Source organism: Amblyraja radiata, chromosome 1 (genome assembly GCF_010909765.2).
Source record: "Amblyraja radiata isolate CabotCenter1 chromosome 1, sAmbRad1.1.pri, whole genome shotgun sequence".
Lineage (NCBI taxonomy): Eukaryota > Metazoa > Chordata > Chondrichthyes > Rajiformes > Rajidae > Amblyraja > Amblyraja radiata.
Genome location: NC_045956.1, coordinates 128,135,326 through 128,423,683, shown reverse-complemented (window position 1 = coordinate 128,423,683; position 288,358 = coordinate 128,135,326). Strand labels below are relative to the sequence as shown.

General features: G+C 42.0%; 3 protein-coding genes across 6 annotated transcripts in view; 2 read left to right on the top strand and 1 right to left on the bottom strand.

The window, feature by feature from the left end:
• The first annotated feature begins 50,811 nt into the window (after nucleotides 1-50,811).
• On the top strand, nucleotides 50,812-57,669 carry fst (follistatin). 2 transcript variants are annotated; one of them, XM_033030833.1, is made up of 6 exons: nucleotides 50,819-51,030; nucleotides 52,247-52,438; nucleotides 52,851-53,069; nucleotides 53,439-53,666; nucleotides 55,236-55,463; nucleotides 56,783-57,669. In XM_033030833.1, the coding sequence occupies exons 1-6, from the start codon at nucleotides 50,946-50,948 to the stop codon at nucleotides 56,860-56,862; spliced, it is 1,032 nt and encodes a 343-aa protein (XP_032886724.1). In that variant the 5' UTR covers nucleotides 50,819-50,945; the 3' UTR covers nucleotides 56,863-57,669. The 2 variants fall into 2 exon arrangements, with proteins under 2 accessions (XP_032886734.1, XP_032886724.1); XM_033030843.1 differs by lacking the exon at nucleotides 52,247-52,438 and having other exon boundaries at nucleotides 50,812-51,030.
• An 11,933-nt stretch (nucleotides 57,670-69,602) lies between these two features.
• ndufs4 (NADH:ubiquinone oxidoreductase subunit S4) lies at nucleotides 69,603-187,720 on the top strand. Its single transcript, XM_033030819.1, has 5 exons — nucleotides 69,603-69,784; nucleotides 105,364-105,442; nucleotides 172,899-173,071; nucleotides 186,312-186,385; nucleotides 187,518-187,720. The coding sequence occupies exons 1-5, from the start codon at nucleotides 69,618-69,620 to the stop codon at nucleotides 187,619-187,621; spliced, it is 597 nt and encodes a 198-aa protein (XP_032886710.1). The 5' UTR covers nucleotides 69,603-69,617; the 3' UTR covers nucleotides 187,622-187,720.
• Nucleotides 187,721-264,266: 76,546 nt separating this feature from the next.
• arl15 (ADP ribosylation factor like GTPase 15) overlaps nucleotides 264,267-288,358 on the bottom strand; it is a 279,912-nt gene continuing 255,820 nt past the window's right edge. For 2 of the 3 annotated variants that reach the window (XM_033030801.1, XM_033030791.1), the window contains exon 5: nucleotides 264,267-266,093. In XM_033030801.1, coding sequence (XP_032886692.1) covers nucleotides 265,935-266,093 — 159 coding nt within the window. In that variant the 3' untranslated portion in view covers nucleotides 264,267-265,934. Of the gene's footprint in view, nucleotides 266,094-282,125; nucleotides 282,200-288,358 lie in introns of all 3 variants that reach the window. The other variant, XM_033030808.1, reaches the window with a different exon arrangement.

Sequence of the window (288,358 nt, the reverse complement as noted above, 5' to 3'; positions counted from 1 at the left end):
ATTTCAAATAATCAATTTTGCCAAAGCCTTTCACAGTCAATGAATAACTATTTTTTAGTGAAGTCACTGTTATTTAAAAATCTGGGTTCACTTACAATACAGCTGGTGTAAAGCTCGAGCGACGTGATAATTCCCTACTCGAGATTTTCTAACATAATTTGCCAAAGGAAAGGTTGTTGAATTAATTTGGATTCTTTTTTCATGATTTTGCACATTCTCAACCTCTTCACAACCTGTGAATCACAGTTGGTTCATATGCAAACATGCAGCCAAGGCCTACAAATAACAAATAGCCACTTAATCTGTTTGATAGTATGAGAATGGGGCAGGAGAACTTTGAGTTCCTTCTTACAGCCATTACTGCTCTTTCACTCATTCACCCAAACAGTGTACTACGGAGCTCTCCCTCAAAACTGAATGAAAATGTTTAATTTAGTTTAGTTTAGAGCATAGAAACAAACCCTTCGGCTAACCGAGTCCAGGCCGAGCATCGATCACTGATACAATTAGCTTAGTTTAGAGATACAGCACGGAAACAGGCCTTTCGGCCCACCGAGTCTGCGCCGACCAGTGATCCCTGCACATTAACATAAGTCTACACACACTGGGAACAATTTACACTTATACCAGTATACGAACCCAAGCCAATTAACCTACAAACCTGCACGCCTTTGGAGTGTGGGAGAAAACCGAAGATCTCGGAGAAAACCCACGCAGTCACGGGGAGAACGTACAAACTCCATACAGAAGCACCTGTCGCCAGGATCAAACCCATGTCTCCGGTGCTGCAAGCGCTGTAAGGCAGCAACTCTACCACCTTGCCACCATGCCACCCAAGTTCTAGTTCTGTGCTAGACCGTCAGTTGACTTTCAAGCTTTTAGATTTCAGAGATGCAGTCTTCATTGGTGAACCTGAGTGTGCTTGGCGAGACCAGTCTTAGAGACAAATGTGGGGACAATGGAGGCATGGGAGAGATTGTTAATGTTAACGTCATTGAAAAGGCACATTATCACACTGCTGGAAAAACAAGGAACTGCAGATTCTGGTTGACAAAAAAAGACATGAAGTGCTGGAGTAACAGTGTGTCTAGCAGCATCTTTGAAGAACATGGATAGGTGACATTTTGGTCAGGACCCTTCTTCAGACTGATTGTAGGGGAGGGGAAGAGAGCTGGGGGAGAGGACCACTTCCTCCGCAACTCCTTGGTTCACTCATTCCTTCCCACCCAAACAAGGGCGGCACCGTGGCATAGCGGTGGAGTTGCTGCCTTAAAGCGCCAGAGACCTGGGTTCAATCCTGACTAAAGATGCTGGGTGAAGTTTGTATGTTCTGCCACTGACCACGTGAGATTTCTCTGTGAAGCCTTTTCATAAGTTCATGTCATAGGAGCAGAATTAGGCCATTTGGCCCATCAACTGTACTCCGCCATTCAATTATATTCAATTCAACCCCATTCCTATGTCTCCTGACACCCAGGGTCGCACATTTTTTCTCAGTTTTGGTTGAAAGTACTGAAGCCTTGGATTCTCATGTTTTTTGAAGCAAAACAACAAACCTAAAAAAAAGCTCCATTACCTGAAAACAACACTACAACATCTTATTTAGAAATAACTTGCTCATATGATAAAGGTGAGCAAGTAGGTGTAAGTAAAGGTGAGGATATAACACAATCAGGGAATTAGGAACCTTACAGGTATCTTATCAGGAATCTTATAGAAACTTACAAAATTCTTAAGGGGTTAGACAGGCTAGATGCAGGAAGATTGTTCCCGATGTTGGGGAAGTCCAGAACAAGGGGTCACAGTTTAAGGATAAGGGGGAAATCTTTTAGGACCGAGATGAGGAAAACATTTTTCACACAGAGAGTGGTGAATCTCTGGAATTCTCTGCCACAGAAGGTAGTTGAGGCCAGTTCATTGGCTATATTTAAGAGGGATTTAGATGTGGCCCTTGTGGCTAAAGGGATCAGGGGGTATGGAGAGAAGGCAGGTACAGGATACTGAGTTGGATGATCAGCCATGATCATATTGAATGGCGGTGCAGGCTCGAAGGGCCGAATGGCCTACTCCTGCACCTATTTTCTATGTTTCTATGTTAACCACTATTTATATTGTTGGTATAACACCATTTTTATCAGGAACTAGAGAATCATTTAAGAATTACTTTGATAATTGGGAAAGAAAACAAGCTGTTTTGGAAAAAAAGGTTCCATGTAACCTCTCACAGTAATCAGACACGGTTGTCTCTTAAGAATGCAGCTGCTTCTTTCACCATGGGAGGCCATTGAAACAGACTAGCCTATTCACCCTTGTACAATATTACTCTATTAAACAATGTAACATACAGCCTTTAGTATTATTTGCTAACACTGACAAAAATACACCCAGTTATTTAAAATCCCTCAGGGGAAAAAAAGTTGTTATTGCGTGTATGAAACACTGTAGCCGCGAACCCACTTTTCCTTATTTTTATAATGTTTCAAGAACACGAGGTTTCTTAAGAACGCAACTATAGCGTTATTGCAGAACTACATGTATTAAAATCTATTTTGGCTACTTTAAAAGTCTTTGATTTTCGGAAACATTCAGAAATAATTGAACACAAAAGGCCAACGGAAAGAGCCTTGGGTTCCACCAGCCAATAGTCTATCACTGCCAAATCGACTCAAGTTGCTGAAGTAATGCTGGAGGGCAGCACAGTGGTGCAGCGGTGGAGTTACTGCCTAACAGCGCCGGAGACCTGGGTTCAATCCTGACTACATAGAAACATAGAAAATAGGTGCAGGAGTAGGCCATTCGGCCCTTCGAGCCTGCACCACCATTCAATATGATCATGGCTATTCATCCAACTCAGTATCCTGTACCTGCCTTCTCTCCATACCCCCTGATCCCTTTAGCCACAAGGGCCACATCTAACTTCCTCTTAAATATAGCCAATGAACTGGCCTCAACTACCTTCTGTGGCAGAGAGATTTACCACTCTCTGTGTGAAAAATGTTTTTCTCATCTCAGTCCTAAAGGATTTCCCCTTTATTCTTAAACTGTGACCCCTTGTCCTGGACTTCCCCAACATCGGGAACAATCTTCCTGCATCTAGCCTGTCCAACCCCTTAAAATTTTTGTAAGTTTCTATAAGATCCCCCCCCTCAATCTTCTAACTACGGGTGCTGCCTGTACGGAGTTTGTATGTTCTCCCCGTGACCTGCGTGGGTTTTCTCCGAGATCTTCGGTTTCCTCCCACACTCCAAAGACGTACAGGTTTGTAGGTTAATTGGCTTGGTATAAATGTAAAATTGTCCCTCGTGTGTGTAGTATAATGTTAATGTGCGGGGATCGCTGGTCGGCGCAGATTCAGTGAGCTGAAGGGCCTGTTTCTGTGCTGTTTCTAAATTAAATTAAACTAAACATCTCTGGAGAACATGGATAGGACACCCTTCTTCAGAAAAATCCGAAAAATCACCTATCCATGTTCTGGAGTGGCGGCGCTGCCTAAGCCTGCAGTCCGTTTCTCTTTTTATTTTTGTCTTTTTTTTTGTCTTGTTAGAGTATGTTTTTGGTTTATTTTTAGTTGTGTATATGTGGGGGGGTGGGGGAAACTTTTTTATCTCTTCCTGGAACGGGGACGCGACCTTTTCTTTGTCGTGTCTCCATTTTCGCTGAGTCCTAACTTCGTGGAGATGGCGGCCTCCATCTGGAATTGATCTGAGGGCCCCAGTCTGTGGACGTACCTTCATGAAGCTGGCTGACTTTGGAGGCTGTGGTGGCACTATGGCTGCGACCCGACTTCGGAAGCTTCGGCCGCAGGCCCTGTGGACGGTAACATCGGGAGTTTGCAGGTCCCTGGTAGGAGACCGATTTTCGGAAGCTCCCGCAACGGCAACTTTGCCCGCCCTGAATCATGTGGTTTGAATCGGCCCGTCACAGAGCCTTTCATCACCCGGCGCCACTTAATCAGCCGCAGGATTTACCATCGCCCGCCGGGGGCTTTAACATCAAGATCCTCGATCGCCTAGACGCAGCAGTTTGACTGCCTGACCGTGGGAGAAGAACAGAGAAGAGATAAGACCTTTTGCCTTCCATCACAGTGAGGAGGTGTCTGGAGATTCACTGTGATGGATGTTTGTGTTAAACTGTGTAAATTGTGTGTTTTGTTTTTTTTGCTGTTATGCTGTCACCCAACCAGATGCAACTAAATTTAAGGTAGCTCTTTCTTCCCAAAAACCCTTTCTGGCTTAAGTCCTCCCTCCACCACCTCCAGTTTAAATTCCATTGGAATATTTTGGAGGACCAAGAAACCAAGAAACCAAGAAACCAAGAAACCAAGTCTGCAGGGAACGAAATTTCGTTCAAACCTTTGTTTGAATTACAATTAATGAAATTCTATTCTATTCTATTCTATTCTATTCTCCAGAGATGCTGCCTAACCCACTGAGTTACTCCACCATTTTCATGTTCATATGTCATAGGAACAGTATTAGGCCATTCGGCCCATCAAGTCTACTCTGCCATTCAATCATTGCTGATCTATCTTTCCCTCTTAACCCCTTTATCCTGCCTTTACCCCTGACACACGTGTTTCAATAATTATTTTGTGTCTATCTATGGTATAAACCAGCATCTGCAGTTCCTTTTTGTTACATTTAATACAATCACTGCTTGTGGACAGTGATGAGCGATGGTCATGGCAGCAAGGCCACAAGTACATAGGGACTTGCAGGCTGCAGAAGATTAGTCTAGCCGCAGGTACCATATGGCAATGAAAACAAGACAAGGGGCCACGTCCAGCATGATCTTGGCCATTATTTCTGTTTGGAAAACTTCATCAGAAAAAATATGGCAATTTAGTTCTATGATAATGATCAACTTCAATTATAATTTTAGCATACTTACTTGGATGGTAATGTTTTTTTGTTGCTTTTATATCTGCAGGCAACATTCGAGGGTTGGTTAGAAATTATGGCAAATGCTGCTGATACTCGTGGGGTAGGTTTTCTTATTCTTCTCTGGAACAGTTTGTACATGAAGAAAGCATTAAAAAGAATCCAATGATCTTTGTAATATATATTTATCTTTTTATCATATTAGTATCATGATAATGTTTTCACGTTATCTTATAGTGAAATAAATTCATAAACACTTGAATCTCCAGTCAAATCATCATATTTCCTTTTGACTGCAACCTAGGCATGCTGAATCTCTGACAAAACAAAGCTAGATGGTTCAATGGATGAAGTACTAGATTAGTACTACATTTGGACTAATGATCTGGTCGGCACGGTGGGGCAGCTGCAGAGTTGCTGCCTTACACCGCCAGAGACCCGGGTTAGATCCTGGCGACGGCAGCTGTCTACGGAGTTTGTACCTGTGACCTCCGTAGTTTTTCTCCGGGATCTCCGATTTCCTTTCACACTCCAAAGACTTACAGGTTTGTAGGCTAATTGGCTTGGTATAATTGTAATTTGTCCCTAGTGTGCAGGATAGTGTTAATGTGCGGGTATCGCTGGTCAGCACAGACTCAATGGGCCGAAGGGCCTGTTTCCGCACTGTATCTCTGAACTAAACTAAACTAAAAGTTGAGCTTGAATTCCACCTTGCCAACTAGGGATGTTCAATTGTTAATAATATAATTTGGATTTTTTTAATGTGCTTGTCCCTGTGATCAATATGAACCAACCTTGCTCTGCTTAATACATATCAACATCACTAATCTCTAGTGTTATCCTGGTCACCGTTATGTGAAACCATTCATTTGTATCATACCTGCACCACACAGAACTGAATCCAGATCCAACTTTACTCATAGCAAAGTCAATCTTACAGATTCCTCCTCACAAATGTTTGGTCGATGGTGGCTAAACTGGGACAACTTCGCTACAGACTAGTCATGAAAAAATCTGACCTGGTCATACTTACAGGATCATATATTTCACCCTCACAATCCCTGTCCCATCAACAGGACAGACCTAGCAGGGTTGGCCGTACAATCGCATTTAGGTGGATAGAATTGGCTCGAGAGTCCTCAACATTAAATCCAGATTCCATGATGTTTCATGGCATCAGGTCAAACATGTTCAAGGAAATCCCTTCCCGATTACCGCCTACCAACCCTACTACCACCTCTCACTTCCAAGATGCCAGCCCTTCTGTTTCAACCCTCTAGTTCACCCCTCCCCCTTCAGATCCCCAAACCTCTGCTGCAGTCTCTGGTCACCACTGTTCTTGCATCCATCCCCAGGACCATGCTACCGCCACAGCTGTCGCCTCAGGAATCTCATTTATCTGTCGAACTCCGAAGACATACTTCCAGTTACCCAAACCCTTTCATTTCCTACTTGTACAAGGCGGTGGTGGTGTGGTGCCCGTTGAAGGTCAGGTGATTGCTTGCCAAGTACCATTCTGCAATCAAGGCATATTCATCAGGACAGAATTTCCCTCATCGACAGGGATCGAGTTTCCTTAATTTATGATTATGTAAATCTTGGCCAAAGGGGATGGATGGGTGGTCTGCATAGATCCTGCTCTCTCACAGATCACTAGCAGCAGCTTCCATGTTCTGGCATTCACACACGCCTGTATGGAAACCCTAAAGATGCTTTCAGTTTCAATAAATAATAATGGCAAACACCATCAGTTTAGCCATCATAGTCATACAGAGTGGAAGCAGGCCCTTTTGCCCAATTTGCCCACAATGACCAATATGTCCCACCTACACTAGTCGCACCTTCCTGTATTTAGCCCATATTCCTCTGAACTTGTCCTATCCATGTACCTATCTAATTGTTTCTTAATCGTTACGATAGTACCAGCCTCAACTACCTCCTCTGGCAGCTCGTTCCATACACCCACCCCCCTTTGTGTGATAAAGTTACCCTGAGATTCCTATTAAATCTGTCCCCTTTCACCTCAAACCTATGTACTCAGAGCTGAGGATCCTCTGAGCAGAATAATTTCCCTGAAAAATGATGCCCATCATATAGAAACATAGAAACATAGAAAATAGGTGCAGGAGTAGGCCATTCGGCCCATCGAGCCTGCACCGTCATTCAATATGATCATGGCTGATCATCCAACTCGGTATCCTGTACCTGCCTTCTCTCCATACCCCCTGACACCTTTAGCCACAAGGGCCACATCTAACTCCCTCTTAAATATAGCCAATGAACTGGCCTCAACTACCTTCTGTGGCAGAGAAATCCAACCACGATATATGGCTTTCAAAAGTTCACGTCATAGGAGCAGAATTAGGCCATTCGGCCCATTGAGTCAACTTTGCCATTCAATCATGGCTGGTCTATATTTCCCACTCAACCCCATCCTCCTATCTTCTCCACATAACCCCTGCCACCTGTACTAATCAAGAATCTGTCAATCACCACCTTAAAATTACCCAATAACTTGTCCTCCACAGCCGTCTGTGGCAACAAATTGCACAGATTCACCATCCTCTGGCTAAAGAAATTGCTCCTCGTCTCCTTTGTCAGCTACCAGTAAAAATAATTGTCCAGGTGGCCCAGAGAAAACCATTGTGAAAGCAGGAAATTGATTTACAGCAACTGGCTTGAGCTGTCAATTAGACTCATGTACTGTCCGTGACAAGGAGAGAAAATCAGCGGCCCATCCATCACATCTCCATCAGCCTCGTGTCAGATGACAGCAAGCTATGAGTTACTCAAGGCCCATGGAGGCGGTCCACTAAGATCATTGAAATGGATTTATAGGTCTTAGGAAAAACATTGACAAAAGATGTTAATAATAACCTGCACTTCAAAGACCCATTAATATCTCGTATTTGAGGAAAGCAGGCATTGGCATTGGCAAGCAATCAGACTTCCTATATTAGCAGTCATGAATGCATTCCTCTGATTTCAATCAGGTACAGCCTGTATTCTTGAACATTCTGCAAAGATCTGTAAAAACCCACGACTACTCACAGGGAAGAATGTGAAAACCACTGGCGTAGTATTTTACCAGCAATGGTAATCTCTGCTGCATTTTCCATTTAACATCTCCACTTTAAAATTTAAAAAAACTATTCATTAGAATATACACAGAGGACATAGATCCAGCTTCTTGTTCTGAAGAAGGGTCTTGACCCAAAATGTTACCCATTCCTTCTCTCTCCAGTGATGCTGCCTGTCCCGCTGAGTTAACAGCCTTTTGTGTCTATCTTTGGTTTAAACCAGCATCTACAGTCCCTTCCTACACAGCTTCATGTTTCAACAGGCTGCTTCTAACAAACATTATTAGAGAGTGTCCATTTCATGAACAATGCACTCCAGTGAAAGATCCCTCAGATCCACCACGCTGCTCCTTTTTCGGTCGTAAATCACATTTAGTCCCAAATTTGAGGAACTGTCGGTGTAATTTATTGATTAATTTAGCATTTAGTTGTGTTGCATTTATATTTAAAGGTATCATTTGATTGCAATGCTGATCATGTAAACGAATTAATTGATATATACCAATGCTGCTTCTGCAGAAAGTAATAATTGAGGAAATTAGCGTAGTTTGTCATTATAGATGAAATAAGTGGCACAAAGAAAAATATATCACCACACAAAATGCAGGTGCCTAGAACTCCTGGCAGAAAAAGTGATGAACATTTATCATTTTTAAAACCCTTATCATTTTCAAAAAGTAATTGGATGTGCACTTCAAGAAATGTAGCTGCAGGGATATGGATCTGGAACTGGGAGATATGATTAGGCTGGAGATTCCATTTTTGACCATAATGTGCTGAATAGACTCCTGATGCTGAATGAAATATACATGTTAATGGATCTGTTGGACAATGAATACAAGCATTTGTAATATCTTCTGCAGATTGACCTTCAACCAGAAATGGGTGCAAATCCATATTGCCTCTTCTACTTTGTAGCTTTTATTGTCATTGGAACATTTTTCACTCTAAATCTTTTCATTGGTATAATTATTGATAATTTCAACACCATGCATAAAAGGGTGAGTACTACAAGTATATTTTATTTTTCTTCTATGCAGACTAATAATTGTTATTTTATTTATACATGAATAGATTGATTGACAAATTTCCACTGACTGTGGTATCTGCAAACATCTATATAATGGTTGCTGTTCTCATTTAATGTCCTACTCTTTCTCTTTCTGCATTATCTTCACCAAATCCAAAAAGCACTTGAAGAGCTGTGATAGACTTTCCTCAGCGTTAAACATCTATTTCAAGAGGGCTAGAATACAAAAACAGGGGTGTAATGCTGAGGCTCTATAAGGCGCTGGTCGGGACGCATTTGGAGTATTGTGAGCAACTTTGGGCACCATATCTGAGGAAATATGTGCTGGCTCCAGAGGAGGTTTACAAGACTGAGCCCAGGGATAAGTAGGTGACATATGATGAACTTTTGACTGCACTGGGCCTGTACTCGCTGGAGTTTAGAAGAATGAGGAGGGGACCTCATTGAAACAGAATAGTGAAAGGCTTGGCTAGAGTGGATATGGAGAGGATGTTTCCACTAGTAGGAGAGCCTAGGACTAGAGGTTGTAGCCTCAGGATTAAAGGATATTCCTTTAGGAGGGAGATGAGTAGGATTTTGTTTAGTCAGAAGGTGGTGAATCTGTAGAATTCTTTGCCTCAAAAGGCTGTGGAAGCCAAGTCAATGGATATGTTTAAGGCAGAGATAGATAGATTCTTGATTAGTACGGGTGTCAGAGATTATGGAGAGAAGGCAGGAGAATGGGGTTAGGAGGGAGAGATAGATCAGCCGTGATTGAATGGAGGAGTAGACTTGATGGGCTGAATGGCCTAATTCTGCTCATCACTTATGACCTTATGACGAACTTCAGAAAGTTTCTTGCAAAGACCTTTTGCCTCACAATTCTATTACTCAAAATGCATTGCAAAGAGTAAATAGGCCTTGTTATACTTTTTGCATAGAAGGTGGTGGCTGCATGGAACGAGCTGCCAGAGAAGGTGGTTGAGGCGGGTACTATTATATATAGGTACCATTAAAGATTGCAGAATCAATGATATGGGGAGAAGGCAGGAATGGGGTACTGATTGTGGATGATCAGCCATGATCACATTGAATGGCGGTGCTTGCTCGGAGGGCCAATGACCTACTACGCCTAATGTCTTTTGTCTATTGTCTATAACATTTAAAAGACATTTGGGGTGGTACATGGATAGAAATGGTTTAGAGGGATATGGGCCAAACAAGGGCATGTGGGACTAGTGCAGATGGGCATCTTGATTGGCATGGGCAAGTTGGGTCGAGGGTCGGTTTTTGTGCTGTTTGACCCGATGATTCTATTATGCATCTAATTCTTTCCTCGACAATCTTCCATCAAAGGGGATATTGGAGAATACAAAATAAATATTTTGGGACCATATTATCACAGAACTGTCATGGGTGACACAGTGGTGCAGAGGTAGAGTTGCTGGCTTACAGCACCAGAGCCCCGTATTCGATCCTGACTGTTCGTGCTTGGCTGTGGAGAGTTTGTACCTTCTCCCTGTGTCCATGTGGGCTTTCTCCATGTGCTCCACTTTCCTCCCACACTCCAAAGATGTGCAGGTTCATAGGTTATTTAGCTTCTGTAAATTGTCCCTAATCTGCAGGATATGGGGATTGCTGGTCTGAACGGACTTGGCGAGCTGCAGGGCCTGCTTGCATGCTGTATCTCTGAAGCTAAAACTAAAATATAGTGTGAGGTGAAGACTATGGAAGGTCTGGAAAGTGGATCTACCGGTGGAGACATTAGAGTGGGAAGGATAGTCAGAAATTGAGATAATTATCGACAGTGGAGATGTTGTAGGATGAACAAGTGTTGTAGAATATATTCCCCAGCAAACACGCAAAAATCAAGGGAAGGAAATCTGCCTATTTATATGTTCTGGACTGTCTGTGACTCCAGACAAATCAATATGGTTGGCTCTAAAGTGGCTCTGCTAGCCTTACATTTCAAATATAATCAGGGATGAGCAATAATTGCTGATCTTGCCAACACTAATTAATTAATTAATTCTTCGGATGATAAATAAATAAACTAATAAGGTTACTGAATAAATAAATAAATAAATAAATAGTGTGACAAATAGTTTAATAAATAAACAAACAAATAGACAAATAAATAGGTAGATAAATAAATAAATATATAGATAAACAAAGAAATAAACAGATAAATAAACAGGTAGATGGACAGATGGACAGAGACAGATAGATAGACAGGGACACAGAGAGACACAGAGACAGATAAATACATAATTCAATGTATAGATAAATAAAAAAACAAATAGAAACATAGACATATATAAATAAATAGATAATTAAATGAATAAATAAATAGATAGCTAGATAAATGGATAAATAGATAAATAAATAAAGATAAATAAACATATAGATACATTTCTGGGCCATTGAGGGTTTTTTTAAGGGGAAAGGAAATGGGAGGCAGGGTGAAACATGGAAAAGCAGGAATGATGTACACAATTTGAGTATTGTAACAAATTCTGGCCTCTGCATTGAAGAAATAATTTGAAAGCTCTAGAACAGAGATTTAATAAAAAAGATGTATGTGATATGATTTATGTGGGTGGATTGGAAAAGCTGGAACTATCATCCCTTGAGCAGGCACTGTGATGAGATGAATTGGCAGAAGTAGTTGAAATAATGAAGAGTTAGACAAAGTAAAGAAGAAGGAATGATTTCCACTGGCAGAAGAGTTAAGACCAATGGATGTTTAAGAGCATGGTAAAAGAAATAATGGTGATATGACATAGAGAATTCAATGAGGTCATAATCTGGAAGTCACATCCAGAAATGGTAGCAGAAGACGACTCAATTATCAATTCAATTATAAAACCAGATAATCTTTAGTGGGAGGGGGAGGGGACCTGCAGAATTACTGGGAAGGAGGTGGAAATTCGATAATTTTTATAAATAACAACAACTTTGCAAATTAGGTCAAAAAGAGGTAGGACGCATAACAAATTTTAAGAGGATGGACTCAAACAAGGCTTTTGAGGAATATAAATAAAGGAGCAAAGAACCTAAGTGGGTGATTAGCATAGCTAAAAGGAGCCATGGAATGGCTTTCGTGAGTCGATTTAAAGAAAATCGGAAAGCTTTTTACACCTACATTAAAAACAAGAGGGTAACCAGGGAGAAGGTAGAACTGTTCAAGGGTAAAGGAGGAATTTGTGCAAGGAGTCAGGGGATGTAGCTGAGGTGCTAAATGATTAACAATGACTTGGGGTTACAGATGCAGAACTGTTTCACTGATAGAAGACAAAGGGTTGTAGAACAAGGACAATATTCCGGCTGGAGGCCTGTGACCAGTGGATTTTGCAGAGATCTGTGCTGGGACCTCTGTTGATTGTGATATATACAGTATAAATGATTTGGATATAAATGTAGATGGGTTGGTCTGTAAATTTGCAAATTACACCATGATTGCTCAAACTATAAGGAAGGCTGTAAAAGTATACAACAGGATATTGATCAGCGACACTCATGAGTAGTGAAATGGTGGATGGCGTTTAATCTGAGAAAGTGGAAGGTATTGAACTTTGGAAGGTCCACTGTAAGGCTAAAATATACAATCAATGCCAAGGCCCTTAATAGCATTGATATACAGAGGGATGGAGTCATAGTCATAGAGTGATACAGTGTGGAAACAAGCCCTTCGGCCCAGCTTGCCCACAACAGCCAATACGTCCCAGCTACACGTGAGTCCCACCTGCCCGCGTTTGGTCCATATCCCTCCAAACCTGTCCTATCCAAATACCTATCTAACTGTTTCTTAAATGTTGGGATAGTCCCCGCCTCAATTGCCTCCTCTGGCAGCTTGTTCCATACACCCACCACGCTTTGTGTGAAAAAGTTACCCCTCATATTCCTATTAAATCTTTCCCCTTCACCTTAAAACTATGTTCTCTGGTCCTCGATTCAACTACTCTGGGCAACAGACTCATCTACCTGATCTATTCCTTTCATGATCTTATACACCTCTATAAGATCACCCCTCATCCTGCACCCTAAGGAATAAAGTCCCAGCCTACTCAATCTCTCCCTATAGCTCAGACCTTCTAGTCCTGGCAACATCCTCGTAAATCTTCTCTGTACCCTTTCCAGCTTGACATCTTTCCTATAGCATGGTGCCCAGAATTGAACACAGTACTCTAAATGCAGCCTCACCAATGTCTTATACAACTGCAACATGACATCCCAACTCCTATACTCAAAACTCTGACTGATGAAGGCCAAAAGCCTTTTTGACCACCTGTTCGACCTGCGACTCCACCTTCAAGGAACCATTCACCTGCACTCCCAGATCCCTCTGCTCTACAACACTCCCCAGAGTCCAACCATTCACTGTGGAGGTCTTGCCCATGTTAGACTTCCCAAAATGCAACACCTCACATTTCTCTGTATTAAATTCCATCAACCATTCCTCAGTCCAGCTGGCCAATCAATCAAAATCCTGCTGCAATTTTTCACAACCATCTTCACTATCTGCACAACCACCCACTTTTGTATCTGCAAACTTGCTAATCTTGCCATGTATGTTCTCATCCAAATCATAGATATAGATAACAAACAGTTAAGGGCCCAGCACTGAACCCTGAGGCATACCACTAGTCACAGGCCTCCAGTCCGAGAAGCAACCTTCCACCCTCTGCCTCTGCTTCCTTCCATGAAGAGATCTTTGAGTCCAAGTAAATATTTTCCTGAAGGTTGCAGCACATAGATAGTGGTAAAGGAGGAATATGGTATGCTTGCATTCATTAATCGGGGCATTTAGTATAAGAGTCAGGGAGTCCTGATGCATCTATACAGGCCTTTGGTTGGGCTATGTTTGGAATATTGCATGCATTCCTGGTCAAACCTACACAGGAAGGATGTGGAGGCTTTGGAAAGGGTGCAGAGGACGTTTACCAGAATGATGTCTGGATTAAAGATTATTAGTTACAAGGAGAGGTTGGACAGACTTTGATTGTTTTCTCTGGAGCGCCAGAGGCTGAGGGGAGATCTGATAGAAGTGTATAAAAATTGTTAGAGGCATAATAGGGTGGACAGAATCTATTTCCCAGGATGGAAATATCAAATACTAAAGGATATAGTTTAGTGGGGGGCCAAATTCTAAAGGAGATGTACAGGGTACGTTTTTACACAGAGGGTGGTGAGTATCTAGTGGCAAAAAGAGGACTTTTGGATAGGCACATGGATATACATGAAATGGAGGGACATGGATTATTTGCAGGCAGATAAGCGTTGGTTTTGGCTTTATGTTCATTATGGGCTTCAGGGCCTTTTCCTTTGCTGTACTGTTTTCTGTTCTTAAATTGATGCATTATTTTGTGAAAAAAGGTATGATTCATGGTTAAATTAAGTTTGAAAAGTACTGGGCCCAGCCCCAAAGTCCACGTTCCAGCTGGAAATTAAAATGTGCAATAAGAAGGCCCTTACAAGATCCAGTACAGTTAACCCTTTAAATGTTCTGCTCCTTGCAGTTCTTGCCAAGGCAATGAACTCTGCCAGTTTTTGTTGGCCATCAGGAGACTCGGCATTTAGCACATCCACAGGCATGAAAATGGTATGCACCTTCCCTTGATCCTTGCAAAAACTCTTCCAAGAAAATCAAACAGGGATTTAAATAGGCGGGAAACTGGCAGAATTGACTGTCTACTGTCCCGTTCGCATCCCAAGCCAAATGAAAATTACCTCCATCATTCATCCCCAAGCCAGATCTCACTATGCATGATGCCTGCTAATTCATTTATGAACACAATTGTACACTGAGCTAAAAACAAAGTTTATTGGAATCAGATAATGTAGTCAAACTTATTTGTTTATTTTTTATTGAACGTGATCTTTAGCTGCTGCAATTAAATGTAATGTTATTTAGTCGAGACTCACAGACCGCATTGTTTGTTTATTTATGTTGAAGTTGGGAATGGGGTTGAACGAGGGGTTGTCATATATAATTCAGTAATTGAAAACAGGCAGATATTTCTTTGTCATTGATATTCTCAGAGGGAGTACTGTTGTCAAAGAAAACACAACAGAAATTGTATGTCTCACTAAAACAGACAACACTTTGTTAAAATGCTGTAATCACAGCTAAAATCTGTGCTGCAATAAGTAAAGATTTTGTCTTAGTTTATGCATTTCTGAATTTGCCTTTGCTTTTGATGCAGTCACGAAAAGAAGGGGCTTTGGTTACAGTTCTCACAGAAGATCAAAGAAGATTTTATGGCACGCTTAAACGTCTATCCAAGACAAAACCAGTTAAGAAAATTCCAACTCCCAAGGTATGTTTTCTTATTAAGAATTTACATCATTAAAGGTCCAAAGTATATTTGCATTATTAACATAATTAACAGCTACAATATAGACATGGATTTGTTATATTATTACAATAAAACAGTTGCAGTTTGATGATATGATACTGATGAGGATCCTGGGTCCTTCATCTTTGCACATTCTTTCCCCGATGTGCAGCAGGGGACTGCTAGGACAAACGCCAACCTTGGGGATGGTTACAGTTCAGCTCCTCTCTAACGCAAACCTTCTTGTGGCTGGCTCTTATCCAACTGAGCACCAGTGACATGCAAACAGCAATCGCTGCATCCAATCTCATGTATATTGCACAGCCAAGATTTGTATTTCAGTGGGTCAACCGGTTCGGGTGGGAGCTCCAAATACCCAGGGGTTGACCTGAGCTTTTACAGGTTATGGAAGTTTGGTAGCTCATGACTGGAAAGTTAAATCCTTCCCCGTTATTTTAGATATCCTTCCATGCAGATTATTCTGTCTGACTCATGGACAATTTCCTCCACTTAGTCATTGAGAACCATATGCACAATTACTCAGAAACAATGGAATGTGTGAAAGAAATGACCTACCTGAAGCCCTTCCAATTCCCCCAATAACATACAATACAATACCGTTTATTTGACGGTATATTTTATGACATAGAGTCGTAGAGTCATGCAGTCCCTTTGGCCCAACTTGCCCATACCAACCAAGATGCTTCTTCTGCACAAGACTTACCTTCCCGTGTTTGTCCCATATCCCTCTAAACCTTTCCTATCGATGTACCTCTCCAAAAGTCTTTTAAATGCTGTTATAGTATCTGCCTCAACAGCCACCTCTGGCCGCTCATTCCAGATACCCGCCACCCTCTGTGTGAAAACTGTGGCTCTCAGATTCCTACCCAGTCTCACCTTACACCTATGACCACTGGTTCTTGATTCCCCTGCTCTAGGTAAAAGACTCTATGCATTCACCCAATCTATTCCCCTCGTGATCCTATCACCTCCGTAAGATCACCCCTCAGGCTCCTGCGCCTCCAGGAATAAAGTCTTCCCAGCCTCTACCTACAGCTCAGACCCTCAAGTCTTGGCAACATCATATTTCCAGGAACTATGCACTGGGGAAAATTGCTCAACTGTTCTATTAGACTGGCACGAGGAAGTTGAAAGCTTGTGTTATTTGGGCATCAATTTCTAAATGTTTTCATTGTGAGATCCAGAATAAAAATGAACTATAATATTTACAGGGAAATTATTCAATTTCCATATGCTTAGCAAGACCTCCAGTAGAAAACACAAAATAATTCCCAACTGTGAAGTGATAATGGAATAGGCTTTGAGCAAAACAAGAGTAGATTTTATTATTGAGGACTTGGAAGAGTCTTTATGTGATGAAGTATAGAACACTTCTTCATTGCTTTTTATTTCATTAAGACTAGGAGACTAACCATGAGGGTATGTAATGAAAACAAGAAACAAACTGCCACTTCGTTAGACTTTTTTGCACAAAACTATTGAGTAAATGAGGTTAAAGCATGAATAAGTGCCAGGTTATTCATACTTTAACAGCATTAAAGATTAGAGGTGTTTAGCACATCATAGCACAATTTTATTGAACATTGGACCCAAACGCACATAATTAGACCTTGTATTCAATGATTATTGTTGCTTATACCTAGGTTTAGCAAAATTCATAGTTTTGTATTCAATCTAGTAAAATCATACTATTGATAAGCACAATCAGAGATACCTATAAAAGTGCAATGATTGAAGTAGATTTCACCGAGGCAGTAAGCAAAAAGTTACCATGTTTCTGGTGCCAACTTGTGCGCTGATGAGCACCGTCATATACAATCACACCCCTACAAATTCTTAGTTTAATTTAGTTTAGTTTATTATTGTCACCGGGGTACAGTAAAAAGCTTTTTTTGTTGCGTGCTATCCAGTCACTGAAAAGACTCTACATGATTACAATCAAGCAGTCCACTGTGTTTAGATATAGGATAAAGGGTATATCATGTAGTACTAGATAAAGTCCGATTAAAGATAGCTCAAATGTCCCCAGTGAGGTAGATGGGAGGTCAGGACCGCACTCTAGCTGGTGAGATAACAGGCGGGAAGAAACTGTGAACCTGTCGGTATGCGTTTTCAAAATTCTTTACTTCTTGCCTGATGGGAGAGGGAAGAGAGAGTGACCAGGGTGAGACTGGTCCTTGATTTTGCTTCTTCTTCTTCTTGTGTATGGTGTGCACAGCCTAAAGTTGTAGGACAACTTGTTCTATTTGATCTTATTTGATTGTGCACGCCGGGTTGATTGCAGTCGTCGAAACAGGGCGGACCACGTGAAGGTTGCAATCTTCCATCCCCTTGATTATGCTGATGGTCTTACCAAGGCAGCGTAAAGTGTAGATGGAGTCAATATGAGGTTGGTTTGCGTGATGGTCTGGTCGACAACTCTGCAATTTCTTAAGGTCATGGAACTGTTCCCAAAACATGCTATAATGCATCCCGATAAAATGCTTTCTACGATGCATCTGTAGACGTTTGTGACGGTTGTTTCGGACATGTTGAAGTTCCTAACCTATGGTGTTAGTGTGGTTCCTTGGTCATTGCTTCGATGGTCGATCTCCATGGGTTGTGGAGAGCTTGTTTATTTTTTCCCCCTTTTCTGTCCTAGGAGAATGCTATAGCGATCCTGGTCCATGAAGATTAGGAAAAAATTGGCAACATTTGCTGCCCCATCACTCTGTTTGTAAAGTCTGCAAAGCTTGCCAATTTGTTTTTTCAGGATCACCACTCAGAAAGACCACTTTCCACCACAACCTTTTTATTTGCCTCATTTTGTCCAGTTGACAAAATATTGCAACCATTAATTGAATATTCATATTTGTGTATATCTATGTTACACACACAGACAGAAAGTAGACTTATTATTCATGGCTCCCAAACAAACCTTGTTTGCATAAGCCTACATGCAGCCATTTTTGCACTTGCTCATAAGAAGGAAAAAACTGGGTCTTTGTTTTACCATTCCACATCATCAGCCAGGCAAAAACAGATGGGGGGGGGGGGGGGGGGGGGGATGTGTGTTGTAGTTCCAAATTAAACTACACATAGCTGCACTTAGGCTTTTTATATAAATCCATTTCTGGCAAGAGTTGCAGCAGACTTAATTAAAATAAAGAAGGCCCCTCTCCAGCTTGGAAACAAGGGAAAACCATCAGTATCAATGCTGAGTCCTGACTTAGTCTCATGGGGATCTTCCTGGCTGATATCACTAGAGTGAGCCAATTATTCGTAAAAACTGAATGTTTTCGGAGTGTTGCTGAGCAGTACTCCAAATACAAATTTCAAAACCCAATTGGGTTGGAAAATACAAAAAAAAAGTTTTTCAAATGCTCTTTGCATCCTGCATAGAGTTGCGGAGATGTATAGCACAGAAACAGACCCTTTGGCATAGCTCATCGATGCTGACCATGTTCAGGTACAGAAGGTGGGAATTGGAGGGGTTAGAGGAGACATGTGGTAATAATTTGTAGCCAGGAGGAAGTCTGGCATCAAAGTGGTCAAAAGGAACATAAGCTATTCTGCTCTCACCTCCAACAGTCTCTGAAAATTAATTATCGCCTGCTGTTCTACCTCAACAAATTATTATTACCTTGGCCCATCCATATTGAACAGCAGTTGGAAAAACATTGAAAGTAAAAAAAGAATGTACTCTCGATAGAGAAATGTATTATCCATCATTCCACCATTTCCATCAAGCCAGCCCTGAGAGTGTTGGACAGACTAAATGCAGCATCAGGATGATCCAATATTGTGGTGTCAACCTAATGAAGCTGCATAGGTGCAGATCAGATGAGATGGTGCTGAGCAACCCCAACAGAAGACACAGAGCGCTGTAGAACCTCAGCAGATCAGGCAGCTTCTCTGGAGAGCAAGGTTAAGTGACATTTTGGGTCAGGGCCCTTCTTCGGACTGATTGTAGGGGGTAGTATGAAGAAAGGTCCAGACCCAAAATATCACCTAATCATATTTCATGCAGAGGATTGCATTCATTGAAGGTTAATCATCTCAGCTCCAACAAATCACTGCTTCGAATAGCAGAATTCAGCGTTTTAGTTTAGTTTAGTTTAGTTTAGAGATACAGCGCGGAAACAGGTCCTTCGGCCCACCGGGTCCGCGCTGACCAGCGATCCCTGCACATCAACACTACACCTACTAGGGACAATTTTTACATTTACCAAGCCAATTAACCTACAAACCTGTACGTCTATGGAGTGTGGGAGGAAACCGAAGGTCTCAGCGAAAACCCAAGCAGATCATGGGGAGAACGTACAAACTCCGTACAGACAGCACCCATAGTCAGGATCGAACCTGGGTCTCCAGCACTGCATTCGCTGTGAGGCAGTAACTCTACCACTTTGCCACCGTGACCGCCCAAGGTCTAATCACGTTCAGTGATGATTGTGTAAAATTCAATTCTATTCAATGTTCCTCAAACAATCTGTGGTTACTTGCCACCTAAACAATATTCAGGGTTAATAGGTAGCAAATAGTCTTTGCCCTGCACATGAACCAAGCTACTAACATCTCCAACAAGGGAACGACCAACCACACACCATTGTTATTCAACAACATTGCCGATATTTTATTTGCCAACATTAACACCCAGGGACAGCCTCAAACTAGTATTTAACTGGACAAACTACATAGCAGGAAGCTAAATCCCATATGGTAACTGCCTCTCCTCCTGATTCCCTAGAACCATTCCGCCATCTACAAGAGACAATGTCGAGTGTTTTGGAATATTCTCCTTTTGTCTGAATGTGCTCAATAACACTGAAGAACCTCACCAACATCCAGGGCAGAGCAGGCTGGTTAAATGAGAGCCAGCATAAACATTCCCATCATCCACTCCCTTGCTATACTGCCACGGTGTGTGCCTTCCACAAAGCTATAACATTCCACCTATGGCAGTGGTCGCTACCATGAAGTACAAGGGCAATGGATGCATTGGAATTCCATCATCTGCTAATTTCCATCCAGATTACACACTGCCTTGGAAATATATTGTCATTTATCCATCTTCACTAAGTGCTGAATCTCCCTACTTATGCAAAAGTAGAAAGCAAAAATACGGCATCAGTTCAAGAAGATGACTCGCCACTGCTTTCTCTGCAGCAGCTCTCATATTGCCAGTCATCCCCACATTCCATTTTTTTAAAGGCTGAAAACAGCATTTGCAATATAAGATGACCCCAATTTGCAAAGCCCAACCACAGAAGTAAAATCCTGAGGAAAGTCATCGAAGAGCATAATGCATGAAAGTCAGGCAGACTCCCCGACTATAAACATCACTGGCTGTTATTTTGGCAATGGAACATTTCTAGCTTAAAGAAATCTTGCACAGGATAATATACTTCAACACCAGTCCCATCCCAGCTCCCAAATTCCATCCAAAATTCGCTAAACATCAATTTCTTACAGTGTTGATAGAATAATCAAGGTTCAATTAAATGGCTTTTTTCACAATTCTCTTCAACTTATAATAATTTGCCACCAAAATATCTTTTGTATGGATGCAATTCTGAAAGACTTTGCATCTACCTACTACAGATAGGAAATCCACTTGCATTTTGGTATCACTTTTGAGATATAAAGCATATCATTTTGAATTGGAAACATCTTCACTGCTTTGGGAACATTTAAATATTTCAACATCAAATGTTTTCTTTACTAAGTACGATATCTCTTGAGAGCTATTGTTCCCTTTCATTAGTTGTGAGTTGTGTTCCATTTGAAACCTTTTTATGAAGGTTGTTTTTCTGTTTAATGACATCCAATGAAGAACCCAACCTAAATATCCAACAGTTAAGACTGGCGATTTCTTGTTCCTTGATGTTCCCAGCTACTTAATTGCTATATTTTTTCAAATTTTGCTGTGTCCATGACTTCAACGTATCAAGGTTATATTACTTCAGTCTTCCACCATATTTAACATGTATTTTTCCATTATAAGTCATGCTTCTGGTGTAAAATCCTAAAACAAAGTTTCTATTGTAACATTAACTCATTCAAAGGCATGTTGCACCTGTGTAGCAATGTGTTGAATAATTTCCATAGCTGTTTTTTCCCCCAACGGCATCTCTGCCAGGAAAGTATTAAATGTGCATAACTTTGAAAACTCCATCTACATGTACTTATTTGTAGCCAAAGCATATAGCAAATATGATAATAATATATTTTACCTTTCAGAACAGTTCATGCTATTTTGGTGATTTGCTTCCTTGGACTTAATTCCTTGGAGCACAAGGGTGATCTTATTGAGGTGTATAAAATCATGAGGAAATAGATAAGGTGAATGTACTTGTACCCAGGACAGGGGAATCAAAAAACAGACATAGGTTTAAGGTGAAAGGTGGAAGATTTAAGAGTAATCTGAGGAGCAACTTTTTCACTCAGAGGTTGGTGGGTAAATGGAAATAGCTGCCAGATCAGGTAGTTGAGGCTTGTAGTAAGACAGCATTTAATGGACACCATGACAGTTAAATGTCTCATCTAATATGCATCCATGTATAATTTGCAACACCACCTCCACACTGCACTGAAATGCTAGGTCCATTTGTACTCAAATCATGGAGTGTGTGGAATCCTAGTATCTTTATTGAGAATACTACCACAGAGACACAATTAATAACATAAGCTGCAGGCATTGCCACTAGCAATTGATTAATTAATTGCAGAAATTGCATTTTATTACCCTTGATTGTAATTTTACATGGATAGGAAAGGTTTAGAGGGATATGGGCCAAACATGGGCAAACAGGTTTAGCTTAGATGGGGCATCATGTCGGCATGGATGAGTTGGGCCGAAGGAGAGACACACAATGCTGGAGTATCTCAGCAGGTCAGGCAGCATCCCTGGAGTACATGGATAGGTGATGTTTCGGGTTGGAACCCTCCAAAACATCACATATCCATGTTTTTTAGGGATGCTGTCTGACCTGCTGAGTGAATCCAGCAATTGATGTTTTTCCTTTGTAAACCAGCATCTGCAATTCCTTGTTTCTACAGCTGGGCCAAAGAGCCTGTTTCCATGCTGTATGACTCTGTGACTATATGTTTTGGATAATTACATACCTCCATACTTTCCGAAGTTCCTCAGTTCCACTCTGTAAATTGATTGCAGCCACTATTTTCCTGCCTTCTATATATTTTTATCATTGAAGTTTCAACATTTGGCCTATCTCATTTTGAATTTAATCACAAGGGTTAAATGTCACTATCTTTGGTGGGCAATTGCTCAGTTTGACATCTGCCACTACTTTCATGCCCACATATTGCAGTCCTCTAAATGTGTTAACACTCTTTTGTGTACTTACACTTAATGACTAGTATTCTTTAGCTCTGTCTTCCAGTTCACATCTGCGAATGTTCAACGATTGTCTGTACGTGCTGTTTTATCATTGAAATGGCGTTTTTTTCTTTGTTTTTCACAGCCCACTTTACATTTTCCTATTGTGACATTGTCATGATTATACTTCACCAACTTTGTCAATCAATGACTTCTTGTGGCAGTGGCATAATGCAAGAACATAGAAAATAGCAGGGGTTGTCCAGAAGGCCATTCAAGCCTGCTCCGCTACTTAATATCATGACTGAGCTTCAACTTCAGTCCACATGCCTCCTGCCCCAATCCCAAAAGCTTGTGGCTAGTTCGTATAAAAAGGCTTCCAAGTTCAGCATTGTGCATACTCGATGATTAAACAACCACGGCTTTCTGAAGTAGAAATCCCAAAGATTTAAAACATTCTGAAGGACGAGAAAGTTCTCTTCATCTTCTTCGCGCCTCAGTTTTAAATGGCCAACCTCTGACCGCAAATCTATCACCTTGTTCCCTGGGTGGCACGGTGGCACCGCGGTAGAGTTGCTGCCTTACAGCACTTGCAGCACCGGTGACACGGGTTCAATCCCGACTACGGGTGCTGTCTGCACCAAGTTTGTACGTTCTCCCCGTGACCGCGTGTGTTTTCTCTGAGATCTTCGTTTACCTCCCACACTCCAAAGACATACAGGTTTGTAGGTAAATTGGCTTGGCATAAGTGTAAATTGTCCCTAGTGTGTGTAGGGTAATGTTAATGTGCGGGGATCGTTTGTCGGTGTGGGCTCGGTGGTCCGAAGGGCCTATTTCCACGCTGTATCTTTAAAGGGCCTGTCCCACTGTGGGGACCTAATTTGCGAGTTTAGGAGAGTTTAGGGGAGTGTCATGGTCTTGTTGTATCGCCGAAGTAGAACACCTCCTACAACCTCCTTCGACTATGTAGAGAACCTCCTACGAATATGTAGAAGACGTCCTTCGACCTCCTTCGACTATGTTGAAGACTAGCTTTGACTAGCTACGATTTACTCGCCGATGCTCTCGGGACACCGAATAGCGGTGAGTGAAGACGACCACCTTCGACTATGTTGAAGACTATCTACGACTACTTTCGACTACCTTAGATTACCTTTGATTACCTTTGACTACCTTCGATTATCTTCGATCGCCTTCGATTAATTACGAATAACATGTCGACCTACTTTGACCTGCTTCGACTAAACCTACGAGTAAAAAAATATTGATTTTTTCCATGCCAACCAATTTTTACTCGTGGACAATTTTCAGCATACTAAAAAATTCTCCTCGAACAAACTGAGGCCGCGAGTATGCGGGAACTTCTCTCGAGCATGAAGGAGAGTTACAGTGACCTCCTAGGACCACGTGTCCACCATGCTGCGAGTTTGTGGCGAGCACAAGCTCTTCTAAACTCGCAAATTAGGTCCCCACAGTGGGACAGGCCCTTAAAACTAAAACTAACTTGCTTCTCTGCAATTATCCTGTCAATCTTCAGAATCTTATTTGTCTCCATCAGATCACCACTCATTCTTCAAAAGTCCAGTGAACATAAGCTGATCTTATTCAATCTTTCCTCACTGGACAGCTTCTTCTTCTATTTGCGTATGGTGTGCACAGCCTAAAGTTGGAGGACAACTTGTTCTATTTGATCTTATTTGATTGTGCACACCGGGTTGATTGCATCTGTCGAAACAGGGCGGACCACGTGAAGGTTGCAATCTCCCACCCCACTGATCAGCCATCTCATTAGGAATTAATCACTGCATCAACAAAATATGCATCACTGAACCCTGAGCAAGTATTTCCTCCTCTTTGTATGGAGGCCAAAAAATGCAGATAGTTCAAATGAGATCTCACCAAAGTTCTGTACCATCTTTTGCTTGTGTGATTTAGACATCCAACCCAAAGAAACGAACATGCCATTTGCCTTTCTAACTCCTGTTACCCTGTTTGATATTTGTGTTTCATGTAAAAGCAAAGCAAAATCCCTCTATGCTTTATATACCAGTTTCACATTGTATTTTATTCTTTCCCCTGAAGTGCAGAATCTCTCATGTTCCAACGCCATACTTTATCTGCCTATCGTATCACTTTTTAGACACTTTGAATCCTCCTCACGCTCACTTTGTCATCCAGCTTGTATCATCTGCACAGTTTAACTCTTTACACTTTTATCCTTTCATCTAATTCATGAACATAAACTGTGATGAGCTGAGGGCCAGGTACTATTTCCTATGTGTCCCTGCTGGTAACAGTCTCCTAACCTATTAATGATCTGGATGAGGGAATTGAGGGCAATATCTCCAAGTTTGCGGATGACACTAAGCTGGGGGGCAGTGTTAGCTGTGAGGAGGATGCTAGGAGACTGCAAGGTGACGGATAGGCTGGGTGAGTGGGCAAATGTTTGGCAGATGCAGTATAATGTGGATAAATGTGAGGTTATCCATTTTGGTGGCAAAAACAGGAAAGCAGACTATTATCTAAATGGTGGCCGACTAGGAAAAGGGGAGATGCAGCGAGACCTGGGTGTCATGGTACACCAGTCATTGAAAGTAGGCATGCAGGTGCAGCAGGCAGTGAAGAAAGCGAATGGTATGTTAGCTTTCATAGCAAAAGGATTTGAGTATAGGAGCAGGGAGGTTCTACTGGGTCTTGGTGAGACCACACCTGGAGTATTGCGTACAGTTTTGGTCTCCAAATCTGAGGAAGGACATTATTGCCCTAGAGGGAGTGCAGAGAAGGTTCACCAGACTGATTCCTGGGATGTCAGGACTGTCTTGTGAAGAAAGACTGGATAGACTTGGTTTATACTCTCTAGAATTTAGGAGATTGAGAGGGGATCTTATAGAAACTTATAAAATTCTTAAGGGGTTGGACAGGCTAGATGCAGGAAGATTGCTCCCGATGTTGGGGAAGTCCAGGACAAGGGGTCACAGCTTAAGGATAAGGGGGAAATCCTTTAAAACCGAGATGAGAAGAACTTTTTTCACACAGAGAGTGGTGAATCTCTGGAACTCTCTGCCACAGAGGGTAGTTGAGGCTAGTTCATTGGCTATATTTAAGAGGGAGTTAGATGTGGCCCTTGTGGCTAAGGGGATCAGAGGGTATGGAGAGAAGGCAGGTACGGGATACTGAGTTGGATGATCAGCCATGATCATATTGAATGGGGGTGCTGGCTCGAAGGGCCGAATAGCCTACTCACCTATTTTCTGTTTCTATGACCACTACAAACAGGATAATACAAATTCCCTGTTTATTCCTCCACTGTTTTCTGTCCTTTATACCACAACTCAGAACATACCATTTTGCTATAATACTAACTCGACAAAAATGATTGAATCTGATATAAACGTTTCCATTGTTCAAGTGATCTCCTGTACATCTGACACCATCATCTGCCCCTTGATCATCCATCTCATTTTCATTCTTATGTGCTTATCCAAACTCTATATTTTTGTTTCGGTTCCTTACTGTCCAATAAGGATGGCTTTCTTCAGCAAAATGTTATATCATATTTGTGTATTGAGCAGGATTGTCCATCTCATGAAATTTCCCTAAATTTCTACAACTCACAGTCTGTCTGACCAGCTGGATTGGATTATTTCACTGTAGATAGGGACATCAAGGTGAAGAAACCATTAGGAGGTAGTGACCATAATATGATAAGTTTTAATCTACAATTTGAGAGGGAGCAGGTAAAATTGGAAGTGTCAGTATTGCAGTTGAACAAAGGGGACTATGGTGGCAGGAGGGAGGAGCTGGCCAAAGTTGACTGGAAAGGGACCCCAGCAGGGATGACGGTGGAACAGCAATGGCAGGAAGTACACCGAGATCTGGGTGTCCTTGTACAGCAGTCACTGAAAGTAAGTATGCAGGTACAGCAGGCAGTGAAGAAAGCTAATGGCATGTTGGCCTTCATAATGAGAGGAGTTGAGTGTAGGAGCAAAGAGGTCCTTCTGCAGTTGTACAGGGCCCTGGTGATACCACACCTGGAGTATTGTGTGCAGTTTTGGTCTCCTAATTTGAGGATGGACATTCTTGCTATTGAGGGAGTGCTGCGTAGGTTCACAAGATTAATTCCTGGGTTGGTGGGACTGTCATATGATGAAAGAATGGAGTGACTGAGCTTATATTCAATGGAATTTAGAAGAATGAGAGGGGATCTTATTAAGGGTTTGGACACACTAGGTGCAGGAAACATGTTCCCGATGTTGGTGGATGCAGAACAAAGTGCCACAGTTTAAGAATAAGGGGTAGGCCATTTAGAACTGAGATGAGGAAAAACCTTTTCACACAGAGTGTTGTGAATTTGTGGAATTCTTTTCCTCAGAAGGCAGTGGAGGCCGATTCACTGGATGCATTCAAAAGAGAGTTAGATAGAGCTCTTAGGGCTGACGGAATCAAGGGATATGGGGAGAAGGCATGAATGGGGTCCTGATTGTAGATAACCAGCTATGAATGACGGTGCTGGGTCGAAGGGCCGAATGGCCTACTCCTGCACCTATTGTCTATGTATCTATGTATCACTGATGTACTCATTATTATTTATAATGATGCTAGTATTGCACAAGTGCTCTTGCAGTATTTTCCTGGCTTGTACTATACTACAAATATCATAAGCTTCCTGGAGATCTGAACTTTATTTTTCTTAATAATCTGGCTCGAAATTCATAACTTTGCTCCCAAATATCACTGTCCATCTAGTGTGCTCTTAGCATGATTTGGCATCAAATCTACTGTACATTAGTCAATGCTTTCTCTTGAAACCAAATATTAAACAAACATTTTTCAAGCAAAGTATAAAATGTTTCTCAGATGTGCCCATTATTGCCTTCAGGTTCCAGATCTCCTGTTGTTTATTGTACAGAAATACAACATGCAGCTTCATTTCTTCATCAGATGACATGTTTTATTTTGTATCCATGATCTATAGTTTGGCGTAAAAAAATCAATACATTTTTTTTTAATTACTCAAGGGCTGTAACACATTCTTCAAAATTAAATTATCTTGCAACTTTAAACATTCTAATTGCATCCTATTCCATCATTGTACTTTATTAACACAATGGCTGTCAGAAATTGCTTCATGTCTCCGTTTGTCCACACCCCCATAACCCACCCCCAAAACATTTTGTCTTCTTCTTCGAGCAGTCTTGCCGCATATTTTCAAAAGGTTTCGCCTGACTCCTGGCAAACCTTTGGCAGAAAGTAGGCAAGATTGTTAGACAAGCAACATAAATAGCTACAAACTCCTGTTCCTGTCATTTCTGCACCATCTCTGTAGATAGCTACATATAAAGCTATCATGAATGGTTCCTACCATTAGATTACTTCATTTAATTTCTATGCGTTGGGACCATTTTAATCATTTCAGCTGACAGAAAATTGAGGCTGACCATATAAAATATATTCAAGTAAATAAATAAATACAAAAATTGTAAATTCAATTCACAAATTGATGTAAACCAGCAGACTGATTCAATTAGTTTCTCAGGGGGTGATTTGGGTAAAAATAACTCTTTTATTGTGCTTAAAAGTAAAAAGGTAAGAGGAGGTTTTAGGAAGTTGACACTCAGCCTCTGTAAGGTTGGCTGTCTGGTCTGTAAGCTCAGTCTATCTCTGTAAGGTTGAGGTCAGTTTACAAAACAACTACATTGCCATCCTTCTCAGCAGGTTTGGGGACAATTCTGGGATTATTCTTTTGTAGGCAGATTGCTTCCCCTTCAGATGATCATCGGTTAGAGCAAGTAAGGATTGTGGAAAAATGGATATGGTCAAACAATCTGCAATGTGAATGGTCATCAGTCTTTAGCTTTGACTCATGGGCCTGTCCCACTTAGGACACTTTTTAGGTGAGTGCAGGAGACTCTGCGCTCGCCACATGGTCGCCACATTGTCACTGGTGGTCTCTGGTGAGTCTCCTTCCTGGTCACGAGGAGGTCCCGTATTCTGGGAACTAGTCACGACCTCAGTATGGTCGCCGCAAATTTTTCAACATTTCAATTTGGTCGCCATGTAGATAATCGATAATCCTGTAGTCGTAGGCGCAGTTGTAGTGGGGTCGCCATGTAGTTGTAGGTACTCAAGGTAGTCATAGGTAGTTTTAGTTAATCGACTTTGCTGACCGGTCATTCTCATTGGCTCATTGGGGAAAAAAAACATAAGCAGGAGTTTTCAGAACCAAGGATAGCCGACTGGTAATGTTAAATGTTTGCCGAACTTCACAGCTGTGTATCTCTGGCTTATTAAAACTTGTCTGGCTTCTTAAAAGTTGTCTCCATTCCTTATCCCCCCCCCCTTCCCCTCCCTTCCCTTCCCCCCCCCCCCCATTCTCCCCCCTTCTCCCCTCTTTTAAAGGACTTACCGTACACTGTGCTAGCCGCCTTAATTACAGTGCAAACCTTCCTGTTCATCGCAGTGTGTGTATGTACCACCTTGGCTTTGCACCGTGTGAATTTCAGACAGTGCTACCCCTGCTTGCCCTGGCCTCCATCTTTGCGATGTGTTTGTGTGTGTGTGTGTTTCACTCTGACAGTCACCGTTCCAGTTCCCGGTTTTTCAGGCGACTGCCCGCAACTTGAGTCACCAGCAGTCCGCTGAAAAATCGCCTAAGTGGGACAAGCCTATCAATTTAACTCTCTCCTCAGACTCTACCTGAAGGTAAAACTTAACAAATACTGCGTGACCTGCTATGTATGTCAGACTTCCAGTAACGACAATACTCAAAATCTCATTTTTCCTCATCTCCTCTCTCCTCATTCATCCTAAACAACCCATCTACAATTAACAGGAGTTCACCATCCCGTCTCAGCCAGCAGCACCAACATTTGCATTACTGTTTCTCTTGGCCCTCAGTCTGTCACAATATTTATTTTATGTTGGAAATCTTCATTTTATTTTCATAACTGTAAGCAGTTTGAACAATTTTCATTTTATTTTCGCTACCCCACCCATCTTTACAACTTGATTTTGTTTGATGTCTAACATTCCCCAGTTCTGAAGAAAGTCATCAAACTGACATGTTAGTTCTGTTTCTAATGCTGCCTGACTTATGGAGTATTTCCAGCATTTTCTCCTTTTATTTCAGTTTTCAAGCATCTGCAGTTTTAGCTTTTTGACCTTTATTACATCAATAGAATTAGGACGCGCTGCTGATTGAAGGGAGTACAATGTGCTGTGCTTATCGTCTGGAAGTAATCAACTGCTAGATTCTTCCAACATATATCAGCAGTGCAAAGTTCCTTAAATTGAATTTGAATGATTTGAAACCGCATGTAATAATCAAACTAAACCGAGAGAAATTAACTTTAAATGTCCATCATCGTAGACAGCACACAGCACACTTTGCTCTCAATTTGAACAACTTCCAAGCCAATAAATTCAACTTAGCATGACTTTTTTAAACTGCTTACATTTTTATCATTAACAGTCTTGATCATTATATCAACTGTGCACCTCTGTTTAACCTCCGTTCAATTATCCACAAAATGTATATTTGCCACCGAAGTTAGCAGTTATGCTTTTGCAATCTTCAGAGTTGACTCTTCCAAAACTGACCTGATTGGATTCCCACCTTGCATTAGTGTCAATTCAACTGGACCTGTTTATTCCACATCCTTTCACCCACCCTGCTTACTTATATGATAGTAGAAGTATGATTTTTATTGGCTTCAGCCTCTCATTAGATTCAAATTAAATATATATTTTTAAAATGTTGAGGATCCAATTGCCCCTCAAGTTTCTATTAAATATTTCTCCTCTCACCTTATCATTCCCTTCCCACCTTAATTATTCTTTCGGGAAGTTCAAAGAGGAGAATGTCTGACAAAATGACCAGGAACATGTGTTAGGGTAAGAGAGAGGGTTCAATTCCAACCACTATCGAGTCAATGGAACATGTTTTCTCGCTCCACATGAAGACTTTTCTTAAAAGTATAGCTTACTCTTTATTGTAAAAGTAAATGAGAGACTATAATCACAGTTGAACAATACAAAGAGTATGAATTGAGGCAACATAGTGTTTGATTCAGGTAATATGATAATAACCGTTGAATTTTCTTTACAATGGGGTACATTAGGCTGTGTGCTTGCTCAATATCCAATAAACTACAGCAAGTGAGGCCAATTGTAAAGAGAACCCTTATCATCGTGTAATGACTATTGGAATATTTGTGTGCTATAACATGAAGCAATTCATCTTTGGGAGATGAAATGATTAAAAGTCTGCCAGGGTGAGATTTATTTCATACATGGATAACATATTAATTTGTTGAGATAGCTGAAAGAGATCCGCATTAGAAATCCATCATCAACTGTACATTCTTGGGACAAATGAGAACAATAATGGCATTTAGCAGTAACTACTTTTCTATTTAATCATTCTTGATCATGAATGTTTGCTTTCTGAGGTTTAACTCCCCAACAGAGTCTCTGAACACTCAGCTCATTGGAATCTTACTGTAGACTGACCCATGTACTAAGAGCATAACAACCAATATAATCTCTCTAAAGCAAGTTACTTAGGAAATTGCTCCTTTCTGGTGCAGGCACACAGCCTCCACCTAAAATCAGTAGCCTGGACAGGAGCTGCATCTGCCTGCTCAGATATAGCATGAGAAATGATCGAAACATAGAAAATGGGTGCAGGTGTAGGCCATTCGGCCCTTCGAACCATGCACCACCATAGCAGTAAAATGATTGGTCCAAGTCAACATGGATTTATGATGGGGAAATCATGCATAACTATTCTTCTGCAATTTTTTGAGGATGTGACAAGTAAAATGGATAAAGGAGAGCCAGTGGATGTAGTGTATCTGGACTTTCAGAAAGCCTTAGATAAGGTCCCACACAGGAGATTAGTGGGCAAAATTGGAGCACATGGTATTGGGGGTAGGGTATTGACATGGATAGAAAATTGGCTGGCAGACAGGAAACAAAGAGTAGGAATAAACGGGTCCCTGTCAGAATGGCAGGCAGTGGTGAGTGGAGTGCCGCAAGGCACGGTGCTGGGGCCACAACTATTTACAATATATGTTAATGATTTAGATGATGGGATTAAAAGCAACACTTGCAAATTTGCAGATGACACAAAACTGGGAGGCAGTGTGAACTGCGAAGAGCATGCTAGGACGTTGCAGGGTGACTTGGACAGGTTGAGTGAGTGGGCAGATGCATGGCAGATGCAGTATAATGTAGATAAATGTGAGGTTATCCACTTTGGCGGCAAGAACAAGGGAGGCAGATTGTCTCAATGGTGTCAGATTAGGAAAAAGGGAAGTGCAACAAAACCTGGGTGGCCTTGTACACCAGTCACTGAAAGTAAACATGCAGGTGCAGCAGGCAGTGAAGAAAGCTAATGGCATGTTAACCTTCAAAACAAGAGAATTTGAGTATAGGAGTAAAGAGGTCCTTCTGCAGTAGTACAGGGCCCTGGTGAGACCACATCTGGAGTTTTGTGTACAATTTTGGTCTCCTAATTTGAGGATGGACATCCTTGCTATTGAGGGAGTGCAGCGTAGGTTCATGAGGTTAATCCCCGGGATGGAGGGACTGTCATATGAGGAAAGATTGGAAAGACTGGGCTTGTATTCACTGGAATTTAGAAGGATGAGAGGATGTCTTATAGAAACATATAAAATTATAAAAGGACTGGACAAGCTAGATGCAGGAAAAATGTTCCCAATGTTGGGGGAGTCCAGAAACAGGGGCCACGGTCTAAGAATAAAGGGGAGGCCATTTAAAACTGAGATGAGAAAAAAAAATTCACCCAGAAAGTTGTGAAATTGTGGAATTCTCTGCCACAGAGGGCAGTGGAGGCCAATTCACTGGATGAATTTAAAAGAGTTAGATAGAGCTCTAGGAGGCTAGCGGAATCAAGGGATATGGGGGAGAAAGCAGGCATGGGTTACTGATTGTGAATGATCAGCCATGATCACAATGAATGGCGGTGCTGGCTCGAAGGGCCAAATGGCCTCCTCCTGCACCTATTTTCTATGTTTCTATGTTTGGTCTATCATGGCTTATCATCCAAAATCAGTACCCCATTCCTGCTTTCTCCCCCATATCCCTTGATTCCGCTAGCCCTAAGAGCTATATCCAACTAAAATGTTGTTCATGAACTTACATCCTTGTCATGGCTGTAATCTAACCAAGTGCAATGTTTGTTTTTTAGAATTTAAGTAGTAACAAGCTATTTTAAAAATGAAAAAAAAAACATGTTCTCCATTATTCAATCTCCAAGATTGTTTAGGTACTGATATTTTTGAGGTAAAGATAAAAATAGTTCAGAGGTTCAAATAATGACCAGAATCCTTGTTTCGCATCGTAAAGACAGCCAGCCCATCCCCTTAGAGCAGCACCAGCACATCAGTTGAGACCATTAGCTTAAGTCCTTGATTGGAATGTAGGCAAGTACACAATCTATCACAAATAGAAATGTTCAAATGCACGTTTCATGAGGGTTAAATTTAATTGTGTTAGAAAATGTCCCCCGAGCTTGCAACCTACATGTAACTAGAACCTCATTGAGCCAATGAAGGTCAAACAAAAGACTTCTGTTTAATGCTTTTACTGCTTGGAGAGGTGTGGTAGCACAATTGTTAAGTCTATGGACTGATACTGGAGGCCCAGGCTATTAATCTAAAGACTTAACAACCAAAAAAAAAATTTAAATTCAAGTAATTAAATAAATTTGCAATTCCAGTAATAGCGACCATAAAGTTTGCAGTTTGTCACAAACCTATGAGTTCATAAATCTCCTCAGGCAAGGAAATATGTTAATCTATATGTGATTCAGGGAGCAAGGGGTTCTACTGCAGTTGTACAGGGTCTTGGTGAGACCACACCTGGAGTATTGTGTACAGTTTTCGTCTCCTAATCTGAGGAAAGACATTCTTGCCATAGAGGGAATACAGAGAAGGTTCACCAGACTGATTCCTGGGATGTCAGGACTTTCATATGAAGAAAGACTGGATAGACTCGGCTTGTACTCGCTATAATTTAGAAGATTGAGGGGGGATCTTATAGAAACTTACCAAAATTCTTGGGGGGTTGGACAGGCTAGATGCAGGAAGATTGTTCCCGATGTTGGGGAAGTCCAGAACAAGGGGTCACAGTTTGAGAATAAGGGGGAAATCTTTAGGACCGAGATGAGAAAAACATTTTTCACACAGAGAGTGGTGAATCTGTGGAATTCTCTGCCACAGAAGGTAGTTGAGGCCAGTTCATTGGCTATATTTAAGAGGGAGTTAGATGTGGCCCTTGTGGCTAAAGGGATCAGGGGGTATGGAGAGAAAGCAGGTACAGGATACTGAGTTGGATGATCAGCCATGATCATATTGAATGGCGGTGCAGGCTCGAAGGGCCGAATGGCCTACTCCTGCACCAAATTTCTATGTTTCTATTCCACAACCCCCAATGTGTTTGACTCCTAACTGCCCTCGACAATGGGCTGGTAAACCAGTCAGGGTTACGCAAAAAAATAGTTCATATTGCCATTAATTTCTAAAAACATCAAAAAAAAAGAGCAATTTTACAATTGCCGGCCCTAGAACTGACATGCATTCCTTAGTTCTGGGTTATCAGCAAAATCTTTATAGCTGTAAATGGTGCTGAAAATTACTCAACAGATGGCAAATCTTTCAAAATGATGACTGTCAACAGGGGAGGGAGAATGAATGTCCCATATCTGAGCTGCCACTCCAGATTAGCTAGTGGTTGAGGAAAACTATCACCTACCCTCCCAAAGCACAAAGCTCTCTAGGCACATGTTATGTGTATATGTTAAGGTTACAGAGAACTAATCACCAGAGGTCATTCAATATAGAAAGGTACAGTACAGGAACAGGCCCTTTGGCCCACAATCTCTATGCCAAACATGATGACAAGATAAATTAATCTCACCTGCCTGCACATGAACCACATCCCTCCATTCCCTACATATATATGCGCCTATCTAAAAATGTCTTAAATGTCACTATCACTTCACACCCAGCACATTCGAGGAACCCACCACACTGTGTGTAGAATCTTTCCGCACACATCTCCTTTAAACTTTGCCCCTTTCTCCTTAAACCTATGTCCTCTAGACTTTGACATTTCTAACCTGGGGAAATTGGTTCTGGCTGTCTAAGCTAACTTTGCCTCTCATAATTGTATATACTTCTATCAGGTCCCTCCGCAACATCTGGTGGCCCAGAGAAAACCAATCAAGTTTCTTCAATATTTCCCTACAGCCAATATCTTCTAATCCAGGCAGCATTCTGGTAAACCTTTTCTGCATCCTTCCACATCCTTCCTGTAATGGGGCAACCAGAGCTGCACGCAACGGCAGTCAAATACAAACAGCTTGGATTCAGTGCAGTAAGAAGTTAAGTGACCTCACAGTCAGTGAGGCTACTTTTAAGTCCCTGCCCCCAAAAGCATCATGTCTACATACATCCTGAAGCCTACTTATATGAAACATAACTCAGAAATGGCATCCGTGCATACTGTTACAGGGTCCCAATGATATCCTCAAGCTGCTCAGTATTCACCTGAAGAATGCACACCAGAAAGATCACAGTAACTAATTCACAATCACCTTTACTTTAGACCTTAGACCTCCCTTATAAGGAAAGATGGACCATGATTGCAGGCAATAAAGCCAGGCTAGTAATGGCAAGGGTGGAGGTGCAGGGAAGGAGAATACATTCAGTTGACACAATGGCGCAGCGGTAGAGTTGCTGCCTTAAAGCGCCAGAGACCCGGGTTCGGTCCAGATCACGGGTGCTGTCTGTACAGAGTTTCATTTTCTCCCTGCGACCACATGGGTTTTCTCCGGATGCTCTGGTTTCCTCCTACATTCCAAAGACATACAGGTTTGAAGGTTAATTGACTTCTATAACATTGTAAACTCTCTCTGTGTGGGATAGTGCTGGTGTACAGGGTGATTGCTGGTCGCATGGACTCGCTGGGCTGAAGGGCCGATTTCCGTGCTGAATAAAATCTGAAGTTCTGTATCCTGAAAAGGGCCAGCAGCAGCTCCATGATTCCCACTCACCTGATATTGATGTTGGTAATCTGTCAGAGGGCTATGAAGTCCAGTCCGCTCCTGTTGCCCAGGTCCATTTCCATGCTGCAAAGGATGGCTTCCGACTCTAGGCAAACCCTACGTGAGATAAAGTCTGAAGAAGGGTCTCGACCCAAAACTTCACCTATTCCTTTACTCGAGAGATGTGCTGAGTCACTCCGGCAGTTTGTGTCTATCTTCAGTGTAAACTAACATCTGCAATTCCATCATGCACAATTTGTGAGGTTGGACATCCCCATATTCCTTTACATTGTACTCAAGCATTGCAATGGGTGAGCCAGTACACCAAGCATTTAAACATGCATACACAACAGCTTCGCCCTGCAGATAGCTCTGGCATACCCCTCATCAGAGGATTTGAATGTAGAACTCATGCAAGCTGGCCCCTCTAGGGAGATAATAACCAGCCTAGGATTTCTCCTGGCCTTCCTGCAGCCCACTTATGCCTGGTGATTCAGCGCCTTCAAACTCCCATTAAGCTGGCATCAAATGCACAGCTTCTTGGTATCTGGTTTAGCTTCTGCAAACATGAGCCAAGTGGCGGAGTGTCACCATCATTCTCACTCAACGCTTGAACAATATATATTTCATCATGATCTGAAATGATAAAAAGCACAATCACTTACCCTAAATCTGAAGAGACCATAGAATAAAAAGAGGAGTGAAATGTGTAAGGAATGATTAGTCATAAACATGTTCAATAGTCTGTGTATCTCCAGTGGTTTCAGCTGCTGTTACCATGATTATGAGGCTTCTCTCATCCAGGTGTTGAGTGAGTTGATATAAACATGTAATAATAATAATAATACATTTTATTTATGGGCGCCTTTCAAGAGTCTCAAGGACACCTTACAAAAATTTAGCAGGTAGAGGAAAAACATGTAAGGGGAATGAAATAAATAGTAGAGACATGACTAGTACACAAGGTAAAGACAGAATTCAATTCAAAACACAATATGAGGCAATTAATGCACAGATGAAAAGGGAGGGGGACGTGGGGCTAAGGATAGGCAGAGGTGAAGAGATGGGTCTTGAGGTGGGATTGGAAGATGGTGAGGGACACGGAATTGCGGATCAGTTGGGGGAGGGAGTTCCAGAGCCTGGGAGCTGCCCTGGAGAAGGCTCTGTCCCCAAAACTGCGGAGGTTGGACTTATGGATGGAGAGGAGACCGGCTGATGTGGATCTGAGGGACCGTGAGGGTTGGTATGGGGAGAGGAGGTCAGTGAGATATGGGGGGGCCAGATGGTGGAGGGCTTTGTAGGTGAGGACCAGGATTTTGTAGGTGATCCGGTGGGAGATGGGAAGCCAGTGAAGTTGTTTGAGGACTGGAGTGATGTGATGCCAGGATTTGGTGTGGGTGATGAGTCGGGCGGCTGCGTTCTGGACCAGTTGGAGTCGGTTGATGTAGGTGGAGCTGATGCCAAGGAGAAGTGAGTTGCAATAGTCCAGTTGGGAGGAGATGAAGGCATGGATGAGTCTTTCAGCAGCGGGAGGTGTGAGAGAGGGTCTGAGCTTGGCGATGTTGCGGAGATGAAAGAAGGAGGTTTTAATGACATGGCGGATGTGAGGCTCAAGGGAGAGGGTGGAATCAAAGATCATGCCAAGGTTGCGGGCCTGGGGAGATGGGGAGACAGTGGTGCCGTCGATGGTGAGAGTGGGGTTATTGATTTTGCTGAATGTGGCTTTGGAGCCTATGAGGAGGAATTCTGTCTTATCGCTGTTGAGTTTGAGGAAGTTATGTTGCATAACTTCCTCATGTAGGCACAAGGAAGAGCCCGAAGAAGGATTCCCAACCCAAAACATTACTTATCCATGTGCTCTAGAGATACTGTGTGACCCATTGAGATACTCCACCACTTTGTGTGGTACTCTGATGTAAGCATGTCTGACCCTGCCAGTCTGCTACTGTTGCTGACATTGCCCTGCATTTGTGCAAAACAATGGTTTGCCTGATGCATCTTTTTTTGTGAACCAGATCTGCAGTCCCAAGTACTGCATTAAAATCGTAGAAGGTTACCATCTACCATTCCCTGCCACTGTGTTACCTAATCTGAGGAATGATTTACAGAACATTGACAATCACAAAATATGTCCCTTTTAAGGTCTTAAACACATGGTTTGATTATTGCTGATGAGAACTTCAGATGACAAGAAGGTCAGCTCAGTGGTGCAGTGGTAGAATTGCTGCCTTACAGCACTGGGTTCAATCCTGACTGCAAGTGCTGTCTGTATGGAGTTTGTACGTTCACTCTGTGACTGTGTGGCTTTTCTCCAGGTGCTCCGTTTTTCTTCCACACCCCAAAAGACGTGCAGGTAATTGGCTTCTGTAAATTGACCCTAGTGCATGGGATAGAACTAGTGTACGGTTGATCGCTGGTTGGCACAGACTCGGTGGGCCGAAGGGCCAGATTCTATGCTGTATCTCTAAACTAAGCTAAACATGTATCAGGATCATGGCCAACAATATCATAATCAGTAATGATCGGTCCTCAAAATAATATAATTAGATCTGAATATGAACTTCCCATGCAACACCACTGGTTTATATTGACCCATGCATATTGAAAGTGCTGTACTGATTTCTCCTTCCATGTCATTTATTTTAGTTTATCAGGAACTTCATTCTGTTCCTGGGTTCTTCGATACACCATATTTTATGTTAGAGGAATCTGAATCAGTATCCAATTGTTACAGAAACAATATGTTTTAAGTTTATAACACAGATTGATGCAATACTTTGTTACTAATTATTCATTTCTTTTCCCTAGAATACGATACTTTACCAGTTCTACAAGTTAGTGAGCAATAAATGGTTTGAACCGTTCACCATTGTTTTGATAACATTGAACGTTCTGGTGATGGCATGTGACCATTATGGGCAATCAAAAATGTTTGCCCTGGTTTTAAATCGGTTCAACGCATTATTTGCAGCTCTATTTACTGTTGAAGCAATTTTAAAACTTTTGGGCCAGCGACAATACTATTTCACTCAGGCATGGAATATCTTTGATTTTTTAGTCGTCGTTCTTTCACTTGTAGGTAAGTCACATTTACTGTTGATTTTCTTTTGTAATAATTAAAACTATTTTTAGGCAAAGTTGTGTAAAAGGCTCCAAGATAAAAACAATGCTGAAATATTCAACAGATCAAACTGCACCTATGGGAGGAGAAACAGCGTTAACATCAGTCTGAAGAAGGGTCTCCACCCGAACTATCGCCATTCCTTCTCTCCAGAGATGCAGCCTGTCCCGCTGAGTTACTCCAGCATTTTGCGTCTATAATCAGTTTAAACCAGCATCTGCAGTTCCTTCCTTCACATTCCTTAACATTTCTGGTCAGATCTGACAAAGGGTCTTCAAACTGAAACACAAAGTTCTGTTTTTCTTCCCACCATTACAGCCTGAGGTGTTGAAGATCTGCAGCATTTCTGTTTTTATTTTTAATTTCAGCATATGTTTCTTTAGTTTGGATTCTCATTTGCTTGTGTAAGTAAGTGAAGGAAACCCCATTTGGTGGGGACCCTTTCCTGCAATAGTCAGCCATGTACAAAGCCATTCTGACAGTCCCTAATTAACCCATTCTCTTCCAAATAGGAATAAATCCTATCCCAAAGAATCCTCTCCAATAGCTTCCCTACCACTGACGTGAGATTCACTGGTCTATAATTCCCTAGATTCTCTCTACTTCCCTTCATAGGCTACGCTCCAGTCTTCCGGGACCTCACCTGCGGCTAGAGAAGACAACATTTTCATCAAGGCCCCTGCAATCTCATCTCATTATTCTCTCAATAACCTGGGTTAGGATCTCATCAGGACCTGGGGATTTATCTACCTTAATGCTCTTCAAGACCCCCATATCTCCTCCTTCCTAATCTCAAACTGCCCGTGCACATTGGTATTGTCCACATTGATCTCACTGTACTCCAGGACCTTCCCCTTGATGAAAACAGATGCAAAGTACCATTTTAGTACCTCAGCTAAATCCCTCGACTCCAATCACAAATGCCTTCCTTCATCTTTGAGCAATGTTACCTTCTCCCTGTTTTTAAGTAAGGTATAAAAAGTTTGGGGATTTTCTTTAAATCGGCTCACAAAAGCCATTTTGCAGCCCCTTTTAGCCCTTCTAATCACCCACCAGTTATTTCTTCCTTTCTTTATATTCCTCAAAAGCTCTGTTTGATTCCATCCTCTCAAAATTTGCATATGCTTCCTTTTTCTTTTTGACCAAATTTATCTAAAATCCTTTACTTTGCCATTGTTATCCCTCCACCTTACTGGAACATGCCAGTTCTGGACTTCGAGCTACTTGCCTGTAAATTACTCCCACATCAGATGTGGACTTAACCATGAACAACTGCTCCCAGTGTACCCTCCCAAGGTCCTACCTATTAAAATAGATTGCCTTAATAACTTGGAAGAATATAAATAAGGCATTTGATATGTTTCCACCTACTTTTGTTAAAATCCTGCAATGTAAATTCTCTAGTTCTGTGAAATGTTCACAAATGCCATAATTGTCTTTAGTTCGCTTCTGTTAAGTTTGGTGGGTTTGCATTCCTGGTTTAATATTAATTTCCTTAGATGCCAGTATACAATCCACTTCTTCTGCTGTATATGTTGGTGCAAAATAATTCTACTATTTTTATGTTCATTGCTTACAAGGCTAGGATCAAATGCCTACTTCTATCTGTCAATGATAAGGCAGTATTGATCTGCTATTTTGTACTGTTGTCTTGCCAAGTAGAGCATTACAAATTTGTCCCATTAGTAATGAAGAATCAGCAATATGTTTCATAATCATAGAACATAGTACGGTACAGCCTGGAAACAGGCCCTTCAGCCCACAATGTACATGCGGAACATGATGCCTAGTTAAACTAATCTTCACTGCCTGAACATGATCCATATCCCTTCATCCCTGCATATTCATATCCCTATCTAAAAACCTTTTAAATGCCATCATCCTGTCTGCCTCCACCACCACTCCAGCATCACTTGGACATTGTTTCCTAGCTGGTGCAACTCCCAATTGCCTAATACTCTAGATCCTCCAATTATCACTTTTTATCACACTGCTACCATTGATAATAATATCTACAAATTTAATCCAATTTAAAAATACTCCATATTAAGTAAAAACTATTTATTTTTATCTTCCTCCCATAACTCTTCTTTGAGGAACCAATTTGAAAGCGAATTGAATTTGAAGTGCAAAGACAAACAGAAAAATAATACTACAATTTGGACAGTGATGTTTATTATTTAACTTTTAAGTTTAAGTATAATTATGTTTAATATATCCATGAATAATTTGTAGAAATTATTTTGGTTACCCAATCAAAAGCCATTGCATTCACTGTATGCCCTTCCCAAACAGAAAATTGGAAATATTGATCTATCTGGCAACTATTATATAGTTTATTTTGATGCTTTTATTTGTAAAGATGAACACTTGGACAACATAGCATACTTCACATACAGCATAGGTTATCCAGTTATTTTTAGAATCCGCTCCTTTGTCGGCTGGAATTTTAACCCCCCCCCCCCCCCCCCCCCCCCCCCTCCCCCTCTCTTCCACTTTAACAATCCCTAACTCTTTATCCCTAACAATTTTACTGATAGTTTGTTGTCTTCATCCCTTCAGGAATTCTGCTGGATTCATCTGCATCCAAAAAACAAGGTGTTTCTCCAACTATTTTACGAGTGTTCAGAATTGTAAGACTTGCAAGATTGTTAAGGCTGGTCCGGTCATTAAAAGGAATTCGAAAGCTGCTCTTTACTCTGGTAATATCCATCCCAGCTCTTTTTAACATCGGACTGCTGCTGGGTCTCGTAATGTTTATTTATTCAATATTGGGAATGAGTTTGTTCCGCGATCTACCCAGAGAATCACCAATAAATGACATGGTAAATTTTGAAACGTTTGGAAACAGTATGATGCTTCTGTTTAGACTGACAACTGCTGCCGCGTGGAACGAGATTCTTCACGTGATGATTAATTCCCAGGTACAACGTCAGTTTGTATCGATCACCTTCATGACATCCTATATTGTTGTCGCGAATATCGTGATCATCAACATGTACGTAGCTGTTATCTTGGAAAACTTTCACGAAGCCCAAGAGCAAGAACTTGCTGGAGTTACTGATGAAGATGTTGACATGTTTTATGAGATCTGGAGTAATTATGACGTGAAGGCTTCGCAATTCATCACCTACGACCAGTTATCCGATTTTCTCAATGAGCTGAAGTCTCCTTTACGAATACCAAAGCCCAACGCGGTGAAACTTGCAGCGCTCAATCTACCACTGACCGACGGCAATAAATTACATTGCTTGGACGTCCTCGAAGCCCTCAGTGCTGTCATCGTTGGAAGGGTAACTCAGTCGGACCCCTTGAAAAAGCTGAGCGGCGATATATTTAAAATGTCAACGAAAATATTCCCCATTCGTAACACCATGGAAACAATCACAACCACGCTGATGATACGAAAAGAGTTCAAGGCCGCCTTGACGATACAAAAAGCATTTCGGAAGTGGCAGCGGCGTCATTACCATAGACCAGCTAAAATAAAACGTGATAAATCTCATTGCTCCTTAAGAAGATCGGTACAGAGTCGACAATCCAGCAGACCTAACTCACCTTTAACATGATCTTCAAATGATGTCAGTAGAAACATTGACAGTTATAAACTGAAATCATTTATTTTATATGGGTGCCTTTGGTGAATAAGGCAAACCCTTTGAAAGGGGTACAGTATATGCATTGCCGCTACACTTGTTAATCCAATGTGCTTTCATTCCATTTATGGAATTCTTAAGCATTAATTTGACTTCATACCCCACACATTGCATTTACTTGGGGAACGTCGCCTCTGACAACTGAACTCGATAATCAAATGATGTTGAAGAAGGTGCAATATCAAGAAAATTAATCAACTGTCATTTGCTGAATAAGATGCATCAAGGAGATATTAACAGACTGATTTCTAAATATGGTTAGCCTCAATGGATGCTAACACCATCACTAAAATGTATGAAACGAATATAATACCACAATATGCCTGGTATGGTGTATTCAAGTGTGCTGGTAGTTTAGGAATGTCATTTATCCATCTGCATGTTAATGTAATATTAATTTGGTGAATGTTCATGGTACTCGTATGAGACTGATTATATAATCCAAAATAATCTTTGCACAACACGATCCCTTCAACTTTGTCAATGATGATGTAGTTCTATTGACATATATCTCCTGTTCAGTTTTCCCACAATCCGATGTTATTTGATAACTCATAGGTGAAATTAACTTACGTCCCAAGTTTATCTGTTAGTGATCTTTTTTTTTAAATGTTACATCAGATTTGTGTAACAATAAATGTTTTAGAGATGTTCAATGAATTTTACAAAGCTGGAAGTGTTTTAAATAGATTATTTTCTTTAGTAAGAAATAATTCTAGGGTGAGTACCTGAGAGAATTAACAAAAAATCCATGATTGAATCTATAGGTTCAATTTTATATATATTCTGCCATTTTGCTTGTATTAAAATGGAGGAAGATGAAGCGTCGTTACTTCTTCTTCTTCCAAGAAAGAACATTTGATTAATAAAGAAAATATTGGCGATGATATTTGCATACTGGATTACTGGTCTAACTGAGCTTATCCTTTTATGGTAGAATCCTGATATTGTATGTGTTTTGAGCGTTTTCCACGATCCCACTCAATTTTCTATCAAAAAATGAACCAGTGACTTTGCCTAGATTACATCAATGGTTTGCTACTGTGTATTATCGGGATTGTGAATGCACGTTGACTGAAAGTCGAATTTTGTTCTCAATGTTTTGGATTCATTGATTTTTCCAGTGACCACACTCCATGAATCGTGCGACTGATGTAAACCATGCCCCGTGGCCTCGGTTGTACCTGACTGCGCCGTGATCTATCGTCAAATGTATCCAGGCGCTCATTTATGTTGATTAAATCTGTCTTATTAATGTTAATATGCTTGTACTGGGTTGCATTTTCTCAATCTGATTCGTCTGCTAGGTGGACGCAAAGTGCAATATTAACTCAGCGGTTCAAGCAGATCTCTGGAGAAAAAGGATGGGTGAAGTTTCGGGTTGGGACCCTTCTGCAGAGTACTACTAAACAATCGGTTTGCCGTTCTCCACCATCTTATTCGACCATGAATGGAAGCCAATAATAGACCGCTGATTCCAGTTGTGACTGAACCAGATGTCTACGAGACGCAGTCCAAGTCATCGAGTGATACAGCATGGAAACAGGCCCCTCTGCCCAACATGCCCATACCAACATGTCCCATCTACACACGTCCCACCTGCCTACGTTTGGCCCTCCAAACCGGTCCTATCCAATTGTTTCCTAAACGTCACAATAGTCCCAGCCCCATCTACATCCCCTGACAACATGTTCCATACATCCTCCACCCTTTGTGTGACAAAATTTCGCCCACAGATTCCTATTAAATCTTTCCCCTTTCACCTTAAACTTATGTCCTCTGGTTCTCGATTCCCCCACTCCGGGCAGCATCTGCAGTTCCTTCTTAAACTGAAGAGTAGAGGAATCTGTGTGTCTATTCCATCTATTCCTCTCCTGATTCTGTACACATCTATAAGATCACAATCTTCGGGATTAATAAGAAAGCATCTTTATCTGATGAAGCGGTAGTTAAACGCCAAAGGTTTTTTTACTGGGCATTGTCAAGCAAACTTGATATCACTAGTTATTTTGTGTTGTGTTCACTAATGTAGTGTCGGTACAAATAACATTAGACTGAATATCATTTATACACTACTCAAGAACAATATCCAGGATCCTTTTTTGTCCAGAGATGTAGTCCCACCCGCTGAGTTACTTTAGAAATTAGGGTTTTTGTTCCTTTTTGTCATAATCTGTTTAGAAATTATATCCCCAATGATGTTACTATTGTATTGCAATGGTCGGATTTGGAAACTAATTGAAATTCACTACTATTTTCGGTGTAGTGATCGTATCCCTTTTAGTTAATTTAGGAAGTTGACCAACGCCGGTCAAATTTAATCTATTAATTGATAGTTCATAAATATTTCATAAGTGACGGAAATTTATTTTTGTTGAACAATCGGTTCCTTTATACTTGATTTGTTGACAGTAGACATGTTAAATAGCCCGTGAAATGCAACTGATAAGCCTTTAGCCTTACTATCCTCTTGCAGTATGTCCATGTATCTTACTGTTGCATTAATGAAATAAATGTAATGAAGTTCAACCCAAACTCAATGCGTGTTTCAAAAATATTCACTGAAGTTAATGTACCAGTGAAGTGTCTTTGCTTTGCTCTCAACACTGCTTTGAAGTGTCATTAGTCACAATAGTTAGATATTTAAACAGACGAATTTGTTTAAAATAAAAATTGTGCTGCAGGAAGAATAAAATGATCCTCTCGATGCTAAATAATAGGATTATTGAATATTGATTTAAAATAACTGAATATATCCAAATATTTTTTTTTCCTGTGGGATGCTTCTTGATCTCAAAAACAATTAAAAAATAGTGATAGTAGAGGCGGGGAAAAAGTACGTAGTGCCGAATCAGTTCTGATATTGGATATAATTGCGTGACCACGACGGATTTGTTTAACTGGTAAAAATCAATCAGAACAAATGCACTCTCCAAAGATAGACACAAAATGTTGGAGTAACTCTGCGTGACAGGTAGGATCTCTGCAAAGAAGGAATGGGTGACGTTTCGGGTCGAGACCCTTCCTCAAACCCGAAACGTCGCCCATTCCTTCTATCCTGTCCAGTTCTCCAGTATTTTGTGTCTAGCGTCGGGGTAAATCAGCATCTACAGTTCCTTCCTAAACAAATCCACTCTCCAGTCTGCTTTGAAGTGTCATTAGTTGATCGGTGATAATCTATTCCTAATTAGACGTGCGAAGCCTAACGTTTGTTCTCATTTCTCCTCACGCTGTTGACTGACATTAAATCACTCGAGCATTTGAGTTACTTGAATTGTCTGTGAGGAAATGCTATCAAATGAACAAATATTTCATCCCGTTATCACCCAGGATCCTGTTCTACATGATGATGTGCTCACTTGAAACATTTTTTTTAATCACAGTACGTTACGATAAGAATTATTTCATGTTGATCCGTATCTATGAAAATATCGTGCCCACTAAAAACATGAAAAGAGGACACGTTCGCATTTAAATGATCATTTTCACGTGCACACTTTTTTCTTTATTAGATTATTTCAAAAGTTCATGTCATTGGAGCAGAATTGGGCCATTCGCCCCATCAAATCTACTGCGCCATTCTAATACGTCCGATCTATCTTTCCCTCTCAACACCATTCTCCTGCCTTCTCCCCATAACCCCTGACGCCTTTTCAAGAAATATACTTTGCAAGAAAAATACTTTGCAATAAATATAACAAAGCAGGTGGGTGGGATTGGTTTAACCTGGCATAGTGTCGGTACATGTGGCCGAAGGGCGTGTTCCTTTGCTGCACTTTTCTATGTGACAACGAGGAACTGCAGATGCCGGTGTATACCAAAGAAAAACTAGCATTTTGTTTGTTTCTGTACTTTTCTATGTTTTATGTTCTATGTTCTATTCAGTGCCAGCGTTGAGCTCGCTGAGTCGCAAAAATAATAATTTTCCATAGCATTAATTTAACATTATTTTATTAATAATATTTTCTCTGACGCTTATTTTGTACATACGGTAAACAGGAAAGCTTAATCCTTGATTTTAAGTTCACATAATTTTAAATAATACCCTGGACTAAAGAAGGGTCTCGACCCAAAACGTCACCCATTCCTTCTATCCAGAGATGCAGCCTGAGTTACTCCAGCATTTTGTGTCTATCTTCGATAAAATAATAAAGCACACAATTGTTGGCATGTATTCTTAACATAGCCGTTATGTTTATATAGTCAGTAGGAAGCAAAGTAAGGCGGCCCCGCCGACATAATCATTTGTTTCCTCAGGTCAGCGACGCAGAAATGTACAAGGTGCAAACATACTGCAGACTTTAGCACGAAGAAGAAGCACGACCGATGTTATTTTTTCAGAAGGAATCATTAATTTATGCCATCCATTTAACTAGGCCTGACTTGCCAAAGATTTATATTCATTAATAGGTCTGGCGATAAACTAATCGATAAATAACTTTGTTTTCTCAGCAAACTTTGGACTGTGCGTGAATGCAAATTGGGGGGTATTTTAGGAATGCAGAGTCACGTGGTCTATAATGTAAAAATACACATATGATGCAAATTCAGAACAGGGGAAAACATATAATTTGTTTTATAACTAGTGCTGGGATGCATATTGCTTATGTTAGGTATTTGGTTGCCGTTTTAGATGAATCCAGTCATATTAAAGTAGCGGATGTGATTCAAAGTATTGATTGGTTAAATGCAAATACCGAAAAGAATCCACTTCAAATACAAGCGTACCTGCGGAGTACCGCGAACACCTGAACATCACGTTACAAACGTGGATGAGCGCATGCAACTATCGCCCTCCAGATGTCACACTTTGGTTTTACACCAGAGTACACCGAGGCCGCGTTTCCATCGCCAAAAAGTTTCCCAACTTTTCAACCCATCCCATCTCTCACACTTGTATCATGCTTTGAACATCTTGCTTTTCTATATGTGATCTTTTTTCTTCTTCTGCAATGCGTTTGGATTGGCCTCCATTCACCTTCCATGAACTTGACGTCGTTCTCCGCCTCGATGCTATCCAGCCACATCTATCTCTGACTCACACATAATCTCCAGCCCCATCTCCAATTGGCACGTCTATTTCTGTGTCAATGTTTTACGTTGTAAGATTTTCCATTTCCTCTCTGTGTTTGCAAGGACGAAAGTTTGATTATGTGTCTGATGCAACAGCGGGTGCTGATGATCATTTATGTGCGTGAGGATTTTATCAGCCAATAAAAGAAAGCAAATAAATAGTCTGTGTTTGACGATCAAAGCCGATAACCTACCCACACATTTCAAACAATGGGGGGGGGGGGGGGGGGGTTTGTGGTCAGAAGGTATTTTCCTAATTAAGGAATTAGAGCTTGGACTGTGTAAGATTGCTCCAAAACGTGGCGACTATTGCATATGGACAGTGGATTGTTTCTATGCATGGGGTACATGCTCGTGAGTTGGCTTTAAGTATGGCACGGAAATGCAAAGAAAATGTATTTCACTGTACGTTGTAGGAATGAACTGCAGATGCTGGTTTAAACCGAAGTTAGACACAAAATGCTGGAGCAACTCAGCGGGACAGTCAGCATCTCTGGAGAGAAGGAATGGGTGACTTTTCGGGTCGAGACCCTTCTTCAGACGTTTCATCTTACATTTCCTTATCTCTGTATCTACCTCTCCCCTGATTCAGTCCGAAGAAGGGTCTCGACCCGAAACATCACCCATTCCTTCTCCCCAGAGAAGCTGCCTGTCCCGCTGATTAACTCCAGCATGTTGTGTCTATCTTCGGTTTAAACCAACATCTGCAATTCCTCCCAACAACATTTTGTCTGCTACACTGCAAAATCTCCTCAAGATATGTCTCCTTTAAAGAAGTTCTCCTCCTCTCTCCGAGGAGAGATCTGCAACATCCCCTCTCGCTGCTCCCCTTCTAAGATTCCTCCTGCTCTACGACTAGCTAACAATGATCTGTTCCACATTATACTTGATCAGCATCCCCTTTGTCTCGTTTTCACACCTTACATTTCCTTATTGCTGTAACACCCTCTCCCTTGATTCAGTCTGAAGAAGGGTCTCAACCCGAAACGTCACCCATTCCTCTATCCACCGATGTTGGCTCAGTTACTCCAGCAACCTGTGTCTATCTTCGTAGTTCACTGTAACTTTGACACACGTAACAATAAAAGAACCGACCATTGAGAGAGTCGTACAGCATGGAAATAGGCCCTTCGGTCCAACTTGCCCGTACCGACCAAGTTGCCCCATCTGCATTAGTCCCTCCTGTCTGCGTTTTGCCCATATCCATCTAAACCTTTCCTATCCATGTGCCCGTCCAAATGAATAGTCTTAATGACACTTTCAAGAAACATTATGTGCAGTGTCAATTAATGGACATCTTATCAGTACCTTTGAAGATTTTATTTGAAACCATAAATTGAATTTTATGATGTTTACCCCGCCTCAGCTGAAGGTCAATTTCTCGCCCTGAAGATTGCTCGTATGTGGTTTCATGCTTGACAAATGAATCCAAATACAGACCTCTGAGCTATATTGCGAAAATAAATGAAAATAAAAGGAAATACGTATTTGAGCTATCTTTTGCCCCTCTATCTTAATGGCAAAACAAGGAAACCAGAGTTGGTGAGAGGGGAAATCATTTCGTACTCACGGTCAGAAAAAAAATGGACCTCAAGTCACAAATAGCGCAAGCTTTAACTGCAGTTTCCTGTTTGAATCGTTAGGGGGCTGCATAACGTTTCGCCAAAAAGAGAATAAATAGATCGCAATTGCCATGTTGTGGAACAACAATCCAAGGTGATCAATCCAGATGCAGGAACTGGAGTTCCGAGGCGTTGAAGCTGAAAATAACTTGCATGAATTTCCATATTTAAAGGTGATTTCCCCCCCTACAGCATGATGGCATGGCCCTTCTTTTATAGGGATGTCTATTTTCAACGCTCTTGTCTGATATATACAACCGTCACCCAAACAACTGTCTACTCTAATATTAGAACCATTGCATTTCTGGCATTTATTGTAAAGGCTCTATTGTAATAAGTCTTTATTAAAAGATTACCACTATATCCTGCAGCTGGTGGAAAACGTCTGTTATCGCTGAGTTATTTCCAGTGAGCCTCGTACACCTATCACAGCTAAAAAGTTGCCTGTTTATCTCCGGGTTAAGGGCGATCGTGAATTACGTCGGATCATGCGTTTTATCTTTTCCTGGAGGAAGCTTTCCTACATACTTCTCTCTCCCAGCCAAAAGTGACCTCATTGAGCAACACGAAGATTCGACTTTCGATGTCACAATCTCTTAAATGAGGATACGAGACCGCCTGCGGCATTTCATAGACACGCGAAGTCTGCTCCAGTAATAGACGTGTAACTTTGCCAGTTCTGAGTACTAAATTAACTGCTTTTCTAATGCCAAGTGACAGAATGCGCGCACCGTATCGGGGTCTTTGGTTTCTACTGGGATTCTCCATGTAATTATTGATTACAACGACGTACTCCACCAAATCAGTCAGATGGCAATGTATTAATAACAAGCTCGGCACCGATTTTCCAAGCCAGCGGTTGAGCCAAAAAATCTTCTCTCTCGTGTGGTGTTTTGAGACTGGGCTTAAGGGGGTTAATTATGATAATATTTTTTCATGTAAACAAACCTCCCATCCGTGGATATGAGGGAAAATATCGATGCTGATGTATATGAATTACACAGATGCTGCCTGGCCCGCTGAGTTACTCCCGCAGTTTGTGTGTTTTTTTGTAAACCTGCATCTGCATTTCTTTATAAATTACTATATATTGTTCCGCTAGGTTTGGAACTGGGTCTTACACGTTGCAATCCATTAGTTGTAATACGTCTAGGGGAGGGGGAGGGGGGGGGGGGGGGGGGGGTTAGAAGCAGATATGACTGATTATATTTGCTATCTATTCGCTATACACATCCCCGGAAAACAAATAGCCTACATTTTTCAATATTTGTTCCATTGTAGCTATATAATGCTTAAAATGACACAAGTAAAATAAATGTCAAGATCAGACAACATGTAGGTGAAGAATAACTGCTAGGGTAATATCGTCCATCCCACACAATCTCTCCATGAACTTAATGTAACCATGTCACCTGCAACCCCACGCGCAGATCTTAAATGTATATTTTATATTTGTGGGTTTTATTGACTGAGATTTTGGCTGGGTAGTTTAGAGAAAGGCGGTGAAATGTCACCTGATAAAGTTCCCGTCCACCTTAACTTTTTTTTTTGATTACTTCCTCCTCCCCCATCCTGCCAAGCACATTACCATGCCATCAGAAGACCGCCCACCAAACAGATCAGCCAAGACCCCTTTCAGCCAAAATATTTAAGAGTGGCTGCATTCACAGTTTGACGTTCATTCAACTCTGCGATCAGACTTGACTGGTGTTCTCAGATCAGTACTTCTCTGCGGCGAAACTGAGTGCAACAATGTTAAGGATGTTAAATAACAGAGTTGCGTCTCACATTTGTTCACTTTTTATCTTCCTCACCATTGGAGACGAGCGAGTGCAAGGTAAGTTAGAAAGAGATTGGGGAAGAACTGCTGTTGTTAGTATTGTAAATACGGCTCTTAGTTTCAACTTTACTTGCTCCTCGTGTATTTTTTTTTACTCGGAAGAGATCCTGAAAAGCCCAACGCTGATCCCTACAACAATAAAGCGTGCTTATCGTTTCTTTCTAGTTAAAGACTGGCGGATCTAAATGCGTTGTGGCAAGTTACCTTTCGAACACGTGTTTCTGTACTTTATTCCTATTTACTGGAACACCGTGGCATTAGGTGCAGCCAGCATTACCTGTGTGAATATTCCATCGGCCCGGTTAGATAAAGAAGTCATGAAATGAGTATGGACCCTTGGACTCATCGTAGTGTAGGTCTTTATTCAATTGGTAAATTCTAAGGAGGTGTAACACAGGCAAAACGCCCATTGATCTGGCATATCAGCCGACACGTAAACTTCCGATGGAGGTGAGTTGTATCGCTGTAACGCAAGATTTAGAAATTAAACTGTTACTTTGGCCCAGTGGAAATTATTGCCATGCGTCTTTTATAATAAGAGCAGATTTATGTTGCTAACAAAATAGCCATAGCGTACCAAGCACACTAAACATATATATATATATACATATATATACACGCGAAAGAGATTTATATCAGGCGCTATCAACTGCGACTAGACTCTCCAGAAGGGGCAGCAGAGTTCAGACATTTTTTAGAGTACAGGAATACAGCAAATGTTTCTATTCCTGAGTGACTTTGTGGATAGAAAAATCACGAGATCTTGATTAACCGATAACTGTCGCTGTGGTTTGCGATGTTCAACATAGATGCTGTCAAGTTGTTAAACACCGAGGGTTTATTTTCTCGTCTAAATGAGGAATAACTCGCCAGAGCATTTCTTGTCGCTTCGGTTCTTTTTGGCTCCGCCGTTTCGGAGAGCTCGAGTAGGCAGTGCTTCTCTTTCAACTCACGCGAATGCAGTCAGTCCTCTGCTGGTGTTGCTTTGGAGCCAGATAACTTTACGAACACGACATTCAAACAAAAAATAATAATCACGAGGCTACTGGTGGGAAATATCGACCACTTCAACCTCTGTGCTTCACACAGTCTGATGCACACAAACACACACACACACACACACGAAGTAAACATTCTTGTAACGTCAGTATAAGGTGCACGTGTTGCGGCTGGATCGGTGCAACTGACACTGATATGACTGTGTGCGTTGCAGCTGGGAACTGCTGGCTACAGCAAGCCAAGAATGGCAAATGCCAGGTCCTCTATATGACCGGAGTCAACCGGGAGGAGTGCTGCAAAAGTGGAAGACTGGGTACTGCGTGGACTGAGGACGACGTCCCATCCAGCACACTTTTTCGATGGATCATCTTTAATGGTGGAGCCCCTAGCTGCACGCCTTGTAAAGGTACACCTTTGTTAGTCTCCGTCAATTCCAAACTATTGCATCAATATGTTGTAAAATCGGATTTTTTTGAACAGCATGCATCACATTTGACATGTACTTGCTTAGCAGTTCTGATACACGCTTCCTATGACATACACTCCTCGTCGGTTGCGATTCGTCAAAGGCCAAAATGCATAAATAGCTTTAGGTAGACAAGTGTAAATGTTACGGTTCTGCGGAGATATTAAGATGGCGACTTTATATCTTATATAAGATGCTGCTTTATAAAATTTTAAACATCAGAAAAAGAACATTAAAACATATTTTTCATTTCGTGATTGTGTGATTAGTTTATATCGCAATTAACTTGTACCCAATTTCAAATGCTTCACTGAAATCCAGCCAACTGCATCTGTATCCGTTTCCTTTCTAGAAACTTGCGATAACGTCGATTGCGGGCCCGGTAAAAGGTGCAAGATGAACAAAAAGAACAAACCTCGATGTGTATGCGCCCCCGACTGCTCTAATGTCACATGGAAAGGCTCGGTGTGTGGGACTGACTGGAAAACCTACAAAGACGAGTGCGTCCTTCTGAAGGCGAGATGCAAGGGACATCCCGAACTGGACGTCCAGTACCAAGGCAAATGCAGAAGTACGTGTGCAATAGGAATGCGCTCAATAGCAACAACTTTCAGGAAGAAGGGAGACGGGAGTTCACTTAAGCTGTCCGAAATAACAATTCGCTGAACTCTAATGCCGGGTCCTCTAGTGAACCAATTTTTCATACATACCTGTATTTAAGTATGTATGTGATTCATTTGTCCGGATAGGGGCAGAGGTAGTTACCGGGATTTCTTTATTGTTCCGCGTTCTTGTCTAGTACATATCTATTACATATTTAGGATCGATGTGTATTTGCTGGAGGCGGCACGTTTTGACCCTTAACCCCCAGCGGATTGCAAACGATTATTTTTAACAGGTGCACATTTCACATTTTTTTAGTGTTTCCTTTCTCTTTCAGAAACCTGCCGGGATATCGTATGCCCAGGCAGCTCGGTGTGTGTGGTAGACCAGACAAACAACGCTTACTGTGTGATGTGTAACTCAAGGATTTGCCCTGAACCTTCAAGTCCCGAGCAGTATCTTTGCGGAAACGATGGGATCACGTACGCCAGCGCCTGCCACATCAGACGGGCCACCTGCTTGATGGGAAGATCCATTGGCGTGGCATACGAAGGGAAATGTATAAGTATGTACTCAAGACTTCGGAAAGTGCAGACCACGTAAATTCACATAGGCTCAAGGCATTTAGTCTTCTTTCTGTCTTTATAATTAGTGTGCTCTGGGCCAAGCGTCAAAATGAAAGGTAGCAGGTATTGGCTATTCAAGTGTTCCTATAAAACACAACAGGCCGCCAACATAGCATAAAGGTCATCCTAACTAATCAGATTATCTTTTCAACTTGAAAAACGAATCCATCAATAACGTGGCGATTTTGCTTTTTATGTGTTAGCTTTTTTTTTAAACTAAATCCAAAATTGCAGTTGCATGAAATCCAAAGATTCTCAACTTTTAATTTCCCACCCTGAAGATTAGTTTTTGAAATATAATTTGACATGGAGGGACATTCCTCATACTATGGCCTTTGTAAAATAGCAAGAGCATTTTGAGGATCTGAACCATTCTAAATGAGGTTTCAAGTCCAAACGTGCCATTAAAAGTTTATGACAAGTATTTCAACCTTAACCCAAATGGTCATTGCCCAGCTATAACAGTGAAAATGCTATCTCAATGTTGACAATGGGTTTTCGTTTGCTCAAATGAATTATTACTTCAAGTGACATGAGTAAATGAGCAAGTTTTTAGATAGTAAGGGAATCGAGGGGCATTGAGTTAGTGCAGTAATGTGGTGCTGACATAAATGATTAGCCATGGATTTATTGTTTGATGAAGGAGATACGAGGAGTGGAGTGGCCTTATTCCTTCAGAAATATTGAAGACTGGAGGGCATAGCTTCAAAGTGAGAGGGAGAAAATTTAAGAGAGTTGTGTGGGGCAGGTTTTTTTACACAGAGACCGATGGATCCTTGGAACATGTTACCAGGGGTGTTGTTTAAGAAGCTTTTAGAAAGGTACATAAAAATGCAGGGAATGGAGGGATATGCATCATGTGCAGGCAAACGAGATGAGTTTATCATCGAATTAGGTTCAGCACATACATCATGGGATTATCTTCATAAGAATTGGATTATGAAAAGTTAATGTGTCATTAATGCTTAATTTAGTAGGCCATTTGTGATAGAGATTCAAGAAACTGGATTCTTGAATAAAATCAAAGTTCTGAAGGAACTAAACGGGTCAGGCAGCATCCATGGGGGCAAGTTGTCTGACCTCTTGAGTTCCTCCATTAGTTCTTTTTATTCAAGCAATTTTTGGTGTGTTCAATAATGTTTGTGGAACAAAGCTGCTTTTTAACGTATATAGGTTCAAAGAGGCTATATACGATATCTTCGGTGTGTTGTACTAATCGGAATAAACTATTGCAGGCGAAGCATAATAACCACCCATCCTGTGTAACTTTCGAGGACAAGGAGATTAACTTTGAGTCAGATATTCTGATGGATGGTGATTGTGAATATTGAATTGGAGCTTGCAAACTTATCAGGTGCATATATAAATATGCATTGAAGACCTTTAATTTGTCAGGCAGATGAATTGAACTTCTAGTGTGAGGAACTTATTGAAGGCTAATAGGACAATTCTTAGTGAAGATAATAATTTGTTCTTACAAACCTGTTTTCTTTCTCTTATCGTTTTAGAAGCAAAATCCTGTGAAGACATAGAATGTGGCTCTGGAAAAAAGTGTTTATGGGACAGGCGGCTCAGCAGGGGTCGATGCGCAGTTTGCAATGTGTGTCAGGGTGGACGTTCGGATGAGCCGGTGTGTGCAACTGATAACACCACCTACCCCAATGAGTGTGCAATGAAAAGTTCAGCCTGTTCCTCTGGCACCCTGCTGGAGATTAAACACACAGGATCATGCAATTGTAAGTAACATTTAGCCCACAAATAAGACTCGTTGTTTCCTCCATAGTTCGCTCAAATGGTTTTCATTCACCAGCCAATGCTCAAGCTCTGTGATGACAAGGACCTATCAAATGCAATCTTGCCACCTATAATCTATGAATTAGTTCAGTTTAGTTCAGTTTAGTTTATTGTCATGTGTACCGAAGTACAGTGAAAAGCTTTTGTTGCGTGCCAACCAGTCAGTGGAAAGACAGTATGCGTGTTTCCCATGTCATTTAAAGGAACAGTGGAGGGAGACTTGCTTTGTTTTGTGGGCGAGGGAGTTAAAAAGGAGTCAAATGATAATTGCATTCTTTACACTCATAGTTAAGAGTTTATCACTTACTGATAACCAGAAGAAATTACCCATCTCTCCAAAAAGGCAACAAAAAAATAGCAGATTGGAGAATGAAACACCTGGACTTGTGAGGTGCATGACTACAGCATTTCAAGCACTAATGTTCCTTCGTGGGGCAGATAAAGGATTCTGGCCAAATAAAACATTTTTTCCTATAACAACTTTTGGTCACCTTTACCCATGCCCCTCCCACCTCACTCACACATGTCAAATGGTTGCAGTTTTGCAGTAGTGAAGCACACCTGTAGAAACCTTCTTTAATATAATAAGTGTTAACTTTTATTGTCTGAGCACTATTGGCATGATTCCCAGAGGGAGGAAACTTTATTCAACACCCATTGATATTGGTATGTCAGTGGATCACATAATATTCCATACGAGATAACCTCATATAATATTAGGACATAATTATACAAATATGCACGAAGAATTGTTATGTTTCTGATTCAATTCTGAATAACTGTTCATGTTATTACCTGGACAACGATGCAATGGGTCCTTCCTGTTCACGTTCAGGGCAAGAAGATGCCGTGAAAGAATAAAATGCCACAATAGTGATAGATTTGGTCATCAATTCCAGTTGAACCCGATGCCTTCCTGTCAGTAACGATCTTCCAAAGCTTCACTGCTGTTGTTTTGGATTTTTAAAGTTATTCACAGAGCTCTTAGGTAGCAGTGGCGAATGCAATGGATGGAAACAGCGTAACAGTTAGACTACAAGAACGCTGCCATAAAGCATGACCATTGAATCTTCACATCCCGCGTCAGTAATGCTGTTATTAAAACATTACTTCATTATTGCAAATGTCACAAATCTCATTCTTATGCCTCATAACAAACAAAACACCTTTGTGGCGGTAAGAAAGATTTGGATACATTCACGGAGATTCTGCGCTGTTGTGATCCTTATTTATACAACAGCTACCGTATATTCTCCCATAGCCATAACTGAAGAAGACGATGATGAAGAAGACGAACAAGAAAATAACACCTTTCCTAAATCTGCATTTCCGATTTGGTAATTTTCTCACCTATTGGAAGAGGAAGGAGTCGGTGTACTTATTTGTAAATAAGTGTATGCTTATTTATTTTGAAGAAGTATACATAGTTGAGTTTAGTAGATTTTTATTTATACTGTCATGTTTATAATTTATACATAAAATAGGTCAACCTGATTTGGAAATATATTCGTCAAGAGAACAGTGTTATCGTTAATTTATTGTGACGTATGATGCTTGTAAAGTATACTTTCCCTGCAGATTGTAAATTGCATTTTGATGGCTGTAAATGTAGCTGGTCATTTTCCTTTTGTACTACAGATTTTGGTTATAATATCTGCATGTTTTACTTTTTATATTTATTTATTGGAATATGTTACACATTTATGTAAATAAAGCTTCAGATATTGTTTACAGCGTGCCATGTAACTGATCAAATTTGCTGTGTCTGGAACTTGCTGTCAATGGGAGATTTTCTGCAGCTGTAAGGTGACAGGGTCATTTTATGGCTCTGCGATCAGATTGACTTTTTCTGGTTTGTTGCTGCAAAGGTTTTGACAAATGCAAACAGTTCAGGTTTTTCATTTTGCTTAAAAATTATGTTGCAGATACAATTTTATATTTTCGAACATGACAGATTTAAATTCATCCAAATATATAGTTTTGTACTTTTTCTATCATGTAAATGTGCATTGTAAATAAAAAAGTAATAACATGGATCTGTAAATACAATACAATTAAACAATAAAATGTCATAAGAATTTTCATGTTGTCATTTCCCTATGTTAATCCCCAGCCTCCCCACTAGAAGTAAAGGCCTCATATGAAATTGAACAATGTTGGTGTTTTATATTTTGTACCAATTTATATGAAGAAAGACTGGACAGACTCGGCTTGTACTCACTAGAATTTAGAAGATTGAGGGGGGATCTTATAGAAACTTACAAAATTCTTAAGGGGTTGGACAGGCTAGATGCAGGAAGATTGTTCCCGATGTTGGGGAAGTCCAGAACAAGGGGTCACAGTTTAAGGATAAGGGGGAAATCTTTTAGGACCGAGATGAGGAAAACATTTTTCACACAGAGAATGCTGAATCTCTGGAATTCTCTGCCACAGAAGGTAGTTGAGGCCAGTTCATTGGCTATATTTAAGAGGGAGCTAGATGTGGCCCTTGTGGCTAAAGGGATCGGGGGTTATGGAGAGAAGGCAGGTACGGGATACTGAGTTGGATGATCAGCCATGATCATATTGAATGACGGTGCAGTCTCGAAGGGCTGAATGGCCTACTCCTGCACCTATTTTCTATGTTTCTATGTTTCTATATGTTATGTGATATCTCACACATAAAATATAGGTAAGAAAGATACTGCAGCATATCCCACTATCAGAAATCTGGAGTTCTTATTTTTAAATGTATTTTAGACATCATAATAACTTTAGGATTTTGCAATGTTTAATTTGTTTTTTCAAAGACAATTGCCCCACAGCATGCAGGTAGAAGATACATATTTTACATGTGTGACTGGGTCACATGGTTTTGGACAGAGCAAATTTGCAATTGGTGACTCTTTCTTACAATATATGTTCATACTGCTGAAATACCCATAACTATAGTTCCATCATATTAATAATAAATTCTTAACAAAGAATCCCCCAAAAAACAAAGGTACCACATGAAATATTGTGGCACAACTTGCATGTGGAGAATTTAATAGTTGATTATAATAATTGAATAGTCATGTACAAATACGTCAGGATGTTTTACAGTAATCAAAATATACGGTAAATATATTGATTTATTCTGTAACTTCCTTTAGTTCTCTATAAATAAAACTGACAGTTTCACACACATTTACATAAAATATGTAGTCTTAAAACAGGGCATTTAATCTTCTTGCCTATGGCATGTACTGCCTAAAGTTGTAGGTCAACTTGTTCTATTTGATCTTGTTTGTGCACGTCGGGTTGGTTGCATCAGTCGAAACAGGGTGGGCCACGTGAAGGTTACAATCTTCCACCCAAGGGCATATAATGCAATTAGCCAATACCAATGTATACATAGCTGGGGTATCAGTCTTTTGTCAGATGCATGAAATAAATTCACTTCATAATTAAGAACTAAATAAAGGGATATGATTGTCAAATAAACAGAGGACATCAGAGGGGAAAGAAAATGTGAAAACAGCAATTTATAAATACTTTACAAGATAGTTTTGGCTTAATACCAGAAATCGTTGAGGTAAATCTCTTGTTGAAATGTGTGGCAGAATATCCTAGCCAATAATCAACAATGAGCGCATGTCCAACATCAGGAGATTGAGAATGAATATGATTCCACATTCCAAAATTTGCAAAATGTACGTAGAAAACATATTCATTGTAAAAAAGCACTTTACTTTTTTTTAAAAACACCTTGTAGGAGCTTTATCAAACTCTAATGAGACTCTCTATAAGGTGCTGGTCAGGCCACATTTGGAATATTGTGAGACATTTTTAGGCACCATACCTGAGAAAGGATGTGCTGGCTCTGGAGAGGGTCCAGTGGAGGTTTACACGAATGAACCCAGGAATGAGTAGGTTAACAAATGATGAGTCTTTGACGGTACTGGGCCTGTACTCGCTGGGGAGTTTAGAAGAATGAGGGGGGACCTAATTGAAACGTACAGAATGGTGAAAGGCTTGGATAGAGTGGATGTGGGGAGGATGTTTCCACTAGTGGGAGAGTCTAGAACTAGAGATCATAGCGTTAGAATTAAAGGACATTATTTTAGGAAGGAGATGAGGAGGAATCTATTTAATCAGAGGGTGGTGAATCTGGAATTCTTTGCTGCAGAAGGCTGTGGTGGCCAAATCAGTGGATATATTTAAGGCAGAGATTGATAGATTCTTGATTAGTATGGGTGCCAGAGATTATGGGGAGAAGACAGGAGAATGGAGTTAGGAGGGAGAAATAGATCAAACATGATTGAATGGTGGAGTAGACTCGGGCTTTATGGCCTAATTCTGCTCATATCACATGATCTTATGATGATCTAATGCCCCCATTAAGATTAATGGTGATGATAAGGTTTGAAGACAGGTAGGTTTTAAAGAACATTTTAAAAGACAATGCAAATACAAAAGTTAAGTGATATGAAATCGGGGTACTGGTGGAACGATTTAAATTGATGATGTGCAAGGTGAGAGAATTGAGTGCAGGGTCGGAGGAGATCATAAATGTATATTATGTTACAAAGGTGCAGCCATGTGGAGGAAGTAGGATTGGACCGGATAAAGATCTGTTTCCTTATACACATGTGCTGTCCAGCATGCATGCTGTGTATTTCGTCTTGGTCAAGTTTATTGTCTTATGTATAACTACGGTGAGGTACAGGTACAATAAAAATCTTGTTTTGTAGCAGCATCATACGTACATAGACAATGCACCAAACAGAAATATACATCAATCATACAAGCAGTGAAAAAGAAAACGAGTGTGCAAAAAACAGGACAGTGCAAAAATAGAACTAGAAAATAAGTCCATGATAGTGCATGAGGTAGCCGCTAGTATTCTGTGACTGAGGTGGGACTAGGTTAGTGCAGATCGGTTCAACAACCTGGTGGTTGTAGGAAAGTAGCTGTTCCTGAACCAGGTGGTGCGGGACTTGAGACTTCTGACAATCCTAGCTGATGGTAGCAACGAGAAAAGGAATGGCTCAGATGATGGAGATTCTTACTAATAGATGCAGCCATTTTGAAGCATCTCTTATAGATGGTTTCAATGGTGGGTGGGTTGTGCCTGTGATGGGCTGGGCTGAATCCTCCACTCTCTGCGGCCTCTTGCCTTCCTGTGGAATGGAATTGCCGTGCCATACCACGATACGTCTGGTCTGGATACTTTCTGCAGCGCTTCTGTGAAAGTCTTTAAACTTTAGAGATACTGTGTGGAAACAAGCTCTTTGGCCCACCCAGTCTGCACCGACCAGCGATCACCCCGTTATCTAACCTTGGCACACAAGGGACAATTTTATAACTTACCAAAGTCAATTAACTACAAACCTGTACATCTTTGGAGTGTGGGAAGAAACCAGAGGACCTGAAGAAAACCCACGCATTCACAGGGAGAACATACAAACTCCATACAGACAGCACCCATAGTCAGGATCTAACCCGGGTCTCTTGCGCCATTGTGCCGCCCTAGCTTGTTAAGAGCATTCAGTGACATGTTGAATCTCTTTAAACTTGAAAGTAGAAGACCTGGCATGCCTTTGTCATGACTTCCAGTATTTAATGTTTTTTATCAGTAATCGAGTGTCTGGTCACTTTTATGGTGATAGTGACATTTTGATTTATGCACATTGGCTGCCCTCATTTGTACGTCCAACTGACTGCACTCCATAAGTACTGGATTTTAGGAGGAGACAGAAAGATGTAGTGTGGGGTTGGGGTACTATAAGGTTGGAGGCTGTGGAGGGGACGTGGTTGGAAGTGATAAGATTTGTGACAGTTTGGGAGATGGTGGCCTGGTATTGGTTAATGTATGGGGTCATGCTCAAGGATTAGCTATGAGGACGAGTCAGGGAGCTGACAACTGAAGGAGCGTCTCGACCCAAAACATAGTCAGTCCATTTCCTTCCATGGATGCTGCCTGACTCGCTAAGTCCTGAGCTCTTCCAATGCTTTTTTTTCGAGATAGAAATTGACCCTTTGGCCCACCGAGTCCATGCCGACCCATTCACACTAGTTCTATGTCATCCCATTTCTGTGCCCACTCTCTACTTACTATGGGAAATTACAGAGGCCAATTAACCTGCAAACTATAAATAGATCAATCAACTATGTATAAATGTGTTTTCCACATTCTAAAAACAGTTAGTGGACCAAGACTTCACATTGGGGGCAAGAGACTGGAGATGTTGGAGTCTTGAGCATAAAACCGTGCTGGAGGAACTCAGCATGTCAGTCAGCATATGTGGAGGGAAATAGATAAATGTTGTTTCCTCCTCCAAGTTATCTCCTTCTTAACTGTATCCACCTATCACTTGGCACCTCTTGCCCCACTCCTTCCCCTCACTATTTTCTACCAGCTTTCTCTCCTTCTCTCCTCCATCATTCTGAATAAGGGTCCTGACTCAAAACGTCCTTTGTTCATTTCCCTCCATGGATGCTGCCTGGCCTGCTGAGCATCAGCAGTTCCTTGTATCGAACCTCTTGCAGTTTGTCTTTCATAAGACCATATTATAACTTTAAAACAGAGCACTGTGGTGTTTTGGCAGTCTGAAGAACGACAACTGGGGTTTCCAACAAATCTTTATTCACAAGTTCGATTGCCAGTATACAGGTTCTTTAGATACGTCTGCCCACAACGTGGTCAGCGCTGAACTAACTCGCGCAAGCAAAAACCGCGCTAAACAAGCAGCCCATCCCGAGTCACGTGACCGCAGCTTCCGAACGCCGGGTTCGATCTCTGCATATGCCAGCAGGCGCCGCTACATGGCCCCCCCCCCCCCCAGAATCCGCAGTATGGAAATGCACGGGTAAATGGAAGGTTCGACCGGAACGCGTAGTCCGAGGTCGCGGGGCGAGCGTAACTGTAGGGACCGGCAGAACAGGACCGGAGGGGCGCGAAAAACGTGAACGAGGGACGGGTGTAACAACGGGGACCGGAGAAACATGACCGGGGGTAACAGGTGCAGAGGGCGGCAAAACGGCTGGTGGACGTCCTCTACGCCATGGAGTAGCCACTGTCACTGGGCTATCCTCGTCGATGTGTGCTGGCTTAAGGCGGCTCATGGAGACGAACTCCTTTCTGCCACCCATGTCCAACGTGAACGTCGAGACACCAGTATTGAGCACCTTGTACGGACCCTTGTACACCCGCTGTAACGGCGAGCGATGAGCATCTCTACGGAGAAAAAGAGAAGCACAATCCCGTAACGTAGTAGGCACATGCACCGAAGACGAACCATGCCGGGAAATGGGAACCGGGACCAAAGTGCGTGCCCGCTCGCGAAGGTCCACTAACAACGCTCAAGCCGTGATCCCTTGGTCCTGGGGGACAGGCAAGAAATCCCGGGAACTCGCAAAACCGAGCCATAAACCAGCTCGGCCGAGGAGTCTTTGAGGTCCTCCTTCTGATGCCTAGGAGGACCCAAGGTAACTGGTCGACCCAATCTGGGCCGGTGAGTCGAGCTTTCAACGCCGACTTGAGGTGCCTGTGGAAACGCTCAACCATGTTGCACTCTGGGTGATAAGCGGTAGTCTGATGCAGCTTCGCACCATACAGCTGCGCCATACCACACCACAGGGAGGACGTGAACTGGGCCCCACGATCGGTAGTAATATCTGAGGGGACCTCGAAACGAGCGATCCAATTGGAGACAATGGCCCTCGCGCATGCTTGAGCAGAGGTATCCATTAACGGAATTGCCTCTGCCCACCTGGTAAACCTGTCCACGATGATCAGTAAGTGAGTAGCCCCGCGCGAACACGGCAAGGAACTTACCAGGTCGACATGGATGTGCAGGAACCTGCCGTCCGGGACGGCGAAATCCTAGACCGGCGGATGTACATGTCTCTGTACCTTGGAGGTCTGGCATGGGATGCAGGAATGAGCCCATGCTGCGACCTGCTTCCTTAACCCATGCCAGACGAACTTCGCCGCGACCAAGGCAGAGGTGGCTCGAATGGATGGTTGCGCTAGGCTGTGGGTAGTGTCAAAAATCCGACGCCGCCAAGTGACTGGGACAATGGACGGGCTTTGCCCGTGGAGATATCGCAAAGGACTTGCATGCCGGCGGCGCCACAGGGCACCTTAACCAGCTTGAGCCCTGATTCAGCATTGTGGTAAACCTCCATACCGGCATCTGCCTGTTGGGCAGCGGCCTACTCCTCATAATCAATCCAATACGATACAATACAATACAATACGGTTTATTTGTCACATTGCACATAAAGTGCAAGTGAAATGAATATGTCAGCAGCGGTACAATTATAAAGAACACACACAAAAACACAATAAAAATTTAACATAAACATCCACCACAGCATTCATCACTGTGGTGGAAGGCACACAATTTGGCCAGTCTTATCAACGCCTAGGCTAAGCGCTGAGACTTCGGGCAGCGCTGGATGGGATAACGCGTCAGCCACAACATTCAGCTTCCCTGCCACATGCCGAATATCGGACGTGAATTTCGAAATGTAGGTGAGGTGCCTTTGCTGTCTGACGGGACGAATCGGTTGTTCAAGTTAACCATCCCGATAAACTCCTGACCCTTGACCGATAGGGGCCTCGGGAAGCGACGGATAGCGTCAACTTTCTCGGGCAGTGGCTGCTATGACCCAAGAAAGAAATGGAGCGCAATCTGAACTGGCACTTCGCAGGGTTGAGCACCAACCCATCTTTGCACAGCGTTCTAGCTTTCGTTGCGCAACGTAGGCGGAGGTGCTTGACATGCTCCGCCTGTGAGCTGCTGGCCACCAGGATATCATCCAGGTAGATGAAAATGAATGGCAAACCCCGACCAACCTGATCCATTAGCCTTTAGAACGCCATAGCAGCGTTCTTCAAGGCAAAAGGCATTCTGAGCCATTCGAAAAAGCCGAAAGGTTTAATGGTGGCCGTTTTAGGGACGTCGTCGGGGTGGACCCGGATTTGATTATACCCACGAATAAGGTCAACGTTCGAGAAGAAGGTCGCACCTTCCAGGTGGACCGAGAAATCCTGGATGTTCGGGACTGGGTACCGATCGGCTGTGGTTACCGTGCAACCCTCGGACGCTTTGGGTACCATGTGTAACGGGGAAGCCCAGGGGCTATTCGACTGCCGGATGATCCCTATGTCCTTCATAAGTTGGAACTCATCTCGTGCGATGCACAGTTTATTGGGCGGGAGACGGCTCGCGCGGGCGTGTACCAGTGGGCCCTAGGTGGGAATGTGGTGGACCACGCCATGTTGGGACGTGGCCCAGTCGAACTGGGGCATGAGAAACCCTGGGAAGTCGGCGAACAGGGCTGCGAAAGGTTGCTGGACCTGAGCTACCTCGTCGAATTGCTGTAGGGGCGTTGACGGGTTGCGCAGCTTGGCAGTGCATGGGTCTGACACAGGGACCATGCGTCCACCTCGCACATCGACTAACATGGAGAACGCGCGCAAGATATTGGCCCCCAGGATTGGTTGGGCGATGTCAGCAACAATAAACTTCCACCTGTACTGGCGGGAGTCTAAATTTATGTTCGCGGTCCGCGTACCGTAAGTGCGAATATCGCTCCCGTTAACAGCCGAGAGGGCGGGTCCTAACTTACCGGCACCAATATCTTGGGTGCTTGGAGGCAGGATACTGGCATGGGCACCAGAGTCCACCAGGAAACGGTGGCCGGAATGGCGATCGCGAAAGTAGAGGCGTTCGTTTGGGCCGATCGCGTTCGTCTCTATGGACGATCGGCTGGGGCGTTTCCCATATACGAGCAGGGGCTCCGACATCTTCGGGCTTCGGGTCCATATCGTTGGTGGTAGTAGCACCATCTGCGTTTACTGTAGAACACTGGCCGCGGCGATTCTTCTTCGGCGCTGGGCTGGGCTTCCTCTTCCTCCCCGCGATGTCGGCTCGGCTGCACCCGTTGTGTGACCAGGGGGCGGGCGAAAGCAAAAACGTCCCACCGTCTGTGCACCCACAGTTCATCAGCTCTCTACGCGAGTTGTTGCGGGTCGCTGAAATCAGCTCCGGCGAGCATTAGCTGGACTTCGTCGGGCATCTGCTCCAGGAACGCCTGTTCGAAAAGCAGACAAGGGGCAGTGCCCATCCATCAGGGCTAACATCTTCACCATGATGGTTGATGGGCGCCGGTCGCCGACACAGACCATGTGCAGCAGCCTCGCTGCCCTTTCTCTGCGGCTGAGACCATAAGCGTGGAACAACAGGGCCTTCAACCCTTCGTATTTGCCAATGGACGGCGGGTCCCTGATGTAGGGCAACAACCTCGAGGCACCGTCCTGTGGCAAAGCCCCCACCACATGGAAATACATTGCGTCGTCCGTCACGATGCGATGTAGGTGGAACTGTGCCTCAACATGGGCGAACCACACCTGAGGTTGATCAGGCCAAAAGGCTGGCAGTTTAAAGGCCAGTGCGCCCTGCCTCGTGCTGGCTGATTCTGCGGGAACACTCTCTTCCTGCATAATTCTTCGTCTAACGACGGCTAGACAGGTCGGGGTCACCAATTTGCCGGTCTGAAGAATGACAACTGTGGTTTCCAACAGATCCTTATTCAAAAGTTTGATTTCCAGTATACAGGTTCTTTAGATACATCTGCCCACAACGGTGGTCAGCGCTGAACTAACGCGCGCAAGCAAAAACTGCGCGAAACAAGCGGCCCCTCCCGAGTCACGTGACCGTGGCTTCCGAACGCCGGGTTCGATTTCTGCGTATGCCAGCAGGCGCCGCTACAGAGTATTTATTTAAATAACTGTGCTACCAAATTATGCTATGTTAAAAATATTGAATACTTAGGAACATAGTCAGAGTCCAAGGAATAGCTACGCAATGGCAAGGACTTGATTTATTTTGAAGATAGATCCAAATGCCTGAGTAACTCAACGATTCAGGCAGCATCTCTAGAGAAAAGGAATAGGTGATGTTTCAGGTCGAGACCCTGTCTTCAAACTGAGAGTCAAGGGAGTGGGAAACGAGAGATCTAGAAGGGATATAGAACAAATGGATCAAAGATCAGACTTTACTTAGGTATGTTACAAAACTTACCTTCAGCGGCGCAGCAGTTCTGCCGCTGCCCGTGTGCGCGACTTTGGCGCCTTTGAGAGGGGGGCGGGTTTAAAATGCGGGTTTAAAATGCGATTTTTCTGCAACCTATTCAAATCGATCTCTGTTAGGCTGTTTAGTTGCTAAAGAAAAATCGCTTCGACTGCCGTTTTAGTAAGTTTATTAAAATTAGCGCTGGATCATTTAATTGTTAGAGTAAATTAAAAATCATCTTCTAAAGCCGTGAACGCCGACAACGGGACAGATCTCATGTAGGGGACAAGGCAAGGTAGGCTGTTTATTTTTACATAAAAAAGTACTTCTTAAGATGCCTTTAATCAAAATGTTAAGTTGCGAGAAGGTGACTTGGGGCCCATCCGAACCGACAGTATTTTTCATGCCGACATGGGCTTCAAAATCACTGCAACCGCAACGTTCCAAACCAGCGCGTTCCACAAAATCCCACTCGCAAGATGATTTAAATGGCCATTCATTTACAGCAATTAAACACTAAATTCCTTTCATTTGGCCTATAAATTTATGACAATGAGATTTTAAAATTTTGTTATATTGTGAATTCTTGTGTGAATGTTATTTGGACATCTAGGCTATTTAAAAATGTAAATCTTTTCTTAAGAAATGGATAGATGTTTAGGTCTAGTAATTGAATTTTGGAATTAGCTACAATTGGGTAACTAACTAATTATATGCTTTAATTTCAGGTCATCTAAGTAAGATTGTTTAATATTTGTTTCAGAATGCTTCAATCTATAATAACTGAAAATTTCTTTCAGTTCTCTTAATTTTTAATAAAGTTATGTCCATTTGACTGTCCTTGATCACAGCTTTTGTGTTAAGTCAATGGAAAAGCAATAGGGAGCAAGATGCTAATTTCCGAGTATGAAAATGGCCATAACTTTTTTAATACTGAAGATATGAAAGTGAATTAGGTGTCAAATTAAACTACATTTTATGCTTTATCTGATGGGATAAATTTCAGACTTGATTTTTTAAATCTCAAAATGTTGTAACATTGCTACTTTACTGGCGTTATCTTGTGCTAAACGTCATTCATGCCATACCATGTCTCTGTACACTGTGAATGGATCAAAAGTGATCATGTGATGTCTTTCCGCTGACTGGTTAGCAAGCAACAAAAGCTTTTCGCTGTACCTCAATACTTAAGGAAGTAGCTCCAGAAATAGTGGATGCATTAGTAATAATCTTTCAAAACTCTTTAGATTCTGGAGTAGTTCCTGAGGATTGGCGGGTAGCAAACGTAACCCCACTTTTTAAGAAGGGAGGGAGAGAGAAAACGGGGAATTACAGACCAGTTAGGTTAACATCGGTAGTGGGGAAACTGCTAGAGTCAGTTATTAAAGATGGGATAGCAGCACATTTGGTAAGTGGTGAAATCATTGGACAAAGTCAGCATGGATTTACGAAAGGTAAATCATGTCTGACGAATCTTATAGAATTTTTCGAGGATGTAACTAGTAGCGTGGATAGGGGAGAACCAGTGGATGTGGTGTATCTATACTTCCAGAAGGCTTTCGACAAGGTCCCACATGAGAGATTACTATACAAACTTAAAGCACATGGCATTGGGGGTTCAGTATTGATGTGGATAGAGAACTGGCTGGCAAACAGGAAGCAAAGAGTAGGAGTAAACGGGTCCTTTTCACAATGGCGGGCAGTGACTAGTGGGGTACCGCAAGGCTCAGTGCTGGGACCCCAGCTATTTACAATATATATTAATGATCTGGACGAGGGAATTGAAGGCAATATCTCCAAGTTTGCGGATGACACTAAGCTGGGGGGCAGTGTTAGCTGTGAGGAGGATGCTAGGAGACTGCAAGGTGACTTGGATAGGCTGGGTGAGTGGGCAAATGTTTGGCAGATGCAGTATAATGTGGATAAATGTGAGGTTATCCATTTTGGTGGCAAAAACAGGAAAGCAGACTTATTATCTAAATGGTGGCCGATTAGGAAAAGGGGAGATGCAGCGAGACCTGGGTGTCATGGTACACCAGTCATTGAAAGTAGGCATGCAGGTGCAGCAGGCAGTGAAGAAAGCGAATGGTATGTTAGCTTTCATAGCAAAAGGATTTGAGTATAGGAGCAGGGAGGTTCTACTGCAGTTGTACAGGGTCTTGGTGAAACCACACCTGGAGTATTGCGTACAGTTTTGGTCTACAAATCTGAGGAAGGACATTATTGCCATAGAGGGAGTGCAGAGAAGGTTCACCAGACTGATTCCTGGGATGTCAGGACTGTCTTATGAAGAAAGACTGGATAGACTTGGTTTATACTCTCTAGAATTTAGGAGATTGAGAGGGGATCTTATAGAAACTTACAAAATTCTTAAGGGGTTGGACAGGCTAGATGCAGGAAGATTGTTCCCGATGTTGGGGAAGTCCAGGACAAGGGGTCACACCTTAAGGATAAAGGGGAAATCCTTTAAAACCGAGATGAGAAAAACTTTTTTCACACAGAGAGTGGTGAATCTCTGGAACTCTCTGCCACAGAGGGTAGTTGAGGCCAGTTCATTGGCTATATTTAAGAGGGAGTTAGATGTGGCCCTTGTGGCTAAGGGGATCAGAGGGTATGGAGAGAAGGCAGGTACAGGATACTGAGTTGGATGATCAGCCATGATCATATTGAATGGCGGTGCAGGCTCGAAGGGCCGAATGGCCTACTCCTGCATCTAATTTCTATGTTTCTATAAGATGGACTCAAAAAGTTGGAGTAACTCAGCGGGTCAGACAGCATCTCTGAGGAAAAGGAATAGGTGACGATTCGGGTCAAGACCGTTCTTCAGACTGCTGACAATAAACTGAACTAAACTAAACTGAAATGCAAAAAGTAAGATGATCAAGGAGAGGTAGAGCCCACAATGGTCCACAGCAAAGAGATGTTGTGTGACCCGCTGCGTTACTCCAGCTGTTTTGTGACTATCCAGCATAGTGCAGCAGCATAGCATAGTCTGGCTATCCAGTGTAAACCAGCATCTGCAGTTCCTGCCTGCACATTTATTTCGAGATGCGGTCGCGTTTGTGTGAGGTCACCTCCATGGACGGCAGGAGGCTGGCGCTCGCCGTCGAGCTGAGCATGGCCGCCTCAATGTCAGTGCGGGCTCGAGCTCGAGCTCTGCCGTTGGCGTTGTCGTTGCTGCGGGTTCAGGCGCGATGTCCGCCCGGCCTCACCAGGTAAAGCCGCCTCCCTCCCCTCACACCATCCACCCCACTTCCCAAACCTGCACTGCGGCCCCGTCCACCCTCCACCCACCCACCCGCTCGGGGCCGGGGCCGGGGCCGCAGCCGCAGCCGCAGCCCTTGGTCAGTGAGTCTTGGTTGACGTTTGGACACAAGTGCTGGAGAAACCCAGCGGGTGCAGCAGCAACATCAGCAGCAGCAGCAGCAACAGCAGCAACATCAGCAGCAGCATCAGCAGCAGCAGCAGCAACAGCAGCAACATCAGCAGCAGCAACAACAGCAGCAACAACATCTATGGAGCGAAGGTAAAAGGTGACGTTGGAAAAACATTGCCTGCTTCCCTCGCTCCACTGATGCTGCTGCTGATGCTTCACCCGCTGGGTTTCTCCAGCACTTTTGTCCACCTTCGATTTCCCAGCATTTCCTTCTTCAACACGTTGATGTGTTAAAGTCGTCTCCACTTTAATGCCTGTAGGTCAAGTCGCTTCGGTAAAGGCAGTCCAGTCCAGTCCACCTGGCGCTGCTCTAGGCCCTATAAGGCCGAACACATAACTCTGAACTTTACCTATTAAGTTATTTTTATTTTTTAAACACGGCACTACTACTTAGGTTATCTACATGTGTTATTAACTATGGATCAATAAACTCTATTTGGGCATTGCACATTTATATTTTTACCGTTTGGAGTGATATTGACCAAACGCAGGCAGGTGGGACTAAAGTAGATGGGACATTGTGGGCAAGTTGGGCCGGATGGCCTGTTTCCACATTGTATTACTCTATGACTCTAAGACACTTCATTTTCTTCGACAAATAACAAGCATTAAATGTGGATAGTGGCCATCACCTGCCCAACTCATCTACTGCTAAAACTCATTTTCTTTGAAATGTCTTGTTTAGATTGCTTGATCAGGAGTATCATGGTAAAATACTTGAATTGGGGTATCTAGAGACTGGTGCAGCTGGTAGAGCTGCTGTCTCCCAGCGTCAGACCTAGGCTCGATTTTGACCTCTGCAACCCGTGTTGATTTTGCATGTTTTGCTCTGTGACTCTTTCCGCCTACCAAAGATGTGTGCGTTTGTAGGTTATTTGGATTAAATAAATTGTCCTTAGTATGTAAGAAGAGACAGGAAATTGGGATGAACATATAACTGGTATGAATGGGTGATCAATCAATGATAGTTGTGAACTTGGGCCTGAAGGCTTGTTTTCATGCTGTATCTTAAATTAATCAATCCATTTAAATCAATCTCAGACACTGTTTTAAGCAAATAAGGTAAAATGATGGTCAACAAGTAATGTTTTATCAGCGTTTTGTGTCCACCTTTGATTGAAACCAGCATCTGCAGTTCTTTCCTACGCATTGTATGGTACAGTGTGAGATTATTTGATTTAGGGAAAAAGAAACAATTTATTACTTCAATGATGCAAGGTCATTTGATAGGCATTCCTTCCCATTTCTCTGTCTATTTTAAAGAAAGACATAGTTGATTGTTATATCATGTAATTATCATACATGAAACATCATTATTGCAAGGGGTTGGAGTAAAAGAGAAAGGAAGTCTTGCTGTATTGTTCACCTGATTGATTCTTGGGAGAAGGGCATATTATCAGTGGAAATATTAGGAAATGAAGTCTACACTTGCTAAAGTTTAGAAGTAGGAAGCAAACTACTTCAAGCTTCAGATTTTAAATGACCTTGACAGAGTGGATTTTATGAGGATGGCTTTCTTTGTGAAGAAATTGAGAATCTGGGGATATAGAAGCAGGAATAACCTTACCTTGAGATGTGTGTAATTTCTTGCTCAATAGTTGTGACTGAAATTCTCTACCTCATTGACTTATTGGTAAGGCTTCAATATATTGAAGGCTGTAATAAAAGTTTAGACCAAAGCAGACTAAGTACAATGGGGATTGGACAAGTGAGTGAAGTTGAGGAGAGACGGGATCAGTCAAGATCTTAATGAAAGAGCAAGCAGCAGAAACTTCAAAACTAATTCCTGTTCTAACAGACTTGCCATTTTGTGCACTCTGTGGATGTGAGCATGGATGTGTACAAATACATGATAAAAGGAATAATGTTTTGTGCACAATAAAGTCTAGTAAAGTCCAATTAAAGATAGTACAATGGTCTTCAATGAGGTAGATAGTAGCTCAGGACCACTACTAGTTGTGGTAGAGTGCTTCAGTTGCCTGATAACAACTGGAAAGAAACTCTCTGAATCTGGAGATATGCGTTTTCACACTTCCGTGCCATGCCTGATGGGAGAAGGGAGACTTGTCCTTGATTATGTTGGTGGCCTGGCGAGGCAGCATAAAGTGTAGATGAGTCAATGCAAAGGTGGTTGGATTGCGTGATGTTCTGGGTTGCGTCCACAATTCCCTGCAATTTCTTGCAGTCTGTTCTCAAACCATGCTGTGATGCATCCCGACAAAATGCTTTCTATGGTGTATCTGTCAAAATTTAGTGAGAGTTGTTGGGGACATGCCAAACTTCCTAAGCCTAAAACATCTTCAACAATGAAGCCCAAAACACTGTTTGAAACATGCTTTTTTAATTCTGGCATCATGTGATGCCACTTAACTGTCTGGCTCGCATTCGGCTCACTGTTTTGACTATGATTTTGACTAATTACCCAATTAACTAATTTCTGTAGCATACTGTCTATGTCTTGCAATGTTAAAATTGGTATATGGATGTCAATGGTTGAAGTGTGTGGTGTATAATTATCGAAAACTTACTGGTGGCACAGTGGAGTTGATACCTTACAGCGCTTGCAGTGCCGGAGACCGGGGTTCGATCCTAACTATGGTTGCTGTCTGTACAGAGTTTGTACCTTCTCCCCGTGACCACATGGGTATCTCCGAGATCTTCAGTTTCCTCTCACATTCCGAAGACATACTAGTTTGTAGGTTAATTGGATTGGTTTATGTGTAAATTGTCCCTAGTGTGTGTAGGATAGTGTTAATATGCGGGCATTGCTGGTCGGCGCGGACTCGGTGGGCCGAAGGGCCTATTTCTCTAAAACTAAAAAACTAAAACTTTACATAATGCTAAAACATTGGTAAGTGTTTCTCCGTATCTCAATAGGCATTTGTTTCACAAGGTATTTTGTTACTTAGATATTTTAGGTTTAGGGTTAGGCAGCATCTATGGAGAGAATAGACCGACAACGGTTTGGATCGGGACCCTTCAAACTTCTCACTTCCATAGTATACATTGGCCTATTCTTTATTTTCTAATGGACATGTGCAGCTATGATGCAGTTCACATCATTTAGATGGTACCATGAACTCTGTCAGTTGATCTGAAGAGTTTACTGTTCACATTCTTTCCACTAGTCATATTGGTTTCCCACAATTTCCAGCAGTGTGCTGAGATGAGAGTTCTAAGACTTTGAGATTATTTCCCAATTATTTATGGTATGTATTTGTACTTTCATGCAGAAATTGGTGCCTACAGTGCACCAATCAAGATTTAAAATAAATTGTACTTTGTTCCTTTTGTAATGAGCCTTATAGTAAGAGGATTTAAATAGTGGTATATATCTAAATTCATCATAACCTACTTTTTTAAACTAGTCTAAAAAATTATATTGTTCTGCAAATATTTATGCTTAATACCTGGCAGTAATTAAAAGTTAGCAGTATATCTTCATGGATTCACTCAGCGCTAACTTTTGCCCACTCTTAGGGAGATTCTCGCCTGTCATGATAAGATGTTGAACTTGGCAACTAAATCGGTGAAATGCAAAGTTGCTCAGAAAATGTTGATGTTTTGGACAAAATACTGCAATCCCAGAATGTATTTTTTGTTTGCAATTAATTAGCTCTTCAATCTCCTGATCATGCTTCTCAAGTCCTGGCTGTTCTTTGTAAAGAAGCTAAGAATCTTTTCATGTAACAATGGTGAATTTCATGGCAACCCATATGCAGTGGATTCTCTGCAGCTCCTGTTGGCTGGGAGTCAATGTTATTTTTGAGATTGGTTTCAAAATAGCTGCCTTTGTGGGGTACTTGAGAGCTTAAAGTTTATTTTTACTGGCCAATTTTGTATTAGCATTGGTATTTTGGGAACTGATTGCTGGTAATTGAGCATTCAACACAGTGATCAATGCAGCACACATTGATACCTAGAGTGGTGCAGCTGATGATCTGGACATATTTGTAGATCCTTGCGTGTAAGATATAACATAGATACATAAAAAATTGGTGCAGGAGTAGGCCATTCGGCCCGTCGAGCCAGCACCGCCATTCAATGTGATCATGGCGGATCATCCACAATCAGTACCCCGTTTCTGCCTTCTCCCCATTTCCCTTGATTCCGCGAGCCCTAAGGGCCTCCATTACTTTCTGAGGCAGAGAATTCCATAATTTCACAATTCACTGGGTGAAAACGTTTTTCCTCATCTCAGTTCTAAATGGCTTACCTCTTATTCTTAAACTGTGGCCTCTGGTTCTGGACTCCCCCAACATCGGGAACATGTTTCCTGCATCTACCGTGTCCAATCCCTTAATAATTTTATATGTTTTTATAAGATGCCTTCTCATCCTTCTAAATTCCCGTGAATGCAAGCGTCGTTCCATTCTTTCATCATATGACAGTCCCACCATCCTGGGAATTAACCACGTCAATCTACATTGCACTCCCTCAATAGCAAAAATGTCCTTCCTCAAATTAGGAGATGAAAACTGCACACAATACTGCACGTGTGGTCTCACCAGGGCTCTGTACAACTGCAGAAGGACCTCTTTGCTCCTGTACTCAAATCCTCTTGTTATGAAGGCCAACATGTCATTAGCTTTCTGAACTGCCTGCTGTACCTGCATGGTTACTTTCAGTGACTGATGTACAAGGACACCCAGGTCTCTTTGCACTTCCCCCTTTCCTAATCTGACACCATTCAGATAATAATCTGTCTTCTTGTTCTTGCCACCAAAGTGGATAACCTCACATTTATCCACATTATACTGCACCTGGCATGCATCTGCCCACTCACCCGAAATATCAAGTCACCCTGCATCCTCATAGCATCCTCCTCACAGTTCACACTGCCACCCGGCTTTTGCTAATATTACTTTTAATTCCTTCATCTAAATTTATTAATTATTGTAAATAGCTGTGATCCCAGCACCGAGCCTTGTGGCACCCCAGTAGTCACATTCTGAAAGAGACCTGTTAATTCCTTCTCTTTCTTTCCTATCTGACAAACAATTTTCTATCCATGTCATTACCCTACTCTCAATACCATGTGCTCTAACTTTGCCCATTAATCTCCTGTGTGGGACCTTATTAAAGGCTTTCTGAATGTCCAGCTATACTACATCCACTGGCTCTCCCTTATCCATTTTACTTGTTACATACTCAAAGAATTCCAGAAGATTAGTCAAGCAAGATATCCCCTTCATAATCCATGCTGACTTGGACCGATCCAGTTACTGCTATCCAAATGTGCCGCTATTACACAGCGCTTACAACAGATAACTTTTTTTCCCTGTTGCCAACCGGGCAACCTTGGCAGCTTTTTAGGTTGCCAAATGACAGTTTACATAGAATACATAGAAAATAGGTGCAGGAGTAGGCCATTCGGCCCTTCGAGCCTGCACCGCCATTCAATATGATCATGGCTGATCATCCAACTCAGTATCCCGTACCTGCCTTCTCTCCATACCCCCTGATCACTTTAGCCACAAGAGCCACATCTAACTCCCTCTTAAATATAGCCAATGAACTGGCTTCAACTACCTTCTGTGGCAGAGAGTTCCAGAGATGTTTTTCTCATCTCGGTACTAAAGGATTTCCCCTCTATCCTTAAGCTGTGACCCCTTGTCTTCTTGCATCTAGCCTGTCCAACCCCTTAATAATTTTGTTTGTTTTGTACGTGGTCATTAAAGACAATAGGTGCAGTAGGCCATTTGGCCCTTTGAGCCAGACGGTTTGCATGACACCTGCGATAATGTGCTCGGACGAAGTGCGTAGTTACCAGTCGGAATTATGCTCAATGAAGCATTCACATATTATTTCTGCTTCAAATGAAGTCACAAACTAAACATATTCACCAATTAACACATGATATATACCACAATGACATGCAGCAAAATTATAATGATTACATACTCCAACCAACATGTACTAATTCACCTGCCTCAATCCATCCATTCGGCACCGATTGCCTTCTCAACCCCCCCCCCCCCCCCACCATCTATCCACCCCGCACTGATTCACACACACACGCACACACACATGCACACGCACACACACCCCTCCCTGACCCTATTGTGCTGGAAATGTCTTCAGAGCGAACACTGACTATGTTTGATAACGGAATGCAATCAAATGTGTTTTAATTCCCAATGTTATTATTTGTTTTAGTCCATAAAGATGGATTAATTAAATTGTGAACACGTGAATCATTAAAACCGCAGTGTCCGATTGTCACTGCTACCGTTGACACGTTATTACAGAATTCATTTTAACGGCAAATCAATGCTCCTAAATTGGAGTATCAGTACTGTAGTTATTTAATGAGCAACATTCACAACTATACGTTGGATTTATCCAGGTTTTACTTCTACAGTCGGTCATATACATCACAAATTTGGTCATGAGATATTTCACTTGAAATTTTAACGTTAATTCTGAAGTGGGAATGATGAAAACAGCGTTTATCAATAATTTTTTTTAAATCTGGTCTGTACAAACTGGGTATCTTCATTGTTGTTCACAACACGTACATCTAATTTGAATTCCGGTAATGTGGCGTTTTGACACCTTTAAACATATTACCAAAAGAACATTTGCTGCAGTTATGTCCTTTGGCCATCTCTTGTCAGTTAGTGTAATGTTTAACCTGTTAGATGAGTATAGTCGGATTTAACAGCTATTATCATAAAATGCCTTTAGAAATTTCCTTGCAACCTGTATATTTTGTTGTGGATAAATTATGTGGGAAGCGAGAGTGTTTCTGTGCCAATAGCAATAACGACCCATGCTATGGCCATGTCATGATAATTTTCGGTCCTTCACAGAAAACATGCTTGCATCAATCTGTAGTGTGCATGGTTAAGCATATATGTGACCATGGTCCAGGATTTATTGACACAGGTTGATCATACGCTGAACAAAAACCAACTACATTTTTGTTTAGAAGTGGAAAGAAATAATAAAAATTGCATTAATTGCCATGTGTAAAAAGAGTTGAGATACTGTATTATAATTTTGCTGCATGTCATTGTGGTATATATCATGTCTTGATTGGTGAATATGTTAGTTTGTGACTTTATTTGAAGCAGAAATAATATGTGAATGCTTCATTGAGCATAATTCCGACTGGTAACTACGCACTTCGTCCGAGCACGCGTCATGCAAGCCATCTTAAATGACCACCTAAACTGTCATTTGGCAACCTAAAAAGATGCCAAGGTTGCCCGTCTGGCAACAGGGAAAAAAAGTTAAGTGAGAGCCCTGGTCATAGGTTGATAGAATGGAGCGGCTGGGCTTGTATACTCTGGAATTTAGAAGGATGAGAGGGGATCTTATTGAAACATAAGGTTATTAAGGGTTTGGACACGCTAGAAGCAGCAAACATGTTTCCGATGTTAGGGGAGTCCAGAACCAGGAGCCACAGTTTAAGAATAAGGGGTAGCCATTTAGAACGGAGACGAGGAAAAACTTTTTCACACAGAGTTGTGAGTCTATGGAATTCTCTGCCTCAGTGGAGGCTGGCTCTCTGGATGCTTTCAAGAGAGAGCTAAGCAGAGCTCTTAAAGTTTGTAGAGTCAGGGGATATGGGGAGAAGGCAGGATCGGGGTACTGATTGTGGATGATCAGCCATGATCACATTGAATGGCGGTGCTGGCTCGAAGGGCCGAATGGTCTGCTCCTGCACCTATTGTCTATTGTCTATAACAATATCTTTCCTATAATAGGGTGGCCAAAACTGAACACAATACTGTACAAATGTGGCCTCACCATTGTCTTGTACATGTCTTGTTTGTATTTCTATGGGACGTGGACCAGGATTGTTTAGGATTTTAATCTGTAGACTAGACTAAGTGTGGCTCCTTTGGGTCTGCTCCCCCAATGCAATATTCCACCACTCACACGTTCCCCCAACGCAATATTTCACCACTCACGCATAGCCCCCAACTGCACAGGCGCGGCTCATTTCCCCTCATCCCCGAGCATTCCCTCCACCTCCTCTTCACCCTCTCTCTTTTTTCCCCTCTCCTCCTCCCCCCAATCCCTCCCTCACCTCTCCCTCCCTCTCCTTTCCCCTACCCTCAGTCACTCCCTCCCTCCATAACTCCTCTCCTCTCCCTACCCCCATCTCTCCCTCTATCCCCCACTCCTCACCTCCCCGTATCCCCCCCACTATCCCTCCCCCACTCTCCTCACTTCCCCCACTTTCCCCCTCTCCCCCTCTACCCCTCCTCTCCCTCAATTCCCCCACACTCCCTCCTCACCTCCCCAGGCTCTATCCCCTCTCCTCCTCCCCTCCCCCAATCCCTCCCTCACCTCTCCCTCCCTCTCCTTTCCCCTACCCTCAGTCACTCCCTCCATCCATAAAAAGAGTATCTGCAGTTCCTTCCTCCACAGGTCATCAAATGTTAGCTGTGGTTTAGATCCCGTTGACTTGACGATTGGACCAGTTTGCATCGTGTGTGTGTGTGTGTGAGTTACTCAAACTCCGCGCAAACTGCTCGGCCACCATGCAGTCGGACTCTCCCTCCCTCCCTCCCTCTGCCCACTCCGGCTCAGCCGCCGTTCGGCCCATCCCCGTCCTTCCCACCCACTGCTGCCGCTCGGCCTGTCCCTGCCCGCCTGCTGCTGCCGCCCGACCTGTGCCTACCTGCCTGCCTGCCTGCTCGCTGCCGCCGCCCGGTTATTGGAGTCGGTGTTCGTCATGGTGGGCACCACAAGTCTCGACGAGCTGGTGCAGAAGATCTCCTCCGAGAGGGCCGTGAGGAGGAGTTACCGTAGCGGCGGCGGAGGAGACGGATGGTTGCAACCATTCACCTGGGTGATGGGTAGACCGGACCGCCATTGCCGCAGAGGGCAGGTGGGGGAAAGGGGTGAGTGAGGGAGAGAGAGACGGGAGCAGGGCCTCCACTAAACCACGCCCCCCGCCGGTGATGGGGGAGACGGTAGACAAGTTACTGTGAGGAGGGGAGAGAGGAGTTTGTGAGTGAGGCGGGAAAAGCCGTGATGCAGAAAGGGGCGTCGCTGTCCTGGCCATGGCATTGATTGACAGAAGAGGAGACCAATCTGTGTGGCGCTGACTGACAGGAGAAGAGACCAATCTGAGCATGCACGTTTTAAAATGTTTTAAACCTTAATAACTTTTAAAATATTCCATTGATTGGAACAAAACTTATTGCACTTGCAGCACAGGAGAATGGTGAGTACGGTGGCGAAAAACCGTAGCGCTATCACTTACCGTTTTTGCGCAAATAGATAAACCACGCAAACCGGAAGGGCACAAGATCAGAGTTTTAGTTACGTATAGATAGAAGATAGATTGGAGTAGACAGCCTCCTTGGCCTCGCTTGAAATTTTAAAAGTTGTGTTTATGCACTGGGAACAAAATGGATTAGTTCTATGTTGGAGCAAGCCAATAGGTCATAAGGTATTCACCCATTCTACAAAGAGAGTTGCTAAGGCATAAGACTACTTCGTTCCTGATGACTAAGTTATATAAAATGTTACACCTTCTCCAACAGGAGCAAACTGAGAGATGAACAGCCTTATAGAAGAAGCTACAGTGCCCTCCATAATGTTTGGGACAGGCCCATCATTTATTTATTTGCCTCTACTCCACAATTTGTGATTTGTAAGAGAACAAAAAACACGTGGTTAAAGTGAATATTGTCAGATTTTAATAAAGGCCATTTTTGTACATTTTGGCTTCACCAGTAGAAATTACATAGTCCCCCCAGTTTAAGGCATCGTAATGTTTGGGACACAGCAATGTCATGTAAATGAAAGTAGTCATGTTTAGTATTTTGTTGTTTTTGACAAAAGGTGCAGGAGTTGGCCATTCGGCCCTTCAAGCCAGCACCACCATTCAATGTGATATTGGCTGGTCATCCCCAATCAGTACCCCGCTCCTGCCTTCTCCCCATATCCCCTGACTCCGCTATCTTTAAGAGCCCTATCTAGCTCTCTCTTGAAAATATCCAGAAAAGCGGCCTCCACCGCCCTCTGAGGCAGAGAATTCTGAGGCAGACTCACAACTCTCTGTGTGAAAAAGTATTTCCTCGTCTCCGTTCTAAATGGCTTGCCCCTTATTCTTAAACAGTGGCCCCTGGTTCTGGACTCCCCCAACATTGGGAACATGTTTCCTGCCTCTAGCGTGTCCAAACCCTTAACAATCTTATATGTTTCAATAAGATATCCTCTCATCCTTCTAAACTCCAGAGTGTACAAGCCCAGCCGCTCCATTCTCTCAGCATATGGCAGTCCCGCCATCCCGGGAATTAACCTTGTAAACCTACGCTGCACTCCCTCAATAGTAAGAATGTCCTTCCTCAAATTAGGGGGCCAAAACTGCACACAATACTCCAGGTGTGGTCTCACTAGGGCTCTGTACAACTGCAGAAGGACCTCTTTGCCTCTATACTCGACTCCTCTTGTGTCTTTTTACAATACTGCACACAAAAATGTGACAAATGGGTCAAATTTCAAATTCCTTCATAAAAGTTGACAAGCACTTTATTGGCTTCATGACTAACATAGTATCAACAACAAATATAAGAAAAGATAGCATATTGATGGAAATTTCTGAAAATGGCATCAGAATACACAAATACATGTTGTGTAACGATTGTTGCGTGGTGTCCACCAGTGACCTGGTTGGCACAGTAAGTACACATTTCTTATTCCTTTCTATGTTTATGAATACCACATGGAACAATAAAATTGCCAACACCATTTCCACTTCATTTACCTGATCATGTAGTAGAATACTGCATCCATCTGAATGGACACCGCAATGCGTAACACATCATACACACAAACGTATATTGCGGTGGACACTTAAAAAAAAAATGTTCGTTTTTGTGTCCCAGCAAAAACCAAGCATTTTCACCGATGCAATCTAAACGGTACATTGCCTTATGGATCTGAGCGACATCGACGGCTGATGATTCGTTAGATCATTTGATTTGGGCTGTTTTTTTAAAGTAAATGTCTCCGTAATGGTCGCTGCGGAGCTTCCCGAAGTTGACACGAAGCAATGAAGTTAGCGACTTGGTCCGTACAAAAGGTAAACAAGAGTGTGTTGCCAAATTGAAGATTGGCTCAATTTCTTGGTGTCGACCAGTGGCACTATCGACCAGTGGCACTAACGCCGGTGGTGATGAAGTGCTTTGAGAGGTTGATCATGGAGCAAATCAACTCCTACCTCGACAAAAACCTGGACCCACTGCAGTTCGCTTACCGCCACAACAGATCAACAGTGGATGCGATCTCGCTGGCCCTCCACTCCGCTCTGGACCACTTGGACAACAAAAACTCATATGTCAGGCTGTTATTCATCGATTACAGCTCGGCATTTAATACAATCATCCCCTCCAAGCTGGTTACCAAACTCGCAGAACTGGGTCTCTGCGCATCCCTCTGCAATTGGATCCTCGACTTCCTCACTCACAGACCACAGTCTGTTCGTATTGGTGGAAATGTGTCAGCCTCGATAACAATCAGCACGGGAGCACCTCAAGGCTGCGTGCTCAGCCCCCTGCTGTACTCACTCTATACTCATGACTGCATAGTCAGTCACAGTGTGAACTCCATCATCAAGTTTGCTGACGACACCACTGTTGTGGGACGTATCACTGATGGGGATGTCAGAGTATAGAAGAGAGATCGAGCAACTGTCCATACGGTGCCAGTGCAATAACCTGGCCCTCAACACCAGCAAAACCAAGGAACTGATTGTGGACTTTGGAAGGAGTAGGAGGGGAACCCAGAGCCCAATTTATATCAACGGGTCGATGGTTGAAAGGGTCAAGAGCTTCAAATTCCTGGGCGTGCACATCTCTGAAGACCTTTCCTGGTCCGAGAACACTAATGCAATTATCAAGAAAGCTCATCAGCGCCTCTACTTCCTGAGAAGATTACGGAGAGTCGGTTTGTCAAGGAAGACTCTCTCTAACTTCTACAGGTGCACAGTAGAGAGCATGCTGACCGGTTGCATCGTGGCTTGGTTCGGCAATTTGAGCGCCCTGGAGAGGAAAAGAGTACAAAAAGTAGTAAACACTGCCCAGTCCATCATCGGCTCTGACCTTCCTTCCATCGAGGGGATTTATCGCAGTCGCTGCCTCAAAAAGGCTGGCAGTATCATCAAAGACCCACACCATCCTGGCCACACACTCATCTCCCTGCTACCTTCAGGTAGAAGGTACAGGAGCCTGAAGACTGCAACAACCAGGTTCAGGAATAGCTACTACCCCACAGCCATCAGGCTATTAAACCTGGCTCGGACAAAACTCTGATTATTATGAATCCATTTTCTGTTATTTGCACTTTATCAGTTTATTTATTCATGTGTGTATATATTTATATTATGGTATATGGACACACTTATCTGTGTTGTAGTAAATGCCTACTATGTTCTGTGTGCTTAAGCAAAGCAAGAATTTCATTGTCCTATACAGGGACACATGACAATAAACTCACTTGAACTTGAACTTCTTAGTTTTGATGACTAATTTATGTCAACATTTTTTTAATTTTAAAATGTCGAGAAATATACCGTAAACGGACGTTGCAGTTTTGACATCACAATGTTTTTGATATATTAAATTGCAAACTAAGAAAAAATGATTAAGTCACCCAAAGATCTACCACAGGATACTTCGTTGGGTATTTGAAAAGCATTAGAGGTTTGGAGCCTCCGTGGTTTAACTTACAGGGGTACCGACCCCGATAACGAATGTTGTGACAATAGACACCAAGCACAACAACCATTACGGGATCTTTACTGTACTATATCAGCTTTAGAAACATATAAAATTATATAAAAGGGCTGGACAAGCTAGATGCAGGAAAAATGTTCCCAATGTTGGGCGAGTCCAGAACCAGGGGCCACAGTCTTAGAATAAAGGGGAGGACATTTAAGACTGAGGTGAGAAAAAGGTGATAGAAAGACTGGAGGAAAGACTAGGTGCTGAGAACTCTCTTATTCCTGAATTAAGGAGGAAATTAAACACACCTGAGCAATTACAAACAACCTTGAAGCCATGTATCCCAAATTATGGTGCCCTGAAGTGGTGGGGGGGGGGAGCAGGACTATGTATAAACACAGCTGTAATTTCTACATGGTGAAACCAAAATGTATAAAAATGGCCTTTAATTAAATCTGATAATGTGTACTTTAACCATATGTGATTTTTTTTCTATTACAAATCTCATATTGTGGAGTACAGAGGCAAATAAATAAATGATGGGTCTTTGTCCCAAACATGGTGGTGACTGTATATCATTAGGCAAGCTGTTCCTTGTTTAGCTAAAATAACTCCTTTTTGTCATAGCCACTTTGGCCTCATTATCAGTACCAACTGATTTCTAAGGAAATTTAAACAAACCTCAATAGGTAATGTTTTAAAAGTAGATGCCTCAAATTTCAGTTAAATAGACAGATGCTATCTCATTCCCACGCACATCACTCCTACCAGATTCATGTTAGTAACTGAAATTGCTTCATCTTACTTTTTCAGTATCAGAATTTTAATCATTTATCAAGTCCAGGGCATGTTAACATAATGATTAAGTTATTGGACAATGATCTAGAGACGTGAATTTAAATCTCACCATGGCAGCTGTGAAATTCCAAATTATAGAAATTATAACTGGAGTAAAATCTTAGAAGTAATGATGTGCGATAAAAAAAAAATTTTTTTTTGTCTTAAAACAATTCTTTTGGGAACAGGTGATTGTCTTCCACTATGGTTCTGAGTTAGGTTTCTCAGACTGTTTCAGAGATGGGGCAGGAATGCTGACAGTGGTTTTGTTGTTTAGGAAGTGAAGCATTTCTTCCTCTGTTATCTCTGAGCTTTAATGTGTTCCTGATACAGGTGCACAACCTTTTATCCGAAAGCCTTGGGACCAGACACTTCTCGGATTTCGGAATTGTTCGGATTTCCGAATGGAAGATTTTTAGCGTAGATTAGGTAGGTAGCGCGGGCGGCTTGAAAAGCCTGGAGCGGCTGCCTCCTCCCCGGAGACCGGGGAATCATTGTAAATCATTGCTTAAATGTTAGTCAGTTAGTTTGGAGGGATTTTATGTGGTGGTGGGGGGGTGAAGGGGGAAACTTTAATTCTTAGTCCCCTACCTGGTCGGAGAGGCGGGGATCGGGCAATGCTCCCCGCCTTACCGGGTCGCCGTGCAGTAAGCTCTACCCCTGGCTGCGCGGCGCTCCAAATCCAGCGCCGCCCGCGGCCGGACGTCCGCAGCCCCAGCTCCGCGATGTTGGGAGTCGGCGGCGTCGCAGCGCTGGGATACCAGCAGGGAGCGGGCAATGCCTTACCGGGTCGCCGTGCAGGTAAGCTCCGTAGCGCTGTGGCCGCCGACACACAACATCGCGGAGCTGGGGCTGCGGGCGTCCGGCCGCGGGCGGCGCTGGATTTGGAGCGCCGCGCAGCCAGGGGTAGAGTTGCCGGGGTCGGAGCTACAACCGGCGCCGCCCGCGGCCGGACGCCCGCAGCCCCAGCTCCGCGATGTTGGGAGTCGGCGGCCACAGCGCTCCGGAGCTTACTGCACGGCGACCCGGTAAGGCATTGCCCGCTTCCCGCCTCTCCGACCAGGTAGGGGACTAAGAATTAAAGTTTCCCCCTTCACCCCCCCTTCACATAAAAGCCCTCCAAACTAACTGACTAACATTTAAGCAATGATTTACAGATGTTTAAGTGTCTCCCCGGTCTCCAGGGAGGAGGCAGCCGCTACAGTAGTACAGACCTGGGTTGACCGTGGGTTGTTTCGGGTCAAGTTTGGCGCCAAACGCGAGCTTTGGTGTGCAGACGACATCCTGGAAAAAATGTCCGGTTTTCGGAGCTTTTCGGTTTCCGGAACTCCAGATAAAAGGTTGTGCACCTGTACCTGGATTTGATATTCTTGATGTCCCAAACACACCACCTTCATTGTTAGCAGCCCCTGAGCCAAGGATTCCCAACAGTTGGTGGGGATATTGTAATTTAAACATTGAGGACATTTTTGAGTCTTGGTCTGTTTGTTTTGTGACATTTTCCTGGTGACAAAACTTGGAACAGAATAAATTGTTGTAAAGCTCCATCCAGTTCTCTAATATCTTTCATGGGAGGATATCTATCATCCCTGTGCAGTCTGATCAACGTAACTCATGAACCATCATGGTGGTTCACTTTTGATTGTCCTCTGACACAGCCTAGAAAGGGTGTGATCTGCGATTGATCACAATGCTGACCCAAGCAGGGCTGCCTGCATCTCATCAACAAATTGTTCTAAAAAATAATAGGAGTCATATGAGCAGTTCTTGGTATCATACCTGGATGGATTTATGCCCAGCATGGATTTATCAGCTTGGTATGTGCCACCCACCCCATCCCACACTTACCTTTAGGAGATTAATGTATAAAACAATAGACAATAGGTGCAGGTAAGCCATTTGGCCCTTCGAGCCAGCACCATCATTCATTGTGATCATGGCTGATCATCCACAAGCAGTACCCCGTTCCTGCCTTCTCTCCATATCCCTTGACCGCTATCTTTCAGAGCTCTGTCTAGCTCTCTCTTGAAAGCATCCAGAGAGCCTGCCTCCACCGCCCTCCGAGGCAGAGAATTACACAGACTCACAACTCTCTGTGTGAAAAAGTTTTGCCTCGTCTCTGGTCTAAATGGATTACCCCTTATTCTTAAACTGTGGCCCCTGGTTCTGGTCTCCCCCAACATTGGGAATATGTTTCAAGCCTCTAGTGTGTCCAAACCCTTAATAATCGTATATGTTTCTATAAGATCCCCTCTCATTCTTCTAAATTCCAGAGTATACAAGTCCAGCTGCTCCATTCTATCAACATATGACAATCCCGCCATCCCGGTAATTAACCTGGTTATCCTACGCTGCACTCCCTCAATAGCAAAATGTCCTTCCTCAAATTGGGAGACCAAAACTGCACATAATACTAAGGTGTGGTCTCACTAGGGCCCTGTACAACTGCAGAAGAACCTCATTTATCCTATACTCAACTCCTCTTGTTATGAAGGCCAACATGCCATTTGCTTTCTTCAATGCCTGCTGTATCTGCATGCTTTTCATTGATTGATGAACAAGGACCCCCAGATCCCGTTGTACTTCCCCTTTTCCCAACTTGACTCAACAAGATTACTCGGCATTGGATTTCATTGAAGAATAGGGAACTGCATTAAAAAATTGGAAATGGTTCCTTCTGACGTGAAGTTAGGAATGCACAGGACAATAGACATTTTGAAATGCAAAATCTAATTGAAGACAGGATCCGAGTCGGTTTGCTTTGAACCAAAGATATTAAGGAGCATAGGCAACGGTCACAAATTATTTATAGAGAGGTGACAAGCCCCTTTGTTACTTTGGCCAGCAAAATAACTGTTCCAGGAATTCAATTGCATCATGGTTACTTTTTAATGGTACCAAATTTAAATGTCTGGAATTTTGGAGGTGTGGCACAGTGCCCTCCATAATGTTTGGGACAATGACCCATCATTTATTTATTTGCCTCTGTACTCCACAATTTAAGATTTGTAATTTTTTTAAAATCACATGTGGTTAAAGTGCACATTGTCAAATTTTATTAAAGGGTATTTTTATACACTTTGGTTTCACCATGTGGAAATTATAGCTGTGTTTATGCACAGTCCCCCCCATTTCAGGGCACCATAATGTTTGGGACAGATGGCTTCACAGGTGTTTGTAATTGCTCAGGTGTGCTTAATCACCTCCTTAATGCAGGTATAAGGGAGCTCTTCCCACCTAGTCTTTCCTCCAGTCTTTCTATCACTTGGAAACTTTCATTGCTGTTTATCAACATAAGGACCAAAGTTGTGCCAATGAAAGTCAAAGAAGCCATTATGAGACTGAGAAACAAGAATAAAACTGTTAGAGACATCAACCAAACCTTAGGCTTACCAAAATCAACTGTTTGGAACATCAACAAGAAGAAAGAGAGCACTGGTGAGCTCACTAATCGTAAAGGGACTGGCAGGCCAAGGATGACCTCCACAGCTGATGACAGAAGAAATTCTCTCTATAATAAGGAAAACCCCTCCAACACCTGTCTGACAGATCAGAAACACTCGTCAGGTGTGGATTTCTCAATGAACCCTGTCCGCAGAAGACTTCATGAACTGAAATACAGAGGCTACACTGCAAGATGCAATCCACTGGTTAGCCACAAAAATAGGATGGTCGGGTTACAGTTTACCAAGAAGTACTTGAAAGAGCAACCACAGTTCTGGAAAAAGGTCTTGTGGACAGATGAGACGAAGATTAACTCGTATCAGAGTGATGGCAAGAGCAAAGTATGGAGGAGAGAAGGAACTGCCAAAAGCATACCACCTCATCTTTGAAACACGGTGGTGGGGGTGTTATGGCCTGCATATGTATGGTTGCTGAAGGTACCGACTCACTTATCTTCATTGATGATACAACTCCTGATGGTAGTAGCATAATAAATTCTGAAGTGTATAGACACATCCTATCTGCTCAAGTTCAAACAAATGCCTCAAAAATCACTGGCCAGCGGTTCATTCTACAGCAATGATTCCAAACACACTGCTAAAGCAACAAAGGAGTTTTCAAAGCTAAAAAATGGTCAATTCTTGAGTGGCCGTCAATCACCCGATCTGAACCTAATTGAGCATGCCTTTTATATGCTGACGAGAAAACTGAAGGTGACTAGCCCCCAAAACAAGCATAAGCTAAGGATGGCTGTAATACAGGCCTGGCAGAGCATCATCAGAGAAGACACCCAGTAACTGGTGATGTCAAGCATTCATTGCACGCAAAGGATATGCAATAAAATACTAAACATGACTTTCATTTACATGACATTGCTGTGCCCAAACATTATGGTGTCAGGAAATGGGGGGGGACTATGTATAAACACTGCTGTAATTTCTACATGGTGAAACCAAAATATTTTAAAATGTCCTCTGTTAAAATCGAACGATGTGCAATTTCACCACAAGTGATTTTTTTTTCTATTACAAATCACAAATTGTGGAGTACAGAGTCAAATCAATAAATTATGGGTCTTTATCCAAAACATCATGGAGGGCACTGTAAAAGGAATTGAAAGATGCATGTCAAAAGTAAATTGGTTCAGGACAGACTGTAGGAACAGCTGCAATGAACGAATAAATAGAATGCTGGAAATGCTCAGCAGGTCAGACAGTATTTATGGAGTAAGAAGCAGAGATAATCATTAACGTCAATACCCTGAAACGATCTCAATAAAATATGTTAATGCTGATGATGTAACATTTTCCACTGAGGCTGCATACCTAATACAAGATGAAAAGTTGATAATATCTTAACTGCATATCATGCAAGCACCAACCAATTATACATTCAGAATTTACTTTTTAAAACATTTGTAGTTATTAGGTCAATATTTTTGGCTTGTGTAGATTTTTATTAGTTAATTAAAAACACCCAAGAAGGTTAAAGAAATATAAAATGTAACAAAAACTAGGAAAAAACCAATGTGCTTGTATAAGTCAACGGGTCAGGTAGCATCTGAGAGAACATGGAGAGGTAGCATTTCGGGGCGCAACCCTTCTTTAGACTGATTATGGTGGGGGGGAAGCTGGAAGAGAGGAGAGGCAGGAGAACGCCTGGTCAGTGATAGGTGGATACAGGTGGTGGTGGGGGCTTTGATAGGCAGATGGTTGGACAAAGTACAGAGGTGAAAGGCAAAGAATGTGAGATAGAATAGGTGTTAATATGAAGCCCGTGGAAGGGGGTAAATTGGTGTGATTACAGGTGGGGCACAGGGATGGTAGCGGGATGTGGGCGGGGTTGAGGAAGGAAAGGTTGTTTTCCAAGGCAGCAAAATTTACAATACTACGTAAAAATACATTGGTGCACATTTAGAGAATAAACCCATTGTTGTGCAAGAGGTGGTCTGTAGTGTTTTTTGGAGTTAGGATTAGAGCTGTGCAGAGCAATTCAACCACCTGGTGTTGAAGGAAAGTAGCTTTTCCTGAACCTGGTGGTGTGGGACTTCAGGCCTCTGCCCTTCCTCCCTGATTGTAACAGCGAGAAGAGGGCTCCTTGATGATAGAAGGCCCCTTCTTGAGATAGCAAAAGAAAAGGTGAGAATGAGAGAGAAACTGAAACAAAAAGGCAGCTAAAGAACATCGTGAAAAACATCGGCAGTCGAGGACAGAGAGCCTTCATAGCAGACCCGTAAGATGTTGGAGACAGACATCGAATATGCAGCCATGTATGCTTTGCAGCACTACACTGGAATGCTAGACCAGTTTGTACTCACATCCTGGAGTGCTTTGGAAGCCTGATATCTTTATTGAGAATACTACCATGGAGACACAATCCAAAATATTGCCAGAAGTAATTGATTAATTATATGTAGAAATGCCATTTTATTACCTAATTGTACTTTTGCATGGGTATGAAAGGTTTAGAGGGATATGGGTCAAATGCAGGAAAATGGGTCTAGCTTAAAATGGCATATTGGCTTACAAGGATGAAGGACCTGTTTCCACTCTGATTTTTTTCAAAAAAAAAAAACATGAATGCATTGTGTTTTCATGTAGAAAATTTGACTAAATTTCCAGGTGCACTTTTAAAATAAGGTCATGTGATTAGAACAGCACGAGGCACAGCGAGTAGAGGTGAGAATTATTGGAACTTCAAATAAGCTTTCTAAACTGTCGGGTTTATATTAGTTTGAGATTTCTTTTCAAGTATTCACCTAAATAAATGAGCAATCTCGTGAAACGTAGGGTGATACAGCACAGAAACAGACTCTTCAGTCCACTGAGATCACACCAACCATCAACCACTCATTTCTAACATTCTTGCATGTCCCATTTAAAAAAAAAGAAATTAAAAAATCTCCACATTCTCATCAATTCTCTTTTCCGCTCCCCAATTCTTTCACACACCTAGAAGCTATTACAAGTGACAAATTACCCTATATACCCGCATACCTTTGGAATATGGTACAAAACACAGTACCTGAAATAAGCCCACGAGGTTGTGGAGTAAATGTGCAAATTGCACACAAAATGTAGCCAAGGTCAGGATTGACCGCAGGTCTTCTGCACCATTAGCCATCCTAATGATCTCAAAGATCTATATTGAATTTTAATGGTAGGCTATCTTTCATATGGTTACTGTTTCCAACACCCATTTAAATTGGAGTTAAAATTGTTACTATTTCTATTAAGTCCTGACTGACTGGAAATTTAGATTTTGGTGGTTTGCTCTTAAGACATAAAATTACTGTCCCTTTGCGATTTGAGTGCCTAGAACATTTTCATGGATGAGATTACCACGCAGGCTTTTATGTGGAGTCCATTTTCGCATTCTAAGAGCTTAATTTTTTTCTGCAATGTCTCTAAAGAGATTGAACCTGTAAATCCCCGGGCATTATTCTTCAATTTTTATTATGGTGCACTACGTCGGCCAATATCTGATTTGCTTCTTTCTTCACCATCTGTTTGTTCATTTATGTCCATTACAATCTTCCTAATGCCTTATGGCTCTTTGAATGCTATTTATTCAATATGTGATAAGTCTATATGGCTGGTGAGTAGGAGGGGAAAAAAAGTAGATAGCGTTAAAGTCTGAATCACTGGTTCTAATCCGTCAAAACAGGCCTCAGGCTGGGGAAAACTGTTGGCTGATGATCTATCATTAGATTTGCAAATCTGTGTTCCTGTCTAACCATTTTCCTGCTCAAAGGCATCTGTTGCCATTAGTAGATAACTGGATCTGCTCTAACTGATTATAAAATAAGATGTGGAAAGATGTCATTTATTCATCAAATTAGAAATCCTAATTTCTGCAAGAGTTCAAACCAACTTAATACCAGTATCTCAAACTGACAACATGTAAACAATATTTGATATAACTGTAACTTGCTATATTTATACCATTACAGTTAATGCCCAAGAAAATTTAGATTGCAGAAATAATTGTGACATTTATCACATTTCGAAGAAATCTGCTTCAGAAGTTATTCCCTTTTAACGCAAAAGAATGCGAACAAATTGTTGAAACTCTGGTTTAACTGTCATATTTGGCAGTTAATAAATTAATTTAACTAAAATGAAATACAAAGTCGCAGTAAGAACAGGCCACTCAGTCTTTCGTGCGTTACATAGCCATTCAAAAGGATCTGTGTAAAATTTGATTATATCTACTGTAAGATTATACTTTGCTTATTCAGATATTTCACTACCAGTCTTAAAAATATTCAAAGACCATTTCCGTGGCTTTTTGACAAGAGTGAAGAGCGTTCCATAGGGTCAAGACCCTCAACTGAGAAAAAAAAATCACCTCAACCATAAAATTGAAAGAACACGAAAATAGAAGAAGGAGTAGGTAATCAGGCCCTTCGAGCTTGCTCAGCCGTTTCATACAATTGCACAGATCTATGATGGCCTCAACTCTTCTTCTGTATCATTTCTCCATATATGAATGAATAAGTTTATTGGCCAAGTATTCACATACAAGGAATTTGCCTTGGTGCTCCGCTCACAAGTGACAACATGACATACAGTAACAGTTAAGAATGATACATAAAACATTAAACATTAATAATAAAATATTATTGATTAAACATGTGAATTAAATAAAATACCAGAACAAAAGGAGGCTACAGATTTTTGGTTATTGAGTAAATCTACTACTCGTGGGGGAAAAAGCTGTTTTTATGTCTGGCTGTGGCAGCTTTGACAGTCCGGGGTCACCTTCCAGAGGGAAGTGATGCAAAGAGTTTGTGGCAGGGTGAGAGGGGTCAGAGATTATCTTACCCGCTCGCTTCCTGGCCCTTGAAGTGTACAGTTCATCAATGGAGGGAAAGTTGCAGCCAATAACCTTCTCAGCTGATCAGACGATTCGCTGCAGCCTCCAGGTGTCGTGCTTGCTGGCTGAGCGAAACCAGACCATGATGGAGAAGGTGAGGACAGACTCTACGATGGCCGTATAGAATTGGTCCATCATTGCCTGTGGCAGATTGTGCTTCCTCAGCTGCCACATGAAGTACATCATCTGTTGTGCCTTTTTGACTGGAGTTGATGGTAGCCCCCCCACTTAAAGTCCTTGGAGATGATGGTTCCCAGGAACCTAAAAGACTTCACAGACGTGACTGTGGTGTTGTTGATGGTGAGTGGGGTGAGGGGAGGGGGAACTCTCCTAAAGTCTACAATCAATTCCACTGTCTTAAGAGCATTGAGCTCCAGGTTGTTGCGATGGCACCAGGACGCCAGCTGTGACCCTTCCTATCTGTAGGCAGATTCCTCCCCATCCTGGATCAGTCCAATCAGGGTTTTGTCGTCCGCAAACTTGAGAAGCTTGACAGAGGTGTCTGGAGGTGCCGTCATTGGTGTAGAGAGAGTAGAGGAGAGGGGAGAGTACGCAGCCTTGCGGTGCTCCTATGCTGAGGGTTTGCGGGTCCGAGATGTGCTTTCCCAGCCTCCCATGCTGCTTCCTGTCTGTCAGGAAGCTGGTGATCCACTGACAGAGCGGTTCAGGCACAGTCAACTCGGAAAGTTTGGAGTGTAGTAGCTCTGGCACAATGGTGTTGAATGCAGAGCTAAAATCAACAAACAAAATCCCCACATAGGTCCCCTGGTGGTCTAGGTGCTGGAGGATAAAGTGCAGGCCCAGGTTGACGGCATCATCCAAAGATCTATTGGCCCGATGTGCAAACTCCAGAGGGTCCAGCAGGAGGTTTGTGATATTTTTCAGCTTGGCCAGCAGAAGCCTTTCAAGGGTCTCCATGACTACAGAGGTCAGTGTGACAGGCCTTTAGTCTTCAAGACTAGTAATCCTTGCCTTTTTGGGTACAGGGACAATAGTGGAGACTTTGAAGCAGGCAGGGACAGTACAGGTTTGCAGGGACTGGTTGAAAATGTCTTTGTAGACCGGTGCTAGTTGTTCGGCACAGAACTTGAGAGTAGAGGGGGAAACATTGTCCGGTCCTGGAGATTTCCGGCTTTTCTGTCTTCTGAAAAGGCGCTCCACCTCCTCTATTTTTATTGTTGATGATGGAGAAGTGATGTTGTGCAGTACGGAGGGTGTGGGTAATTGGGTGTGAAGTGGTGATTGTGGAGGAGTGCGTACAGAAGGGTCCATTCTTTGCAGACTGGGGTCAGACTGTGTTTGTTGGGGAGGGGAGGAGGGTGTACCAGGGTTACGTTTCTGCTTGTCAAACCTGCAGTATAACTCATTCAGGTTGTTCGTCAGCTGACGATTGTCCTAAGAGCGAGGAGCTTTCCTCTTGTAGCTGGTGATTTCTTGCAAGCACATCCAAACTGAAGAAGGGTCACTAGCTGAGAACTTGCTCCTCAACTTCTCAGAATACCTTTCCTTGGCAGCTCTGATTCCTCCTCTCAGCTTGTACTTGGCCTGACTGTAGAGGTCTGCATCCCCGCTCCTGTAGGCCTCCTCTTTAGACTGTTGGAGCTGTCTGAGTTCTGCAGTAAACCAGGGCTTATTGTTGTTCCATTGTTTATCACATATTTAACCTTCACTGTGAACACTTCAAGTATCCCTGCTTCCACTACCCACAGAATACCAGAGACTCAACACTTTCAGCAAAACAAAATTTCTACATGCCTCGGGTTTAATGATCCCTTGTTTGAGAATCTCCCATTAGCGAAAACCTTTCAATATCTACCCTATAAAGCCCTCTTGGGACTTTGCACGTTTCAATAAGGCCACCCCTCATTCTTCTCAAATTGAAGGAATGCAGATCCAAACTATTTGGTTATTCATGGTAGTACAACCTGGTCATCCCAAAGAGTCATGTCCTAGAGATGCATGAGTTTTTGTTTTCGGGAGATGCAGCAAGGAAAAACGCCCACTGAGTCCTCGCTGATCATCGAAACTGCAGATGGTGGTTTATACTGAAGATAGACACAAAGTGCTGGAGTAACTCAGCCATTCAGGCATCATCTCTGGAGCAAAGGAACAGTTGACGTTTTGGGTCAACTTTTCTTCACATTCCAATTACCCACCAACTTGTATGTGGGAGGAAACCAGAGCACCCGAGGTTACGGGGTGAACGTGCACAATCCACACAGACAGCACCAAAAGTCAGGATTGAAGCTGTGTTTCAGGTGCTGTGAAGCAGCAGCTTTACCAGCTGCGCCAATGTGCCACCCAATTTATGTTATTTGCAATTCCAAAACCACTTCCATCTAGCTTCTGCAGCTAATTCTTTCTAACAAGTTGAGAACGTGTTTTTAATACTATTATTGAATATGATGTGCTCCAGAAGACTTTATTGCACAATAAAAACAAATAATGTTGGGAGTACTCAGGAGATTAGGCTGCAACTGAAGGGAGAAAATTATTTTTTACACAGAAAGTGGTGAATCTTTGGAATTCTCTGCCACAGAAGGTAGTTGAGGCCAGTTCATTGGCTATATTTAAGAGGGAGTTAGATGTGGCCCTTGTGGCTAAAGGGATCAGGGGGTATGGAGAGAAGGCAGGGATGGGATACTGAGTTGGATGATCAGCCATGATCATATCGAATGGCGGTGCAGGCTCGAAGGGCCGAATGGCCTACTCCTGCACCTATTTTCTATGTTTCTATGAGAGGAGCCAAATTAACTTTCAAGTGTTATCTTTCTGGAATATTTTATTATTTCTCTCTATAGTTGTTGACTGACCTCATGAGTATTTTTAGTGTGCACAATTTTTTGGTTGAGTATAAGTTTATATTCGATTTGAAATTTAATTTAAAATTGTTTTGAATTCCATAATCATTAGAAATGCTATTAGTGTGATTTTTAACAAGAAATTCTGTAACCCTTTCCAAATCTTTTATTTGAAAAGGAGGGCACAACAAAATTGCAGGCTAGCTGGGTTAACATCTGTTAGGAGTAAAATGGTAAAGATGTTATAAAATATATGTTATATCACTGTATTTCAAATGTTGGAAGCAGTTTGATGATTCTTTGGACAAATATCTGAAATGGGCAGATTGAGGAAAGGTTGGATTGATTGTTTGCACTGAAACTAAAAGGGTGAGAGGTAATTTGATTGAAAGGTATGATCCCGAGGGGCCTTGGATATGGGGAGGATATTTTTTGATGGAGAAGCTAGATTTGGCGGTATGGGGTTGACTCCCTAAGAATGAGCTGCCCATTTAAGATAAGGATTGGAAAAAAGACACAATGTGCTAGAGTAACTCAGTGGACCAGGGAGCATCTCTGGAGAACATGAATAGGTGACGTTTTGGGTTGGGACCATTTCGTTTTTAGTTTTAAAGATGCAGTGTAAAAACAGGCCCTTCGGCCCACCAGGTCCATGACTGTACATTAGCACTATCCTACAGATTAGGAACAATTTCCTATTTTACCAAAGCCAATTAATCTACAAACCTATTTCTCTTTGGAGTGTGTGAGGAAACTGGGACCCCAAGAGGAAACCCACATGGTCACAGGGAGAAGGTACAAACTCCGTACAGACAGCACCCGTAGTCAGGATAGAACTCGGGTCTCTAGTGCTGTAAGGCAGCAACTCTACCGCTGCGCCACTGTGCCACTTCTTTGGACGTGGTGGAGGGGAGGATGAAATAAAGCTGGACGAGAGGATAGGCAAGACAAAGCCTGTGAAGTGATCGGTGGATAGAAGAGTTGTGAATAATCAGGAAGGAATGAAGGGGAGAGATGGGTGTGAGTCTAGGTGATGCATAGCGGGCAGTAAAAGGGGGAAGAGTTTTGTGGGTTAGTTACCTAAAATGGTAGAATTCAATGATCGTATGTTGGATTGTAAACTACCCAAGTGGAATATGAGCTGCTGTTTCTCCAGTTTGCGTGCTAGCTGAGCAGGCATGTGGAGCTGAGTGGCCTGCTCTTTTACTTTGTATGTTCATGTTTTATGAATTGGATTAATTTATTAACTGTTTTAAATGTCTTTTCTATAGAATATATTCTTAATTTCTTCATTAGCTTGCATCGAGTTAAACAATGCATGAGGTATAGAACTGTGCGCAAGTCCTTATTTCATTTTGACATGGAATTAAACATAAATCAGTCTTAGGTCTTCAAGATAATTGTTGTTGACCTTGAACCTGTCAACATGAGCAGTGAAATCATTGCCATGTGACTGGAAAATACAGTATTGAGTGTCATAAAATTAGCTATGCCACAAAACACATGACAGACTATCATATAGCTTTGTACGTCCCATTTCCCTAATAAAAATTATATAATACCCATTCAATAAATAAATTCAATAAAAATGATTAAAATAAAATTTACTAGGTAGAAGTGAGCTAAGTATTATCTTCACTCGGACCCAATGTTTCCAGCACCAAGCTAATTATTTTGAAGTACACTAATTTATCAAATAGGGAAACTTGAACGTTAACTATAATTTACCAAGTTTGATTTAAATCTTTGCCGATAGTTAATTGTGATTTGCCGATTGTGAAGGATATCCTTTTAAAGAAGTGTCTTTTAAAGAAGTTGAAATTGGACCCAACAAGGCCTGAAATGGTTTTCTTTAAGTTAAGGGTTGCAAAGAGTTTTGCACATTTCTTAACATTTGAGTTCAGGATAATGTAAATAAGTACTGTGACATAATGTCCGATTTTTGAGGAGAAATCAACTATGTAGTTTAATTGAGCAGTACATTGTAAAATATGATCTTCTATCACCTTTGTCATTCTCCGAGGAGAATTTGAATTCTAAGATAAATATATGATTAATATTTTCCTTGCTGTATAATAATGTCAAAGCTATCAACACATTGTGTATTTATGAAAAGTGTTAAAGTTTGCAGCAGTGGGTCAATACCGTCTGAAGACAGTCTGGTGAACGAAAATAAATCTGTTCCCATTGACCAAAATGTATTGTTCCCACTTTTTTTTAATTGCAGGGGTGGATGGTGGAAGAAGACGTTTTCTCTTTCCTTTTCCACTTATTTTTAAATTTATGTTTTGATTTTGTAGATAGTGGCAAAGGGTTATTTAGTTTAGTTTATTGTTATGTGTGCTGAGGTACAGTGAAAAGCTTTTTTTGTCTATTTTCCAGTCTGCAGAAATACTGTACATGATTACAATCAAGCCGTCCACAGTGTACAGATACAGGATAAAGGGAATGATGTTTAGTGCAAGTTATAGTCCAGAAAATGATGATTAAAGATGGTCCAGGGGGTCTGTATAAAGGGGCTGTCCCACTTGGGCGACCTAATTGGCGAGTTCATAAGAGTTTTTTAAAAATGACATGTTGAAGACCTCCTTCGACCATGTAGAAGACCTCCTTCGACCATGTAGAAGACCTCCTTCGACTATGTTGAAGACCAGCTTCGACTAGCTATGATTAACTTCGGGAAAATTGGACATCAAATAATAATAATAATAATAATAATAATATATCTTTTATTGTCATTGCACGTCAGTGCAACGAGATTTAGTGTGCAGCTCCACTGATGTCCAGGAAAGGTAAATAAATACAATACATAAATAAACAAGCTGAATTGATTGACGTGACCATCTGAGGGAGACTGTCCAAAGGGGGTGGGTGGGGGGGCACTCATTAGGGCCGGTTCAGAGCCGCTATAGCTCTTGGGATGAAACTGTTCCTGAGTCTGGAGGTTCGGGCGTAGAAGGCCTTGTAACGTCTGCCGGAGGGAAGTAGTTGAAACAGACCGTGGCAGGGGTGTGATGAGTCCTTATGGATGCTGAGGGCCTTCCTGAGGCACCGCGTGTGGTAGATGCCCTCCAAGGCTGGTAGCTCTGTCCCGATGATCCTCTGCGCTCTGTTGACGACGCGCTGAAGAGCTCTCCTCTCCGCCTCCGTGCAGCTGAGATACCACACAGAGATGCCATACGTTAGTATGCTCTCTGTGGTGCAGCGGTAGAACGTTGTCAGCAGCTGTTGGGGATAGTGGAGAGTGAAGACGACCTCCTTTAACCTCCCTTCGGATATGATGAAGACTATCTACGACTACCTTCAACTACCCTTGATTACCTACAACTAACATGCAGACCTACTATGACTAAACCTACTCGTAAAAAAAGTATCGTTTTTTTCCATGGCTATCTTTTTTTCTCGCGGGTATTTTTTAACATATTGAAAAAAACGCCGCGACCTAGCTGAGGCCTTGAGTACGCGGAGACCACTTTCAAGTATGAAGGAGAGTTACGAAGACCTCCTCCGACCTCGTGTCGGCCATGCTTCAAGTACGAGTCGAGGACAAACTCGCCAGAACTCGCAGATTAGGTCGCCCAAGTGGGACAGGCCCTTTTGTTATATGCTCACCTGCATGTGCCTGTTTCCTTGAGTGTCCACATGCTTCTAACTAAGTGAAAGCCCTAATCACACTCTTAATTCACACGAATGAATATGCAGGATAAAAAGAACAATTATACTTTTTGTCTCTGCAAATTTGCTTTGTCTGGAGACCAGTAATTGAACTGTGTAGCCTCAATAGTGCTGAAGTACTGTTGATTACAGACTGTCAGCAGTGGTGAAAGCAATTTAAGGTGAATTACAAGGATGCACAAGAAGAAATACACAACATTCACAGAAACATCTCGGATGGAAGATGTGGGGCATCAGTAAGAGAGAAGGCAGAGTAGAAGTGAAAAATAACATACTTCAAACTGGAAGAAACACAAATTGCTCAATATTTTTGAATTGCTGTTCCTGGGTATTCATAAGGGAAAACTTATGTACACAAATAGGAGGACTTGCATTCAATGTTAGTATTATTGAACTTGCACTTCAACACATTTGCCAAAATTTCCCAAATTTCTCTAGCATTTGAGAATCGAAGAATTTCAGCCTTGAATATATAAAATACTTGAACATAATTCCAAAGTTCAGAACTTATTGAATGAAGAAATTCCTCCTCAACTTTAGAACATAGTACAGCACAGGAACAGGCCAAGTTAAACTGATCTTATTTGCCTGTATATGATCCATATCCCATTATTCCTTGCACTTCCATGTGCTGATCCAAAAGCCACTTAAATGTCATTGTAGTATCCCCCTCCACCACTACCCATGGCAAAGTATTCTAGGTCCCTAGCAATTAAGGCCAGCATACCATATGCCTTTACCACCCTATAGCTTCAGTGAGCTATGAACCTGGACTCCAAGATTCCTCTGCACATTCATGTCCCCTTACATTCAACTGCCCAAAGTGCAAGATCTCAAGTTTACTCGGGTTAAATTCCATCTGCCATTACTCACAAAAGGTAGATTAAGGTACTCAAAATCTAACCAGTGTTCAGTAAAAGTGCCAGGTGGAGAATTTCAAGTAGCATACTTTGGGAAGAATATTGTTGGCAATGGAAAATAATATTTCTGGAAACCATAGTCTGGTAATGAATGAAAAAAATGCTGTTATCAGTTACCTGAAGAAGCCTCTTTGTGCATTCTGAATTTGGGGGGCTTTCATGCCACTTCAAATGCAAAGTTGAGGGATTCACCAATTGAAGCATCCAACAATATTTATTTCTCCATCAATACTGTCTGACATACTGAGCATTTCTAGCAATTGCCTTTTGCCTCCATTACACCAAGGTAGCTCATGAATTGATTCCAATTAGCCAAAAATTATAAGCAGAAATTAATTAGTTATCTGAAAGTAAGAATTGCGCTACAGGTTGGCAATTTTGATTCGGATGTATATGTCATTTATTTTTTAGCTGTTTGATTCTTCCTGCAATAAAATTTCTTGCAAATAATTTTATCATTTTACTTTTGACACTGTTTTCCTAAGAAAGGGTGCGTCTGAGAGGTCTCTAAGGCTGATGAACGATCTTATAAAGGTGTACAGCCTTTTTCCCAGGGTAGGGAAATAGAAAACAAGAGGGCATTGGTTTCAGATGGAAGGGGAAAGATTACATTTATTCACGGAGGGTGGTGGGTATATGGCATGAGCTGCCAGAGCAAGTAATTGAGGCGGGTACAATAACATTTTAAAATAAATTTGGACAGGTGCATGGGTAGGAAGGGTTTCGAGGGATAAGGGTCAAACATGGGTCAACATAGCTTAGATGGGGCATCTTGGTCAGCATTAAGGTTGCCAACTTTCTCACTCCCAAATAAGGGACAAAAGGTCAAAATAAGGGACAAATTCCCGACCGCAATTCTTTGACTGATTCGACCGTGGCTGGGTGAATGATGACTTGGCCCGTGTGCTGGACTTCACACAAAGCCCAGCCGGTGGGCAAGCTGAGGAGTTTGGGCCCATGCGCCGGGGGTGCGTGAAGTCGCACGCAAAGTCTGGCATCCCACCCCGATGATCGGCCAAGAGAAGGAGGGGTGGTGGTGTCGGCGGCAAGGAAAGGTCCGAAGGTAGCTCAGTTGGCTGGGCTGCCGACCAACGGGGCCAGGGGCGAGGCGCTGCTACTGCACTCCATAGACTGCACTACGTCGGGCCGGTTCAGCGGGCGCGGCATTCCAACCCGACAGTCCTCTCGACCTGAGTAAAATACGGGACAAGGGCGGCCCCGTATGGGACAAACCAATTTAGCCCAATATACGGGATGTCCCAGCTAATACGGGACCGTTGGCAACCCTAGTCAGCATGGATAAATTATGCCGGAGAGCCAATTTCCTGTGTTGTATGACTCTAAAAATTGGGTTTTGATAGATGCAATTAAAACACAAGAAAATTTTCTTTCTTCTTTTTCATTGCAGAATATCTTCCTTGCTTTAGATTCTAGTATTCATTTTAATCTGAGTTAATCTTTAATTCAGTTATTGATCTGAGAGGTAAGAATCTGGAGTAGGCCACAAGACCTCACAGACGCTCCCTGCCAGTCAATATGATTATGGATGATCTGTGCTGGCCTCAACTCCTCCTAGTGGTTTAAAAGTAGACTACTACTACTTAGTAGAATAATAAATGTAGAGTACTCTGATCCATTATTTATTAATGATGTACTACAAATCAACCATAGATTTTAGTGCCGTGCAATAAGGTGAACAGTTAATGGGCCTGCAGAAAATTTGCGATTGAAATCACTATTCTTTGATTAAATAAAAATTCATTTTTGGCCATGCTCAACCTGAAATTCAAAGAATGGGGTTAATTTTTACCTTTTTTTCCCATAAACCATAGGATTCTTAAACTGTTTTAGAAGCCAGTAAGGCACCACCAAGGGGTCAAAGTGATGCCATGTTCATGTCAATAACCATAGTCTTTAATATTCTTTGGCTTAATTTTGAAATACACTGATATGTGTTTTATGGGCTTTTTAATTATGGCTTGTGAATCAAAACCATCATAACCTTTGGGTCTCTAGCCTTTAATAACCTTCTTATAGTGTGGCAAGATTAGGATGCATTTAAGATGTAGAAAATGCCTGGAATGTTCTTTTCAGAAATTTACAAATAAGCCCTTTTAAAACCACATGAAAAAACATTTTCTCTCACATAATTTATACCTCATAAGCTCGAGATGGCAAGCTAAGGTGTTTCCTGGCTGTTTTATAATGACTAAACTGCTTTGCTCTTCCGATTTGAAATCTATCAAATAAAATACTTGTACCTCTCTGGTATTAGGCAGAATGAACTCCAGTTCACAGTTGTGGACCAACCACATATTGTCTGATGTGAAAACAGGACTATTCTAAAGCTTAGTACTAGGTTCCTCTGCAAGGTTGTCTGATACTTTGCAAAAAAAAAAATTGCAGTTTCTTTGTTCACCTCTTCATATGTCACAGATTGAATGGCGCTTTCAGTATATGGGTGCTAAATGCACTCTTTGTTGCACTGCAGACAGAACAAAGCCTTTTCGCAAGTCTAGACAGCTGTTTGTCTCATCCTTGAACTTTGGTAAACCTATTTCAAACAGTGAATTGCAGACTGGTTAGTAGAGTGCATTTTGCATTGTTTTATTAATTTGGCATGGAGACAACATTCAGGGAATATCAGAGGTCATTCTGTTAGAGCAGTGACTGCATCTTTAGCGAATATCAAGGGTGTAACATTAGATGACATCTACAAAGCTGCTGTTTGTTGTAACCTCATACTTTTACAAAATTAGTGTTTAGACTTGTCTGCAAAACAGGAATTTTAAAATTCAGAGAACAATGTTAGATTCTTTCGAAGCCCTGTATCCTTTTCGTCTTAAGAGTACTACAGAGTTATAATCCATGTGGGAAAGAGAGTATTTCATATAATCTTCCTTCGTCTTTTTTTCCTGAAGAAAATCTTCATCTCCAAATCCAGGCATAAAAAAAGAGCTTTCTAATTTAAACAATTTGAAGAGCGAAGTAGAACGTGCAGGGTTCTTTTGAAGTCATGCGCTACTCTGATCAAAAACTGAATGGAAACCATACAAAAGGAACTAGTTTGTTTCAGTGAGACAGAGGAAATTAAATTAAAATTAGCTGCATAACAGAAGAATGCCATTCAGCCTCTCACGTCTGTTCTGCAATTCAATGGGGGTCAAGGCCGTGCCAATTAAATGCCAGTGTTCTGCTGAACCACCAAAACCAATTTTAAGTTTATGCTTTTCTTTCTTAATTTTTTCTACATCCCCTCCCCAAATGACCCAATCAACTTTTTTAATTACCATCCACATTTTAATTAAATCACCTTGCTTTTCAGACATGGGTCCTGTGTGTGTTATAATTTAAGATTTTAGTCCTGATATTGTTCTGATTAAACTGTACTGCCCATACACTGAAGCCAAATTATTATTTCAGAGGTACAGATATCCAGAATAAATATCCAGAAGCCTAAGCAACTTTTGCCCTTGTGTTCCTGCACCCTGAGGTGAAGGCTGACATTTCATCAGCTATTTAATTATATTTTTGTAGCTGTCCATGACATCAGATTTGATACTTTGAATAAAATTTCACGTAAGTCTAATAAATCTGCACCGGTTGCACCTTGCAGTATCTGCCTTCTCATCTGTCGTCCCTCTCCAGAAAATTATCTACTGCTTGAATTAATCGTAAGATTATCCAGGTTACTGAAATTAAAAGTAAATACTCCTTACTTTTGATGGCTTACAGTTTAATTGGCTTCATGTGGCATTTGACCTATTTTCTAGGCTCAACCAGTCTGTACTTGCATCTTCTTAAAATTTCCAATAAGCAATTTCAAATTCCTTTCAAAAGAAAACAATTTTCTGAAAGGAAACAATCCAACTGTTTTATATCTGACAGCTTGTAGTTATTGAACCTAGAGTAAATTTTGTAGGTTACCAAATAATTATCATAATTTGAAAATTATGATATCAATAACAATGCATGTGATACGCTAAGATATGGGCAGCATTGAATTCAGTAGCAAGTACAGTTCTTTTTGCCATATCTTCCTTGGTATTGACATTTTTGTGTTGTAAATTATCCACAACAATTCCCTATACCTCAGCACTATATTATTTACTTCAGTTGGTTTCTTGTTTTATGTTTACCTGTTTATTATGCAGTATAAACATTATCTTGTGTTGGGAACATTAGTCTGTCCTTGTTCTTCAAGCTGGGTGATGACAATCTGGTGCAGTGTTGTACCTCCTAGCTTTTGGTTCCTAATTGGTTCAGTGGAGGAGAATCAATTTATTTTTCTTCTCTAAATGGCTGTTTAATTTGAGAGATGTGATAATACTAAGATTAAATTGGAGAATACACTCCTATCTTGCCCTATTTGCAACAGTGGTTTTGAGTGATACATTGTGGAGAAGCAATGCACTTCAGATGTTTGATTCAATCTGAAACCTTATTTTAAATTCAGTCATTGCCATATGAGTTTAGTAAGGGCTCAGAAATCAAAAATATACTAGGCTCACAAAAGGAAGTACATTTTACATCAATCTCTTTAGTTGAGGAGGAGCAGGAAGAATTGGTCATTTATCTGCTCATAGCTCTTTCTCACATACCACAATTTTAGATATCTCTTTTAGTTGCAATTCTCTCCCAACACATACTATCTTAATACCATTTCTGCATCCTCATCGTCCTCTACAAATGTTTGCTTTTTTCTCTCCTGTGATAGCTTATCTCTCTTTCTTGCCCTCGTCTAGTCCAGGGACGATTGGGACAGACGTGCTACCGATTTTTCTGTCCAACATCCAGAAACCTGTCAGTTTGGCTAGCTGTCAAGTGGGAATCAGAAAAATTATGTTGCCACTGTTATTAAACTTGGGGACCGCCAAGAGCTTAATACATTACCGATGTTTTCATCATTTCAAAGTGTTCCGGGAATATATTGATTTAGCATTAGAATGAAAGTGATAGGATTCACCAGAATTTCATGTTAGTTCTTCACATTGAGTGTAAGCTCTAATTTGAAATTTTTTGCTTCCTTATATTCCGCATGTTAATGGAAAATTGTAATACAAATTCCAACTAGACAGTAGTTTTCAATGTCCTTTTTAATTTTGCATTAAGGGTCACTTATTTTTGACATTTGTAAGGAGCTGTTTAGAAAACTATTTTCAATCTTGGTTCATATCTACAAGTTACCTCTGGGTTCTGTTCCTGAGAACTCTTCATAAGTTGCAAATGTGGCCGCAAACAAAGTTCTCACACGGCAGCAGTCGGATCCAACCCGCCAGTTTCCCAAAAACTTGCTTGTGTGTATGCACTGTGCACAAGTTGGATGCCCATAAGCTGGGGAGGATCTGTAATTAGGAGAAGGGTTCTGACCTGAAAAGTCACCCATCCTTTTTCTCCAGAGTTTCTGCCTGACCAGCTGATTTACTCTCGCACCTAGTGTCTATCTTTGGTATAAACCAGCATCTACAGTTCCTTCCCGCACCTGTAATTAGTTGTAAATTGTAATACACAGTTGAAGATTTTTGCTGCACTGGAGGATGGAAAGTTGTTTTTGGAATCATGGTGTCAAAATAATATAGCAATAACAAAGGACTGCAGAATGTCCAAGCAGAGATAAAATTAATGGGGTGAGGGCTTTGGAAGAATTTTGATAGTAAGATGCAGTTTTTTACCCCCCGAATATTGGGTGTTGGTTGCGTTGCAAATGTATATTGATATTAAATTCCTTAAAGTTGTACAATGACCGAATTATGCTGGATGCTGAAAGCTTGCTGTAAGAAATTTTAGTTGCTGCCTCCTTGCAGGGTTTGTTCGTGACAAGCCAGCTGCATTCACACACTACAGTAAAATTGTGGCCATTAGCAATCTCTGCGACCAAAAGCCTGCAGGATGATGTAAAGTGCAGCCTGTCGTGAACTGCTGAATGAGACTGACATGAACACAACAATCAGAACTAACTGGGAGAAATAAGATTTCAGTATTTCTATATATCCTTTCTGTCTGCTTTTTAAGACAAATATTAATAATCAATTTATTTTTGTAGCTACTTCTGTCTGTATCATACATTGTAAGAAATGCTTTCTACTGACCTTGTTTTGTCTTGGACCGCAGGTCATTGAGCACTTCCACTTGGCGGTTGGCACAGACTCAAACGCACGACACGCAACTCATAACAGTTGATGAAAAATTGGTAAGGATTTTAAATTGTCACCACTCCAGTGGCTAGAGGCGGTGTCTGTTCAATAGTAGACATTGCACTATGTTATATACTTCTAGGAAAAGTACACAAAAGGATTACCGTCAAACGTCTAAGGTCAATTATCAGAACAGCTGAGATTCCAATGTTATAGATTGCGGCAAAACTGAACTTTTAAAATCCTTCTAAAAGCAGTCAACAAACTGTATATGACCATCTACAAAGAAAATGGAATTTCTACGCTGATTATTGAATAAATTTAATGAAAACCATTAATGATTATTTTTGCATTTCTGCAAAGCTCAGTGTATATAGAGTTTTTAAAAATGTCATAAAAAATTTATTGTTGTAGATTGTAATCCAATATAATATAAAGCTATCTAATTATCAGAACACCTTCATTTTTGAAACCATTCCCATTCATGCAAGTAGATTACTTTATGATAATGCTGTTAGCCTTTAATTACAGTATTCCCGTATGAATTTTATTTAACCAGTTCTAATTAGTTTTCTCACTCTTTATAGTGTTTTATTCTGTGATTTGCTGGCATTACCCATTTTGGAGCACTATTCAATGTGTGATTTCCATTGACTGGCTCCTTCAGAATGGTGTCCAATGAGACTCCATGCAGATTGGCAACCAAAAATATGAAAAGTCTATATTTGGGTTAAATTTTATTTCAAGCCGAAAGATTGCACATTCAGCTCAAGATATTAAATATGTTTTCTGGAATCTCATCATGCATTATTTCAGATTTTCAATATTGTATGATTGTACAAGCAAAGATAACATGAAATTGGTAGCTACGTAATGTCTATAGACACAAAATGCTGGGAGTAACTCAGCAGGCCAGGCAGCATCTCTGGAGAAAAGGAATGGGTGATGTTTCAAACGAGACCCTTCTTCAGACTGAAGAGAGTAACTCCAGCATTTTGTGTCTACCTTCAATTTAATCCAGCATCTGCAGTTCTTTCCTACATACCTAATGTCTGTGTTGCTTTGATATTTTTATAAGGGTGGCACCAGTGGTGTAGCTGGTAGAGCTGCTGCCTCAGTGTCAGATCCTAGGTTCGATCCTGACCTCGGGTACTGTTTGTGTGGGTTTGCGCCAGGCACATGCCGTCAGGGTAGGCAAGGTAGGCACTGCCTACCCTGACTAAAATTATAAAATGATAATTATTAAATATAAATAGTAAAGGCATGGGAGAATTATGCCTATCTAAGAGATCGATCTCTTAGGTAGGCATAATTCTCCGTGCCTTTCATCCGCAGTACTTGCAAAGCGTGAAAGCCTGTGCAGCTCACGTGCCGTCGACACTGCTTCAAGCCGTCAATGGCGGAGAGCTGAAGGCAGCTGAAATTCTACCTTTGCAGTACTGCGCAGGCGCAGCGCAAGTTCCTTGGCAGGTTTTTCAAACATGGATTGTCATTATCTTAAGAGTATCTTAGGAAATAAAGAGAGAAGAATGGAGTTTGTGTACCGATAATGTGGTAAGTACATTTCTTGGTGCTATAAGTTTTTAAACACCGTATTTCCCGGGGTGGGGGGAGGAAAAGAGTTCCTTTCACAGCCTGTGGAGAGTGGCCCGGGGTAAAGTTGCGGGGAGGGCAGGAGTGTTGAGAAGGAGGGGGTCGGGGATCATGCCAGTAACCCACTTGCGACGATCCGGGTGGGGAGCCACAGCATTGTGGCCGGGGGGAGAAGTAGCTCGGGTGGCTGCGAGCGGCCGCCGGGACCAGACAGCTTCTTCTGCCGTCCCCCGCTCACCTCTGGCAGTGCTCTCCGTCTGAAAACCTCTCTCCTGCCGCTCGCCGGCCTCACTCATGTCAGCCCCTTCCCGGAAATCCTTAAATTCCGACAGCGCGATCAAGGGACCAATCGAGGTTACTCGGCTGTGGGAATTTAAGGATTTGCAGGAAGCAGCTGACATGAGCGAAGCCGGTCAAACGGCAGGTGAGAGATGTTCAGACGGAGAGCACTGCCAGAGGTGAGCGGGCTGACAGAAGGCGCTGAAGTGGCGGCCAGTTCTGCTGTCCGGTCCCGGTGGCCGCTCACAGCTACCCGAGCTGCTTCCCTCCCCGGCCGCAATGCGGTGGCTCCGCGCCCGGAGCGCCATGGCAGCGGTGAGTGAGTGGGTTACTGCCATGAACCCCGACCCTCTCCTTCTTAATGCTCCTGCCCACCCCTCAACTTTACCCCTGGCCAGACTCTCCACACGCTGTGAAAGAAGCTCTCCCCCCCCCCCCCAATTGGTCCCTTGAATTAGTATTAGTATAAACGTACTCATTCATTCATTAGTCATTCAATAAGATCACAACTGATTCAACTTGTCCCGGTGTGCTCTTGTTTTTACCACCATCTATCCACCTGCCGTCTGTTTAGAGCGTCGGCTGCCAATGCAACTCCCAACTTACAAGGTGCACCAATGAGCACTTCACCCATTGAAAGGACACAAAGTTCCTGATTGATTCAGCGGGTTCGAATAGGCGACATAGGGACCCTTCTTCAGACTGATTCAGTCGGCAGTTATTCCAGCACTTTGTCTTTCAGAGTGCCTCCTTGGTCACTATTGGGCTCTCACCTGCTGTCGCTTCCAAGGTGGAGTATTTTGACGACTCCAGGGGAGAAGGAGGCAGCGGGGGGGGGGGGGGTCGGGACGGATGCGGCGATGGTGGGGGTTTGGTGGGTGGGGGAAGGGGAGGCAGTGCGGGATCCATTGATCATATAATATATCTGGCATGATTTGTGTGCCTCCTTCCATGAAGACATGGAAAGTAATTGTTTAGTTCCTCAGTCATTTACTTATTTTTTTCATTATAAATTCTCCTGTTCCCTTCCGGGCGAATAGTTGCCTGTTTTTGCATTCCTATAAAGTCTTTTCAGTCTACTCTCATGTTCTATCCTGTCTTTCGTTATCAATTTTGTGGTTCTTTGTGTTCAAAAATGTTCCTTATTCACTAGCTTATTACAGTTTCTGGCAATAATACTAGCCTCTTTGATTTAATTATATGAACTCCATGTATGTTTAACTGAACCTTTTATAGTTCGAACATAAATTCTATCCGTTTTGTATTCCAAAGCTTCGACATCTTGCAGCCCAGCAGTATGAACGTTGATTTGTCTAATTTCAAGTAACTCCTGCATTCCTCCCCCTCCCAGTCCTAGCTGTACTACTAGATCCACTGTTCGCATCCTTGTCTTCCAGACAACATCTTCCCCAGCCAACAATGGGCCATTGTGGACTCCACCCTTCCTGAGGTAATATGTTGCCAGCCCTGTTTTGTTTTGACCTTTTCTCGCCTCCAGTTTTACCCCAAGAGCCTCCAACTTTCAGTCTGAAGAAGAGTTCCGACCAAAAACGTCACCTATTCCCTCTCTCTGGATATGCTGCCTGATCTGCTGAGATACTCCAGCTTTTTGTGTCTATGTTTTGTATTCCAAACCCTTAAATGGAATGTTGAACCTTCTCTGAATCTTAGATTTCTTTTCTGTCTGTCCACTATTGTAAATCATGAAGTCGTCCATTGATAGGATCATACCCTACTCCGCAGGCCTGAACATGGAAAATAATTTGTTGTGATTAAGCTATACTATACTGCTGAAGGTGCTATGATCCCCATGAGACATTAAACCAAGGCACCATTTACACTCCTGGGTGGATTTAAAAAGTCCTGTGGCTCGATTAGATATAGGTGTTCATCTGGTGCTGTTTAATCACAATTTTTTTTTTTTTAACCACCTTCCCTAATTGCTTGTTATTTATCCTTTTGTTTGTGGAACGTTGAGTTCAAGCTTGCTATTATTCCTGCATTATAAAAGTGACTTCATCAAAGAAAGGTTTGGGTACCGTGCTGTATGACATACCATTTATAGTAATAAACGTGACACAAAAAGAAGTTCTTTCTCTCTATTAGTTGCACATCATTGAGAATATTGACTAGTATTGATGGACTAGTAATGCAAACACATAAGTTGAAGCTTTAGGTTGAACTTTGACAATTCAGTTAGAGAACTTAAATTTGATCAATGAGGTAGTCTATAATAAAAATATAATATCTTGAAACTAATAGATTGTAGCAAGAAATCTATCCTGTGTACTGTTGTAGTTTACAGCAGAAAATTTGTTAACTTCATCCAGCTTGCCCTAAATCTGATTCCAGAGCTGCTGCAATACATCTCTCTTACTGCAAAACACTTGGTCCATAGGGGTGACACTCAGTTTTCAATTGCCTGCCATTTTCACCATCCCATTCTCTGCCTGACGTATTTGTCTGTGTCCTCCTGTACGGTTACAAGATCAACACACACATGAGTTGCAGCTTGTCTTCCTTCTGGGCACATTGCAACCTTCAGCAATCTGTATTGAATTTTCAAACTGTAGGTAACTTTCACATTCTGTCTCCATCAAAACGGGCCATTTCTTCCTTTCATCCATTTAAACTCTTATCAAAATGTGCTATTTCTGGCTGCTATCCTTTTGGCTTAATTTAAACTTAGTTTTTATATAGTCTGGGGTCCAGGGCATGTCCCACAGTCTTGCCATTAGCAACAATTCCACAGTCAAAGAAGCCTAATGTGATTTTTACTGACACTTTTAAATCATGTGGTCTCATCCAAGTAGACTTTAATTCTACTCATTCTTCCATCACCTACTTTTCTACTAAAAAATAACTTGTTTTTTCCTGCTTTCCCAGTTTTGATGTAAGTTTCCAGTCAGCTGTGTTTTTTTAATTTTTCAGGTGTGACTCTTAACTGCCCTGTAAAATGACCAAGCAAGCCACTCACTTATATTAACAGGCTGGTAAATCTGGAACTAAAGATAGACACAAAATGCTATGTGGCACAGTGGCGCAGTGATAGAGTTGCTGCCCCAAAGCACCGGAGACCCGGGCTCGATTCTGACTACGGGTGCTGTCTGTACAGAGTTTGTACCTTCTCCCCGTGACCGCATGGGTTTTCTCTGACACTCCAAAGATGTACAGGTTTGTAGGTTAATTGGCTTGGTATAAATGTAAAAAATTGTTCCTAGTGTGTGCAGGATAGTGTTAATGTGCAGGGATCGCTGATCGGTGTGGACTCAGTGGGCCTGTTGCCACACTGTATCGCTAAACTAAACATGGTGGGTCAGGCAGCATCTCTGGAGAAAAGGAATAGGTAATGTTTCAGGTTGAGATCCTGCTCCAGACTGGGAGGCAGAGGGGAGGGAAACTAGAGGTATGAAAAGGTTCTGAACAAATCAGAGCTGGCACAGATGGAACTAAGTTAGTCATGTCATTTGGCAAAAGATGCATGCAACCAACACTGCAAATCTTCTTCGATATCTTGGGCAATGTGCTATACTAAAGGAGCTTTAGAAGCACATAGACCTGTGGAGCACACTAGCCTGATATATTTGTAGTCTCAAATCGATTTTCAAGTCCCAGTCTTCTGCATCACAATTCCTGGGTACATCCTGTCCTACTGTAATAGTGGAATGCATTTGGGAAGGAATGGACCAGGAAGTCATTAACATTGATTCCAGACCCAGTAAATTATGAACACCATCCCAAAAACTGGTTTTATAAAAAAAGGCTAATAATTATGATATATAGCCCAAGGTAGACAAAAATGCTGGAGAAACTCAGCGGGTGTGGCAGCATCTATGGAGCGAAGGAATAGGTATATAGGAATGATCTATAGCCCACCCTCTTATAATGAATCAGTAGCCTTTTCCGTTGAATATCATGAGGAGCAAGTATTGTAAATAGCAATATTCCTGATTTAATATCCATCACTAGGATCAGGGGAGTGATGATGAAGAGAGGTCAGTGCAATGGCACCACCGCAGACTGAAGTGTCTAAACCTTTAAGGTGAAGTTGCTGGGCTTAGTCTACATTGGCCAATGGAGGAACACTTACCTGTTGAAGGAGCGAACAGACAAATTAAGAAATGTTAGAAAAAATTAATGTGTGCAGTGCTTGTGTGGAGAATGGAAAATGACAGAAATCATCTGCACTTGAAACATTAAGCACACTAAATGAAATGTTAAAATAATCTATGTGTAAAAGGAAAGCCAATTAGAGTGAAAGAATGAGAAAGTAGTAGATGCCAGTAACCCAGAAATATGATTATTCATTAATAATATTGGGCGGAATTTGACTACTCCCAATTCCTCTGTCTACGCTGCATCTGCACCCATGATGATGTGTTACAAACCAGGGCATCGGAGATGTCCTCATTCTTTAGGGAACGGGGGTTCCCCTCTTCGACTATAGATGAGGTTCTCACCATGGTCTAATCTATAATCCCGTAGCTTTGCTCTCACTCCCCATCCTCCCCACTCGTAAACAAGGACAGAGCCCCCTTGTCCGCACCTTCCACCCTACCAGCTGTCACATACAACAGATAATCCTCCAACATTTTTGCCACCTCCAATGGGATCCCACCACTGGCCACATCTTCCCATCTCCTCCCCTTTCAGCTTTCCGCAGAGACCGCTCCCTCCGTAACTCCCTGGTCAATTTGTCCCTTCCCACCCAAACCGCCCCCTCCCCTTTTACTTTCCCTTGCAACCGTAGGAAATGCTACACTTGTCGCTTTACCTCCCCCCTCGACTCCATCCAAGGACCCAAGCAGTCTTTCCAGTTGAGGCAGAGGTTCACCTGCACCTCCTCCAACCTCATCTATTGCATCCGCTGTTCTACGTGTCAACTGCTCTACATCGGTGAGACCAAGCGCAGGCTTGGCGATCGCTTCGCCCAACACCTCCGCTCAGTTCGCATTAACCAACCTGATCTCCTGGTGACTCAGCACTTCAACTCCCCCTCCCATTCTGAATCTGACCTTTCTGTCCTGGGCCTCCTCCATGGCCAGAGTGAGTCCCACCTCATATTTTGCTTGGGTAGCTTACACCCCAACGGTATGAACATTGGCTTCTCCAATTTCAGGTAGTCCTTGCTTTCTCCCTCCTTCCCCTCCCCTTCCCAGCTCTCGCACAGCCCACTGTCTCCGCAGCTTCTTTTCTTCCTCCCGCCCCCCCCCCCCCCACTCCCACATCAGTCTGAAGAAGGGACTCGACCCGAAACGTCACCTATTCCTTCGCTCCATAGATGCTGCCTCATCCGCTGAGTTTCTCCAGCATTTTTGTCTACATGAAATACAGTGACAGTTAGGAATGACACCTAAAACATTAATAATAAAACATTATTGAGTAAACATGTCAATTAAATAAAATACCAGAACAAAAGAAGGCTACAGATTTCTGGTTATTGAGTAGAGCTACTACTAGTGGAAAAAAAGCTGTTTTTATGTCTGACTGTGGCAACTTTGACAGTCCGGAGTCGCCTTCCATAGGGAAGTGATTCAAAGAGTTTGTGGCCAGGGTGAGAGGGGTCAGAGATGTTCTTACCCACTCGCTTCCTGGTGTACAGTTTGTCAATGGAGGGAAGGTTACAGCCAATAACCTTCTCAGCTGATCGGATGATTCGTTGCAGCCTCTGGATGTCGTGCTTGGTGGCTGAGCCAATCCAGACCATGATGGAGAAGGTGAGGACAGACTCTACGATGGCCGTGTAGAATTGGACCATCATTGCCTGCGGCAGATTGTGCTTCCTCAGCTGCCACAGGAAGTACATCCTCTGTAGTGCCTTTTTGACTGTGGAGTCGATGGTAGCCCCCCATTTAAGGTCCTTGAAGATGATTGTTCCCAGGAACTTAGAAGACTCCACAGATGTGACTGTGATGTTGTTGATGGTGATTGGGGTAAGGGGACGGGGAGCTCTCCTAAAGTCTACTATCAATTCCACTGTCTTAAGAGCATTGAGCTCCAGATTGTTACGAAGGCACCAGGATGCCGGCTGTGTCACTTCCTGTCTGTAGGCAGATTCCTCCCCATCCTGGATCAGTCCAATCAGGGTTGTGCAATCCGCAAACTTGTGAAGCTTGACAGAGGAGTCAGTGGAGGTGCAGTCATTGGTGTAGAGAGAGTAGAGGGGAGAGTACGCAGCCTTGCGGTGCTCCTATGCCGAGTGTCTGCGGGTCCGGGATGTGCTTTCCCAGCCTCACATGCTGCTTCCTGTCTGTCAGGAAGCTGGTGATCCACCGACAGAGGGGTTCAGGCACAGTCAACTTGGAAGGTTTGGAGTGTAGTAGCTCTGGCACAATGGTGCTGAATGCAGAGCTAAAATCAACGAACAAAATCCTCGCATAGGTCCCCTGGTGGTCTAGGTGCTGGGAGGATGAAGTGCAGGCCCAGGTTGACTGCATTCTCCACAGATCTATTGGCCCGATATGCAAACTGCAGAGGGGCCCGCAGGGGGTTTTTGATATTTTTCAACTTGGCCAGCACAAGCATTTCAAGGGTCTTTATGACTACAGAGGTCAGTGCGACAGGCCTGTAGTCTATAAGACCAGTAATCCTTGCCTTTTTGGGTACAGGGACAATAGTGGAGACTTTGAAGCAGGCAGGGACAGTACAGGTTTGCAGGGACTGGTTGAAAATGTCTGTGTAGACCGGTGCCAGTTGTTCAGCACAGAGCTTGAGAGTAGAGGGGGAAACATTGTCCGGTCCTGGTGATTTCCGGTTTTTCTGTCTTCTGAACAGCCTCTCCACCTCCTCTATTTTTGTTGTTGATGATGGAGATGTGATATTGTGCAGCACGGAGGGTGTGGGTAGTGGACGAGACCTCAGCTTTTTGCAGTTGGGCTGTAATTGAGTATTAAGTGGTGACTGGAGAGGGGTGGGTGTGAAAGGGTCCAGTCTTTTCAGACTGGAGTCTTGCTTTAAGTAGGTGTGAAGTGGTGATTGGTGAGGAGTGGGTGTAGAAGGGTTGGCAGCAGGGGTATTGAATATGACAGATACCTGTGCAATAATCAAAGCAGACTTGTGATATATTGTAACATCAATGTGTCACGGTCAAAGCAAAATCGCTTTCAGTATTACAAATTTACAAATTATTATTTGCTTTTAACAAGTAATGGACTACTATGACTTAAAGGGAAAGACATGACCATGAACAATTCACAGCTAACTGCTAACAGGAAAACTGTAATATTAATTTGTATGACACAATGAAGGGTTTAAGTTTTGTGTGCTAATAATATCGAGAGTCACCCAACACATTTACTGCTTTATATTGTGGATGTGAATGCAGACTGCTCATCTGCTAAGCACATGGGCTCAGCCAGAACTAGTAAATAAAGTAGTGAAATATCACATTTGGCAAGAAAACTGGCTTGCTGAGAAGACAACAGTATATACATTGTGGGGTATTGCATTGCATATTATACAGCTGGCACAAATGTTCTGCTTGCATGACTGACCTATTTTCTCTTATACCCCTAAGGTATTTTTATATTCCGTGTGATTATTGAATGCTTTTTGGCTTCTTTTGCATTGTTAGCAATGGTCTCATTATCTCACTGTGTTTATTTTGGCAGTCGGGACTGCATTAGATCCAATGTACATATATAGATCTGATTTATGGAAGGAATGTTTTGCGAATTTAGTGGTTGTAATTGATCCTATCAGAAACATACTCTCAGACATGGGGTAAAGTAACAACATATTATTTGCCGCGAGTAAATTGAAGTCTTATCTATTAGAAACATAGAAACATAGAAAGTAGGTGCGAGAGTAGACCACCAGGTCCGTCGAGCCCGCACCGCCATTCGCTCATGGCTGAACACTAAACAGACACACTTACCCACAAACAGTAGACACAAGACACAGAACACAAGACACTACCCTCCCCTTCATACCGCTATCACCCCTCTCCACCCCAAGAACCGCGTGATCTCCTGGGGGAGGCAAAAAACCGGATAAAAACCCAGGTCCAATTCGGGAAAAAAAAATCCGGGAAATTCCTCTCCGACCCCAATCCAGGCGATCGACACTTGTCCAGGAGATCACTCAGGTCTTACTATACTAACCATACCTAGGTCCATATCCCTGCCCTCTCCCCGTAGCCCATTATCCCCTCGGCAGCTAAAAAACCATCTATTCTAGACTTAAACATATTTAACGTTTCTGCTTCCACTGCTCCCTGGGGCAGTGAATTCCATAAATTAACCACCCTCTTGGTGAAGAAGTTCTTCCTCATCTCAGTTTTAAAAGAGCCCCCTCTTATTCTGCAACTATGTCCCCTAGTTCTAGTTTCCCCGATCATTGGGAACATCCTCGGTGCATCCACCCGATCAAGGCCCCTCACGATCTTATATGTTTCAATGAGATCGCCTCTCATTCTCCTAAACTCCAAAGAGTAGAGCTCCAGCTTACTTAACCTTTCCTCATACGTCAATCCCCTCATTGCAGGAATTAATCTTGTAAACCTTCGCTGCACTGCCTCCAGGGCTAGTACATCCTTCCTTAAGTATGGACCCCAGAACTGTACACAGTATTCCAAATGTGGTCTCACTAATACTGTGTACAGCTGCAGCAAGACCTCCGTGTTTTTATACTCAATCCCCCTAGCAATAAAGGCCAAAACTCCATTGGCCTTCCTGATTGCTTGCTGCACCTGCATACTGACCTTTAGTGATTCATGTACTAATACCCCTAGATCCCTTTGCGTTGCATTACAACGCAGCTCCTCCTCATTTAGAAAATAACTTGCCCTATCATTTTTTTCCCAAAGTGAATGACTTCACATTTATTAGTATTAAATTTCATATTAACATATGAAATATATTTCCAATGTAACAACTTTTTGTTTCGAAAAGCAGAGAAGTTTAATCTTGCAGATGAAAAGACCATCCTCTTTCCTCCAATTAAATGTTTAAAAAAAAACATTTTTCTGGTATTGTCAAATACAAATCAGCCTGCAAATGTTTTGTCATCTACAGTCTGAAACAATTTGGATAATATTTTGGGGGGTTTTTGCTCCTCATTGGAAATTGAAGCACTGATTGTGCAATCGGTCTACTTTATGGCCTGCAGGCAGATGCTGTTGCGTAGCTTTGCTCTTGGAGAAATCTAACCCTTCAGTTAGGTAGTTGCATCCGGATGAGGAAGAATGACACATTTGCCTATTTGAAGTACAATTTGTTGAATTTTGACAATCTAACATAGATTAAAGCAAAGGGAAAAGCATAATAGTGATAACCTTCTACCCCTCTTTATAAATGGTTCATAGATAACATTCATGATTATTTTTTTTGCCTTTCATCCTGTCCCTCAATCTTTGTGTATAACAGTCTAATGTGGAAATGTAGGTTTTATTGAACATCTAAATGACAATGTATTGCGTAGCTTGTGTAAGTCATCAGTTTTATTACAATAGATAGAAAACAGGTAACTTTTGGGAAAATATTCTGAATTTTCCAGGATCTACTTAAGCTAATTGAGTAGATAGGTTAACGTGCACAATAGGCAGTGAATAAGCTTTCTTAAAAAAAATAGTCTGGTGATGCTTTTGACTCTTGCTGACCCAAGGTCATCTTCGTTACTTGTAGATCATTACATACCTTGCTAAGTATATCTAAACAATTGGGAAACTGCACATGTCTATCAGAAACATGTCATTGAGATAGGAAGCAGCAACGCAACTGAAGCAGGATTTTGTATTTCTTTGGAGAACCTTGGACTGGCAAATTTCTCTTGCCTGGACATTTTACATAATCGCTCATCCATATCTATTCTGTGGAAGATACTGTGAAACCATGATATTGCCATGGGCATCCCACAGTAATCTTAGAGATAAATCCTGTTTAAACAATTGAAAATAAATGATGTACCAGAATTGTGTGGGACTTTCACATGATTCTCCCAAGAATTTTTTTTCTGGGAAACCGCATTTAGATGAATAAACATGTTGCCGTGTGAAACAGTGCTTCCTTGAGTAACTTCCCACATTTTGCTCTGTTTAGAGATTACTTGAAAGTATTATTTACACAACCAAATACATTTTAAAGCTCTTTTACCATAATAATTATCATTCATTTTATTTAGAGTTATAGGTTCATACAGCCTGAAAGGTGTCCATAATCCCCCCCCCCCCCCCCCCCCCCCCCCCCCCCCCCCCCCCCCCCCCCCCCCCCCCATATCACTGTTGCCCATCAAACAGCTATCCACACTAATCCCACTATCCCGTGTGTGCCCCTTAGCTCAGCCTTCCATGCCATTGTGTTTCAAGTGCTCGTCTAAATACTTAATGTGTAAGAGTCTCTAAATCCACCAGCCCTCCAGCATGTGTTCCAAATTTCAACCTCTTTCTAGATAGAAAATGTAGTCCTCAAATCCCCTCTACATTAAACCCCTTACTTTAAACTCTGGTTATGGACACCTTTACTAAGGGAAAACAGTTTATCACTATTTACATTATTTATGCTTCCCATAATTTTGTATCAATTTTTTGCAACTTGAAATACAAAAGAGTGGACTTTATAACTTTTAGAGATATTTAGTTTGATATTCATCTGCTGTGCCATATTTCGCAATTTTGTGAATTAAATGAATGAGGTTTAGAGGGATCATCGTGTTCTAGTACATGAATCACAGAGTTAATAGTTAGTCCAACAAGTAAAGAAGCCAAAAGGTATGTTGTCCTTCATTTAACAAAGGTTGGAGTTTAAGAATAGTTGAGTTTTTTTAACGGTTGCACAGGGTGTTGAGGCCACACCTGAAACACTGTGCCCAGTTTTAGTCCAGTTACACTAGTCATATAGTGTGGGAACAGGCCTTTCGGCCCAACTTGACCATGCCGACCAACAGACCCCATCTACTTTAGTCCCACCTACCTACATTTGGCCCCATATCCCTCTAAACCTATGCCATCCATGTACCTGTCTAAATGTTTCCGAAATTTATCTCTCTTTGGATCCCATGTGATCTAACTTCCCAGAGCAGACCTGTAAAATGCCTTGCTGAAATCATATACAAACAACGCCCACATCTCTGCCCTCATCAACCTTTTTGGTCACATCTTCAAAAAACAATCAGATTTTTGGGACATCACTTCCCACGTACAAAACTGCTGAAGAGGTGTTGAGGCAGGTATAGATCAGCCATAAATGAATGGCTGAGAAGCCTTGCTGCTGTTTCCATGTGTAAACGCATTATACAGCATTTTTCAATGAAATACTATGAATCGTCTTTAAGCCCATTCAAGTGTGCATACCTTTTGGTCTACAGCCAAAATTTATAAGCTGTAAAACAAAATGTACAAGGGTATTTCGTATCCCACAAACTTCTAATAACTGTTCAGAGATGTTTATGCACCGATTTTTATGTATGGGTTTGGCATTGTATTCAATCATTGCTTTTGAAATGGTGCTTAATTTACACTGGTACATTTTTAGTGTTGTCTTTAAATCCCTCTTCAAACAATGTTGAAATTATGTTGAATTCTATTCAAATTGATAGACAGCCTCCAGGTGTTTTTGGTCACCTTAAGATTCAGTGTCAATTTGAATAAATTGAAAAGAAATATTGCATTGAATTAAGGCATTCAGGGCATAAACACAATAGAGGGGATTAAGGTGTAGCCATTTCCCATTTTTCCAGTTGCACCAACATCATTGAATCAATTAGCACATAATGCTGAAAATATAAGGTGGTTGAAGGAAAAGGAACCCTTACAGGATATAGGGTGGGACAACGTTTATTTAGGTAGCTCTGGAAGTTGTTGGACTTTGAGGAAGAACGAGTCAAAAATGAATCCTGTGAATATGAGAGCAAGGTGAAAAATGGTAACAAGGTAATGAAAGTTTTAAGTTGTACAATTGGACCAATATAGTTGTGAATGCAATAGAATAAGTAAGCAAGAGGGCCTGAATAGAACTGATGCAAAGACTCTTCTTCACACCCAACAAAACCCAGCGCAGCTTGGCTCCATGTGAATTCCCACGGTGAGTGGAGTTGCAGATGTTGGTCAATGTAAAAAATAGTTTAGCGAATGGAAGGCGAGAGTGGAAAAGGACTGGTTGGACTAATGACCTTTTTTTAGTATTTGGTTTTCAGCATCTGTAATTTTTGCTCTAATCTGGCTAGACCAATTTGTTATCCTTCACGATGTAGTTGGATATTTGTCCCTGGAAATAATGCACAGCACAAACCTCTGTGAGAAGTACTGCTTGGAATGACAATAAGTAAATGACTCAAAATTGCACAAATAAGTTGTTTTATCCAGGGTAGATCGCTCTGGCGATTATATTTCCGTGAAATCATGCCCATTGGGAAATTCGTCAGGGTACTTAGTGCGACTCACCTTGTCATGTCAGACATTTTATCACGGTCAGTTTTGCGTTTCATGACATTAAGTTTATTTAGCCCAAGCTTCCCTCATTGATTGGATGTTTTTGGAGGCAACTTGAAAGTGATAGATTCATAGAGTCAAACGGCAGGGAAACTGACCCTTCGGCCCAACTTGACCATGCCAACAAAGCTGCTCCATCTTCATTTGTCCCACCTGCCCACATTTACCCCATATTCCTCACAACCTTTCCTGCCCAAATGTCTTTTAAATGTTGTTACGGTATCTGTCTCAACTACCTCCTCTGGCAGCTCATCCCATACACCCAAGACACTCTGTGTGGAAAAAGTTTCCCCTCAGATTCCTATCTTTCCCCTCTCACTTCAAAGCTATGTCCTCTAGTTCATGATTCCCCTATTTTGTGTAAAATACTCCGTGTGTACCTACTATATCTATTCCTTTCATGATCTTATCCACCTCTCCAAGATCACCCCTCAGCCTCTTGTGCTCCAAGGAATAAAGTCCTAACTTGCTGATCCTCTCCCTATAGCTCACCCCGTCAAGTCCTGGCAACATGCTCGCAAATCATCTCTGCACTCTTTCCAGCTTAACAATATATTTTGTATGTGGACACAAAATGCTGGTGTAACTCAGCGGACAGGCAGCATTTCTGGAGAGAAGGAATGGGTAACGTTTCGGGTCGAAACCCTTCTTCAGATTGATGTCAGGGGAGTGGGCGGGACAAAGATAGAATGTAGTCGGAGACAGCAAGACTGGTGGGAGAACTGGGAAGGGGGAGAAGATGGAGAGAGAGAGGGAAAGCAAGGGCTATTTGAAGTTAGAGAAGTCAATGTTCATACCGCTGGGGTGTAAGCTACCCAAGCAAAATATGAGGTGCTGTTCCTCCAATTTGCACTGGGCCTCACTCTGACAATGGAGGAAGCCCAGGACAGAAAAGTCAGATTGGGAATGGGAGGGGGAGTTAAAGTGCTGAGCAACCGAGAGATCAGGTTGGTTAAGGCGGACTGAGGGGAGGTGTTCAGCGAAACGATCGCCAAGCCTGCGCTTGGTTTCGCCGATGTACAGGAGTTGACACCTGGAACAGCGGATACAGTAGATGAGGTTGGAGGAGGTCCTCACCTGAAAGACTGTCGGGGTCCTTGGATGGAGTCGAGGGGGGAGGTAAAGGGACAAGAGTCAAGACAAGAGTGTTTTATTGTCATATGTCCCGGATGGGACAATGAAATTCTTACTTGCTGCAGCACAACAGAATATGTGAATATATAAACATAGTACATAGCGGAGAAAATTTAAAAAAGAGAAATAACAAATATAGTGTGGCATCAGCTGATAGACAGACCACTTACGGTCGAACCCTCGTCAGTGGTTTACGAGGGCTGTCACGTGACGTCATGAGTTAAGGGGAGTGTCCTGCTACATAAGTCAAGTCAAGTATCCTTTATTGTCATTCAGACCTCTCAGTCTGAACGAAATTTCGTGCCTTGCAGTCATAACATAGAATAAAAATAACAAAACACACAATAAACACAATCTAACATCTAAGATCTAACAGAGTCCACCAGGCACCTCCTCACAGTGATGGAAGGCAAAAGTCTTAAAGTCCCAGTCTCTTCCCTCCTTGGTATCCCGCTGGCCGCCACTTCCGTAAGCATATCTCACCTTGAGATCACCCCAGTCAACAGGTAGCTGAGCTCGAGACAACACCCTCGCTCAGCTGCATCAGCGATGACATCATTATGATGGAGGACCAAACTGTATTTCAAACCTATTTTCTCACTGAATAAAGCAACTGTTTCTGCACCACGTTTAGTGCCGCTACATTCGTGACCCCGACGATCCAAATTGGGATTTTGGATTTCGCCCGACACACGCAGCCTTGGGAGACCTGATGTCTGCAGCTGACATCCCAGCCCTGCTGAACGACGCTGCCGCCAACCTGGCCCTCCTGTAAGGTATGCCGCAGGCCGCCCGGGTCGATGGGCGCGGTCCGGGCCTTGCTTGACTGCCACCAATCTCTCCTGCATGACCCGTCCGGAGCCGACCATCGGGGCTGAAAGGCCGCGGGTGCCGCCTCTCCCCCACCAGCTGCTGCCTACCGGTGCTGAGAGGCCGCAGCTGCCTTAGCTCCCCCACCAGTTGTCGCTCCCCACCAGCTGCTCCCCGCCCCCAGCATCACCACCGCCCGCCGGCCCCGGGAGCAGGGAGAGAGCGGACCCGCCCATTACCCCACCGGCCGCTGCGCAAGGCCTAGCCTCCCGATCGAGCGGGCCTACCTGGGGCGGCTGCCCAAAGACGTCCTCACCGGCGCGGACCCCGAAGATCCCTGGACGCTGGCTACGCGTCCGGCCCAGCAGGGTGGAGCCTCGGCCAGTCGGCGGTCCCGCGACGGATTCCCCGGCAACTTCCAGCCTCCGCCAAGGTCGCGGCAGCGCAGCCGGTCTTCTACGACACTGGCGATGATGGGTGGAGTCCCTACCTGCAGCGGTGGGGCGAGCCCCGTCGATGCCGGCCGCCCACTGCACGCATCCGGGAGCCGTCTTTTAAGGCCGCCTCAGCCGGCCTCCAAAATTGCCGCCACGGCCTACTGCCACATGACCGATGCAGCGACTGCAAAAATGGCCGCCACGGCCGGCCGGAAGAGACACTCGACCTTCCCTGATCGCCGTCAACAGGGCCACCTTCCGGCTGGATGCCATCCCCGCAGCCTGACTGCCGGCAATAGCGCCACTTCAGGTCGGATGCTGTCACTGCAACCTCCAGTTTTCCAGCACAGCTTCCCATCCTGCATCATGGACACTGGACAATTTGAACTTACCTACCACTTTGCACTTGATTGCTCACTGTAGTTTGTTTTGTTTCTTTTCACTTTGTTTACACAGTAATAACCTTGCCGGGTTTAGCAATCAGTTTATTTATTTATTATTCTTTTTTTCCTTCTTTGTTTGCATTGTTGCCGACGTCTCCCAGCCATTGCTGGTTGCCGTATTTCTCAGGACACGATCCCCTGCTGGTCGAGGAGATGTGACTGTCTCGACCATCCTGCGGCTCTTGCATTGGTCTCCTTGCACCCCTCGCCATATGGCCGGGATGGCCCACAGCCGGAGCGTCGACTGCGCCCGCGGGCCCCACCTTTCCGACCCACGTCCGGGGTGCCTCCGACCCACAGCAGGAGCCTCCCTCGACCATGCTTGTGCACCTTCTTGTAGAAGAATATCTCTGGAACTCTCTGCCACAGAGGGTAGTTGAGGCCAGTTCATTGGCTATATTTAAGAGGGAGTTAGATGTGGCCCTTGTGGCTAAAGAGATCAGAGGGTATGGAGAGAAGGCAGGTACGGGATACTGAGTTGGATGATCAGCCATGATCATATTGAATGGCGGTGCAGGCTCGAAGGGCCGAATGGCCTACTCCTGCACCTAATTTCTATTTTTCTATTAGCGCGTTCTATTCCTTCCTCTGGTTCTTGGGGTGGGGGGGGGTGTCCTGTGGCGTCAGCTGATAGACGACCACTTACGGTCGAACCCTCGTCAGTGATTACGAGGGCTGTCACGTGACGTCATGGGGTAAGGGGAATGTCCTGCTACATAAGCGTATCTCACCTTGAGATCACCCCAGTCAACACCCCAGGTAGCTGAGCTCGAGACAACACCCTCGCTCAGCTGCAGCAGCAATGACATTATGATAGAGGACCAAACTGTATTTCAAACCTGTTTTCTCTCTGAATAAAGCAACTGTTTTTTCACCACGTTTGGTAACGCTACAATAATGCAATAATAATGTCGTCTTTTGCAGTTCAGAGCTCAGAGCTTATTCGTTGTTGTGTTTAATAGATTGATGGCTGCAGGAAAGAAGCTGTTCCTGAACCTGGACATTACAGTTTTCAGGCTCCTGTACCTTCTTCCTGATGGCAATGGTGAAACGAGTGTGTGGCCAGGATGGTGTAGGTCTTTAATGATTTTGGCTGCCGATTTGAGGCAGCGACTACGATAGATCCCCTCGACGGTTGGGAGGTCAAAGCCGGTGATGGACTGGGCAGTAGTCACAACTTTTTGTAGTCTTTTTCGCTCCTGAACGTTCAAGTTGCTGAACCAGGCTACGATTCAACCTGTCAGAATGCTCTCTACCGTGCACCTGTAGAAATTTAGGAGAATCATCTTCGACATGCCAAATCTCCATAATCTTCTCAGGAAGTAGAGTCGCTGATGTGCCTTCTTTATAATTGCATCGGTGTGCTGGGTCCAGGAAAGATCTTTGGAAATATGCACGCCCAGGAATTTGAAGTTTTTGACCCTCTCCACCATCATCCCATTGATGTGAACAGGATTGTGGGACCTCATCCTTCCCCTACCAAAGTCCACAATCAGTTCCTTGGTCTTACTGATGTTGAGAGCCGGGTTGTTGTGCTGGCACCATATGGTCAGTCGGCCGATCTCACTTCTATACTCTGACTCGTCCCCATCTGTGATTTTGTGTTGCATCTCCTGCGGTTGCAGGGGAAAGTACCTGGGGAGGGGATGGTTTGGGTGGGAAGGGACGAGTTGACCAGGGAGTTGCGGAGGGAACGGTCTCTGCAGAAAGCAGAATATCTTTCATATAGCAGGGTAACCAAAACTAAGCATACCACTTCAAAAGTGGCCTCACCAACGCCTTGTACATCTGTAACATCCCAACTTCTGTACTCAATATCCTGACTGATGAACGCCAGTGTGCCAAAAGCCCTCATGACCACCTTAATACTAACCTTTCTGTTCTGGGTCTCCTCCATTGGCAGAGTGAGGCCACACACAGACTGGAGGAAGACCTGCCTACCGTGAAGATAAAAATGGTCTGTCAGTTGGGGAAAAAAGGTGGAATTTGATCTAGATAAGTGAGGTAATGTATTTGGGCAGCTTCAACAAGGCAATGTAAAGACACTAACTTCTGTACAACAGATTGTACTTTACTTTAGAGATGCAGCGTGGAAACAGGCCCTTCGTCCCACCTAGTCCATGCCAACCAGCAGTACACCAGCATGACGCTACACATTAGATCTTTAAGTATAGTAGAGCAGGCACTTAAGATGGTTTAAAAAAGGCATAATTAATGTTCCTTTTTTATCATCTTGTCATACAATTCAAGACAATGTAACTTGCACAAGAACCTAAGGCAACAACGTTCCATAGTTGGTTATCTAAATTTCAGTGATATTGTAGCATTATGCGGACAGTGCTTGAATTTGCACCTGCTCAGAGTCACGCTCCTAGCCATTGTCTGGAAGCATACATGAATAATGGCCTTGCACTCAATATTGACAATACAAAGATCCTTTACCTATCTCCTCCTGTTGCATCACATTGCTATCCAACAAAAAACTTCATGATGAGACATGGGAAAACATAGACCACTACTCATACCTCACAGTGGTGCAGCAGTAGAATTGCTGACTTACAGACCCAGAGATTTGGGTTTGATCCTGACTAAGGGTGCTTGTCTGTACGGAGTTTGTATATTCTCCCCATCGCCTGCGTAGGTTTTCTCTGGGTGCTCCAGTTCCCTCCCATACTCCAAAGACGTACAGGTTTGTAGGTTAATTGGCTTGGTATAATTGCAAACTGTTTCTAGTGTGCGTAAGATAGTGTTAGTGTGCGGGGATTGCTGGTCAGCGCGGACTTGTTGGGCCGAAAGGCCTGTTTCCGCGCTGTATCTAAACTAAACTAAACTAAATTATAAAGGCTTATGGGATGTTTAGTTTTACTGGCTAAGCATATAATGACAGAACATGTAAGTTACACAAGAACTATAAACTGCCTTGTTTAGCTGTGGCTTGAATGGCACACCATCTAAATAGACTACCAGTCTCCTTGTTGCTCATATAAAATACATTGATTGTAAAGTGCTTTGGGAGCCCCGAATTTTAAAAATACAATCTAAGTCTTTCTTTCACATGCTCAGTGTAAAACCAAGAACGGATGAAGGCAAAAGCAGAATTTGGGAACAGCAACACGGTGCAAAACTTACTGGATAAAAACTGATGTATAGAATGCAGATTAATTGGCAACGAATTAACAGCAACAAATAATGTGTTGTAAATATGATCTGATGCAGCGAGAAGTATTCACGAAAGAAAATGTTTGAGAATGCAATCAAAAACAAAGGTTGTTGAATGATGGAGTGTTGAGTGATTTTGAGAGATGAAAGGTGTCTGGAATACTGAAGATCAGGGCGAGGTTGTACTGTGTTAGAATGAATACAGATGCATTCAATACTTGTTTTTATAATATAATTTATATTGGCTATTAAAAATAACTTGCATTCAAGCAAGATCAAAGCACCTGAATTATTTATTTTGCCATAATTACTAGGTACATTTGTAACATTATCTGCGCATGTATGTCAAGTCATAAATGTTATATACGGGAACAATCAGTTGACCAATTTAAGAACTATGATGTAAATTGAATAAATAGAAGGATGTGTAGGCTGTGGCGTATGTCAATCTGATGAAAAAATGTTAGCATGCTGGGAATCGTTGACCTGGAAGTCTGCCTTGTATGGCTTGGGTTCAGTAATGACATTTATTAGTTGGACCGTAAAAAGTCAAGTGTTTGTTGAGTCTTCCTATCTGAAATTCAAAGGTTCGCTCACTGCTCAAGGAGGTATGATATCAAGTTGTGGTTGAGCAGTTTTGTAATAATATGTTCAAATTGTGTCACTCAGGAGGTTTTCTTGATATTGGTTGCGAACAAAAAAGGTCTGGAACATTTATATGTCATGATTATCTGCACTGGCAAGGATTGTTATTTGAGGCACTTGACAAAGGACATAATAACTCACCTGTATACTGATGACATCTAGTTACATCTCACCATTGCCTCTCTTGATCTCTTCAGTACTTCCGTTATTAGATTGTTTGTCTAATTTTCTCTGCTAGAGGAGCAGAAATTTCCAGAAATGAAATATTGGAAGGCCAAAACCATTGTGTTTATTCCATGGTGCAAACTCATCACCTGGGGAGATCAACAGCTATAATGGAGGTAATGTCTTGATGTTCATAAGTGGGGCCTTGGTCCATTGGGTGGTAGGAGCAGATGTCTAAAAGCTGACATTCAGCTTGTGCAAGGTAGACGTAAATGCAGTATTGCATTCGAAGGGAGGCATTTGAAAAAGGTAGTTCCTATGGGTGGTGTCTATGAAAGGTTCATTCAATTAAGACAGTCCTGAGAGATTTGTTTACACAGAAGGTTGTGACTATTTTGATTTAATATCCCAAAGAGTTGTCGATAATCATTGAGCACATTCAATCCTGAGCACAACAGGTTTTTGAACACCAAGGGATGGATTTCAGATGTGATCAAGTCTATGTAGACAATCCCTTATTAATGCAGTTTGAGGAACCATATGTCTTGGTTCTGGTTATAATACTTGTCCTCTTGAGAAAATCAGGAGTGTGATGGAATACTTTCCAGTTACATAATGGGAATACCTCATGAGCATTCAAAGAATGATCGCACTAGAGCAAGATAGTCCATTCAATTGGCGTCACATCGGCCTTTGATCCCTCCAAATTGAGCATGCTGTGGCATAATCTACAACAGGCACTCCAGTGACTTACCAACTCTTCCACAAACTATATTAAACTTGAAACCTTTTCCACCTAAAACTGCAGGTGCCTCAGAATGTCATCACCTGTAAGCTCTCCCCGCACCCAATGCTAAATCATTTACATACTGATATGGTAATATGTATCACCATTTCTTCATCGCTGGGGCAAAGTCTTGATACTTTGTTTCTAATAGCTTTGCAGCTATCTACAGCATAGGAATTCAGTGACCCAAAGTACATCTATCACATTTTTGAGGGTAGTGCAAGGTGAATGTGAAAGTTTAGCTTTGCCAGTGAAGTCCACATCCAATATGTGAATAAATAAAACTGACCATCATTCAATAAAGACACATGCTGAGTCAAAGAAAGTTGTGATAAGAGCAATGACATAAAACTTTGTCAAAGAGCCATATTTTAACAAGGTCTTAATTGGGCAGGGGTTGATAAAGTGGGATTACCCAAGCATGGGTAGTGAGTTTGAAGATATGGTGAAGTGAAAGCTGAGCATTAAAAGAGCTTTTATGGAGGACAATTTTAGAAGAGTGGAGATTTTGATATGGTTGTGTTGAAGATAAAATGGATTTCATTACAAGCAGGGAAATTTTAAATGTGAGATTTTGGAGTGGAAAACATCATAGGTCTCCAAGAGAAGCAAATGTAGGGAAGGACATGGGTAGTAGAAATTAGAATTAACAAGGGGAAAGAATGTGAAAGACGGGAGTTAGGTCCCAAAGATCATTAAAGCCTTGGGAATAAGTAGAGTCTGTGGCTTTCATAAGCAAAGTATGCAGATTGTTTTAAGATAAAGCTCAGTTCACAACAAAATACTGTGCAGAACTGTCTGATACAGTGAATTGAGTAACTCAGCGAGTCAGACAGCATCTCTGGAGAACATGGATAGGTGGCAGCCTGACTCACTTAGTGTCTTTTCTTATGTTAGAGTACCGTAAAGTAGGTTTAGAAGGGCAATGATATATTGGCCTTCATGGTAAGTATTTGAGTACCTGAGTAAGATATTTTGTTAAAAATGTATACCTTGGTGAGAACAAACTGTGTGCAGTTTTGACCTCCTTATCTAACTAAGGATATACTTACAATAGGAGGGCAGCAACACATTCCTAGGTTGGTGGGATACTCAAATAAGGAGAGGGCAAGTTTACTAAGTTTGTATTTGCTAAATAGAACAATGAGTGGGTAACCAATTGAAACTTACAAAATGCTAATGGGGTGGACAGACAGGATATTTGAAGGACGATTCCCTTGACTGGCATGTTTGGAATAAGAGTTACAATCGCAGATTAGAAGACAAGTGATTTAGGACTGAGATGAGAAACATCTTCATTCGGGGTGATAAATGCTGAATGTGCCAAAGAAAAGTAAAGATTAACATTAAGATATAATTCACTGATTTTTACAGTGGTAAACCAGGAGTACATTTTTTAATCATATTTGTACAGTATAAATTCTGATCTTTTGTGTCCATGTTAACTATTAGCCACTTCTTCATATTAGTCTCATTTTCCAGCACTCGGCCCATAGGCTTCTATTTCAAATCCTAATATAAATACATCTTAAATGTTTAAATGGTGGTGGATATATGGAATGAGCTGCCATTAGAGAAGGTAGGTGAGGCATAAACTATAACACTTAAAAGACATTTGGATGTACATGGATAGGAAAGATTTAGATGGATATGGGCAAAAAACAGATAGGTGGGACTAGTGTAGATGGGTAACCTTGTTCGGGTAAGCTGGGCCTGTTTCCATGCTGTATGACTATGTTGTGAGAATACTTGTCTCCACTGCAGTTTTGATGTTATCTATCCTTTGAGCGTGGAAAAAACACTTCCTACACCTTGCCTAAATCTTCAATCCCTTAACTTAAACCTATGCTCTCTAATTAGGTTTACATTTTTTACTGTCATGTGTACCGAGATACAATGAAAACCTTTTGTTTGCGTGCCATCTAATCAAACCATATACCGTGCATGAATACAATCAAGCCAAACGCAAGTCCCACAGCTGGAGCTTATACATACTAAGTTCGTCACTAGCTATCCCAATATGTGCCCCTCATGATTTTGTATGTCTCAATCGGGTGTCCTAGCCTGTCTCTCAACACAGTTAAAATGTAACATCCCAGGTAATCTTGGTCAATCTCTTGGCGAATCTCCTCTGTATCCCCTCTATGACAATCACATCCTTCCTATTATATCAGCAACATTCTCCGACTGACATACCGCTCCGCTGGGAAGTCAACTAAGCTCGAGCAGACCAAAGAGCGTCTTTCACCGAGTTGATGACCTTCCCGCAGCACTCGATGTCAGTCTCGGAATGCGTCCCTGGGAACAGTCCGTAAATCACAGAGTCCTCTGTGACGGAGCTGTTTGGAATAAATCGTGACAGGGACCCTTGCAAACCTCTCCAGACTTTCTTTGCAAATCCACACTCTGCAAAGAGGTGGGCAGCCATCTCCTCTCCATAGCAGCCGTCCCGAAGGCAGCGCGTGCTGGTAGTGAGGTTCTGACGGTGCAGGAAGGATCTGATTAGGACGGCTCCCCTCACTGCCAGCCACGCCAGGTCTTGGTGCTTGTTGGTGAGTTCTGGCAATGAGACATTTCGGCAGATAAGCTGTGCAGTCTGCTCTGGGAACCATGCCACAGGATCCATGGAGTCATTTCCCTGCAGTGCCTGCAGGACGTTCCGTGCTGACCACTTCCAATGGACGTGGTCAAGGTTGTTGGTCCGGAAGAACCTTTCCACAAACGACAGATGGTGCGGCAATGTCCAGCCGACTGGCACATTGCGTGGCATCTGCGCCAGGCCCATCCTTCGCAACATCGGGGACAGGTAGAACCTGTTAACGACTGGTCAGCTGTAGACCTGCCTTTTTATCCACCTTATCTATATTTCCTGCTGATTTTAGGTTTCCTTGTATTTATACATCAAGGTTCCTTTGCATAGACAGAAAATAATGGTGTAGGGTCAGGCAGCATCTCTGGAGAAAATGGATAGGTGACATTTCATTATTACATTAAGGTTCCTTCGTACTCCTTTGTAAGGTTCCTTGATACTTCGTGTCTTACCATTAATTAAGTCAAAACGGCACCTATCCATTTTCTCCAGAGATGCTGCCTGACTCGCTGTTACTCCACTACTTTGTGTATCTTTGGTATAAATAATCATGTGCAGTTCCTTTTTATTACATTATCATTGTGTTTATCTTGCATTTATTAGCCCATCACAAATGTGCCACATTACATTTTGAATTCCATCTTTCAGTTCTTTGCCCAGTTTACCAATTGATCGAGATTGTTTTATAGCCAAATTCTACCCTTCTCATTATCAACAGCATTATCTTCATGCGATCTGCAAATTTTCAAATCTTAACTCCAACATTAACATCCAGTTATGTTTTGCATTGTTTTTCCATTTGGCACAACTTTTACAGCAGTGTGAACTATGTACCTTTTTTTGTATTTTCTGTTTATCCTCGGAATATTTTTACGATATCAGCTGGTGTGCATTTTGTATTTTTTGTGTGTAACACATTTTATCCTGGCCGTAGTCTACTGAATAATTTTACAGATCAATTCCTTACCAAACAAAAATGTTTTTAAAGCTACATATTTATATGCTTTTTACTTCCCGACTTGCACATTATGCAGAGATCCTCCTTCTCAAAATTCATTTAGCTTTGCAAGCATTTCTGCTTTAGATATGGCAACTCTTTGGAATATTAGATACACCAAAAGATGATATTGACTCAGTTAAGCATCTTCCCATGTGAATTTGAAATTAAGAATTAATCCAATCTGTTTTAACACCTTTACAAATTTTGAACAATTCAAATTGTAGAATTTTCAACCCATATTTAGTTTATCCTTGTTTTTCTGCTCCAATTTAAAAAATATATAAACCGTCCTTTAAAGCATGTTCATCACCCTAGTTAGTCACCAGAAGAGGGGATTCTTAGTAAAATGGGGTAATCGGAAATGGTTATAAATCGTCTGGTGGTTTTTTGGGGATTTTTTTTTAAGGAAAGCAGAGACTATTTATTCAATTTTAATTTAAAGGGATAGATGCCAAATAGAGGTCTCGACAGACCAGCTGCAGTTCTTCAGTGTTGGCTTAATTTACCAGAGACACAACTGTCACAAACAAAACTTTTAAACTTGATATATAGCCACGATAGTGAGCAGCCTTTTGTGTAGAGTGCACATAGAAGACCTCTTTTATACAAATCAACTGGCAGATGACAGACAATGATGAAAATTTGATTCTTTGAAGTTGTAATGGTCATTGAAATGTGTGAAATTCTGGGATTGAATAGAAAGCAGCTAGCCCAACACAGAGTCTTGGGTGGCTGGTGGGAGCTTGCTGGGAGGTTTGTCTGTGTTTTGTCACAGACTTCCCTTGCTTGTGTGGCACACATGGAAGAATAGAAATAGGGCTTCTAAATCAGGTTTAAATCATTTTTAAGGTAAAAGATAGAAGTATGAATGTTTATTTTGCCATAATGCCAAAGCTGCTTCTCTAGGGGTTACATAAATTAAAAGGTTGAACTGGATTGCACTGTTACCTATATTTGTGTTCATTTTATTTGCAGGATGAGAGAAATGAGCAGAAGCTTGTTTAGTTTTTTCTTTTCAATTTGACATTTTTTTGTGCAAAATATGGTTCAGTGGTGAAAATCCATACTCTAAACAAGTGTTCAGTTTTCTCATCTTTCACCACTGAACTGTAACTCTAATAAGTCAATTTGGTATCTTCCTTCATTTGGTAGTACTGGGGTGCCATATTCAATATTTATGTTTTTTTTTCATTCTGCTTGATTCTCAAAAAGGTGTACTATGTATTTTAAGTCAATTGTTTTAGCTCTATGCCAATGAGATTAAATAAATATTTTTTTAACTATTAAAATTCAGTTAATTACCAGAATTTATTTAGTGTACAGAAATCTACATGCTGTTGGCTCCATTAGACTAAAATTCACTACAGAACTTTCAAATTCATTTCGTTAACCCATTTGTCTTACCCCAAAGAACAGAAGTATGGGAACAGAATAGAGTTTCAACAAGGGCAAAGGGTTAAAGGATGCTGTCAAGAATGCTTTAGTTACTCATCAAAAGATCAGAAAGATCAATGGTGAAATTTCAACCCCCTCCCCACCAAATTAAAAGTTTCGGGCATATTCCAAAAACATTGTCTCAGAACAGATCACTGACCTGCACCACCTCAAAGATCGGTGGTGTTGGGATGGTAAGTTTGCATGTTGTGTACACAGCTATATTGGCATGAATTAAGGTTAGTAGGTTCATTCAAATTAGTAATTTCCCTTCTATAATGCTGGATAACTGGAAGGTTTCTACCAGCTTAATGAAAAGTGGCGGTAATTTATTTTATTGACGTGGGACTTTGGGTGTATCAAATTATCTAAAGTTTCCCAAATTCAATTGAATTTAGAATTGAATTATCAATGTCTTTAGTCAACAAGACATATTGAATCCAATGCACTATGCTACACTGTGGTATATTTAGGTCAGCAAAATCCAGACTTGTCCAGATTATTCCAAAACATCAGCTACTGCATATAAAGCAAAATTGATTAAAGTAGTAATGCAAACATTAAAATAATGCAGATCCTAGGATTCTTCAATTAAAAGGGAAATACTCATCAGATCGAGCAGTATATGTGGAGGAGCAAACCCAATTCATGTATTGTGATCTTTCATTGGAGCTGAAAAATGTTTGAGAAAATAGCAGAGAAAGGAGCAAGATGAAGAGAAAGAAAGGGAGCTTCTGTATAGTACAAAAGGCAGGATGGATTAAATCATAAAAAGGAGTGAATGCAAGGTGACAGAGGGTGGAAAGAAGATAAATGAGGGAATAAGTCACAAGCAAAATAATTATGAGATTGTCAAAGGAAGCTGGAGTAGATACTGGAAATCAGAAATAAATATTGGTTGTCTACAATAGCTTATCTGCCTGATGTGCCTAAAAGGCTATAATGTGCCCATTTGGAATATGACATGCTGTTCCATGAGATTGCATTGAACTTCATTGGAACGTGCAAGAAAACAACGACATAAACAGACGTAATAGAGAATTAATCAAAGAAGCAACTGGATAATTGAGGTCATACCTAGGGATTGAACTGAGATGTTCAGGAAAGCAGTTTAAGACCCTGGACAGAGATGAGATAAAATATAAGTTTTACATCTTAGTTTAGAGATACAGCATGGAAACGGGCTCTTCGGAATACCAAGTCCGCGCTGACTAATGATCACCCGTATATTAGTTCTATCTTACACGCTGGGGACAATTTACAGAAGCCAATTAAATACAAACCTGCATGTCTTTAGAATGTGGGAGGAAACCGGAGCACCTGGAGAAAACCCACATGGTCACATGGAGAATGTACAAACTCCGTACAGACACCCGTAGTCAGGATCGAAGTTGAATCTCTGGCGCTGTAGGGGAGCTACTCTACTGCTGTTCCACTGCGTACTATCTCCTACATTTGTACAAGAACATGGCAAGAAAAGGGAATATGCATTTTTATGGAATAACAAGCCATTTCCACCAGTAGCACATTTCCCTTCCCATCAGTGGGCTTATAAAATCTCTTTCTATGTAAAACCATGTTATGTTAAGTATTCACTGAAATATATATTTTAACATAATGTTAGTGTAATCTTCCATGAGTTACCAGAAAGCAAGTTTGTTGATGTGTTTCACCCATTTCTTAACTCCAGTTTTAGTATCAGCAAGAAGAGCATTGATAGGCAGATAATGCCATAGGAAAGCCACAACTCAAAAAAAACTGAGGTTGTAAGTATTTGCATGTGAAAAAGGGACGTGAAATACCAGAGTAACTCAGCGGGTTGGGCAGCATCTCTGGAGAACATGGATAGATGATGTTTTGGGTTGGACCCTTCTTCAAACCTTTCCTAAGGCCCCAATCGAAAATGTTGCCTATCCATATTCTCCAGTGATGCTGCCTTACTCCAGCACTTTGTGTCATTTATGTTAACCAGCATCTGCGGTTTCTTCCCTCCATTTGTATGAAAAGATTGACCACTATACTGTGAATCATTACAAGATTTGAGCTAGGCTGAAATGTTAATGCCCTTGTCACCAAATCGGAAACCCATCAATACACAGACTAGATCCATGCTCAAACGTAACATGCAGCTGTTACATTGTTAGTTGTGCATTCTTTTGAATGAGATGTGAAACCGAGCCTAACTACCTCTTCCAATATTTCTGTAATGCTTTAAAAATCACATGACTGCTTTTGAAGAGGAGTATATATCCTTCTGTCAATATCAATGGAATAGGAATTGATGTAAATAAAAGATCAATTATTTGAATTAGCTAATGCATGTCTCATCACCTGCTGAAAGGCATTTAGAGATGGACTACAAATACTATTTTTAGCAGAGATACCCATATCCAGTGAATGAATTAAAAACATACATTTGGTCATTCTCTCAAAGTAATTTGTTGAATGGGAATCATTTTTTTACCTTTCTGAGAAATTTAAAAACTGCATTATTTGTTGACCTAAACATGAATTAACAAAAGGCCAGTTGATTATAGAGTAATACTGCCCCATTTAATATGGATAATCATGGCATGACATTCTATTCAAATATACAACCACTTTTAAATCTTTGTGTTGTCTGATTTGAAATATTTGAAGGAAAACATTTATGTTTTCATTTGCAACTGCAATAGACGCAGGAATAGGCCATTCGCCCCTTCGAGCCAGCATCGCCATTCAATGTGATCATGGCTGATCACCCACAATCAGTACCCTGTTCCTGCCTTCTCCCCATATCCTCTATCTTTAAGAGCCCCATCTAGCTCTCTCTTGGAAGTATCCAGAGAACCGGCCTCCACGGCCCTCTGAGCCAGAGAATTCACGGACTCACAACTCTCTGTGTGAAAAAGTCCTCATCTCCGTTCTAAATGGCTTCCTCCTTATTCTTAAACTGTGGCCCCTGGTTCTGGACTTCCCCAACATCATGATTTCTGCCGCTAGCGTGTTCAAGCCCTTAATAATCTAATAATCTTATATGTCTCAATAAGATACCCTCTCATCCTTCTAAAATTGAGAGTATACAAGCCCACCCGCTCCATTCTCTCAGCATATGACAGTCTCGCCATCCCGGGAATTAACCTTGTGAACCTCCGCTGCACTCCCTCAATAGCAAGAATGTTCTTCCTCAAATTTGGAGATCAAAACTGCACACAATACTCCAGGTGTGGCCTCACTAGGGCCATGTACAGCTGCAGAAGGACCTCTTTGCTCATGTGCTCAACTCCTCTTGTTATGAAGGCCAACATGCCATTTGCTTTCTTCACTGCCTGCTGTACCTGCATGCTTACTTTCATTGACTGATGAACAAGGACCCCCAGATCCCTTTGTACATCCACTTTTCCCAACTTGACACCATTAAGATAATAATCTGCCTTCCTGTTTTTGCTACCAAAGTGGATACCCTCACATTTATCCACATTAAACTGCATCTGCCATGCATCTGCCCACTCACCCAACCTGTCCAAGTCACCCTGCATTCTCATATCATCCTCCTCACAGTTCACACTGCCACCCAGCTTTGTGTCATCTGCAAATTTGCTAATGTTACTTGTAATCCCTTCATCTAAATCATGAATATATATTGTAAATAGCTGCGGTCCAAGCACCGAGCTTTGCGATACCCCACTAGCTACTGCCTGCCGTTCTGAAAGGGACCCATTAATCCATACTCTTTGTCTCCTGTCTGCCAACCAATTTTTTATCCATGTCAGCACTCTACCCCCAGCCCTAATTTTGCCCACTAATCTCCCATGTGGGACATTATCAAATGCTTTCTGAAAGACCAGGTCCACTGGACTGATGAGGAAAATCTCACACACACGCGCACACACACACACACACACCCACGTGTGCACACACATCCACAAGTGCGCACACACACACACACACACACACACACACACACACACACGTGCATACATGTGAAGATGCTTGTGGAAAAATTGCAGCAAGATCTTGATTAATTGGCCAGGTAGGCTGAGGAATGGTTGATGGAATTTGATGCAGAAAAATGTGAGATTCTGCATGGAAAGGGTACAGAGAAGCTGGAAAGGGTACAGAGACGATTTAAGAGGATGCTGCCAGAACTAGACTAGAATGTCCTGGGACTAGAATGTCCTGGGATGTTCCCAGGATTCCTGGGATAAATAAAGTTCTATTGTATAGTGTCATAGAGGGTTTGAGCTATAGGCTGGGACTATTCCTTGGAGCACAAAAGTATAAGGGATGATCTTATAGAGGTGTATAAGATCATGAGAGGAATAGATCGGGATAGAAGCCCAGTGTCTCTTGCCCAGAGTAGTTGAATCGAGGACTAGAGGACATAGGTTTAAGGTGAAGGGGAAAAGATTTAATAAGAATTTGACGGGATAACTATTTCACACAAAGGGTTGTGGATGTATGGAACAAGCTGCCAGAGAAAGTATTTGAGGCAGGGACTATCCCAACATTTAAGTAGCAGTTAGGCAGGTACGTGGATAGGACAGATTTGGAGGCATATAGACCAAATACTGGCAGGTGGCACTAGTGTAGCTTGGACATGTTGGCCGATGTGTGCAAGTTGGGCCGAAGGGCGTGATCATTTGTAGTATTATGATTATTATTATCCAGTAAGGATTTGGGGAATGGTGTGGGGGAGGAGAGGTGGTGGTGGAGGAAGAGACATAGAAGGAGTCAATTAAATAACCTGAAGAATAATTTCCATTTCTCCTGAAGTCTGATTTTCATCAATTTATCTGTGGGTACCATGTTAATAGTTTACTGTTCAAGGAGCTCACTGTGAAGTACTTTGTCGCATGTATGTGCTTAAATATAGTTCTTTGAATATGTGGAAATGTTTAGTAAACACACGATAAGCATGTATATGATACATTTGGTAATAAATGTAACTAAATATGTTGGTAGAATCCATGTGTTTGCAGATGTTAGCCAAATGCGAGTAAAAGTAGTCACAGCAAATAAAATGGCAATTTTTTTTTTAATGTGGAAATTTCATTTTTCCAATATACAAGCTTACTGATAAGATGCAATTATGCTTGGATTAATTGACTACCAACTGGCATAAAGTAAATGAACTTGCTTATTTTTGTTATTTGTTTTGTAGAAAAATAGCAACACTGTTTTTTTAATTGACAATTGGCCCCATGTGGCTGTGTAACATTTTTTATTGGCAATATGAATGAATGATTGTCCATAATATATGGTATTCATTCATGATTAGTTATAACTCTTCCAGAGGGTATTTGGCCTCTAGTTAAATGTCCATCCTCCTGCAAATATGGCTGTTGCTTTGCCAGTGTTAATGTCTGAGACATTTCTTATCCATTGTTCTCAGGAGACATGTCATCTGGTTTGCATTGGGGAGGTGTAAAAGATGGTGTACAGAAGCCCTTACAAAATATGTACATCAATGATGTTTAAATCATTGCACCATAGCAGATTTTACGGATGGCAATTGAAAGCACAGTAACAGGAGAGTCCCAACCCAAAACTTCACCTATCCATTCCCTCCATAGATGCTGCCTGGTCTGCTGAGTTACAGCACTGTGTTTTCATCAATTGGAATTTAATTACCTTGAAACAGTAATATGGGAGACCATAATTTTGAGCTGTTTAGTCCATAGTGCACATGCACAATGGGTCCTCTCATCAACTATAATGACTGTCAGACACTTTGCATGCAATCTCTACTTTCTTTTTTTTTTTTAATCAGATTTAGTTTTTAATTGTTTTTCTGAAATTATCAAGAATTTATTTTGGTATTTGAAATACAAACTACTAACGTGACAGCGGATTTGACTTGTAATTTTCAGATACTATGTTGTTTCTAATTTATTTTTGAAATAATTGTTTATGGTTTGAGTATTATCATTGTTGAGAACAACTTCTTTGGTTATCACAGGTAGAATAGCTTCTAGCTGACATTCACCAGACCAGTGATGAGACTTGATAGAACTATATAAAATTGAGAGGTATGGATACGGTAGAATGTCAGAACCTTTTTCGCAGGGTGAAAACGTCGAACACTGGAGGGCACAGCTATAAGGTGAGAAGGGGAAGGTTTAATGGAGATGTGCAGGGCAAGTTTTTTTTACACAGGGTAATGAAACACATTGCCGGGATGGAGGCAGATATAATAGTGGCATTTAAGAGCCTTTAGATAGGCACATGAAGTGCAGGAATTAGAGGGATGTGGATAATGTACAGGCACGTGAGATCAGTTTAACGAGGCATCATGTTCAGCACAAACATTGTGAGTTCCTGTGCTGTACATGGGCTATGTACGGAGGTACTATGTGGACAGGGAAAAATACTTGGCTCTGGTTTTGATTTGTGATAATCTTGAAATTATCACTTGGTTAAGTTTAGTTTAGTGTTCGAGATACAGCATGGAAATAGGTACTTTGGCCCACCGTGTCCATTTTGACCATTGATCACCCGTTCACACTTGCGCACAAGATGGCGCTGGAGCTAGGCGACTCTGCATGCTTGTCCCAGAAGAGGATCTGCTAAGCATACATTTCAATTGCTCCACTCTATTAAATCTATATTCCAACACCAACACTTCTTGCACAATCCTTTTCCCTCTATCTGTATACTGTGGACAACTTGATTGTAATTGTGTACAGTCTTTTTTACTTGAGAGCACATAATTACAACTTTTCACTGCACCTCAGAAAAGGTGACAAGAATAAATAAAGCTAAACACTCGTCCATTCCCTGCACACTGGGGGTAATTTACAGAGGTTATTTAACATACAGACCTGTCTGTACGTCTTTGGAATGTGGGAGGAAACTGGAGCACATGGAGGAAGTCCACGCAGTCACAGGGAGAACATGCAAACTCCACACAGACAACATCCGAGGTCAGGATCTAACCTGGTGCTTTGAAGCAGCAACTCAATCAACTGCTTCATTGTGCTACCCATTGTACGAATAGATATCCATTTGCCATTATGCTCGTGGAGCAGATTGGTTTGAACTGCAGGACTGATTGATAAATTGGTCTTGAAAAAGTAGGATTACCTGCTCTCAATAAAATGTTTTGCGCCATAGACGTATAAAACAGATGAACGGTGTTATGGAATCAATCAGTTATATGTCCCTTTGCAACAGTGGCATTTATCCATGTTATATGCACACCTGTTGAAAGAAAAACATTATTTTTCAGAGTAATGCCATAATAAGTTGTTAACATTCCAAATTGGAAGGCTAGTTCAGCGGAAGAAAAAGACAGTTAATGTGAATAATATGCTACTGAGCAAGTTGTATTGTGCTTTCTCTTCGTTAGTTTCTTAACTGGGTCCAACACTAAATGTTAGTTATTTTAACAATGTAATTTGCAAATGTTTGTTTTCAGTTTGAAATGAATGGTGCTCCTTACTAGGACTGCCAAAGTATTTAAAAGCAACGTCAAAAGCACAAATACAAAGCTTAAAAAGAGAGTTTTGCTACTTGTCTTAATTCCAGGCTGATTGAAAGACCATGATGCTACCATGCAGTGCCTGAATTAAAGTTTAAAGAGAGTTTTCAAACCAGAAACAACAGTCAAAGGAGTGAAAGGGGTGGTACCAGTTTCCAATTATGCACTTTGTAGTAGTCCAGGGGTCAGTGACTCGAGGAAGAAAATATATTTAATGTTTGTCTCAAGAGATCCTGTGTCTGGGAGTAATCAGGAGGAGGTGAAAGGTTGCTGGCCTTTGGGGAGATTATTCTCAAGATTCCCAACAAGAGGAATAGAATGGAAGGAATCCTTCCAATTCTGATCCACCCTCCTTGCCTGTCTCCAATGCAGGTTAAGACGAAGAAGGGAGAGGATATTTCAACTTTGTAATGAAACCGACTTGGGCTACTAAAGCAAAATTACTAAGTGAGCCATTGAAACTAAAGAGATGTATCGGTGGATTACTTGTGGAGAGAAACAATTGAGTGTTGTTTTGAAAAGCCTGACAGCTGGGGTTGATCCTTTAAAAATGATGGACCTGCTCAAACCAAGTGACATTATCCTACTCCTTAAGTCTTGTGTTCTAATGAGGATTCATTCTTCACACAACCCGATCATGATACATGATGCGTGTAAAAATAAAATATTTGGATTAAAAAGTCCATCTTGTATAAGATGGGAGAATTCATTTCTTAATATGGGCATTGATTTGTGTGGCCATTTCATAATGCTTCACCAATGCACGGTTGATAGTGAAAAAGTTTGAGAGCAAGAAATTCAAGTGTTTATATGCAAAGTTCAAAATAAAATGACAAGCATTGCACAAAATGTATTAAAAATGATAAAAGAATAACATTTAATGGGAAAACTAGATTGTTTAAATCATACTGTCATAAAAGTTTTAATTTTATTGGCAATGGTTTTGAAAACATCACTGATGGGGGAGCAGAAACCTTGCAGTTTTGACCAAATTGATTTTACGCATTACTGAAACATAACCTAACCATTTTCCTATATCTTCCTACATTTAAAAATAAATCTGCATTGATCTTCCTCCATTTTATCTGACAACAGCATGCAATGCAAAGTCACCTGGTGACACACAGATGGTAACATACTCTTCTTGTTTAACCAAATAGCGTCTATGTCTGAGTCTACCATATGAATGAAATTGATTAACTAGTCCTCTGTGGGAAAACGACAAACGTTGGACTAAGTCTGAGTTTATGTGACATTGTGCACGGCATCTGTCAGAATGTATAAGATCCTAGCTAATAAAAAGATGAGGAGGGGAAGGTAATTTACAAATTGGGGGATTTTAAAAATGATATAAGATTGGCCAAAAACCATTAGTACTAAATTTGAGACCGTTGTCCGTTGAAATCACTATTTTGTTCATTTCATCGTATAATCTTTGAAAATTCTACATTCTAGTTGAACAAGGATTGAAAATTGGGATTTAAGGATTGTTTAATTATTAAAACAGTCTGGTAAACGTTAAGGGAGTAAATAAGAATTTTACTGAGTAATGGGGATGTTGTATCAAAATATGGCATTTTTTTAAGAAAGAGTGAGATAATACACAACAATGAAAATAATATCACATAGCAAAAAAAAAAAATATATATCTATGGAAGAGTTTGGTTGTGGCCTGGCCTTAAGATCATAAGACAGATATTTTTATGGCATTGTTATCCTAAATGGGAGCTTTGGTTACCTGGAATGAAAAACAATGACAATTATGAAAATAAATTTCCCAACATGGTAAATCAGTGGACGAATGTTCCCATTATAGCACGAAGAAGTTGGTTTCCCCATAAAGGTTGGACTATGTGGGGACAAAGGATGCTATCTCTTTTTTGAGTCTGAAATGTTTTCAGGTTGACATGCTGTGCATACTGCAATACTGAGGTTGATCATGGAGATGGAGAATCTTTTGTCTAAAATTGTTTCAAAATGGTAGTTGTACACAATTCCAGAAATTTAAAAAAATGACCAAGAAATTTCTAGCCACTCATACTTTGGATGCAATTAAAATCTTAGTCAACAAGATTGGATGAATTGAATTTATGATGTGGTCAAGGCGAGATAACTGAGTATGTAAAATATACTTGACTAATTTATAGGAACCACAGAGAATGTATTAGTTATTACTGAAACCAATGTAAAATATCAAAAGTTGAGGTGTAGATAGAAAATATTTAAAGTTTTCTATTTCATATTGTTGAATTGAAAATGACGGTTGCATTTGTGCACATGTTCAGATTACAGTTGGCATGCTACAGACATTCAGCAGTTCTCTGGTACAGGAATGTTGTTGGAATTGTAGGAATGGTGCAGTGGAAATTTAATGTTTGCAGTGATTATCACCATTTTCCACCAGGTCCAAGTTCATGGTCCTGCTCACATACTTGGAGAATTATGAAAGGGAAATCTAATACAGTTTACTTAACGGTCACTATCCTATCTGCCTCCAACACCACGCGCTGCCGTTAAGAGAATTGGATAGGCATGTAGATATGCAGAGAATGGACGGATATAGTTTCTGTGCAGACAAATGAGAGTTGGTCTTGGAATCTTGTTCAGCACAATCATTGTGGACAAAAGGGCCTGTTCTTGTGCTGTACAGTTCAATTAAACAAAAACAAAATCAAAGAGTGCGCAACGATGGGTCAATTCTTGCTCCCGTCCCAGAGATCCAGAGCCCCAAATTTTATCCTGATTTTGCTTGCTGTTTGCATGTTCTCCCTTTGATCACGTGACACCACCTGATGCTCTGGTTTTCTCCCACCTCCCAAAGATAAACTGGGAGGTTAATTGGGAATAATAAATTCCCCAGCATCAGCATATCTAACTGACATACTGAGATTTGATGGACGGCATTTAATAAAGAATAAAATAATAAGCTATAGAGAAATATAGGGAGATGGAATGGGACTTATGGACTTGCTTTGCTGGAAACCAGCATTAATACCAAAGATGAATGGCCTTCTTCGGATCTTTAAATAAGATGCAACGACGTCTCACCGTCATTGGTGAGACAATATCAAAGACCTGTTAATTTGTTTTATTTGTTGGTAAAGCAAATGTGTAAGCTTGAACAAATTATATTTCAGTTAAATCAGCAGACAATATGGTGAAAGACTAAAACATAATTTGAAACAATACAATTTTTTTTTAAAGTGAAAATAAATAAAAGTAAAATGGACAGCAGAGGTAGATAGATAAGTGCCTGCATCAGCTCTACACTCGGTCACCTCCTGTAATGTTGTACTTTTTGTTGCTTCACTTAGTGGTACATAATTCTGGCAGTTACGGGTGGTGTAAATGCTTGATGTAACTGATCCCAGACTGGTTTTCATAACTTTCCAAACAAAGGTATGCTTGCCAAATACTTTTTTGATGAAGACTGCATCCCATAAATTTCAAATAGGTGGCTAGTTGTACAATAAGGACAATGTCTCCATCTGGCATTGTACCAAAATAATTCAATTTATGATAATTATTATTCCATGTTGGGTGGATCTGTCGTCTTGAATCTTAACAAGGAAATATTGCACTGCAGGTGGGCCATGATCAAAAAATTCTATGCTCAGCCTGTGTTAGGGTGGAAGGAGGAATATATTGACCATATGGAACTCAAGTAAATAAAAATGCAATTTAAAAATCCTCTGGAACCGTAAAACAAAATCTTTTAGTTTTGAAATACAATTTTGATCACTTTTGCTAAATCTAGATGAGCTGAGATAATTTGCTAGAAAATAAGCAATTTAAATTCCAAACACTTGTAAACTATCCAAATGCAATTATCTGTTTGTTCAAAATCATTTATAGAGTCATAGAGCAATACAGTGTGGAAACAGGCCCTTCGGCCCAACTTGCCCACACTGGCCAACATGTCCCACCATCACTAGTCCCATCTGCCAGCATTTGGTCCATATCCCTCCAAACCTGTCCTATCCATGTACCTGCTTAACTGTTTCTTAAATGTTGGGATAGTCCCTGCCTCAACTACCTCCTCTGGCAGCTTGTTCCATACATCGACCACACTGTGTGTGAAAAAGTTACCCCTTAGATTCCTACTAAATCTTTTCCCCTTCACTTTTAAACCTATGCCCTCTGGTACTCAATTTGAAGGGGGAGGGGGGAATAGTTCACTATCAAATGTGATACGAGGGAGGACTTTTTATTATTGCCTATCTTTTAGAAAATGGTATTTAGTTGCCAGTATGAACGATCATTGTCCTTCTGGTAAAGAGACTTCCACGGAGCTGTAAAATAGGGAGTTCCATGATTTCAACTTGACATTGAGGAGGAAATGCCAGTATATTTCCAGGTCAGGATGGTGTGTGATTTGGCATGAAACTATGGTTGGTGGTGCACGATACAAAGTGCTGTAGTTACTCAGCGGGTAAGGCAGTATCTGTGGAGGGAATGGACAGTCAACTCTGAGTCGGGATCTTTCTTCAGGCTGATTGTAGTAAAGGGGGAGAACCTGGAAAAGAGCTCAGGGTGGGGTGGGACAAAGCCTGGCAATTGATAGGTGGATACAGGTGAGAGGATTGCTTTGCAGATGGGTGGACAAAGGCTAGAAATGGAAAGGAGGAAAAAAGGATGCCAGATCAGGAGAGGAAAATAGTGAAATATAAAGCCTGAGGGGCGGATATAAATGGAAGGGAACAGGGAGGTGGGAGGGAGAACGGCAGGATAGTGGGAGAAGTGGACACTTAGCAGGGTGCTGTAAGTAGTACAAGAAGAGGAGGGTGGAGGGTATTAGTTAAGAGTTCAGTGTTCATACCATTGGGTTGTAAGCTATCCAAGTGGAATATGTGGTACAGTTCCTCCAGTTTGGTTATGGCCTCACTCTGGCAGTGGAGGAGGCCCAGGATAAAAGGGTCACTAGGGAAATGGGAGGGAAGTTAAAATGGTTAGAACCAGGAGACCCAGTAGGCCTTGGCGTACTGAGCACGTGTTCGGCAAAATGGTTGCCTAGTTGACACTTAATCTGGCTGATGTAAAGACGACCATATTGGGAGAACCAAATGCAGTATAGGAGGTTAGAGGTATACATGAACCTCTCACCTTGAAGGACTGCTTGGAGTCATCCCTGAATGGAGGCGAAGGAGAAGATGTATGGATAAGTATTGCATCTCCTTTAATGCAGGGGAAAGTACCTGGAGAGGGTGCGGTTTGCATGATGCAGGTGAGGGAGGAGGGTAGGGACGGGTGTTACATCCCCTGTAGTTGCAGGAGAATGTACCAAGGGAGGGGATAGTTTGGCATGGACAGGTGAGGCAGTTTCACATGCACTTCTAACCTCATCTACTGCATTTGATGCTCCCGATGTGGCCTGCTCTACATCAGTGGGGCCAAGCGTAGACTTGGTAATCGTTTCATCAAACATTTGCACTAGGTCCGCCAAGGCCTGCTGGATCTCCCGGTTGCTAATCATTTTAACTTCCCTCCCGTTCCCTACTGACCTGTCCATTTTTAGGTATCACTCTCCCTTCCTCCTCCTCTCTTTCTTGTGCCCCTGATTTCCACCCCGCTGCCCACTAATTTTTCCCCCTATCCTGGCCCACTTCCCATCTCGTTTTTCCTGTCCCCTTCCACTAATATCCCTCCCTCTATCTTTACATTTCATTTCTCTCCTCTCCTTATTTGACACAGTTTGTTTCTTTTTAATCTTTAGACTTTGTCCTTGAATCTGCCAATCTAATCCCCTGCACCTACATCCACCTATCACTAGCCAGTCTTTGTCCCACCCCAGGTCATTTCAAGCTTTCTCGCCCTTTATACAATCAGTCTGAAGAAGGATCCTGACCCAAAGAGCCGTCTCACCATTCTCTCGACAGATGCTGCCTAACCCGCAGAGTAACTCCAGCACTCTGTTTTGGTCAAGATTTCAGCATCTGCAGTAGAGATTTCAGCATCTGCCGTTGTCTCCATCTGGTTGGTGTTCAGACACACTTGCTGTGTTTACCTTGGTGTTTGAATTTGGGATGTATTGTTGAAGTAGCCACGCCAAGTAATTTTACTTGTGCAGCAGCCACAGTGCCCCAGATGTGAACATTTAGGAACTCTTTGGATCGGGCATGAATCAAGCCGGTTGCTTTGTCCTAGATGGTGTCAGACTTGAATGTTGCTGAAGCTGCACTTTTCCAGGTAAGCAGAGAATATTCCAAACTGCTGCTGAATGTTTCATAGAGCAAGTCTTTAATCAGGGCTAGGCCTTGCTTTTTCTGAGGAGTTGCAGTGCAATTAAACACTGTATAATTGTCAATAAGCATTCCCAGGTTTGCCTTTAATAAAGGGAGTTAAGTGATATTGATGAATTAGTGCAGGGGTTCCCAACCTTTTTCGTCCCTTTTACCCCAGGCAACTTTAATAGCACATAACAATGATATTTCACTTACTTATGAACAACTAATGATGAAAAGATACCGGTATACCAGAACCAAAGACAGTCAGTCAATGAGAAAAAATATGTATAAATCCAGAATCAACAAACGTACCCCCTGGGTAGGCGAAATTTACCCCAGGTTGAGAACCCTCGAATTAGTGGGAGAGATTTGCTATGTTCAAACCTTAAGGAGCGTTCCCATTGATTACTAGTTTTATCAGGACTACTAACACATTTTATTTGGTAAAATGTTGGGATGGAATGGAATACTTTATTGTCACATGTGATAAGGCACAGAGAAATGCTTTGCTTGCATACCCAATGTATACAAATAGCGGCCAAATACGGCGCTAACAAGGTTACAAAGCACGGGAAGCCTTCTGGCCGTGCGGCCCGGTGGGAAGTCTCAGTTCACCTCTTGTCTATCTTTGGACCAGAACCGCAATGAGGTTTCGCACAGAATGGTCCTGTTGAAATTTGAGTCACAAATTGGTGAACAACTATGGATGAATAGGTGTTGTTTAGTAATGGTTATGCATATTTCACGAGTTCACTAATGATAGAAATAGACTAATGGGATGTTAACTGGCAAGTTTGGATTTGTCTAGATATTTGAGGATTGGACATCCCTGGGCAAATTTCCACATTGTTGGATAAATGCCAGTATTATAACTATGCCGGAACAGCTTGGCCTGAGGCCTAGCTAAATGTAGAGTGTAAGTCTTCAGCATTAGACAAGATTTTATCCAGTTCTGCATTCTTTACTGCATCCAGTGCACCCTCCGATTGCAGGGGGATCCAGGAGATTGTCCACTCAGCACTTGGGGTTGAAGAAAGTTACAAATACCTCTAAAATCTTTACTAAAAGATCAATAAAATAAACATATCGCCACGTATAATAGTGTGGATAACATTACATTTCAATAATTACTTTTCAATCCATGCCTAAATGTTTTCAGAACCTTCCTTCACTTTCTGAGCAGTTGCAATGGAATTAGATGTTGTATAGTCATCAATAAATATCCCCACTTTTGAGTTTGATGGAAGGAAATTGATGCAGTGCTGAAGATTTTTCTAATGACCAGCCATTGGAGACTTTCCCCTTGTTTTCAACAAAAAAACCCCATCTAACTTGCTGCCACACAAGTGATTGCAGCTCCACACTGTCAATTGAGAGGCAAATCTTCTGTTACAGAAAACGGCACTGGCCGTGAATTTCCAATCTCACCAAATAATTTGATTCTATCAATAAGGACAGACTGTGGAACTGAAGCTGCATTCAAATTCGGATTAAATTCAAATTCATTTCCAGCTTAACACATGCTCCACTATAATATGCAAGCCTTGATATCAAGCAAATACACGTAACAGAATGAGTTGTGTCAAATAAGGCTGCATTATTGCCCGGACACTCTTTCGATCTATTTTCCTGCAAAGTTGCATCTCATCTCTGACGAACTTTAAATAGGACACAGTGTTGGAGTAACTCAGTAGATCAGCCAGCATCTCTGGAGAACATGGATAGATGACATTTCTGGTCGGGTGTGAAGAAGGGTCCTGACCTGAAATGTCACCTATCTATATTTTCCAGAGATGCTGCCTGACCTGCTGAATTATTCCAGAACTTTGTGTCCTTTAGTGTAAACTAGCATCTTTGTTCTTTGTTTCTAATCTTCAGTATTAATGGGAAACTATTGAACCTAAGGCAACAACGTTCCATAGTTGGTTATCTAAATTTCAGTGATATTGCAGCATTATGTGGACAGTGCTTGCATTTGCACCTGCTCAGAGTCACGCTCCTAGCCATTGTCTGGAAGCATACATGAGGAATGGCCTTGCACTCAATATTGACAATACAAAAATCCTTTACCTATCTCCTCCTGTTCCATCCAACAAAAAACTTAATGATGAGACATGGGAAAACCTAGACCACTACTCATACCTCACAGTGGCGCAGTGGTAGAATCGCTGACTTGCAGACCCAGAGATTTGGGTTTGATCCTGACTATGGGTGCTTGCCTGTACAGTGTTTATACATTTCCCCCATCACCTGCGTAGGTTTTCTCTGGGTGCTCCAGTTTCCTCCCATACTCCAAAGACGTACAGGTTTGTAGGTTAATTGGCTTGCTATAATTGTAAACTATTCCTAGTGTGTGGAGAATAGTGTTAGTGTGCGGGGATCGCTGGTCGGTGTGGACTCGTTGGGCCGAAGGGCCTGTTTCTGCGCTGTATCTCTAAACTAAACTAAACTCGGGTGCCGCCTCTGGGCAAAGACGTATAATTTATGAAATGCACCACAGCCTTTAATGAATCACCATAGCCTTTGATTGATTGAGGAAAAGGATGCTCTGAAGATCAAGATCTTAGACATGGCATTACATAGGCAATAGCAAACTCTCTCTCCTCTGCTTCTGTAACTTGGAGCACCTTAGGCAAGCATTTCAAGGCACTGGAAAGATACCCATGCTATCCCAAAATCCAGCAAATTCATTGGAAAGTTTAATGATTTAATGGTATCTTTTCTCAGCCCAGAATTCCAAGTATGGAGACCGCGATTACACTCAGTCAGCAATGTCACTATGCAACATCGATCACAAACCTAATACCACATTCTGAAACAGACAAAATATTCAGAGCTCTGTTATTGGAAGAGTTTACCAGGCAGACAGAGAAAAACATGCAAATATATGTTTAAATCCTCCTCGATGTACAACATATTGACTCCTTGCGAATTTCTGGAGAATGAGCGTTTAGGATGGTGTCAAGAATCTCAAGGCCATGTTTCAAGACCCCATATACCCCAATGTGGTATAGACCCCACATTGGTGATGGAAGATACACATCACCTGAAAACCTGCCTCCCTAATCAGCCAGCATCTCACCCATCTGTAGTTTCCACACTGGCCTCTTTAACAACCTCCAAATCCACAAAACTGCTGTGGAAGTTAGTCATTTTTGATCCTGTTGGTTAAATCACAGTGTGATTCAAGTGTTCAAAAAACTTGACACATGCAGTAAATGTAATGGAGTGAAACAGCCAGAAAGAGCTAATTAAAATGATTATGACTGATTTAGAGTGCATATACTAGTGCCTGTGCTATACATTTTGTAATTCACAAACCTGGGTAATGTTGTTCATCTATTTGGCATTGATGTGATTTTCTTGTTCGCTAAGTCATTGCTATAAAATCCACTAAGGTTGAAAATACTGTTCTGAGAGGTGAAACAATTCTACAAGTTTACTTTTCATTTCGCATGTTAATGCAAATGTTTTATCTTTCCAGACTAGACACTCTGTCTAGACACAGTTAAGGGTATTTAGATTTGAATAAGTTTTATTTTAATGTCGAAATTGTACTAAACAGAAACTCAATTTCATTAACATGATTGTACAATAGACTGACAAACAGCACTATAGCTTCAAAAGCAAGACTTGAACCTTAACACCTGTTTCCCTTTCAATCATGAAATTGTTTTCTTTTTATGCTGCTTTATTAAGATTATGCACACTGAAAAAATTACTTTGAACATAATTTATGAAATTGCTTTCTTTGTAAATTGCTTCTGGAAATTTTCAAATTGAATTTTGCAGGATGGTGTCTGTGTTGGTAGAATGAGGTGATCACAATGGAGTGTTGTAATGCATTTAAAAAACTGTGAGAATTTAGCTTGTCTAGACTGACTAGGCCTACAGGGAATTGGAATATTTAGAGCTTCTTTGCCCATTAGGTGTCAAGTATGTGATAGATGCCAAGCTTTTTTTTTTACTTTGGCAATAACTCAGCTATGCTACAGTACACTACTTGCCTTCAGCAAGCAGAAACAGTGAATGTAAGCTAAGATGATTCTCTCTTTAAAGTGGCTTAAAATCTACAATTCTAACAGCAGACTGCCAAGTTATCAACTTCCAACTGCTGAATTCATCAATAAATTATTACCGAAAGAATGGGATCTTCTAATTTTGATGATTCATTGGTTTTGAATGCACAAATCCCAATGTAACTGAAGGTTAACTTTTAACATTGTGGTCGGCATCTGTTTTGTTGTGTAGGCATATCAAATTTGGGCTTTAATTGAAGGGAGCTGCCTTATTGTCTCCATTTCTATTTAATTATTTAGAACAGTTAAAATTGAAACTTGATATACTCACACAGTAGAATATGCTGGTGAAAACATTTATGATAATAGCATGCTAAAACAAATATCACTGGCAGAAGCAATCCGTCTCAATAAATGCAGAGGGACAAATTTATAAATGTATAAAGAAACTTTGAGGCTATGATGTAAATAAAATTTATTTAAATGAAAATTACTATCATGTAACTGATTTTGGCATGAATATTTAGATAAAAATCAACGTATACAATGAAGATTCAGAGGCATAGTCATTTTTTCCAAATGGACACAATATATTCAAATATGATGAAATGTAACAATATCCATTCCAATACCTAAGCTATTCTGTATGATTTCCAGGAGCAGGGCTGAATAGAGAATAGTAGAGAGCATGCTGACTGGTTGCATTGTGGCTTGGTTCGGCAACTTGAGCGCCCAGGAGTGGAAAAGACTACAAAAAGTAGTAAACACTGCCCAGTCCATCATCGGCTTTGACCTCCTTACCATCGAGGGGGTCTATCGCAGTCGCTGCCTCAAAAAGGCTGCCAGCATCATCAAGGACCCACACCATCCTGGCCACACACTCATCTCCCCGCTACCTTCAGGTAGAAGGTACAGGAGCCTGAAGACTGCAACGTCCAGGTTCAGAAACAGCTTCTTCCCCACATCCATTAAACTCAACTCAAACAAAACTCTGAACATAAATAGCCCATTATCTGTTTATTTGCACTTTATCTGTTTTATTTATTCATGTGTGTATATATTTATATAATGGTATATGGACACACTGATCTGTTCTGTATTCATGCCTACTATATTCTGTTGTGCTGAAGCAAAGCAAGACTTTCATTGTCCTATCTGGGACACATGACAATAAACTCTTGAATCTTGAATTTTGAATTGATCATATAATAAGAATATTTTTTCCATTCCTTTGGACCATGGGGGATCTAAGTGAATTAAAAAAATGGTTTGTGGAATGATCTGTTTACCCTTCTTTTGATCAATGCCCTTTGATATACTTCTGTAGTGAACATTTCAGCTCTCGAATTTAAAAGTACCATTAATGCAATACTTTTTATAAGAAAATTCCACAACTCCCCTTCCCTATGTGGGAAGTACTTCCTGATTTCCTCCCAAAGAGCCCAGCTCATAATTTAAGATTATGCTGGCTTGTTTTGGATTCCCCCTCCAGGGGAAATGGCTGCAGTAAAACTGTTCTGTCAAAGCCTGCCAAATAGGCCACCCCTTGATCATCTCAATTCGCCAACATAAACCAAGCTTATGCAACTTCATCTTTGTCTTGCCATTTTTTTTATTCCTGGTAATATTCTGTGGTAGTTCAAGATTATAGCATTGTTGTAAAGATAGACAGCCCACAGCAATGTTGGTGAAATCGTGGTTAAATTACTGGTCTGGTAATCCAGAGGCATGGATTAATGACATGGCAGCAAAATTTGACACAAATGTTCCCACCGCCAGCAACAATTCCCACCACAGCAGCTGGGGAATTTGAATTCAGTCAATTAAAACTGGTTGGAAAATTAAAAACAACGTGTAAAAGGCTCATGCTCTTTTGGAAAAGAAATCTGCTAGCCTTGCCTGATCTGGCTAATTTCGTTCACTTGGTAACTCGCTACTGAAATGACCTAGAAAGTAATTTAAACATTAAAACAAACTAAGCAAAATACCAGGATAGTCTCTGCAGCTACCTGATTTTACCATATTTGATGCCAACTCAGCCTTTCAGTGTCTTCTTGCAGAATGTCCAAAGTATCTCGATTAGATATGTTGTCCGGTTCCAAACTAAGAAAGTAAAGCAATGAAAGTGTGATTGTATATTTTGTTAAATGGTAGAAGATGAGGGTAGATGTTTACATGAAGGATGAAAGAAGTGGAACAAAGTGAAATGCTCAATTGCAGGGGAAGTATGGGGACATATCAAGGTACATTTATGGTGATAAACGCCCTATCATCACTTCCCCAACTGTCTGAATGGGACAAATGTTTTAGTGAAGTCACCTCTCATTTTTCTATGTCTGGAAAATAGAAAGTTAGTTAGCCTACGCAATCTCTATTCACGTGACGCAGCTGCAATCCCTGAAAACAGTCTGGTGAATCTTTGCTGCATTCGCTCTATAACTAATAAATCCTCCTACGGTTATCCTTCCTAAGGCGCCATATCAATCTCACCCAAGACCTGCTGTATTTGCAGTAAGATGTCTTGCACTGGTACTCATATTTGTTGCAATAAAGCCCAACGTAGTACTTGACTTCGTAGCTACCCACTGCACTCGGATCATTCAGAGATCTGTGTACAAGAACACCATGGTCCCTTTAAAAAAAATGTTTTAATAAAATACTGAACATTTCTGTTTTTCTGCTCACTGTGGATGAACTCATTTTCCTCCATTGTACTCAATTTGCACGTTGTTGCCCATTCATTTGGCTTGTCCATGCATTCTCTTTGCTACTCGCAATCCCATTTAATTTAAGTTGACAAGCAAACATGGCAATGTTACATTTGGGCCCTACCGTAAATTGTAGATATAGATTGTGAATAGTTGCAAATTATTCCTTCCGTACCCAATTGTTTACAGCCTGCCAACCTGAGGACCTGTTTTAAAAAAACTGTTACTGCATTCTTGTATGGCTCCTAATCCCCCAATTTCACATGCTCTCATCTTGTTCATCAGTCTCCTAACCTCATTAGAAGGATTTTGAAAATCCAAATACACTGCCCATTAGTTCATCCTCACTCTTCTATTCAATACATCTTTAACCGTTAAACATCTTTAACATCTCATACGGAGAGTGGTGAATCTCTGGAATTCTCTGCCACAGAAGGTAGTTGAGGCCAGTTCATTGGCTATATTTAGGAGGGAGTTAGATGTGGCCCTTGTGGCTAAAGGGATCAGGGGGTATGGAGAGAAGGCAGGTACAGGATACTGAGTTGGATGATCAGCAATGATCATATTGAATGGCGGTGCAGGCTCGAAGGGCCGAATGGCCTACTCCTGCACCTATTTTCTATGTTTCTATGTTTCTAACCAACAGCAATCAGTTAGTCAAACATGATTTCCCTTTCATCAATCATACTGACCCTGCGCAATCATATTATTTTGATTGCTAGTTGGAGCAAATTTAACCCACCAGTTGGCCACGGTAGTCCCAATGAAGTTGGCTCCCTCACCCAGCCTAGACGCCATATTTTCTGGGCAATTTCGAGTGCGTTCTCATAATTCTGTCCGGATTAAAGGAGGCGCTGCACCATCAGTTGCCGGAAAAATAGTGGTGGACCTGTACTAATTTCTGTGATTTCCTATTTGCACAGGAAAATTAGAGTTTCTGGAATTTTCTTTGTCTTCCACGAAGGGAGTCACATCATGAATGTTTAATTCTTTATTGTTTAAATATGACATTTCCTAATATAAATTCTTCCACCTCTAATTGTACAATACCCGCATTTACCTTTGTTACTCTTTTTGTATATCCCTAGAGAGGTTCCTTTAGTTTGTTAGAGAAGCTCTTGCAATCTGTTCATAGAAGCATCTAGTGATTGTACAGTCTGATTCTTAACATTGATTAAGTGATAAACATTGATCTGAACTCAGGTGGTAACTCCTCTTCAAAATGCCATGGGTATCTTGAGTGAGCAAATGTGATGGCTTCAGTGCCTCATCTGGACAATATAAAAGTCCATCATAAATGATGGTATCAACTAAGATTATTCAGCTCATGACTGGAGTAGGATTTGAACCTACAGCCTTATGATCAAGAGATGATAGTGCTACCCACTGAGTGTTATGTAGCACATACTTGTTGTGAACAGAGAATTGTCATCGTGGCTATCCCTCGAGGTCGAGGATGATGGTCTACGTTCTGTTGTTTTTATGGACTCTCAGGTGGCTTATGAGTCCAATCCTGAATTTGAAGCTCACAGAATGAAGATGCCTGTGCGTGTGTTTGTTTAACATGTACTTGATAGAAACATAAAAAATAGATGCAGGAGTAGGCCATTCGGCCCTTCGAGCCTGCACCGCCATTCAATATGATCATGGCTGATCATCCAACTCGGTATCCTGTACCTGCCTTCTCTCCATACCCATGATGTTGCACTCCAAGAAGCACATGGTCCTTCACAAATCAATCAACTAATTTAAATCGCAAGGGAATCAAGACGATTGGAGCTGATCTGTTGCAGCCTTCATCCGCCTTCACAGCCGTTGAGTTCAAGATAACTTTGCCCGCCTGGTCTGCCGTTGAGGTCTTGTAGGTTGGATCGTTCTTAGTCTGGACCCTCATCCTCGACCTTACCGCCATGGGCGGCCCTACCAGAAGCTGGTGCTTCCGATGGCATCGCTCTAGGAATCATGGGGTCACGCAAGCCTCTTCACCACGACACGGTAACCGATCTGAAGAGGGAACAGAGAATAGAGATCAGGGAACAGGAGGGAGTCTAGCATTAAAGTGAATACATCCCTGGTCTGTTGAATCTGATGCTGGTAATCTAGAATCAGCATGGAGAATCAAATAACTATATTCTAGTTTTGAAAACTTACATCAGAACAGGCATGAGGTAAAGCTTGTGTTGAAGTTCAGTGCAGCAGCAGGGCCCTTAGGTTTCCATAGAAACCCTGGATTGGGCTCACAAAAGTGAGAATTGTGATGCTCACTGAAAAAGAAAGTGGCCAGGTGTGATTGTGGACAAACAATGTCCTCTTTATTGCATTGTAGTGTTGCTAAGGATGGGAAACTTGAGTAACAAGGAGGGACAAGGTATTGGAGTTATTTTCACGAGTGGATAAAAACTAAGCAGAAATTTAGCTGAGGTTTTTAAAGTCAGAAATTAGTCAGGTTGGGAGTTCTGGTTTGGGAGTTGGTAATAATTCCATTTAGTGGTCCCTTACTGAGGAGGAGAGTGATTTGAAGTTTCTTTAAATGGAGAATTGGTGCAGGGATCAGCTGAACAAGAAACAAATGTAATTAGCCTAATAAATGAACAGATTAAGGATACAGAAGTTGTTTTGCAGAATTGATTTGGTTGCTAACATAAAACCGGCAGCTCAGTTGTGAATACTGCATTTTTTGGTGCTTTTAGAATGATATGGATTTATTTTTAAGTGGCAAGTTCTTAACAGTATTCACCCAGTAGTTTAACAGATACATGTTATATTAAATTTCCATCCATGCCATCATGCATTCACACAGCTTTTCTGATTTTTGTTATAATGAGCATATCACATGTTCGTAAATTGGACAGGGAATTGAACTGAAGTACATCTCTTATGTCATTAACTGTAACTTCTCTACAATGTGGCTATTTCAAAGAAATGTTCTTGAAATTACTTTAAATTATGCAGTGATTCATAGTTCTACTCTCTCGTTCCCTATTTAGTTCACCAGACATGAGCAGCAGAGAGAACAAAAGATGCCTGTGCGAATATACTGTATTGTTAGTTATAATTTATAAGATAGAAACCTGCAACAGGATCTGATGCTATGAAACAAATATTTTGTTGAAAATCAAAATCTGCAGGTGCGGGAAATTGGAAATTTAAAAAAAAATTTGAGAATGTCAGAAGGTCGAACAATCCCTCTGGAAAGGGAACCGATTGCCATTTCTGGTCCATGATCCTTTGTCATAACTGGGGGAAAAAAATACAGACGCAGACAGAGAAGCTAATAACTGCTGCTGCATTAACTCGTGTACATCGGCGAGACCAAGCGCAGGCTCGGCGATCATTTCACTGAACATCTCTGCTCAGTCTTCCTAAACCTACCTGACCTCCCGGTTGCGCAGCACTTTGACTCCCATTCCCAATCTGACCTTTCTGTCCTGCTCCTCCTCCATTGTCAGAGTGCTGAGTGCCCCCCACCCCCACGGACTGTCTCCCTCGGATGGTCACGTCGCACAGACACATCTGCACGTTAGTCTGTTTTTACTATTTTACTGTTGTAATGTTCTTTGTACAAACCATGTTCTCGGGGTATCTAAACCTAAATTTTAGTAGTTACTTAAGTTATGATGTCGGATGGAAGCTGCATACCCAAATCTCGTTGCACTTATGTGCAATACAATATAATACTATACGGTTTTATTCATCACATTGCACATAAAGTGCAAGTGAAATTAATTTGTCAGCAGCGGTACAATGATAAAGAACACACAATACACAATAAAAATTTAACACAAACATCCACCACAGCATTCATCACAGTGGTGGAAGGCACAAAAATTGTCCAGTCCTCCTCCATTTCCCCCGTGGTCGGGACCTCAACCCTCCGCAGCTGTCGCTGCGGGCGTCCAGATGGTAGAAAAACAAGGTAAGTCCAGAATCGGCTCTTCCCCGCCGGAGACCGTGGCTTCAGGCTGGTGCAGGCCGCCGGTCAAAGATTCAAAGTTCCCATCGCAGCCAGAAGCACCGCAGACCGCAGGGCCGGTGGTCGAAGCTCCTCCAGGGGTGATGGTAAGTCCACTCTGGGTCCGCAGTAGAAGTTGGCCACGGACCGGCGGTGGAGGCTTCTTCTCCTCCCGGGTCCCCAAACGTGAGATCCTGGTCTGCAGAGGCCGCGCCAGCTGGAGCTGTGCAGACCGCGGCTTCAGGCTGCCGCGGGCCAGCGAAACGGAACGCTCCCCTCCGGCGAGCCCCAGGGAGGGACCGCCCGCTACGTGCCGAGAGTCCACCCTGCGCCTGCCGCTGAAGCCCCAGGCGCGTCTCCGGGAAAGGCCACGCCGATCCTGATTGTTAGGCCATGGGGGAGGCGACCAGGAAAAAGTCGCCTCTCCGTGGAGGAGGCGACCCAAGCGGTTTCCCCCTTACCCCCCACACCACCCCCCACACAAAACGCACAAAGAAACACTAAAAACATACTTTAAAACACACTAAAACAATTTTAAAAAGTTGAAAAAAACTAATGCGCTGCTGACAGGGCTGCTGCCATTGCAGCGCCCCCACCGACAATAAAATATATTATTATTATTATTATTATTATTATTTTGCCCAGCGCAAATTGGAGGAACAGCACCTCATATTTCGCTTGGATAACTGACACCCCAGCGGTATGATCATTGACTTCTCTAACTTCGTAGCACTTGCTTTCCCTCTCTTTCCATCCCTTCCCCCTTCCCAGTTCTCCCACCAGTCTTACTGTCTCCGACTACATTTTATCTCTGTACTGCCCACTCCCGTGACATCAGTCTGTAGAAGGGTCCCTCATTATTTATGCTTTCTAATGCATTTTCTTGTATATCTTTAATAAATTGGGTTTTTTTCTATGATTATGGAGAAAATCTGATGGATTGCATTTTTTTTCATAGAAACAAATACAATAGAATACATGAAACTGCACCGAACATGGCTGTAGTCAGATTATGTAGTCTGATTTCCATACATTACGTTTGCAATATTCAGCACATTTATGTGTCATCTTTCAAAGAACAAGGCACGATTATTAAGTTTGCAGATGACATTAAAGAAGGTGTTTTCATAGACAGTGAAGATGGTTATCAACATTTACAGCAGGATCTAGATCAGCTAGGCAAGTGGTCTGAAGAATGGCTAATGTAGTTTAAAGCAGATTAGTGCGTTATGTTGCATTTTTGGAAGTTAAACCAGGGCAGGATCTTCACAGAGAATGGTAGGGCCATAAGGAGTGTTGGAGAGCAGAGGGATCTAGAAGTTACAGCTACATAATTGGGCAGCACGGTGACGCAGCGGTACAGTTGCTGCCTTTTGACCTGTTTTTACAAAATGTTAAATGGTCAGCTCGACATAGATTACCAAACCTACACCAAACCCAAACCTATTATAACCATATAATCATATAACAATTACAGCACGGAAACAGGCCATCTCGGCCCTACAAGTCCGTGCCGAACAATTATTTTCCCTTAGTCCCACCTGCCTGCACTCATACCATAACCCTCCATTCCCTTCTCATCCATATGCCTATCCAATTTATTTTTAAATGATACCATCGAACCTGCCTCCACCACTTCCACTGGAAGCTCATTCCACACCGCTACCACTCTCTGAGTAAAGAAGTTCCCCCTCATGTTACCCCTAAACTTCTGTCCCTTAATTCTGAAGTCATGTCCTCTTGTTTGAATCTTCCCTATTCTCAAAGGGAAAAGCTTGTCCACATCAACTCTGTCTATCCCTCTCATCATTTTAAAGACCTCTATCAAGTCCCCCCTTAACCTTCTGCGCTCCAGAGAATAAAGACCTAACTTATTCAACCTTTCTCTGTAACTTAGTTGTTGAAACCCAGGCAACATTCTAGTAAATCTCCTCTGTCCTCTCTCTATTTTGTTGACATCCTTCCTATAATTGGGCGACCAAAATTGTACACCATACTCCAGATTTGGTCTCACCAATGCCTTGTACAATTTTGACATTACATCCCAGCTTCTATACTCAATGCTCTGATTTATAAAGGCTAGCATACCAAAAGCTTTCTTTACCACCCTATCTATATGAGATTCCACCGTCAAGGAACAATGCACGGTTATTCCCAGATCCCTCTGTTTAACTGTATTCTTCAATTCCCTACCATTTACCATGTACGTCCTATTTTGATTTGTCCTGCCAAGGTGTAGCACCTCACATTTATCAGCATTAAACTCCATCTGCCATCTTTCAGCCCATTTTTCCAAATGGCCTAAATCACTCTGTAGACTTTGGAAATCCTCTTCATTATCCACAACACCCCCTATCTTGGTATCATCTGCATACTTACTAATCCAATTTACCACACCTTCGTCCAGATCATTGATGTACATGACAAACAACAAAGGACCCAACACAGATCCCTGAGGCACCCCACTAGTCACCAGCCTCCAACCCAACAAACAGCCATCCACCATTACCCTCTGGCGTCTCCCATTCAGCCACTGTTGAATCCATCTTGCTACTCCTGCATTTATACCCAACAGTTGAACCTTCTTAACCAACCTTCCATGAGGAACCTTGTCAAAGGCCTTACTAAAGTCCATATAGACAACATCCACTGCTTTACCCTCGTCAATTTCCCTAGTAATCTCTTCAAAAAATTCAAGAAGATTAGTCAAACATGACCTTCCAGGCACAAATCCATGTTGACTGTTCCTAATCAGACCCTGTTTATCCAGATGCTTATATATATTATCTCTAAGTATCTTTTCCATTAATTTGCCCACCACTGAAGTCAAACTAACAGGTCTATAATTGCTAGGTTTACTCTTAGAACCCTTTTTAAACAATGGAACAACATGCGCAGTACGCCAATCCTCGGGGACTATTCCCGTTTCTAATGACATTTGAAATATTTCTGTCATAGCCCCGGCTATTTCTACACTAATTTCCCTCAATGTCCTAGGGAATATCCTGTCAGGACCTGGAGACTTATCCACTTTTATATTTTTCAAAAGTGTCAGTACTTCTTTTACTTTGAAACTCATAGTATCCATAGCTACTCTACTAGTTTCCCTTACCTCACATAATTCAATATCCTTCTCCTTGATGAATACCGAAGAAAATAAATTGTTCAATATCTCCCCCATCTCTTTTGGCTCTGCAGATAGCTGTCCACTCTGTCTCTCCAATGGACCAATTTTATTGCTATTAATATAGCTGTAGAAACCCTTTGGATTTACTTTCACCTTACTTGCCAAAGCAACCTCATATAGAAACATAGAAACATAGAAATTAGGTGCAGGAGTAGGCCATTCGGCCCTTCGAGCCTGCACCGCCATTCAATATGATCATGGCTGATCATCCAACTCAGTATCCCGTACCTGCCTTCTCTCCATACCCTCTGATCCCCTTAGCCACAAGGGCCACATCTAACTCCCTCTTAAATATAGCCAATGAACTGGCCTCGACTACCCTCTGTGGCAGGGAGTTCCAGAGATTCACCACTCTCTGTGTGAAAAAAGTTCTTCTCATCTCGGTTTTAAAGGATTTCCCCCTTACCCTTAAGCTGTGACCCCTTGTCCTGGACTTCCCCAACATCGGGAGCAATCTTCCTGCATCTAGCCTGTCCAACCCCTTAAGAATTTAGTAAGTTTCTATAAGATCCCCTCTCAATCTCCTAAATTCTAGAGAGTATAAACCAAGTCTATCCAGTCTTTCTTCATAAGACAGTCCTGACATCCCAGGAATCAGTCTGGTGAACCTTCTCTGCACTCCCTCTATGGCAATAATGTCCTTCCTCAGATTTGGAGACCAAAACTGTACGCAATACTCCAGGTGTGGTCTCACCAAGACCCTGTACAACTGCAGTAGAACCTCCCTGCTCCTGTACTCAAATCCTTTTGCTATGAAAGCTAACATACCATTCGCTTTCTTCACTGCCTGCTGCACCTGCATGCCCACTTTCAATGACTGGTGTACCATGACACCCAGGTCTCGCTGCATCTCCCCTTTTCCTAGTCGGCCACCATTTAGATAATAGTCTGCTTTCCTATTTTTGCCACCAAAATGGATAACCTCACATTTATCCACATTATACTGCATCTGCCAAACATTTGCCCACTCACCCAGCCTATCCAAGTCACCTTGCAGTCTCCTAGCATCCTCCTCACAGCTAACACTGCCCCCCAGCTTAGTGTCATCCGCAAACTTGGAGATATTGCCTTCAATTCCCTCATCCAGATCATTAATATATATTGTAAATAGCTGGGGTCCCAGCACTGAGCCTTGCGGTACCCCACTAGTCACTGCCTGCCATTGTGAAAAGGACCCGTTTACTCCTACTCTTTGCTTCCTGTTTGCCAGCCAGTTCTCTATCCACATCAATACTGAACCCCCAATGCCGTGTGCTTTAAGTTTGTAAACTAATCTCTTATGTGGGACCTTGTCGAAAGCCTTCTGGAAGTCCAGATACACCACATCCACTGGTTCTCCCCTATCCACGCTACTAGTTACATCCTCGAAAAATTCTATAAGATTCGTCAGACATGATTTACCTTTTGTAAATCCATGCTGACTTTGTCCAATGATTTCACCACTTTCCAAATGTGCTGCTATCCCATCTTTAATAACTGACTCTAGCAGTTTCCCCACTACCGATGTTAGACTAACTGGTCTGTAATTCCCCGTTTTCTCTCTCCCTCCCTTCTTAAAAAGTGGGGTTACGTTTGCTACCCGCCAATCCTCAGGAACTACTCCAGAATCTAAAGAGTTTTGAAAGATTATTACTAATGCATCCACTATTTCTGGAGCTACTTCCTTAAGTACTCTGGGATGCAGCCTATCTGGCCCTGGGGATTTATCGGCCTTTAATCCATTCAATTTACCCAACACCACTTCCCGGCTAACCTGGATTTCACTCAATTCCTCCAACTCCTTTGACCCGCGGTCCCCTGCTATTTCCGGCAGATTATTTATGTCTTCCTTAGTGAAGACGGAACCAAAGTAGTTATTCAATTGGTCCGCCATATCTTTGTTCCCCATGATCAACTCACCTGTTTCTGACTGCAAGGGACCTACATTTGTTTTAACTAATCTCTTTCTTTTCACATATCTATAAAAACTTTTGCAGTCAGTTTTTATGTTCCCTGCCAGTTTTCTTTCATAATCTATTTTTCCTTTCCTAATTAAGCCCTTTGTCCTCCTCTGCTGGTCTCTGAATTTCTCCCAGTCCTCCGGTATGCTGCTTTTTCTGGCTAATTTGTACGCATCATCCTTCGCTTCGATACTATCCCTGATTTCCCTTGTTATCCACGGATGCACTACCTTCCCTGATTTATTCTTTTGCCAAACTGGGATGAACAATTTTTGTAGTTCATCCATGCAGTCTTTTAGCTTTTCTAATTTCTTTCTTAAGATTCTTTTTACATTCTTTATACTCCTCAAGCTGCCTATAATTATTGTAGATCTCCCTCTTTTTCCGAACAAGATGTCCAATTTTCCTTGAAAACCAGGGCTCTTTCCAATTTTTACTGTGTCCTTTCAACTGAACAGGAACATAAAGATTCTGTACTCTTAAAATTTCCCCTTTAAATGTCCTCCATTTCTCTTCTACATCCTTCCCATAAAACAAAATGTCCCAGTTCACTCCTTTTAAATCATTTTGCATCTCATCAAAATTAGCCTTTCCCCAATCAAAAATCTCAACCCTAGGTCCAGTTCTGACCCTCTCCATAATTATATTAGGAGCGGACGAGGACATTCGATCCAATTTGAGATACAAGCTACCAAGACAGATGTGTACAGCAATTAATTCTTCCCCCACACAATTAAAGCATGGAATAGTCTTCACTCTACCATCGTTACACAACTTGACGCAACTAAATTTAAGGTAGCTCTTCTTCTCCAAGAATCCTTTTTTGCTCAAGTCCGCCACCTCCAGTTTAAATTCCATTTGGAATATTTTGGAGGACCAAGAAAAACCCAGAACTTTCAGGGCCAGAGACTTAGGTTTGATCCCGATTATGTTTGCTGTCTGTACGGAGTTTGTACATTCTCCCTGGGACCGTGTGGGTTTTCTCCGAGGTTTCCTCCCACATTCCATAGACACACAGGTTTGTAGGTTAATTGATTTGATATACATGTAAAATTGTCCCTTGTGTGTGTCAATGTGCGGGGATTGCTGGTCGGCGTGGACTCAGTGGGCCGAAGGGCGGATTGCTGGTCGGCGTGGACTCAGTGGGCCGAAGGGCCTGTTTCCACACAGTATCTCTAAACTAAACTAGACATAGTTCGCTGAAGTGGCATCATTTTCCGTGACTGATAAACTGTAGCGGACTGGGTCTAAAAATATTGGTTGCCAGGAGACAAAGGGGGCCCACTTGATATAGGGGGCCCACTTCATCAGGGGCCCACTTGCCATCATGCAAGCTGACACCCTAGCCAGTCCGCCACTGCTGATAAACCAGACGGGCTTATAACTAGTGTGGAATGAAGGAGGGTAGCGCTCTTTCACCATTCTGGTGGGAGTGGCTGCACCAAGCTTCAGTGCTTCCCACAGCATGTTGTGGACTGCTCTTTGACTGTAAAACCAACTAATTTTGGGCAGACCAAAAGGCATTTTTCATAAAGTTGATAATCCACTAATCGTAGTTGATGTTAGTCTCAGTATCACATCCCTGATAACAGGGCATGAGCAGAGTCTTCTGTTATACATTACACTAAATGAATCGCAACAAAAACCACTGCATTTCCTTCCAAACTTTCTTAATCAATGCACATTACAGGAGATGGATGATACATTCAACATCATTGCAGCTGCATCGATGTATAGAGAGATCAATATTATCTTTTCATTTCAAATATATAATTTATTCATAAAATAAATAAGAATGACAAAATAATCTGCATGTGGCTATCTCCACATTCATTGTGTTACCAAATCAATACAATCTAGTTACTATGGATCAATGACACTCATGTTTCCTCTAATCAGTAATCCATGGTCCTCTCCCATATTAAATCCAGCATCCCTGCCTCCCTGGACTCCCATCAATTTGCATACAGGGCAAATAGATCGACAGAGGATGCCATCTCTCTGGCCCTTCACACTGTCCTGACTCACCTGGACAGACAGGGCACGTATGTGAGGATGCTCTTCATTGACTATAGCTCTGCATTCAATACGGTCATCCCCACCAAGCTCACCACCAAACTCCACCAGCTAGGCCTCAGCTCACCGATATGCGCTTGGATCCTGAACTTTCTCACGGAGCGACCGCAGGCAGTGAGACTGGGCCCGCACCTGTCCTCCACCATCACCACATCTCCTGTAATGTGCATTGTATTTATGGGGAAAGTGTGGAGAGAGTGTCCAGCTTTAAGTTTCTGGGCACTCACATTTCAGAAGACCTCACATGGTCCACAAACACCGCCGCGCTGGTCAAGAAGGCACAGCAACGACTGTTCTGCCTGAGGACATTAAAAAAGACTGGTCTGCCCCAACAGCTGCTGACAACGTTCTACCGCTGCACCACAGAGAGCATACTAACGTATGGCATCTCTGTGTGGTATCTCAGCTGCACGGAGGCGGAGAGGAGAGCTCTTCAGCGCGTCGTCAACAGAGCGCAGAGGATCATCGGGACAGAGCTACCAGCCTTGGAGGGCATCTACCACACGCGGTGCCTCAGGAAGGCCCTCAGCATCCATAAGGACTCATCACATCCCTGCCACGGTCTGTTTCAACTACTTCCCTCCGGCAGACGTTACAAGGCCTTCTACGCCCGAACCTCCAGACTCAGGAACAGTTTCATCCCAAGAGCTATAGCGGCTCTGAACCAGCCCTAATGAGTGCCCCCCCACCCACCCCCTTTGGACAGTCTCCCTCAGATGGTCACGTCAATCAATTCAGCTTGTTTATTTATGTATTGTATTTATTTACCTTTCTTGTACATCAGTGGAGCTGCACACTAAATCTCGTTGCACTGACGTGCAATGACAATAAAAGATATATTATTATATTATTATTATTATGAGGTGTTTCAGAGACTTGCCAAGGACCTAGTTCCTCAGTATCCAGTGATGGCAGGGCTTTGACTGTGGTTCTTCACAGAGCCTTTAGACCAGTTGCACCAAGGTTCAAGGTGCCACACAGTACATGCTCCTGCACCTTGGAATGTGCTAGTTGGCAGCATTCATTTCCCCCAAAAAATATTATACAGACAACTGGCTGATCCCAGGCAGACCCTGGTTTGTTTTTCACTGGGTTGATGTCTTTCCAGGAACAGTTGATGTCTGTCTCGGTAGGCATCTATGGGAACACTCATAGATCAGAGAGTCCTTTGTAACACAGCTGCATGGAGTGAACCTTGACAAGGACCATCAGACCTTGGCAAATGCACAGTCCATAATAAAGTGGCAGATCATGTCGTTTGCAGCACATATATCTCAAGGACAGCATGCATTGGGAGTGTGCATGAAGGATCTGACGGGGAAGGCCTCTTTCACTGACGTTAAAATAATCTGTTCAAGTGGGCAGCTATTTTTTTCCTTCCCGAGATTACCGTCTTGCCCCCTACCAGGTCACAAATGGGTGTGAGTGGATTGCTAATCTATACAAGATTTCTGGTTGTTGATTTACAGGGGATTGTGTTTCCTAACAAGCATTTCATTACTAGATTCATTGGCTTGCTTATTATTTACTTCAGATAATTTCTAGACTCCATACACAGCACATCTGGGACGCAGATGGATGCAGGGGACATTAATTTCCCAGGAGACCCAGTGACATGGCTGTAGACTGAAGCTGCGAACAGTCTGACTGGTTTTGCAGCCATTCCGTTTTGTAAATAATGTTCTCGCTCCAACCCTGGTGATGTTGATCAAAATTGTCAGAGGAATGGATGAAATGAAACCGCCTTCTGCGGAAAAACACTTTTTTTGTAAGCTAGCAACTGCAGAGTTTAAATTTAGAACAATAACTTGTATATGAATAAGTTTAACTCTGCAGAATGGTTAAATGTTTCTAACTCCCCTTTTTACACATTCATCCCAGGTAAAAATAATTTTGGAAACACCACTCACTCCCCTCCGGAAAAAAAACAGTCAGAAATGAACCTACCAACTCCAAATCTAGGTGGACTTGTATGATTAATTTATGCTTGTGTTGCCTGTGGATGGAACAGGCCCCTCATTTGCTACAAATATGAATCTTGCTCTGGTGATCTTTAAAGCTGTCGTATCTCTGCATATCCCAGTCCATTAAAGTCAACTCTGTGGGCTGTCTTTAATTTACAGATTTACTCCTTGCCCTGGCTCTCCCCTTCGCTCTCCTCGATCATAAGGGTGATCATCTAAACTTCACCCCTTCCCTTCATCACCACCATCACAATCTGCAAATAAGACCTTTATGGGTCTGTCCCACTTAGGCGACTTAGGCGACTTTTTAGGCTATGCAGTCGCCACATGTTCGCGGGCGTTTGCCGGGGAATCGCCTTCATGGTCGTGAGGAGTTCCTGCATTCTGGGAACTAGTCGCGGCCTCATTATAGTCGCCGCAAATTTTTCAACATGTTGAAAAATTAGCGACGACTAGAATGAGGACGCCCTGAAGCGTAGCGAGAATTCACGTGCCGTAGGTGAGTCGCCAGGAGGTCCTAGTGGGTTGCCAGGAGGTCGAAGGTTCTCGTAGGTTCTTGTAGGTTGTAGCTGGTGCTGACCGCTGAATTTCATGGGACATTGGGGAAAAAAAACGTAAGCAGTAGTTTTCAGAACCAAGGATAACCGACCGGTAATGTTAATGTCCGCTGAGCTTCACAGCCGTGTATCTCTGGCTTCTTAAAAGTTGTCTCCACCCCTTCTCCCCCCCACCCCCCCTTCTCCCCCACCCCCTCTTTTAAAGGACTTACCGTACACTGTGCTTTAGCCGTCTTAATTACAGCGCCAACCTTCCTGTTCATCGCGGCGTGTGCCTGATTCGCCTTGGCTTTGCACCGTGTGAATTTCACACAGCGCCCCCCCCCGCTTGCCCTGGCCCCCGCCTTTGCGATGTGCTTGTGTGTGTGTTCTACTCTGACAGTCGCCGTTCCATGCCTGAAAAATCGCCTAAGTGGGACAGGCCCATTAGTCTTTGCTTTTCCTTCGCTTCAATAGCATGATATCGCATCTGCTTTAATCACATGGACATATGTTGAGTACATTGCAGAAGAGAGAACATTAAGGTTGCACCTTTGTAAAATTCCCTTGCATGTTTTTCAGGAACACAGTTCTACATAACCATTCTGAATGTATTACAAAAAGTGCGATTCCAGAAAATACCAATAATAATTTTTTGTAAACACTTCTTGCCTTGAGCAGGATTTAATTTTATATGGAGTTAGTTACCCTTGAGTCAGACATGGATAGTGGGAAATGTATGAACTATTCACTGGTTCATTTTTAATGGTGCTTACTTTCATTATGCTCCAGCCGTATTTGACAGACATGAGTCCATTTTAAACGTTCTTTAATGTTTGTCAAGCCAGCCAACATGTATCAGTTTTAAAGCTGTGCACAAGAATTAACTGCTTGGGAGTTCTACTTTTCCCTTTGACTGCCACATATTATTAAACACCAATGCGAAGGTGTTATCCTTATGTTTTATCTGTGCAGAGTTAGTCTGCCTATGGTAAACCTTTCAGCTGTCAGTCTGGTTACATTGTTGGATCAAGAGTCAAGAGTGTTTTATTGTCATATGTCCCAGATAGAATAATGAAATTCTTACTTGCTGCAGCACAACAGAATATGTAGTACAACAATAATAATAATAATAGTCTATTGTAGTTCAGAGCCTACATGAGGTTGTAGTGTTTAATAGCCTGATGGCTGTAGGGAAGAAGTTGTTCCTGAACCTGGTCGTTTCGGTTTTCAGGCTCCTGTGCCTTCTTCCCGATGGCAGTGGTAGAATGAGTGTGAGGCCAGGATGGTGTGGGTCTCTGATGATGTTGCCTGCCTTTTTGAGGCAGCAACTCTGATAAATCCCTTCGATTGTGGGGAGGTCAGAGCCGGTGATGAACAAGGTAGTGTTCACAACTTTTTGCAGTCTTTTCCGCTCCCAGACATTCAAGTTGCCGAACCAGACAATGATGCAACCACTACTGTGCACCTGTAGAAATTTAAGAAATGGAAATGTTATTTACTTAAAATTCTCTACAAATTAGTTGGAAATGGAAATGTTATTTCCATTTCCAACTAATTTGTAGAGAATTTTAAGTAGGGCTTTTTTTCATGTAGAAACAAAGAACTGCAGATATTGGTTTATACCAAAAATAGACACAAAGTGCTGGAGTCAGTGGGTCAGGCAGCTCTGGAGAAAAAGGATGGGTGACGTTTCAGGTTGCGAGCTTCCTTCATTTTTAGTCTGAAGAAGGGTCCTGACCCAAAATCTTTTTTCTCCATAGTTGCTGCCTGACAGGCTGAGTTACGCCACCACTTTGTGTCTTTTCTTTCTTGACTGTCTTCTTTACAAAATGGGCGACATGTCTCCAATGCATTACAGAGCAAGAAATCAAAGCATTCAGGAGAGCTGCTTATCTGGACGGGACAGTTCTTGACATATTGTTTTTGATGTTTAATAATAACATAATGGAAATGTTGGTCGTCTTTTGAAATGATATCATTTGCAAGGCCTAACAGATAGTTTAGCAAATACTTACATATTGCACCACTGCTAATAATCTTATAGTTTACTTGACATCACAAAAAATACGAATGTTGCTGTTTTTGTGCTAATTGAACTGAAAAATGAAATCGGAACTGACCATAGATGTGTACAATGTCATTTCTAATTCAGATGGAAGTCAGTTTCAGAGAGTCAGGAAACTTATTTGTACCCCATCAAAAGAAAAGCATTAGATAGACACAAAATGCTGGAGTAACTCAACAAGACAGGCAGCATCACTGGACCGAATGGGTGGCGTTTCGGGTCAAGGCCCTTCAGACTAATTTGACGGGTCTCGAACCGAAACGTCACCCATTCCTTCTCTCCAGAGATGCTGCCTGTCCCGCTGAGTTACTCCAGCATTTTGTGTCTGTCTTCGGTTTAAACCAGCATCTGCAGTTCCTTCCTACACAAAAGGAAAGCATTGTTCTGTGAATAATCTGAGTTATCAGTTCCATTAATGATTTGGTGCTTCTATCAATTGCTGTTCATTGACAAACAGGCATTGATTCCTCCTGGGAAAACCAAAGACAAGTGAACTGATTTGAAACTTCATTGCCTAATCTATAACTATGAAAAGTTTATACATGGCAGATCAGTGGAAAAATATTCTTTGAAGCTATATACAAATTGAAAATGGAACAATGCAAAAATATTGGTGCTGTTTGTTCAGTAATTAAATCCTCACGGGCTTGTAAACTTTAAGCTGCATTTTTGTACATTTGTCAAAATTAGTAAACTGTTTATTGATTAAACCTGGGTTGTTTATTGATTAAATTGATTTGCTCTGCAAGAACAACTTTCACGATAAGCTCCGTGGATCACAGGATTTAACAGATCCCCATCCTGCATCAAGAGATTCTTAATTTAGTTTTAGCAGCAAAGTATATGGACAAAGAGGAGTTTATTTTGCAATCATTCTAAAGTTGCGTTTCTCTCAGTTGCTTCCCGTTTTTTCTTCTTATTCACGATATGAGTACGTTCCTGGCCAGACCAACATGTTATTGTCCATATCTAATTGCTCCCTGATCTTGGTTGCTCACTGAGCCGTTTTAAAGGGCAGTTAAAAGTCAATCACATAGTTGAACTTGATGTGTATATATAGGCTGGGTAAGAATGCCCCATTTTCTTCTCAGTAAAACATCAGTGAACCTAAAGGGCCTGTCCCACTAACGTGACTTTTCAGCGACTGTCTTCGACCTTCAAGCTCGAGGGCACTCGCCTGAAAAACCCCGAGCTGGATCGACCATCAGCGATGAAACCGAGAGCTGGATCGACCGTCTGCGCGCACACACACACACACACACACACACACACACACACACACACACACACACACACACACACACACACACACTCACACTCACACTCACAGACAGACACACACAGACACATACACATACATCGCAAAGGCGGGGGCCAGGGAAAGCGGGGGAGCGCTGTCTGAAATTCACAACCGCGATGAAAAGGAAGGTAAAAGACGGCTGACGCAGTAACGGTAAGCCCTTTAGAGAGCGCGGAGAAGGGGTAGGGGGGAGAGAAGGGGGGAGAAGGAGTGGAGACACTTTTAAGAAGCCAGACAACTTTTAATAAAGTTTAACGGGCATTTATCATTACCCATCGGTTTACTTACCTTTTTTTCACTACCTTTGATTAGCGTCGATTGCCTTCGACTATCTACGATGGCATTACGACCTACCATGACCTACCTCGACTAAACCTACGAGTAAAAAAATATTGTTTTTTTTCCATGGAGATCTTTTTTTACTCGTCAGCATGTTGAAAAAAACGCCGCAACCTAGCTGAGGCCTCGAGTAAGCAGGGACTACTCTCGAGCATGAAGAAGAGTTACAAAGACCTCCTAGGACCTTGTGTCGACCATGCTGCGAGTATGAGTCGAGGGCAAACTCTTCTAAACTAGCAAATTGGTCCCCGCAGTGGGACAGGCCCTTTATGGGTTTTAATATCACCCCATTAAAGTCACCATTGTTGAAATTAGCTTTTTAATTTCAGATGTTATTTAATTACCTGAATTTAACACTCTTCCCCCACACCCTCTTCCCCCCCCCCCCCCCCTTCCTCATCACCCCTCCTAGTGCTGCTGTCGTTGCATTCAAATGTGTGTCTCCAGACTTTTGGATACCTGTCCATTAATTGAAACATTATACTGTACATGCTCTTTCACCTGTAAGCTGGTGAAAGGCTACTTCGCAAAATGTACCTTTCAATCAGTAGCTGAAGGTTAATAATCTATCGTGCATCTTTCTGGACTAAGCAATTAGTATCAGTTCACTTCTTCTTATAAGAAACGCTCCCTCTGCTCCAGTGTTTGAGAACTGTCTTGATTGCATAGATTTAAGATGGAACAAATGGCACGAGTAGGAAAAGGGATGAGGTCTGCAAAACTATAAGAAGTCAGGCAAAAGTTTAAAAAGCAGCACATTCATGGTCGTGATCTCCTAATTACTCCCGGTGCCACATTACTAGTGAGGGTAGGAACAGGAAAATAGGACAGATGAACGTGTGGGTGAGGAATTGGTGCAGGGGGCAAGAATTCAGATTTTTGAACCATTGGGATCTCTTCTTTTTATCTTGCCTTTACTGTAGACTATTCTGAGGGATAAGATGTATATATGCATATATGCGTGTGGATAGACATTTGGATAGACAGGATAGTCAGCATAGTTTTGTATGTGGGAGATCTTGTGCAATGAATCTGATTTAGTTATTGAAGAAGTAACCAAAAAGGTTGTTGAGGGCAATGCCATAGATGTTGTAGGCTGCTCTGAAAGATTAAAATTGTGTGGGATCCAGGGAGAACTAGCTGACCAGATAGAGAATTGGCTCCATGGAAGGAAGCAGAGGGTGATGGTGGAAGGTTTTTTTTTGGACTGGAGGCCTATAAATAGTGGTAGGCCTCAGGGCTCGGTGCTGGGCTCATTGTTGTTTCTGGTTTATATAAATGATTTGGATGAGGATATCGAAGGCATGATTAGTAGGTTTGCAGATGGTGCTAAAGTGACTGATATCGTAGAGAACAAAGATTATTAAAAGTTACAGCAGGATCTTGATCAACTGGGCTAGTGGGCTGAGGAATGGTTAATGGGATTTAATGCAGATATGTGTGAGGTGGTGCATTTTGGGAAGTCAAACCAAGACAGGACCTCCCAGTGAATGGCAGAGTCCTGGGGAATGTCAGAGAGCAGAGGAATCTGGGAGTGCAGGTACATGTGTTCTTGAAAGTTGTGTCATGGGTAGATAAGAAGGCTTTTAGTACATTAGCCTTCATCAGTCAGGGTATTGAGTAGAGAAGTTAGGATGTTATATTACAGTTGTACAAGACGTTAGTGAGGCCGAATGTGGAATATTGTGATCAGTTTTGGTTACCCTGCTGTAGGAAGGATGTTATTAAGCTGGAAAGAGTGCAGGGAAGGTTTGCGAGGATCTTGCCAGGATTTGAGGGTCTGGGCTCTTGGGAGAGGTTGGGCAGGCTGGGACTTTATTCTTTGCCGCTTTAAGAGGATAAGGAGTGATCATATAGAGGTATGTAAGATCATGAGGGAAATAGATAGGGTGAATGCACAGTATCTTTTACCCAGGATAGGGGAATTAAGAACAAGAATCAAGAACCCAGAGGACATGGGTTTAAGATGAAAGGGGAAGTTTTTAATAGGAACCAGAGGGTCACTACACACAAAGGGTGGTAGGTATATGGAACGAGCTGCTAGAGGAGGTAGTTGACGCAGGTACTATAACAACACTTAAAAGTCATTTAGGCAGGTGGAATTAATGTAGATGTGGTATCTTGTTCGACATGGACAAGTTGGACTAAAGGGACTGTTTCAATGCTGCGTGACTGAATTTTGGGTTACAAATTTGATTTTGCTTTCAAGACCAGCATCGAGCAATGCCAGGACAGGTCTAATTTGTGATGAAGTATGAAGCAATTTAGAGCTCCTGAGCTGCTTAAATTATCCATTCAGTTTTGTCCCAGAATTGAAAAAAGTATTGATTTCCTTCATCAGGGCTATGTTAAATACATTGGGGTAATGAAATATCTGACAAATAGTTTAATCTTTTCAATAGCCTACAGTGGAAAATCACTAAATAGTTCACCAAAGTCTCAGATTATTTGTTTTTGAAACATGAACACTACAAAGGGTGTAAAAGTATAGGAGGCCCAAATGTCATGGAACAGAACTCAAAACTAATTTGAAGTAATACAATGTTGGCTGTGACTATGGTGATATTGGCTCGTGCGTTGTTCAGAGAAAAACACAGCTGCTGCTCATTTGATGTGTAGAAAAAATGTTCAAACAATACCACAGATAGCAGGACTATCACATACTTTCCTGATAAGATAGCTAAAGATTTATTGCATACTGTTTTGGATGTGTAATGATTTACAAACCACATTTGTAGTCGAGTTATGCAGCATCCTCTTTTGGAAAGAGGTCATACAGTAAAATCTACCAACGTATTTGGAATTCGTGATTTGCTATCTTATTTTCTGACATCCAGGATATCAGTCCCATAACCGGCGTTCCAGAAGACCAAGTAAAAACACGAAAAGTGAGGATTTTTGTTCCAGCACGGAATGCAATGCAGTCTGGTGCAAACAACACAAAGCTCTGGAAAATGGAGTTTGATACAAGAGAACGCTGGGAAAATCCTTTAATGGGCTGGGCATCAACGTAAGTGTTGTCTTTAATAATATGTTAAATTTTGAAGTTCAAATGAATTTGAGTTCAATTTCTTCCCTGAAATCAGTTTTCCAACAAAATATATTGCATGATCTTTTTGTGAACCATGTATTAACATGATTTATGACACTTATCTCTGCTTGTTGAAAACATCTGCTGTTTAAATAATGTCTTGGTTCAACTAAACTTCATTCACCCTATTTAACCTGGAAATTTGGATCTAGTAAATGATTACCTCAGAACAGGCCAGTTGTCAACAAAAAAATGTTGCACACTGCACATTCTGTCAGCAGCAACAAATTTCAATTATTTATTGCTTTTAAAGTAATATGTTTCATGGTTCTTCGCAACCATTAGGAGCTTATCAATAAATGTTCAGCAAATCAGAAAACAATAAAACATAATCAGAAGTATGAGTTTTGAGCAAGTTTGTACAACTACAAAGACTGCCAGCCAGTAATGAATGGTAAAATAGCATATACAAAGGACATTGGATACCGAGAGCCACCAAATACATAGGTATAGAAATAAAACTAAAACATAATTGCAGAATGGGGAATAAGTTGCAAACTAATACTCAGATTTGTATTTTATACTTTGAGGGCAACATGATTAAACAGAACAAGATAATTATAAATAAAAGCAACATAGTACAAACAAGTATTTAAATTGTATTGTGTGGATATCCAAATGTCTAGGAACCTTTTGGATTTGGATAATGCTGGTACCACTTAACTTTTTAAAATGCTTCCCACCTAGTATAGCTGCCCCCTGTCCCAGTTCTGGTCCATTGCCAACCCCACCCTTCCTCCCCTCTGAGCTCCCCTATTTACTCTGCCTCCTCTGACCCAACATGTCCTCTCACTTCATTTTGATCTTCCATGTCCTCAGCTCCCACTCTCGACCAAACATATATATCTGTAATAAAACACAGCTGGCAGCAGTGAAGAAATGTGCAGTTCAAAGTTTTTAGCTGAATTGCCAAGCTGGTGATGAATAGAGGGGCGGTTGTTCATGATCAACATATCCCAAGAAATTGAGCCCATGTCTGTAAAGTGTAAATAGGAGGACTATGGCCAAAATGTTCTGAAGTATTTTAGGGGGCTTAAAGGTGGATAAATCTTTGTGGCCCGATAAGATGTATCCCAGACTTCTGGGGAGGGGGGCGCAAGGGAAGAGATTGCTCAGATTCTGACAGATTTTAAAAAATTTTGCCAGACAAAGGTCAGGTGCCAAATGTAGTATCTTTAATCATGGGCAGCAGGAGTAAATGATATCAGGCTTGAGATTCTAGTGGCAGGTATGTTATCCGAAAAAAATCTGAAGGATAGTATAATCTACACACACTGGAAAGGCAGGCATTAAATAATGACCCTCAGCAAGGATTTGTTTGGGGAAGGTCCTGTCTGACCAATTTCACAGAGATGACAAATGTTGATGAAAGACAGAAAATGCTGGAGTAACTCAGTGGGACAGGCAGCATCTCAGGAGATAAAGAATGGGTGATGTTTCGGAGACCCTTCTTTAGACTGAGAGGGAGACTAGAGATATGGAAGGGTAAGGTGTGAAAAGGACAGATCAAAGCAGACGATAAGGAAATGTGGATATGGCGATGCACTGTTAGCTGAGGGGAAGGTGACAAGAAGGCATACAATCAGTAAAATTAATCAGAAGGACAGTGTAGTCGGAAAACTAGGGTGGGGGAGAAACGGAGAGAAGGAGGGAAAGCAAGTGTTACTTGAAGTTTAAAAAAAATAATACTCATACCTCTGGGCTGTCAGCTGTCCAAGCTAAATATGAGGTGTTGTTCTTCCAATTTGTGCTGGACCTCACTCTGATATTGGAGGAGGCCCAGGACCGAAAGGTCAGTGTGGGAATGTGAGGGGGAAGTTAAAGTGTTTAGCAATCGGGAGATCGTGTAAGCCTAGGCGGACTGTGTTCAGCGAAACGATCGCCGAGCCTGCATTTGGTCTCGCCGATATATAGGAGTCCACACCTGGAACAGCGGATACAGTAGATGAGGTAGCTGAAGGTACAAGTGAACCACTGCCTCACATAAAGGACTGTCAGGATCCTTGAACAGAGTTGGGATGAGGTATAGGGATAGGTCTTTACGGAAAGGGATGGAGATAAGAAGATGCGGCTAGTGGTGGGAGCCCGTTGGAGGTGGCAAAAATGTCAGGATTATGTGCTTATGCGACAGCTGATGGGGTGAAAGTTGAGGACTAGGGGGACTCTGTCCCTGGTGTGACTGGGGGGAGAGGGAACAAGAGCGGAGCTGGAGGATACCGAGGAGATCCATGTGAGGGCCTCATTTATGATGGAAGAGGGGAACCCCCGTTCCCGAAAGAATGAGGACATCTCATATGCCCTGGTATGGAACATCTCATCTTGAGCACAGATGCGGCGTAGACGGAGTTGAGCGCTGTACAATTGATATTATCAACATAGGCCTCAGAAAGATCTTTGATTAGGTTCCACGTTGGAGCAAAAAGCAGTGTCATAGAGTCACACAGCGTAGAAATAGACCCTACGGCCCAAATGGCCACACCGACAACATGTCCCATCTGCACTAGTCCCACCTGCCTGTTTTTTGCCCATATCCCTCCAAACAGTGGAAAGCAGTGACAGGATCGGTTATAGTCTGCATGGATTTATGAAGGGGAAATCATGCTTGACTAATCTTCTGGAATTTTTTGAGGATGTAACAAGTAGAATGGATAAGAGAGAGCAGAGCGCCAGTGGATGTGGTGTATCTGGACTTTCAAAAAAGCCTTTGACAAAGTCCTACACAAGAGATTAGTGTGCAAAATTAGAGCACATGGTATTAGGGGTAGGGTATTGACATGAATAGAGAACTGGATGGCAGACAGGAAGCAAAGAGTAGGAATTAACTGATCCTTTTCAGAATGGCAGGCAGTGACTAGTGGGGTGCCGCAAGGCTTGGTGCTGGGAGCCCAGTTATTTACAATATATATTAACGATTTAGACGAGGGAATTAAATGTGACATCGCTAGGTTTGCGGATGACACAAAGCTGGGTGGCAGTGTGAGCTGCGATGAGGATGCTATGAGGCTGCAGGGTGACTTGGATATGATAGGCAGATGCAGTATAATGTGGATAAATGTGAGGCTATCCACTTTGGTGGCAAGAACAGGAAGTCAGCTGATCTGAATTTTGTCAGATTAGGAAAAGGGGAGGTGCAACGAGACCTGGGTGTGCTTGTACATCAGTCACTGCTAGTAAGCATGCAGCAGGCAGTAAAGAAAGCTAAAGGCATGTTGGCCTTCATCACAACAGGATTTGAGTTTCAGAACAAGGAGGTCCTACTGCAGTTGTACAGAGCCTTGGTGAGACTGCACCTGGGGTATTGTGTGCAATTTTGGACTCCTAATTTGAGGAAGGACATTATTGCTATTGAGGAAGTGCAGCGTAGGTTCACCAGGTTAATTCCCGGGATGGCGGGACTGACATATGATGAAACAATGGGTCGACTGGCCCTGTTTTCAGTGGAAGTTAGAAGGATGCGAGGGGATCTTAAAGGATTGCAGGGAAAATGGTCCCGTTGTTGGGGGAGTCCAGAACCAGATGTCACAGTTTAAGAATAAGGGGTAAGGCCGAGTTGCCAAGTAGTGCGGGTTTTCACTATTTTGTACGGAAATGCGATTAGAATACGGATGTACAATTTTGTGTTGTTAAATACGGATTTTAAATACTGAGTTCAGTTCGGTCTGAAGAAGGGTATCGACCAGAAACGTCACCCATTCCTTCTCTCCAGAGTCGCTGCCTGTCCCTCTCCAGGTTTAAACAGAGCGCTGTCAGTGTAACGCGTGGGAATTTAAACGAAGGGCTGTCGGCTGCAGCGCTATGGGTTCTAAAAATAGCGCTACCAGCTGGAGCGCTATGGGCTTTAAACATAGCGCTATGGGCTTTCTACATAGCACTATTGCCACAGCGCTATGGGTCACAGACTGTTCAGGAAAATTCTCGTCTAATAGTGAGTCTTTGGAATTCTCTTTCTCAGTGGTAGTTGAGCCTTTGATTATTTTTCAGGCAGTGGTAGAATTCTGGATAAGCCTAGTGGTGAAAGATTACCTGTGGGATTGCAGTTACATTGGGATTGGCCTTGATTTTACAGAATGGTGGGTGGGCTCAAGGAGGAGAGAGGGAGGGTGGAGGGAGGGATGGAGAGGGAGAGGGAGAGAGGGAGGAAGGGAATAAGAGGGAGGGAGAAAACAAGGAGGAGAGAAAGAGGGGAAGGGTGGGAGGGAGGGAGGTGGAGAGAGAGAGAGAGGAGGAGGAAGAGGAAGGAGGGAGAGAGAGAGAGAGGCTTCCAAAATTGCTTCTACATCATCATCTGGTGCTAAAAGCAGGAAGCAGCCATTCAAACAGCAGTATACAAAGAGATGGCAATGAATGCACTGTCAAGTAAGGAGCGTAGAAGACATGTCAATTGGTAACAAAGTTATGCATTCTTGTACTCTTACATCTTCAAAATTAGATTGTTTCCAACTCATTACTCTACCCTCTCTTGTAAAACTGATGACCACCATGAAACCTACTACCTGCCCCCTTGACACTGTCCCCTCTGCCCTCCTAAAGGATGTCATTACAACAGCCGGTCCCAGCATCCTCGCCATCTTCAACAGCTCTCTGGCCACTGGCACTGTACCTACCTGCTTCAAGCATGCGGTGGTCCAACCACTCCTGAAAAAACCTAACCTCGACCCCACCTTGCCAAGCAACTACAGACCCATTTCTAAACTGCCTTTCCTCTCAAAAGCCCTTGAAAAGGTAATTTTAAGTCAACTTATGCCTTACCTTCACCAAAACACTATCCTGGAAACTTTCCAATCAGGTTTCAGGGCTCACCAAAGCACAGAGTCTGCCTTGTTGAAGGTACATAATGACCTACTGCTCACCGTTGACTCCGGCGACTGTGCAATCCTGCTCCTTCTTGACCTCAGCGCAGCATTTGACACTGTCGACCACACCATCCTAATTGACCGTCTCCGGTACGGGGTTGGTATTGATGGCACTGTCCTGAGATGGTTCATCTCTTACCTCAAAGGTAGGAGTTTCTCGACTAACATAGGCAACTCTTTCTCCTCCCCAGCTAATCTCTGCTGTGGGGTTCCACAAGGTTCCATCCTTGGCCCCATTCTCTTCTCCCTGTCTATGCTCCCCTTAGGCCAAGTAATTGGAAGGCACGGCATTTCCTTCCATTGCTACGCAGACGATACACAACTCTATCTCCCCCTGAAGCCCAAAAACCAATCAAATCTACTTAACCTTACCCACTGCCTCGAGGATATAAAGTGCTGGATGGCCCAGAACTTCCTCCAACTAAATGAGAGTAAGTCTGAGGTCATCCTTCTCGGCCCCTCGGACTCAATCAAAATGATAGCAGGCAGTCTTGGAAGCCTTACGCCACCACTCAAACCTCACGTCAAAAACCTTGGCGTGATATTTGACTCAGCACTAAAATTTGACAAACAAGTCAATGCCGTGGTAAAAGCTAGCTTCTTTCAGCTTCGGACGATAGCTAAAATAAAACAATTCCTCCACTTTGATGACCTCGAAAAGATCATCCACACATTTATCTCCTCCCGCCTAGATTACTGCAACTCTCTTTACCCTGGCATCAGCCAATCTTCCCTATCCCGCCAGCAACTGGTCCAAAACGCCGCAGCGAGACTCCTGACGGGCACCCGAAAACGGGACCACATCACCCCGATTCTGGCCTCTCTCCATTGGCTCCCTGTGCGGTTCCGTATACATTTCAAGACCCTCCTCTATGTCTACAAAGCCCTCAATGGGCTTGCCCCCTCCTACATTAAAAGTCTTCTTACCCACCACTCCACCTCCAGGTCCCTCAGATTGGCCGACTTGGGGCTGCTGAATATCCCGCGGTCTAGGCATAAGCTTAGGGCGACTGCGCCTTTGCGGTTGCAGCTCCTAGACTGTGGAACAGCATCCCCTTTCCCATCAGAACTGCCCCCTCCATCGACTCCTTTAAGTCGAGACTAAAATCTTATCTATACTCCCAAGCCTTTCCTGACGTCCACTGAGCGAGGGTTATATGTATATATGTATGTAGTTTGTTTGTCTATACTATTCTTATAACAAATGTAAAGCACTCTGGCCAACGAGAGTTATTTTTAAAATGTGCTATATAAATAAATGTGACTTGACTATGACTGCACATAAAAAATAACATTTTTTTCAGCAAAATGGTACCGCGTAAAAATACTGATTTCCTCAGCAAAATACTAATTTTCAGGTACTAGAAAACTGAAATGCTCTGACAAAACTTGGCAGCTCCATTTGGGACTGAGATGAGGAAACATTTTTTCACCCGGAGAGTTGTGAATCTGTGGCACAGTAGGCTGTGGCGGCCAATTCACTGGATGTTTTCAAGAGTTAGATTTAGCTCTTAGGGCTAAAGGAATCAAGGGATATGGGGAAAAAGTAGGAATGGGGTACTGATTTTAGATGATCAGCCATGATCATTTTGAATGGCATTGGTAGCTCAAAGGGCCAAATGGCCTACTCCTGCACATATTTTTGCTATGTTTCTATATAAACCTGTCTTATTCTTGTATCTGTCTAACTGTTTCTTAAACTTTGCAAAAGTCGATGCCTTAACTACCTCCTCTGGTAACTCATTCCATACACCCACCACCCTTTGTGTGAAAACATTAACCTTCAGGTTCCTATTAAATCTTTCCCTCCTCAGCTTAAACCTACGTCCTCTGATTCTCGATTCCTCTACTCTGGGCAAAAGACTGTGCGTCTATTCCTCTCATGATTTTGTACACCCCACAGTGCTGGGGGAACTCAGTGGGTTCATAAATTCACAAAACATAGGAGCAAAATCAGGCCATTCGGCCCATCACGTCTAATCCATCATTCCAGCATGGCTTATCTATCCTTCCCACTCAATCTCATTCACCTGCCTTCTCCCCATTCCTTTAACTCCCTTACTAATCAAGAACCTGTCAATCTCAACTTTAGAAATACCCAATGACTTGGCCTAAGCAGCCATCTGTAGCAATGAATGTGTAAAAATTCCTCCACAGTTCCTTTCTAAAGGTACGTCCTTGTATTCTGAGACTGTGCCTTCACGTCCACTCTATCTAGGCATTTCACTATTTGTTAACTCTCACTGAAGTCCTCAACCTTCTAAACTCCAGCAAGTACAGGTCCAGAGCCGTCAAATGCTCATCATACATTAACCCAATCATCCCGGGAGCATCCTTGTAAACCTGCTCTGGACCCTCTCCTGATGGTCTGCATCCCAGGGTACTTAAGGAAGTGGCTCTAGAAATCGTGGATGCATTGGTGATAATTTTCCAATGTTCTATAGACTCAGGATCAATTCCTGTGGATTGGAGGGTAGCTAATGTTATCCCACTTTTTAAGAAAGGCGGGAGAGAGAAAACAGGGAATTATAGACCAGTTAGCCTGACCAGTTAGGTGGTGGGGAAGATGCTGGAGTCAATTATAAAAGATGAGATAGCCGCACATTTCGATAGCAGTAACAGGATCGGTCCGAGTCAGCATGGATTTACGAAGGGGAAATCATGCTTGACTAATCTTCTGGAATTTTTTGAAGTAACTAGGAAAATGGACAAGGGAGAGCCAGTGGATGTAGTGTATCTGGACTTTCAGAAAGCATTTGATAAGGTCCCACATAGGAGATTAGTGGGCAAAATTAGGGCACATGGTATTGGGGGTAGAGTGCTGACATGGATAGAAAAGTGGTTGGCAGATAGGAAACAAAGAGTAGGGATTAACGGGTCCCTTTCAGAATAACAGGCAGTGACTAGTGGGGTACTGCAAGGCTCGATGCTGGGACCGCAGCTATTTACAATATACATCAATGATTTGGATGAAGGGATTCAAAGTAACATTAGAAAATTTGCAGATGACACAAAGCTGGGTGGCAGTGTGAACTGTGAGGAAGATGCTATGAGAATGCAGGGTGACTTGAACAGGTTGGGGGAGTGGGAAGAATCATGGCAGATGAAGTTTATTGCGGATAAATGTGAGGTTATCCATTTTGGTAGTAAAAACAGGAAGGCAGATTACTATCTAAATGGCGTCAAGTTGGGAAAAGGGGAAGTACAACAGGATCTGAGGGTCCTTGTACATCAGTCTATGAAAGTAAGCATGCAGGTACAGCAGGCAGTGAAGAAAACGAATGGCATGTTGGCCTTTATAACAAGAGGAATTGAATATAGGAGCAAAGAGGTCCTGCAGTTGTACAGAGCCCTAGTGAGACCACACCTGGAGTATTGTGAGTAGTTTTGGTCCCCTAATTTGAGGAAGGACATTCTTGCTATTGAGGTGCAGCGTAGGTTTACAAGGTTAATTCCCGGGATGGCGGGACTGTCATATGCTGAGAGAATGGAGCAGCTGGGCTTGTACACTCTGGAGTTTAGAAAGATGAGAGGATATCTCATTGAAACATATAAGATTGTTAAGGGCTTGGACACGCTAGAGGCAGGAAACATGTTCCTGATATTGGGGGAGTCCAGAACCAGGGGCCACAGTTTAATATTCATTTAGCCATTTAGAACGGAGACGAGGAAACACTTTTTCCCCACAGAGAGTGGTGAGTCTGTGGAATTCGCTGCCTCAGAGGGCAGTAGAGGCGGGTTCTCTGGATGCTTTCAAGAGAGAGCTAGATAGGGCTCTTAAAAAATAGCGGAGTCAGGGGATATGGGGAGAATGCAGGAACGGGGTACTGATTGGGGATGATCAGCCATGATCACATTGAATGGCGGTGCTGGTTCGAAGGGCCGAATGGGGTTTCGGCCCGAAACGTCGCCTATTTCCTTCGCTCCATAGATGCTGCTGCACCCGCTGAGTTCCTCCAGCAATTTTGTGTACCTTCGATATTCCAGCATCTGCAGTTCCCTTTTCAACACTACTCCTGCACCTGTTGTCTATGGTGTATTGTCTATTGTTACAGGAAGTTATTGATAATTTAGTAAAATGGGCATAGCAAAGGCAGAGGAAATTTATCCCTGCTGAGTGCAAAATCATGGGAGAACTAAGAAGGGTAAAACAAATATAATCAATGGTAGAGCATGAGTGAATATTGAGGAGCTGGGAGACCTTAGTGAACAAGCTAGAGCATCCCTGAAGGTGGCAGCACCAGTAGAAAAGCTGGAGCTGAAGTGTACAGGACATGAGCCCTTTGTTTGTTGTGGCATAGAGTATAAGCAAGGTGAGGTTCTGGTACAGTTTTGTAAAACACTGGTTGTATCACAACTGGAGATTTCTGTGTGCAATTCTAGTCAATAGCCTAGAAGAGGGATGTCATTAGAATAGAGAGTGCAGATAATATTCACCAGGATATTGTCAAGTATGGAGTGTTTCCATTATTAGGCTGTGAAGAAGCTGAGAGGATATCAGACTGAGGTATACAAAATTACAAGTGGCATAGTAGGAAACGTTTTCCCTTAGCAGAGATCTGAGAAAGACTTTATAACCCAAGGGTTTATTGGTAGCTGGATAGCTCTGCCAGAGAGGGTGTGGAAGTAGGTATCCTCATAAGTAGTTGAGCACTTGAATCGGCACGACATTGAAGGTTCCAGACAAGTGCTGTGAAATGGGATTAGTAAAGATGGATAATTGATGACTGCCTGACATGGAAATGACAGGCTAAGTTTCTGTTTCTAAGTGCTGTATAACTGCATGAATTCAGAGTGTGATGCAAAGGTACAAAATAATGCTTTTATTAGATTTTGGATTGACATTTTAGTTGAGAAAATCTTTTCTCTTTCGAATTTCCCCCAGCTAGATCATAACCACTCAGCATTTACACCAGTTTTTCCTCGCATCCCTCTTGCATTATTTGTCTGTCATCTTAAATCAATGTTCCCGCAGTCCTTGAATTGTCTGTTAGTGGAAGCAAGACATTTTTTAAATTTATACCATCTAAACATGTCATTTAAAAAAGTAGACACAAATGCTGGAGAAACTCAGCGGGTGCAGCAGCATCTATGGAGCGAGGGAAACAGGCAAAGTTTTGGGCTGAGACCCTTCAGACTGGAATTTAAAAAACTGGAATTCAGACATTTTTATAAAATGGTTAATCTGAAAGTTGTTTCAAAAGAACTAATGGTTCCATCAATTATTACATAACATTTACAGAAACAAATTTTAGTTAGCAAAGCTCAAATTCTCATGATTCAGTCTGTACAGTATGCAGACCTGAAGCCTGTAGATTGGAGCAGAGGTTGACTTCATCTCCGCGTTAGTTGATTTTACTGCTCCTGATCTTGGGAGGAGAAAATCAATCTGGGCAGTTAGTTACATGCTGTGAGTGCATGTTAGGCAAGTTCAGGGTGGACAATCATTAGCTGTACAATTCCTGGAAAGAAAGATCACGCGGGATAACTATTAGAAGATGATTGAACTATACAGTACCCTCCATAATGTTTGGGACAAAGATCCATCATTTATTTATTTGCCTCTGTACTCCACAATTTGAGATTTGTAATAGAAAAAAATTACATGTGGTTTAAGTGCACATTGTCAAATTTTAATAAAGGCTATTTTTATACATTTTGGTTTCACCATATGGAAATTACAGCTGTGTTTATACATAGTCCCATTTCAGGGCACCAGATGTTTGCGACACATGGCTTCAAGGGTGTTTGTAATAACTCAGGTGTGTTTAATTGCCTCCTTAATGCAGGTATAAGAGAGCTCTCAGCACCTAGTCTTTCCTCCAGCCTTTCCATCACCTTTGGAAACTTTTATTGCTGTTTATCAACATGAGGACCAAAGTTGTGCCAATGAAAGTCAAAGAAGCCATTATGAGACTGAGAAACAAGAATAAAACTGTTAGAGACATCAGCCAACCCTTAGGCTTACCAAAATCAACTGTTTGGAACATCATTAAGAAGAAAGAGAGCACTGGTGAGCTTGCTAATCACAAAGGGACTGGCAGGCCAAGGAAGACCTCCACAGTTGATGACAGAAGAATTCTCTCTATAATAAAGAAAAATCCACAAACACCTGTCTGACAGATCAGAAACACTCTTCAAGAGTCAGGTGTGGATTTGACAATGACCATTGTCCACAGAAGAAGAGAAATAGAGAGGCTTCACTGCAAGATGCAAAGCACTGGTTAGCTGCAAAAATAAGTTGGCCAGGTTACAGTTTGCCAAGAAGTACATAAAAGAGCAACCACAGTTCTGGAAAAAGATCTTGTGGACAGATGAGACGAAGATTAACTTATATCAGAGTGATGGCAAGAGCAAAGTATGGAGGAGAGAAGGAACTGCCCAAGATCCAAATCATACCACCTCATCTGTGAAACACGGTGGTGGGGGCGTTATGGCCTGTGCATGTATGGCTGCTGAAGGTACTGGCTCACTTATCTTCATTGATGATACAACTGTGGATGGTAGTAGCATAATGAATTCTGAAGTGTATAGACACATCCTATCTGCTCAAGTTCAAACAAATGCCTCAAAACTCATTGGCCCGCGGTTCATTGGCAAGCAAGACAATGATTCCAAACATACGGCTAAAGCAACAAAGGAGTTTTTCACGGCTAAAACATGGTCAATTTTTGAGTGGTCGTCAATCACCCGATCTGAACCCCATTGAGAATGCCTTTTATATGCTGAAGAGAAGACTGAAGGGGACTAATCCCCAAAACAAGCATAAACTAAAGATGGCTGCAATACAGGCCTGGCAGAGCATAATCAGAGAAGACACCCAGCAACTGGTGATGTCCACGAATCACAGACTTCAAGCAGTCATTGCATGCAAAGTATATGCAACAACATTCATTTACATGATAATGCTGTGTCCCAAACATTGTGGTGCCCTGAAATGGGGGTGGGGTGGGGAACTAAGTATAAGCACAGCTGTAATTTCTACATGGCAAAACCAAAATGTATAAAAATGGCCTTTATTAAAATCTGACAATGTGCACTTTAACCACATGTGATTTTTTTCTATTATAAATCTCAAATTGTTGAGTGCCGGGGCAAATAAATAAATGATAGGTCTTTGTCCCAAACGTTATGAAGGGCACTGTATATTTACAAGAACTTGTACATTTGTGAACCAAAGAATTTTTGTTTTTACAACACCAATACCCAAGTATATCAAATTGGGAAATATAGAAAAATGAATGGGAAGCTTTTTGTTTAAGAAATGGCATTTATAAAATAAATTACGTAGCCAAATGTTCGGTTGTTTTGGCACTCCTAGTTATTGCACACCCAGTCTGTTTCAGATTTTAGCCAAATTACTGATAAAGGTATTGAATAAAAAGGAGATTGATGATTTTGAGGAAGGCGCTCCCATCTGAATACCTAGAAATGGATATTCTTGTTTATAGTTCAGTACTGAGCATTTGCACGGTACAAGTGAGCAATAAACAAACTGCTGGAGGTAAGACAGCATCTGCAGGGAATGGACAGATGATGTTTCGGGACCCTTCTTACTGTTCCACTGCATTTCATGAGTCTCCAATCGATCATTATTCAAATGCAGATAATGTAAAATTTCTATTAAAATTGATCTTTAGGGTCAAGCATTTCTGTCTGGTTAAATTGATGCCGATGAAGTCGATGAAAAAAACATTTTTCACACACAGAGGATGAGAAAAACATTTTTCACACAGAGAGTGGTGAATCTGTGGAATTCTCTGCCACAGAAGGTAGTTGAGGCCAGTTCATTGGCTATATTTAAGAGGGAGTTAGATGTGGCTAAAAGGATCAGGGGGTATGGAGAGAAGGCAGGTACAGGATACCGAGGTGGATGATCAGCCATGATCATATTGAATGGCGGTGCATCCTCGAAGGGCCGAATGGCCTACTCCTGCACCTATTTTCTATGTTTCTATGTTTCCTTAGTACCAAGGATCCTGTCAGATATATTTGATATATATCCTGTCAGATTCAAATGAATTAGCCCAGTTTTGTTCAAGGAATAGCAACTTTGTCCACATCAGGATCTTTGAAACATAACTTAAATCTGAAGTTACCCTGTGTTTTGTGTCCTTTTCTGTAAACCAGCAGCTGCATTCCCTTCTTTTGATTACATAAGTGTGATCATACATCCCACAATCTCTTTAGGGTAACTGCCCACTTCTAAATAATTGTTTCAGGTTTGTGTAAATTGAAGTGTAATAATAAAAAGTAAATTAATGAAATAAAAGTTAACTTGTTGTAAACGTTCTTTTTTGTTTCAGAGCTGATCCACTGTCAAATGCCGTTTTAACTTTTACCAGTAAGGATGATGCAATTGCCTTTGTGGAAAAGAATGGTAATTTGCTTTTATTTCAAATCTGGGCATTGGATTTAAAATTTGCTGTTTAATAATGATTATAGATTGAGTTCCAGCTTCACATTGACAATTATATTACCATGTCATTTTGGATGAAATTGATAACAGCATGAAAAAATGTTAAAAATTTGCCACTTTTGTTTGTATCACAGAATGCATTACTCTTTTATAATCATATTCTAATGTTCCCAAAACAATGACGTTTGCTTCTCAAGACCCAGACTCAGACCCTGCCACATCTCACCCACTGGTGAGTTATGAGATGGACAGTAAAATATTAGATTATTAAATAGTAGATGGAGGGAAATCAGCCAGTTGGTGTTGGAATGGTTAACTGGAGATAATGAAGGCATAAATAAGAGTTTTTATAGCAGAAGAGCTGCGATAAGGGTTGCGTTGGCCAATGCAATGTTGATGTAATTAAACAGTCTCAGTGAGGAAACAGATATGTCTGAAGCTCAACTTGGAGTTAAATTTAATTGCGTTATTGCAAAATGTTGTTAGTGGGAGGGATGGAGTCAATGAAAAGGGACCAGATTGTAGTTCTGGCTTTGAGTCATCCAGGATATAGTTGAAAATCTCTGATCATCCAAGAGTGATGTCAGCCTGATCATTTGAAACAGTGGAGGGATAAAAAGTAACAAATACGTCAATGTTAATAGGTAATTGTTAGGTTGGATGTAAATTGGAAAAGGAAATGGAGATGTGAGTTATAATAGTGACATGATGGATTGATGTCTTCAGAGTCTGTTTGCTGGCAGTGAGAGATAAAACGCATCAGGATATGATTGGAATAAATGGCTGGTTCCCATCTTTCAGTTTCTTTGTTGCTTTTGTAAGTATTACACATGCACATGGTGAATACAACAGCTGCATTTACCAGTAATGTTCTTTGGAAAGTTTATCTGCATACTGTATTCTTATTTTTCTGCTAATTCTGTATTCTGCAATAATCAAAGCAGGCCTTTGGTATTTTTCACTTTGTTTGAAACTTAAATTATTTTCACTCGTTAAGTGAAACTTTCTGAAATGCATCCAGTTTTACAATTTTGAAACACTGATCATTGTGGAGCAAAAAATGAATAAGTTAAAATTTTCTACGTCTTGAAAGGTTGGAGATATGAAGTGGAGGAAAAGGAGGTAAAGGCGACCAGACCAAAGTCGTACGGTGCAAACTTCGCTTGGAACAGAAGGACAAGAATATCTACCAAATAACTGACAACATCACAAATGTACATTTGACTAAGAACAAAAGCAACTGTTGTAATTATTGTTCTTATGAATAATCTCTTAATAAATATGACCAACAGCTTATTTTTGCATCTTTTATTAAATATAAATGTGCATTTTCCATTGTCTCAATTTCTTTCTATCCCTTTTCTGGCTCTCAAGGGGATGTAGACCATATAATATGTGTATCTGTACTCATCGATGAGCATTCAATGAACCGACCAAGATTTATTCCTTGCTTTTTTTATCTATGAAATAATGACCCTAAAAAACTGGACTGGTCCACCCAAGAAGTGATCACATAAATATAGGTTTAGGTTTATTATTGTCACGTGTACTGAAGTACAGTGAAAATCTTTGTTTTGCATGCTATCCATACAGATCAGAAAAACCATCAGTCTGAAGAAGGGTCTCAACCCGAAACGTCGCCCATTCCTTCTCTCCAGAGTTACTCCAGCATTTTGTGTTTGCCCTCCATAATGTTTGGGACAAAGACCCGTCATTTATTTATTTGCCTCCACAATTTGAGAATTGTAATAGACAAAATCATATGTGGTTAAAGTGCACATTATCAGATTTTATTAAAAAGGTATACATTTTCGTTTCACAATGTACAAATTACAGCTGTGTTTATACATGGTCCCTCCATTTCAGGGCACCATAATGTTTGGGACACATGGCTTCACAGGTGTTTGTAATTACTCAGGTGTGTTTAAATGCCTTCTTCGTGCAGGTGCAGGAGAGTTCCCAGCACCTTGTCTTTCCTCCAGTCTGTCCATCACCTTTGGAAACATTTATTGCTGTTTATCAACATGAGGATCAAAGTTGTGCCTATGAAAGTCAAAGAAGCCATTATGAAACCAAGAAACAAGAATACAGAGACATCAGCCAAACCTTAGGCTTACGAAATTCAACTGTTTGGAACATCATTAAGAAGAAAGAGAGCACTGGTGAGCTTACGAATCGCAAAGGGGCTGGCAGGCCAAGGAAGATCTCCACAGCTGATGACAGAAGAATTATCTCTAATAAAGAAAAGTCTGCAGACAATGGTCATCGTCAAATCCACACCCGAAGAGTGTTTCTGATCTGTCGGACAGGTGTTTGGGGATTTTTCTTATCATAGAGAGAATTATTCTGTCATCAGCTATGGAGGTCAGTCCCTTTGCGATTAGTAAGCTCACCAGTGCTTACTAATCCCCCCCTGCCCCACCTATATCAAAAATCTGCTAACCCACCATTCTGTGGAACAGCATCCCTCCTCGTCAGAACTGCCCCCTCCATCGACTCCTTTAAGTCTAGACTTAAAACCGATTTCTTTTCACAAGCGTTTCTTGAGGTCCTCTGAGGGAGCGCTGTATGTATTTATGTTTGTATTGTTAGATCTATGTACCATTGTATATAGTACATTAGTACCTGCACTGATGTAAAGCACTTTGGTTAACGAGAGATGTTTTTAAATGTGCTATTGAAATAAAATTGACTTGACTCTTTCTTGTTGTTGATGTTCCAAACAGTTGATTTTGTTAAGCCTAAGGTTTGGCTGATGTCTCTAACAGTTTGGCTGATGTCTCTTAACAGTTTATTCTTGTTTCTCAGTCTCGTAATGGCTTCTTTGACACTTGGCTTGGCTTCATTGGCACTTTGGGCCTCATGTTGATAGAGCAATAAAAGTTCCCGAAGGTGACGGAAAGACTAGAGGAAAGACGAGGTGCTGAGAGCTCTCTTATACCTGCATTAAGGAGGCAATTAAACAAATCTGAGCAATTACAAACACCCGTGAAGCCATGTGTCCCAAACAGTATGGCGCCCTAAAATGGGGGGACTATGTATACATACAGCTGTAATTTCTACATGGTGAAACCAAAATGTATGAAAAATACCCTTTAATAAAATCTGACAATATGCACTTTAACCACATGTGATTTTGTCTATTACAAATCTCAAATTGTGGAGTACTGAGGCAAATAAATAAATGATGGGTCTTTATTCCAAACATTATGGAGGGCACTGTAGTAAGCTATTACCCAAAACCATATTGTGTAGGAAGGAACTGCAGATGCAGGTTCACGTCGAAGATAGACACAAAGTGCTCGATTAACTCAGCGGGTCAGGCTGCATCTCTGGGGAAAAGGATGGGTGACGTTTTGGGTAAGAATGCATCTGGAGCCATCCTTCTTGAGTCTACAGAAGGGTTCCGACACAAAACATCACCCACCCTTTTTCTGCAGAGACAGTGCCTGACCTGCTGAGTTACAACAGCATTTTGTGTCTACCATAATTCTATTAATTTCCATACTGGTTTAATTGGATGAGAAACTCTGTTGATATAACAGTTCAAATTAATACGTTTTTAGACAAATGGCTATTAACAATAAAAAATGAACAGATGTATATTACAATTTGCATGACATGATAACTATATGGTTGGAATAAAGTGACTGTCAAAAATATCAGAAGGAAATTTTTCAGGTGGTGATATTGGAATGGGATGGCCATAATTTGAGTCATAAGGTCCCAAAATCGAATGGAGCTAAACCTGGATGGGCATCTTGGTTAGCACAGATTAGTTGGGCTGAATAGCCTGTTTCTCTGCTTCTATGACATACTGGGATAGATTACCAAGAGAATTTCAGGACTAAGCTCAAATGGTTGAAGGCAGTGATAGAGCAATGAGGCAAAAGGGGGGGGGGGGGGGGGGGGGTGTAGGGTGTGGATGTAGAGATGAAAGGACAAGGACTTTGAAGTATGACCTTTTAAAATTTGAAACATTGACCTATGAAATCAGTGTCAAATATCAAGAAGTAATGGGTCAGCAAGAACTGAATAAGACAGGTTAACTGAATTTGCAGGAATCCGATTATAGATATAGTATGCTTAGGTTTATGGCATGTGATTGATAAAAAGACAGCCTTGGAGTTAGAATTGTGGAATGCAAAATGAGTGGAATGGATCACCTTATAAACAGCAGATGACCTGTGGTTGAAAGAGGGCTTGGTCATAGATACATAGAGTGATACAGTGTGGAAACAGGCCCTTCGGCCCAACTTGCCCACACCGGCCAACAATGTCCCAGCAACACTAGTCCCACTTGCCTGCGCTTGGTCCATATCCCTCCAAACCTGTCCTACCATGTGCCTGTCTAACTGTTTCTTAAACGATAGGAGAGTCGCAGCCTCAACTACCTCCTCTGACAGTTTGTTCCATACACCCACCTTCCTATGTGTGAAAAAGATACCCCTCAGATTACTATTAAATCATTTGCCCTTCACATTGACCTATGTCCTCGATTCCCCTACTCTGAGAAATACACTGAATCTACGCGATCTATTCCTCTCATGATTTTGCATACCTCAATAAGAGGTATACCTCATCCTCCTGCGATCCATGCAATAGAGATCCAGCCTACTCAAGCTCCCCTTATAGCTCACACCCTCTGGTCCTGGCAACATCCTCTTAAATCTTTTCTGAACCCTGTCAAGATTGACAATATCTTTCCTATAACATGATGTCCAGAACGGAACATAATATTCTAACTGTGGTCTCACCAACGTCTTATACAACTGCAACATGACCTCCCAACTTCTATACTCAATACTTTGACTGATGAAGGCCAAAGTGCCGAAAGCCTTTTTGCCCACCTTGTCTACCTGCGACTCGACCTTCAAGGAACTATGCACCTGTACTCTGAGATCCCTCTTTACAACACTATACAGAGGACTGCCATTTACTGTGTAGGTCCTGCCCTTGCTCGATGTCCAAAAATGCAAAACCTCACACTTCTCTGTATTAAATTCCATCAATCATTCCTCCACCCACCTGGCCAATGATCCAGATCCTGCTGCAATCGTTCACAACCATCTTCACGATCTGCAAAACGACTAATTTTTGTATCATCAGCAAACTTCCTAATCTTGCCCTGTATGTTCTCATCCAAATCATTCATGTAGATCAAAAACAGTAACGGACCCAGCACCAAACCCTGAGGCACACCACTAATCACAGGCATCCAGTCTGAGAAGCAACCTTTCACCATTACTCTCTGCTTCCTTCCATGGAGCGAATTTGCTATCCATTCAGCTATCTCTCTGTGGATTCCATGCGATCTAACCTTCCAGAGCAGCCTACCATGCGGAACCTTGTCGAATGCCTCACTGAAGTCAATTTACACAACATCTACAGTTCTGCCCATATTGACCTTTTTGGTCACGTCTTTGTGAGACACAACCTCCCACTTACAAAACCATGCTGACTATCCATAATCAGCTCTTGCCCAACCAAATGCCTGTATAAACTATCCCTCAGAATACTCTCCAGTAACTTACCAACTACAGATGTTGTCACCGGCCTATAGTTCCCAGCATTTTCCCAGCAGCCCTTCTTGAAAAGAGGCACAACATTTGCCACCCTCCAGTCTTCCGGCACCTCTCCTGGGTTTAAGGACTACTCGTAAATTTCAACCAGGGCTCCCGCAATTTCCACTCTAGTTTCCCGCAATGTCCTCGTATATATCAGATCAGGCCCTGGAGATTTGTCTACCTTGAAACACGACAGTATCTTCAGTACTTCTTCAACAGTAACCCTGACTGCTCTCAAGACACTTCCAGTGACTGCTCCAATTTCCTCCATCCTACTGTCTTTCTCTTCGGTAAATGCAGTGGAGAAATACTAATTTAGGACCTTGCCCATCTCCTGTGGCTCCACACAGAGGTGACCGTTTTGATTCCTGAGAGGTCCCACTCTCTAGTTACCCTTTCCCCCCTTATGTATTTATAAAATCTTTTGGGATTGTCCTTAATGCTACCCGCCAGAGCTATCTCCTGGCCCCTTTTTGTTCTTCTGATTTCCTTTTTTAGTTTACTCCTTAGTTCCTGAAATTCCTCCAGGGATGCACTTGATCCCAGCTGCCTATACCGGTCCCATACATCCTTCTTGTTTTTGACTAATGTCTCAATTTCCCTCGTCAGCCAAGCTTCCTTATGTTTGCCTGCTTTGCCCTTCACTCTAAACGAGAATTACACACCCTGAGCTTTCTTGAGTACACTTTTAAAAACATCCCACTTGGCCAATGTTCCTTTCCCCTCTAATAACCTGCTCATGTCAACTTGAGCGAGATCTTCTCTCATACCCTCAAAGTTGGCCTTACCCTGTTGTGCATTTCAACATGTGGATCCTCTCTGTCCCTATCCATAACTATCTTAAACCTAATCGAACTGTGGTCACTGGTCCCAAAAGGCTCCTCCACACACACTTCATTAACTTGCCTTTCCCAATTTCCCAATACTAGATCCAGTGTTGCCCTCTCACATGTGGGGGCGTCCACATCCTGCTTAAGAAAACTCTACTAAAGACTTTTGAGGAATTGCACCCCATCTAAACCCTTCACGCTATGCTTTTCCCAGTCTATATTGGGAAAGTTAAAATCCCCTACTACAACAACTGTATTTGACCTGCAGCTGTCTGTAATCTCCTGGCACATTTGTTCTTCTAATTCCCGTTGACTATTCAGGGGTCTGCAGTACACCCCCAACAATGTGATCATCTCTTTCTTGTTCCTCAGCTCCACCCATATAGCCTCACTAGACGAACCGTCCGTAATGTCACCTCTGAACACAGCCATGACATCCTCCTTAACCAACAATGCAACCCCCCTCCTCTTTTTCCCTCATCCCTGTCTCTCCTGAAGCTCCGGTAACTCGGAACATTGAGCTGCCAGTCCTGCCCGTCCCTTAACCAGGTTTCGGTCATGGCTACAACATCACAGTCACCCGTACCTATCCAAACCCTAAGCTTATCTCAGCTGCACGGAGGCAGAGAGGAGAGCTCTTCAGCGCGTCGTCAACAGAGCGCAGCGGATCATCGGGACAGAGCTACCAGCCTTGGAGGGCATCTACCACACGCGGTGCCTCAGGAAGGCCCTCAGCATCCATAAGGACTCATCACACCCCTGCCACGGTCTGTTTCAACTACTTCCCTCCGGCAGACGTTACAAGGCCTTCTACGCCCGAACCTCTAGACTCAGGAACAGTTTTATCCCAAGAGCTATAGCGGCTCTGAACCGGCCCTAATGAGTGCCCCCCCACCCACTCCCTTTGGACAGTCTCCCTCAGATGGTCACGTCAATCAATTCAGCTTGCTTATTTATGTATTGTATTTATTTACCTTTCTTGTACATCAGTGGAGCTGCACACTAAATCTCGTTGCACTGACGTGCAATGACAATAAAAGATATATTATTATTATTATTACCCGTCAGGCCCCTTGCACTAATATACGTGTAGTTTAAACCAACTCTCCTTCCTCGCTCTCCGCCTTTCACCTGCCTATTCTGTCCACTAACCTTTCCCACACCACCCTCCATACCAACGTCTAGCCTCTCACTTGCCTCTGTCCTGTACGAGATCCCACCCCCTGCCAATCTAGTTTAAACCCTCCTGTGTAGCATTAGCAAACCTTCCCGCAAGGATGTTGGTTTTCTTCCAGTTTAGGTGCAACCCGTCCCTTTTAAACAGGTCACCCCTACCCCGGATGAGATCCCAATGATCCAGAAATCTGAATCCCTGCCCCCACTCCTCAGCCACACATTAATTTGCCCTATCTTCCTATTCTTACCTTCACTAGCACGAGGTTCTGGAAGCAATCCTGAGATCACTACCCTGCAGGTCCTGCTTTTCAGTTTTCTACCCAATTCTGTAAATTCTGTTGCAGAACCTCCTTCCTCTTCTGACCTATATCATTTGTACCAACATGCACAACAACCTCCGGCTGCTCCCCCTCACTCTTGAGGATGTCGTGCAGCTGCTCCGGGATGTCCTGGACCCTGGCACCAGGGAGGCAACACACCATCCTGGAGTCTCGCCTGCTGCCGATGAATCTCCTGTCTGCCCCTCTGACGATGGAGTCTCCCATCACTAAGGCTCTGCCTGACGTCATTCTTCCCCGTTGAGCCTCATCACCAGGGTTGGAATCACAGCCCTGGCTACCACTCAATCTTGTCGTGTCGTCCGCTCCCAAGAGCGTGTACCTGTTTTCAGTAGGTACAGCCACCGCGGTCTCCTGCACCACGTTTACTCCTCTTTCTCATAGACACCCCCACCTTCGCTTTACCTGTATCCTTGGTGTGACAACTTCACTGAAGGTCTTGTCCATGAAACTCTCATTTTCCCAGATGGCCCTGAGGTCATCTAACTGCTCCTCCAGTTCCCCAACATTTATTCAGGAGTCGCACCTGGACACAATTTTTGCAGGTGTAGTTTCCAGAAGCACCAGCGGTGTCCCTGACTTCCCACATATTGCAGGAAACACACTGTACCAACTTGTTTGCCATTTCTTCAGTGGACAAAAATTAAGTTTAGTTTAGTTATTGTCATATGTACTGAGGGTGGGAGATCTCAACCTTCATGTGGTCCACCGTTGTGACGAATGCAATCAACCTGGCGTGCACAATCGAAAAAGATCAAATAGAACAAGTTGTCCTACAACTTTAGGCTGTGCATGCCATACGCAAGAAGAAGAAGACACGAATACATGAAAACATGAATACAGGATACATGAAAAGCTTTTGTTGCATGCTAACCAGTCAGCGGAAAGACAATACGTAATTACAATTGAGCCATCCACAATGTACAGATACATGATAACGGGAATAACATGAATAACATTTAATGCATAATAAAGTCCAATTAAAGATAATCCAAGGGTCCCCAATGAGGTCAAGAGTGTTTTATTGTCCCAGATAGAACAATGAAACTTTTACTTGCAGCAGCACAACAGAATATGTAAACATGGTACACTGTAAACTATATAATAAACGAGAGTGAAAAAAGTTCAGTATGTGTGTATACATACACATACGCACAGATACACATATACATAGATCATATATATATACTCACACACAAAAAAAATGAATAGTGCAATAATAACAATGATAGTCTCGTTCAGAGCTTATTTGAGGTTTGAGTGTTTCATTGCCAAATGGTTGTAGGGAAGAAGCTGCTCCTGAACCTTGACGTTACAGTTTTCAGGCTCCTGTACCTTCTTCCCGATTGCACGGGTGAAATGAGTGTGTGGCCAGGTTGCAGTAAGTCTCTGATTATGCCGGCTGCCTTTTTGAGGCACCGATTCCAGTAAATCCCTTTGATGGTGGGGAGGTCAGAGCTGGTGATGGACCGGGCTATATTCATAACTTTTTGCAGTGTTTTTCGCCCCTGGGCATTCAAGTTGCCAAATCAGGCCACGATGCAACCAGTCAAAATGCTCTCTACTGTACACCTGTAGAAGTTCAAGAGAATCCACTCTGACATACCAAATCTCTGTAATCTTCTCAGGAAATAGAGGTGTTGATGTGCTTTGAGTGCTGGGTCCAGGAAAGATCTTTGGAAAAATGCACGCCCGGGAATTTGAAGTTTATATCGTCCCGTTGATATAGACAGGATTGTGGTTCCTCATCCTTCCTTCTCCAAAGTTCACAATCAGTTAATTGGTCTTACTGATATTGAGAGCCAGGTTTTTGTGCTGGCACCATTGGGTCAAAGGTCAAAGTAGTTCAGATCTGCTCTGTAGTTACTGGAAGGATAGATCATTCAGTTGCCTGATAACAGCTGGAAAGAAGCTGTCCATGAATCTGGAAGTATGTGTTTTCATACTTCGACATCTCTTGCCCGATGTGTGAGGGGAGGCGAGGAAGTGGCTGGGGTGCGACTCGTCCTTGATTATGTTGGTTGCCTTGCCGAGGCAGCATGAGGTGTCAATGGAATCGATGGCAAAGCGGTTGAATTGTGTGATAGTATGGGCTGCGCCCACAATCCTCTGCAATTTCTTGTAGTCTTCGATGGAGCTGTTCCCAAATGATGCTGAGATCATCCCTGTAAAATGCTTTCTACAGCACATCTGTAGAAGCTGGTGACAGTTGTTGGGGACATGTTGAACTTCCTAAGACCTCTAGGGAAGTAGAGCGGTTGGTGTATTTTCTTGGCCATTGCTTCAATATTGGTGGTTCAGGATGTGGAAATAGAATTATTTAAAATGCATACAGTATTCTCAGTGCAATCTATAATTGGAAGTTTTTAACTTAGAGCATAATTTCTGGTAGATATAGATTGTTGGGTAGCAAACTATCTAGGCTTCATTGAATAAATAGAATCAATGGTGATGGCACTGCATTTCTGGTGGAAACCAAATACTCTTGATTATTGGGGGAAATTGCAACTCACTCAAGAATAGATGCCAGGTCAGCATTGTGGCAACACAAGCACTGAAGGGATAAAAGACAGGTGGCAAAGAACTAGAAAGCAGTGGTCATCAGAATATGTGGGTTCACTGAAATCAGATTAACAAAGGCTTCCATGCAGACGAACAAGGAGAGAAGAGAGATGGGAGTCCAGGTTAGATCTTGGAGGCGTATAATAATATGTCCTGAAAGTGAAACCATTGCTGGAGGTACTCTGACAATTGGTGGTTGGGCACATACATTGTGAACGACAATGCAGGCAGCACATTGGAGAAAGATGATGTGATCGAATTGGTCAGAGGCTGAAAGGTCAAGGAGGACGAGGATTAGGCAAAATAAATGCTTTGAGCTGCTCCTTCAACACTAGCATGAAATCTGTGTGGTCTTTGTTTTCATAACAGTCACTAGTCTGTTGTTGAGACTGATGTCCTAATAGCAGATAAGAAGCTTATAATATAAATGCACGTGGAATGGAGAAGAATTTGTTTGCATGAATAACAAAATGTTTGGAAGGTGAACAAAACCATTTTACTTGGGACTGTTTTGATCGATTAATAATTGAGAAAACCCAGTTAGGATTTTGGAACAGTAGAGCAAATAGTCCAAATTTATGATGATTATCAAAATGAGATTTGTTGCCAAACAATGAATGGGAGGTGGAGATTGTAATTCACTAGAATAAAAATGAATATATTTTCAAAGAAAATCTACCTAAAAGGTCACATTTGCAACAGGAGTGCAAAAAAGACTTAAGGTACAGGAAAAACAGCAATTCCCATAGATAAGGCCTTAAAAATGAATAAATTAATCCCTGATGTTTTGCATCTGCAGTTTAGGAAACAAAAAAAAAACAAGGAGTAATTTCAATTACACCAAAATCACACTTACAGTATCGTGTGGTATTTTAATGATTCTACGGTAGGAATAATATAAAATGTAATGCAAATGCAAGGTAAGGTTGCAATAATGTTGCCAAGAATGACGGGTTACTATAGAGAAGTCAGATAGGGGGAAATTTATTGAACCTGATAGAACAGTGGTGAAGGTATGATGTGACAGACCTGCCACTTGGTAATAGTTTTCATAAATAAAATGTTTAGAGGGCCTCTATCAAAAAAATACTTATGCTTACTTATATTTATGAGAAAAAAAAGTTCAACAAAAATACATATTTACAACGATCACAATTTAAGGTAATGTTAGAAAAAAAATTGTTCTCTTCCATAAACTATGTTAAATAGATCCCATAATTGTTTTTTTTTTAAATGACAAAGGTAAGACAGGCCAGTTTAAATGGAAAAATACAAACACTGATGGGATTCATCTTTTTCTGTCATTGATAGCTTGATAATATTTTGATTGGCAAGTATTGTTTAATCAGACAATGCAGAACCCAAAGTATCACAGATTGAGTACAATTTTCTTTTCGTGCTCTGATCCAAAAATGTATCTCTCTTTTCCATAAATTGCCGCTCCAATTTGCATAGATACTTTTGGCCCCCTGATTGGAGCAGTGAATTATGTGATATCAGTAGATTTTTAATCTGCACCCTTTAGAACTGTTGAGATGCCAGATTAATGAATATGCTCCTAACACTAAATAATTTTCATCTTAATAATCGTCCTGAATTCAGTTCAAAAGCTTGCGTAGGGATGTAGAACATGTGAAATCTCACTAAATTAAAGATTCTCCAAAAGTATCCATATTTTAGATTACATAAAATATACTAAATGGGAGTTCAAATCCTTGTGACCATTTTCATACAAAATAACGTTGGCAACATCAGTTTAGCATTGTATAACTTATGTTTGTTCACATTTTTGTTATGCCTTACTGGATGTCTTAATTTATCTGCAAGCTTAAACTTCTGTCCGTGTGTAGTTTCCATCACTTGATTGACTGTGTGTGCGGTTGTGGTGTCTAGAGAAGCAGGGCAAAATTATGTCACCAGAATTTAACAAGCTGCAGGCATATAGTTTTGCTGTTCTGCTAACCGTTAGTAGGTTGAGACATGGTTTGAAAAAATACTGATGAGAAGAATCTCCGCATCACCACCACTCTCCCATTTAAAAACAAAACAAACATATTTGTATGATTATCTGAAGAAGGGTTTTGACCTTCGCTCCATAGATGCTGCCTCGTCCTCTGAGTTTCTCCAGCATTTTTGTCTACCTTCGATTTTCCAGCATCCGCAGTTCCTTCTTAAACACTTTGTCTACCTTCCATATTCTTATGATACATCTTATGAAACAAGGCTGCCTGGTCAATCTCAGTCTGAAGAAGGGTCCTGACCCAAAACGCCACCCATTTTTCTCCAGAGATGCTGCTTGACTTGCAGAGTTACTCCAGTACTTTGTGTCCATCTTTGGTCAATTAATAATCCTTGCTTGTACTGTTGACCTGTCTGGTACAGATTATTGAGTCAATTATCAGGAAGGCTTGCAAGATCGTGAATGATTTGCTTCCATGTGAATTCGAAGCTCCCATTCCTTTGGGGATCATAAGGTCATAAGTGATAGGAGCTGAATTAGGCCATTTGACCCATCAAGTCTACTCCGCCATTCAATCATGGCTAATCTATTCATTTGCCATGGATACCTAAAGTCAGTGGGACGTTGCATTGTTGCATTTTAAATGTTGCATTGTTTCCCCCTGAAGAATTTGGAGACCAGTTTGGGGGGTAGCACAGTGATAAAGTTGCTGCTTTACAGCGCCAAGGTTCAATCCTGACTCCGGGTACCGTCTGTACGGAGTTTGTACGTTCTCCCGTGACTGCATGGATTTTCCCCAGGAGTTCCGCTTTCCTCCCACATTCCAAAGATATACAGGTTTGTAGGTTAATTGGCTTCATAAAGATTGTAAATTGTGCCGTGTAGGATAGTGTTAATATGCAGGGATCATGGGTCAGCGCGGATTCGGTGGGCCGAAGGGCATGTTACCGCGCTGTTTCTCTAAACTAAAAAAAAATCAAGCTTGAATCTTTACCAGATGGACAGAGGAAACCTCCCTGTGACAGGGTTCATTTTGGGATCCTGTTGTCAGACTTGTGAATAATGTAGCCTAACTGAATTGCATTGAAAGTAATCCACTTCAGAGGGTACCCCACTTGAATGAACAGAACAATGTAATCTTCCTTTGGATTTTCAGCTCGATATGCCATTTGCAATCATATCCCACAGTATCAGTCGTCTTCTGTTTCCTCAGAGCTGTTTATCCAATGATTATGCAGAAAATCGTGTCAAACTGGTGATGGACAAAACATAAGTCGGTGCAGTTTCAAACGGCGAATTACAGAGTCACGGAGACGCCAAGGAACTGCAGATGATGGAATCTTGAGCAAAACATAAAGTGCTGAATTACTCATAGGGAGTCGAGGTTGGCCACTAGACCCCTCAAGATTCCCATGCCATTCAACGTGATCATGGCCGATTTGTGTGTAGGAAGCAACTGCAGATGCTGGTTTACACGGAAAAAAGACACAAATGCTGGAGTAACTCGTCGGGTCAGACAGCTTCTCTGGAGAAAAGGAATAGGCGATGTTTGGGTCGTGAACCTTCTTCAGACTGAGAGTCCCGGGAGAGAGATAATAGAGGTATGAAAAGATACAGAACAAATCAGAGCCGGCACCGAGGTGGAGCCCACAATGGTGACAATTGTTGGTTGTGTGAGATGTGATGACAAAGGGATACAAACAGTAAAACTCACAGGATGACTAGAGTGGGAGAGGGACGGAGGAAGAGGGAATATAAGGGTTACGAAATTAGAGAAATCCTGACTCTCAGTCTGAAGAAGGGTCTCGACCCGAAACATCACCTATTCCCTTCTCCAGAGATGCCGTCTGACCCGTTGAATTACTCCAGCTCTTTGTGTCTATCATGGCCGATTAATGTTGGCGTCAACACCTTTTGGGTGTCAGTTCAACCTAGCTCTCAATCCGCTGATCTTTCAAATATGTATCTATCTCCATCTTAAATATTACTATAATCACTAGCTACCACCGGTGATACGGATTTACAGAGATTAGCTACCCTCAGAGAACAAATGTCGACCCTTCTCGGTTTTAAATGACAGACCCCATCATTGTAACTGTGATATAAAGTCAACGCCTGGGTTATGAATCACAGTAAGATTCCTCTTGAATATCCTTTGGTATCGATACACATAATGCTTGGGTTTCGTTAACAAAAAAAACAGCAGTAGAATGTTCTTCCTGCGTGAAACTAATGCATAAATGTTGAAATAGCGTGTTCGTCAATGTGCAATCTTAATTTCCTCGTTCACCTGTCCAATGGTTTCATTGTAAATGCTCTCACCCACATCTAAATGTACAAATCTGGCTGGAGATATTTCATTAATGTGTCCCGCGTACTGATGAAAGCGTGAGTCTCGTTGCCACACTCATTAAAGCTTTACTGTAGAAAACGCCCTAGAAACACACCTGTCCAACTCGCCCGGAGTTTCATTCGGTTCCAGGGTGCGGCCTTGCAACCAGGGGAAGGACAGGTTCCATCTCGACCAGCATCAAAACTCACGGCTGAGCCACGGTAATGATGATGCCCAGGCAGCCTGGAAGGTACCCGACCCCGATGGGAGGCAGTCATGAGATAATGCCTGGCTGTTGTGCTCGGGGAGAGATTTGGTCTTTTAAAATTTAAATCGAAATTCTCCACTCAATGGTTATAGGGAACTAAAGTTTAGTTGTATAACTCCCCAAGCTCAGCTCCAAATAAATAAATAAGGGCGCAGTTAACCGCAGTTTCTGCGGCGATGCGAACCAGCCTCGGGTGAATGCACACATGAAATGGATAATATAGTATTGGACAAAAATGCTGGAGAAACTCAGCGGGTGCAGCAGCATCTATGGAGCGAAGGGGATAGGCAACGTTTCGGGCCGAAACCCTTCTTATAGTATAGTGTCTGAAGAACCGACCCGAAACCTCACCTATTTATTTTCTCCAGAGATGCTGCCTGAACCGCTGAGTTACTCCAGCTTTTTGTGTCAATCTTCGGTGTAAACCAGCATCTGCAGTTCCCTTCCCACACAATATAGTATGAACGTCGGGTTTCTAATCTGATACATAATAGACAGGGCACCATCCTCGGGCCAACCTGGTGTCAGGCTGTAGGAAGCAACTGCAGATGCTGGTTTAAACCGAAGATAGACGCAAAATGCTGGAGTCACTCAGCGGGACAGGCTGCCTTCGTCCATATTCTAGTGACATTCAACACATTGGTGTTCCCGTGCAGCTTTACACCAACAAAAAACTGAAGAAGGGTCTCGACCCGAAATGTCACCCATTCCTTCTCTCCAGAGATGCTGCCTGTCCCGCTGAGTTACACCAGATGTTTTATTCTGGTGTAAAGCTGCACGGGAACACCAATGTGTTAAGTGTCACTAGAATATGGACGGCGGCCGCTGGATCACGAAGCTTTTGCACGTGGATCCCACTGAACATATGCAGATCTTACACGCTTATTGCAATTTCAAGTAAAACTCATTCTCACGAAGTTCAATGCGAGGTGCCGCTGGCAATTCAAGTCTAGCCTGCCACCCGAACATTGCACGCTACAGACCAGAATGAGACTGATAGTCACTTTACCATTGCACCACAAGTCTCTGTTCATTTAGGTTTCTGTTATGTTTCATGTTGGCCGTATCGTGGTTTGTTTTTTTAAATCACTACCGTGACTTTCCGTGAGCTTTGTATATTTAAAACGCTTGCGTTGTCAATAATTCGTACTTTTATGAACATAAAAAAGCTGATGCATATCTTGTAAGGCGAGCATTCCTTCCCACCACCAATTTAGATGAATTGTCCGAAATAGTTTGGCGAGGCTGGCTCTCAACGGTAAAGGGGAAAGAAACATGCTTCAGCGTATTCCAGCGTATTGGCCGAGCCACAAAAAAAATAGGAGTTTCTGTTGTCAAAACGAACAATTGTCATAATACTGAATGATTTCTATAAATCTCATTTCAGATAGATGTTTAATCTTTCACGTTGCAACAGTCGCGCCAATCGCCGTCCCACTGCAAGTCAGTCAGCGGTTAGTTGTCATTTCACTTGTTGCTTTCTCTCGTCTATTTTCTGACCGGCTTTAAAACAGGGCCAATTTATATCCGCGGGGAATAATCAGTCCATTGAACAAAAACCTTATCAAACTGTCCTATTATAATTACATTTGGCCTTAACTTTTTCAGGTAATGATCTTTGGCGTTGTCTCTGCCTCATAATGTAACTGTCTGGATTGGTTTCCGTTAAGGGTGATTGGTCTGTGAATAAATGAATTTTCGTTCAGCAGTTTTTCGGTTTGAAGTGTCATTAGGCTACCTGTTAGCATAAATCCCTAGAAGTGATTGTAATTTGGTCAGAATCTTGTGAAACGCGTATTGTTGAGCCGAAGAGTGGAGGTGACAGATACATAAAACCCCCAAAAAGGTTCTCACGAAGAAGAAAAAAACTAACACAAGCATGCTTGGCATGCTGCTTAATTTGAGTTCAAATCTGTTCAAAGGATCAAGGTTTTTTTTTTGATGACTCGCCTTCCTCCTGTTCTCAGGGTAAATCGACCAGCAAACCCCCTCCAGGGAGTAGAGGCATACATACATTCGCTCGTTTTCCGCTACTTACTCCGTCTTGTTTTCTTTTAATCCCACTTTATATTATTTCTCTCTTCAGCCCCGCGCTTGTTTTTAAAATATTGGTTGTGGACAAAGGCTGCTGCTGCCTTCTGAGGATATATATGTAGGCCGCGTGGGTTCCTGTGTTGTATGATTCTGTGTGAAGCCTGTAGTTTACCTGAGAAAATAAAATGGCGAGACGCCCTTGTCAGAAGAACAGTAGCACTGAAAGCTAATAAAAATGAGGTGTGGACGGATAAAGCGCCGGCTTTGGGGAGAAAATCGGCAACTCTCCTTGACTATTTGAAGGAGATCGGACTTGGCAGAATCGAAATGCAAGAAGATTAATGGATTGAAGGCAAACCCTGACAGCCTTTCCGCTGGTTTCAGTACTTGTTGGGTGGGCTATCTGGTCTGGGATGTCACTTGCTACTTAATCTTGTGTATCTGAAACATTCTGACGTGCTTGGGAGAGAGACCCTTGCTAGGTCGGTATAGACATCAATTGATAAGACAGATAAAAGGAAACCGCACTGAATCACCGTTTAATGGTTCTATAGTCCTTCACAGCTACAAAATAATTAGCACCCCATCAAAACTTGGCCCTCAGCTTTTCCGTTTCATTTTCTTAAGCACAAAATGCCTTGCTTGTAACGCACATCTTTTGTCTCGTGTTCCTACCCAAGCCATCGGCATCGACAATAACAAATCCATATGAAGAGACAGGGACTTCTGATCCGCGTCTGTAAAACAAAACTTCACGCGTCTCTATAATAACTCGATGTTGAATGGGAGTCTCTGACCTCAGGATCCTGGATCCTGGAAAATCGAACCATTCATTCTAAGTGATATCCACTAATTAGACTTCCGAGGTCTCATTAACCGAAGCATCCTCTCTCGTTTCCCACATTCGCCCAATAAATGCACATTTGCTATCCTTACTACAGGTTGCACACTATTGTTTATTAATCCAGCAGCTATATTATTTTACATTAAAGTATTTATGCCGGGTTCTGCTGGACCACAACCCTCCTGCTGGACCACAACCCTCCTGCTGGACCACAACCCTCCTGCTGGACCACAACCCTCCCTTGCACCACGAACAACAGCAAACGAGGCCGGTTGTAGAAGCAGGGAGCTGCCCTGAGCTCGGAAGACATCGCTCATGTTGATACCCAGGAGTTAGACAGGGAGGGAGGCTGTTTAAATTAGTTCAGAAACGCGACAGCAAGCAAACGTCAGGTCGCCGACAGATTATTATATCTCTAAAAAAGACACAAAGTGCTGGAGTAACTCAACGGGTCAGGCAGCATCTATTGAGAACATGGACATGTGCCGTTTCGGGTTGTGACCCTTCTTCCATGATCTCCAGAGATGCTGCCTAACCCGCAAAGTTACTCCAGTACTTTGTGTCCCATTGGAAGTTTGTTGGAGACGAGATGCTAGTTTGTTTTTATGGCAAACAAGCATCTGCAGTCCTTGTTTCTCCACATATTGTATAAACGTGTGCTACATAATGTGCACCTTTCAAATAGTTATTGTTGCCAATTTGTGCTTTTACACAATGTTTAGAGAACGCTGCAGGTTTAAAATCGCGATTCACCCTCTAATTGATGTGAGATTAAGGCACCTTGCGATTCTCACACGCAGGGTCGCTTGGCTCAGTTACTTAATTAACCTAAATGTCGAAGCTTTGAAATGTTTATATGTTTCTGCAAAACAAAGCTCTGTGATGACATCAGTTCCTTCCTGTCCAAAACAGACCTGAGAAGGAGCAATGTAGGCGCAGGAACAACAGATGCCCGATTACAAAAAAAAGGACAAAGTGCTGGAGTAACTCAGCGGGTCAGGCAGCTGGAGAAAAGCGATTGGCGATGTTTTGGGTTGGGACGCCACGTCTGAAGAAGGGTCCCGACCCGAAACTTCGCCTATCTAAGTTCTCCAGAGACGCTGTCTGACCCGCGGAGTTACTCCAGCACTTTTTGTCTCTTTTTGAAGAAGGGAAGATCTGGCCAAGGGGCTCTGGGACAGCGGAACTGATGGTCCGGGTAAATCTGACCTTCCATCAGGCAGAAACAACGGACTTACACACAGAAGGATTTTATTTTCTCACCGCTAAATAAACATGGTTAACTCTGTCCTGTTATTTGAATAAACTGTTATTGTAAACATGTAAACTGGTTCCATTCAATTTAATTCAGATGGGTTACTGATGGTATTTCTCAATAGCAGAGTTGATGAAAACCGTATGTGGGCTAGATCCGCACCAACTAATATGACAGGGAGCACACATGCAGGTGAGTTTCAATAGAGGGAAATTGGTTGCTATCCTTCAGGGGAGTGCGAGGGCAGCTAAAACTGGCTTAAACTGAAGCAACATAAACTAAAAAAAAGTTCCTTGTCACCCAGTTCGAAGTTCTCATGTTGGGCCATTCATCAGCGAGAGAGGATGTTGCCTTAAACCAGCGTATTCAAGTTGACAAATCCCCAAATTGCGGTGTAAAGGTTGCCCAACAGTCCGCCCCCAATCGCGGGAGAACACACCAAACAACCGCATGTTTTGCCCAATCACGTTACTCATCAGTAGTTCAGTGTTGACAAGTTATGACTGTCTGAACCGGAGAAAGTCAAATTAATATTGGCAGTCTGTTTGTCAGGTAAAGCTGCAAACATATGTAATTAGTTTAAAGATATATAGTTATCCATTTGTAGCAGGTTTTTTATGGTCTTTATATGTGGCGCTGTAATAGTAAACCACTGGTGTTTATTCTACTTTGGGGGTTAGATTGTATATTTAGGAACTGACAGGAAGGAGAGCTGGTTTTCAGCCCTAACGCTAGAGTCTGACAACATCAGAGGTGTTAAGGCAATGAAGTCCATTTGTTTGGCAAATGTGGACCTGTCAAGGTTATGGAAATGTAATTGTGAATGGTCTTTTGTGTGAATTCAAACCAGATTTTACAATAAATGTAATCACGTTATTAAAAACCTATATTTGAACAGTACTGAAAAACATGCACCAAGACACTACCCCTGCACTTCGTATTGTTGTAGTAAGTGGTAAGTGAGGTGAGTAGTTTAGTTTTAATAGGTGTCTGTGTAAATAAGCAAACGTACAATCTGGAGTTCAAGATCATCTTTAATCAGTACCCATATTATAGCAGTACAGCAGGTCATTAGTTGTTAGTTCATCGTTACCGCTTCCAAGACTGACCAGTGTATAAAGCATACAGTAAGGTGGGGTTAGTGATGCTATTTCTACTATGATTGGTTCACATGCAATAACCAATCTACAGTCTGTATCTACAGACAGACAGTGAGGTGTCCCGATAAGTAGACAGAAAATGATTGGAGATTTGAAGAATGAGGAGAATGATTATTGAATCATATCAGATCTCAAGAAGGAAACACAGGCTGATATGTTTTCACTGGTGTGAGAATCACAAATGACAGGGATTACAAGGTAGAGGTGGTCTTTTGAAACTATTGGAACATTTTCTGGTGGGGACCACTAGACCATGAGATATAGGAACAGAATTGGACATTCGGCCCATCCCATCCAGTCTGCTCCACCGTTCGATCATGGCTGATCTATTTTTCCCTCTCAACTCCATTCTCTTGTCTTCTCCCTGTAACCTTTGACACCCTTACTAATCAAAAGCCTATCAATCTCTGCTTTCAAAATACCCAATGACTTGATCTCCACAATTGTCTGTTCCACAAATTCCATAAATTCACCATCCTCTGGCTAAAGAAATTCCTCCTTGTCTGCATTCTAAAGGTATGTCCTTTTATTCTGAGGCCGTGCCCTCTGGTCCTAGACTCCCCCACTACTGGAAATATTCTCTCCACATCCACACTATCCAGGCCACTCTAGAGGGCAGTGAATCTTTGCATTTCACTATCCCAGTGAGATGTGGAGGTGAGTTGACTGGGAGCATTAAAGAAGAAGTAGATAATTATTTGAAATTATTAAGGACTGTGGGAAACATGAACACAGGAGGAGATGGGTTAGTATCACGGTTAGGGGACCATGATGACATTGAATGGTGATGTAGGTTTGATGGGGCATATAAGCCCCCTCCTGTTTACTGTCTTAGACTCTTTCTTCTTATGGAAAATTTGATTACTAAAAACACCAGGAATAGGTACATAAATGGCAAAATGACAATACCTACAAGTGTTTTGCTTCATTATGGAAAAATAAAGTAACCGCCCCTCTCTCCCCTCCCATCCATTTATGTTTAGAATTGGCTCTAAGCATGATCAGATAGATATGAATGCACATTACAAGATGAGGTGAAATCAAAGACAATAAATATGGTAGTAAAATATGAATGTAGGTTTGATCTTGCAGATCTGGTGAAAAGATAAATCCCAACAATCTTTAGATCACATTTGTTATTATTATGTTATTGCATAATGGTATTTTATCTCTGCCCTCACTCCTGGCTACACTCCTACCTCTGCTTGGAGGGGAACAGATCACACCTTCAATTCACAGCTTCATCTCACACATGCCCATGCCCCAAGTACAGTGGAGAAAGAGAATTCAAGATAACTTTGTGAAACTTGAATCAACATGTCAGAAATACAAGTGTGCGGGGATCGCTGGTCGGCACGGACTTGGTGGGCCGAAAGGCTTGTTTCCGTGCTGTATTTCTAAACTAAACTAAACAGTCCAACATTAGCACATGGGGTATTGCCTTGGTCATAAAATGTGGCTGAGTTCTCAGTATAATTTTGCTTGCCAGCATCAACATGTGTATTTCTAACAGTTTCTTAGAAATCAGCTTGTTTAGGTTTAAAACGTTGCATGTAAGCTGCATAATTTCTCCTAAAATATTTGTAATGACTGTTTTGGAATTTTGAGACTGTGGGGGCACAGCACCATACACAAGGCCTTTCATATCCGCTGACTGCTGATGAGTATTAGCCACTTGAAATGTACAGCATGCTTTTGGTAGCTTGACAGAGCAGATGGAGCGATGATGTTTCCCTTGGCTGGAGTGTCAACATGCAGGGGTCACAGTCAAATTAGGTACCGGTCAGAGATGAAAATTTAATCTTTTCATCTAGACAAATCTGTGGACTCCTCTACCGAAGAGGGCTGTGGTGGACAGTAGTTGCGTTATAGTCATAGAGTCATAGAGTGGAAACAGTGTGGAAACAGGCCCTTTGGCCCAACTTGCCCACACCGGCCAACAATGCCCCAGCTACACTGGTCCCACTTGCCTGCGCTTGATCCATATCCCTTCAAACCTGTCCTATTCATGTACCTGTCTAACTGTTTCTTAAACGTTGGGATAGTCCCAGCCTCAATTACCTCCTCTGGCAGCTTGTTCCATACACCCACCATCCTTTGTGTGAAAAAGTTACCCCTTGGATTCCTATGTTTTCCTATCCAATTCTTATCCAATCTTTTCCCCTTCACCTTGAACCTATGTCGTCTGGTCCTCGATTCCCCGAATCTTGGCAAAAGGCTGTGCATCCACCCGATCTATTCCTCATGATTTTATACACCTCTATAAGATCTCCCCTCATCTTCCTGCGCTCCATGGAATATAGACCCAGCCTACTCAACCTTTCCCTATAGCTCACACCCTCTAGTCAGGTAGGGTATTGACATGGATAGAGAACTGATTGGCAGACAGGAAACAAAGAGTTGGAATTAATGGTAGACAAAAGTCCGTCAGTCTGAAGAATGGTTTCGACCTGAAACATTGTCTATTTCCTTCGCTCCATAAATGCTGCCTCACCCGCTGTGTTTCTCCAGCATTTTGTCTACCTTCGATTTTCCAGCATCTGCAGTTCCTTCTTAAACAGTAGGAATTAACGGGTCCTTTTTAGAATGGCAGGTAGTGACTAGTGGGGTGCCACAAGGCTTGGTGTTGGGACCCCAGTTATTGACAATATATATTAATCCATTGTACATGGTTCATGTTACAATGACAATAAAGAAACTATTCTATATTCTATTCTAATGATTTAGACGAGGGAATTAAATGTGACATCTCCAAGTTTGTGGATGAGCTGCGATGAGGATGCTAAGATGCTGCAGGGTGACTTGGATAGGTTGGGTGAGTGGGCAGATGCATGGCAGATGCAGTATGATGTGGATAAATGTGAAGTTATCCTCTTTGGTGGCAAGAACAGGAAGTCAGATTTTTATCTGAATGATTGCAGATTTGGAAAAGGGGAGGAGCAACGAGATATGTGTGTGCTTGTACATCAGTCACTGAAAGTAAGCGTGCAGGTACAGCAGGCAGTGAAGAAAGCTAATGGCATGTTGGGCTTCATTGCGAGTGGATTTGAGTTTAGGAGCAAGGAGGTCCTACTGCAGTTGTACAGGGCTCTGGTGAGACCGCACCTGGAGGACTGTGTGCAATTTTGGTTTCCTAATTTGAGGAAAGACATTATTGCTATTGAGGGAGTGCAGCGTGGGTTCACCAGGTTAATTCCCGGGATGGTGGGACTGACATAAAATTAAAGAATAGGTTGACTGGGCTTGTATTCCCTGGAATTTAGAAGGATGAGAGGGTATCTTATAGAAACATATACAATTCTTAAAGGATTGCACAGGCTAGATGCAGGAAAAATGTTACTGATTTTGGGGAGTCCAGAACCAGGGGTCACAGTTTAAGAATAAGGAGTAGGCCATTCAGAAGTGAGATGAGGAAACATTTTTTCATCCAGAGAGTTGAGAATTTGTGGAATTCTGTGCCACAGAAGGCAGTGGAGGCCAATTCGCTGGATGTTTTCAAGAGAGAGTTAGATTTAGCTCTTAGGGCTAAAGGAATCAAGGGATACGGGGAAAAAGCAAGAACAGGGTACTGATTTTAGATGATCAGCTATGATCATATTGAATGGGTTGCTGGCTCGAATGGCTGAATGGCCTACTCCTGCACTTATTTTTCTATGTGTCTATGTTTCTATGTTTCTAACAATCACTCTCTGTAAATGTCAATGAAGTAAAAGAACAGCCACAAGTCCTTGAATGGGATATGGCAGGTGCAATGGATGGAGTAAACACTGCCCAGTCCATCATCGGCTCTGGCCTCCCTACCATCGAGGGGATCTATCGCAGTCACTGCCTCAAAAAGACTGGCAGCATCAACAAGGACCCACACCATCCTGGCCACACACTCATCTCCCCGCTACCTTCATGTAGAAGGTACAGGAGCCGGAAGACTGCAACGTCCAGGTTCAGAAACAGCTTCTTTGCCACAGCCATCAGGCTATTAAACTCAACTCAAACAAAACTCTGAACATTAATAGACCATTATCTGCTTATTTGCACTTTAACTGTTTATTTATTCAGGTGTGTATATATTTATATAATGGTATATGGACACACTGAAGCAAAGCAAGAATTTCATTGTCCTAGCTGGGACACGTGTCAATAAACTCTCTTGAATCTTGAATGGCATTCCCTAGACCTATTTGGCGAACCCTTGTAGTAAATTGATACATTTGTTGGGCAACCATGTTAACAGTATGTTTGAATGAGAGATACATTTGTCAATTATATTTTTTTAGAAATTTGTACTCAGGATTCCAGCATCTGCTGTCTCTTATGTCTCCTCCTGAAGTTATCCCTGTTTTTCTTGGGAAATTGTATGTTAGGGCTAAACCTTTGTACTCGATACAATCTATTATATTTTGGCAGTAAAATGTACAAAAAAATCATCACCAATTATCCTGAATGGCTCAATTGCACTAAGATCTTTGAGGAGAGTAGTATAGCATATGTTTTTGTTGTAACGTCAACAAGAATATTTGCCAATACCACTCAGTAAAGTTTGTTAGTAATTTAATCACTTACTCATACTACATTTTATCGTTAGTGTGTTATTACGCTTTTACATGCAACCTAGATCATATCAGCATGTCTATTAAAACAATTTTGTTGCAACAGCTGGATAAAGTTCAAAGTATATATTAACAATGAGACCACCCTTCTGAAAGTAATTGGTTCCTCTGGAAGGGATCTAGTAACAAACTTTCTGAAATCCTTTTTTGATACCACGGATCAGATATTTTTGTTATTATTTAAATTATTTCATAATGTTTTTATATTCGATGTTGAAACATATGATTCTAATAGCAGCCTCTATTACTTCTTAAAGCATGTGTTTAAGTCTGCCAGATGGACTAACGTGGACCAGATTTAATTTGTTTAATAAAGTACCTCCACAATTATTGTGCTACATAACATTGGCCTAAATTAGAAGTAGTGTTTACCTGTATTTATGTAATCCTATGGTGCTTGCCTATCATCAAGAATTATGTAAGAATTATCATCAAGAATTATCATCAAGTAACATGAGGGGGAACTTCTTTACTCAGAGAGTGGTAGCTGTGTGGAATGAGCTTCCAGTGGAAGTGGTGGAGGCAGGTTCGATTTTATAATTTAAAAATAAATTGTATAGTTATATGGACGGGAAAGGAATGGAGGGCTATGGTCTGAGTGCAGGTAGATGGGACTAGGGGAGAATAAGTGTTCGGCACGGACTAGAAGGGCCGAGATGGCCTGTTTCCGTGCTGTAATTGTTATATGGTTATATGGTAATTAAGTAAGATTATTATAACTTATATGATTGAATTAGAATACTAAGATAAAATATTGAAAACACTTATTGAATGCAGACGCTGGTAAGTGAAAAGTGAGGAGAAGGGAGCTTCTGTCATGTTCTGAAAGTGGATGAAGGAAGAAGCAAACTAAATGGGACTGACTTGATTAGGTTTCATATCAACCGTTGGACAGAAATCTGTAGGAGAAAAAAGCATTATCACCATCACTGCAAGCACTAGAAGTAGCACTGAGATTGGTATTGGTATTAGTTTATTATTGTCATGTATACCAAAATATAATGAAAAACTGTTTTGCATGCTATCCAGGCAAATCATGCCGTACATGAGTACAACCAGTAGTGCAAAGGATAAAAATAAATGAATTTCTGATAATATTGTGTTACATCTACAGAGAAAGTGTGCATAACATCAAGTTCACATTTGCAACAAGATAAATTGGAAGATCTGGAATAAATCCTTAGAAATAAATCATTTTGGAAGAGAATGGGTTAATTACAGACAGTCAACATGACTTTGAACATGGCAGGTGGTGTCTTACTGTGATCAATGAGGGTAGGGTGGTGGATGTTATCTAAGTGGATTTTAGTAAGACATTTGATAAAGTCCCCCATGGTAGTCAGAAGATTCAGAAGATTAAGTTGCACCGAATTAACAGTGACTTGGTCCATGGATTCAGAACTGGCTTCAGAAAAGGCAAAGGATTGTGGTGGAAGGACAATTTCAGGCTGGGGGTCTGTGAACAGTGGAGTTCCGCAGGGATCTGTGCTGGGACTTCTGTTGTTTATGATACATATATAGATGACTTATGGGTTTGGCCCACTTAGGTGACTTTTTAGGCGATTGTAGGAGACTCTGCAGTCGCCACATGGCCGCCACATGTTCGCCACATGTTCGCGGGTGGTTGCCGGGGAATCGCCTTCATGGCCGTGAGGAATTCCCACATTCTGGGAATGAGTCGCAGCCTCATTATGGTCACCGCTAATTTTTCAACATGTTGAAAAATTAGCGGCGACCAGAATGAAGCGGCCATGGAGAATAGCGAGAATTCTCGTGGCATAGGTGGGTCACCAGTAGGTCCTAGTGGGTTGCCAGGAGGTCGAAGGTTCTCGTAGGTTGTAGCCGGTGCTGACCGGTGAATTTCATTGGCTCATTGGGAAAAAAAACGCAAGCAGCAGTTTTCAGAACCAAGGATAACCGACCGGTAATGTTAATGTCCGCCGAGCTTCACAGCCGTGTATCTCTGGCTTCTTAAAAGTTGTCTCCACTCCTTCTCCCCTCTTCTACCTATTCTCCTCCCTCTACCCACTCTTTTAAAGGACTTACGTGGCCCTTCCCGTACACTGTGCTTTCACCGTCTTAATTACAGCGCCAACTTTCCTGTACATCGCGGTGTGTGTCTGTATCACATTGGCTTTGCACCGTGTGAATTTCACTCAGACAGCGCTCCCCCCCGCTTGCCCTGTCCCCCGCCTGCATAACGAGCTGTAGAAGGAAGTGATGTGTGTGTGTTCCACTTTGACAGTTGCCGTTCTAGTCGCCGGTTTTTCATGCGACTTGACAGTCACCTAAAAAATCGCCTAAGTGGGACAGGCCCATTAGATGTAAATGTAAGCAGGTTGGATAGAAAGTTTGCAGATGACATCAAGATTGTTGGGGTTGCAGGCTGTGAGGAAGGCTGTCAAAGTATCCAGCAGAATATAGTCCAGCTACAGAACAAGATAGAGAAATGGCACATGGGGTTTAATCCGAGCAAAAGTGAGCTGTAATTTGGGAAGAGGAAAATATACAATTCACGGCAACACCCCCAACAGCATTAATGTACAGAGGGATCATGGTGTTCAAGTCCATAACTCCCTGAAAGGGACAACACAAGTAGATAGAGTAGTAAAGAGGGCAGTTATTTTGCTTGTCTTCATTGCTCAGGGCATTGAGTTGGAAGTCAGGATGCAGCTTTATAGACTTTAGTTTGGCCGCATTTGTAGTATTCAATGCAGTTCTAGTCACCTCATTACAGGAAGGATGTGAAGGGTGTAGAGGAGGTTTACCAGAATGATGCCTGGGCCAGACGGTATGAGCTACAGGGAGAGGTTGGACAGACCTGGATTGGTACACCAGAGGTTGCAGGGAGACCATATAGAAGTATATAAAATGATAATAGGCATGGATAGGGTAGTCAGTCAGAATCTTTCTCTCAGGATAGAGAAAGGGAATGGTGGTGGAGGAGAAAAATATAGAAAACAGAAAACATAGAAAATAGGTGCAGGGGTAGGCCATTCAGCCCATCGAGCCAGCACCGCCATTCAATATGATCATGGATGATCATCTAAAATCAGTACCCTGTTTCTGCTTTTTCCCCGTATCCCTCGATTCCGTTACCCCGAAGAGATAAATCTAACTCTCTCTTGAAAACATCTAGTGAATTGGCCTCCACTGCCTTCTGGCAGATAATTACACAGATTCACAACTCTCTGGGTGAAAAGGTTTTTCCTCATCTCAGTCCCAAATGGCCCACCCCTTATTCTTTAACTGTGACCCCCTGGTTCTGGACTTACCCAACATCGGGAACATTTTTCCTGCATCAACCCTGTCCACTCCCTTAAGAATATGTTTCTATAAGATGCCCTCTCATCCTTCTAAATTCCAACGAATACAAGCCCAGTCGATTCATTCTATCAGTCCCACCATCCCGGGAATTAACCTGGTGAACATACACTGCACTCCCTCAATAGCAATAATGTCCTTCCTCAAATTAGGTGACCAAAATTGCACACAATACCCCAGGTGCAGTCTCACCAGGGCCATGTACAACTACATTAGGACCTCCTTGCTCCTAAACGTAAATCCCCTCGCAATGAAGGCCAACTTTCTTCACTGCCTGCTGTACCTGCATGCTTGCTTTCAGTGACTGATATACAAGCACACCCAGGACTCGTTGCACCTCCCCTTTTCCTAACTGACACCATTCAGATAATAATGTGCCTTCCTGTTCTTGCCACCAAAGTGGATAACCTCACATTTATCTACATTATACTGCATCTGCCGTGCCTGCCCACTCACCCAACCTATCCAAGTCACCCTGCAGCCTCATAGCATCCTCATCGCAGCTCACACTGCCACCCAGCTTTGTGTCATCCGCAAACTTATAGATGTTACATTTAATTCCCGCGTCGAAATCGTTAATATATATTGTAAATAACTGGTGTCCCAACACCGAGCCTTGTGGCTCCCCACTAGCCACTGCCTGCCATTCTGAAAAGGCCCGTTAATTCCTACTATCTGCCAACCTTTTCTCTATCCATGTCAATACCCTACCCCCAATACCATGTGCTCAAATGTTGCACACTAATCTCTTGCGTGGGACCTTGACAAAGGCTTTTTGAAAGTCCAGATACACCACATCCTCTGGCTCTCCCTTATCCATTCTACTTGTTACATCCTCAAAAAATTCCAAAAGTTTAGTCAAGCATGATTTCCCCTTCAGAAATCCATGCTGGCTTTGACTGATCCCATCACTGCTTTCCAAATGCACTCCTATAACATCTTTAATAATCAACTCCAGCATCTTCCCCACTACCGATGTAAGGCTAACTGGTCTACAATTCCCCGTTTTCTCTCTCCTCCCTCTTCTTAAAAAGTGGAGTTACATTGGCTACCCCCTAGTCCACAGGAACTGATCCAGAGTCGAGAGAACATTGGAAAATGATCACCAATGCATCCACGATTTCTAGGGCCACCTCCTTGAGTACTCTGGGATATAGACCATCAGGCCCTAGGGATTTATCTGCCTTCAGTCCCAACAGTTTACCTAACACCATTTTCTGACTAATGTGGATTCCCTTCAGTTCCTCCCTCCCACTAGATCCTCGAACCCCTAGTATTTCCGGGAGATTGTTTTGTGTCCTCCTTAGTGAAGACAGAACCAAAGTACTTGTTTAACGTAACTAAAGATTTGACCAGTTCAATATAATTTATTGTCATGCATTTAAAAGACATTTGGGAAGGCATATGGATATGCCGGGTATGAAGGGCTCTGGGTTATGTGCAGCTAGATAAGTGATAGTCTTTGCATCATATTCTGCACAAACATTTATGGGCCGACGGCCTGTCCCTGTGCTATACTGTTCGAAGTTCTAACCACTGCTATAGGTCTCCTTATATCCGAACAATAAGTTAAATAACAACTTTCTATTCAGTCATTGGGATCATAGATCAGAAAATGTTGGCGTCATTTTCAGAATCAGCTTCCAGGTTCGATAAGATTGGGGTCCTTTTTCCACATGTCAGTGAGTTTAATGATGGTGTTTATTGGAGAAAACAAGGGCCTACAAATTTGGGATAAATAAGAGATCGAGATAGAGAATCTGATTCTAACATGATTGAAAGGGAAGGAGGCAGAGAGGTGAAAACATGTGGCAAAGAGGTGGAAGACAGGAGAAAGAATTATGGGATGGGGTGGGCAGATGGTGCAAATTCGAGGAACAAAGAAACCCAGTGGAATGTCAAACTCAGAATTTGCTGGGATGAATGGAATTTCAATGATTCTTTGGCTGAAAATGGGCCAACTGAGGACAAGGAAAGGAAGCTGAGAAAGGATGTTGTAAATATGCCCAGGGTTAAGATTGGAAAGTTTGATGGGCTCATAATTGTGAAACAGCACATGAATCTGGAAAGAAGATGACATCTGAATGCTGTTCAGATTGTAAACAGAAAATGAAGAAAAACATTTTTGTTGCAAATCAGATAAAGCAAAGGATGAAGTTAAATCAGAATAAGTTAAATCTGAACAGCAAGGTTGAAAGACTTCAATATGTAGGAAGGAACTGCAAATGCTGGTTTACACACTGAAGATAGAAACAAAATGCTGGAGTAAGTCGGTGGGACAGGCAGCATCTCTGGAGAGAAGGAATGGGTGACGTTTGGCATCAAGACCTTTCCTGCGTCTTTTGACACATGGTGCATCTCATGAAGATGCACGAACAATATAACAAGAATATTCATGTAATGGTAATCATTTTACCACTTATGTCAACTGAATTTCATAACAGAAACTATCACCATATCTTTAAAACATATTTTTCACTGGTGAGATACCTTATTACCAAGTTGATAAAACAAAGATTGTGCCCATTGCAACAGTGATAGACATGAACCACTCCTTGTATTTCACCTGATCATTGCTAACCAGCTCCTCAAAATATATTAATCACTCTTGTTCCGCATATTTTGATTGTGTGAAAATATCAAGCTAAGACACGCAGAAATAAAATGATTAACTTTAAACATAGAGTCATAGAGTTATGGAGAAGCACATATAAAATACTCAACATATAACAGTGGAAAATTCAGATTTGGGGAGGTTTTTTTTAACATTACCTGCGAAGCAGAGAAAATATCCCCTTCACCAAGTTGAACAATTAGATGCACTTCCAGTGCATTCCAAATCATCACCTGCAACTAAAAAAAACATTTTATATTTTAAATTGGTGCAGATAAAGTGGGTGAGAGGTGAGGTGGAGGATGGGGAGTGGTTCAGTACTTAAGGAATCTCAGATTGCTAGAACAAGTTTATCCAGACACTAATTCCTTCCTTGTTCATTGTATAAACAATGGCTGAGGATAAAGTTAAATCCTTAAGATTCAATCAACTAAAAAAATGCATTCAAAATCTGAATAAAAGGAGTCTGCAAAAGGAGGATGGATCGCCTCCTTCTCAAAAGGAAATCCAAATAAAGAATACCATTAAATAAGGGTTTTGCAAAAGTATTCCTTATCAGCTTAGAAAGTGCCAACGATAAAATGTCCAGGCAGACTTTACAGCAGGGCATGTCCATTGTTAGAAAGAGAAACAAAGCTCAAATGAAAACTATACTCATTTGATCTTTGAATGAAAATCAAAGCCGTGGATCTCTTTACCTCCCACAGTCTTCATCACCCTTACAATCTAGGAGAATGAAGGCCCCCAAACCTGGTATGACAAGATCCCTATTTCCTAATTTGCTTGATCATGTCTATTTTTTAGCTTTCTTGGTCGCTAATGCATTGAGCTTTGACATTTCAATCATGTTACTGCACTATTAAAAATTATGAAGGATAGCCAGACAAAAAGAGAAAACATAGTCATGCATTGGCTAATTCCATCCTGGGATCTGCCTCTCCAAACTTGAGGAAGTGCTTGTTCAAGAAGGAACTGCAGATGCTGGAAAATCAAAGGTAGACAAAAATGCTGGAGAAACTCAGCGGGTGAGGCAGCATCTATGGAGCGAAGGAAATAGACAACGTTTCGGGTCGTAACCCTTCTTAAGTGTTTTCATTACTCTCTCGTAAGAGATCATAGAATCATAGTTATACAGTGTGGGAACAGGTCTTCCCACCCATCTTTCCCTCGCTGACAAACATGTCCTATCTACACAAGTCCCCTGTGTTGTGTTTGGCCATAAACCTATCCTATCAATGTACCTGTCTAAATACTGCTTAAATATTGTGATAGTACCTGCCTAAACTACCTCCTCCGGCAGCTGTTCCATACGCCCACCACCCTTTTTGTAAAAATGTTACCCCTCAGATTCTATTAAAAACCATTCCCCCCTCATCTTAAACCTATGTCCTCTCGTTCTCGATTCCCCATACACTGGGCAAAACACTCTGTGCGTTTTCCCCATCTATTCCTCTCCTGATTTTGTACACCTCTATAAGATCACCCTTCATCCTCTTGCACTCTAAGGAATAAAGTCCTAGCCCGTTCAACCTCTCTCTGTAGTTCAGGCCCTCAAGTCCTGGTAACATCCCCGTAAATCTTCTCTTCACCCTTTCCAGCTTGACAACATCTTTTCTATTACATGGTGACAAAAACTGAACACAATAGTCTAAATGTGGGTAGACAAAAGTGCTGGAGAAACTGGTGAGGCAGCATCTATGGAGCGAAGGAAATAGGCAACGTTTCGTGCAGAAACCCTTCTTCTGGCCTCACCAATGTCTTATATAACTTGAACATGACCTCCTATACTCAATACTCTGACTGATGAAGGCCAATGCGCCAAATGCCTTAAGCTGAAAAGGAATGGACATGTTTAAATGGCTCCATAGAACAGGAGTGAACGTGCCATGGTGCGATAGACTGCCATGCAGTATCATGTTATACTTAGACATTAAAGAGATTGCAGGTAGACAAAAATGCTGGAGAAACTCAGCGGGTGAGGCAGCATCTATGGAGCGAAGGAACAGGTGACGTTTCGGGTCGAGACACTTCTTCAGACGAGATTAAAGATATTGCAATGACCAGTAACTAAATAAGAAATCACGCTTGACACATTAGTGTGGGAACTTAAGCTTCCTCACAAAAAGGCCGTCAGGAGATTTATATCCAAAATGTATGGGAGTTTGGGCAATATTACTCATTATCATCCTTCCTGTGAATGTTTCCCATAGATTGGACATCCACGCCACTTGCAGCAGACATTGGATAGTTCATTAAACAGGACCGGCATGATGGGGAGAGAAATACCAGAGGGGGTTAGGGAAAGACAGCCCAAATATAATAACCAGGGAGGATGGTCGGCAGGGACCAGGGTTGAGGAGAGGTTGTTAAGAGTACTTGGTGTTGTTCTAATGTTTTACTGGGAAGAATACTTCTGTTCTTCCTGACTCCACATTGAGGTTTGTATATTTTTTTACCTTCATTTGTGATAACCTGCATCTGTTTATTTTCCAAAGTTGAATTGCTGTTCCAATTGCATAGTTGTGGCATCAAACTAGCCCAGGTTCCTCATTTGCATTTAGTTTCCTCTTATTTTAGGATATTTCTGGTTCATACTTACTCTGTATGTCCCATCTGCTATATTGGAAGCTTTATATAAAAAAAAAGGAATAGTTAACTCCCATAATTACATTTCTCGCTCTTAAAATTTATTGAGTGACCAAATCAAAACAAAATTCTTCAGTCTTAATAATGTGACAATGGTGTATCCTTTACCATATTTACACAGGCAGAACAGTGGTGCATCCGATAAGAGCTGCTGTCTCACAGCGCTAGAGACCTGGGTTCGATCCTGACTTTTGGTGCTGATTATGTGGAGTTTGCACGTTCTCTCTGTGACAGTGTGGGTTTTCTCTGGGTGCTCCAGTTTCCTCCCACACCTCAAAGACAGCAGGTTTGTAGGTTGTTCGGCCTCTGTAAATTACCCCGCGTGTGTTAGGAGCGGATGAGAAAGTGTGTTAACTTAGAACTAGTGTGAATGGCTGATCGATGATCGGCGTGGACTTGGTGAGCTGTCGGGCCTCTTTCCATGCTCTGCCTCTAAACTAAGCTAAACTAAACTGCATACGTTTTCATAAAGGCTGTTCCAGGATCTGTTCCTGCCCAAACATTCCTAGAATTTTTCTCATTCTGCACACTGTGTTCTTATGAAACAATGTTTCTCTTTACATCAGCCAAAAGGCTGCGTTGGCAAACTTGAGAGAAGTAAATCCAGAACTACAAAGGAAAGAGTAGCAAAGCTATTCAACAAGTATGATCTTAGGACAGGTTTCAATTCTCCGGTCAAAGGTGCAAAGATAAGGCAATATTGGCTAGAAGGTGCATTGTTCACGTTATTGATAAAGATGGGTGTGCAGCAGATCTCGAGACAGAAGTTGCATTTGGTCCCCTAGTGAGGAGGAGGGGGGAATTTGGGCTTGGTGGGAGAAGAGGTAATGGGAACGTGAGGTAAATAATCAAAAAATAGAAATAATGTAGGATTAGCAAAAGTGGGTAGATGGATGGCATGCATGGAAGAGTCTGTTTTCAAGGTGTGTGTTTCTGTGACTCTATCACCCAATCAATGTTCCCACTAATATCAATAGCATTATTTCTCAAAGACATTGATTGAGGAATAATACTGGCCAGGGGACTCAATATACTGTAAGCCTACTGTTTTTCTTTGACACAATGCCCTAGGTGTTTTACTCAACTGAGTACACATGCAGAGCCTTGGTTCAGCATTGTTTTGCTTTCATGGGGGCTACCAGCATTGTCTATGAAGAGTGAGGGGCAATCAAGTGACAGGAAATATAGGGTGGATGCACAGAGTCTTTTACCCAGAGTAGGGGAATCAAGAACCAGAGGTCATAGGTTAAAGGTGAGAGGGGAAAGATTTAATAGGAACTTGAGAGGCAACCTTTTCGCCCAGAGGGTGGTGGGTATATGGAATGAGCTGCTGGAGGAGGTAGTTGAGGCAAAAACCATAACAATAATTATAAGGTATTTGAACAGGAGAAGTTTAGAGATATGTGCCAAACACGGGCAGGTGGGATTAGTGTAGATGGGCAAGCTGAGCCGAAGGGCTTGTTTCCATGCTGTATGACTATGATTCTATGACTCATTAACACTTTGACCTCATGCCTAGCAATGAGTATGCATTGTAGTGAATTGCAAAACAGGTCTCCATCTCTGAGAGTCATGAGCCAAGCAGCGTAAAGAAAGATACTGCCTACCCTGCTGAATATTTCCAATTTTCCCTGGAAATGCAGTATTTCAGGCTTCCAACATCTGCATCCATTTGTCTGTTCGAATCCGTGTGCAACCTGGAAGGAACCCAAACTCTGAGGCCAGTGACCCCAGTCTTAAATCTACCTTGAATTTGGAAAAAATATATATATTTGGCGCCATGTACTGGTGCCAGTTAGAATATTTGGAAATAACTCATCATCGTGAGACAATGTTGGAATCAGAGGACATGAAAGGCAAGGGAACGAACAATCTGTTTAATTTCACCTCCAGACTTTTTCACTTATTCCACTTATTGTTCTCTCCCCAGATGATGCCTGCAACTCATTACCTGAAAAGGGTGATGGTGGTGAGCCATCCTATTGAAATGGACTTTGATATGCATTGTAACTTAGTTTGGTTTAGTATGGTTTAGTTTAGAGATACAGCGCGCAAACAGGTCCTTCGGCCCATTGGGTCCGCACTGACCAGCAATCTCTGCACGTTAACATTATCCTACACACACGAAGGACAATTTACACTTATACCAAGCCAATTAACCTACAAACCTATACGTCTCTGGAGTGTGGGAGGAAACCGAAGATCTTGGAGAAAACCCACGCAGGTCACAGTGAGAACGTACAAACTCCGTACTGACAATACCCACAGTCAGGATTGAACCCAGGCCTCTGGCGCGGAATGGCAGCAACTCTACCACTGCGCCACCAGGCTGTTCTTTGAAGGATAAAAACATTTGAGGCATTGGATCAAGGTCTGGGAAGTAAGACATGGTCTTTTTATACACGGTACAGATATGAAAACCCATGCCCCCCCCCCCCCCCCCACCGTTTCCGCGATTGGATATGAACAGGACAGATGATGCACATGCAGTGGGTTGGAGGATGCATTCCTCGATTTCCCATTTTTACTGTGCTTGGTGTAGTTTCCCACTGCCTTGCCCCTCTTCCCCCTCTTCTAGCAGCTATGCTTCCTCCCTTGCCGTAACTGCTGCCACAGTTCCTTCACCTCATGCCACACACCAAATGAAGAACCAAACACAATACGTGTTTTCCAACTATGTAGGAAAAGGACATCTTGAAAGAATGAGGCGCTTCTCAGAGCTCAGTGAAATAGCAGTAAAAAATGACCAAAACGATTTCAATCAGCCTCTCAAGTTCAAATGGAGACTTATCTTCCAAGAGGTGAATATCCCTTTAAGTACATCCTCTGCACCAAGCTCCACAATAGCAAAGGCCATTGGTCCCTGCCCAGGATAAGGCTCAGTGGTTCAGATTCTACAAGCCAACTTAGGAAATAGGTGAAAGATTCCCATTTCAATATTATAACAATGTTATGGCCCTAACATAAATCCCAGGACTAATTTAACTGTACCTAATGCATAAACACAATCCAATGAGTGATTAAATTTGTCATAATTGCGCCTCTTTTATATCTGATAATGGATGCAGAACTTCTGAATTGGATGCCATGAACCACAGAAATAGTGTATAATCATTGTTGTTTTCAATAAAGGTTATTTATGCAACTTTTGTTGTTACCATTTTCTATATTATGGGCATGATTATTATAATTTAAAACTATTGCATTAACTGTAAATGCTTTGGGATATGCTAAAAGGAATGTAATAACTTTTGAATTTCAAGTTTTCATGTTTGTAAAAGTCAATTATTGATTTTTTTCTTACTTGTCAACATTAAAAATGTTTTTCTCATTTAGGACCGAGATGAGAAAAAACATTTTTCACACAGAGAGTGGTGAATCTCTGGAATTCTCTGCCACAGAAGGTAGTTGAGGCCATAGTTGATTGCTATATTTAAGAGGGAGTTAGATGTGGCCCTTGTGGCTAAAGGGATCAGGGGGTATGGAGAGAAGGCAGGTACAGGATACCAAGTTGGATGATCAGCCATGATCATATTGAATGGCGGTGCAGGCTCGAAGGGCCGAATGGCCTACTCCTGCACCTATTTTCTATGTTTCTATGATAATAATAACCACTGGACAACAAACTGCAGCATTACAATATATCTCATCATAGTACGTGTTTAAATTTTCATTTTGTAACCAATTCAGCTATTATCAAACTGTTTTATATCTCAGCAATTTTTGTAGTCAAAGGCTAAACAGTACAGAAATCCAATGGTTTTCTGGTATTGTTTTCAAGGATAATTACAGCATATCTGCTATCATGCTGTCTTTAAACACAATAACAATTTAAAATGAGAAAGCAAGCTTTATCAGCTTGAAGTATATTCAAACATAACACCTAATAATTCATTAACTATATAAAAAAATGTTGTGAATCCTCAATTATTGCCCTTCATAAACATGAAGCAGATGATAATTTGGAGAGTTATGCAAACATTACTTTAGAAGTTCATTTCGAAAAATTTATACGAGCCTAAACTTGACGCTAGACATAGTTTAATGTTAAATGAAATTAATTGCATTGGTATGATTCAAGTTTGTGTTGGAACAAGATCACAAAAATAAATTGAACTGGAAAATGAACTGTAATTATAACTATTTCTTATCCTCATTTTTATTAGAAATACTCTCAGATAAGAACAGAAAATGCTGGAATCACTCAGCAGTTTAATAGTAAGATTAAACGAGAACTTACCAGTTTGAAGTTTGATCTGTATTTTATGAGGAGTTACGATGAGGGATTACGTGAAGAACCCCGCCAGGACGCATGCGTGTCATTCTTCAAAGCAGCGGTGTGAAATCACAGATAACTGTAATGACTAAACATAGTAAGATTAGAGAAGAGATACCAGTTAAGTATATGATCAAGGGTGGGAGCGGAGGGCACGTAATCCCTCATCGTAACTCCTCATAAAATACAGATCAAACTTCAAACTGGTAAATTCTCGTTTAATCTTACTATTTTACTTCGGAGTCACGTGAGTGACTACGTGAAGATTTTAAAGCTCTGTGATTTCATGCCGTGGAAACGAGTCCATGCATCACGTCTGCCTTGATGACTGTAGGAGGAATTGTGTTAACATAATTTGGACATGAATTCGACATTGAAATCATAAAATTTATTAACACAAATTTATAACCCCTTTTTATGGGTTTAAATTAATTTACAGAACTTAAATTTGTTTCTGCAAACGTTCCAGGTTTCATTACTGGTTTATTGTAAAATAATTGGAATGTTTTTTCCCCCAGACCATCCTGCTGCCTTGAGGATTTGGTCCATTGGTACATCCAACTGTATCGCTGCCGATGTAGCTGCAGCCCTGGTGGAATGAGATTAAAAAATATTAGTATCCACCCCAGCCTGTGTTAGCACCTGTTTCAGCCATCTTGAGATGGTCTGAACCGTCACTCTTTTGTGTGGTTGCTAGTGGCTGACCAAAAAGTGCCTTCTCATTGCCTCTTAGGATTTTCGTTTTCTCCATGTATAACGACAGATGTCTTATTATACACAGACGGTCATCTGTTTGGGTATGACCTAAATTGTATATTGAGGCCTGCTGATCCCTGTCTGTTCTGCTTACTAACTCATAGATATGAAACGTAATATTTTCTGTTGAGGAAGTCATGTTGTCCAGTCTTAGTTTATGCAGTGACTGTACCCTCTGTGCCGTGACCAATGCCATTAGCATGACTGTTTTTAATGTCAGTCTGTGTAGGGACAGAGCTGTTGCTGGAGACCAATTCCTGAGCATCTTCAGGATAATACTTACATCCCATATTTGGGAGTACCTGGTTCTTGGGGGATTAGTATTAAAAATTCCCCTCATAAGTTTTGTTACCAGTGGGTGAGTCCCAACAGAGTAACGCTCTGTCCCCTGCCTTAGGTAAGTCGATAGGGCACTTCTGGCGCAGTTGATGGCACTGTAACTGAGCCCCTCATCATAGTGGAGGCCTGCCAGATATTCCAGAACAGACGGGATGTTCATGTCTCTGTAGGTGATGTTGTTTTTATGGCAGTGCATCGCCCACTTCCTGATATAGACCAGATACTGTTTTTTGGTTGACTGTCTTTGGGCCGCCGAGATCATGTTCACTGTTCGGTCCGTCAGTCCCAGTTGTAGTAGAGGTGTTTTTAAAACTCTACAAATTAATAAGTTCAAATGTTTATGGCATGGGTGGCTATCCCTTGTTACGGGATGTAGCAATAAATCTGGTCTATGTGGGATGGTGATACATGGTTCTAATACCATGTTTAATACCACTGGGAACCATGGTTGAGTAGGCCAATCGGGTACTACCAATACCAGACGCAGAGTCTTGTTGTATTTTCCTTAATACCCGACTGATGAGGCAGGAAGGAGGGAATGCGTAAATAAACAATTCCCCCCCCCCCCCCCCAATGCAGCGAAAATGCATCTGTCGCCGCTGCCCCAGGGTCTGGTTCCCATGAAACATAATTTGATAACTGGTGGTTAAGTCTGAATGCGAATAGATCGATATCTGGTGTTCCATATTTTGCTGTAATATCAGCAAATACTTTTTTATTCAACATCCATTCGGTGTTTTCATTAAATTTGCGTGACCTGGTGTCTGCCACTAAATTCAGTCTTCCTGGTAGGTAAGTGGCTGATATCCAAATATCTCTCTGGATACACCATTGCCAAATTGTATTAGCCAGATTGTCACATGATGTCGATTTGTTTCCACCCATGTGGTTAATGTATGCTACCACGGTGGTATTGTCTATCTGTAGTCTAACATGCTGATGATATGATCCAGTACAATAAGACTTTAGGCCATGGAATGCACCCAACATTTCCAGGTAGTTTATGCCCAGTGTGAGTAATAATGATGCCTCCTGAGCAGTCCATCTACCTCCACAGCTGGTGATAGAATTGGTGGCTCCCCACCCAAGTGCACTGGCATCAGTTTGTAGTACCATGGAAAGGTTACTGACAATGATTGGATTGGAACAAAGCCAGATGTTATCTATCCACCATTTTATTCCATTTTAGCTTGATTGGTAGTTTCATAGGTCTGTCAAAGTGACCTGCATTAATTTAGAGTGCTTGTATTTTTGCTCTCTGTAAGTTTTGGTAATGTAGAGGTCTAAATTGTGTGGCTGGAAAGGCAGCCACCATTTGCCAATTACTTTTGCTACCAATCTGATGGATGGTTTGCTGATGTCAATGAGGTTATGCAAGCCTCTATTAAATCTCTAGCCTTTCCCTTAGGCAGAGTCACCGACATGTGAACTGAGTCAATGGTGAAACCCCCAAATAGTCCATAGTAGTGGAAGGCGTTAGTTTAGATTTAACTGGATGGATAATAAATCCCAGTTTTTCAAATAACTGTTTTGTGGCTGTTACAGTTTGTTTTGCCAATTCCAAAGTTTTGCCCACAATGAGTATGTCATCTAAATATGCCATGACAATGTCTTTACGTTTCCGTAGAAACGCTAGGGCTGATTTCAAAATTTTTGTGAACAGCCTGGGGCTGATGACCCATTTGGCAGTGCTTTATACTGCCAGAGTTGCCCATCCAGTTGAATTTTAAGTAACATCTGTGGTCACCTCGTATAGGCACTGAATATTAAGCATCTTTTAAATCGATGCTGGCCATGAAGTAACCTTTGGAAATTAATTGTTTAGCAGTAACAAAGGTATCCATTTTGTCAGATCTATGATGATGCGACAACCACCATCTTTTTTGTTTTTGATAAATATAATGGTCACAAATTCTAATGGTTCGTGTTGAGTTTTCTCAATTACACCTTTTATGTAAAGCCGCTCCAGTTCAGCTTGCGCTTTTGATTTTTCTTTATCAGAAGGCACGAACATTCGGTTCGGTATATGTTGAACTGGAGGGCTGTACTTGTGTATAAACTCTATTGTATATCCCTGGATACTGCTTAAGATGTAAGTATCGGTTGTTAACATGCTCCATGCATTCAGAAAAGAGTGTAGCCTCCCCCCAACCTCCATGCTCCCTGTATTTTGTAGGGAACCAGACCCACCTACCTCCATAGTTACCAGTGGCAGGTTTACTTCTTTTTGTAGGTTCTTCGCTGCTGTTGTTGCGCTGGTGTCTGGATTTTTGGTTTGGTTGGCGTTGGAGGTCCCCGCATCTTCCAAGAAGGCCGGCCTGGGCCATGGCCTAAAAGACTCATGTTTTGAATACCGGGCCTTCGAGCTTTCACCAGTTCTGCTGGTGGGTGCGTAGGGGTGCTGTCTTTGGCTGTAGTGTTTGTTGGAGTCCATTTTATTAGTCCAGTAGGTTCTCTTGTTCCTGCACCTCTTGCACACTTGTCTTTCCTTCTGCGGACCCCTCTTCCAGGTCAGCCCAGAACTGACCCGCAGTGCTCCCCTCTGATGAGGTAGAAGCACTGTGCAGCCCTTCAAGAGGTACTGCTGCGGGTTTATCATAGGGCCTACAGTGACCCGACTCCATCTCCCGGAGTCTGTCACATTGGAGCAAATGCTCCACACACCGCTCCATCCAGCTCCAGCGCTCTCGGTAGCTGGCCGCCCGCGGTTGTTCAAAGTCGGACTCCTCTGAGTCCACGACCTTGTTTGTTTTTGTGTCTAGCCTTTCCGCCCGGCTGCGTGGATCTGGCCGGTGCGGAGGCGACATCGGGCACAGCTGATCCCACTATCGGTGATCCGAGTGCCGCTGGCTGCTGCTGGCTGCCCGTGCTCCGCGGCCCTCCCTCACCAGCTTTGTCCTTACTGCCGTGGAGTGGATCTGGCCGGTGCGGAGGCGACATCGGGCACAGCTGATTCCATCTAGCCAACCAGCTTTGTCGCAGCCCGTTGGTTTCTCCACCTGTAATCAGCATGGTAAAAACACAAAAAGACCGCAGCTCTTACCTGCAGGTCCAGGTTAAAATTGTCGCTACGGGGGAACGTCGTTCCACCCCGTCTCCTGCCGTTTTCGACTTGTCCAAAAAGTTGACGGCCCCATTTGAATAGTCTCCCGCCCGGCCGTGGTGTTCTGGCCGGCGGGGACCAAAAGTCGGCACAGCTGATCCCTTACGGGGCTTGTGCCTTCAGCTGCTGCTGGCTCCCGCAACTTCGCGGTCCTCCCCAGCCAGCTTTACTCGCAGCACTTGTGGACACTATTTTGTCCAGCTTCCCCCCCTGTGTAAAAACAGCGCGGGGACAAAAACTACCGCAGAGTAAATCACTTACCTGCAGGTCGCGGTTTCAAACTTACCGCTGCGGGGGAACGCTCCACCCCGCCTGTCGTTTCGCAAGCGTGAAGCGATATGACACGCATGCGTCGTGGCGGGGTTCTTCACGTAGTTGCTCACGTGACTCCGAAGTAAATTCAGCATCTGTGGAGGGAGAAATGGTTAACAGTTTAGGTACACGATCCTTCATCTGTTCTGATTTGTTCTGATTACGGGTTCTTGACATAACTTGTTAATAGTCTCCATGGCCAGAGTGAGGACCACCGTAAATTGAAGGAGCAGCACCTCATATTTCGCTTGGGCAATTTGAACTCCAGCGGTATGAACATTGACTTCTCTAATTTCAGGGAGTCCTTACTTTCTCCTCCCCTTCTCAGCTCTCCCTCAACCCTCTGGCTCCACCTCTTCCTCCCCCCCCCCCCCCCCCCCCCCCCCCCCCCCCCCCACATCAGTCTGAAGAAGGGTTTCGATCCAAAACGTTGCCTATTTCCTTCGCTCCATAGATGCTGCCTAACCTGCTGAGTTTCTCCAGCACTTTTGTCTACCCTTGTTAATAGTTTCTCTTGCTACAGGAAAAGACACAAAGTACTGGTGTAACTCAGCAGGTCAGGCAGCATCCCTGGAGAACGTGGATAGGTGACTCTTCAGGTCAAGACCAAGACTGAATGTAAGGGGGAAGAAGAAAACTGGGAAAGGGGTGGGGCAGGACAAAACGTGGCAGGTGGTAGGTTGACATAGGCGAGGGCTTTTTCTGACAGGCTGATGATAGGAACAAAGGGCAGAGATAAGAACATGGTGTGAGGAATGTAGTGGGGGGGGGGGGGGGGGAGGGGTGGACGGGAGAAAGTATGTGGGAGTCTAGGTGCGGCATAGGAGATGTAAAAGGGGTGGGGGAAGAGGGGAAGGGGAATAGCTAGAGGTTACCCAACATTAGGGAATTCAACATTGATACTGTAGAGTTGTAAGCTACGCTAGGAGGAGAATATAAGGTTCTGTTCCTCCAGGTTGTGTGTGGCCTCAGTCTGCCAATGCAGCAGGCCGAGGACAGAAAGGTCAGCAGGGAAATGACAATGGGAGTTGAAATGGTTCGCAACCTGGAGATCCAGTCGGCCTTGGCAGACCGAGCTCAAGTGTTCAGATTCAGATTCAGATTCAGATTCAATCTTTATTGTCATTGTGCAGTGTACAGTACAGAGACAAAGGAATGCAATTAGCATCTCACCCAGAAGAGCGAACATAGAATAATGGAGCAGTAAAATATATATATGTACATACATTAGCAATAGTGTAATTTTTCTGGGGGAAGGAGTGTCCGGGGGGGGGGGGGGGGGGTGACTGGCAATCACCAAGGTGCAGAGTTAAGTTGTGCAATAGCCGCAGGGAAGAAGCTGTTCCTGAACCTGCTGGTCCGGCAACAGAGAGACCTGTAGCGCTTCCCGGATGGGAGGAGGGTAAAGAATCTGTGTAAACAGTCTGGGGTGAGAGCAGTCCTTGACGATGCTGCGTGCCCTTCGCAGACATCGTGTCAGCTCTACTAATTGTAATACTGTGCTGCCCCAGCTATTGTTTGGAATAGTCACAAATTATTGAAGGGGATTTACGGGCAAAAGTGTGTCTATGGGCTAAATAGATAGTTTAGCGCCTGCATATTTTGTTGACATCAATCTGAATTGCCATTGGTGTGAAACTAAATATTAACCGATTTTTATTGGTGTTAAACTAAATATTAACCGATTTTTATCATAAAACCATTGAGCATGTTGGAAATGATATAGGTTGATCAATTTCCTATTTTTCCCATAGCAGGAAGATTGTTTGAGAGGAGTTAGATAGTGAGAAAGATTGAGAGAAGTGTTGGGGCAAAGACACAACCTTGCCTGCCTCCATTCTGCACAGCAATTGGGTCCATCTAAACTAATTGAAATTAACCTAAACTAAACTAAACTTGTGATCTGTAGGTTACAATGACAGTTGTATCCCATGAGACACACAATAGATGAAGATGAGTATCATCAGTTAGCCAGATCACACTTGATTCAGGAAGTCAGAAGTTTTCTTGAGGTCAAACAAGCCATGTTTAGAAACATAGAAACAGAGAAACAATGAAAATAGGTGCAGGAGTAGGCCCTTCGGCCCTTCGAGCCTTCACCACCATTTAATATGATCATGGCTGATCACCCAACTCAGTATCCTGTACCTGCCTTCTCTCCATACCCCCTGATCCCTTTAGCCACAAGGGCTAGCTCCCTCTTAAATATAGCCAATTAATTGGCCTCAACTACTTTGTGTGGCAGAGAATTCCACAGATTCACCACTCTCTGTGTGAAAAAAAAAATTCTCATCTCGGTCCTAAAAGACTTCCCCCTTATCCTTAAAATGTGACCCCTTGTTCTGGACTTCCCCAACATTGGGAACAATCTTCCTGCATCTAGCCTGTCCTACCCCTTAAGAGTTTCTATAAGATCCCCCTTCAATCTTCTAAATTCTAGCGAGTACAAGCCGAGTCTATCCAGTCTTTCTTCATATGAAAGTCCTGCGATCCCAGGAATCAGTCTGGTGAATATTCTCTGTACTCCCTCTATGGCAAGAATGTCTTTCCTCAGATTAGGAGACCAAAACTGTATGCAATACTCCAGGTGTGGTCTCACCAAGGCCCTGTAAAACTGCAGTAGAACCTCCCTGCTCCTATACGCAAATCCTTTTGCTATGAATGCTAACATACCATTTGCTTTCTTCACTGCCTGCTGCACCTGCATGCCTACTTTCAATGGCTGGTGTATCATGACACCCAGGTCTTGTTGCATCTCCCCTTTTCCTAATCGGCCACCATTCAGATAATAGTCTACTTTCCTATTCTTGCCACCAAAGTGGATAGCCTCACATTTATCCACATTATACAGCTTCTGCCATGCATTTGCCCACTCACCCAGCCTATCCAAGTCACCTGGCAGCCTCCTAGCATCCTCCTCACGGCTAACACTGCCCCCAGCTTTGTGTCATCTGCAAACTTGGAGATGTTGCATTCAATTCCCTCGTCCAAATCATTAATATATATTGTAAATAGCTGGGGTCCCAGCACTGAGCCTTGCGGTACCCCACTCATCACTGCCTGCCATTCTGAAAAGGACCCGTTTGCTCCTACTCTTTGCTCCCTGTCTGCCAGCCAGTTCTCTATCCACATCAATACTGAACCCCAAATACCGTGTGCTTTAAGTTTGCATACTAATCTCTTATGTGGGACCTTGTCGAAAGCCTTCTGAAAGTCCAGATATAACACATCCACTGGTTCTCCCTTATCCACTCTACTAGTTACATCCTCGAAAAATTCTATAAGATTCGTCAGACATGATTTACCTTTCATAAATCCATGCTGACTTTGTCCAATGATTTCACCTCTTTCAAAATGTGCTGCTATCCCATCTTTAATAACTGACTCTAGCGTTTTCCCTACTACCGATGTTAGACTAACTGGTCTGTAATTCGCCGTTTTCTCTCTCCCTCCATTTTTAAAAAGTGGGGTTAAATTAGCTACTCTCCAATCCTCAGGAACTACTCCAGAATCTAAAGAGTTTTGAAAAATTATCACTAATGCATCCACTATTTCTGGGGCTACTTCCTTAAGCACTCTGGGATGCAGCCTATCTGGCCCTAGGGATTTATCGGCCTTTAATCCATTCAATTCACCTAACACCACTTCCCGACTAACCTGGATTTCACTCAGTTCCTCCATCTCATTTGACCCCCGGTCAATCTGCTATTTCCGGCAGATTATTTATGTCTTTCTCAGTGAAGACAGAACCAAAGTAGTTATTCAATTGGTCTGCCATGTCCTTGTTTCCCATGATCAATTCACCTGTTTCTGACTGCAAGGAACCTACATTTGTTTTAACTAATCTTTTTCTCTTCACATATCTATAAAAGCTTTTTCAGTCAGATTTTATGTTCCCTGCCAGTTTTCTTTCATAATCTGTTTTCCTTTTCCTACTTAAGCCCTTTGTCCTCCTCTGCTGGACTCTGAATTTCTCCCAGTCCTCTGGTAGGCTGCTTTTTCTGGCTAATTTGTATGCTTCATCTTTTGTTTTGATATTATCCCTGATTTCCCTTGTTATCCATGGTTGCACTACCTTCCCTGATTTATTCTTTTGCCAAACTGGGATGAACAATTGTTGTAGTTCATCCATGCGGTCTTTAAATGACTTCCATTGCATATCCACCGTCAACCCTTTAAGAATCAATTACCAGTCTATCTTGGCCAATTCACGTCTCATACCTTCCTCATTACTCAATACCCAGTCTAGAATAGCCTGCTCTCTCGTTGGTTCCTCTACATGTTGGTTTAGAAAACTATCCCGCATACATTCAAATAACTCCTCTTCCTCAGCACCCCAGCCAATTTGATTCACCCAATCTATATGTAGATTGAAGTCACCCATTATAACTGCATGCACCTTTGTTGCATGCATTTCTAATTTCCTGTTTGATGCCATCCCCAACTCCACTACTACTGTTAGGTGGCCTGTATACAACTCCCACTAGCGTTTTCTGCCCCTTAGTGTTTCGCAGCTCTACCCATATCGATTCCACATCCTCCAAGCTAATGTCCTTCTTTTCCATTGCGTTAATCTCCTCTCTAACCAGCAACGCTACCCCACCTCCTTTTCCTTTCTGTCTATCCCTCCTGAATATTGAATATCTCTGGATGTTCAGCTCTCAGCCTTGGTCACCCTGGAGCCATGTCTCCGTGATCCCAACTATATCATATTCATTAATAACTATCTGCACATTCAACTCATCCACCTTATTACGAATGCTCCTTGCATTGAGACACAAAGCCTTCAGGCTTGTTTTTACAACATCTTACCCCTTATACAATTATGTTGAAAAGTGGCCCTTTTTGATTTTTGCCCTGGATTTGTCTGCCTGCCACTTTTACTTTTCACCTTGCTACCTATTGCCTCTACCCTCATTTTACACCCCTCTGTCTCTCTGCTCATGCTCTCATCCCTCTGCCACATTAGTTTAAATCCTCCCCGACAGCACTAGCAAACACTCTCCCAAGGACATTGGTTCCATTCCAGCCCAGGTGCAGACCGTCCTGTTTGTATTGGTCCCACCTCCCCCAGAACTGATTCCAATGCCCTAGAAATTTGAATCCCTCCCCCTTGCACCATTTTTCAAGCCACATATTCATCTGAAATATCTTCCTATTTCTACTCTGACTAGCACGTGGCACTGGTAGTAATCCAGAGATTATTACCTTTGCGGTCCTACTTTTAAATTTATCTCCTAGCTCCCCAAATTCACCTTTAGCGGTTGGTGCAGTCACCTACATTTCTATTTGCTCCTCTACCAAAAAGCTCCAGGATGGCTTTGATGAGATCGATCAGCAGCTCCCAGAGCAAAGTAACCATGAGTGCAAAGCAATCTAGGATCGAAGGCTTCAGATTTTTATCAAGGCCAATGAAACAGTTCAAAAGAGGCCAAAGGCCAATGTACTGTCGAAAACCAGTAACCTAAAGAACAGATGGGCAGAACATGCAGGAGATCCATCAACTTAAAGTGGCAACAGTAGCGTAGCTGGCGGTGCTGCTTCCTCACAATGTCAGAGATCCAGTTTGGATCCGAACCACTGGTATTGTCTGTATGGAGTACGCATGTTCCACCTGAGTTTCCTCCAGTTGCTCTGGTTTCCTCCCACATCGCGAAAACATTGTAGCTTGATTGGCCTCAGTAAAATTGAGGTGAGGTGGCCCAAAGTGTGAGGAACCAAACGTCAGAGAGATTATTGACTGCAGGCTAGATGTATAAATGCCGTGGATGGTATTAGAAAGGACCCTGCTGCTGGCCCGGATGATTTGTCTCCAGACAGGATTTCTAAAATGGACATTAATGTGTTAACTGGAATGCATTTTTCCTGGGTTCTTTGTGGCAATATTCCAACTGGTGTTAGGAACAGTCACCTGTAGCAATGCAGCAGCTGGCAAATCCATCTCACCAGTCTCTCACATGCTGATTCGTTTCTGCAACTGTATCTATGTGGGGTATCTGTAAACCGGGGACCATCACATAAGCTCATGGTCCATTTGTGATGTTTTCTAAGACCTGGTTCTTTTTCTCATATTCCTTCTCATATTTTTTTTTGTATGGTTCCATTAACTTTGTTTCTTTCTTATTTTAACTTTTCTTGAGTGCATTCCCACAATATTCCATCTTATTTATTTCTCCACACAATCTCTCTATAACCTTTAATTCTGCTTAGTTTAGATTTTTGCATCAGTTTCAACACTTTCGCTCATGCTTCAAATTTTATTTTTCCTATGTCTTACTGTTCACTTTTTTTTAATTTCTTTCCGAAATTATCTTTTGTTGGAATGTGTTTTCTTCCAGGAAATAAAAGAGAACATTTACAGAGAATGATTTTTTCCTCTTTTCGTTCAATGTCCAAGCTCCCCTTTAAGTCTCTCTCTCGCAGTTTTGTCTTTATTCTGTTTACAAGTTCTCCTAAGATAGAGCTATGGTCGATATAATGCCCTTTTATGTGACACTGGTCTCTGCTTCCCAGAGACTCAAAACAACTCAGTTTGCATGGGAGAAGAAAGGCAGACAGAGAACAAAGAGAGTTAATCTGAGACGTGGAGACACAGAGGGCGGCAGAGATCAAACAATGAGAGTAAAGGCCTGAGATTTCCACTCAGAATAAAGCAGGAATGTCAGGCAAATGTGGTTCATACTGAACCAGTAAACAGGAGAAGGGAGTAGAGCTGATATCAGTGTGAGCAGCAATAGATATAACATCATTCAACAATCAGGAACCTACTGGTCCAGTGACATAATCAGGCCAGCATCATTCTCTGCTCAACCTCAGAGTACCCCAAGGATGCCATTTTGTCCAACATTGCAGTATTAAGACAAATGCAGCCTTTGGTTTTAAGTCCAGTGATATCATGCAGATAGCAATATGACAGAGAGCAAGCATCTATTTTAGTGAAGTTGACTGAAGCATAAATATTGGTGTATCAGGGGTCACAGTAAACATTTTGAAGCTACTCATTTTAGCGATTGGTATATCACACACCAAGACCCTCAATGTCCACTCTGTAGTATTGCCCTTCCCAGCCTCAGCTCAAATACTCCAGTCACCTCTCATCCTATACCCTGATAAACTAAATCTCCTCTAAAACTCATGTCCAAACTCATCCATATCAGATTAATTCTTGGATGAATTGACCTGTCCGCAATCTATTTTGTAATCGTCATTCTATGTAGCAAATTGATCCAAGGCCTTCCTTACCTGTTCATTTTTCTGTGATCTTCTTCAACCTCATGATCTGCAAAGTTCTCTGCACCCCTCCAATTCTGTCCTCTTGTGCATGTTTGCTTTTAGTACTGACTAGGTTGTGAGCTCTGTAAGTCCTTTGCTAACCCCTCTCCACGTGTACCTTCTGGCCATTTAACACTCTCCTGGAAACCAATCCTTTGGCTGAGTTTTGATTCCAATTTGCTGCCAAGTATTTTGCTATAATGAACTCTCAGTGTATTAAATGTGATAGATATACACAAGCTGTAGTTGCACAGTGGATGAAGTTCCTTTATCAGAAGTAAAGTCAGAAACTTACTGCTGCTTTTCCAGCCTGAAAAACAGTGCCAGAGGTTTTGATAGGGTCAGCCTGTGGGTGATTGCCAAAGGTTGCAGCCTGAAATACCTTAAACGTTCCTATTTGTGTTCCTGTTTAGCGATCTCTTCATTATGAAGGAGCCATTTTCTTAAAGATTACTTCAAAACTATTCTATAACTGCTTTGGATAAATGGAAGAAACACAAAATAAGCAGAATTTGTTCTGAAATACAATGTGAATTTCAGGAGATTCCTGATCTTCCAAAGCAACACAAACATTAAATAAACAATGAACACAATCTGAAGTGTCCATTCGGCAAAAGATTATTCCCCCATATGTGGCATGGTGGTAAAAGCAAATTGTAGTGTTATTAGATGGCCGAAAATATTATTACCATTGATAAATTATTTGGTCAAAAAGTCAAAATTCATTGCAGCTTGATTTGAATCTAGTATTTTTGCATAGCAGAGATGTTTTCAGTGAGCTCACTAGTTTTGTTATGTGCATAGCTGGTGTATTGTTCCATGACCTAATTAGTTGAACAAAGTCCCTCTTATGTTGTGACACAAAATTATAAATGTAAAGCTAAGCTTTAATACCTTTATTTACAAAATGTGAATCCAGTTCCTTTAAATTATCAGAGCAGGTGTGTGTCGATTTGGGGGAGGGTGTGGGGGTGGGGGTGGGGGTGGGGCGGAGGGCGATGGTTTCGTGATCAGTGTTGAAGACACTGATCATCAACCAGTTGAAGCAGACAGGGCCAATTAGGATGAGAGGTCAGGCCCGGGTCAAGCAGAGAGGCGAACTGTCTGGATGGTGGCAAAATGTAGAATAGGTTACGACTAATGAGGAGGCAGGAAGAACACTCAAAGCAAGCACCAGAAATAAACGTTTTTTTGTTTAAAAAAAAGAGCATAGAGTATTGAAAGAAAAGGGGGGAAGAGTATTGAAGCATCAATGAAAAGAATGAAAGGCTGCAAGTTCAGCACAATCACACAGAGGGCGAGAGTACTGATGGCTCAGGGCTTGCAGGAGAGAGACTGTGAATGTGTGAAAGATTAAAAGGAAGGAGAGGGACACGGGATGCAGAGACAGAGACCTGACCAGGATAAGAGGGAATGTTACTGGTACCCAAGCATCTGAAATGACACAATTCATCAGCAGCACGTGCCACAGCAAAGAAGACTCCATCGAGAGTTGATGTTTAAATTCTGGCTGGACCCCATTGTGTGCTGAAATGTGTGCTCCAGGGTTGAGTCATAGTTGAACTATAGCATTTACATCTGTCTAGGAGCAGAACGTCAGTAGGGGTGGCACGGTGGTGCAGCGATAGAGTTGTTGCCTTACAGCGCCGGAGACCTGGGTTCAATCCTGACTCCCGGTGCTGTCTGTACGGAGTTTGTACGTTCACCCTGTGACCTGCGTGGAGTTTTTCCGGGAGCTCCGGTTTCCTCCCACACTCCAAAGATGTACAGGTTTGCAGGTTAATGGGCTCCAGTGAAATTGTCCCTAGTGTGTGTAAGATAGTGTTGATGTGCAGGGATCACTGGTCGCCGTGGGCTCAGTTGGCCGAAGGCCTTTTTTCTGCACTGTATCTCTAAACTAAATGTGTGAGGAGCCAGGAAAGCAGCCATTCCTATCCAGTCATTTCAAAGCCTACTGCACGCAAGGTCAACGTTGCTGGGAAGTCTATGGAGGCAATGTACATTCCCTGCATTTTCCCTGCAGCTGCCTGAAAGATCACACTGACTGCTTGGCTCAGAAGCTGAACTCTGACGCAGGGCAGTTCTCTGCAAAGATGCATGCAAAGTATTTGTCAATTAAAGCTACAAGGAGATACTGCGGTCATTTCAGTCACCATTCTTCTCACACTATGTGACCCTGTAATTCGGCCAAAAGAGGCCGTATCCATACCTGATGTGCGACACATTCTAAGTGGGGAAAAAAAGACACAAAACGCTGGAGTAACTCAGCGAGTCAGGCAACATCTCTGAAGAACATGGATAGGTGTTCGAGTCTCGAACATTGCGGGTTGAGACTCTTCATCAGACTGATTGTAGGGGGGAGGGGGGAGGGGGGGGGAAAGAAAGCTGAAAGAGAGGAGGGGCTAGGACAAAGCTTGGCAGGTAATACGTTGATACAGGTGAGGAGGGCTTTTTGATAGGCAGATGGTTGCTAAGACGCAGAGGCGAAAAGGCAGAAGGTGTGAGACAAAAGGATTGAAGAGTACGGGATTGTGAAGCTAGAGGAAGGAATGTAGGTGGAAGGTGAGGGGGAGGGAAGAAATAGGTGCAAGTCCAGGTGGGGCACAGGGGAGGAGGGTGGAAAAGGGGGTGGGTATCGGGGAAGAAGAGGGGGGGTTGTGTGATTACCTAAAATTGGAGAATTCAACGTTAAACTATGGCCTTTGTCCAACCATCTGCCTTTCAAAAAACCTACCTCATCTGTATCAACCTATTACCTGACTGGCATTGTCCTGCTCCTAAAGGGCACAAAATGCTGGAGTAACTCAGTGGGTCAGGCAGCATCTCTGGAGAACATGAATAGGTGAAGTTTTGGGTCGAGATTACAATACAATACAATACGATTTTATTCATCACATTGCACATAAAGTGCAAGTGGAATGAATTTGTCAGCAGCGGTACAATGATAAAGAACACACACAATACACAATAAAAATTGAACACAAACATTCACCACAGCATTTATCACTGTGGTGGAAGGCACAAAATTGGCCCGTCCTCCTCCATTTCCCCCCGTGGTCAGGACCTCAACCCTCCGCAGCCGTCTCTGCGGGCGTCCAGATGTGCAGATTCCTCTTCAGACCGATTGAGGGTGGGGGGGCTAAGAAAGCTAGAAAAGGGGAGAGGCAGGACAAAGCATGGCAGGTAATGTCAACATAGGCAAGGGGGATTTGTTTGACAAGCAGTTGGAACAAAGACCAGTGATAAGGACAGTAAGTGGGAGACAGTTTTGAATGAAGAGATGCAGATTATGAAGTCAGGGGGAGGAAAGCTGTTGTGGTGGGATGGGATGAGATGGGATGGGATGGGGTGGGGAGGGAGGGGGGGGGTGTTGAGGGGAGAAATGTACAGTCCAGGTGGGACCCAGGGAGGGAAGGGGTCGTTGTATGTTAAAGGTTACCTTAAATTGGAAAATTCAACATCCATAGCATTCGGTTGTGAGCTACCCAAGCCATTGCAAAATCTCCTCAAGGTATGTATACTTTGAATAGATTTACCTCCTCTCTATGACAGGGGTTTTGTGAGACCCTCTCTCACTGCATCCCCTCTGCGATTCCTGCTGCTGAGCCGATATTTGGAAAGATACATTTGCAATGCCAGAGAGCTCACTGGATGTTAATATGACTTCTGGTTATTGACATTATGACCTTTGATGGATCAGTCTAAGATGTTTTTGATGTCATGAGTTGGTTTCTTTGCCATTAACTCCCACAACCTCACACTCCTGCTCCAAATGTTTCCAAACAAAAATCCAATAAAATACAAGGTGTTCATTTAAATAATTACTCCTCTTAAATCTGAGGCTCGTGCATGAATGTGAAATGCTACAGTTCACTAATAACCAAACTATATATGCAGCATTGAAAGAAACGGGTATAAAATCTCTTCCAATTCCCTGCTAACTCTGCATTGGTAGTGCATCTGGTTTCCCTGCAGATTTTTCTAAAATGTGATTTTAAATTCAACCCAGACTTCTGGTGTAAGAGACTTTAATCCAAAGACTCAATTCCTACTAGGTGTAAGGCCATGGCAGGGAACTGCCCATAATTCAGCTCTAATTGACACTAAATTTAATGGTCACAAGCCATAAACATGTCTACAGGCTTTCTTTGCCTGAGGACTGTGATCTCATGTCCTGTTTACTACAGTCCACAAATGCACAGAAAAAGGCCCCAGTTGTATCATGGAAAAACAGTGCGTTTTTTCAAATCGGGAATTCATTTGCAGTCAAACAAACCCGTGAACAGGCCAACAATCTTAGCCAAAATAAAGGTAACCAATGAAATTGCAATACATCTATTTTGTGGAACAGGAGCGTGGGCACAAGTAAAAAATTATAACAAATACATCGTTTGCTCAGAAATATTTATGTTCTTGTTTCTCAGCACTGATTTTTTACATTGACGGAGATTGGTAACTATTCTAAGTGGAAAGCTTTTTTCCTTAATTGTAAAAAACAAGTATGTTCATGTGAGAATTTAATCTCCCAGATGATTGTAACCATGCTCATCTGCTTTCTGTGTTTTAAAGAAGTCGATAGATATGTTGCATCTTAGTAATGGACGTCATAGAGTCGTACAGCACTGATAAAGGACAACAGGACACAAGTAAGGATATGAGTATAGGAGCAGGGAGGTTCTACTGCAGGTCTTGGTGAGACCACACCTGGAGTATTGCGTACATTTTTGGTCTCCAAATCTGAGGAAAGACATTCTTGCCTTAGAGTGAGTACAGAGAAGGTTCACCAGACGGATTCCTGGGATGTCAGGACTTTCATATGAAGAAAGACTGGATAGACTCGGGTTGTCTATCCGAACTTACAAAATTCTTAAGAAACTTACAAAATTCTTAAGGGGCTGGACAGGCTAGATGCAGGAAGATTGCTCCCGATGTTGGGGAAGTCCAGGACAAGGGGTCACAGCTTAAGGATAAGGGGGAAATCCTTTAAAACCGAGATGAGAAGAACTTTTTTCACACAGAGAGTGGTGAATCTCTGGAACTCCCTGCCACAGAGGGTAGTCGAGGCCAGTTCATTGGCTATATTTAAGAGGGAGTTAGATGTGGCCCTTGTGGCTAAGGGGATCAGAGGGTATGGAGAGAAGGCAGGTACGGGATACTGAGTTGGATGATCAGCCATGATCATATTGAATGGCGGTGCAGGCTCGAAGGGCCGAATGGCCTACTCCTGCACCTAATTTCTATGTTTCTATGTCTATGTTTCTATGTACTCGCTAGAATTTAGAAGATTGAGGGGGGATCTTATAGAAACTTACAAAATTCTTAAGGGGTTGAACAGGCTAGATGCAGGAAGATTGTTCCCGATGTTGGGGAAGTCCAGAACAAGGGGTCACAGTTTAAGGATAAAGGGGAAATCCTTTAGGACCGAGATGAGAAAAACATTTTTCACACAGAGAGTGGTGAGTCTCTGGAACTCTCTGCCACAGAATGTAGTTGAGGCCCGTTCATTGGCTATATTCAAGAGGGAGTTAGATGTGGCCCTTGTGGCTAAAGGGATCAGGGGGTATGGAGAGAAGGCAGGTACAGGATACTGAGTTGGATGATCAGCCATGATCATATTGAATGGCGGTGCAGGCCTGCACCTATTTTCTATGTTTCTATGTTTCTATGTAACTTAGTGGGCCAGGCAACATCTCTGAAGAACAGGTGGACAGGTGAAGTTTTGGTTTCAGACCCTTGATCAGACCAATTCTAGGAGGGGCAGAAGAAAACTGGAATAAGATCCTTTGGCTCTGAAATCCCACAAACCACCAAGTACACACTGTCAATAATTCCATTTAATTCTCATAATATTCCTATCAACTGTTTCCAGCCTCTACCATTCACATACACCCAAAGGTCAATTTAGTGTGTTCAATCACATGCCAACCCTTTGGAAGGTGGGAGGGAACCAGAGCACCCAGAAGAAATGGATGTGGAACATGAAAACTCCACTGACACACCAGCGCAGATTAGGATTCAACATGTCACCAAACCTGTGAGGCAGCAGCTCTCCAATCGCACCAATGCTTCATTGCATTATCCTGGACAAGGATTGTAATATAGTTGTTTAGTAGTTTACTTAGTATATTTGTTTGTCTTGTACTATGGTGGTGGGGTCTGTTTTGTTTCATTGTGTTGTAAATACTAATTTAATATTTGAATAAATATTTTTGATTAAAACATTTTTTTTTTTAAAGGGTTCATTGCATAAAGAATTTAATTAATTAAGAACTCTTCTCCTTCTGCTCTACGTTAAATAAGATTAAAAGTCACACTGTAGAAACAGGGAATTACAAGTTTTCAAGGTGGCGCCCAACCAAGGCGATTATTTGCATGCTGGCCACGGAAGCAGATCTACCATCACATATTAGAATCGCTCCACACTTTTAAATCTCTACTCCTACAGATTCCCTTATCATGTATCTGTACACTGTGAATGGATCATTGTAATCATGTATTGTCTTGCCGCTGGCTGGTTAGCACGCAACAAAAGCTTTTCACTGTACCTCGGTACATGTGACAATAAACTGAACTGAACTAAACCGAACTATACCGAACTATACTGAATTAAACTGAATGGACTGCAGATGCTGGTTTAGAAAAAAAGCAAAGAGGGCTTGAATAACTGAGAGGGTCAGGCAGCATTGCTTGAGAACATAGAAAATAGGTTCAGGAGTAGGCCATTCGGCCCTTCGAGCCTGCACCGCCATTCAATATGATCATGGCTGATCATCCAACTCAGTATCCTGTACCTGCCTTCTCTCCATACCCTCTGATGCCTTTAGCCACAAGGGCCACATCTAACTCCCTCTTAAATATAGCCAATGAACTGGCCTCAACTACCTTCTGTGGCAGAGAATTCCAGAGATTCACCACTCTCTGTGTGAAAAAAGTTTTTCTCATCTCGGTCCTAAAAGATTTTCCCTTTATCCTTAAACTGTGACCCCTTGTTCTGGACTTCCCCAACATCGGGAACAATCTTCCTGCATCTAGCCTGACCAACCCCTTAAGAATTTTTAAAGTTTCTATAAGATCCCCCCTCAATCTTCTAAATTCTAGCGAGTACAAGCCGAGTCTATCCAGTCTTTCTTCATATGAAAGTCCTGACATCCCAGGAATCAGTCTGGTGAACCTTCTCTGCACTCCCTATATGGCAAGAACATGCACCTATCCATGTTCTCCAGGGATGCTGTATGACGTACTGAGTTACTGCAGCACCTTGAGGCTTTTTAAAGTCACATTACCCTGCCCCTGAAAGAAAAAATGCAACAATCAATATAAACAAATACTCCATAGATTGATTATGTAATTACAGTAAGACTGCATACACAATTAATTGTAACAAATTGGCATCATTTCTCGTGCTTCAGGATTTCAATAATAATTTGCACGAACAATTTTTCACAAACACCTTTAGACAACAGTTCAGTGAATCAGTACATCAATTATAATTTAATTTAATTCTATTCTATCCTGAAGTCCTTTATGGGATCAGGTAACAGCTGATATATGGGACATTGGTGAATCATCACTCGTGTTAGAGAGTTCAAATTTCAGATACTGTATAATCTGCTTTCCAGAGTGAACAAATCCCATCTATAGACATTAGATAATAGACAATAGGTGCAGCAGTAGGCCACTCAGCCCTTCGAGCCAGCACCGCCATTCAATGTGATCATGGCCCGTTCCTGCCTTCTCCCCATATCCCCTGACTCCGCTATCTTTCAGAGCTCTATCTAACTCTCTCTTGAAAGTATCCAGCGAACCAGCCTCCACCGCCCTCTGAGGCAGATAATTCCACAGACTCACAACACTCTGTGTGAAAAAGTGTTTCCTCATCTCCGTTCTAAATGGCTTACCCCTTATTCTTAAACTTTGGCCCCTGGTTCTGGACTCCCCCAACATCAGGAGCATGTTTCCTGCCTCTAGCGTGTCCACACCCTTAATCATATATGTTTCAATAAGATATCCTCTCATCCTTCTAAACTCCAGAGTATTCAAGCCGAGGCGTTCCATTCTCTCAGCATATGACAGTCCCGCCATCCCGGGAATTAACCTGGTGAACCTATGCTGCACTCCCTCAATAGCAAGAATGTCCTTCTGCAAATTTGGAGACCAAAACTGCACACAATACTCCAGGTGTGGTCTCACTAGGGCCCTGTACAACTGCAGAAGGACCACTTTGCTCCTATACTCAACTCCTCTTGTTATGAAGGCCAACATGCCATTTGCTTTCTGCACCGCCTGCTGTATCTGCATGCTTACTTTCAGTGACTGATGAGCAAGGACCCACAGATCTGGTTGTATGACTTTTTGACACTTATAATCTATACCTTGACCATACTGCATGGCTTCTTTACTACTCTATCTACTTGTTTTGTCACTTTCAGGAGGTTATGAACTTAGACCCCATGATCGCTCTGGATATCAATGCTGCTAATGGTCTTGCCATTAATTGTGTATTTTTCCCTTACATTCGACCTCCCAAAGTGCTACACCTCACATTTGGTCGGATTAAACTCTATCTGTCATTTTCCCGCCCCTTCTGTAGAGGTTCTTTTTCCCACTGTATACTTTGACAGCCATCCTCACAGTCCACAAGCCCAGCAATCTCGGTGTGATCTGCAAACTTAATTGGTCATAACATTTCTTCCGTCTTACCCCTGGACATGTGCTCTTCATGGTTGTGTGCTCAGTCTTCTTCTCTATTCCTTGTACGCCAATGGCAATTTAGCCAGTACAATGCCAATGTGATATTTAAGTAAAACACAAACTGCTGGAGGAACTCAGCAGTGGGACACGGACAGATAATGTTTAGGGTCAGGATTCTTCTTCTTCATAATATGAGCTACCATGTTTGAAAATAGTGGTTTTAAATGACCTGGGAACATAAGACTCTTGATAAAATGCTTGAATAACTCAGCGGGACAGGCAGTGTCGCTAGAGAGAAGGAATGGGTAACGTTTCGGGTCGAGACCCTTCTTGGTCTAAAGAAGGGTCTCAACCCGAAACATCATCCATTCCTTCTCTCCAGGGATCCTGTCTATCCCGCTGAGTTACTCCAGCATTTTGTGGCCATCTTTGGTTCAAACCAGCATCTGCAGTTCCTTCCTAAACATTATACTCTTAGTCCTGCCTCACAGCTCCATATCCCTTCTTTTCAGCATCTTATTAGATGTTTTGCTTGTGTTTCTGGCTATTTCCTCAGACAACAAATCGCTTTCATCTCTGTCATATCCTTAGATAGAGGCCCAGACTGGCCCATTCTGCACCTCCCTGCAGCTAAATCTTTTGAGCATAACTGTTTCCTGTATTGCCCTTTCTCAATGAAGACAGAATTGACACACATTACAAGTACAGAGTACCGATGCTCATTAGACTAATTTCAGTCTTATTAAGGAGGAGGAATGTGGATAGCTAACATCTATATTCAGGTTTTAATTTGCAGTTAATTTGTTGCAGTAGCTCGAGCAGTAATTGTGGCGTGTAGATGTTGACGAATGAGCCACTGACAGCTGCCCTGGGAACATTTACTCCCCTCCTCCTAGTAGCCAAGCTGCGGAATTACTGTGTCAACAGTCACACACCAGTAGAGACTTATAGACTTTGTAAGAAACAGAACATTCTTTAGGTAGGTTTATGTTTAGGCTTATTGTTATTTTCACATGTACTGAGGTACAGTGAGAGGCTTTGTTTTTGCACGCTATCCAATCAAATCAGATAATACTGTACATAAATGCAATCAAGTGGAATTAAATTACAATAGACACAGAAAAGGAAAAGATTATCTTTAAGTTACATTTAGTTTAGTTTACTGTCACGTGTACCAAGATACAGTGAAATGTTTTGTTGCGTGCTAACCAGTCAGCAGAAAGACAATGCATGATTACATTCAAGCCATTTACAGTGTATAGATACATGATAGGGGAATAACGTTTAGTGCAAGGTAAAGCCAGCAAAGTCCGATCAAGGATAGTCCGAGGGTCTCGAGGGTAGAATTCAGAATATAGTTCACAGCATGGTAGTGTACCAGTTCCATAGACAAAGCCCAATGTTCACAGTGAGGTAGAGGAGGATGGTTCAGAAGCCTGATGATAGAGGTGAAGGGGATTGGGGAGAAGGAACAATCGGGGTGGGAATGATCTTTGATTATGTTGACTCCTTTCCTGAAGCAGTTTGAAGTGCAGATGGAGCCAATGGTCGGGAGTCTGGCCTCTGTGATGTATTGAGCTACATTCACTATTCTCTGCATTTTCTTGGGCAGAGCTGTTGCGAAAATCAAGTTGTGATGCAACCCGACAGCATGTTTTCTATGGTGCATCAGTGGAGGTTTGTAACAGTCATTGGAGGCATGCCACATTTCCTCAGTCTCCCGTGGAAGAAGTATTTGTGTGCCTTATCGGCTATTGTTTCAATGTTGGTCCACAAGGGATTGTTGGTAAGATTTACGCCAAGGAACTTGAAGCTCTCAACCATTTCATTTCGGCACAGCGAATGCTGATCAAGGCATGCACTCCTCCATACTTCCCGAAATCCTGAAGTAGATCATTTGTTTCTAGTTTTCAAATGTGAGGAATTCTTGAAGTATCCTAGATACCACAGCTGTATGATTGTGTTTAGGGTGTGTATATTGTGTCTTGGGAGCACATTTAATGTTAGATGCCAAGCCTTTGAGAAATTAAGGAGATTTAAGAGATTGATATCTGGGATGGAAGACTTAAGCTATGTTGCATAGTACCTTTCAGAACGTGCCAAAATAGCTCACAGGGAATCATGGCAGCTAATCTGGACACAGCAAGGTCCCAAAAACAGTAATGGACAAAAAAACAAATTACATTTTTAATTATTTGCTGAAGGCTAATATTTAGTTAGAAAGTACAAGATTTGGTAATCACTGAATGTCGGTTTTAAGTATATTGAATATAGGAGTCAGTAAGTCCAATGGGGGAGATGGCATGTGTGCAGTTAAAGAAGAAGCTTAGTCTAACTTTGATGTGCCCAAGCAACTCTCTGTCATCTGTGGATTTAATTCTAAGCTTCAGAGAGATAGGAACATTAAAAAAAAAGTGAGAGAACAGAGAGACACCATTGAGCTCATTGTTTTTAAAGATAATTTACAACTTTGTGGACTTCCTTAAAATTATTTACTTTTCTGAGAAAGACGAATGGCTCCATTTCAAACATCACAAAAGGAGTAAAGAATAGATGCAAGAATATTATTCCAAACCCCTTGATACATCGGCTGGACTATAGCGGTTAATTTTAGTGACCACGTTGAATATTAGATGCCAGGCATTTGAGACATTAAAGACATTTATGTGGGATGGAAGATGTAATTTATATACAGCCCAGAAAAATGGTGGGAATGGAGGATGTTTAAGTCAAGAAAACATGATGATAAAAATGGAAAGACCTTTCAGTGAAAGTAGAGTCAGTAAATAGAAGCACACCGAATTATGACTGAGAACATATGGAAACATTTTTCATAACAGTAGGTTGTGGTCATCTGGAACACATTGCCTGAGGAGAATTTGAATAACACTTCAAGTAAAAAAAAACTATTGAGGAAAAAAAGCAAAGAAATGGGATTAATTCCTTAGGTTCTCCAAAATACGGGCACTTGCATAATGGCCTAAATATTGGCCTTTTGTACTGATTCATTGGATAACAGAACCTTTCTCAGTTGCATGACAGAACTTATTCCCACTTCTTCAGGAACCACAATATCTGGAATCCAGTTACTTAGCATAGAAATATTGGTGCAGGAGTAGGCCATTCGGCCCTTCGAGCCAGCACTGCCATTCAATATGATCATGCTGATCATCTAAAATCAAGTCCCTGTTCCTGCTTTTCCCCCCATATCCCTTGAATCCTTTAGCTCAAAGAGCTAAATCTAACTCTCTTGAAAACATCCAGTGAATTGTCCTCCACTGACTGCTAGTGACAAGAGAATTCCACAGATTCACAACTCTCTGAGTGAAGATGTCTTTCCTTGTCTCCGTTCTAAATGGCCTACCCCTTAGTCTTAAACTGTGACCCCTGCTTCTGGACTCCCCCAAAATCAGAAACAAGTTTCCTGCATCTAGCCTGTCCAATCATTTCAGAATTTTACATGTTTCCATAAGATCCCCTCTCATCATAAATTCCAGTGAATTCAAGCCCAGTCGACCCATTCTTTCATCATATGTCAGTCCCGCCATCCCGGGAATTAACCTGGTGAACCTACGCTGCACTCCCTCAATAGTAATAATGTCCTTCCTCAAATTAGGAGACCAAAATTGCGCACAATACTCCAGGTGCGGTCTCACCAGGGCCCTCTACAGCTGCAATAGGACCTCCTTGCTCCTAAACTCAAATCCTCTTGCAATGAAGGCCAACATGCCATTAGCTTTCTTCACTGCCTGCCGTACCTGCACGCTTACTTTCAATGACTGATGTACAAGCACACCCAGACATTTCGTTTGTACCTCAAGGGGTCCAAATGACAATAAATTGAATTGTATTGTATAATTGTAATTGTAGGTCTCATTGCACCTTCCCCACTAGTCCCACATGCAGCAAGAGTTGATGAACTAAAAGGCCTGTCCCACGAGTATGCGACTGCATGCGGCAAACGCTACCAAACCGGAAGCGGGGGCCACGCGGAGGTCCAGTGATCTCCGTACAGGGCTGGTCCCACCAGCATGCGCCTGCATGTGACGAGCGCGACCAAACCGGAAGCGGAGGCCGCGCGGAGGTCGAGTGATCCCGTACGAGTTGACGTGAAGTTCGAGCGAAGGCGTACACTGTCAAGACGCTGCGTACGGCGTCGAGACGCTGCGCATGACCGTCGAGGCGGTGCGTACGGCGTCGAGGCGGCTTCAGGCTGGCAGGCCGTTGCCGCGCAGAATTTGTGGACAGTGTCAGTTTTTCGGAGCCCCGTGCGATGTCGGGACCAGCTCCGCACAATTCCATACGGCTCCGGCGATCAAAGTGGGACCGGCCCCACGAGGCCATACGGCTCAAGCAACCACGTTAGGTCGCGCTTGCAGCATGCAGTCGCGTGCTCGTGGGACAGGCCCTTAAGACTTCGGCTTAACCAGCCCTGAAGGCCCAAGTCTAGTTACTTGGAGAAGATGCGTCAAATAGTGAAGGCCGGTCATAAATAATTTGCAAGCACTTATCAATAGTGCACTGAACGAACAATGTTTTCATTTGAGCAGTGTGCTAAATAAACTCTTGATCCTCATAATCACAGATGGTTCATTGCACAGGAGGACACCATTAAGACTATAGTCTCTTCATATTGTGTTTTTTGATTTTTTGTCTTTGGAGCAATTTCTGTCTTTAATTTGTGTATTGGTGATGTCCTTATTATTTATTTTACTCCGACTATATGTTTTTTCTCTTTTGTTAATTTCTGTAAGGTGTCCTTGAGACTTTGAATGGCGCCCGCAAATAAAATTTATTATTATTATTATTATGCAAGTTGAAGAAGTGTTTTCCAGTCCATTACTACCAGCTAGCACTCTAGCATATCAAATCCTCATCCCAGCACTAACCCACAGTGAGAGATTCTGCTATTATTCGTTGAGGCAGACAGCTCCAGCACACTCTGCTCAAACTTCTCAGAATACGCTAGTTGTAACCTAGAAGAGACCACTTGGCTTAATTAGTCTATTTTGGTGTTTATGCTTCAGTGAGGCTGCAATCGGTGAAAGCAGTGCAGAGGCACGGAGCAATGGTGGAGGACATTGACACATGGCCTGGCCAGGCCGACCCCCGCAACACTGATCCAGCGGCGCCACCAGGACAGTGGGCGTACATCGTCTAATTAAGACTAAAATGTTTGTGAATTTCAGACATGAAGGGTACAGGGTGGTAACACATGTGTATGAACCCAGCGTGTACACACTTATACTTCGCATGATTGTGTCTAATGTATAGCGGGATTCTCACTGAACACTAGGCAAAAAAATAATCTCCCTGTATTTAGGTACCAATGACCATTAATCCCAATTCTGTCTGCTGCTTTCCATTACTCTTTAAGAATCATGTTTAGTAGACCTTTTGTTTTGTGATGAAGGGAGAAAAATGCATCGAAAAATAAAACCAAATTAGAGTACTGAGAAAAATAATACAATGTGGTCCCTTGAATAATCAAATTCCTCTGATATCTATCCCATTTTTATCATGGAACTACTTTTAAGTCAGATACGATGAGTATTGCACCATTTAAACAACCTTATAATATTCAGACAATCTAATTTAGTGGCTGAAATAAAAAGAACCATTTTTTAAAAGATTATATGTCATTGCAGAAGCAGTTGGCTTTCAATCAACATGTCGAAGTACAAAACAAGGAAAGTTCACCGCACTGCACTCGAACTGTCAGCAAATGAAGCAATACATCAGGCTGTTCACCACATGCTCCCAGCAGGGTCTCACTACAAAGAAACGTACTCACCTCACACAAATCTCTTATCTTACTGCGATTCACAATACATATTTCAAATAAATTATGACAAAGGACCTGTTTATTTGTTTTACAAAGCTGAATGCCAGTAATTTTATACAAACATGTGGTCATTGGTGTGAGATGATATCTTCACAACCTTTGGCACTTAGTAACCCAGAGTAACACGCAAGGCGCCCTTTTAAAACTATACAGACAGAAGAACTGACAAGAGAATGCTTCCTATCCCATATGAGGGAAAGAATTGTCATCAATTGACACTGATAAACTTTTCCTTCCTTTTTGGTTTTCTTTCACACTCACTCTATTGCTTGAATTTCAGGCTAATTCTAAGATTTTTTGTCGGGAATGTGGAAATGAATACATGCTAGTAGAGTTGGACATTTAGCCACTAATACCCAGTTTCTTCCAATTGAGATTCTGACTGCTGTATGACTCAGCTTCTAGCTCCCTATGACTGCACGGATTTTCTCCCATTTCCTCCCACGTTCCAAAGACGTTTGCAGGTTTGTACATTAATTGGCTTCTGTAAATTGGCCCTCGCGTGTAGGATAGAACTAGTCTACAGGTGATCACTGATCGGCATAGATCGATGGGCTGCAGGGCCCGTTTCCACACTGTAACTCTAAAACTAAAATCTAAAACCTCTAATCTTTTACATTTCTACTCGTCCTAGATTTACAATGAAAAATAGTTTTTCTCCATTCATCTAATCTGTCAATTTTTTCTTGAAAACCTCAATAAAATCATCCTTTCCCTTTGTAAATTGAAGGGATCAATCCCCTTGCTTGTCCGTTATTACTTGGTATGATAAGGTACTTTATTTGTCTCGTGTACCAAGGTACAGTGAAATTCATTTTTGTATGCACTATACATAAACACTTGGGGTACATTAGAATTTAATCCTTAGAATTCTAATACTGTTCTGGTAAATCTAGGCTGCACTCTTGCCCAGGACAATTAAAATAAACTAAAACAATGGGCAGAACTAAATACTGCAATACTGCATGTTATGAGGGGAAAAAACCCTCACATCTTCTTTCCTGTAATGCACACATTTATACTTTTTCTACTAGGAGCTGCCTCGATCTACTATTTGTTCTTCACTAGAGTTGTTATCACTTCTTCATCCAACTACAACATTCATTTCCATTTAATCTTTCCTGCACTCCACCCCATTACGGAACTTCCCATTTTCCCCTCTCCTTAAAAGGTTTCTCTTTATCTTCCTTGGTTTTGATGAAGTCATGAAATGTTAACTATTCCTCTCTATAGATTCTGTATGGTGGTTTCCGTAATTCCTGTTCAACTAATTTCAACTCCATGCGGATCTTCGGTACAGTTTCAAAATTCTGAATAGTTTTATAGAATCATTAATGGCCACAAGATTAATTAAATTGAAATCAACACTTCATTTTTTGTCAATAACCCTTTTGGACTTTGCTTAATTTTCTGCACCATAAAAGGAGGATAGGTTACGCTATTTGTAATTATCTGTGTAAAATTCTTGCCTTCTTCACCATGAACATACAGGAGTGGTTTGACGAGAATAACATAACAAAAAATAGAGAAGCTGCAAATTCAAGGTTAGTTGGATTGCATACTCAAGGGAAAAGGGGTCTAAAGTTAAGTTTAGTTTTCTAGAGATCAATTAACCTGCAAACCTGAATGCCTTTGGGATGTTTGGAGGAAACCAGCGCATCTGGATGAAACCCATGTGGTCACAGGAAGAACATGCAAGCCCACCTTGACAGCACCCGAGGTCAGGATTGAACCTGGGTCACTGGCACTGTGAGGTAGCAGCTCTACCCGCATGCAGTGTGGAAAGCTTGCAGGACTCTCACCAACTTATCAGTCAATGTGCACGACATGCATGATGGGTTCTTCTGCACCATCAAGGTAATTGACAGTCTAAATATATTAGATTTCATCTCAGTGGAGCGAACAAGGAAGCATACTTATCAAGGAGGGACCGGAGTAATCCCAGCGGGTCAAGCAGCATTCCTGGAGCATATGGATAGGTGCCAACCTATGCTCTCCAGGAATGCTGCCTGACCCGCTGAGTTACTCCAGCAATTTGTGTTTTTCCTTGGTAAATCAGCATCCGCAATTCCCTGTTTCTACTTATCAATGAGCAAGAGCCAGTGTCCCTCTGTCCTTCTCCACATAACTGCAGGGTCATTCCAGCATTTCCTGGTTTATTTCAGTTTCATTACAATAATTTGTACAGTCTCAAAACACTAAATAGTTCTAGAGAATGATTTATGGCCACAAAATCGTTTTTGCTTTATATTCAAACTTATTGGGACCCTTGGGACTACTTTTGAAGATCTGCTCTAGCATGTCTTAGACCTGGATGTGAATGCCCTTGACTTTATCCCCCATCAACATATGCAGTCCTGACTCACAGCCACTCCTGTCTGAAAACTGACTGAAACAAGAGATCCCAAGAGAAGCAAGACCTCCGAGGCAGACAGTACTTCTGCTGGTCCAAGATTTAGTGAGAGGTTGTCGCAAACCCACAATCCCATCATGCACAGTACCAAGTGCTGAAGGTACTCAGCAGATCAGGCAGCATCTGTGGAGGGAATGAACAGGCAATGTTTTGGGTCAGGGACCCTTCGTCCAGCACTTTGGGATTTGCTCAAGTTTCTAACTTCAGCAGTTCATTGTGCTTCTGTGATCCAATACCCACCCTGGGAAGGAAATGCTCAGAGACCTTGGAAAATGGAAAGGACACAATTATGACAATATTCAATCAGACAAACTAAATTTAGTATGGTATTGGTTTATTGTCGGGTGTACCGAGGTATAGTGAAAAGCTTTTGTTTGTGTGCTATCCGATTGAATCAGATCATACAATACATGAATACAATTAAGCCATTGTACAACAGATAGTGCAAACAGCACAACAGATAATGCAAAGAGAAAAAGACTGTTCCATGTTTTAAAAAAAACTGCAGATGCTGAAGAAATCGAACATAGACAAAATTGCTGGAGAAACTCTGAGGAATTCCTTCGCTCCATAGATGCTGCCTCACCCACTGAGTTTCTCCGGCAATTTTGTCTACCTCTGTTCCATTTAATGATTACTTCATGACGGCATGCAAACCATGTTCCAAATTAAGTTGCCGATCTTCAGAACTAACGAGAAACTATTCAACCTAACTCCAGAACTGAAGACTGCCCAAACCTCCAGAGTCAAGTTGCAGTCAGCAGTTGGCAGGGGTTGAACTCAAAACAGTCACCAACTGAAGCATTCAAGTAGATGGTCCTTACAATGAACACCCACAGGGCGATGGCACTGCTACCCTCCAATGCTAAAGGTTCAAGTTGAGACCCCAGCAATTGTAGGCCAATTCTCATATCTCAGCAGCTAATTTTCAGTGAAGACAAACATTGATGTCAAAATTAACCAATGGGTTCAATGTTCTAGCACAACCTTTGATCAATTGTGGAAAAATACCTTTATGTACCTTTATCTTAAACTTGGTATAAAACTCAGGGTTTACAGGCCAGCAGCGATTCCTGTTCTCTACAGGCTTGAGATTGGGAACATTTACAGCTGGCATCTCATTGCACTGTGAAGATACCACCAAGCATGTCCCTGCAAAATCTTCCAGATATACTGAATCAGGAATATTTATTTCCTCTCCCCAACTGACATTTTCCAGATCTGGGCCTAAAGTGCACATCTTTGGGCAGATCACATAATTCACATTAATGTCATCCAAACATTACTTTGAGTTTTGTCATGGGGAGAAATTGCCATGTGGATAGAGGAAACGATTTAAGACTGTTCTCAAAGGTTCTATGAAAAGAAATGCAATAACCCCACTTGCTTCTGAAATAGCCACGACAGTTCAAAATGCAGAAAGTTCATTCAAACTAGAATAAAGAACATTAAGACACTGCACCAGACCACACAGTTCAGTGTAAATGGAAGAGGGAGCACACTACCCCATAAACTATCATCCCACCCAGTCAGGTAACTCCTGCCCCTTGAATCCTTTATTTTGTTCACCTTAACCTCTTACAGTGAAGAGCTCAGATTGAAATGTTTCAGGAGCTTGGTTTTAGCCAGATGAGTAACCTGACCTCTGGAATGGAGCTAAGCTTGGTCAGTACCTCTGGATTCAATGCTGTTTTAGTTTTGTTTAGCTTTTAGTTTAGAGATACAGCGTGTAAACAGCCCCTTCGGCTCACCGAGTCCATGCCGATCAGCGATCCCTGCACATTAACACTATACTACACACACTAGGGACAATTTACAATCATACCTAGCCAATTAACCTACAAACCAGTACGTCTTTGGAGTGTGGGAGGAAACTGGAGAACTCAGAGAAAACCCATGCAGGTAACGGGGAGAATGGATAGTCAGGATCGAACCTGGATCCCTGGCGCTCGAAGGGAGGAACTCTACCGCTGGGCCACCGAGCTGCCCCTAATTGATGTTGGTCTAGGATAGAATGTTGAGATTTATTTGCTTACCATTCCAGTGAATTTAGAAGTGGCCTCATCAGTCACATCAGAATCAGAGTAGGAGCAAGTCCTTCTCGATCCTAGAGGGACTGCACAAAATGAAAGTTTTCTTCTGACAAATGTTTGAAAGGAAATATCAGAAAGTCCCAAGTCCTCACTACTGAGATGACCTTCTACTCATGTAACTACATCTTTACTAAGATATCAAGAACCACAGTGCTGGAAACTCTCAGTGGGCCAGGCAGCATCTGTGGAGGCAGAGGGATGGTCTATGTTTCAGGCTGAAACCCTGCATCTGGTTGCAATGGGGTTGAGCTTCGACCATGACAACCAACCACCTTTCGGCCTTCACAGATGCTGCCTGACCCGCTGAGCGAGTCCAATACTTTGATTTTTGCTCCAGACTACAGCATCCAGTCTTGTGTATTCATTATGAAACCTTTCCTGACTAAAACATTACCTCTGTCTCAGCTCATCTGTTACTTAAACCTTAATTCATGGCTGTATTTCCTCTACATTTAATTATTTCAACACACTCCTGGTAGATTCCCACATTCTAGCACCCATAAGCTTGAGATCAAGAAATGCCAGGTTCATGTAAATATTTATATTAGGAAGTGGTTTTCAATTCTGCATTGACATTGGCTGCCATTTGCTAAGTTATTTAAAATCTTTAAGTAATCTTCGGAATAAACAGTTTCAATATTTTGTCAGTTATTAATGAAAGGTCAATGAGCTTGTGGATGTCTGAGTTTACTTCTTATTTTTTTTTGGAAGTCAACACTTATGCTACCAGAGAGACATCTACTTGACCACTTTATACTTACCATGTCCACGACCTCGTATAATCCTCCATTAGGTATTAACTAACCGAGTCTTTCTAGGATCATGAAGCCACAGCATCAACGTTGTTTACTTCAAATTGCCCTGTGATTTTACCTATTGTATGTTCAGTAAAAAACTTCAATGTAGCACAAATGTTCATTTTCCTGACCAGTTGTAACCATAGTGAGAGCTTAGGAAATACCAACAAAAACGCGAACCCCATTTAAGTTGTAGAACACTTTGAAGCATGCATTGTCATTCTCCACTGAATATTCTGGGAAGTAGCCATCGGGTACGTTAACTACCCTTTTGTGTCTCTATATGCTTGCAGCGAGAAGGATTTCACAATGTAATGTGTCATTCGGTTCATTACTTACAGCAGTTCACCTCCAGAGTTCAGTAATTAGTTTCCTTCTCTATCGAATCATGACCATCTTAATTTCGAGTTCAAACCAACATACTGCAAAAGATACATTTACAATCTTTTCTCTCTCAAGGGGTAATGAAGAATAAATTAAAGAGAAACTTATTTAGCAAGTTTCCATGGATGCCATTTCCATGGCATATCAACAAAAAAAAAGTAGAATTTAAGATACATTCTCAACAGCACATTTCCTTCATTTTAAAGGAATTAAATAGGTCTAGCTGTTTGCATTAAAGCCATATCCATATGTAGTTGTTTGAGAAAACAAATTCTTCAAAATCTTGAACCATCAGGGATAACTTTCACCTATTAGACAAAGCTTTTTTTCCGGCTGACCACTGTTAACAATTACTGAGTAATCAGAGTCAAAACAATGAAATTCTCATGTGCGTCCAAATCATTTCCTCGAGGACTGCTGCAATAATATTGCTATTTATAAATTGCCGCCTAACCTTTCTTGAGCTTTAGGTAAGGCAAGTAATGTTACATAGAAATAAATTTTAGTTTTACAGAAATAAATTGTGTGCATTTTGAAGACCTGTATTTAATGATGACAAACCTCCAATATAGATTCCTTTTCTTAAATGTAAAATATATATTTTATATCTATAGTAAATGCACTAAGTTTGGACAACATACTTTGGCTTTCACTATCATTGTAAGGCTTATTTAGTATAACTATTAATTCCCTGTATATCTATTTGTAGTGTTGATGCTTTTAATGTGCTGTAAGGACACAACATGCAAGAATTTCATTATTTCTGTTCCAGTGCAGATGACAATACTCTTGAAATATAGTTTTCTATAAAGAACATCCATACTTTGTATGAACTTGGAATAGCAAAATGGCAGCTTAGATTTTCTGTCGACATGAAAATATTGTTTTTCTGTCAGATCATGACATACCCTGTTAGAAACAATTAAGACACTTTCAGCTGCATGCTAAGCACTTGCAATGAATGGTCTCAATAGACATTTGTACAATAGGTTTCCAAATTCAGTTTAATAATATGGTGCATTAAATTCAGAAACAGTATATTGCCAAGAGCAATAATGACATCTACTATAGTTACAATTGTATCAATATCAAACCTGTGGAAACAATCAGAAAAGACAAATGGATTGTAAAGGCCGTGTATATTGCAGAAACTGCTTAAGGAACTGACTCTGCAATTATCTAATAAATGCCAACCTGGATTGATTCTTTAGTTCATTTAGGCAAAATGTTTAACAAAAGGCCTGACATCATACAATGTCTTTTGTAACTTAAACATCAGAACAATTGTCAGCCATTTGCAAGGTGATAGTAGCTGCGTTGACAAGAGTTAGATTATCATAGAGTGTCCTTGTCTGCAAAGGCAGCCGTTTGCCGTCAGTAAACCAGATATTTATCACATGCATGACATTGGAAATAATTAAGTCACATTATAGGAAATAATTTTAGCTTGTATTGTTAAGCAAACAGATTGTTAAAAGACTTTAAACCTATTTTATTTCAATCTGGGAAATGCTAGTAAGAAAGCATCTATCCTCCTATCTGGTTTCCTTAGAAGTTGGTGAGTCTTAAGAGTCAGCCATAAAGTGACTCGGAATATAAGGGCCAAACCATATACGTCTGCCAGTTTATGTTCATCAACAGGTCGAACATTAGGTTGTGTTTTAACAACATTCTGTGGCTGCTATAATGACTTTCCATGAAATTTAAAATTCATTAGCTTTTCAATGATCATTCAGCAACATATCCACTAACTTACATTTGGTGATTCTGCCATTGAATATCCTTACCTGGAGGATAAAGTCCAATTAGAGTATGAAATAAATGGTACAGATTTAGCAATATTCCAATAATAGCAACTTGAACAAGTGGCATCAATATCCAGCATATTTGGACCTTTAGCTAAATATCCAGTGTGTGGACTCAACTGAAATATGACAAGCTGAGGACAGATAGCAACAAGGGATTAAATAGGATCACAAGTTTGCCTAGGGTTTCAAACTATAGATTGAAAATAGATTTTTTTTCACAAGATCAATGTTAGGAAATTGAAATTAAAAATGTATTCAGATGTTAATCACAACATTGTTTCTAAGGCCCATAATATAACACATGTCCTAGAACAAGAAACGTTGAAACCTGAAAGTATAACCAATAGGGGCAGGACACACACACAGTATATATTTGAGGGCTAAGGAACATTGGTGAACAGAGGGCCCAAGGGGTTCAACTGCATAGGTCCCTCAAAGTGGCAATACAGGCTGATAGGGTGGATAAATTGGCATAGGATACGCTTACCCTCATAAGTCAAAGCATGCTATATGAAAGTTGGGCCATGCTGCAACTAACCTCTGATTGCAATTAGAGTACTGTATGTGCTTCTGGTTGCTCTGTTGGAAATATATGGTTGTCCTGGAGAAAGCGCAAAGAAGATTCAGTAGAATTCTCCCTGGACTGGAAGTCTTCAGTTATGGGGTGAGAAAGGATAGACTGGATATGTTTTCCCCGGAGTGAAGATGGCTCAGGGATGACCTGATACAGATATATACAATTACAAAGGGCAGAGATAGATAGGGTAAATAGAATTTTTTCCCCATGTAGGGATATCAAAAAGAGGGCATAGGTTTAAGGTGAGAACAAGGAGTTTCAGACTTTTGAGGATAAATTTATGTTTGTGGAATGGTTGATTTCTGCAACTTGCTGCTAGTGGAGGTGGTGCAATGAGATATAAATCCTACAACAGAGGCATTCAAGAAAAACACAGGAAAAGATATGGTTTAAAAGGACACAGACCCAATGCAAACAACTGGATTAATGCAGATGGGGTGGGAGATTGCAACCTTCACATGCTCCGCCCTGTTTCAACGAATGCAATCAACTTGGTGTGCACAATCAAATAAGATCAAATAGAACAAGTTGTCCTACAAATTTAGGCTGTGCATGCCATACGCAAGAAGAAGAAGAAGAAGAAGTAGATTAATGATTCCTGGGATGTCAGGACTTTCATATGAAGAAAGACTGGATAGACTCGGCTTGTACTCGCTAGAATTTAGGAGATTGAGGGGGGATCTTATAGAAACGTACAAAAGTCTTAAGGGGTTGGACAGGCTAGATGGAGGAAGATTGTTCCCGATGTTGGGGAAGTCCAGGACAAGGGATCACAGCTTAAGGATAGAGGGGAAATCCTTTAGGACCGAGATGAGAAAAACATTTTTCACACAGAGTGGTGAATCTCTGGAACTCTCTGCCACAGAAGGTAGTTGAGGCCAGTTCATTGGCTATATTTAAGAGGGAGTTAGATGTGGCCCTTGTGGCTAAAGGGATCAGGGGGTATGGAGAGAAGGCAGGTACGGGATACTGAGTTGGATGATCAGCCATGATCATAATGAATGGCGGTGCAGGCTCGAAGGGCCGAATGGCCTACTCCTGCACCTATTTTCTATGTTTCTATGTTTCTATGCAGATGTGCAAAGAGGTCAACAAGAATGTGGTGGGGCTTGTTTCAGTACTGTACATCTCTATTACTCAATTTCATTTAAAGGGACCGTCCATCCACATTTTGTTCCCATCCTACACTGAATGAATTAAATGAATGAAATGGAGAAATTCAGATTTTCCTTCAATTGGTCACCGCATTAGAAGTATTTTTTAAAATAAGATAAACAGCCAACTTTGGTAAAAATACGTTTTAATAAAAAGTTTCAACCAGTGAAGACAGAAGTAACAGGCACATTGTAACTGTATACCACACGATTGTCAAACAGGCCCTCGATACAATATTTCTACATTGGCTTTGGGTGTTGGATATTTCATTAATGAAGATCCAAATAAGAGTCCAATATAAGATATAAAAAAAGGTTCATCATTAATTATCAACAATGTCACTTTGAAGAGCATTAATACTCCACCACATTTCTAATACAATCAAGCTAATACTCTGATTCAATACTATTTTAATATACAGATATTTACCACTTTCATTCACACCTGAAAGGGGAAAAGCAGCATCTTGGCAAAGCAAGTTGTTCAGCAGCAAAGGCATAATTTGTCAAACATAATGGAGAAATCACTCACCCACCCTTCCTGCAACTTAAAACCCGCACATTTTCTTTATTTCCTAGTTCTGGCAGCAAGTACTTGACTTAAAACATTCATGAAAACTGAAAAAAATACTGAAATAAAACCAGTAAATTCTTGAAAAACTTAGCAGGTCAGCTGCATTAGTGCAAAGAGAAATAGTTTATGTTTCAGATCCTGGACCTTTAATTGGAAAAGAAAGAGAGAACCAAAGAGCAAGCAGAACCACACTGGGTACTCTAAGTGTGGTGATGGAGAAGATGCGGATGGGAGATGGGTGCAAACAAGGGAATATATCTCAGTGAGAGGATGACCTATTGCAGCAGTTAAAGTGGTAGGCAGTCAGAAGTTCAGGGTCAAAAAAATTGTTCCAGAAATAACAATGATTCACTTGCACTTTTATCAATCTAGAAAACTTGATTGGAAGAAGTGCAAATCAAACGGGCGATTACCTGCTTGCTTTATTGAATACTCGCACTGAGTCTGAGGACTCGGGCATCTGCAACTCTAATTCACCACCTCACTCCCACCCTGACCTGTGTCTGTGGCCTTCTACACTACAACAACAAGACAAGACACCACAAGCCTGAGGAGCAAGGTTTCATTTTCAGCCTGAGAACATTGCATCCTGCATGACTCAATGTCGAGCTCTCCAACTTTGGATAACTCATTCAAATGAGAACATCACACTTTCGATGGTTATTTTCTTTCTATTAGTCTGGCCTGCTGAATATGTTGGAGTATACCAGAGAATACAAAATTACACAGAATATACAATATTAGCACCACACTAAACATAATAGTTTATTCTGTTCATAACACAGAACAGGAGTTTCAGCCACAATGTTCATGCCACATATGATGCCAAGTTAAACTAATCTCTTGGAACTGCATATGACCATCAGTCTGAAGGGTCTCAACCCGAAACGTCACCTATTGCTTCGCTCCATTGATGCTGCCTCACCCGCTGAGTTTCTCCAGCATTTTTATCTACCTATGATACATATCTCTTCATTCCCTGCACATTCCAGGCACCCAGCACCCTCTCTGTACATCTTATTCAAGCTTTTCCCCTCTGACATAAAAACTATGCTCTTTGGTATTTAAAAAAAGTTCTGTCTAACCTATCCACGACACTTGTGAATTTATATATATTTCTATCAGGTATCTCCTCAAGCTCAGATGTTCCAGAGAACACAATTGGAACTGCTACATTAGGTTATTGGTCTCACCCTAACAGAGAAATTGCCTTCCTCCACCATCTCATCCCCCACTTTCTCCGCTACTTGAACACATTTGTTTATCTCTTTACCAGCTCTGAAGATGGGCCAAGACATGAAACGCTAACTGCTTTGCTCTCTACAGCTGTAGCAGACCCGCTGATAGTTTTTGAACATTTTCTAATGTTATTTCTGAAATTCAGCATCTGCAATTTTTTGATCTTCAAACATCTGGTCAGATGCTAACAATAAGCACAACAGAACAGTTTAATTTCCAAATAACATACATGTGCACTTTAACCACAAGAATCATCTAATATTCTCATTACTTTTAAATACATTTCACCATTGTTCTTAAATTATATGCTCTCTGATGAAACACAAAATGTCAAAAATGCAATTCCAATTAACACCTAAAAAAAGTTTCATATTTTGTTATTGCAATTTGTTTCAAAAATAGGGTAAGGCCAGAAACCGTTGCCAATTCATTCCTTTCTGTTACCAATTCCATTACCACTACCAATTTTTTCATGGGCTGATTGATGATTTGTACCTTTCTTGTTTTCATTTGAAATTACAGCCTTTAGTGGCTGTATTTATGTCTACAAATGTCTTACAATATATAGTTATTTGGTGGCAAGAACAGGAAGGCAGATAAGGAAAAGAGAAGGTGTAGCGAGACCTGCGTGTGCTTGTACATCAGTCACTGAAAGTAAGCGTGCAGGTACAGCAGGCAGTGAAGAAAGTTAATGGCATGTTGGGCTTCATTGCGAGAGGGTTTGAGTTTAGGAGCAAGCAGGTCCTACTGCAGTTGTACAGGGCCCTGGTGAGACCGCACCTGGAGTATTGTGTGCAATTTTGGTCTCCTAATTTGAGGAAGGACATTATTGCTATTGAGGGAGTGCAGCGTAGGTTCACCAGGTTAATTCCTGGGATGGCGGGACTGACATATGATGAAAGAATGGGTCGACTGGCCTTGTATTCACTGGAATTGAATGAGAGGATGAGAGGGAATCTTATAGAAACATATGAAATTCTTGAAGAATTGGACAGGCTACATGCAGGAAAAATGTTCCCGATGTTGGGGGAGTCCAGAACCAGGGGTCACAGTTTAAGAATAAGGAGTAGGCCATTTAGGACTGAGATGAGGAAACATGTTTTCACCCAGACAGTTGTGAATCTGTGGAATTATCTGCCACAGAAGGCAGTGGAGGCCAATTCACTGGATGTTTTCAGAGAGTTAGATTTAGCTCTTAGGGCTAAAGGAATCAAGGGATACGGGGAAAAAGCAGGAATGGGGTACTGATTTGAGATGTTCAGCCATGATCATATTGAATGGTGCTGCTGGCTCGAAGGGCCAAATGGCCTAGTTCTGCACATATTTTTCTATGTTTCCTTCAGTAATGTATTACCCCAAACTTTCTTTCGGCAAAAACAAACATGTTACATTCTAAGATAGACAAAAAATGCTGGAGTAACTCAGCGGGACAGGCAGCATCTCTGGAGAGAAGGAATGGGTGACATTTCGGATCAAGATCCTTCCTCAGATTGATCCTCAGATTCCTCAGTCTGAAGAAGGGTCTGGACCCGAAACGTCATTCGTTCCTTCTCTCCAGAGATGCTGCCTGTCCCACTGAGTTACTCCAGCATTTTGTGTCTATCTTCGATTTAAACCAGCATTTGCAGATTCTTCCTACACAGAAGTTACATTCTAACTGATAGGATAGTGGAGTCAAGGAAAGAGTGTTCACTGCAGCCCTGTTTCCACCAATCTTTCCACCACCACGCACAAGAAGCACCAAGACAGACACCATTGTATGCAAATGCCGAGAAGTGTGTTCAGTTCTGGCTGAACAACTTCTAATCTTGTGTGTGGACTTGATAAGAAGAAGAAGATAGGATAGTTGCCATGTAGAGACAAAGAACTGCTGGTTAATATACAAAAGGAAACAAAGTCGGAAGAAGAGTCCCAACCCAAAAAGTCACCTATCCATATTCTCCAGAGTTGCTGCCTGACCTGCTGAGTTATTTCAGGACATTGTGTCCTTTCAGGATAGTTTCCATGCCCAGCCCATCTAGTGGTCTAAAGCCATTGATCATGATGTTTATGTAATTTGGCAGTTTCCTTATTTTCCTTGCTCCCTTTGCCTCGTTCCCTTTTAAACTGATACAACTGAAATCACAAACACTGAGATCATGCTGTATGCAACTGTTTCAGACCTCTTGGATCTCTGAATAACCAAGATGGAAGCCAGTCTAGTTGTTTACATGCCACTGTCAATTTGCACTAAGTAGCTGGTCTGATGTGAACGAATGCAAGATTGGATAAATTTTGAATGTTTTGTTTTCAACATATGGTTCTTTAACCACAACCTGGGAAATCAGTGTGACAAAATTCAAGGCAAGGATGTAAGCAATGCTGTAAATAGCACATTGAAACAAGCAGCAAGCTGGTCTCTCTTTATGATGTGTTTTGTCCATTATATATTTTGCACACTGCAAATAATCAATGTTGACAATTTATCGGGGCTCCAACAGTTATAGGTTAAATAAAAAATCTATAGACAATGGACGATAAAGAATCACATTATTTCAATATCAAGCAGCTCCTTTCCCACCAACATAACTGTCATCTCACGTATAAAGAAAAATTGTAATGAAAGTAATAATGATTCACCTCGCACATTCACTACCGATTTGGCCAGTTAAACACAGAGTCCATTTGTTGGAGATTAATTAAAACCAGCCAATTCTATTCAGCAGTAACCTTTATTGTTATTGATGAACAGCGGATATTAAGAGAATAACCTCCCATTTGTTTGGCTATACTGTTTAGTTACTGGCTAAATACAGTTGCTGTATTTTTGGTACAAAGATACATTATGTGCTAGTTGAACTAGCAATACATATTGTTAATAGTAAAGGTAAAAAGTTTTAGTAATATGTATGATTTCACTCATTATAAAAACAGCTGCAGTGTATACTGGTGTATAAAAAAACACCAACGTTTCTATAAATATAATGAATTACAGAAAGCCTATTACAAAATATGAACATACATACCACAGATTAATGACCAGCTTTACAATATGCTCAGCAAGATACACGTGACAAATAAACACTGGACAAGAAATATGAAAATACAAATTCCAGCAGAAAATCTAAGAACACCATCTGAAATTCTTAAACTGCAAGCAAAAAGAGAATGTGAATGGGAATGGTTGGACAGAGGATGGAGGTAGTAGACAGGGAGGGAATGATGCCGACAGTTGGAAGGCATTAGGCGTCAGACAGAGGCTTGTCAGGAACAGCTGCTGGTGAGTATTGATTGATTGTGTTTTCATTCAACTTACTGATGAGTTGCAGACAGTCTCAGGTTTGAGAAGAAGTGCAAGGCTGGTGCACACATACATTAAACACACACACACACACACACAAAAAGGGTCATCTGACAGATGGCTCAAGCAACATCTACCACAGTCTCTTCAATATAATTAAATCTTTCAAAACTGAATTCTGGGAATATTATAATACATTAAGTAATTTTGAAATTAAGACAACAATTTTACTTTACCTAACATATTGAATTTTATATTACTAATGTCACAGAACAAATATTTTTGATCCCGAGTAAACAAAGACAAAGGATGCAAGACCAAATTTGTTAATTCAATTGAAACAATTGCATGATAATCTGCCAATGGATTTGTCAAACAGTGCTGTTATCAAAATCTGTTTTTTTTAAAAAGCAGTGCAGAATGTACACAGCAATGTTAAAAAAATGTTTCTACAAATTACAATTATTTCTCCCTTTTACACAGATATTCTGAACCTGTCTGACACCATTTCAAAAACCTGATAGTAGTTAATCAATAAAGTAGTAATCAATAAAGATGACGTATTCTAAAACACCAAGACATTCCATTCTTTCCAAAATAATTACAAATGCACATTCACAATTCTTACAGTTCAGCCACTTCATCTTGTGTGTATGCTAACGATATACAGAAATAATTAGATGCAAGATATGATCTTCACCCTTCAATGAAGATCAATCCTAAAAGAATTTAGTTCTTCAGAACTGTCATCACTGACCATTTTCGAAATTCCAATCACTACTGTACTACAAATGATCACATACCAAAAGATCATGCAATTACATTAAAATTGAAGTTGTAGAAAATAGGATAAAGTAAAATGTCCTGTACTTTTGGAGATTCCATGTTAAATTAATTTCATATTTCAGTGATTCAGGATATTTTTGTTTTGTTTAAAAATTGATTTCATAATATGATATGCATGAAGTGGATCATATAAAACATTGAAAATGAACATACAATAAAGTTATTCCATTATTAAAGTTTACAGTACAGTGTGTAAGAAAGGTTTCATTACAATTTTTCAAACGGCTGCCTACTTCATAATCTTCCTGGAGTGTTCTCGTGATCAATCTCTTCAAGCAAGTTAATAAACTGATTGAAACCTTCTTTCACAGCATCCATGTTTTCGACAGAGCAAGGCTGAAGGATCCATCGATGACCTCTCGCAAGTGGTTCTAGTTCAAAGTATTTCTTAATCTGAAAAAAAAAATGCATTTTATGAAATTTGGATAACAATCTAGAAGTTATGCTGAAATTTGAAATTTTACAATGAGACAATGATAGATGAGATTAAACCTCTTCTTAGCCACTCTTGGGATGGCGGAAGAGGGTCAAAATGATACGTATGCACAGGTTTGGATTACACTGCAGATTCCAGGGTAAATCTTGGTCAATTCTTTCACTATTCTACATTAGTTATTATTTAATGTACAAAGTGCTATACCAGAGAAATATTCAGTACAACTAATTGAAAAGATTCAATGTTACAACTGGCCATCTAACTCCGACATACAATTGTTATTATTCTCATATCCTTCTCGTTTATGTGATAAAATTAGAAACATCAAGGTCTATAGTATCTAGCTGTGATTTCGGTGCTCTAAACACTTTGCAAAGTTAGTCCTCATAACAGAACACAACCTTGTTGATTAATAGGCAAAACTCATTTGCAACTGATTTGTAAAGTCCACCAGACTTTAGTTCAGATTAAAACATCCATATGTGATCATTAATGGGGCACACATCTAATTAAGAAAGGTATTTGATGAAATTTGATGTTGTAAAGCGAATTTAAGAAAGGATGTGCATCTGAAATGTTTGAAGCATTAGAAATGTTAGGTTAAACAGTTAACATGGATTATTGACGTTTTTCTTAGGAGACTATGCTAATTTGGCTGGTTTAAATTTATTATACTTTTTCATACATTTGTCTTTGTTTCAACTTGGTCCATTAATAAAACATAAACATTTTCATAATTTATCACAAACATATTTCACCAGACCTTGAAGGTAATTTGACTTCTTCCCATATTCTAAGAATACCTCCCATCAACCATCTCAGGAATAGATAACAGTTTCCCTTTCCCCATCCAACATGGTTCCAGTTAAGGCATCACATACAGTGCCCTCCATAATGTTTGGGACAAAGACCCATCATTTATTTATTTGCCTCTGTACTCTACAATTTGAGATTTGTAATAGAAAAAAATCACATGTTAAAGTGTACAGACACATTTTATTAAAGGGTATTTTTATACATTTTGGTTTCACCATGTAGAAATTACAGCAGCGTTTACACATAGTCTCCCCATTTCAGGGCAGCATAATGTTTGGGACACATGGCTTCACAGGCATTTGTAATTGTTCAGGTGTGTTTAATTGCCTCCTTAATGCAGGTATAAAAGCTCTCAGCACCTAGTCTTTCCTCCTGTCTCTCCATCACCCTTGGAAACTTTTATTGCTGTTTATCAACATGAGGACCAAAGTTGTGCCAATGAAAGTCAAAGAAGCCATTATAAGACTGAGAAACAAGAATAAAGCTGTTAGAGACATCAGCCGAACCTCAGGCTTACGAAAATCAACTGTTTGGAACATCATTAAGAAGTAAGTTCCCGATGTTGGGGAAGTCCAGAACCAGGGGCCACAGTTTAAGAATCAGGGTTAAGCCATTTAGAATTGAGACAAGGAAACACTTTTTCACACAGAGTTGTGAGTCTGTGGAATTTTCTGCCTTAGAGGCCGGTTCTCTGGATACTTTCAAGAGAGAGCTAGATAGGGCTCTTAAAGGTAGCGGAGTCAGGGGATTTGGGGAGAAGGCAGGAATGGGGTACTGATTGGGGATGATCAGCCATAAACACATTGAATGGCGATGCTGGCTCGAAGGGCCGAATGGCCTACTCCTGCACCTATTGTCTATTGAAAGGGAGCACTGGTGAGCTTACTAATCGCAAAGGGACTGGCAGGCCAAGGAAGACCTCCGCAGCTGGTGACAGAAGAATTCTCTGAATAATAGAGAAAAATCCCCAAAACACCTGTCCGACAGATCAGACACACTCTTCAGGAGTCAGGTGGTGGATTTGTCAATGGCCACTGTCCGCAGAAGACTTCATGAACAGAAATATAGAGGTTACACTGCAAGATGCAAACCACTGGTTAGCCACAAAAATAGGATGGCCAGGTTACAGTTTGCCAAGAAGTACTTAAAAGAGCAACCACAGCTCTGGAAAAAGGTCTTGTGGACAGATGAGATGAAGTTTAACATATCAGAGTAATGCCAAGAGCAAAGTATGGTGAGGTGAGAAGGAACTGCCCAAGAACCAAAACATACCACCTCATCTGTGAAACACGATGGTGGGAGTGTTATGGCCTGGGCATGCATGGCTGCTGAAGGTACTGGCTCACTTATCTTCATTGATGATACAATTGCTGATGGAAGTAGCATAATGAATTCTGAAGTGTATAGATACATTCTATCTGCTCAAGTTCAACCAAATGCCTCAAAACTCATTGGCCGGTGGTTTATTCTACAGCAAGACAATGATCCCAAACATACTGCTAAAGCAACAAAGGAGTTTTTCAAAGCTAAAAAATTCTTTGATTTGGCAACTCAATTCTTGAGTTGCCAAGTCAATCACCCGATCTGAACACAATTGAGCATGCCTTTATATGCCGAAGAGAAAACTGAAGGGGACTAACCCCCAAAACAAGCATAAGCTAAAGATGGCTGCAATTCAGGCCTGGCAGAGCATCATCAGAGAAGACACCCAGCAACTGGTGATGTCCATGAATCGCAGACTTCAAGCAGTCATTGCAGGCAAAGGATATGGAACAAAATACTAAACATGACTGGTTTCATTTACATGACATTGCTGTGTCCCAAACATTATGGTGCCCTGAAATGGGGGGACTATATATAAACACTGCTGTAATTTCTACATGGTGAAACCAAAATGTATAAAAATAGCCTTTAATAAAATCTGACAATGTGCCCTTTAACCACATGTGATGTTTTCTATTACAAATCTCAAATTGTGGAGTACAGAGGCAAATAAATAAATGAGGAAGGTAGTTGCACACAATAAATATAAAATAAATATAAAATAAGACCTCTCAAGTTTCCAATTTTAATAATATTCTTCAACAAAATCTGATCTTTTTTTACAATCTGGACGTGGTGAGCATGATGCCTTTTCCAAGGTAACTAACTACTGGTTGTTACTGGACAGCCACACTAATCATTCTCCAATTGATACATATAAATACAAAGTATTCATTTTAAGAATATTTTATAAAGCTATTTATAAAGCTATTTATAAAATATAGAGGCACATGTAGAGTGCCTATATTTCCTTTCTTAGTAGAAATATTGCTCATTTTGAAATATTGAAATGTAAATGTGTATATTTTTTTGCTAGTACCCTGTATCACAATAATCAGGTTCTACGTGAATTCTAATCTTAAATCAGAGAATGACAGGAAGAGGCCTCTCAACTTATTTTACCTGTGCCGGCCATTCTTACATCCATCCAAGTGCCCCGTTTCCTTGTACATTCCTCATTGCATTATTAAAATTTTCCCTTTCAAGTGTCTTTTCATTTTTTCTTTGAACATTATTACCAGAAGAGTCCACACTTTGTTTGCAGACAGTCCACCCAAATCAGGACCATTCTGTGTGAAATTGTTTTGTCATATGGCGCTGGTTCTTTTGTCAATCACACAATACAATACTACTTTATTAGCCAAGTATATTTTGTAACATACGAGGAATTTCATTTGCCAAGTCAGTCATACAAATAAAAAGCAACGGAACACACAAAATACATTTTACCATAAACGTCCACTACAGTGACTCCTCCACATTCCTCACTGTGATGGAAGGCGGAAAAAAAGTTCAATCTCTTCGCTTCTTTGTTCTCCCGCGGTCGGGGGCCTCGAACCTTCCGTTGATCGGATGATTTGGACACCCGTGGCCGACAGCGTTCGGACTTTCCGCGTCCAGGCGATCAGCTCCCGTATCGGGGAGATGTCAGCTCCCCCACATCAGGCGATCGAACCCCCGGGTCGGGGCTGGTCGAAACCTTCTGCGTCGTTGGAGCTCCCGACTCTTCCTCTCCAAGACTGTGAGCCCTTGATGTAAAGCCCGCAGGCCGCGGTTGGAGTGATCCCAAGCAAGGGATCGGCTCCGATGTTAAGTCCACGCCCTGCGGTGGGGCTCAAAGTCAGTTTGAGGAGGCCTCCAGCTCCACGATGTTAGGCCGCAGAGCGACCGGAGATATGATCCAGAAAACAATCGCATCTCCGGCAAGGTAAGAGACTGAAAAAAAAGTTTCCGCTGCCCCCTCCCCCCTCCCCCCACATAAAACAAACCGGAGAACATTTACACAAACTTTTTAAACGCACTGAAAATAACAAAAAAAGATGAAAAAACAGACAGAATGTTGGCGGGGCTGCCAATCGTGCGGCGCCCCTGGTGGTACTAAGTTTGTATCTTCCGATTCCTAACCGTTCTGTTACTGTTAAATTTTTCTTTATTTACATTCAATCCATTCCTAATTTTGAACAGACGTATCTCCTTTTATACTACCCTGCCCTAAAGATAACACAATTATCTAATCCAGTTGTTCTATGCAAGTGGTGTGCTTCAACCATAATAATATGGCATTTGTATATTAGAGATGATAAACAGCAAAGCATCTCAACTGACAAACAGAAATTAATGTTATGATTGTGGCAACCAACTAGTGCAACACGTGTTTTGTGTTATCTGCATATTTTGTTTCTAATTGAAAAATCAGAAAGGTCAGTTCACCATCTGGGAAGTATACATGGAAAATAAACAGCTGGCTGTGGGTTACAAATCTGTAACATACTTGAGGGATTTGGATGACGTCAAGCAGTTTACACAGTAATCCAAACCCAAGAGTGTAATACGGCCTACATATACTTCCAGTCATCACTTAAAACATATTCAACCTCATTTTTATTTGTTCAGACCATTTCCATTGGAGGTTTACCATTGAAATGTGATTTTTTTGTTAGCATTGATAACTGCAACATGTTCTCTTAACATTCAGGTGATAGAACAGGGAGTACAACCCTATTATATTAGGCAAATAACATGAATAAAGGATTTTACCAAAGAATTACCAGATGTAGCAGAAGTGATTGATTTTTCCCATATTACTTTGTGCCATCACCCTAGCCCATTACACCCATCCCTAGAACACATGGATAAGAGAAATACCTTTGTCAGACTCCTATTCATAGACTACAACTCTGCCTTTAATACCATGATACCACCCAAGCATCACCAAATTAGTGGGACTAGGTGTCAGCACTCATCTCTGCAACTGGATCCTCAACTTCCCAACCAACATACCCCCCCAATCAGTGAGGATAGGGAACAAATCATCCTCCACGATAATCAACACGGGGGCTCCACAAGAATGCGTTCGCAGCCCCCTTCTTTGTATACCCGCGACTGTGCAGCCATGTACAAATCTAATTCAACTTTCAAATTCGCAGACGACACCACCATTGTGGGCCGGGTATCAAATAATGATGAGACGGAGTACAGGAAGGAGTGAGAACTGGTATTGAGACAACAACCTTTCTCTCAATGTCAGCAGGACAAAGGAGATAGTGATCGACTTCAGGAAGCGAAGCGGTTCACATACCCTAGATTGCATTGACAGTGCTGAAGTAGAGATAGTTGAAAACTTCAAATTCCCGGGAGTCAATATCACGAACAACTTCTCCTGGACCACTCTTTTGAAGCAACGACCAAGAAAGCACACCAATGCCTCTACTTCCTTAGAAAACTTAGAAAGTTTGGCATGTCCCCTACAACTCTCATAAACTTCTACAGATGCACCATGGAAATCATTTTATCAGGATGCATCCCAGCTAGGTTTGGGAACAACTCCATCCAAGACTGCATGAAATTGCAAAGAATTGTGGATGCAGCTCAGACCATCACACAAACCAACCTCCCTCTATTAACTCCATTTATACCTCACACCACCTTGGCAGGGCCAGCCGCATAATCAAGGATGGGTGGTACCCTGGCCACTCCCTCTTCTCCCTTCTCCCATCAGGCAAAAGGTATAAGGTCTGAAAATGCACACCACCAGATTCGGGGATAGTTTCTTTCCAGCTGTTAACAGGTAACTGAATCATCCTACCACAACCAGAGAGCTGTGCAATATCTACCTCTTTGATGACCCTTGTATACTTGATTGGACTTTGCTGGCTTTACCTAGAATAACTAAACGTTATTCCTTTATCATGTATCTATACATTGTAAATGGATTGATTGTAATCATGTATTGTCTTTCAGCTGACTGATTAGCATGCAAGAAAAGCTTTTCACTGCACCTCGCTACACGTGACAATAAACTAAACTAAATTAAACATTTTATGTTGGACCATATTTTGGAGAGCAATTTTGCAATTAATTGTTGGTCTATTCTCCTCATGAGAGAACCCCCTAAAATAAATATCAACTCATTGCTGTCCAATTCAGTAAAAATGCTTGAAATTTAGGTGATTACCTCCCATGAGAAAAATCACCGGCAACTAATTTGTGGTTTTATTACATTAATGCATTTATAAAGTGGGTGAGAAATAATTAGATCACTGAATGCTACATTCCAATGCGAAGACAAGTTATTTTTTTCATTTAGAGCATGTGCAGTGCAAAACATTGAAAAAAACAACAACCTGCAAACCATTGGATGATCTTAACACAAGTCGTCTGGGACCACCTGTTCATATCTCCAAGTTTCCTTTTTGGGCTGGCACCTTGTTCTGACAGATAATCCTGTATGCAATAAAGATCATAAAGTCACAGAAGAGGTGACAGACAAGGTGCAGCCCAAAATGACCACCTTGATGGCAGAGAAGAAAGATGTGACAGGGTTGCTTCTCAACTGTTGCGTAGGCAGGTAAGGTCGGCAATAGAAGAGGAATTCCCAGTCATCTTGGGTTTCTTTGGCACTGGGTGCAGATGAATACTTTGCCAAGTGTTCAATGAATTCCCCCACATTAGACCCCCTATAGGATCACCACTCAGCCTCCTGCGCTCCAAGGATCCTAGCCTGCCAAACCTCTCCTTATAGCTCAGGTTCTCATGTCCTGCCGACATTTCCATTAATCTTTTTTGCACTTCTTTCCAGCATTATGACATCCTTCCTATAGCAAGGTGACCAAAACTGAACATTATACTCCAAATGCGGTCTCACCAACATCATGTACAACTCTAACATAACATCCCAACTTCTATACTCAATCCTCTGACTGACGAATGCCAATGTTTTGAAAGCCTTCTTGACCGCCCTATCTTCATGTGATGCCACTTTTAGGGAACTATATGCCTACACTCCTAGATCCCTCTGCCCTATAACACTCCACAGGGCCCTGTCATTCATTGCAAAGGTCCTGCCCTGGTTTGACTTCCCAAAGTGCAACCTCTTGCACTTATTTGCATTAAATTCAATTAACCATTCCTCAGGCCACTTGCCCAGCTGATCAAGGTACTGTTGTAACTTTTGACCATCTTCACTTTCTATGGTACCACCCACTTAAGAGTCACCTGCAAGCTTTCTAATTATGCTGTGCACATACTCATCCAAATTGCTGATATGAATCAAATAGCAATGGGCCCAGCACAGATCCCTGAGGCATACCATTAGTCCTCCATTCTTAAAAACAAACTCCCACGATCAGCCCAGCACGTTATATCCATTTGTGTATACAGTGCCCTCCATAATGTTTGGGACAAAGACCCATCATTTATTTACAGTGCATTCAGAAACTATTCAGACCCCTTTACTTTTTCCACATTACGTTATAACCTTATTCTAAAATTGATAAAATTCATTTTTGTATCATCAATCTACACAATACCGCATAATAAAAAAGCAGATACAGGTGTTTACATTTTTTTTGCAAAGTAATTAAAAAGAAATAACTGAAATATCACATCTACATAAGTATTCAGACCCTTCACTCAGTACTTTGTTGAGGTACCGATGGCAACGATTGCAGCCTGTACTCACCTTCTCCATCATGGTCTGGTTTGGCTCAGCCACCAAGCACGACAGCTGGAGGCTGCAGCAAATCGTCCGATCAGCGGAGAAGGTTGTTGGCTGCAACCTTCCCTCCACTGATGAACTGTACACTGCAAGGGCCAGGAAGCAAGCGGGCAAGATCATCTCTGACCCCTCTCACCCTGGCCACAAACTCTTTGAATCACTTCCCTCTGGAAGGCGACTCCGGACTGTCAAAGCTGCCACAGCCAGACATACAGTTTTTATCCACGAGTAGTTGCTCTACTCAACAGTCAAAAATTTGTAGCCTCCCTTTGTTCTGGTATTTGTTGGTTCACATGCTTGATCAATGGTGTTTTATCATTAATGTTTTATTATTATTAATGTGTAGTGTTTTCTGAGTCATTCGTAACTGTCACTGTATGCCATGTTGTTACTTGTGGGCGGAGCACCAAGGCAAATTCCTTGTATGTGAATACTTGGCCAATAAACTTACTTACTTACTTACTTATTTTTGTTCATGAAGCCTTCTACGGACAGTGGTCATTGACAAATCCACACCTGACTCCTGAAGCGTGTTTCTGATCTGTCGGACAGGTGCTTGGGGATTTTTCTTTATCTATATTACTAAAAGTCTGATCTTGACCACTTCCTGTTGTTCTGTATATTGATTTTAGAAACAACGCTGCCACTTACGGCTGTGCTTTTTGGCCATCTTACTCAGTCCCCCTCCGCTGCACAGGACAAGAGGAATTTTCCCATCGATGAAAAATAAAAGTTATTAGTGTTTAAAAAATGTTGAGATTCTCTCTCCTGAAGGCCACGCCCCTTCCGGAGGGACTATAAAACCCGGAAGTGTTGAGTGCCTCAGTCAGTCTCTGCAAGATGGGGAAGCGAGAGGGTCACGTCTCTCAGTGTGAGCTGTGAATAACACTGAACCCATGTCTACTAAACTGTGAGTGGTTTTACTAACCTGTCAGTGCCCTTAATGTGGTTTGAAAATATAGTTTGGAAATGCTAAAGCTGTGTTGCCTTTGGTTTGGAAATGCTAAAGCTGTGTTGCCTAATTAAAGTTGCCTTGCCTAATTAAAGTTGCCTTGCCTAATTAAAGTTGCCTTGCCTAATTAAAGTTGCCTTGCCTAATTAAAGTTGCCGTGCCTAATTAAAGTCGCCTTGCCTTCTATATAATTAAAAGTCTAATCTTGACCACTTCCTGTTTGCGATTTATATTGATTTTAGAAAAGACGCTACCACTTACGGCTGTGATTTTTAGCCATCTTACTCAGAGTCCCCCTCAGCTCATCTGGTGTCGAGGATTTTTCCCCATCGATGAAAAATAAAAGAGTTATTAGTGTTTAAAAAATGTTGAGATTCTCTCTCCTGTCAATCATGCCATTACGGCCAGGCCCCTTCTGGTGGGGGGGGGGGGAGGGACTATAAAACCCAGAAGTGTGGACGTGGCTCAGTCTCTGAAGATGGAGGAGGGAGAGGTCACGACTCGCTGTCTTTAGTGGCCTTGCACCCTGCTTGAAATGATATGAATCTGCACTTGAATTTGGTGGCCTTGCACCCTGCTGGAAATGGAATTTCAAGGAATAGCCGTGAGTCAACTGCCAGCCCACCCGCCGTGAGTAAGTGAGCTGCCAGCACAACAGGCTTGAGTGACTGAGCTACCAGCCCAAGAGTCCATTCGGCCGACAATGTTCATACTAGCCCTCTGGAAACCAGTCCCATCAGCCCACAACACACATACTAGCGCTCCAAAAAGCCCACCCCCCACTGGCCACCAATATTAGAATTGGTGGAGAGGTGGAATATTGTGTTGGGGGACCAGCCCTCCCGTGTGATGCTGGGAACCAACGGGTCCCACTTTGTCTAGTTATAGAGAGAATTCTTCTGTCATCAGCTGTGGAGATTTTCCTTGGTCTGCCAGTCCCTATGCGATTTGTAAGCTCACCAGTGCTCTCTTTCTTCATAATTATGTTCCAAACAGTTGATTTGTGTAAGCCTAAGGTTTGGCTAGTGTCTCTAACAGTTTTATTCTTGTTTCTCAGTCTCATAATGGCTTATTTGGCTTTCATTGGCACAACTTTGGTCCTCATGTTGATAAACAGCAATAAAAGTTTCCAAAGTTGATGGAAAGACTGGAGGAAAGACTAGGTACGGAGAGCTCTCTTATACCTGCATTAAGTAGGCGATTAAACACACCTGAGCAATTACAAACACCTGTGAAGCCATCTGTCCCAAACACTATGGTGCCCTGAAATGGGGGGGACTATGTATAAACACAGCTATAATTTCCTCATGGCGAAACCAAAATGTATAAAAATGACCTTTAATAAAATCTGACAATGTGCACTTTAACCACATGTGATTTTTGTCTATACAAATCTCAAATTGTGGAGTACAGAGGCAAATAAATAAATGATGGGTCTTTGTCCCAAACATTATGGAGGGTACTGTATATCATTTTGTGTATTAACCAGCATCTGCAGTAGTTTGTTTCTATGACTTGTGCAGCGATAATCCCTCACTCAGTTATAGCAGACAATTGACAATAATGCACACCATTGCCCCCCACTATGGTCCGTTATTACAAAAGTTCACCATATGTAATCCTACTCTATATTCAAGAGGTCCAAATCTTTTATCCATAGTAAACTTGATGTACATCTGCAGGACAGATGAAATAATTGCTACTTCAAATGGTCTGCTTGGAGGTCCATGTAAAAGGTAGCTTGTAAGATCCAATAAAACATTTGAGGCTAGCTACGTTCCAAATTCAAATCACATCATAAAATATGCTACACGTAATTATACATAGCAAATAATCTATTTATTGAAAAAATGTTGAGTTAGGGACCTATTCTGAACAAGCTTAAACATGCATTACACATCTTTCTTTGGTTATCTTTACCACACAAAGTTGCATTGAGCACACAAAATACCTTAATGCCTGGAGGCTGTGGCAAGGGAATGTGCAATTTGGCCAACAAGTAACCATTTACCTCGCTCAAATTGACCAGGACGACACAACTAAAAAGACCCAATGGTTATTAGCCTTCACTGCGTTTGCAAACAGTTACCAAACAAACCAATGTTGCTCAATGGTTTCAAAATTCACTTTGAATTGCCTATTAACTAGACATAACAATAATGCTGCCTATTCTGTACATGAACGTGGCAGAGTTAAAGTGATCAACTTTTATAATACATCCACTGAGTTATTGGGAGGGCTTTATTCCTTGGAGCGCATGAGGATGAGGGGAGATCTTATAGAGGTGTACAAAATCATGAAAGGAATAGATTGAATTGAATTGAATTGAATTTCCTTTATTGGGTAAACGCACTGAGTCTTTTGCACAGAGTAGAGGAATCGAGAACCAGAGGACATAGGTTTAAGGTGAGGGGAGCCCAAAAGGTAACTTTTTTTTACACAAAGATTGTTGGGTGTATGGAACAAGCCACTGGAGGAGGTAGTTGCGGCAGGGACTATTGCAAAGTTTAAGAAACATTTAGACAGGTACGTCGATAGTTCAAGTTCAAGTTCAAGTGAGTTCAAGTGAGTTTATTGTCATGTGTCCCTGTATAGGACAATGAAATTCTTGCTTTGCTTAAGCACACAGAAAATAGCAGGCATTTACTACAAAACAGATAAATGTGTCCATATACCATGATATAAATATATACACACATGAATAAATAAACTGGTAGTGCAAATAACAGAAAGTGGTTGCTAATAATCAGAGTTTTGTCCGAGCCAGGTTTAATAACCTGATGGCTGAGGGGAAGTAGCTATTCCTGAACCTGGTTGTTGCAGTCTTCAGGCTCCTGTACCTTCTACCTGAAGGTAGCAGGGAGATCAGTGTGTGGCCAGGATGGTGTGGGTCTTTGATGATACTGCCAGCCTTTTTGAGGCAGCGACTGCGATAAATCCCCTCGATGGAAGGAAGGTCAGAGCCGATGATGGACTGGGCAGTGTTTACTACTTTTTGTAATCTTTTCCTCTCCAGGGCGCTCAAATTTCCGAACCAAGCCACGATGCAACCGGTCAGTATGCTCTCGACTGTGCACCTGTAGAAGTTAGAGAGAGTCTTCCTTGACAATCCGACTCTCCGTAATCTTCTCAGGAAGTAGAGGCGCTGATGAGCTTTTTTGATAATTGCGTTCGTGTTCTCGGACCAGGAAAGATCTTCAGAGATGTGCACCCCCAGGAATTTGAAGTTCTTGACCCTTTCAACCATCGACCCGTTGATATAAATGGGGCTGTGGGTCCCCCTCCTACTCCTTCCAAAGTCCACAATCAGTTCCTTGGTTTTGCTGGTGTTCAGGGCCAGGTTATTGCGCTGGCACCATAGGGACAGTTGCTCGATCTCTCTTCTGTACTCTGACTCATCCCCATCAGTGATACGCCCCACAATAGTGGTGTCATCAGCGAACTTGATGATGGAGTTCGCACTGTGGTTCGCTACGCAGTCATGGGTATAGAGTGAGTACAGCAGGGGGCTGAGCACGCAGCCTTGAGGTGCTCCCGTGCTGATTGTTATTGAGGCTGACACATTTCCACCAATACGAACAGACTGTGGTCTGTGGACGAGGAAGTCGAGGATCCAGTTGCAGAGGGATGCGCAGAGACCCAGTTCTGCGAGTTTGGTAACCAGTTTGGAGGGGATGATTGTGTTAAATGCGATAGGGTAGGTTTAGAAGGATATTGGCTAAAAGCAGGCAGGTGGGACTAGTGTAGATGGGGCATGTTTGTCAGCGTGGGCAAGTTGGGCAGAAGGGCTTGTTTCCTCGCTGTATGACTATGACCCACTGACAGGCACAGCTCTTTTAAGGCGACCCATTGTGTAACGCTGGAATGTTCGAGGGTTCTCTCATTGATGGGGTGATCGTGATTCCTACTAATGTTATAACCGATTCAATACAATTTCTGAAACAATAACCTGTAATAGAACACTTAAGATATACACAAAATGATGGAGTAATTCAGCGGGTCAGGCAGCTGGAGAAAAGGAATTGGTGACATTTCGGGTCAAGAACTTTCTTCAGACGGAGAGTCAGGGGAGTTTCAATACTGAGTTGAAAATATTTCATTTTTCTTTATTCACAACACCATCATCCTCAAATGACTTTACAACTTTTAGATAAGAAAACAATCCTGGCTTGACACAAATATTATTCATGGAAACACAATAGTATAAACATTTCCAATCTGCCGTTTATACAAACACAACCAAGTTAATTGTGAGATATAATTACTGACATTTAGCAATTCTGTAAACAACTGATCAACCCACTGCTTTGACTTTTAAGCATCCACCACAACTCTTTCCGACTTGGTTTTTGCTTGGTCCCGAGTAAGACATCACCTTCCAGAAGAAGATTCATCTCTGAGGAACATCATCAACGAGACTTATCTTGTTCTCACTTGACAGACAAATGTACTCTTAAATGAGATACAAAAATAGGGCAAAGAGGCCAAGTATTCCTTTGATACTTGGGTACCTGGATAAAATGCAGCAGCCTTTGCATTAACTCAAAGACCAGAGACTGAACCCACAGAATCTCACAGGCCAGACACGCCACCATTGACTCCATCTGCACTGCACACTGCCTCGGAAAAGCAATCAATGTTATTAAAGATTTGTCCCAGCCTGGTCATTCCTTCTCTCTGCTTCCGTTCAGCAGAAGGTACAAAAGCTTGAAAGCGTACACTACCAGACTTCCTCCCTCTGTTCTCAAGCTTCTGAACTATCCTTCCATAAACTTGAGTGCTGTCCAATTCATCTCCACAACGTAGAGGACCTTGGACTTTTTCTATGGAACTGATGAGTTACAATCCTGAGAACTATATTCTCCACTCTGTATCTTCCACTTTGTTCTATCTATTGGACTTCTATTCTATCTATTTGGATCTATGCATGGTATATCTGATTTATTTGGATAGCATGCATAACATAGCTTGTCACTGTACTCAGTACATGTGACAATAATAAACCTAAATCAAACTCCTGATATAACTCTGCCACCTATTATCTTATAGAGCTAAGCCTTCAGGCAGGTACAACTGGTTAAAACTTTCCAACTGAGCAAAAGCTTGTCAACTCCCTCTAAAAATAGTTTAAACATGAAGTTCCTGGGCAGTCCAACTGACCATCTGGGAACTTTTTAAATTTTTCTTTGCATCAACTGTAGTAATACTAATGATGTCCTTGAATGTTTGACAGAACCTGCTCACGTGATCATTTTCAAGTTATACTTAACCATCTGGGTTGAGGCAAAGCAGAAACTCCTCTGAAATATCTTGCCAAGTAATTTGGCGACAACTTTATTTTTCACTTTGATCTGCTATTTAGTTCCGATTTCACTTACCATTAAGGTCTACCTTAATTTTCCAGCATCTGCAGTTCCTTCTTAAATACCATTAAGGTCTCATTGTTAATAGAGTAGCATCATGCTGGACACCTTCAGGGAAACAAAACTGCAATGATCCTAGTGATCACTACTTTCAACATGAAACCTGGGTTTCACTTTACAGTCTCAAATGTGTTACGGATGTCTTGAGGTGCCCTGAGGCTGCAGTATAAAATGTTCCATATACCTTTGGTTCTTACAATGGCAAATAAATTACTATTATTTAAAAGATCAATGGACTCCGGGCACATTTCATTCCCTATTTTGAAGGTGGGAGAATAACTATCCCAAAACTTCAAAACTTTATATTTTCCATCCTTACAATTTGCATTTCCAGTTCTTGCCTTATTCATCACTGGCCTTTCAGAATTTGCTTTTTAACTGTCATGCTTCTAGCATTGCTGAATATTGACAAATTTAAAGCTTCACACTAACAACAAATGCAAACATCTATCAGCAATTTGCCTTCAAATTTTTAAATTATGCAGTTTTCCTTCAATTACAAGAATTTACTCAGAAGTTGTTGCATTTATTAAATCGTTGAGAGAATGGAATGAGTTAACTGTTCATGAATAATAGATGTATTTTTATCAAGGTGCGCCAAGATGTAATAATCACAAATCATAAACAAATTCAAGTTCGAGCATAAGGCAAAGAGCAAAGCACTTAGAAAAAAATCAAGGTAATCAGGCAAAGTCAATACGATTTTGTAACTGGGAAATCACCTTTGACCAATTCATGACTTTTTTGTAGAAATACTGTGCGGTACAAATAAAGGGAACCCAGAAGATAGGCTAAGATTTCCAGGAGGCATTTTAAGTGCTGCATCAAAGGGTATTATGGAAGATAAAACCTTGTGGTGTGAATTGGCATGTGTAGATGACTGGCTAGCTAATGGGAAAAATAAATGGGTCTTTTTCATGTTGGCAGGGTATAAAAAGAAGCATGCAATGGGGATCGGTGTCCGCATGCGAATCAGCTGATTTATCCATATCTACCAACTTCTTAGTTAGTCCATCTGTCTGTTTCAGTCTTTTATCTTAAATGTTCGGTTTCTAAAATGCATCAGCATGTGAAGATCAATGGGACATGCTTGGTGCTCTGAAACAAAGTGCTCTGAATACATAAAACTGAAATACTCAGCAAACTTTTCCGGTATACACAAAGTATTCCTGTTCTTTCCATATAAAGTGCTATATTTTTACAGTGAAAAATTTTTTATGCAGGATTGGCCATTTACATGAATTGCGAAGCAAATCGCTCAGATAATTAATTATATTTAATGTGGATTTTATAAAGTTCAATGGATTTGCTACTGAAATGCTTCAGTGCAACGGTAAACATTTTACGTACAAAATTGCCAACTGACCGTGCAGATTTACTTTGTGCAGTAAAGGTAAGTGCTGTATGCTGATCCTTTTGACAAACAACATAAAATCTAGCAACTTTGTTGGTAGTTTGTAAAACAAATTGACTAAATGTAACTGCAATAAAGTACAACAGATTTTTTTAAAAGCCGTGTGATATTAAGGGAAAACTCCGGGATGAAGCTCCACAATAGCTCCACAAGCTATTCTCGAGTTTGCATTTTATTTTTGTTTGCTTTGGTTCTACATATCTGCTCAGATTATACAATGACTGTGACTGAGAGTAAAGCTTGGAAAAATATTCCTAAGGCCTTCAGCAATGTCAAAAGTTAGATGGCTTACAATTCAAGCAGTCTACATTTCCAAGGCTTGCTGTGGAAACATTATATGCTTACTTTTGCCCTCAGTTCCAAGCAGTAGTCTTCTCAGCTTCCCAGCTGTTCAAAGTTTTCTCCAATGCTGGAGTGACCTGAGAGCAATGTGTAGACAAAAACATATCTGTCTAGACATTCAGTCACACAGCAACATCTTTTAACAAAATTGGTTTCCGCAGAATGGAACATGATCATGACGATTTCCTAGTTAAATTATGTCAAAGCAGAAATAAGATTGGGCTCTTACAGTTGTGACCGCCACTTGCCCAATTAATGTTTATAGATGCAGATATAATGATGCAAGTGCCAGCTCAACATAATGAGACCGGGGCTGTAAATCTGAAATTAAAACAGAGAGTGCTGGAAACACTCAGGTCAGGAATATAAAGAGACACGGAGATAATGTCTCAGCTCATGGAACGTCCTCACATTTTCTGCTTCCCCCTTTGTATGGAAGAGGCATTGTATGTCCCATCCCAGTACCAAGGGACCCAATTCAAATGACTTGCACAACTAGTTCTTCTAGGCTTTCACACCAAAGCTCATAACTGTTGCCAAATTGCCAATTACCCTCCCTGGCCCATTTATCTCCCAGAACCTCATATCATAATCCAACTCCTAAGGTACCATGCTTACACAGGTCCCTCTGATCAGCGATTGGAGTACACCCTGGCCCAATAGTCCTTCAAATTATTAATCGTTCCGTTTCCGCCCCTACCTCACCAGACCCATCTGTTTTGCAGTACAATGTGCAAAGGAAAGGCCTTTCCTGGTGGGAGGTCGATTGAGTAGTGGTCAATGTCTTGAGCTTCAGGCATCACCAAGTTCCATGCGACAGGCCTACAAACAAATTAGCTACTGGCAGTTGCACAGGGATCAATTAAAGCACCTTGGGAGGATGTGATGACTGTCTAGGCACTCGAATGGCATTTTGTGATCTTAGTTGCAGAAAAGCAGAAAGGAAGGCAGTCCTACTGAGGTTATTTACCCTGTTTTAAGTAATCCCATTTTTTTTGCATGGGGAAAGCAGCTGCTAACTACAAATCATTGCAGCCAATTATTCTGGAGTGTTACTTTAATTTCAGTGTACATCATAACAGTGTTTAGCAAAATAAGATAATGAAATCAAAAACAATGAAACAGAAAAGACTGGATTCCAGTGTAAACCATGTTTTCAAACAAGTTGTGTGTCTGGACTCAGAGAACCAACTCTTTGCTCTTTTAAATGCCAAGACCGAATTTACAACTTTGAATTTGCACAGAAAGAAAAAGGAAATTGGAACTGTCAGCTTATGTAAAGACAGATCAGACTTTCATCTATTGTTATTTTTGCCGCAAGGGACAGTCCAATTTAATGCGGCTGTCTGTTAAAAATGTACTTGACCAAAAGAACTATTGTAAATACTGAATTCTTCCTCAGGGCAAGCATTAGGTTAGTACACATAACGGACCAGACTACAAGGCAATTATTCAATAAATCCATTAGAAATTAGATTTTATTTTTATTTAATCAAATTGAACTTCAAGGGGAGTGTAAGTTAGAAAATTTGTATTTCCATTTATCAAGAAATTTAGAGGCAGACTTTCATGTTTGCAACAGTTGAACGACATCAATTCAAAGTGACTGCAGCCATTATGCTGAATATTGCTCAATCTTTGTGTGAAGGGCTCAAACCTTAAGCCAGCAGTTTTTTTCTTTAATTATTCAAAATCTTATTAACCATCAACCTATATATAGGATGCATATCCATAAAAATGCATACCCATTTTCTGACCTTTTTATGAAGTAACTGAAGATGTGCCTGTTATTTGATTAACTGTTTGCCATTCTCTCCTCCTATTATATTTTGTTGTAAACTCATGGATCATGCCTATGTCCATCAATCTAGCATTTCAATACAACAGCAAGGAAATGGTATACTACAGACTTTTCCCCATTGAAAGCCTCTGTTTAGATAATAATGTTGTGCTTTTAACGCGTCTAATTAAAAATTCTGAATTGAATTCTGAATGATCCTTCATTTACAATCCTGCAGATATCTTGTACTTTCACAGTAACAGCAATATATATCAAGAACATAGATCGCTGATGATATATTGATTACTTAATATCAAGACAGGAGCTTGGTATTTTATGGCCTTTGGATAAGTCTACACCAAGACATTACCTCACCCAATTATTGTTAACTGTCTTCACACAAACATTTAAGGAAAAAGGTATTTCAATGTTGAGCTTGCAATCACAACAGAAAATACAAGTTTTCAATGTGACAGATTAATATTCCCAAGCCATTAAAACAATTGCAAATAAAGCTTGCCTTAAGTATGTACTATCTCAGCAAGCGACATTAAACAAATTGCAGCCTAGAAGTATAATTTATCAAGATAACAGCACAAAATCTGCAAACTAAAATACCCAAGACAAGCAATTATGATGTCTGAAAATGTTGTTTAAATTCAGCACGTAAAATGGTCTAGCAGACACAATTTTGAAACTTAAAATGCTTACAAAGAAAAAATGGTTTATGTAAAATGATTGTATTAATACATTAGGTGCCTATCCAATTACAAATCACATAACTACATATTGAAAACCTGCCAATGTACTCATTCGTCATTCAACGAGCTTTCTGATGAAAAAAACATACACTTCAAAAAAAATGCACAACGTAAATCTGAGAATCCAACAATTAAGCTTACTGATTAAAAATATATAATGTGGTGCATCTCACTGTTGCACATGTTATTATCCCCAGGAATAGGAAAGATTCGGAGACATAAGGAGGCCTTTCCATCCATTATAGCAGTGCTGTTATATCCATTCATCTTAAGGCATTTAAGTATTCACCTTCTAATTGTTCTTTTGAATTAGTCTATCATAATACATTGTGTTCAGTTAGAAACTGAAGCAATGCGTCTAGGGTATTTGTGCATGTAGAAGAGGAGCAAAAAAATGAAGGAACGAACAGCAAATGGGAATTCGTCATAAGGCGACATCAAGTTTATTCCATCCTCCCAGACAGCCGTAAGCCCCTGTCCCACTTTCACGACCTGATTTATTGAATTGAATTGAATTGAATACCTTTATTGTCATTCAGACCTTACGGTCTGAACGAAATTTCGTGCCTGCAGTCATACATACAATCATACAATAATAAACAACAATAAACACAAATTAACACCACCACAGTGTATCCTCCAAGCACCTCCTCACTGTGGTGGAGGCAAAAATCTTAGGGTTACTGTCTCTTCCCTCCTCTTCTCCCTCTGCGCTGAGGCGATTCCCCACCGGGCGATGGCACAACAGTCCCGCGGCTCACCGAACCCCGCAAACGGGCCGGTTCAAACACCGCGGCCCGGGGGTGGTCGAAGCTGCCGCCCTCCAGTCCAGCACACGCAGCCGCTGGCCCGCGGCTCAACCCCGGACTCAGGTCACCGCCTCAGAACGCCGTCCCTGCCACCGGAGCACCGTTCCAGCCCCGAGCCGGATCGCCCTCACGTGAGTACCGTTCTCCCTCGGGCTGGGCCACTCCGACGGGAGTGCCGTTCCTCCCTCGGGCTGGGCCACTCCGACGGGAGTGCCGTTCTCCCTCGGGCTGGCCACTCCGACGGGAGTGCCGTTCCACCCTCGAGCTGGGCCACTCCGACGGGAGTGCCGTTCCACCTCGAGCTGGGCCACTCCGACGGGCCACAGCCCCTCACGGGAAAGTCTCTCAGCCCCTCGCCAGGCCGCTCTCACGAGAGCGCAGTTCCAGCCCCGGGCTGGGCCACCCTCACGGGAGCTCAGGGCGAGTCCTGTCAGCTGCCTCCAGAGTCCCGAGGTCGCCAGCTCCGCCATTAGGCCTCAGCGTAGACGGAGGCAGAGAAGGGGGATACGAAAAAAGGTCGTATTCCCCCGAAGGGAAAGACAGCAAGCCCCGTTTCACCCCCCCCCCCACCCACATAAACACGACCTAAAAACCAAAAATGTAACTAGACTAAACGAAAAAAAATACAACACAAAAAAGTAAAAGACAAACGGACTTCAGGCGAGCCGCAGCCGTTCCCGCAGCCGTTCCCGGCGCCGCCACTTCCGGACAAAAAAGGTCAGTAGAAAAAAAAGGTTATTTACAATTTACAACCTCTGCTGAGTTTGCCCTTGACTCGTACTCGCAGCATGGTCGCCACAAGGTCGTAGGAGGTCTTCCTCATGCTCGTGAGTGGTCTCCGCATACTCGTGGCATCAAGTAGGTCGCGGCGTTTTTTTCTAGCCTGACAAAAAATGTCCATGAGAAAAAAAAAAGGTCGGCATGGAAAAAATCTATACTTTTTACTCGTAAGTAGGTCATAGTAGGTCGTGATGCTAGTCGTAGGTAGTCGTAGGTGGTCGTAGGTAATAGCTCCTGGGTGAAAAAAAGGTGAGTAGAAAAAAAAGGTTATTTAAACAGCAGAACGTCACCGTTCTCACTCCAAGGCATGTTCATTCATAGCTGGAGAGTTTTTGGAGAGGAGACTTGTGTTTTAGAGATGGCACCAAAAAGGCAGCAGCGCAGGGGGAGGGCACAACCCTAAAAAAAAACGGCCATGCAGGTGTTGCCCACCCAAGAGGCGGAGTGGCAGGAGATGATTCCGCAGGAGGTGATAGTGCAGGAGGAGGTAGCCCTGCATGAGAGACCCTTGGAGGAGGAGACCAGGGTGGTAGTATATGTCCCCACCACCACCCCATCCTTCACTGCCTCATTGAGGCAGCGAAGCAGCCCTTTCTCCTGTGTCTGACGCAGCATCAGAGGCAGATGCCCCATTGGTGGTGAGGGAGGGCTGGAGGAAGGTTATGCCCCACACCTTCACCAGGCAGCAGGAGGAGGACCTTGAGGAATGGTTCCAGCAGAATGCCATCCTGTACGAAAAGGAAAATGAGGGGTACAGGGACAAGAATGGCATGCTTGCCTTCCACTGCCCCACATGTGTGCTTAAAGTTCCATCTTTTGTCAAAGCCCAGCGCCACTCTCTTCCAGTCATCTGGTTTACTGGGACAGTCCATCACATCATCTCCATTCACCCATTGAGACCTCTTCTTGTACTTCCTCTCCACCCTTGCTCTTCCCCTGAACTGTCTTAAAAGGCTGCTGAAGCAAAAGGGCTACTGCAAACAGCAGTAAAACGTACATGGTCGAAGCCAGTCTTCAACATAGTCGAAGGAGGTCGAAGGAGGTCTTCTTCACAGTCGTGGGCGGTTGTAGACATAGTCGTGGCAGGTCGTAAGAGGTTGCACACATAGTCATGGAAGGTCGTAGGAGGTCGTAGGTTACCGGGACCGTGATTTTTTTTTTAGGTCGTTTAATGTCGTCAGAGGTCGAGATTTAGGTCGTGAAAGTGTGACAGGGGCTTTAATCCACAGCAATTTGCCAAAGGATAGGCAACTAAATATCTTCTATGATAAGTCTCAACAAGGCTGTGTTCTTAGTCCCTCACTATATCTCCTATCCACTCGACTTGGCAGCAAAATCTGCCCCAATTCCATTTACAAGTTTGCAAAGGACATCACCGACGTGGGCTGAAATTTGAACAATGATGAGATGGCATACAGGGAGGAGAAAGAAAACTCAGCAACATAGGTGTCAAGGTAACAACCTTTCCCTCAACGTCAGCAAAAATGAAGGAGCTGATTGATGACTTCAGGAAGTGAGACCCAAATCAGTATCAATGATGCTTAAGTAGAGACAGTCAAGCTTCAAGTTTATAGGTATAAATATCACCATTAATCTCTCCTGGTCCAACCACAATGATACAATAAAGTACAACAATGCCTCTACTTCTTTCGAAGGAAATTCAGCATCTATATTACTAAAAGTAAGATCTTGACCGCTTTTGACTCACTGCGATGTGATTTCCGAGGGAACGCCGCCACTTATGGCTGTCATTTTTGGCCACCTCGCTCAGAGCCCCACTCCGCCGGACTGGACCGGAGGATTTTTCCCATCGATGAAAAATCAGAGAGATATAAATGTTTTAAAACATTTCACCATTCTCTCTGGTGCCCCTGCTGGTGGGAGGGGGGAGGGACTATAAAACCCGGAAGTGGTGTGCCTCACTCAGTCTCTGCAAGATGGAGGAAGCGAGAGGGTCACGTCTCTCTGAGCTCTGAATAACACTGAAAACATGTCTACTCAACTGTGAGTGCCCTTAATGTGGTTGGGAAATGAAAATATCGTTGGTTTGAAGTAAAAAGGCACTGCAAATGGTTGGTTAGGGGTTTTGGGTTGAAGTAAAAAGGC

Coding starts and splice junctions, on each gene's coding strand:
- fst (XM_033030833.1), top strand. CDS start 50,946: ATGTTAAGGATGTTAAATAACAGAGTTGCGTCTCACATTTGTTCACTT. Junction 51,031..52,246: donor TGGAGACGAGCGAGTGCAAG/GTAAGTTAGAAA, acceptor TGTGCGTTGCAG/CTGGGAACTGCTGGCTACAG. Junction 53,667..55,235: donor ATACGAAGGGAAATGTATAA/GTATGTACTCAA, acceptor TTATCGTTTTAG/AAGCAAAATCCTGTGAAGAC.
- ndufs4 (XM_033030819.1), top strand. CDS start 69,618: ATGCGGTCGCGTTTGTGTGAGGTCACCTCCATGGACGGCAGGAGGCTG. Junction 105,443..172,898: donor TAACAGTTGATGAAAAATTG/GTAAGGATTTTA, acceptor TCTGACATCCAG/GATATCAGTCCCATAACCGG. Junction 186,386..187,517: donor TGCCTTTGTGGAAAAGAATG/GTAATTTGCTTT, acceptor ACGTCTTGAAAG/GTTGGAGATATGAAGTGGAG.